This window comes from Xyrauchen texanus, chromosome 40 (genome assembly GCF_025860055.1).
Source record: "Xyrauchen texanus isolate HMW12.3.18 chromosome 40, RBS_HiC_50CHRs, whole genome shotgun sequence".
Lineage (NCBI taxonomy): Eukaryota > Metazoa > Chordata > Actinopteri > Cypriniformes > Catostomidae > Xyrauchen > Xyrauchen texanus.
In genome coordinates, this window is record NC_068315.1 from 8875199 (window position 1) to 9110857 (window position 235659).

General features: G+C 39.1%; 1 protein-coding gene across 4 annotated transcripts; it reads left to right on the top strand.

Annotated features, from left to right (window-relative positions):
* Positions 1–61883: 61883 nt before the first annotated feature.
* Positions 61884–181042, top strand: LOC127633866 (BAH and coiled-coil domain-containing protein 1-like). 4 transcript variants are annotated; one of them, XM_052113230.1, is made up of 29 exons: positions 61884–62062; positions 64132–64461; positions 113287–113463; positions 126491–126610; positions 126720–128717; positions 129506–129620; positions 129890–130080; positions 130262–130420; positions 136560–136756; positions 139133–139487; positions 143820–144629; positions 150635–150792; positions 151882–152018; positions 152401–152499; positions 165327–165450; positions 166240–166480; positions 167143–167298; positions 168078–168242; positions 168744–168982; positions 169223–169300; positions 170566–170704; positions 170855–170972; positions 171240–171315; positions 174930–175038; positions 175408–175524; positions 175653–175802; positions 176830–178046; positions 178149–178385; positions 178496–181042. In XM_052113230.1, exons 2-29 carry the CDS (start codon positions 64290–64292, stop codon positions 178703–178705), a joined length of 8064 nt encoding a protein of 2687 aa, XP_051969190.1. In that variant the 5' UTR covers positions 61884–62062; positions 64132–64289; the 3' UTR covers positions 178706–181042. The 4 variants fall into 4 exon arrangements, with proteins under 4 accessions (XP_051969190.1, XP_051969192.1, XP_051969191.1 ...); XM_052113232.1 differs by having other exon boundaries at positions 170569–170704; XM_052113231.1 differs by having other exon boundaries at positions 167146–167298.
* Positions 181043–235659: the final 54617 nt, after the last annotated feature.

Genomic DNA, 235659 nt, shown 5'->3' on the forward strand with positions numbered 1-235659 from the left:
TCAAATTATACTTTGCTTGGAGACTCAGTCTTTCCTTGTTTAATCTTGCAGGTCTAAATTTCAGATAGACTCAATTAATTGATCCTGTTTCTGTTCATGAATCTTATTAAGAGTTGAGTTGTATGAAATCATTTATCCTCTAATAACAACCTTAAGTGTCTCCCATAATGTGGACGGCGACTATGACATCAAGACATCTGTCTTGTTTTTTAACAACAAGTTATATATTGCAGCAGATATGGCTGTGCAAAATCCTGGATCTGATAATAGAGTTGTTTGTTGTATCCAAGTACAGTGTTGTCTGTTTCTAGGACTATAAAAAAGATCAAGTAACAAGGCGGCATGGTCTGATTCTAGAGCTTTATCTGTAAAAATATTCAATTCTTGAGTAAGAATGATGAACGTGAGAAAAAGGAGTATAGACTCTACTCTGGGAAAATTGGAATCGCCAAGGGTCTGTACAGAAAATATTTTTCTATGTGTCATTAACGGGTCATTGCAACGGAGAAACATGTGTTGCTTAGTGTACGACCTGAGTGTGTCAATAAACACAGAGAAATTACAGATGTTATTTTCAATTTGTTGAGTGGAAAAACAAAGACTTTTCTGTGAAAGGTGTTTTAGAAGGTAACTTAAAGTAATTAATAATGTGATTACTTTTCCCATGAAGTAATGAGTAGTGTAATCTGATTACAAGTTTAAATAAGTAATATTTTTCGTGAAATACTTTTTTGAGTAATTTCCACAACACTGCTTATTTTTTACCAAGCATCCAATCAAACTGAATAAATTTAAGCACAACTTAATCACACTTGGTAGAAGCTAAATTAAACGAAATTTACGACAAAACTTTTTGGGGAAAAATTACACAAGGTAAAAGAAAATTTAACACAGATTAAATAATAATAAAATAAATAACAAAAAGATCAAATGTATAAATAAATATTATATATATAATATTGTATATTAAATATATAATATACAATACAGTACATTTTAATATAATATATAAATGAATAAATACAATAACTTTCCATTTGACCCCATTGTTTAATGGAAATTTCCATTACATTCAAAATGCTGTCTGAAATTTCTCCTGTAGTAACACATGCACAGGTATAGTCCAGCTCCTTGGCATGTGGATAGTAAAAGTGTCAGAATGACATTTACTCCATTACAACATCTCAATCTCTCTATGTCACCGATACTGCTATTACGGCTTTGGGTGAAGCTCTCACACACACTCAAACACAAGATGGTAATTGTGAAGAGTAAAAAACTGCATATTTACTTGGTCTGACAGCTATAATTTTGGTTTTCACACAGTTTAAAGATAGGGGGCAATTAAAGTGAGAATGTTTTTCTTTCAGATTAGTTGTCCTGTCCATTTATCAGTTGTCCGACCATATGTGTACAGACGTTAGATGCCTGTGAAGCTCTCAGTGAAAGTCAGCCTTTCAGTAAAAGCACAAAATTGTCTTTCCCCATTAAAAGCGCTCTCTCAACCTAAACATGGCAAGCGTCTCAGCTTGACAGTCCACTATTTTACAGGCCTGAAACATTCCTCTTCCTCTCCCTCTTTCCTTTCGTCCTTTTCTGTATCCGAGCCATGCCTCCCCCCCCCCACCCATCTCGACTCCAAACAGGAGAGTCTGTGAGTACATCTCAATCAGGTCTTCATGTTGAACTGGACTTAACTAACCACTCAAATACCCATGAAATAGCAGAAAAAACTCATCATAAATCTTTATGGTGGAAGAAAACTCATAAAAAACGAAAGGTGACAAAAGTAGTGCTGATGGGCTGATCTATGCTGCCTCTCTGCTCTAAGTTACGTACAGCCATCCTCACACAAGCTCACCATATATCAGCCACATGGAGGGGCCAGTCAATGGTGGGGCCTGTTACATGTAACCGGCACAGAAAGGGCCCCTCTGTTGGCTTCTGCAGAGTCTCTATAATTAAAACCCCTTTTGAGACCTTTTTGAGTTATGTGTGAATGCCGACACTTGACTGATTTTTGATATACAGTCTTGGTGGGGTGAGGAGAAAGAGGGCACCTCATGCTTGTGTGGTGGAGACATTGGGCCAGTGTGGGAGTTTTTGGATTTCTGTACAAGTAAAAGATCCTTTAGGACTTGCTTGATGAAAGTGAATTCTAAATAAAATATATGAAGCTGTTAATGCTTTGATTTGGCCTCAATCTACATAAGCAACAACCACCAAATGCCAGTGGAAATTTTTCTGTCTCTCAATAAGCCTTAGAGAACTGCATTGGTCAGATTCACTCATTATAAAACGAGGGAGACTGTAGCAGCTATGTAAAGGAATAGTTTACTAGAAAATTAAAATTGTATCATCATTTTCTCACCTTCATGCCATCCCAGATGTGTGTGCAATTCTTTCGTCTGCAGAACAAGAAGATATTTAGAACAATATCTCAGCTCTGTAGGTCCACATAATGCAAGTGAAAATTGACCAGAACTTTGAAGCTCCAAAAAGCACATAAATGCAGCTTCAACGTAATCCATAATACTCCAGTGTTTAAATCCATGTTTTCAGAAGTGATATAAGAGTCATAGGTGAGAAACAGATCAATATTTTAGAATTTTTTCTATAAATCTCCACTTTTACCTCCACATTCTTTTTCTTTAGTTTTTTGGTGATTTGCATTCGTTGTGCATATCACCACCTACTGGTCAGGGCTGGTCAAAGGTGGAGATTTATAGTAAAAAAGGACTTATATATTGATCTGTTTCTCTTTAACACTGATTGTATTGTTTCTGAAGACAGGGTTTTAACCACTGGAGTCATATGGATGACTTTTATGCTGACTTTATGAGCATTTTTGAGCTTTAAAGTTTTGGACCCTGTTGACTTGCATTGTATGGATCTACAGAGCTGAGATATTTTTCCAAAAATCTCAATTTGTTGCATGAGGATAAGTAAACGATGAGAGAATTTCCATTTTTGGGTGAACTATTACTTAGAGAAAAGCAGAGATCACAGATAATTTTACTGGCCCCTCCTATTTCGGCCCCGCCTACTGAAACACAGCCAATCACCTTGCTTAGACCAGATGCATGACTTACAGCTGCTTAAGTGTTAGTGGGGTACAGCCATAGTTTCCCTAACATTACTAATGATGTGATCTCTTTCAGATGACTTTCATTGCTTTGCATGCAGCAAGTGGACTATTTAGCCGCTGCCCTCTGATTGACCCCATCCCTGGCCATGTATCTCCTTCACAGTGACTGAGGGGAACAGATGGGGTACAGGAATACCCCCCCTTTCTCTCCTTTTTTACACTTTCTACTCTTTCCATTCATCAAAATATATATAGCTCCCCTCCCACTTTATGGACTGTGACCCATAATCTCTCTCTTCACCATCAAAAGTGAAGCTTTTTAAGTCGCTTTTTTTCTATAGGGGAAGTGAATGTATGTTGCATATTATAGATCATCATTTACCAGCCAAAGAAAGGTCTATGTTGACATTCAAAATTAACACAAAATGCACATGCATGATGTAGTTGAGCCTTGTTTTTTTATTTTCATTCTCCACGGAGGAAATTTTCCAACCTCCCCTTTTTGAGTTGTGATAGTTTAGACATGACATTTAGCATGTTGAATAATTTTTACAAGAAATAAGTAGAATGTACACTTCCAGTCAAATATTTGGTGAAAATGGCAAAAAAAAAGAAAAATAAAAATAAATTTAAATGCCCCAGAAACTAAACAATTGGGGGCAAAATACATTTCCTCATTATTATTTGTAGCATTTGATATAGTTCTTAATAGTCGATTCTAGTCCTAGTTACAGTATTATGGCATAGGATATTTGTTGATGTTGATTTAGTTATTATAAGAGGTAATCAATTCTCAATCTTGAGAATTTTTATTAACGAATTGATTACATTGAAGTCAATGGGTGAGGTAAAATATACCCCTCTCTTCATAACATAAAACATCTAGAAGGTTTTAACCTCTCTTAACTTCTGTTTTCTTCTCATCTAACAGACACAGACATCTACACACATGCACACACAATTCAGAAGGAGCCCAGCAGCTGAAGTGCACAGGAATGAAAGAGACACTGGGGATTTTTAATGGCTCCAAATGGCCATACAGTGCTGACAGTGTAGAATCAACATCCATCCATTATCTCTGCATCTGCTTCTAACTCACCCTTCATGAACACATGATCAGGCACACACACATACTTGCACCCAAACACATGCAAACATACAAACAGGTACACGCACCAAGAGAAAGTCTCACACTTGCACCAGGTATTCTAGAATCTCGGTGCTTCTCCTTGATCTCTTGCACTCTCATTTTTAGCTCTCACTTGCACTGTTTCCTCCTCCTCTTCCTCCTCCCTCATTCTGTGTTGCAGAAATGTGTGAGGATCGCCTCAAAGCAGCTGTTGGTAAGAGCTCCAGGTTCAGGCCAAAGAGAAACACATTATCCTGTTCTAAACAGGAAATGTCTTCTTAAATAACCATAAGTAAAGACTTCACTGCACAGTTGGGCCCTGGAAACACACCATTTTTTATTTCATGTCTAAACCCTGCGTATGTAAACATAATCACACATAAATCCAAACAGTTATTAGTTCACAGTCTGCCTTTTATATCCTCCCAGCACAGAGAATGTTTGTGACCTGGAGATGCTGTAAAGACACAATGTTTGTGTTTAGTATGTGTATAACTCAACTGGTAGAGCATGGCACTAACAATATTAAAGCCATGGGGCTGATTGCCAAGGAACACACAAATGGATAATATGTATAGGGGAGACTGGGGCTAGTTGTCACACAAGGAAGTTGTAAGATGAATTAACCATGAGCAATATTTTTACAGCACTTATTAATCTTTGTTAATGTTAATTTCAACATTTACTAACACTTGTTTTTTTTTATTTTCAAATAAAAAAATCTCTTATCACCTTATCATTTTGGTAATACTATACAATAGGTTTCCATTTGTTAACATAGGATAACAACATGAGTTAACATGAACTAACAATGAACAATACTTATTAAGCAATTATTAATATTAGTTAATTTCAACATAGGCTACTAATACATTTTTAAAATCAAAAGTTGTATTTGTTAACATTAGTTAATGCACTATTAACTAACATGGACTAACATATATATATATATATGTTATTAACTTACATGAACAAATATAAATAAATGCTGTAAAAAAACATATTGTTAATTGTTTGTTCATGGCATCGGGAGCACCGGGCATTTGACAACCAAAAACAACATATAAAGTATAAGATAAGCTCTGAATAATCACTAAATGACAAATAACTGCAAGTTACAACAAATACAATAACAACTGTGTAAATAAAATCAGCAAACATTAAAGCTATGAGCAGAAAATAGTAATTTGTATAATTTATTCATACTGCAGAGCATTAAAAGGAGCTGAAGTGCGGCTTGCTGAATAATGCTCAAGCCTGATAAATAAGTCATGAAAAATATTACTTTGTAGCTATTTGAGTCTTTGAGGCTTACTTTGTTTAAAGAATAGCAGAAACAGTGCTTGTCAAAGCAAAGGGCTTTTCACTTTTTCTCAAGAATAATCTTGGGAAGGAATTAAAACACTGCAGAAATAAAGATGCAACAAACTCATATAGAGTGAAAATATGAGCAATACCTGCAAAGTTCTACAATTTAAAAGGTATGTTTATTTTACATATATTTATATTTGTATATTTATTTATGCACATATTCTGGCCAAATTCGTTTTCACTGATATTTTCAAGTAAACATTTACACATAGTTATGAGAGAAATTAACATGAAACTTTAATCATTTTCACCAGTGTCCTGCTGTGTGACACTTTTTCAAACATTTTATGATTTTTATAGCTATATATACATATATTATACTTTAATAATATACATATACTATATATATGAACCTCGTATTATTTAAGACATTTGCACTTCTAGAAAAAAGTTGAAAGGTGATTAAGATCTTTAAAAAATTCGAAAAAATGCCGGCTTTTCACAGCACCCAAAATTCACACTTGTACTTTCATGTACATTTTAACCTAAAATCTGTATGTTGGGAAAACGTTTTCGGACATGTTATTCATCAGATCTATAAAGAGCTTATTTTTAGTGCTTTTTCTAAAAAATCCACTCATCACATTTACATTGGTTTTATATATTTTAAAGTTTTGACAGTTTTTGCACTGGTGGGGCCCGTTGTCATGACAAGCATTCAATAGAAATGTCTTTTTTTTCCCCAACAAAATCTTTTGAAATTGAACCGGACAATTAAATCAATGGGCCTGTGTGTTATGGTGTGGTGTGTTGCGGGCTGGGTTTGGTGGGCCGCTCTGGGCCAGAAAGTCCAGGGCCACTTTTTAGTCCCAGTCCACCCCTGCCTAAAGCATTAACAAATGGACCTTCTTGTTAAGTGTTCCCATTATTTTTGAATCAAAACCCTCTTAAATTAAACTTACTTTACATTTTACTATACTATACTATACAATACTATACACTTTACAAACAGGTTGTATGTGTTTTCTTGTGGACAACATTAGCTACATTAACCAACACTTAGCAATAATTTTACAGTTAATTTCAACATAAACTAATACTTTTAAAAATACATACTTTTTTGTATAAATTAAAATTATTTAATGCATTATGAGCCAACATCAACTAACAATAAACAAAGCATTTTTATAACTATATATTAACCAAGATTAATAAATGCAGTGAACAATTTATAATTGTTAGTTAAATTTTTTAAAGTCATGTACAACTTTTACATTTTTGCTTTGTTTTATTATTATTATTATTATTGTTTTACAGTTTAATTATGCTGAAAAGCCTTTCATGGGTTGTTTAAAGGAAGCTTCCAGCGGGGTATGTTGTCACAAAGAATTCACATGTTTTCATTCAATAAACTGTAGATTTTTTTCTGGGCAAGAGACAAATTTGTTTATTTTTTATTTGTAGGCTATTCAAGGTATGTGTCTACATGGTAAAAGGTGGTTTGTTAACCTAAGCAGCCATTTATAAATGATTTAACCAAATAAAAAGTTTTGTTGGAGTAACCTGATGTACTAAAGCTGATTCAGTGATCTTAAATAATATTTTTGATTTGAATAAAACCAGTTAATTTAGATGTAACTCCATGAGGCACATTTTTTATGTTACCATTTGTTTTTCAGCATACACAGGAATTGGCTTTCAAAAATAAACCCACCTAAAAAAGTGTGACAACTAGCCCTGTAAGTTGCACCATCACTTGCTTTGGTTTGCATAAATAAATGTAATCATTTGGTTATTTGTTTCCTTGTGCATGTTGATGCATGTTTGCATATGTGTGAGTATCAGTGTGTAGTTTTTACTTTTGCTGCTCGTCTTGCGAATGGCTCTGGTTTTGTGCTTGCCTGCACATGAGTGAGTGCCCAACACACAGACAGTGGCTATCCACATGAAAGCCTTCACTGTCCCCACAATCTCGCCTTTGTTCTTACACTGGTCTGATCAAGGGCAGTCTTTGTGAGCTCCCTATGCCCTGCCTGCGTGCATTTTAAATGGGATATTTCTCTTCCATGTCTACTCCTTTCCTTTCTTCTCTCTCTCTGAAATTTAGCTCCCCAATAGTTGCCTTTTTCCAGGTAAATTTAAAAAGATGGGCATACGATTGATCTGTTTGCTGGTTGGAGGGGAGGCGATGGTTTGTGGATAGAGCAAGAGAGGAGAAAAGTGCTTCAGGAATAAAGCCGTATCATCCCTTTGTCATTACGTCCTCCTCCCCTTTTGTTTTCTTTCCCAAGTGCCCTGAATCAAGAGCGCGGCTCTTTATTTTCTGTACTGGTGATGCTTATTTGCTGTGAGTCGTTGACAGTGCGCCAAAGCCACATTTTCCAGCTAGTTTTGAGCTGTAAACCGCATTAAAGAAGGGATGAGGGTCATTCCTGCAGTGAGTGTAAATATTTGGGCACGGAACACATAGTGGGTGGCACTTTGTGTTCATTGAGAGAGGAGTGGAATTGCCCTTGAACACAGAGATATAAAAGAATTCCCCTCTATGCAGGGACTAACCCTGTCTCCACATCTCCTTCACTGCTTAATTAGCTCTCATGAAATTAGATGAAGACCAAAGACAGATCACAAGGGTAATAACTATGCTTAAGCACTTTTTGTCTCATCGCGATGACTCAATATTCCTTTCAGGTATTGTATTTGAGGGTCCTACGGGTGACATTTTAACATTTTCTAAAGACAATGTCACAATGTGAGGGGTGCTTGCCCATACACAACTTATTCCCATGATGCTTTGATGTTATATAATCTAGATGGTTGCAAGGTCGTTGCTAGCTGTTTCGTCAAATTTGGGGCAATTTCATGTGGCTGGGGTACTTCATCTAATTTAATCCTTAGCTGGCGATTGGGGAGCAGGTCATACTCTCAACCAATATCGTACTGTAGGTGCCGCTGGATTCTGTGTGTCATTCATGATATGCTTCCACTCTTGCCAATTGGAGGCGATATTTCTAGCCTCATCAATGGTCATTTGCTGGTTCCGTAGGTCTTCCTCAATGTGCTGCATGTTGAACCCTCCAGTGGACAGGTCGCTCTCGCCAGAGGAGCTTGTGTGGTAGCCGACTGGTGTTCATTCTGCAGATGTGGCCAGACCATCACAGTATGTGTTTTTGTATTTGTTCTTCGACTGAAGGTTGATGGTCGCACCTGGACCGAATAGTCTCATTATGATGGCGATCACAAAGAGAGTCCCCAGGATCTGTACCGCACAGGAGAATTGGCAGTATTAGTGTTCGGAAGAAGTGAATTTTGGTCTTGATGGAGGTATTGGCCTTCTTCCAGAGGCAGGGGTTAATCTTTATTAAAAAAAAAAAAAATTATAATAATTATAATAATTGTTGTTATATGAAGTAAAATAAAAAATTACTTGGAATTTTTTTACCATGCATTCATCATTTATTTTGCCTGGTCCCAGAGCCAGACTTTAAAAATTAAACTACGAAAATCCATTTAAATAATAAAAATAATAATTCGATGTTTAATTAAAATCTAACCAATGAGTGAAAAAACAGGAAATGTCTTCTTACAATATTTACTGTATGAAAATTATTCTATCAATTTTTTTTAAATTACGACTGTCCCAGAGTTGTGGCATCATCCCTACTACACCAAACAATTATGCCCCAAATAAAGTTTTTTTCAAAAGTATGTACATGAGACAAGTAATGTATAATGAAAACAAAGAAAACAAGAAAATCAAGGTAAAAATGTGAACTGTGAACAGTCATTTCCAGTCAAGCTGTAAATGTATCAAATTATGCAAAGTGTAAATGTTAGCTGTGAAATTAACCTTAGCAAGAAACATTAAAATGTCACCACTAACGTTATTTCCATCTGATGGTGTGGTGGAAATGACACTGTAGTGGGAATTGTCATGACATTCAGGAAAAATGACTGTAGTGAATGTACATACACTGTTAGACATTGTTAGTAGTCAAATTATCAGAAACTAGAAAGAGTGTGAATGTAAAAATATCCTGCTCGGCACTCTGAGCGGGATTTGAACCGGTGTCAGCCAGCATTGGGTGCGGAAACACTAACGAGGAACGTCGGTCCCTAGTTCATCCGGGCCAGGGAAGTGAGGTTTACACACACTGAACAGCTATGACACATACCAGCTGGCTCCCATTATGCTCACCCCCCAAACCTCACTCCCATCCGGGTCACGGCACCACTGTAACCGGTCTTGCTTGACCCGCTCAGAGCAGGATTTAAACCAGCATCACTCGGCATGGGAGGCGGTCATGCTAACAAGGAGGCTAAAGGCTACAGACTCTAGCATCAGTCGCTAGTTGCCCCTTGAGGCCAGGGGAGTGAGGTTTAAACACACTGTACAGCTATCACTTGCCAGCTAGCTCCCGCTACACTCACCCCCCTAATCCTCACTCCCATCAGCTCACAGCACCACTGTAACTGGTACTACTCAACCCACTCCGAGCGGGATTTAAACCGGTGTCAGCCGGCATGGGAGGCGTGTGTGCTAACAAGGAGGCTAAAGGCTACAGACTCTAGTGCCAGTTGCTTGTGTGCCTCTTGAGGCGAGGGGAGTAGAGTTTATATACACTGTACAGCTAGTTCGTTACACGAACAATGTTTTAAATGGATAGTTCACCCAAAAATGAAAATACGCTTATCATTTACTCAGATGTGTATGAATTTATTTCATCAGCAAAACTCAAATGAAGATTTTTAAAAAGATATCTCAGCACTTTAGGGCTCAAGTGAATGGTGACCAGCCCTGTGTAGCTCCAAAAATCACATAAAGGATATATTAAAGTAATCCATATGACTCAAGTGTTAAAATCCACATCTTCAGAAGCAATATAATTGGTTTGGGTGAGAAACAGAACAATATTTAAGTAATTTAATTTTCATTTCAAAACATTTTCATTTTTCCATCTAATTAGAATTTACTCTCTTTAATGAGAGATTTAATAAGACTTGTTCTCTCTAGAACAGGGGTCACAAACCTTTTTTCACTAAGGAACCAGTGTTTAAATTTATGGTTGATGCATTTTTTTCGAAAGAGCCATACCACAAACGAGAGTTACTATTTTCAAAAACAACGTTTTTCAATAAACTTATTTTTTTTATATTGGCCATAGACTCAAAAACTCAAAAACAAACAAATATGCAAAAAGTAACAGGTAACATGTTGCAATATGGAATTGAGTGCACGTGTTTGTGCGGGTCTCCATAAAATTTTACGTTTAAAATATCGCGATATCCGATTATATGGTCAACCCCCAAGGTCTTTTAATATTTTTGCTTTATTGATTTTGCTTTAAAAAATTATTTATTGAAACACAAAAAACTTAAAAGAAATTTCTAAATTCAAATTGCACTTTAAACAAAATGAAAAAAAGCTATTAAAAGTATGAAGTGATTAAAACATCTTATATATAACCACCTCTCCAAATGCAAACATTTACCACCTCCAACGCCCCATTTGCCATCACGCAAGTATCAGTCAACAACACCAGGTGAAATATTACTAATAGCCAATGAATTAAGAACTAAAGACAATTATAAATGTAAAGATAATTATATTAATCATCATAATAAATAAGCCTAATAAATTCCCTTGTATTCCCAAAAATGTTATCAAATGTGTGTTCTTATCGAATGTGTTTGTATTGCCCTTTGGTAATGCAGTTTTTGCAGCATTCTCATAGACTACATTATTCTTGCAAACAGTTTTCAGTAGATTGAAACAGAGAAAAAGGAGTGATAACCTTTTACATGCGCTTGCTCCACGAGACAGGGTCCCGTTGCACGCCTCTGAACAAACAGCAAATCAGACACGAGCATTGATGGCATTTCTTTTGGTAGATGGTTGTTTACTGGCCCTATTCAAAAGAGCCTACACCAGTCTCTTTATCAGATACATGTACATACAGATACAGCTCATGTCCTTTATTCAATATTGAAATTGAAATGACATAACATGAGTTTGTGCTTAACTGTGTCAGTTGTGTCAGTAACAAACATCAGTCAGTAGTCAGTAGTAAATGGGGTAATAGAGTTACCTTCAAAAGTTTACACCAATGAACGGATTTCTTGTTATGCCGGTAAGTTGCAATAAGTATATAGACTTTACCTAACTCAGAAATATTCTCTTCAAACTGTTGCTCTGCCATGACAGTAGTTGAATTGAAAAAGAAAACCCACAGTAGAAGCAAACAGTAAAAAAAAAGTCAGCTACAGCACACCTTGTGGGAACGTTAAGGAATGCAATGCGTGCATGCGTTGTGTTTTGAATTGCGTTCAGAGCCCTTTTTTGAGCTTGCATTGCTAGAACATACTAGATTATGTTTCGGCTTTTAGAGTTAAGAGGTTTGTTCAAATCCCCAAATCTCAGCCTCACTTATAAATGTAACTTCCACATTGATCAGATAGGTTTGATGGATTTGTGAATATGTAGTGAACATTAATGCCCTGAACATCCTAAAAATGGATTCAACCCGCACCCTAAAGCACAAACATAACCGCTACCGTAACCTACATTTGGACAAATGGAAAATCATACCTCAGTTTGTCCATGGGGGATGTTTAGTATAGTGGGGGCCTGTTCTGTCAATAACTATGATTATCAGCTTGGCGAGGTCACGCTGTAGAGAGAAGTGTGGCCTCGGGGTGTCAGAGGTGGGGTGCATATGCCCACAGGGTACTCAGACCTAGACTTCTGGAACATGTGGGTGTACTTATATGCAACCTGACCAAAGTCACCCCAGCCCTGCCAACCAGGCCTTGGCTAATCATAATCCTCTATGTCCTCGAGCTACATGGTGTGGTCAGCAGACATTCTGGCTGCAGTGGAGAAACTTCAACTGCCTGCATAATTTTCTCCTTTTTTAAACCAAATCTTTCTGGTGACCCCGGTCTGGCCCCTTGCTCACCCCCGCCTCCGCCCATCTAGCACCCGACCAAACCACTTTATATTCTAAAGTTCTCTCCAGCTTGGAGTCTCCAGTACAACACAGGTCTCTGTCTTCTAGAGTTCAGCCAATCGTTTTGTATCTAGGCAATAGATCTAAATTATTATTGTTCACCCTACTATTTGCAAGTGAGTGTGTGCCTGTGTGTCAGACTGGTGCTGCTTGCGCAAGCCACAGGTTGCACATTTGGTTTTAATTGCGGCCGTTTCAGTCCAGGGCAAATGGAAAGCACATGGAAACCTCTCCACCTGCCTTGAGTCAGCTACTGACAGAAGCAGAGAAAATCACGCTGACAAGAGGTAGGGAGTCAGAGAGAGAGAGAGAGAGAGAGAGAGAGAGAGAAAGAAAACTATAGTGAGTTGTGCAGTGGCCGTGCAGTGAATAACTCATTAAGGATGTGAAAAGAAAATTATGTTTTAAAGGTAACAGAGAACAAATAAGGTTCCAAGACTAATAATAATAAAAAAAGGTGTGTAAACCAGTGGTTCTCAAACCAGGGGCCCAGGACCCACTAGGGGGCCTCAGAAAACTTCCAAGCATATGCTTTTGTGTTTAAAATAAAATAAAAAGTCATTCCGTTTTGGATCACCATGAGGTGTGTAAATGATGACAAAATTGTAATTTTGGGGTGGACTATCCCTTTAAAATAAATTATTTAAAAAAAATAGTAAAAACAAACAAAACAAAAAATTATATAAAAGGCAAAAACTGCTTTTCTTCGAAATAATGTTTTTGAATAATGAGGGGCCATGGAGTCAAAAAGGTTTAGAACAGCTGTAAATTATACATAAGTTGTAAGTCCATTAATTACAGGTAGGGGGTGCTATAGGGTTTGAGTTTTTGATGGCCACACAGGATTCTTGTGTGCAGTTTGGAAATATGCCTATGCCTGGCTGCTTTGATAAGAAACACATGCAATTCGGACAAAGAAACTCCTCTTGTATGATTCCCTCTGCTGAGGCGAGAACATAAACCAGCCGATTCAAATTAAAGAGCCCAGTGTCAAAATATATAAACCCATCCCTACCTGCGCTGAACCGATTTCAACAGAAATAAGGCTGCTGCCCTCTGAGATATCTGCCTACATGCTTGACAAAAAATAATCTTTGAAGAGAAGCATGTGATAAAATGTGTCTTATAGAGAGATAAAACCATAAATTGATTACAAAGAGTAAGAAATAAATTACAGATTTCCATTATCACCAAATAATAAAATAATAATAAAAAAACACAGACATACTATTCTGTGTTGTTATCAGAAATGTGTTGGAATAACCTTGATGGGCAGTTGCATATTGGAATTTTTTTATAGACAGAAATGGAGATATCCTCCTGATTCTTGCGATTAATGCTTAAATCCCACTTTTTCCTTTGAACCTACACTGTTTAAAGGTCACTGGTGTTTCTACTGTCCACTAACAGCCTTTCCACATAGTGCACACTGTTGCTTTCATGGAACATCCGGTGTTGCTACTTACATTTGTGTTGCTACTTACAGAGCTACAGACCACTATCAGCTGTGTAACAGAGAAGTATTTTTACTTCTAAAATTAGTGTCTGCGGGGGAAAACGTGTGTTTGCTGACAAGTTTCATCCATGCTGGATTCGACTAACAGACAGCTATACATCAACAAGCAACCCTTTACAATTTCTTGGAAATTGTAATCCATATATTTTTTCAAGTGCATTCTGTACACTGACATACAACATGCTATTAAAGGAATAGTTCACCCCAAAACTCACCCTTGTGCCATCCAAGATTTGGATGACTATTTTTCTTCTGCAGAATACAAACAAAGATGTTTAGAAGAATATCTCAGCTCTGTAGGTCCTTACAATGTAAGTGAATGGTGACCCTAATTTAAAGTACACAAAGGCAGCATAAATGTAAGCCATTTAATCCATGTCTTCTGTAACAACATGACAGATGTGTGTGCAAACAGAAACATATTTAAGTAATTTTTTACTATCAATCTGCACTTTTACTTTCTTCTTTTGTTTTTGGATATTCGCATTCTTCATGTATATCGCCACCTACTGGGCAGTGAGGAGAATTTATAGTAAATAAAGTACATAAATATTGATCTTTTTCCCACCTACACCTATTATCTTGCTTCTGAAGATGTAGATTTCACCACTGGAATCATATGGATTACTTTATTGCTTCTTTTATGTGCTTTTTAGAGCTTCAAAAAAATTGGTACCATTCACTTACATTGTGAGGACCTAGAGAGTTGAAATATTTTTGGCATGAGTGTGAGTAAATGATGAGAGAATATACATTTTTGGGTAACTATCCCTTTAATGGGGGATAATAATCATTTAACTTCCCTCATGTTGTTTCAAACCCACATGCCTTCCTCTCTTCGGTGAAACACATTAAAAAAAAAGATGATGTGCAGAATGTTAGCTGCAGTCACTATTAACATGCAGTGTATAGAGAAATATGTAATGGAAGTGAATGGTGACTGATGCTAACATTCAGCCTAACATCTACTTTTGTATTCCACTGAAGAGTGAAAGCCATGTGGGTTTGGATCAACATGAAGGTGAGTAAACAACTGCTGAATTGTAATTTTTGGGTAAACTGTCCCTTTAAGGGCTATAAATACTTCCATTTTTTATTTATCTTTCAGAGACAAGCGTGTAAACATAGACTTTTCTGACAAATAGAGACATAAACAAAACAAATATACTTGCAATCACAAAGTAATGGTATTTAATGCTATTTTCAGGCTACAATTTGTGTAATCCTGAACTGATCTGAAGTTACTTGAGAGGCACAAGGGGAGCTTGCGTTACATCCACATCTGGCTGCGTACACGACTGATCCCTGTGATTCTCTCATCAGTGCGAGGCACAGCCAACCTACCAAATGAGTGTTTATGTTATTTATTATTAGGTATCAATTCACTTCAAATCACAAATCCCTTGCAGATGTTTTTGTCATTGCAAGCCTCTTCCACACACACAAGCTTGTGTTTATGTGTGAATGTGTGTGATAGAGATTGAGGGTCTTGTATGAATTATAAATACAGCAGGTGTTACTGTTTACCACCAAGCCTTCAGTCTAGGTTATACATCACAAGCATGGCAATATCGTCTCAGTTCAGGCATGGACAAAAATACATTAACAATTTGAACCAGCATCACCCCCCCCCCCCCACACACACACGCACACACAAAGGAAAATAACAAGAACTGTTTATGTTCATATTTATTATTGTTCCTTTTTCTTGTCTTAAAATGAGAGGAAATTAATATTTTCCCCCCTAAATGTAGTGTCCCCTTCATATTTAAACAGGTCAATAAGTTTTATGTTACAGCTATGTTTGACATATAAACAACTACATTTATCTCCGCTGTAACTGTGGATCTCTGTCATATGCCGTGCACTGTGCTTTCACACCAGTATAGGGGGTGTCTTCTAAGGGTATGACTTCAACACTGAGCCCATGCAGATTTCACTGAGGTTTTCTATCTTTCTGCATTCCATCATCGGGTATTTCTGAGCTTAGCCTTGAGCATATATCCATGGCTTTTTGTCCATTCATATTTTTCATTACTTAAAGAGAATGTTTAACCTCCTTTCTTCCATGGACCACAACAATTAGGACTGCTAGTTAGAAGTACCTAGCATCTCTTTTTGTGTTCTGCAGAAGAAAGTAAGTCATCTGGGTTTGGAATAATGAGTGCAGGGCTCATCAATAAGGATGGCCCACTGGGCTAGGGCCAGTGTAAGAGAGTTTCAGGCCAGTGCTGCATGGATCCTATTGAACGCGGAAGTAAACGATTGCAGGGTAAACTTCGATAGCGGTTAATGGAGTGAATGGGAGACCATGCAAAATGTTTGCCACTATATCGTTTCCACAACTTTCCAAATAAAAAAAATAATTACAAATTAGAGAATGATGGATTACGGCAGTCAGAAGAGAGAACAAAGAGTGCTAATTTATACTGTCACTCTCTCAGCAGCTGTATTACAGACTTCATCGCATCTGTGGGACCTGGTTTTTTAAAACGAATTACAGGGTAATATAATACAATTATAATGTTATAAATTTACACTAAATAATAAAAAATATATAGTTTGTTGTGCGCACTAGATTTACACTGCTATAAAAGGCAGAAACGCATCATCACAGTCTGTGAAAAGGGCCCAATGTCACTTAATCTTACTACATTCACTGATCTTGTAAATTGTGCTTTTTAAACTTAAACACTTGCCTATTCAGCATTGTTGTTGTTAATTCTTCTGACTATAAGTAACTAATAAATGAAATAGCTTGATTCAAGGCAAAAAAAATTGTTTTACACCACTTAATAAACCTGAATACATCAGGTTACACCAACAAAATGAATTTAAGGGTTAGGTCAGGTAATTAATAAAGATAAAAAAACAATCACAGGTTAGCACTTTTCATATCAGAATCAGAATGAGCTTTATTGCCAAGCTTACAAACACAAGGAAATTGTCTTGCTGACTGATTGTCTTGATGTACAAATACTATATACAGATATACAGTTACTGTATGTGCAAGGGAATATAATGTAATGTGCAAAAGAAGTGATATGTTAAATAAATATGAATTTATTATGAATTAATTGAATATTGCAAGTGATTATATTACACAATGGAGAGCCATTGGGGGCAGTTTTTAATTTATTTTAATTTTGCAAGATTATCAAGCTGGATGACAACAGTGAAATTGGGAGTATAACTTAGAACAATGACAGAGAGGTGTGGTGACTTTGGTGTGCGCACATGTTAAGTTTAGTACATTTGTACAGAGATGATTTCACCTCTAAAGAACTAAATTGTGCCAAAAAATGACTAAAACAGCAATTGCGAGTGGGGTGGTCAATGGGGTGGCCAGGATTCAGTCCATGGTGGCCACGGCCACCCCCTAGATCTGCCACTGCAGGTCTGCACATTTCTGAGGAGCCAAGATGGGACTTAAGACTCAAACAACATAAGGAAGACAGTGCACATTACTTTCTTCAGCTATCCGTTCCCTTTGCCTCAACATCTGGTTTGGCTATCTCTGTCCCTGCTGGTGATCCTTCCCCAACACACACACACACACACTAACCCAATAAAACACACATGTACATGCTTACGCTACCACACGTACTCCACCCCTTGCCCTCCGTCCATTAATCGTATCAGCCACATCATGCCCTCTGCTTTTACATTGATTGGTAAAGTAAACCCAAGACGTGAAAATGATGTATGGCTGCTCTGCTACGGAAACGACAGTCGAGCTGAACCTCAACCTTAGCCAGGCCCCTTTGTGCCCCTTTCTCCCCCTCTGAAGGACCCCACTCCTCTAGCAGAAATTCTTTCCTCCCAATAGGCAAGACACTCCTGTCCTCCTTATATGTCACAACAGTTTACAGGCAGGAGTTTTTCAGCCTTTTATTGGAAGCTGAGCCGAAGCCTTGTTAGAGAGAGTTCCTATGGAAATAAACGATGTTGCTCCCTTATGAGCTTCCTTATTCAAAACTGTGTCTAACTGTAAATGCAGTTAATGTTTGAGGATTTAGGGCCCATTATGATGAACTCTGTGCAGTTCTCTGCAAGGTAAATTTTTTTTTTTGAGATGCTGGATTTTTTTCATTAGATGTTTTCACAGCAGCATTGTGTATTGTAATGATTTTGTGAAATGACAGCATTATGCTGTCATTGTGAATAATAACAAATAACATCAACTAAAGGCCTTGATATACTTCCGTAAAAGTTCTTCTTCGTTCAGGGGTAAAATAAGTTCTAAACAGGTATACTGATTCTGAACAATCAGACACCCACCACACCAATGTGGGAGACATTTAGAAGTACACTTAAATATGAGGACACTACATGTAAACCTTAAAAATGTGTTATCAATGATTTTATGTCTCATTCTGAGTAGAATTCACATGAGGTCAGTAAAAGAAGCTGTTCTTTTAAACACTCGATTATTTAAAGTAATATATATGCAGTAGAAAAGGTTTAATTTGTCTTGTTTACATAATGAATTCATGATACTAATGCTCTAACATGCTACATGCCCTAATATGCGCCAGTTCCACTCTATTATTGTAATTTATTATGACACTGATACCATTACAAAGACAAGTGTATAAAAGTGTTAATGTACAGAACAAAGATAAAACAATGATGATAGAGACAGACCGATGTGTGAATTGCTTTTGCTGCAGATGGCACATGAGTGAATGGGCACTTGAGAATATTTGAGAACATTTAATTCCTTTAGTAGACAAAAAAAAAAAAAAATCACGACTTGATCTTAGAACATGTCTCTAAGCAAACGATCGTAGATGTAGGTACATTTGCACAAGCTCGCTAATAACTCTGCACATCGATGTGTTCATGTTGGCGTCGACCAATGGCAGTAAGAATGTGTTTAGCAGCCGATACAAATGTTTCCTTAAAGTTCACCCCAGCGAGCTGTTGCACACCACCGAAACGACCGCAAAAACACCTTCTTTTTGGCCATATTTTGTTCTAAATGACATCACACCCATTAGTTTTCATAGGAAGTATATCGAGGCCTGAACTGTTGTCTCGAAAGACAATGTGAGTTTCATTTTCAAAAACCTTAATGCAATCACAATGCCATTTCTTAAAGTATGGAACAATGTTCATCTCAGTGATCCATAATGCTGTTATTTAAACCTCACTGTGTGGCTGTAATAATTAAAAGCAGTACACAATAACTGAATGAGGGCAGTTTATGTTCTTTCCATGTTCTTTCACAGTGAAATTGTACATGACAATGGAGCCAGAAATACAACAAAACAATTTGAATTTGAATTGTGTAAATCTGAATTATAGACTTTTTAATTTGAATTATAAGTGTAATTTTGTAAAAATGCTGTTGCTATGCATCTTGTTGTTTTACAGCTTCTCACACCATACACACCAGTGTTTCTAAGGCACTTAGTTAACCTTTGAAGTTTTTGAAAGCAATGTCTCATGGCCCATCAACAAATGTTCATATACGCTTATATATGTGGGCCACAAAGCCTAGACAAGGCCACTTCAATAAGGCCCTGTGACTGTGAGGGCCCCCAGCCATCTTATAGGGCCGTTTTGCCTCCTTGTTTCTAATTAACTTCTTTTGAGCCATTTCTTAACAGCTCTTGTATCATATTTGATAAATGACTTTCTAAAGCCTCTACATCATCAACATAATCAACACTTGGATGAAAACCCTGTTGTATGCAATGCTCTAGATGTCTACTGCCTCCTGGTGAAAGTTTCCATGTTCATCTGGAAGTAGAAGTCCTTGTAATTTCATTTCCAACATTTCTGCATTCGTGTTGTGATGCACTTATCGTTTTGATGTGAAATCTTTTCTGATTTTGATGTAACAATGATGTTAATATTGCTACTGATATTTCAAATTGAGTATTTACTGAACCAAAGCAACGTGTGCTAACTTTTTTTTTTTTTTACATGATTTAATAGAAAAAGCGTGTTGAAAATGTGTGTTGAAAATATGATACAACATGGTTTTAGATATATCTCTTAATCATCATTAATTTACACCCATGCCCACCATAATAAAAAAAAATTGCTTTGAAAATACTGACATAAACTTTTATAAGATATATATTTTTAGTGTGAACAGCTGGGGGCCTGGGTAATTAAGCAAGTAAAGACACTGACTACCACACCTGGAGTCGCAATCCAGGGTGTATTGAGTGACACCAGTCAGGCTTCCTAAGCAACCAATTGTCCCGGTTGCTAAGGTGGGTAGCGTTAACCTCCTCGTGGTTGCTAAAATGTGGTTCTCGCTCACGGTGGGGCACATGGTGAGTTGTGTGTGCATGCCTCAAGGAATACCGTGAAGCCTCCACATGCCCTATGTCTCCACGGTAACACTCTCAACAAGCCACGTGATAAGATGCGCGGATTGACAATCTCAGACGCAGAGGCAACTGAGATTCATCCTCCACCATCCAGATTGAAGCGAGTCACTACACCACCACGAGGTCCTAGAGCGCACTGGGAATTAGGCATGCCAAATTGGGGAGAAAAGGGGAGAAAAAAAAGTGTGAACAGCTAGTTATTTTACAAATGCAGCTTGCTCTGTCATAATAAAGATCTAATGGTTTTATATTACAAGCTATTATGATGCCATTTTACTATAACCTCAACATTAATATAGTGTTTGGTGTATAAAAAACATGTTAATAATTGATTTTATTAAAAAAAACATAATATTGTATTTGATGTGCTGAATTGTAATGTCATACATACTATAGAGCAAGGAGAATGATTTTCATAGCAAAACTCACTAATATTTGGTATCACTGAAAATTCCAGGATGTTCTCTAAAAATGCTACATCTGCATGTTTGTCCTACATTCTAAACAAATAACTTGCCTTAGGTGGTTGGGGAAAATAACATATTGATATTTTATATTCACACACAAAATTGTGTAGAAAAGTATTGGTTAAACTAGATACGTAAAATTTGTCAAGACAAGCTATAATATTGGTTAGAATTTTTTTTTTAAGTTTAAAATGCTTGAAGTATATATAGGTCAAACAGTCAGAAAAAGCACGAGCATTCCAAAACAAACTCAGCTCATTTGAACATTCTATCAATGTAATGTATTCTTGGGGATTTGTGGCAACTTTGAAAGCAAAAATTAAAACAAAAGAGATGGTTGTTGACTTTAGGAGAGCACAAGGTGAACACACTCCGCTGAACATCGACGGCTCCTCTGTGGAGATCGTCAAGAGCACCAAATTTCTTGGTTTTCACCTGGCGGAGAACCTCACCTGGTCCCTCAACACCAGCTGTATCACCAAGAAAGCCCAGCAGCGTCTATACTTTCTTCGAAGGCTGAGGAAAGCACATCTCCCAACCCCCATCCTCACTACATTCTATAGAGGGACTATTGAGAGCATCCTGAGCAGCTGCATCACTGCCTGGTTTGGGACTTGCACCGTTTTGGACCGCAAAGCCCTGCAGAGGATAGTGAGGACAGCTGAGAAGATCATTGGGGTCTCTCTTCCCTCCATCAAAGACATTTACAAAAAACACTGTATCCGCAAAGCAACCAGCATTGTGGTCGACCCCACACACCCCTCACACAAACTCTTTACCCTCCTCCCGTCTGGCAAGAGGTACCGAAGCATTCGGGCCCTCACGGCCAGACTGTGTAACAGCTTCTTCCCCCAAGCCATCAGACTTCTCAATACTCAGAGCCTGGTTTGACACACACGTGTCCTGAGTTGCACTTTATAACTGTCTGCTACCTCAATAACTGATATGTGCATAGAACATTATCTCATAGTATGTTATGTTTACATTTTTAGAAACTGTCATCTTTTTGCACTACTGAGTACTGGTTGGCGCTGCACTGTCTATTGTCCTGTTCATTGTCAGTAATTTGTTGTACTGTCCTGTACTTTTTGCACATGTTTGCACGTGCACTTTATATAGGTATATATAGGTAGTTTATATAGGTATTTTATTTCGTTGTGTTGTCTCATGTGGTCCTATGTTGGTCCTTTGTTGTTTTTATGTAGCACCATGGTCCTGGAGGAACGTTGTCTCGTTTTGCTGTGTACTGTACTAACTGTTGAAATGACAGTAAAAACCACTTGACTTGACTTGACTTGACTTGACTTGCTTGATTTACCTCTGTGGGCATAAAAAAATAATTATTACTATTTTATACTAATACTAGGTTTACATTAGGTTTATGGAGCAGGGCTCTGCATGGGTTTCAACAAACCCATCCACAGATGCTGTAAGAAACTATTTGTTAAATTCTTCAATATTAAATGTGTTTGATGAAGTTAAAATATTTCATAATATATTAGTGTCCCTTTAAATATATACATGTTTACACATTCATCACACATTTTGTTACATAGAGTTTACATTGATATAACATGTTCTAAAATGGTATACTGTCTCTTTAGGAACAGCGCCTGCTCAGCAAACGTGATTCAGTTGAGCATTTATAATTTTTTTAACCACATCTTCTTGTGGAGGTGGGGTTGACACCGGCTTGTGAATGGAGAGTGAGATTGGGGGATGAGAATGGTAAGGATCATCACCTGTCATTGATTATCTCTAACAGCTGTTTGTCATTGCAGAGAGAGTTGGAGAGGCATTTAAGAGTGAACCAGATGCCAGAGAGAGAGAGCTGCACACACACACACACACACACACACACACACACACACACACACACACACACACACAGCCACACACACAGACACACACACACACACACACACACACACACACACACACACACACAGACAGAGAGAGAGTGTGTTTATTAAATTCAGCTGAAAAACGAGTTTTGAGTGAAAAATAAAATTACTATTTGAGTTGGATTCTCCCGCTACCCTTTGCTATTCTTTCCCCTCCTTGTGAACTTGTTATACTGGTGCCGAAACCCATGATTTAAGTAAGAAGAACATAAAAACATGGATGTTTCACCACTGGAGGAAGTCTTCAAGACTCTTGCCAGCATTCACCAGTAACAGCATCAGGCCCTCTTCGAGCTGCACACAGAGCTTATCCAGGCCCAAGCAGAGGACCTGCAGGTGCTCCAGAGCTTGCTACCCCAGGAGGGGGCTGCTGCTCCTACCCTGGACTCCATGATTATCTTGTCAAGATGGGGGCCCGAGACGAACCGGAGGCCTTCTTGGAGCTCTTTGAGTGGACGGTGGGGGCATGCGGTTGGCCAAGCACCCAGTGTTCGGTCAACTTATCACCACTTCTGTCTGGGGAGGCCCAACTCACAGCAATGCAGTTGCAAGCAGAGAACCTCCTGGGTATGTAGACCTAAAGAAAGCCATCCTGTAGCGGGTCAGCCGGACACCGTAGCAACAGCACCAACGCTTCCAATCACTGACCCTTTGCGAGCACGGCCGGCCATTTGTCTTTGCACAGCAGCTCCGGGACACCTGCCAGGGGTTGTTGCTGTCTGAGCAAAGCAATGTCGGGACTGTGATCGATCTGGTGGTACTAGAGCAGTTTATTGCTCAGCTTCCGAGAGGGATGGCGGAGTGGGTCCAGTGCCATCGCCCGGCATCATTCCACACTCGTATTCAGGAGTCGGTGAGCCCCGAGAACCTTCACTGTCTCTCTCTCGCTCTCTCTCCCCTGTCGCCCCTCCTTCTCTTCCCTCCCCTTCTTCCCATCCTATTTCTGTTCCCCGGAAATGGGGAATTCCTTCCTCCAAACAGGTTCATCCTTCTGACTTTCCCTAACCCGCTCCACTCTCCCCCACAGGCTGGTGAATCCGCTGCCCTGGGTGTGGCTGTGAAGTCTGAATGTTCTGCTGGAGCTGCGGGGGGTCCTAGGCATTTCCAGGGCCGATGCCTCAAACCTGAGCATACCGGATTCCTGTGAGTATTAAAGGGGTTATATATCAAGCCATGGTGGATTTAGGTTGTAACCTCAATTACCAAACATGGGTTTCAATTCGAGACTTTGAATACAAGCCGGTCGGTGAATGTAAGGTCTGTACATGGGGATATAAAATATTACCCTGTAGTGATGGTCACTATTCAATTTTGGGGACAAAATCATAGTGACGAGTCTGTGGTTAATTCCCACCTTACCCATCCACTAATCTTGGGAACTAATTGGCCGGCATTTACTTCCTCATTAAGGAGAATGTGTGTGGATGGGTCCAGCAACAAAACATATATATGTGTGTTGTGTGACTCGCTGGCTGGGGAGGTGGAATAAGGGCCATCTACATCAGGTCCACATCAAAATGACGTAAGGGAGGGGGAAGTCTCAGCTTCCCTAGCCCTTAGAGGATTCCCTGCTAGGGATTTACCTCCAGAGCAGATGCGTGACAAGACCTTTAGCATGCCTTTGATCAAGTGAAAGTGATTGATGGTCAAAACCTCCGGCCAGATGTTGTTGTCGCATATTCATATTTTTCAATTATTAAGGATCGGTTGTATAGAGTGATAAAGGATGCTCAGACAAATGAGGATACAACCCAATTGTTAGTACTGAAGAGCCGTCAGGAAATGTTATTCCAGATGGCTCATTATAATCTGATGGCAGTTCACTTTTGTCAGGAAAAAAACCGGCAGCAATATCAGCCATATCACCCTGCAGCTCTTGACTGGTTGCCCACTAAAGCTAAGCAGGGTTGAGCCTGGCCAGTACCTGGATGGGAGAATTCCTGGGGAAAACCAAGGTTGCTGCTGGAAGTGGTATTAGGGAGGCCAGCAGGGGGTGCTCACGCCTATGGTCTGTGTGGGTCCTAATGTCCCAGTATAGTGATGGAGACACTATACTGTAAAAAGGCACCGTCCTTCGGATGAGATGTTAAACCGAGGTCTTGACTCTCTGTGGTCATTAAAAATCCCAGGACACTTCTCGTAAAGAGTAGGGGTGTAACCCTGGTGTTCTGGCCAAATTCCCCCCATTGGCCCCTATCTATCATGGCCTCGTATTAATCTCCATCCCTGAATTGGCTACATCACTCTACTCTCTCCTCCCCACAAATAGCTGGTGTGTGGTGGGCGTTCTAGCGCACTATGGCTGCCGTCGCATCATCCAAGTGGATGCTGCACACTGGTGGCAGTTGAGGAGATTCCCCCTATGCTATGTAAAGCACTTTGAGTGCCTAGAAAAGTGCTATATAAATGTAAGGAATTATTATTATTATTATTATTCACGGGCATGATCGTAGGTGGTGTGCCGTATGCCGTGAATGTCAGCTGGTGAATCCAGCGCCCACCCCAATAGTGCCATTGCGGCCCCTTCTGCTGATAGAGGTTCCCTTCTAAATAATTGCCATGGACCTCGTCGGGCCATCAGAATGGATGGTACATGAGCATTGATTTGTGTTGGTCCTGGTGGATTACACAACACAATATCCAGAAGCAGTACCTCTGCGCAACATCTCAGCACGCAGTGTTGCATAGGCACTCTTCAGAATCATCTCAGGAGTGGGGATTCTGAATGAAATCCTCACTGATCAGGGCACTACGATTATGTCATGTACACTACATGAGCTGTACAAAAAATTGGGTATTAAATCGATTCGGACAACTGTATACCACCCACAAACTGACGGCTTGGTTGAATGGTTTAATCAAACCCTTAAAAACATGATTTATACGTTTGTGCACGAAGATGCTCAGAATTGGGATAAATAGCTTGAACCCCTGTTTTTTGCAGTTCGAGAGGTCCCACAAGTCTTCACAGGGTTCTCCCCATTGAATTATTATATGGCCGTAAGCCTCGCGGTGTCTTACACTTCGTGAGGGAAAACTGGGAGGAGGGACCTTCAAACAGCAAAAATTCAATTCAATATGTTTTTGAACTGAGACCTTGAGTTACTACCTACATCAAGCTCTAAATTACTTGCAAAGTGGCAAGGGCCCTTTGAGGACACCAAGCGATTTGGGGAAGTCTATTATGAGTTTATATGAACAGATAGGGGTGGAGCATGGCAAATTTACCACCTCAACCTCTTAAAAAAATGAGGGAAGCAGTCCCCGTGTCTTTGGCAATGGTGGTTCCGGAGAGGGAGGACCTCGGAAAGAGGTGAACTTAAAAACTGATCAAGGCACCCTGGTTTCTTGCGGAGACCACCTCTCACCATCGCAAGTCACGGACGTGGCTGGTTGCAAAGATAATTCTCAGACGTGTTCTCACCTCTTACCGGTCATACTAACCCCATAGAGCACCACATCGAAACAAATACCTGAGCACACCTGAGCACAAAAAAAAGGGGTTCAGGAAGAATTAAAGGCCAGGCTCGATATGGGGGTAATAGAAGAATCCCACAGTGATTGGGCCAGCCCGGTGGTGCTGGTTCTGAAGAGCGATGGTTCGGCCCGGTTCTGTGTGGATTATAGGAAAGTCAACACAGTGTGATTGCAGCCTGCCCGAGACCTAAGACAAAAAAGGAGGTGAGACATTTTCTGGGGCTGGCTGGCTACTATAGAAGATTTGTGCCTAATTGTTTGGACATCACCAGCCCACTGACTGATCTCACTAGAAAGGGAGCCCTGGACCCTGTCCAGTGGACGGAGCCATACCAACAGGCTTTTATGCCGGTGAAAGTGGCGCTTTGTGGAGGGCCGTTGTTTCATTCTCCTGATTTCTCTCTCCATTTTGCATTGCAGACCTACGCGTCGGACAGGGGGTTGGGAGTAGGGGTGTAAATCAGACATTTCATCACGATACGATCTTGAAACGATTCTCTTGGCCTGTGATCCGATATTTGCCAATACTTCAAAGTCTTTCATGATATGATTTGATTCAGGGGCCTGCAATCGATATTCCGATATTATGTGCCTATTTTACACAATCTATTATAAACATTTTCTGCCCTCAAATGCAACCAAAGTATAATTAGATTATTTTATTCAGCTCTCTGTATACACATTCGGACATCCGCAACAAAATAAGGTACTTCAGACATTGAAAACAAATATACAGATAAATAATATAAAAAATAAAGTCTCACACAAATGATCACATGTTTGATGACAGCTAATTGTTCAGTTTAGTCCAATTCAAAATACTTACATAAACATGACTTGTTTCCAACTATTAGTGCTATCTGTGGTTTTCTTGGGCACAACTTCCACATTTTTAATGAAAAATGTTATTACAGTTAACTGGGATAAATGTTAGTAAGGATTTTGATGTGTAGATGTGTAGATGTGTAAAGTCTTATAACTGATGCTGGAGCTGAGCAGGTGTTTCTCTTTCCCTCATAAGTGTTGTTCAGAATTTCGGCATTGTGAAGATGTTATACATGATTGAATTTCTCCATGGTACTTTAAAATAGCGAATTCTCATGTAAAAATGTGTTGCATGCGCAATGCTATCGATAGAAGCCTGAATTAATCACTCATGTGAGCTGCTCTGCGTTTGTCACAAGAGCTTAAATTTTAAGGAGCACCTAGTGCAGGCCGGATGGCTCCCTACCTTAGTCGGGAGATGGGGATATGTGGAGGTGGGGGGCGTGGTTGAGCTCCGGCTAGAGAACGAAGAGCAAGATTGGGAGGATCATCACCTGTCATTCATTATTTCTAACAGCTGCTTGTCATTGCAGAGTGTTGGAGAGGGATTTAAGAGCGAGCCAGACTTCAGAGAGAGAGAGATAGAGAGCTGCACATGCACACACATCAAGTGAGTCTGCTGAAAAGTGAGTTTTGAGTGAAAAATAAAATTACCTTCTGAGTTTGATTTCCAGCTTCCTCCTTTCCCCTCCTTGTGAACTTGATACACTGCCCTATGTGTGATTAGAATTAATCTGAATGTATATAATAGAAAGAGTATAAAAAGAGACTTAAATCAATGAAAATGGATTGCATGGATCTGAACTTTAAAAGATCTTAATGATTATTGGCTCAGTTGGGCCCTAGAAGAAAACTGTCATAATCCACCTCTGGGATGATCAATTCGGAGCAGAACGCACCCACAGTTTTATTTGATTATGTGTCTTCAAGCTGAACTCGTCGTTCCACTGAAAAAAAGATAGATGCATCAGCACGAATAGGGCAGAATGCAGGTGTCTCGAGAGTGACGCGTTTTTAGCATTTCATTTACTCTCCTGCGTGAGACACTGAAAAAAAGTGAGGCACTGCGCAACAGTCGAACGTTCCATCTAGCACATGCTTACATACGAACAGTTTGAAAACAGCACAGAAAGATGCAAAAAGATTTTTGGTGTTAATGTCTCCTAAGGTTTACAAGTAATCGCCCACATCATGTGAGAAATCAGTAGCAGCTTTGCTGTCATGTTCAATACATGTTTTGAGCTGTCCTGTCCCTCAATAACAGCTTCTTTGCAAAAACATGCATGCATTACATTATTATTTATTGAAAAGGGAATTTGATGGATTGTGATGTATCTCAAGCTGATTTCATAGTAGCCCTGCGAAAAATAAAATAAAAAAAGAAATTGGATTTCCAACCTTAAAATGCTTGTAAAAAGACAATTAAACTGTTTATTTCTAACTATCTACTTCACATCAATATGTCTTAAAGAAGTCTCCTTTATAATTGACAGATATTTAATGTATAATTATATAGAGTATATACATTGTTCATTTCATTATTTCAAAGTACTATTTCACACCCTAGTCTTTTGTGCATTGCAGTATTAAACTGAATTTAGTGTTTTCCACTTAATTGAATTATGTAGTCATGGTACTAGTTAACATGCTGCAATGCAGACACTTGGTTGCAGAGTCTTGTACACCATGCTGCATCAGATACTGCCTCCCCTGAACCGCATTCCTCCACATCTTCCACCTCCTGCTCCTCTTGGTTGTCCTCTTGTGGTACAATTTCACCGGCACCAAGGCAGATGTTGTGCAGCACAGTGCATGTCGCTATCACCTGCATACGGACAAATACATAAAACATTACATCCCATTACCATTGACTGTAATTTCTTTTTATTGACAGCGATGTTTTGTTAAAGTTAGATATAATGTTCAAACATAGTATAACCTTTGGAACAAATGTTGGGTGCACCTCAAGTGCTGAAGGAAGATGGCTCAGAAAAGTGTCTTCATCTTCATCAGATGTACATTGAAGTGTTGTGTGGATGGTGCAGTTGGGTGCTTAAGAGGGATAATTATTCCTATGGTCCTCTCCGTGCAGGGGTACCCTCCATCTCCCAGGAGGAAATGACCCCAAGGTTGATATTGGGCCTGTAAATATATGGGGCTGTTCTGAAGTACCCAGGAGTCATGGACATTCCCAGGGTAGCCAACAAAATTGTCTATGAATCTTCCCTGATGGTCACATATCCATTGAAGCAAGACTGATGCAAACAACTTTCAGTACTTGTAGCACTGTCCATCAGGTCCTGCTGGTGCTTTGATACACACATGGCATCCATTGATGGCTCCAGCAGCTCTACTGAATGCCTGGTGGTTGGTGAGTGAGGCATAGCCTGCTGAAACTTGGCGCAGTTGTTCCTCTATTATAGGTAGGTTGGCTTTCTTTAGATCTACATACACCAGGAGGTTATCTGCTGGTATCTGCATTGCTGTGAGTTGGGCCTCCCCTGACAGAAGTGGTAATAAGTTGACCGCTCACTGGGTGCTTGGCCAACCGCATGCCCCCACCGTCCACTCAAAGAGCTCCAAGAAGGTCTCCAGTTCGTCTTGGGCCCCCATCTTGACAAGAGGATCATGGGGTCCGGGGTCGGAGCGGCAGAATGGCAAGGAATTCATCAGCCACCCGATGTATAATCCTGTGTATGGTTGGTCGTGGCATTCCAAAAGTCTGCAACACTACCTTGTAATGCAGTTTACTCTACACAATTTTAGCCCAGATTATATCGCTGACAGTTAATGGAGATCACCAACAAAAGCCTGAATCAGAGGCAAAGCGGTGCTCGCTCCCATTTACAATGATCGCTATGTGTGAGATGCACCGATGCATCACAGATGCCTGAGAGATATCTAGCAGGTTAAATATCTAGACCTGTCTGTGACTCCATGTCCTGCAGTGTGAAATGTGTTTAACTATTTGTGAAATAGTGCTGGTCCCAATCCTGTACTGGAAGCTGAGGGAACTGAATTGAGTTTCACCTGCATAAGAAATAAGGCAATTACAAAATATTCAGTAATAAACCCTTAAATTGAACAATAGCTAAATCAATTCGATATTATTTTGATATTGCTCTGGCAGACCCACCTGTTGCCAATAACCGCATGGTCAAAGATCTCTTGGGGATATTGCCCGTCTCATTTTTGTGTGCTGCTTGTTATGAAGGGTCCGAACATCTCCAGCAGGAAATCAGACTCCTTTGCTGTCATCCGCAGCAGCACCCTGAACCCAGCCTTATCATGCATGTATTTTGTTCCCTATCTGTCACTCACTCAACGTTGTGTCGATGTAGTGACACTAGGGGTCGCTCTTGGCTCCAAACACATCTGATCTTTGAAAAAAGGAAATTGCATGCCACTCCCCCAGACATATGTATATAAAAGGAGCTGGCTTGCAACCACTCATTCAGATTTTTTTTCTTCGTAGCCAAGTGGTGTTGAGCAGCAAGTTCCATTCACTTCGCAACGACAAGCATATGCTGTTGGATATACGGTGCATTTCAGCGGCTTTCTCCCCTTGTTTCTCCCACGACTAGTGCAGAGTACGCTCCTGGGCACTTCAACAGCTAAAAGAGTGTATATTCTTGCAAAAAAGAGTATATTTTCCTCTAAATGAGTGTGCACTGATGGAGAGCATCTTTTTAAATATGCCTATTGGTCTGTGTGTAGTTCCTGGATTCGGTCGCTATCTATCCACCATTGAGGGTCACGATCCCTGTCTCACATGTCTGGGCAGTAATCACACCATGGAAACATTGCAATCGCGGCTTTCCTTCTTCCATGGGAAAGCTGCTTCAGCTGCTCCCTGTCCTGGTCCTTCTACCTACGGGTACGAGGTAGGGATGGTTAGTGCTGGGGGGCAATTGGGGGACCCAAATGGGAGTGGTTCCTCTGGGTAATCCGGGTATGCTCATTTGTCCTGGTCGAGTTCTGGGATGAAACAGGCAGCTTGCCTCAGGGTGAGTTTAATGTCTTGTTTGGGGCTCGAGAGCTGACGGCCATGCATGCCCGGGCTGCCGCGAGTGTCGGGCTGGAGTGGAAACCTCCATCATGCCCTGAGCCCTTGCGGCTTGATGACTGGTTCCTGGGTTCAGAGCGCCACTCACGGCCACACCCTGTCCTGGTTCCATTCTTCCAGGAGGTGCATGAGGAACTCACGAAGTTGTGGCAGGCATTTTTTACTGCCGTATCCGATTTCTGGTTTCCTCCGCTCTCACTTCTCTCGACGTTGGGGTGGCCAGGGGGTTTAAAGAGATCCCTCAGATGGATAAGTCGAGTCAACTGGGAAAAGAGCAAGCTCTCCTCGGTTCAGAGCATCTCTTTTCTTGGGATGGAGTTAGACTTGGTCTCTGCGATAGCGCTTCTCTTGGATGAGCACATGCAGCCTGTGCTGAACTGCCTGAAGTCGTTCAGGCGGAGAACAACGAAACCACTGAAACTGTTTCAGAGACTCCTAGGGCATATGGCATTGCGGGTTGATGCATATGAGACCGCTCAAGCACTGGCTCCAGACTCGAGTCCCGAGATGGGCATGGCGCCGCGGCACGAATCGCATGACCATTATGCCGATCTACCGCCACATGTTCAGCCCTTGGACAGACCATGCATTTCTGTGGGCAGGGATACCCTTAGAGCAAGTGTCCAGGCATGTTGTTGTTACGACTGATGCCTCCAAGTTAGGCTGGGGCGCCGTAAACAACAGGCACGAAGCCACAAGGTCCTGGACAGGGCCATGACTGAATTGGCAGGTCAACTGACCTGAGTTGCTGGTGGTATTGCTGGCCTTGCGAAGGCTTTGGCCATTGATCTAGGGCAAGCATTTGTTGGTCCTGATGGACATCCAAGGCGATTTACGCTCACTTCGTATGTCACAACACGTCTCCTGAGCGACTGAAGTTGCACATCCCGGGTGACCTCAACCATACAACGGACGTGATGTCATGGCAGGTGACACCCAGGGGAGAGTGGAGAAAACTGTAATGTCTATAATGTTGATGAATCATCATTGTGTAATTAGATAAAATCCGATTGTTAATCGTGTTTAAAAATAAGTAATTAAATAATAATTGTATTAATAACCTCAGTGAGCAAGCTGAAAGTGACTGTGGCAAGGAACACAAAACTCAATAAGCTGTTGATTACTGGAGAAAAATAACCTTGGGAGAAACCAGACTCACTGTGGGGGCCAGTTCCCCTCTGGCTAACATCATGAATATAATGTAAATATTACTTATGTATAGTTAAAGTCATGGTTTAAAATGATTAAACTAAGTAAGTGTTAAGGGTCAATGTTTAAACATTGATTTTGTATGAACTGTAAGATTAATGACCAATGTCTTTGAAGTCCATCCTGGATTAACTGCAGAAATTCACATGGATGCAATTGTCCTTGTTAATTGGCTGATGAAGGCTTTTGTTGGCAATTGTTAGTATATGCATTCCATTTCAAGATCGTAGTCCATCAATAGACCGAGGTGGTGCAGGCAGAGATCAGGGATGTGAAACGCAGTTCACCTGGCCGGTGTTTGGTGTGGTCCATCCTAAATCCAAGGTTCAGACAATGGCATATGAAGTATCCAATGTCTTATGGTTGGAGTTGGCATCAGTTCATCCTCTGAAGTCCATCATAATGGACTGAAGTGATATTTGGCTGGCACCTGCTGCATTTAGTCATCATCATTCAGCGACACATAGCAGTGGAGTCCAACATGAAGCAGGAATGGTGCGGGATCCAGCCGGTTCTGGTGACCTCAGGATAGGAGTCCCGAGGTTAAGACAGGGAAACAAATAAAATAATATAAGCATAGATGCCATTCAATTTATTGGATAGTTATAAATCATGATCAATGTTTCTGGTTCCTGGTTCCGGCAGACCCAACTAAAGCAGCCTAATTGTGGCTTGGAGGATAAATTAGGTGTATGCCTGGCTAAATAGATGAGTCTTTAGTCTAGACTTAAACTGAGGGAGTGTGTCTGCATCTCGAACAGTGTTAGGGAGACTATTCCATAGTTTAGGAGCCAAATATGAAAAGGATCTACCTCCTTTTGTGGATTTTGATATTCTCGGAACTATTAACAGGCCAGAATTTTGCGAATCCAGGAATCCTCCCACTGCCTGCTCTGGTACTTTCTGACCGAGGCTCCCCTCGGCAAAGATGCGCTGACACACAGCTGGCCCTGGGGGCTGCATAATTATGCATTCCCCCAGTGAGCCTGCTTGCACAGACCTTGTGCAAGGTCAGGGAGGATGAGAAACAGGTCATCCTGACGGCGCCGTACTGGCCCACCCAGACTTGGTTCTCGGAACTCACACTTCTAGCAACAGCCCATCCCTGGCAAGTTCCCCTGAGGGAGGACCTCCTCTCTACAGAGGACTACAGAACCATCAATGAAAAGTGGAAGTGTTTCAACCAAATGGACACTATCTAGACTGGTGAACAATGGGAGGGAGAGTGCCCTGAACTTAGCCACGGCTGGAGTCCACGATGGAGGATGGTCTGTTAAGTCTATACTCTGCTTGAAAGCTTCACTTTATTTAGATGACCAGCTACTGGAAAGCTTGCTTCTAAAACAACCAGGTCAATTTAACTGTTACACTTGTGTAAAATCACCATGCAACAAATGCTTTATGTAGCACAATGAGCTAGTAGCTAACAGCTAGCGGTCGTTTATTGTTTATTGTTTTGCATCGCGTTTAAAATGATGTCACGGCAGTAGAGGCGGCGCAACTATGACGATCAGCCTATTATCCCACCCACGTTGAGGCGGCACTAAACAGCTTTGGAAAAGCAAGCTCAGAAAAAGTAAAGTGAGTAGAGTCTAGTTGAGTCGAACCATAACGTGCAGTGGAAAAGTGCCAATAGACTCGGCAAGAGACTCAATTACTAAGGCGAAGAGCAGAGGTGAGAGGGGGCAACACCTTTCGATGCAAAACGATTCCGAAACAAGCCTGTTAGTGATCACCATGGCACGGGAATTAAAGCCATTTTGTCCACTCGATGAAATTCGAGCCCAAATTACATTTCTCAAGGGTGGAGATGAGAAATTCCCATTCCACCCATGCTTTTTCTGCATCGAGAGAAATTATAAGGGCAGAGTGACTATGTCTTTGAACTGAATTTATGACATTCAATAGTCGGCATATGTTATCTGTGTGTTTTTATGAATCCCGTCTGATCAGACTTGATTATCCGTGGCAACACATTTTGGAGCAGATGAGCTAATACCTAGGTTAATTTTTTGTAGAGCGGGCAGTAACATGTGAGAAAGTTCTGGCAAAAACAATTTGTAAAATTCGCAAGGGAGACCGTCGGGTCCCAGAGACTTGTTAGAGGGCATGGACCGAATTGCATTTATGACCTCTTCAGGTGACAGAGGTGAATTAAAAAAATACCCTGTAAAACCTCTGAAATGGCTGGAAGGAAAACTTGATCTAAAAATGCAGAAATATCAAGTTGCTTAACAGTAATCTGTGAAATTGATTCATAAAAACGTTTAAATGCCTTATTTATCAGTGTGGAGTCATGCGTAATAGAGCCTTCTGGTGTCTTCAAAGACGTAATAACTCTTTCACTTTGCTTTTTTTATTTTATTTGGTGTGCCAGCAACCTGCTAGATTTATTTGTGTATTCATAATTCTTTTGCTTAAAAAGAAAGAGTAGTTCTTAATGTGATTCATATGATCTGCATTATGTTTGGCTCTGTAATAATGTAATAAAGCCCAATTTGTTTGTTTGGGGGACGTACTATGTAAATACTCTAGTATTTTTACCTCTAGCTCTATCTCCCGTCTTTTACTTAACATCATCATTTTGCATGCCGAAGTATATAATATCATGTGGCCCAGAATCGTTGCTTTAGCAGTGTCCCTCAGAGTTGCAGAAGAGACAGGTGAATTTTCCTTTTTCGTCCAATAATTCTTAAACCATTCCCGTACTGCTTCACAAAATGATAGGTCAGTCAATAAAGAAGAGTTAAATCTCCAAACTACACATTTTTTGGCCACCCTAATTCATATCTAGATAAACCAGAGCATGATCTGCCAAACAATTGAGCCAATATGGCTAGAAGATACAGAACGAAGGCAGTTATTGGGAATTAATATTTCATCTTTTATGGAGTAAGAATCATGAAGGTTGGGATAAAAAGCATATTCTTTACTGCCAACATTGAGCTCTCTCCAGACACCAATGATACAAAGTTATTTAAGTACCAGGGAAGATCTAAGGTTAATAGATGTACCCAAAGCCGATTTATAAATTTTCTGGTCCATGACGCAATTAAAATCTCAGGCACAGACTCCAGTGTCCTTACAATGTTGGTTAAATAGAAGAATGACTTTAGATATAAAGTTAGGGGAGTCTGTCCGTTCGTCCTTCTATCTATCTATTTATTTATATATACTGTACACCAATCAACCACAACATTAAAACCACCTTCCTAATATTGTGTAGGTCCCCCATGTGCTGTCAAAAAACCGCTAACCCGCATCTCAGAATAGCATTCTGAGATGATATACTTCTCCCCACAATTGTACATAGCGGTTATCTGAGTTACTGTAGACTTTGTCAGTTTGAACCTGTCTGACCATTCTTTTTTTACCTCTCTCATCAACAAGGCATTTGTTCTGTCCACGGAACTGCCACTCAATGGATGTTTTTTGTTTTTGGCACCATTCTGAGTAAAATATATAGACTATTGTGTATGAAATTCACAGGACATCAGCAGTTACAGAAATACTCAAACCAGCCCATCTGGCACCAACAATCATGCCACGCTCTAAATTACTGAAATCAAATTTTTCCTCCATTCTGATGGTTGATGTAAACATTAACTGAAGCTCCTGACCCGTATCTGAATGATTTTATGCACTGCACTGCTGCCACACGATTGGCTGATTAGATCATCGCATGTATGATTATTGGTGCCAGATGGGCTGGTTTGAGTATTTCTGTAACCCCCCCCAACCATGTCCCCAATTGACAAGGCATTTTCGAGTTGGTCACGTGTCCCCCTCCCGGACCACCATTTTTAGAGTGAAGAACTACAGTCTCACACGAGAACGCCTGTCTCACTTCTTGCATGCGTTTTGTTGTGACACATAGTTTGGGGACCAGACAGAGTTGTTGGTGATGCTTCCAAGTGAAATGTTTGACCCCTTGTTGCAAACCACAGCAACATCAATATACCCCAGTATATTGAACAGTACAGCAATCCAACGACTTTGAAAGTCGTATAGTGTGTGGGCGGCATAAGATACCAACCAACACACAAAAAAAGACAATGTCTGGATGGTTGTGCCCAAGCCATGTCCCGTTCCTGATAAGAGTAGTCTGCAGGAGTTTATTAAGGCTCTCCCTATTAAGACGAAAGTCTGCCCTTGTTTCTGCTCCTTCAAAAATATTCTGCAGAACAGAGACGTTGAGGTTCAGCCTGCAATACTGGATGCCTTTCTAAAAGAAAATAAGATAATTTTTTCATAGAGGGTTTTATTTTTTACTCAAGAACACCCTTAAAACACGTTAAGTGTTGCATAACGATGGCACGTCTCGCTGCATCAGTCCAGTGATCAGTGGATGATGCTGCCACCCCTCCCCCCAAAGAGGGAGAGGAATGTGCACGCCACTGAGAGGGAGATGCTCCGCATCCTTACAAGACTCAAAGAGCTTCACCTTGAGAGGTCTTCCCCTTAGGAACCTGAACATTTTCACCTCGATAAATGGTTCCTGCAGTCCGGATGCCGTCAAAGGGCAGTGACACCATCCTCTTTAATGTGGATCACAGGGAAGAAAACTGTTATGCCCAATTTCCCCTTGTGGAGGAGGCGGTACACCTCTGCCCAGCGAGTAACAGAGCGTGGAAATCACACCCCATACATCCTTCCAAACCGTGTTGACAAACATCCACACTGGCGGAAAAAGCTTACTCAGCGGCAGGACAAGCTGGATCAGCACTCCATGGAATGTCAGTTCTCCAGGTATTTCAAGCCAAGCTCCTCAAAGCAAATGGACGAGCACCGCTTCGATCCAGAGACATTCAAAGAGCTCTGCACTGCTACAGACTTAGCGCTGCATTCTGCGCAGGCCATCGGCAAGTCCATGGGCAAGCTGGCAGTTCTGGATCGACAAATATGGCTGACTCTCACAGAAATGAGTTATAAGGAAAAGGCCACTCTGTTGGATGCTCCAGTGTCTCCAGCCAGCGGCTCAGTGAATAGGTTTGCTGAGTGTTACATCATGACTCAGCAGTAGTCACAGGCTATGAGACACTTTATGCCCAAACTGAGTATATCACAGCCGGTCTCTGCATCTTTGTAAATTGTTTAAATGGATGCATTAAAATCATGCCAAAGTTAATTTGCGATACATTGTGAATATTTTTATATAGGCTATATATCTTACAGTCTGACAAACCTCTAGCCCACCGATTCTTATATTAGAATGCCAATCAGTTCTCTGCACATTTACACAAGCATCTAAACATTTTGCACCACCATCCACCATCCATCCTTTTTACCTGACACAGTCATTCAATTTCAAAAGTGTCTTCCTCAGGAGGGCGCGTACTTCATTAATTAGTCCCTTCATTAATGCATTTATTTGCCGCTTCAGACAATAATTTACACATTATTAATGATGGGGCAAATATAAGATACAGTAAGTTATAAAGTTGGGGGCTTTACAATACAAAGAATTTCTCAATAAAATTTTGTAAAATGTTGTTCTTCTTATTGCCAATTCATTTTAAGGATGCAAATATAAATGTTCACCACATACTTCACACTCATATTCTTGATAGTATAAAACATATGATGTTTTTCAGAGATAAATTGTAGACAATTTGTCATGGGTCAAATAAGTAGCTAACATCAAACCAGAATTTTGAGGGCACATCACAGTTATAAAACTAAGTCATCCTAATTTACACCACAAAAATCATATTTGCTATTAATATCCATATATTTAGATAAAGCTGCCTTACAGGGGTACATTTTGTGTAGGACATAAAGTGCACATCTTTATCTTTGTTCGAAATACAAAATTTACAATGATTTAACCAAGCTTTTTTCCAATCACTGTCAGAGATATAAGCATTCCAAAAGAAATTTCCTCTTGGAGAAATGTTATGCTTTGATTTAAATATTTGTCAAATACATTTGTTGTTACAGGGGGAACTAAATAATTTGAAGCCGTCTAATATTAACTCCGGCATTATCTTTTCATTACTTCCAAAATTTAGATGGCTTTTCATTAACAGTATTTTACCATTTGGGAGAACATTTACAACCAATTTGAATTATTTAAATGGTACAGGAAAATTGTATGAGAGCATAAAAAACTCACAAGACGTAGATGTGGCCGGTTTTGTATTACTGAATTTTGGTTTATGACATCAGAAACCCAAAGTTGTAGCTTAGTTTTGATAAATGGTGTTTTTGGATTAAATAGGATGTAAGTTAGTTTACTGTACTGTGACTACATGCTTTAATTTAAATGACAGTATATGTTAATAGTACAAATAACCATTTTTATTCCTGTGTCTTGTATAGTATAGTCTGTGTAATGGAAACACTGTAGAATCTTTAGATTTTATTAGGCAAGGCAATGTTGTAATCTCATTATATATTCTAAAATATATAGCCCAGAGACTGGAGAGACAAAAACAAAACAAAAAATAAACTATTTATTTTATTAGGGAACAGAGGACATAGTATATCTCTTTTTCAGGAGCATGCACAGATAAATCCATATGTTAAAGTGATAATTCACCCAAAAAAGTATGTCATCATTAATTCACCCTCATGCCATCCCAGATGTGTATTACTTTATTTCTTCTGAACACAAAGTTCTGTACGTCTTCACAATGCAAGTGAATATTGAGAATTGTCATTTTGGGGTGAACTATGCCTTTAAGAATTTTAGGGAGTCAGAAAGTAACCATCCAAATAGCACAGATTTCACGTTAGGATACTTTGACGGCTGTCATCCCATGGGAAACATTCGCTGAGACTGCATGGGATTCTTTGGATAGAAACTGTATTGTCACTTACCATACCAGTCATAAGTTTAGAGGTTCGCTCTTATTCTCCATTAGGTGTGCTGCACTCTGTACTGTGCATGCAAGTTGAGTCGATGTGTCGTAATAAATCCCCAGGAATCATAATTACATTTCTTTGAAAAGGTGTCAGGGTTCTGTGTGTGTGTGGAGGGGGTGGGGGTGGGGGGATATGGAGGCTCATCCCATTTTGTGGAAATGCTGAAACTCCAGGAGGTCTGACAGCCAATTAAATAAGCACCAATCCAGCTCCACCTTACCCCCACCTACCCCTCTCTCCAAAACCCCCCTGCACCTCCTATTCAACACTCATTCCTCACTCGGAGAGGCAGAGAGAAAGAATGAGAGAGAGAGAAAGAGAGATCTCTTTTGTCATCACTGTCTGTCATTCATAGCAATGGGCCTTGGAGGTAAAGAAGCCAGACCAAAAACAGAGAAAGAGCATATAGTCTTCAGATATGTTTGATAACCTACAAGTCTGTGGCCCCTTGCAAGCCCCTGCTGGTGGAGACCCAGCACAGGGCACAACTCTTAAAAAAAAGCCCAGTCATCAGTGTGGACACCTGTAGGGCAGGAAAAAATTATGGACCCCAGCCATTTCTTTGTTATGATAAGCATGACAGAAGCACAGAGAGGATTGTTCATTCTGAAATCTAAGTAGCCTAGTCTGTTTGCTCTTGAGCCCGTCTTGGGATCCATCTAAAACAAAATTTCCATGAACTGCCAGAATGTTGCAAACTGTACATTTTCTCATTTACAAAGATTGAATGTCATTCAAAATATTCTCCCCAATATTTTATTATCAGTATTTCTTCAATGAACAAGTCAGGGAAAGAAAGAAAGAAAGAAACAAAGAAAGAAAGAAAGAAAGAAAGAAAGAAAGAAAGAAAGAAAGAAAGAAAGAAAGAAAGAAAAAGAAAGAAAGAAAATTTAGTATGGGTAAAGTACATCTGTCTGCACTAATTTTTGCAAATAATTAATATTGTTGTCAATACATTTGTGAAGGGATAAAAGTTCAGGGAAAGAGGAAAAAGAAAAGAGAGAATAATGTCAAAAAATATACAGTATATATATCACTACATGTAAACTCCCCCAGTTCACTCTCTGATCATCAGTCAATAGCCAGCATCAATTTACTGAAAGAATTTCAGAGTTTTAAAGGCTTGTGAGTGTTCATTCACTATGGCAACTGCACTTCTAGAATCCCTGCAGTTAGTCTTTTCACATATTCATTGGGCATTGCATGAAGAGCTCAGACAACCACATGAAAACAAAATTCTATGAAGAAAGAAAACACACTCACGAGAGAAAACGTGTTCACACTGTAAAAAATAGCTGTAAATTTATGGCCAAATTCCTACAGGAATCTACTGTGATTGTTAAATACAATAGATTGCTGTTAAAAATGTTGCATTCTGGGAGATCAAGAGCAGGCTCACTGTGAAGTGACTAGTTTTATGGTAAATAACTGTTCTTTGCAAGGCATTAGGGGAAAATTACCATTTAAAATCATGATATCTTGTGACATTTTGAAATGTATATTTAAAAAAAAAAAAAAAAAAAAAACATGTACAAAAGTCTTTATTCAGACTTAGTTTAATTAAGTGTTTTGTTATCAATAGTTGTGTTTTGTTTGAAGTCACCATCATGTTGATTAGTGTTCTCTTGAGCTGGCACCTTGGACCTTCTATATTATTATATTATGTTTATTCAGCCAATCAGTTTATGTTTAAGTAAAATACAAGTTATTGCACTGTGCAATATCAGCCTCAATATCTGCTTCTACCTTGAAAATGGCACCGTGTCTGGCATTACACATAAAAGCAAAAATTGTAGAGTACGTTTCAGGAAAATTATTTTAGCAAATTGAGTGTTTGATGTTCTTGATGAACTTACAGCAAAGGTTGAGTTGTAAACAAGACACACACAGGAATCAACTCGCAACCATGGTGAAAATAAACAAACATACTTTTATGTAAAAAAGTTAAAGCTTTAAAATACAAGTAACTTAGACTTAAAAAAAAAAATCTAAATAAACCAAGTAAATTGTAAAATAAAATGTTGGTAATTTCTACATGCCACAGTGCATGCTGGGAAATTAGCTGTTAATTTCAACAACAGTAGATAAGTATGTAATTTGACGGCTATATGCTGCTAAATTACAGCTGTATACTGAGGATGTAAAAACAGTATCTAGCTGTTAATTTCAGCAACAGCAACAGCAGTTTTTGACATTTTACAGTAACTTGCTAGGAGCCCTGCTGCCAGTTCTTTACCGCTTTTAAAGGGAAAATCTTTAAAAGTGCAGGTATGAATCACAAATTTTTTTTTATTTTTTTTTATTTATTTATTTTTTTATTTTAGTAGTAGTAGTATTATTATAAAACTGATTTGGTTCTGTTACAATGTAACTTTCAGAAAATGAAGCAGCAACTTTCACTAAAGAGCCAGGTTAATGTTTTAAATGTAAAACCACTTCTTTGACAGACATACAACAGACATGCCTGTGGTTTGACTTACTTCTTTACTCTAAGAATATGCTTGGGTTAATTCTCTGATGTTTCTTGCCATTTAATCTAAAATCAAGCCCTGCTTGTTGAAATTTTTTTTATATATATATATATATATATCCAGTCACGTTGATTTAACCAAATCTTTAGCCAAATTTATAGCCAAAATTATCCAAGCAAAGAACTGTGTTTGAAAGGATCAGAGAGTTATTTGGATTTAGTTTATAAAGATGAGAATGGTGGATTTGGACTCATGTTTAACGGGGTCTCCTGTGTTTTACAAGGCAGGATTGTGTCGAATTATATGGCCTAAAGGGACCTACACATTAAATATTCAGGTAGGCTACATTTAAATCAAGTTTGTGCTTTGAGAATCATTTGTCTGGGAAGACTTTCTCTAGAAGTATTAAGGACTTCTAACAAAAATACAAAAATAAATTAAACATATTTTTAAGAAAATGTATATTATTATTATTATTATTATTATCATCATCATCCGTGAACACTTGCTGAATAGAACAAAAAAATATTTACGGGTCTGTCATTTTTTTTACTTATCAAAAAAGCCTGTGCTAGGTTTTGAGCTTGATGGTTTTCAGTTCTGATTCTACTTTAAATTACTGCAAGCTGTTTGTCTTTTTTGTTTGACTCCAATATGGCTATAAATAGTGAATTTAAGAAAGCATTTTTAAGTGATAGGCCTATTTTAGTTCTCGGCTGGGCAACCTCAGACACAAAGGGGAAGGTATGAAGCTGCCTCAGGGGGGCGAAAGAGACTCCTGCCTGTGTAGTTTTTCAGCACTTTATATGGGACCTTCCTGTCTTGTAGATCCTGATCGGTCGGCCCTCTGAATTAGCCCACATGTATAAATGTATTGGTCACATTTTACAGTAACTACAAAGTCATTCATTAAATACTTAATTAACAAACACAGAATACTAGATCATGTACATTAAAATGTTAAACATATATGACAACGTATATACGGTTCATGACATTTATAACTCTTTTAATCTACATTAACAAATAATCTGATCATTACAAATTTGGTAATGTTCGCAAAATATTTATTGAAAAGGTATTAAGCGTTACCAATGTAGGCTGTTAGGTCTATATGAACATGGACGTTTGTCTTGAACGCTTCAGCAGGTCACAATGGCAGCTGTAACATTCAGGAGACCAGATGATGAAGCGCGTGTAGCTACTGCCTATTAAATTCGTATTTATTCCGCATATCCCATTCATGTGTCATATTTTAAGACGTTCAATAATGATTTTGTGGAGTTACTTTGCTTCATGAAAATGTTTGGAAACGGACATTTTAAAATGGAAATTTAAAGAGAAAAAAACTGTATAGTTATTATATGTAGGCCTAATATAATATTTTTTCATATATTGTAGAGTTATATAATTATAATAATTACTGTATAAAGTCACACATAAACTCCTCCATTTGTATACACACATGTTACACAAATTACAAACAACTTAACAAATTAATAAAAGTGAATCTCTTGGTAGGCTATAGGCCTAGTAGTGCCCACTTGTAAAGTGGCTTGTATAGGCCTTTGAATAACTTTAACATAAAATCAGACTATTAGGCCACGTCGTTTCACTTTTTTAACCTCAACATTTGAAAATGACATTAAAAATGTAAATAGAATTAAAAAATGTTTAGTGTTTTGTGCGGACTTTTTAAATAGGCCTACCCGAAATTAACATTTTAAACGAAATATATTATACAATATATTGGAAAACTAAATATAACATATAAGAATATAATAAATATAATTTATATACAATATATTAATACTAAATAATATATAGGCTAAACAAATAAAACAAAATATGAAAAGAAATACAAGACAGTAGCATGAATTATATATATTCATGCATTCATGCCAGTAGCCTGCATAAATGGAAAATATACAAAAAGGAGCTGTGTCTTTGGTGTGTAAAAATAATAATAATAATAATAATTGGTTATTTGGCCTGCATACTCTATTGGCCGTTGTCGGTTTAAGGCTTTGGTTCAAAGGGAGGCTGTTCGTCTGGCCTGAAAGATTGAGTAATTGGAAATCAATTTTTTTTTTTTAAAAAATCCTTAAATTGATTGTCTTGATTTATTTTACCCATTTAAAGAATAAAACGCAATCTCTGTCATCATGTTCATAATTCTGCTAAAGTCAGTTTGAATTAACTTCAGAAACTCGCTGGGCTCCGTCTATTGTTCTTGGCCTTTTGTGGGAATTATACAGAAAGAAGAAAACGAAGCAAATTAAATATTCTTTCTGTGTTCGTGTATTCTTGTTTTGATTTTAAGTCAATTCTCGAGGAAAACCGGTTATGTGACTAGATTTTATATGATAACATATAATCTTAATGGCTAATCTAAACAAAAAACAAAGAAGACATGCATACATTCATGTAAAATGATTATCAAACATTATAGGCTGAGCTGAAGTCAACCTCACGCAGGCTAAAGTTTTAATTGTAGGCCAATAAAAATGCATATTATATTTAAACATATATCTGGTAGAAATTATCAAATATATATATACTAAAAAGTTACACAAAAATAAAAGAGTTTACTTTCAATTTAAAGCATATTTCTTTGAACTATCTGGGGCTATAGCAATGCTTTTTGATTTTTACATTTGTTTAATGTTTAAATCGCTAAATACAGCCTGACATAAAATACGTCCCAATTTGATGGTAACACACACAAATAAGCTTTAATAAAATGTATATATTTTTTTTGTTATTACCATTCATGTAATTGATCTGACCAAATGTCAATTTTGCACAAACAATTTTTCAAATCCTTGTAGATTTCTTAAAAACTACACCCACAAAAGTGTTTTTTAATCATTGCTTTATTTTATCTATAAAGAGATAAGACAAAAACAGAATAGAGACATTGCATGTTTCCTAAAGATTTGAATAGCAAAGATGGCTAAACCCACACATGCACAAAGTTAACATTAAATCGTTTTATGGACGCGATTAAAAAAACAAGATAAAATTCGCGCGCGCGCGCGTGTGTGGACATTCTAAAACTGTGAATGGTTAAACGATTTGAAATACATCATTACTGCACTGTTTTAGGCAACAGTGTATTAAATACATCTTTGTCAAAAGAAAGAAAAATATTTTGCTCTCTGTGGTAAAAAATATTTTGCCATAATTCTTCGTTAGTCGAAAGGATGTAACAAAAATAGGCGATATGGGAAATGGAAAAGGCTTTTTAGTTTTACAAGAAACTAAACATATTTAAACGTGGATCTAATTACACCATATTGTACATGAATACATGCCTGACTATAAATAAACAAATAAATAAATATTTTTCTGTTATAGCAAATCAGGCGAAGTAAAAAATAGATCGCTGAACATTGTCAGAAACTATTAAAGTATTTTTGTATTTCGTGTTTTCATAATCTTAGTTAATCATAATAAGTTTCTTAACCAATCGGAATCCAAGACAATTGAGTTTAAAAATAAAATTGAGTCAGTTAAAATATTCATTATTTACGAGTAATTCAGCTTATCCATTCCAAATAAAATCTAATGTGTCTAAATGATTATAAGAATTTATCCAAAGACGTTATAAAGACGTTATAAGCCCATGTCTTGCTAAAAATTTCGTTATTTGAATTAAGAAGAATTCATTTTTTATTTAAGTTGTATTAGCAACATAAAATAATTTGAACAATTATCCTCTGAAAACTGTGACTATTCGTTTATGTGTTTTGAAAATAGTCTGTAGTTCTTATTTAAATTTCAAGAATTTCAAAATAAATAAACATTTTTAGCCCACCTTAATGAAAATGCGACCTCCGAGACGTTCACGGCATTTAAACATCCTCGACGTGAAAACGACAGATTGGTTTAGCAAAACAGAATTTCTAAAATCGCTAATTGACGCGATTATCTTTATTACATTATTATGCGACTAATATCTCTCTCAAGTTGAAGAAAACAAGTAAAAGCAACATTCGAAACTCGCGCCAAATTCGTCAGTCCCTTGATGGTCATTATGACGCACCCAGCGCTTGTGGTGAGAGCTGATTTCGTCGTGCTATTTATAAACATTCACAAACAAGACATCCGATGTTGCTTGCTTAACATGTCCAGACCATAACACCGCGAGCGCGCCATACGCGAAAAATAACATCCATGTAAGCTGTGCAAAGAGCCATGTATTGCTTTTGTACGCTTAAACCGAAAACAGCTCTTGGGCAAGACTATGTAATAAGCTATGTATCCCTCCCTCTGCTCCAGACGAACGATAGCATACAGTCCGGTGTCCGATATTCCTCACTGTTGAATTCCACAAGAGCGACACAGCAAAGAAACGCTAGACAATTATCCCCATAAGCATATCTTCCACTATAGGTGCACTATCATCCATTTCCACTGCGGGTTTTGAAGAGGACCGTAGACGCGCCATACTACTTAACGCAAATTCACGGGAGCCTTGAGCTAGCGTTGGAGAAGAGTCGTGCAAGGGGGTCTCCCCTCCCCAACCCAGCCGCTGAGGTGTAGAGGGGGAGGGGAAACCCGCTATGCGAGAGGGAGACCTTGGCCAGCTGCGCAAAATCGTTACAAGGAATTCCCATCAAACGTAGCTCAGATTTAAGGGGGATCGGCAGAATCGATAGACACAAACAACTGCCACGTTTATGTGCATTCCACCCGTGCCAGAATTGTATTTAGACCTCATAAAAATACGCAGTGTCGGAACCTAATTGGATAGGTTGTTCTGGAATACAGGAGGAAGTGGGTAGTGTATAGATAACAACAAATTTACATGAAAGATGGATTATTATATCCTGTTCTGTGCACAAATAGACTAGGGCGTACATTTCACTCACATAGGCAATGCAAACCGATTGAAATGGGACAGCAGAATTAAACATGGCAAGCCACTATTTTCGTTTCCAAGAAAACTCTGACACCGTATCTGAGCTTAACGCCGTATCCACCTTAAAACATGAGCACACACACACACACACACACACACATTTTCAAATGGAGAGAACTCATGTTTGAGGTTAATGCCCTAGTCAGATGTACTGCTTGGTCACTTATAGGAAAGCCAAGACAATTTTATTGATTTGGAAAAACTGGCCAATTATATTAAAACATCGTTAACACTTTATAATACCTGAAATCATAATAATGTCATTAACAAACCTTTTATACATTTAAAGAGATCATAGCAAAAGGAATATTCCTCTAAACGAAGTTAATAAAATTAGATTTGTATCTATTTGTAGGTGCAATAGTCTGTTATGCATATTGTAATGCAACAATTCTTGTTAACGCTATTAATAAAAATACTGATGCATGACTATTTGGAAAGTATTGTGAGTTGGGGTTTCGCATTTCAAAAGAATTACTCTCAGCTTTCCACAGTCGCAGTTCACACCTATGTAAACGCACCCCGGAGGGCAACAGATTTATTTGCAAGAGAACTATTTTACCCCTCCTTCCTACCATCGACTCGGTGATGGATAGACGATCTCTCTTTGTCTAAATGCAAATAGACTTTAACCCCGAATTAATGGATAACTCCGTATAGGGGTGATTACTCGACATTCGGGTTGATCTACCTTTCTCGAAGTCCACCTGTCACCAGCTACATGACAATTGATCATTTGACGCACATTTGGTGCACCCCCTGAATGTGCGAATTACTTCCACACTAGACAGTCGAGTTGAATTGGCAGGTTGTCCCTCCTACATTGGTTTGGGATAAGCTTTCATAGGGAAATATCTGAGCTTGAAATATTCTGTCTGTCTGTCTGTCTTCTTTAACATTTTACTGGTATTTTAAAGAGATTTGGAATTTTGGATTGAATCTCTAATGTTAACTCTGATGAACACAACATGGCTGTCATTTACCCCAGAGCTAGCTGCAGACCTCCTGTGGTGGTCTGTAAGGAGCCCCATTTAAAAGCTATAAAGAACACAGCAGCGCGTGCAGAGAGGGGAATGGGAAGGCATTTTGGATTTGATTTGAAGTTTTAGGATCAGACAGTAGATCCCTTTTGAATGCAGATTTTAAATGAGACTTCTAAACCTGTACTAAATATGCAGAAAACGTATTTGTAAATTAACATTTGAATGTTATTGATACAATTAACATTTAGGTTAAAATAGATCAGTTCAGTTTGCCCCCTCCCAGGTGTGCTCTATATTTTGTGTAATGTTTTGACTTCAGTGTTAAATAAGTGCTAAAACGTGTAGAACCAAGATTTTATATTTATTGAGAAAAATGTGACAAGTGGAAGTATGTGTGTACAATCGTGTCCTGGTCTTCAGCACTATACTTATTACCAGGGGGTACTAAAATTTTATTTCCAGCTAACATTGTCAGGATAGGAAGTGTGTGCATGTGATTGAGTGTATGTGTGTGCACGCATATGTGTATAACAGCACCATTGCCTTTTGCCAAGGGGGGCGTTTGCTGATGTAGCTTGTAAAATCCAATGTCTGGGCACCCTTTAAGCCTTCCCTATGAAATATCACTCATGTTCTTCAGTCCAGTGATAAAAGAGCCAACAGGATTTGGAAATGATCTAGAAGAAGAGGCCACCTGTTGCAGAAGACAAGAGAGGTACAACATGATTTGTCATCTCTGTGTAGGTTATACGGAATATTACACATCATGTAATGTTTGTATAGTTAAATATTTAAAATGACTACATACATTAGCCATGCTCTTTAATGCACACATAATGCACACGTTAAATCAATTTTGGTGCTTAAAGTGGTTTAAAATATGCACTCTTCTAATGACCTTGACAGGAAGACCAGATTTACATTCTTTTGGTATTCAATTTGGAAGTTTTATTTGCCAGCATTAGTACAGATTCTTTGAAAATGTTAAATTAGGATGTGATGTAAAAGTCTTTAAACAAACAGATCAGGAGGTTTGCAGGCCCACAAACTTAACCTGTCTTTTTTCCCCCATTCTCTGTTTCTTTCATTCTCTTAATTTTGTTCCCATCCATTTTGTCCCTGACAGAGTCGTTTATTCATTCTTCTCATAAAATCAAATCAGCAGTGGTCTTGGGACCTTGGTGAATATCAGAGGGTGAACACAGGGTCATCTCATTATTGGTGCTTCTTTAAAAAGAAAGCAATGCCCAAGGCCTGGAGATAGAGACTGATAAAAGGCAGCAGAATGTGAAAAAGAAAAGAACGAGGGACAGTGGGGAGAGAGAGAGTAAAAGAGATGCTTCATTGTTGGGTGGGTGATCCCATCACTTGATGACTGTGGCACTCCTCAAGACCCTGCAGCTGGATTCTGATGCCCTCACAAACTGTCTTTCTTCTTCCCGACAACAACTATGCCTTTGAGGGTCACATAAGCTGCTTGCCCTGCCATGTGATGGTGATACAGATGTGGTGAGGTAACTTTTCTTAATGACCAGGGCAAAAAGCAAATGCGTCAGATACTAAGCAGGGGTCACAATACTGTTCTTGTATTTCTCTCCCAGCTGCAATAAAGGGCTTATTTTAAAACCTGAAAAAAGAGAAATGGAAGCATTGAACTTATTTGCAGATAAAAATATGACCACAGCTCATCCCAATCAAACTTTTCCCCATTCCATACTTTAGTGAAGCTAGAATTATAGTTTTGTTGTGTGGATGTGGTAAAAAAAAAGTGTGATAAATGCTTCTGATACCCTTAATCTGAAGCAAAGTTTGAGCTGACGTTGACCTAAACTCTTCTATGTTCACTATAGTTAAATGAATAGTTCACCAAAAAAAAAAAAAAAAAAAGGTTATTAGAAGAATAGCTAAGCTCCGTTTGTCCAAACAATGCAAGTGATTGCATCAGTGATACTGATTTTTGTCTTTTTTTACTTAAGTAAAAGTACTGTTACTGAAGAAATAATTCACTTGAGTAGACATAGAAGTACTAAGAAATAGTATGACTCAAGTAAGAGTACATAAGTAGTTTGCTGAAAAACTATTAGAGTAATTACATTACAAGCTACTTTATGATTATTATATTAGTATATAGGCTTCCACAAAGACATTTTTGTTCTTGAAAGAAATGCTTCTTTTCACAAATACAGCAAGAATCATTAATTACAAATTTATTTATTTTTTAAACAGTTTAAAATAATTGTTTTAAGTGGTATTTATTACCACTTAAGTTTTTCTTTACCTGTGATGGCAAACATATACCTATTCCTTACTAAAGCATTCTTAAAAGCTAATTTGGATCACAAGAAAATGTTATTATTGGAACAATTGAAAATGGTTGCGCTACCATGCGGAAATCACAATACAGTGTTTTTTTTCCCCCCATTTGCTGAGTTATTGAGTTCTTAAAAGTTGCTTTACACTTGCAAGTCGAATTCTGGTTTTAAAAATAAACAAAAAGAAGCATTTCTTTTTAAATTCTATTTTCTCCTAAAATCAATTATTTTAGAGAGATGCATTACTGTTTTGAAAAAAGAATATCTAACCAGGATAGAGAGGGAAGTGGAAGGCCAGATGCACAAATAGACAAGTAAATCACAGTCTATAGTTTGAGAAACAGACTCCTCACAGGTCCTAAACTAGCAGCTTCTAAATGCAATGTCATGGAGAAAATGTTTCCTTTATGATATTGCAGTTATTACCCAGATATGGAATGAGAATATAATTTTTTTACATCCCCTATTTCTCCCAATTTGGAATGCCCAAATGGTGCGGTTACTCACCTCAACCTGGGTGGTGGAGGACAAGTAGTTGCTTCTGCTTCTTAGACCGTCAATCCACGCATTTTATCATGTGGCTCATTGTGCATGACACCACGGAGACTCACAGCACGGGAGGCTCATGCTACTCTCCGCGAACCACACACAACTTACCATGTGCCCCATTGAGAGCGAGAACCCCTAATAGCCACCATGTGGAGGTTACCCCATGTGACTCTACCCTCCCTAGCAGCAGGGCCAATTTGGTTGCTTAGGAGTCCTGGCTGGAGTCACTCAGCATGCCCTGGATTCGAACTTGCGACTCCAAGGGTGGTAGTCAGTGTCAGTACTTGCTGAGCTACTCAGTGGTTAAAAGTGTTCAGATGGTTTCCTCGTACCTGATTGAACGCCTCCTTTCAAAATAAAATAAAATATGCAGAAAATCACCATATTACAGTTCTTGTATAGTAATAGAGCAGAAAGGAGAAGCTAGAGAAGAGAGGACACAGGCGGCGGTTTATGAGAGCACTGTGCTCATGATGCTGTGCCCTGCCAGCTTCCGTCTTGATGCGTTTTCGTTTAAAAACAGATTAATCGCTTTTAAATTTCTTCTTCCCAAAAATTTAGAAATATAATGTATTTATTGTACTTTGTAACTGTGGTGAAAAATAATTGTTGCAAAGTTAAATACTACATTTGAATCAACTCGAGTGAAGTACAAGTAGGCTACTATTATTTATTTACACAATTTTTTTTAAATTACTCAAGTACTGTAACAAGAGTAGTTTGTTACTTTGTTACTTTCCACCTCTGGTGAATAGTGATTAGTGACATAAAGTCAGCATAAAAGTAATCAATTTGACCAGTGATTTAATCCATGTGTTCTGAAGTGATATAATAGTCATGGATGACAAACAGATCTAATAGGTTTTGGGTGAGAACAGACCAAAACATAATTTCTATTTAAATCTACATCTTGCCATTGCAGTTTCTAGGCACAATCATGATTTCAAGCTCGATTACACTTCCTAGTGCTTGAGATGTAGAGTAGTAGATGGCAAAAAGGATTTCACTATATATTGGTCTGTTCTCATCCAAAACTGATTTGATCACTTCAGAAGACATGGATTTAACAACTTAAATCATATGGATTACTTTTATGATGCTTTTATGTGCTTTTTGGAGCTTCCAACATTTTAGTAACTATTCACTTGCATTGTATGGACCTACCATCTTCTGCGTGTTCTGCAGAAGAAAGAAAGTTACACACATCTGGGATGGCATGAGGATGTTATGAGAGAATTTTCATTTTGGGTGAACTATTCCTTTAATTAATCAATGGCTTTCCACAGCTGTTTATTTAAAAATGTTTTTACATGAGAATTTGCCAGCCGCCATTTGTCTCTCGGTAAACATGGCATGAGTCATGACAGTTTTTGCTTTTTTAGCATTGGCAGAGTAGTACAAGTGTATTTCTCTGTGAGGCGCTTTCAGTGCACGAGTTCTTGCTCCTGTTAACACTGAAGGCCCAGAATGAGACTGTGCCTATGAAACCAAAACATTATGTATTTATGGTCATCTGCAGCTTTCCAGAATTTTTTCTTTTTACCTCGTATAGCCACAACACGGGTCAAATGACTAACTACATAAATTCATTTTTCCTGATTTTCCTACATTTCCTCTCCTGCTTCTGAATGACTTAATATTTAAGATATTGAGCATACCTTCTTAAAATTGAACTCTCAATAGTTCATATCCTGATTTTCAAACACCCCAAAAAATATTTATTATCCCTTAGCTGCCCTTAAGCTTTCTTAGCACAGACAATAGTGTTAATTATTCCATGCTTCTTTCCTTCAAACCCTTTAGGTTCACGTATGTTTAACAAACATGTAAGTGCCCAAAACAAACCATCATTAAAAAAATTCACCACCCAAGCAAATGGTATTGCATGCATGCCAGTGGTCGTTTTTAATGACAGTCAGGGTCATGGAGGGTAATGAGTTTTAGTCTGTGTAACAGCACTAGGAAACGGACTTTTCTTGTTCTCTCCTGATTGATCCCTTTTGAAAGCATCAATATAAGTTGCATATATTAATATTAATAGATGTGCTGTGGTGTATGCAATGTCAAGTTACTGCTGTCCCAAGTTAGACACTTTTGACTGTTAATTAAAGGATGTGCACACATATGCATGCTAGCAGCTAGCCTCTGATGTGGTAGCTTAGTGCAGGCACGGTTATACGGGGGTCCTTAGAGCACCCTCAATTGCAGACAGGGCAAACTACTGCCCGCAGGTCGATTTATCATGAACGTTTTTTATTAGATCTTTAATTTATCTTGCTTTGGGACCTATCTAAACTATTAACATGCTCAGGGATGCCAGATAATAGATGCTTCACCCCAATCAGAGATTTATACTTTCACAAATAGGAAATATTTTGCCGTATGTCATACTTAAATTATGCAATCTGGCAACCATGCATGCGAGTGCGCGCGCGCTCTCCTCTTCGGAAAAAACTTAAAGCGCTCAAGAGTGCAATATTATGCTCAAAGAAAAGTGTGATGCAGCCACTCCGTGTCCATCCGTGATGCTGCGTGTGCTGTTTAGTGCCAAGTCTGCAAGCAAACCTTTCAGTGATGAACTTCAATAAAATCCCAATAGATCTTGGCATCATTCCCACAAGGAGGGGGCAGGCGAGCAAAACCAAGTGAGAGAGGAATATGTTTGTTCTTTGTGTTATTTGTAAAATACTTAAGTACACCTGTATGTGAATGTTACTATGTAATCATTTATCACTGTCATGCAGACTGTATTATTCAGTTGTGTGCTGAATGGGATTCCAAACATTGACAAGACTCACATCATGAAGCTGCAACTGAGAATAAAAAAAAAGGTGTCTACTTTGCAGCCAACATTAAAATATACCTTTAGAATCTGTAATTTTACTATTTACTATTTAATAATTACTATTAAACCAGACTGCTGATGTGTTAAATTGAATACTAAATTACTTCTGCATTGAAGTATGGTAAAATAAGACTTAATTCAGTTTTACTAACATGTGACAGAAATGTAGTAGCAAAACTTCAAGCAATCGTAGAGTGGCCCCATCAGAATACACTTCAGAAAATTGTGCATCATTCATTGCACATTGCATTGGGATTAAAAAAAATACAACTATGCAGAACTTTTTATCTTCTCTCTTAACGGCTGATGTGGCCCATGTACTAAAATAATTGCACACCTCAGCTCAATTGAATATGTAAGTCTAATACTGTAAATTGGCAAGCAGATTTCCTTGAATCCCATCAAACACACAAAAATCCCCGCAGTTTGTGATCACATCAAAACGTGTATGATTGTGCAAATCAGTATGTTCAAATCTGCACGCGCAGCATTTTGCTGTCATTTTCAGCGACTGATCATGTGAAAAAACGAAGTATAAATGTTTTGTACATAAAAAAACCTGAAACTGTTATTTGCTTTGTTTTAGTAGCATTTAAACATGATTTAATATATTTAAAAAATTGTAATCACTTTATACATAGCACCCCCACTATTTTAGAATCACCCTCAGTGATTTTGATCTGGAACCGGGCCTGGCTTAGTGCAGACCCGCTCATGAAGTCAACGTGTGATAAATAAGCTATGACGACAGTAATGAGTACAACTCTTAAATTCAGCACATTCCTGCACTTCCACGAACTTAATAAGGGCATGAACAAGTGTTTGCCTTTTACTCACAAAACTTAGAATACAAAGCATGTAATCATTTTAGGAATAAAATAAACCTTTCAGTTTGCTAACAATGCAAGAATTATGCTTTACATTAAACTTTAAAAGGATGGCGTGTTTAGCAGTATATTTAATTATTTTAATGTTTACCTCTTTAAGTCGTAAGTGCATGACAGGTGACATTATATCAAAATATTTGTTGAAGGCTAAAGCCTCGCTTGCGTCACTAAAAAGGTTTCTCTCGTGCAATGCTCACGGGACTGAAAGCGTTAAGTGTCTGACGTCACCGTTCCCGGGGCGGTGACCTTAAAGGTGGGGGGAAATCTTTGCTCTAGGGATGAGTGGGAAGTACGCCTCGCTTTCAAGGCAAATATCTTATTTTGGATGTTAAAACATAGATATTCTGTTCAAACTTGTTTATAAGAGTCGGGCATGGCTTTTCTTTCAGGACACATGTATTTTGTAATGGATTGCCCGAGTTTCTTCAAGGTAAATCTGTAGCTCTTCAAGTAAACAATCTATCGAAGCGAATACGTGTGTGTGTGGTGTTTCTGCAACTGATCTTACCATGTCTCTACATGTTCGTACTCGTCGTAGGCACATTTAATTTAACTAATACATTTTACAGCATGCGTATGATTCTGTTGCAATCATTGTACCAGAACAACGAATGCTTCTCCTTTGCAACACATGCATATTACGAAACAAAATCGTTACAAGCAGTTATCGGCTTGAAACCTGAAAGTTGTGTTTGGTCGCGTCGATGCGTTAAAATCGCAGGGTTTGCGATCTACACGCTGTATCTTTTATTTTCGCTAAGTTATCAAATGAGAATGTTTACTTTAGTTAGATTAAGCTTTGTTGTTTCTGAAGAAGTGAAAAGGTCCTATACGATAATGCAAGCTCTCCGCGACACGGAAAGGAGGTCGTTTTTCAAATGTCCCGTTCAGAGCAAACGTGCAAAAAATTAAATAAAAGTAAATTAAAGGTGTGTTAAAGATTTTGGGTATGCTCACGAGACACGTGCCCCCTCCCCTAATTAATTTAGGCAAAATGCAATGGTCTGGATATGAAAGCAGATTAAATTTCATTCGTCTCTCCATCAATTTTGTGTTTAATGTCACTGAGCTCTATTGTGGGAGAAGAGGACGCGTCATCCAGCCACAAATTTGTGATTATAGAGGCTCGAGGAGGCAGTTGGCTCTATTCGGACGGATTTGCTCCATACGTTCAGATAGATCTTCTACATTATTGCAGGAGCCAGAAACCAAGTCATCTTTTATACAGCATTAAGTCGGAAGGGTTTAAGATTTTTTTTTTTACCGGAATAAATTATGGCTAAGTAGCCTACTCATGATATATTAAATAACCATTTTCCCCAAACTGTTATTGGAGGCTCTACACGAGGAAGGGGCACTTCAGAAGGATTTTACTATATCAAAGATTTGAATCCAGTGCACTGGCGCATTTTTTTCCATTGTGCATAAATCAATAGCTATATTGCTCAAAAATATTTGCTGTCCGGATGGACTACCATTTTTATAGGTAGGTGTTTTCTTCTCGTGTGATTTATCGCAGCCACCAAGACATTTGTAGAAGTATTGAAAAGAGCATTAGACATATTTACACGATTGTTTGTGTCCTTTATGAATATGAAGTATATGAATCACCTAAATTAATCGCGGCTACGTACAAGGTATTCTACGTAAAATACACTTCATTAAATGTTCACACCGTTCGACCAAAGACTGTTTATTAGCAGTCAGTGAAAAGGTGTCTTTTTGGCGAATGTTTGAGCAATGAAGCCCGTCACTTAAACGGGTTTTACACGGCTTTGAACTCGGTGTTTCAAAGCTCGAACAATACTCGCATGTATGTTTGGTTTGGGAATTTTTAATAGAAACAACTGCGTCATATCTCAAAGGTTTTATCACTTTTTATTTGGGTAGAAATATATGAAAACAAGCCGTTCTGTGTAACGTGGGTGATGGCTTTTTGACGGGATATTTGATTGTTCATGCTTTTTGTTGTTTGTGCTAAACTCCTAAATCCACATCTTTTCATCAAATAAATTGTATTGTAGCCTATTGTAAATATAATAGAATATAACTTATTTGAACTAATGATGAAAAGTTTATGTATGCTAAGTCTGCGTATAGTTTTAAAAACAATTTCAGGACCAATGAGCACTTTTGGTGTAGGCTGTATAAGGCATGTGCTATGTTTGTGACCAATGTACAAAATGTAAACATATACTTCTTCTATCGTCGCTCATTCATTCATTAGGAAATGAATCCATTCCAGTTTAGTCGTTTGTATTATTGCTTTGCTCATCACGGCTACCAGGTCACAAGGTCAAAATATTATTACTGTCGTACGAAACATGTGGTAATGATAGGTGATTAAAATGTATTTCAAATGCACTTAAATTAAATAACATACATTTGTTTATACAATCAAATTCAACTCTACGTCCGTTCTTTTGGGGCCCTTAAAAAAAGCAATATGCAGGTCCAAAGCTTTCACGGAGGAACACAGAACCATCTATGCATTTGTGTCGCTGATTGATAACAATGTGTATCACATTTAATGCATACCTGTGAGAGGAACTGTGAAGATTTGACACCCAAGAGGCTACGAGAGATGCACTGTATTCAGCACTTGTATCCAGAGAACAACGTGTCCCTTGTCAAACCTGAGAGGGCCACTGACAATCCTTTAACTTTAAGGATTGCTTTGAATCATTATATACAGGTTCATTATCAAAGGATAATTAAAGCAGTTTTGAAAAGGCGCCATACAGTAGACCTATACTGTGTTTCGGGACTACCTCTCACACGTTTTCCAACAATACATTTAATTTTTGTTTTATTTTATTTGTTTGTTTTTTATTGTGTTGTAGATTTATGGCAGCAGTGGGCAATAATCGCTCACGGTCGTTCCCCTGTGTGGATACAAGTACATTTTCCTCCTTACTCAAATCTCGAACAAAGGTAGGCTACAATGCGAGTAAAATAACTTGAAATAGGAATTAATAATATTAGCTACTAATTTTCTAGTGGCATGTTGTAAACGACTAATTAGACCACTCATCCGATTCATATTCAATTTCTTTAGTCACGATACATTTGGGAGATACGGCTTTAACGGGACACATTTTAAGAATTCTAACAGAATTTAAATGGAGGTATTTATAAGACAATCTCATTAATGAAGCACTATTGGGGGCAGCTGTCATTGTCTTGTTTATTACAAATGGGTAAGGCGAGAATCTGTGCAAAGTGCCTATAATAAAATGAAGCATAAAAAGTTACAAGTGTGTGTGTATATGTATAATATATATATATATATATATATATATATATATATATATATATATATATATATATATATATATATATATATATATATATATATATATATATATATATATATATATATTAGTCACCAAAACCTTGGAGGGGTTAAACTGAAAATATGAATGCCACGTTTAGGAGTATCATATTGACATCATGGTCTGTCTTTCAATCTCTCATGTTAGGCTTGCCAGTTCTAAATCTACGACGTTTTTGAATTTTGTTACACTTATTTACCTCTCTGTAGTTTGACTTCTAGCTTTTACAATAAAACAGGTCGTAATGAGGTAGGTTTGTGCCATTTATAGGGGTGAAGCACTTCCCTTAATTGGACACAGATGGGCTTTTTCTATCAATAACGCCATTCCATGGACTGTATAAAAGGCAGCTGGTTGGTATCCAACCTTACTGGGAACTGTTTTTATCATTCACAATTTACCCCTGACCCTGTACCGCCTTAAACTGTTGGATTGATAGACACGTTTTCAACGTCTGACTTCATTTACATCGATTTAACTTATCCTTGTCTTAGAACTCAACGTTTCATATTGAGTTTGGACAACGGTTGGAGGTCGAAGACAAGCCATGATGGAAGTGTGTGTTACGATGCAAGCCACTGTCTATCTACTCCTCGTACACAATAGCTAAAATCAACTGGCCTTTATCCCGAGTTTGCAATCAGGACATGATTCCACAAGACTTCACTGCTCTGGCCTGAAAAGTTTAGGCCATACACGAGTAACGCAGTGATCAATGACGGCGAACCCTAAAAGGAAAAAATATGCGACTATATATAGGCCTACTCCTAAACGTGGCATTTATATTTTTTTTAAATAGCCTACATATTTATAATAAGCAGTGTTTTAAATGTATGCAGCCTATAGGGCCTACATACAACTGCATAAACACGTTCGGCCTTCGTTTGTTCAGGCTGTGTGTGTAGCTACACGTCCCACTATTTCCTGTACGGAACGGGCGTTGAGAAATAGAGTGAGAGCCAACATACAACTTGCCCGCCAGTTACCAGGGCCCAAATCATTTAAGGCTATAAGTTTTGCACTTTTGGGACTTGCAAAACGTTCAAAGTGGGTCCAAATATGGTGCCAAAGATATTTATTTGAGATATCAAATACGACAGCTTCTCCGTCATCTCAGCGAGAAGAGGGGTCACGAAATACCAATCAAGTTCGATTGTGTAGCGGGTTTAAGATGCCCGGGAGTCAACTGTGTGTGTGGTTACTTAGTAAAGTTACTGTGCTCTTTATGTTCTCATTATGTCCTATTGAGGATAAAATACACATAGGTTTTACACAATTAATTAAAAGATTTAAGTTGAACGCTTCCCCATAATACAATGGATGTGAATTGATTCTCGTGCATCTTTCCGAGTATACTTCTCTTGATGTCTATGATGGAACCCTTATTATTAGGCTGTGAGCAAAATGTCTTGACTGAACATGCTCCATCCTCGTCACCAGCTATGGAGTGCATTGTCACAATGATTCATCCAACGGACGCGCACATAAAATCCCCAAACTTGGACATAGGCGCATGTAAGCACCGTTAAACATTTGCATAAGAGTGGGCTCTGAATACAGGCGTCCTGTCTGGATTATTCTTTTGCCAAATGCTGACCAGGGGGATCTAGCGCTGTCTAAAACTGGTGTGCAACTTCGGCCTGACAATAACTGGGTCTTGGCACACCCTTGGCTTATACGCTGGTGACAAACGCCCCGTTCCGGTAGTTTGAATGTGGCTTGAAGATGGAGGGAAAGTGTCAATCAGAGACGCTTCACTGATCACGGACAATGCCGTTCGCGGGACTGGTCTGTTTCGAGAGCAATCAGTCACTCCGCATTAATTATCCCCGCGTCCCACGCTCGCGCTGGCACATGGGCTGTGTGTCTGTTCTGTGTGTGAGTGAGTGAGAGAGAGAAAGAGAGAGATAGATAGAGAGAGAGAAAAGAATGTGTTAGTGCGCGCGTGGGGAGAGGAGAATGTGTTTGTGTGTTTATGTAAGGGGGGGGGGCAGAGTGTGTGTTCAAGGTACAATTATATGATTTCATATATGTATGTTTGTAAGAGCCTGTGCTTGTATATATGCGAATATATGTAATCGTGTGTTTGCATGGGGTGCTTGTGTGTGTTACCCGTGCACCATTAAATGCACCCCACCCCCAGCTTTCACGTTGCAAAAAGCAACCAATAAAACCACAACAATAAAAGGGTCTTTCTTGTCACTAAATAAATTAAGTCCCGATATATGCTTAAAACGCTGTACCTCTTTGTATATTGCAGAAGAGTATTCCCGGCAGCATTTTATTTTTTACACGAGGGTCAGCGGCAGGGCAAATCAACCTCTCTATAACAATTACTGTAGAGTTGTTTAACACCATGACTGTGTACTTTGTCATAGTAAGAGCTTCTGATTATAGTTCGTTTGCACTTTTCCATACTTCTGAGGCCAAGATAACTTCTCTGTAAAATCTGATTCTTAATGGCTATTTTTCAGGACTATCCTTATTTTGCTTTCTCTCTTTTTTAATTCAAATTTATTCTACAACAAGCACAAGAACTACAGGATCATAAACTAAATGTATTTAGTAATTGAATTATTTACTGGATTAGTAATTATTGATTGATAACCTCGTGTCTTTATAATTTCTCTAAAAACAGTTATTCGAATTATAGGCCTATGGCTTCTTTCTATAAGTGTAGTTTTAAGAAAACTGGCTTCAAAGTTCAGTCCTTTTATCTAGACATAAAACGATTAAGATAGATGATTAACTGTAGAATAAACCTACAGTAGGCTACATCTTTTTTTTTTTTTTTTTTTACCTAAATCTATAAATAAATGTTTATGTATAAAACATTTGTTTTATACATAAATAAATATTGTAGTATTTTCAAATTGTAAAGTTGTATATTGTAACATTTTTGGGGTTGCTTTTTTTGTGAACAGATACAAGAAAACTCTTGTTGCAATGAGACGATGGTAAAATACAAGGTGGTGGATGAAAGCTTCATGGGTTGAAGTTAAATACAACGGAGAGAGTGGAAAATAACTAGAGACACCCAAAAGGATATTTAACCATATGTTTAATTATATTACATCATAAGTATTATAGGCTATTATATTATTTTAAACACAATAACATCATATTTTTGGGGGAAACACAAATGACAACCATAATAGCTACTAATTCTACTAATAATAATTTTCCATTTTTTTCCCACTCACCCAGGTTTTGCTGAATTGCAGTTGTACCGAAGAAATGAGTAGCGTAGGCCTACTATAACTATTTCCGTATAGCGGATAATTGTTAGCTTTTGTTTTACGGGTCTTGGTGATTTACTATTATTACATATTCCTTCATCAAACCTTTAAGTCGTAGTCCCGACAAACAACAGCAAACAGTTTTTAAACTTTACTGTATAAAAAAAAAAAAAAAAAAAAAACTTACACTCGTTTTTGTCACGTTTGCCTTCATATCCACCCTTCTGTTTGAGTCTATTAGATTCCGTGCATTCGTATTATCACGTTGCAGTTGAATTAAACGACATTAATCCGAGAATCCATACTTTAAATTTAATACAACACGTTTCCCCTTTTTAACGCATTCCCTTTGATTAAGTCACTCTTGACTCTCCTTTAGCTTTGGGGCCAAAGAGGTTCGCCTAGGGGAGGCCTTGAAACCGCCCCTCCTTATCTCCTTTCATCATCCAGTTCTGGGCCGCCTTGAAACCGCAGGGCCAGTAATTGCTTTTTTCAGGCAGCCCAGTGAGGACTGGACAGCATCCAATCAGAGCCTTGTTTATATTCGATGATTGACAGCGCTCTGGCAAGACGCCAACCAATCAAACCGTTTTCATAACGATACCCATGTTTTTAACCCTTTGTTTGCTATGGACTGTTGACTGTTAAGTTTAGAATCGATGTGTTCTCGATGTAAATAGTACCAATCAACAAGTGTATGTTATTATAGACTACACTGTATAATAAAAACGATTTATCATTAGTCATGTCAGGATATAGCTTTACTTTTCCGCTTCTCTTAATGCTGGGTCGAAACATAAAATGCTACAGTTTTTCTTTTAAGTCATTTAAAATAATGACACTTCATAAGTAACCATGTGGCCGTGTCTCGCGCTGAGCTCGTCTCGAGACAGGAAGCGCCCGCCGTTTTGTTTAGTTGATCCAGCTGACACGCCATTGGCTCAGAGTACCATCCAATCGGAGCCACTGTTTATCCTGGGGCGCGCTGCACGAGCTTATTGACATGTAGGTATTAGACCAATGGGCGAGGCGGCTCCCCCAGTCACCACCTCCTCTTCTCATTGAGTGGCACTAGCAGATTCAGGAAAGAGCTGACTGCTTGAACGGGGCTCGATTCAGCAGAAGCTCTTACTACTACGGTGCATCTCCGAACTTCTGCACTGCACACGCACTGAAATCAGCAGACACAAGGATGTAACCATTTCCACATGTTTTTATTCAGCCTCTGCTCTCTTTTACCTATTTTTTGTATCATATTTTTAAACATTTATTGTTTTGCAAGGAATAACTTACCAGTAAGTAATCCGTTTATATTGTATACATTTATATGCGTGAAATAATAAACAGTTGCCTATAAGAGCTGCTCTTATTTTTTATTTATTGATTTTTCTAGAATATCTGGCGTTATAGAAAATTAAGGAGTCTGTATTACTGGGGATGAAGGAGAAATAAACATTCATTTCAAACCGCCTTTTGCTTTCTAACAGCAATAATGATTATGATAATAATAATAATCTGAATATTTAATTTTAATATTATTATTAATAATACAAATAATAAATTAATAATAGGCTAATAATAAAAAAAATGGTGCAATACTTAATTATTTTCAAATTCCTTTATTATGTGGCTTAAAGGCGAAGACCTATATCTTGCTAAATAATATAGGATAAAATACATATGTTCATAATTACACATTCTTTCAAAAACTACATTTGACATGAATTTGCAAACAGTTATGTAGAGGATGTGATGCCAGAGGAAATTACTTTTTCAGTTTAATAACATCTTATTTTTTCTTAGATTTGTATTATATAGACTTGTGCAACAATTATTTTATATTAAAGAGCTGTGATGCAATTATCTGGGTTTATCATAGCTTAAAAGGAAATGTCCTACATATCAAATCATTCTTTAGAAAACCTGTTCTTTCATGCGCTCCACCTCTTCTCCCATTTATCCTGCGAGCCCAATCTTAAAGCTCTTAGGTCCCAATAAACGCTGAATGTTCAGTTTTGGTTATTAGTGTGATGCGTAATGCGTTCAAATTCTTCGAGAAAAACAAAAAGTGTTCATGATTTCATAGATATTATACACGTTTGCATGCAGGAAATGTCCTTTGTCAGCGCAAAAGTGTACACTATACATTTCATTTTGTGATTCAGAGAGCATTATTTCAACTATTGTTTGTATCGATACATGTTATGTTATACACATAAATTCACTCCCCATTCTCCAACCTATCTCTCTCTCTTCTCCAATTTTATGTAGCCTATTTCATGAAAGCAGTATGGCCACAGCAGACAACCTCACACTCTAAACTCGGAACTTCCTACGTTGTAAGGCCTCATTCGCCAATGCGAAACATCCCAGAGACTCAGCGTCCTGAACATCAAATATCTGGATATTTAGACGTCTTTCATGCAGTTTGTAATTTAGAAAAGATGAAAAACTGCACACAGCTGGATATTCAAAGTAGTTCAAATGTCTTTGTTTCCTTGTCGATGATGTTATGAGATAAGGAAACTGTTCGCCACCATTCGCACGAGCATTTGTAAGTCGATTAAGCAGACTTTTAAATTATTGTCTTAACATTTGTAATACGTCTTGCAATTTCATTTGGCAAACCTTGCTTAGGACGTTTGCAAAATAAATCTCACGCAATGGTAACATCGTATGACACACATATGCAACCCTTGCTCTCTCAATGCACCATTTTGCAATTACAAAACTGGAACAGCATAAGATTATACAATTTTAATTTTACAGTTGTTTTTTGGAAACATAAGGGCTAGAGGCCCAAGATAGTTATATAGACTTCATATTCCATCATTTGTGTGCTGTCACCCCCATATCCAGCCTATGGAAAACACATCAGTTTACGTTAAACGAGAGACAGAAAGGCACAACATGTATTACATTTACAGTTTGACGTCTTGAATAAATTCGAATTTGTAATGGAGAGAGTCATAGCCTACCAAACGCCAAAGACTGTAGATTATTGTAAAGATTTTTTATTTCTTCGAGTGAAAGACAGAAAAAGACAAAGGCTGATCTAGCTTTGGCATCTCTCTGTGGATGGTCTATAGCCTGCAGAGAGTCTTCTGTGTAAATGTGGAGGTGTGCTGTAGGCTCTCTCAGTTGTGGTGAGATGAGAGAGAAGAGCGGAGAATTTGTGTTTAGGCAGCATTCACAGACACAGCAATGGACTAACACATGGTGTTTTCAATGAAGGATTACCATTACACATCTGAAGGATACTAACATGATACGATCTTTTGGATTTGCATAAACTCTCTCGTGTAACTGGTCTGTAATTTATACTACAATTTATGATTTTTTATTTTATTTTTTTGTGTTGCAGAAAACATGACCTGGACATACTTTTTTGGCCGACAAAGCCTCAACTCTGCTGACTGCAAGACCTAGGCGAAACTCTTTACGGGATTATAACATCTTGTTCGGTTCGGTTCTCGTGGTTTCCCGCTCTGGATTTCGGATTTATCGTTTTTTTTTATCGAGATGGAAGGCCGGGATTTCGCCACTCCGCCGCACCTTCTGGCAGAGCGAGGCGCGCTGGTTCACAGAGCCGCCTCGAGGATCACTCCTACCGGGCACACCACAGTGCAGCATCCCGGTCACTTTCAGCCTGGGAAATATTACCCCTCGCACATACCGATACCTCCACATTCAGGTAGGTGTTATGTTTGTGTCCCACTGTTCATGAATGAATGCGTTAAAAGCATATTTTCAACAGAATTAAATGAATGTTTCTATTGAAGTCTGCCTAACTTCACAACAGCGCATAAGACATGTAGGCTACATGCCTTTTTTATTGAAAAGAGAAACATTAGCCATTCTGAAAATAATAAATGGCTTAATCTGACAGAAATGTAACGTTCTTTTGAACTGATTACAAATATAATTTCTGAGCAGAAGAAAGGCCGGTCGTTTTGTTAAGAGCAATGCATTTCTTTAGGGGAGCAAGTACATTATCTTAATCCATTATCTGGTTAGAATAAAGAACACTGCAATTTAACGTCTTTATACTTAGTTCTTTAAGATGATTGCATTAATACACTGCTTTGTTATTTATATACTTCGCTGAGACATTCTGTGCGTTACTTTTATAACTGGACTTTGTTTCTCACCAATTCAGATATCTAAAAATGAGTTAGTGTCTATAAAATACGCCATCGTTTTCTGTTTATTATGGTACACATTTGAGCGGTTTGCTGTCACAGCTGCTTTAAATTAATAACACAAGCTTTAGTGTGTGTGTGTGTGTGTGTGTGTGTGTGTTTGTGCGCGCACGCACGCGCTGTGGTACTCCGAGAAGTGTCCACGATTAGGGTCAGTAGCTCTCTCTCTCTCTCTCTCTCTCTCTCTCTCTCTCTCTCTCTCGTGTGTGTGTGTGTGTGTGTTAAAAGAGGCGTCTGTAATACAAGAAAATCCGGTTTCTATATTGAGCGGTGCATGTGACGGGGTGCGAATGAGTTGACTGTGCATGCATTAGTTTTAACAAGTGGCTCCAGCATTCAAAGTACCTTCGCATAAATGTACACTTCGCATTTTTGGTTATTAATGGGATATGTTTGTTTATGCACGTGAAAAATAACGACTTCTATCTGTTAACGCTTCATCTTCTTCAGCTATTAACGACAGTAGCCTATATGTCCGAATGTCATAATTTTCTAGTAAAAAAAAGCTACTTGCGCGTTAATAAATTCACATTTAGCTAGATCCACGATTGTTATGCTGTCCATGTTTCATATGGTAGCCTAATTTGTATGGCAGTTTAAATAGTTTTAAACAATAAATTATTTTTTAATCAATTCATAATTAATAGAGGGCATGTAATATTTTTAAATAGACCTAATTAATAATTCAGGCAAATCAATAAGCGAAATCTGCCGTTCTTTACTTTTTTAAAGCTGAATTCGAACTAAAGTTGATTTCGAATTCAAGTCGTAACGGTCACTGTGTTGTTAGACTAAAAATGTTCGAAACGATTTCGAGGCATAATGTGATAGACTCTGAAATATTTTCTGGAGCAAGATCTATCAGAGCGCGCGCTGACCCCGATGGTCACCGACTAGCGCTGGATGCGCGCCGGTAGTGATAGGGTCGTTAGCGGCTGTCTTTCTCACTGGCCTAGTGGCCTCCCACTGCTGTACCCTCACCCACTGCCTTCTTCAAGCAATGTCTCCTTCCAATTACCTCACACAGAGACGTAAAGACCACAAAAAGAAGGTCTATTTCCCCAAATATAAACTAGTCTCATTTAAGCTACTAGACTCCTTTCGGTTTAATGTGCATCTTTAAGCATTTGTTTCAAATTTATAATGTATTGAATTGGTTCAGTTTCTTGACGACTGTCGTCGAACTGAGTAGGCTACATTGTAAAAGCAGCACTGGGAGCAGATTGATGGATTTTGTTGTGTTGCTCCGGTCTCTCGTGCACATCAAATGCTGCTCTGGCAGCTCGCACAGATACGGTGTACAGTAGATCTCACTTTGTTCCTCTCTCTCTCTCTCTCTCTCTCTCTCTCTCTCTCTCTCTCTCTCTCTCTCTCTCTCTCTCTCTCTCTCTCTCTCTCTCTCTCTTCTACTCCATATCCTCAGCAGATGTCTGTAACGTCTGCCTCAAGGCGGACGCTAGCTCATGCCATACAGGTGCATCATTACTTGGTGTGTGTGTGTGTGTTTGTGAGGAGGCTACGTGTGCGCGTGCGTATCGATTTCGTGTTCTTCCGCTATGGCTTTTTTTTAAATAAACATATGTGTCATTTCTGTTAATACAGAATAGGTAGAATAACGTTATACCGTTTCTATTATTGACACAATTTATAGGCTATATTGTTTTAGATCTTGTCAATTTAAGCCAGCATGCAATGTGAGTGTATTAGCTTATTAGTGCATATTTCTGCTTCACATTGGTATAAAAAGGATTAAAATGATAAATGTCTTTTTAGTATTTTATTCCAGTTTAAATCATCAGATGCATCACAAAAGGTATTTTGTCATCTAAGATCTCTCATTTAAGAGTTTTATTTCCACTATAGATAAAATAAAATTAATAATATAATTACAGATGATGAATAATAAATCAGAATAATAGAGGTAAAAGAAACATCACTGTCATTAACACAAAATTATAAGTGCTCCCTCTGAGCCATTGCCTTTTTTGAAAAAACAAACAAATCAAATAGTATCACTCAGCCGAACTTAGATATTTTTTGCTTCTAGATATACAAATTAATTCTGTCATCACTGAAAAAAGCGCTGCTCTTTTGCTACTGCTTTCTCACTTTTGTCTTTATCACTGGCCACATCACCCAAAACACACACCCACACAAATACACACATGCGGACATGCACACTCACATAGAGACACATATCCCTTGAATGAGGAATGTTTAAAAGGCCCTGAATTTTATGAAAAGCAATAAAAAATTCATTCTGGTATACACATTGAGTCAGGACTACCCTGTTTGAGTCAGAAAAATGGTTTGATGGTTTGATAGATAGAGAGAGAAAACAAGAGACAGGAAGTTTTGAGTTATTTTCCAAAACAACAAACACCAAGCTGCAGTTCAATTAGGAGTCAGACATGCATGTGGCCATTTGCCCTGAACCTCTGAGTTATTTTGTTGCCCGCTCAAGCTTTGTGTTGTAGCAGTCATGTTTCTGCAAAAGCCTCAGTCGGCCTTCTTTCATATCTTTTCTTCCTCTCTCTCCTCTGTGTTCTTTGAGTACTGATTTAACAATGCTGTGTCTGCGCTGCTGTTGATCCTAACCTGTCTCACTTTCCCCGTCCACTCATCCTCCTGTTCCTCTGTGGTGCAGCCATGCTCAGCACTGAGGTACTGTTTCCCCCAGGCCAAACATCTTTGATAGGACTTGTAGTTAAAATGAGTCCAACGCATGCACTTCAGTCTAGTTAGTTTTCTTTCTTTCTTTCTTGCTTTCTTTCTTGCTTTCTTTATTTCTTTATTGCTTGCTTTTTCTATTATATGTCACTTTATTGTTTGATTCATTAAATGACTGATCTCAAACCTGGTCTCAAACATCCTAAATAGCACATACATTTTTTTCCCACTGTTCCAAAATAGGGATAAATATACTGTAAAGAAAGAGTAAAGGTGACTGAAAGACAGGGAATGAGGGAGAGATGGAGAAGAGGATAAAGAGCAGCTGAATGTTTCCACCTGGTTGGTAATCTGGCCCAATTACATCTGCTTGGTAGCACAGAGCCTGGCATGTTCCATCGGCACTCAGTATGCCTGCCAGCTGAGTGCTGTGTGCAAGTGTACGGCGCTGTTTGTGTGTGTGATTCAGCAGAGCCTCGTTCGCAGAAGTGGCATAATTCCCCCCTCCTCCCTCTACCTTACAGTCTCTTCTTTCACTGTTTGATGTGCCTCAGTAGGCTGAGAGAGCCTCAGCGTTCCTGGCCCGACTGCACCCATCACCAGTGCCCCCTCAAACAATGCATCTGCACGTCATCAATGCTGGCAGAAAATCACTTCTTAATATTTGATATGTACATCTTCTTATGTGCATCTATAAAATATGTATTACCCACAGCAGCACTCGGAATATCATCACTTTCGATGCTGTGACTATTGATCAGGGCCCCGTTTCCCAAAAGCGCAGCTGCGCCATGATTGTCATGCGATCACTCAAGAGGGGCAACATAGTGCTTTCCAAAGACTCTGGAGTTGTTCAGCTGCATGCCCACCTGCATTTACCAAAATCTGGCTTTGGTGTATTTACACAGTCTAATTAACACAATTGTTTTATGATAACAAGCATACAATTATTTTACAAACAAAGCACAGTTTACTATAAATGTAATGCAAAACTGGAGAGTTCAAATGAGGAAGTGAGATTATATAATACTCCTCCATGACATGCAAACACAAACGCACATACTGTATAATCGTACGCACACACCTAACATGTGACCTTGATGTTTTCACACCAAATCTGAAAATTGTCACCCTGCCGACTTGGATTTGTGCAATTGATACTTGAGAACTGACTGGCTTTAAACTGCTTGACGGGAGGGCCTGAAATACACACACACATACACACACACACACACACACACACACACACACACACACACACACACACACACACACACACACACACACACACACATGTTGTGTTTCCATGTTTTATGGGGACTTTCCATAGACATAATGGTTTTTATACTGTACAAACTTTATATTCTATCCCCTAAACCTAACCCTACCCCTAAACCTAACCCTCACAGAAAACTTTCTGCATTTTTACATTTTCAAAAAACATAATTTAGTATGATTTATAAGCTGTTTTCCTCATGGGGACCGACAAAATGTCCCCACAAGGTCAAACATTTTGGGTTTTACTATCCTTATGGGGACATTTGGTCCCCACAAAGTGATAAATACACGCTCACACACACACACACACACACACACACACACACACACACACACACACACACACACACACACACACACACACACACACACACACACACACACACACACACACACTTGTTGTGTTTCCATGTTTTATGGGGACTTTCCATAGACATAATGGTTTTTATACTGTACAAACTTTATATTCTATCCCCTAAACCTAACCCTACCCCTAAACCTAACCCTCACAGAAAACTTTCTGCATTTTTACATTTTCAAAAAACATAATTTAGTATGATTTATAAGCTGTTTTCCTCATGGGGACCGACAAAATGTCCCCACAAGGTCAAACATTTCGGGTTTTACTATCCTTATGGGGGCATTTGGTCCCCACAAAGTGATAAATACACGCTCACACACACACACACACACACACACACACACACACACACACACAAACATTTACTTATCCATATACAGTAAATAGACAATTACCATACAATTAAATTCTTTTTATATAAAGCTTCTTATTTTTAATATAGATTAACCTTAACCCTACTCCTAAATAAAAACATTTAGCATTTTTAGACATTAAAGTTTGTTGAATCAATTTCCCAATTTGGAAAATCAATTTGACAATTCCAACTTTTAAACTCTGGGTTCATCTGCTGTGCATCGGATCAGCACAACAAGAAGGCAGCACTCTGGAGCTTCATGAGCCACAGAGCTCATTTATACAGCTGTCAGCCTCCCTCCCTCACTCTTTCTTTCTCTCTTTCTCACTCTCTTTCTCGCTGCCTTTTATCAATATCCTCCTCCTTTCCCTTCGCTGTTTCCTACTGGCTCAAATTTTCACAAGAACACAGCCTTCCTGACACATCAACATTGCTACAATGAGTCTTTTTAACACCCAACAATTTTTTTTTTGACATTTTATTATTGTTTTGTTTTGTGTGTCTCATTCTTTCAGCTTTCATTCAGATTACTCTCATCTAACGCATTTGGACACATTTCCTTCAGGGGGTTGCATGTTTCTATTTTGTAATTGGAGATGAGTTTCTCCAGCTTTGGAAATGAGTTTAAACAGCAATTAAAATGCTTTGTACATTTGTGTTAATTTTTCACAAAATAGCAATGTGGAAGTGTCTAAAGTTTGTGTGCATAGTTATGAAAAAGAGAGTCATTTATTAACTCAATCTAAATTTACTGGTTTTGTCCAGGGTTTGAGTAGAACACACTCTTTATTCATGTATATGCGTGCATGCTTGCATGCTGCTTGCTACATACTGCAAGCTACTTTTTATTGTGACACCTTAACTTATGAACTCCACCACCACAGCATATTTGAACCATGTGGGGAATCTCTTTCTCTCTGTCTGTCTCTCTTGCTCGTACACTCTGTGTCTCTTGCTCATTATTAAGTCCAAACTTTGACTTGGCCTGTAGCCAGCTTTTATAAATCAGAAACAATTTTGGGATTTGGCTTGGAAAATAAAAGCCCTCTGCATTGGCTTTGATGTCTGATATTGAAAGAGAAATTACATTTTAAATGGGCTGCAAAAACAAAATGTTGGAAGTGCTTCCATGGTGCGGATGTGCGATTGGACGGGAAAACTAGTGACACAATCTGTGATCCTCTCTGTGTATGCTAGAAGAAAAGGGGAAGTCAGCTTCCTTTTTTTAAATGTATCTTCATCCTAAATCGTGGAAGATGTATAATTTCTGCAACAGCAGCATTGGGATATTGTTTATGTGTATGTTTGTGCATGTGTGTGTGTGATCAATATCTGATCAGTCTGCATTGTCCTTACCAAGGTCAGATTGTCTTGCCTTGGCACACAATTTTGCTATTTCTATTGTGCTGAGCTCATCACCATTGGACACAGTGATGATATCAGATGATATTATCAAAGATTTCTCTCTGTAATGGCATCTGACACCTGTATGGGCCAGGTGTACAAACACATGTAAGCACTTACCAGTCAAAAAACATCTTTGCTACCCGATGCTGAATACATTATCCATTAATTATCATAATATCATAATCATAAAATTTGCAATGTTAAACAAATTTATCTCATAGTACATTGACTATTTTCAGTAGGTACTTCATATTTCTCTACATTTGGGCGTCTTAAGCAGTGTGTGGCAGTGTGTGATCATACTAGGGTTGGATTCCACACGCGAACACTCCAAATGTATGAAGAGCCTTCATTAAATATACATAAAGCATGGTTTTTAAGGATGCGTCGGCTTCCACACCAGTACAGAAAAAAGCACAAAACAAAGATTAGCATCAGGAATTCAATATTAATCAGTCTCAAGGGACAAACACTAGCTCTCTCTCTTTCTGCTCTCTCTCATTATAGCTCAGCTTTTATTCGAGAGGGACTTGTTGCTTTCGAGCTGTTCATGTTCTCTGATTAAAACAAAACTCTGGTTGACATGTTGCCTTTGTCTTTGGCCCATGCTTTGATTGCATGTTGAGTTTTCCTTGTTTACTTTCATCCCTCCCTAATCGTCTTGCTGGATCTCTTTTTCTTGCACTTTTTTTAGGCAAGGATTGTTTGTTTTCTCTCTCTCTCTCTCTCTCTCTCTCTCTCTCTCTCTCTCTCTCTGTCTGTCTTTCTCTCTCTCTGGTTCTTATTAGTGTTTCTCAGACTCAGCAGGAGGTTGGCTTGCTGTGGGGAAAGACAGGGCCGTGACCGCCGTGACCACACAGTCATGCCTGAACACGGAGCCAGCCTTCCATGTATCCCATAATAGCCTCTGTTCTATTTCTGGGTCCAGTCTGGCCATTTTTACCCAGAATGCATGGAAAAATGAAGCCTTATTTGACCACATGAATTCTCAGCTTCACTCCTCCCATGATTTGAATTCTGTGAAGTGAACAACATGTCAAAACATGCTGGTCTCATTCCAATAATCAGCAAGAGTTCTCCCTCTCCGCACCATCTTGTCCCCAAAACACACTGATTTAATACTAATCTGCTTAGACAAATGCAGTATGACTTGATTGGCTCCATTCTATCCAGTCCAGCCCAGGCAACTGATGACCGAGGTGTACTATTGATGCAGCATTTCTGGTCAGGAGACACTCTGTGATCACAGTCAGCTCAATTAGGACACAAACATGCTCATTGGCTATCAGCATGGCAACATAATTTCTGTGATTTGGAGTGAAGAGGAATGCATTACTACATACAGAGGGGCTGTTGACAACGGATAGTGGTATGTCAGTGTGTGGATTTGTTTGTGTGAAGGTCTATGTCAGCCTACCCTTATTACCACTCTTTTCCCATAAACAGATCTCTGGCATTGAAAATTAATCAGCTAACCTCAATAGACTTGTTTTTCTTAATTAATAATGCACATTCAAACCCCCACTCACACACTTGCATACCCATATGTAATGGTACTCTGATGGTTAAAGCTCTGGGCTAGTAAACAGGTGTGATCCCAGATAGGGGTGACCCACAAACTGCAGAGTTAGTGAGAGAGTCACTATGCCCCTGGGCAGGGCAGTTAACCCTGGGTTGCTCTAGGTGGATTGTCCATAATTAGTGTGCTGTAAATTGTATTGAATGTAAAATGCCTGCTCAATGACAAATAGCCTTACCAATTATACACCAAGTTACTTTGTGTAACACCTTCATTATTAAGATGGTATGGCTTATGGGGTAGCCACATATGATAAAGGCTGGTGTTAAAAGTCTTGCCTTAGTCAGAGTTTGCAGGGCAGCAGAATGAGACTTATGGCTGTTGGTAATCCCTGTCTCTGCTCTGGGTTTCTGAGCCTCAGTCTCAAACTGATACTGACTGGTTAGAGGGGGATTACAGGAAGGACTTCATCATTCAGTGGACCCGAGAATAGAACTACTGTATGGATGTGGGTGAGAAGAGGGAGAGAGAAAGAGAATCAGAAAAAAAGAAAGGAAAGGAAGAAATGAATAGAAGCTGGAAGTGAAGGAAGGGAAAAAAGTAAGTAAAAAAAGAAAGAGGAAATATAAGGTAATGGAGGAAAAGGAAGCCAAGGAAAGAAAGGAATTAAAAGGAAAGGAAATATAATGCAGTGTTGGCTACACTAAGAGCCTCATGCGCATTATGCAGTATTGGCATTTAGATTTTATAATTGCATTCTATTCCTTCAAATCAACATAATCTGTTTGTAAGCCACATAAATAGTTTGTCTACAGTTTAGTGAATGTAAATGTAAAGTGGTTATAAGGGAAAAGAGGAGACGAGAACCGGCTTGACAATATAAATAAAGTCTGAATGTTAAACTTAAACAAAAACATATAAACACATACAGGGCAGCTGCCTGTAGTTATCTCTCTCCCTCGGTCGCCCTTTATCCCTCGCTCGCCTCATCAGGCTGATTGGGGTCCGGGCGTGCATCATTCCTTTTCGGCCCCGCCCTCCTCCGCACCACAGTAAACAATAATGTTAATTTTATTTTACTTAATGAAGTTCAAGAGAAGCATGTTCATTATTTACGGACAGCAAACCAAACCTGATGCAAACCAATTTCCACTTCCCTCTTATACAGTACATTACATTTCACAGATGTTTATTGTATGTGTGTGTCATCGTCAGTGTATGTGTGTCATGCTGGCTCCAGTCTGCAGTGGTTATCAAAGGCCTTGCGGGTGCTGTGTTGTCTCTCTGGCGTTACGGTCGGGCCCTCATCATGTCTGACTTGGCTAGCCTGTCCTCTATCATGCCTGCCAGATAGTGTCTCCTCTGTTCTGAGCTTTGTTTGGAGGTCAGGAGCCTTACACACAGCTGTGGACACAACACAGAGGCATTCAGAGTCCCACAGTCCTCCCCTATCATCTCGCCCTAACGCACACACACAAATACGCTCAGAACGTCGCGGACATGGAGCCGGTCCAGGCTGATGAAAAAGGGTAAGATGCGAGGCGTGAATTGAGGTGTCCGGAACTTTCTCCCTCTCTCCTTGATGGATGTCTAAGGAATGACAGTCAGAATGTGCGACAGGATATGGTGCGGGGCTGCGTTTCCCAAAAGTAACTTAAGTTAAGTTGATCACAGAAACCATTGGCAGCAATGGTCTCTACGATCAACTTAAGCTTGCAATGCTTTTGGGAAACCCAGCCCTGGTTGGTACATGTCTGTACAAAAGTTAATGAGTTAGATATTTTTAATGATTAAAACTCTCTTCTCAGTTTGTCTTCTCTTCTCTCCATCTCTCTTAGAAGGGGGGATTTTGATTTATCCCAGTTACTTGAATCACTGGTATTTGGTATAGTATGGTATTTCAGTGTAAAAAGCTTGTCCTACATTGTGAAATAAGGTTGTAAAAATAACTTTTTTTTTAATCGATCATGACAGCATTAATTCATCAAATAAAGATCAAATGATATATCCAGATCTTATTTCCAGTTGTACGGTGTAGTCAAGCACAATTTCAGCAGGTTAAAATGATTTTTTAGGTGTCTGGATCACAGTAGTGGAGAGATGCTGTACAGTCTCGGCAGAGTGTGTCAGAACACGGTGGTCTGCTGCGTCGTCCGCAATATCCTTGTACAGAACCAGCCCATGAGATCAGAATTGTGCCATGTTCAGATAAGGGCATGCAGCACATATTTTATGGCTGCGTGTGCACCATTGTCTAAACTGCATAATTTGTTAAATTAATCTTCCACTAACCAGCACAGACAGTGCATGCAAATAACCAGTGCCTTTTCTTTTTTCTTAGTTTTCCAAAGCATGTGGTAATTGAGAGTGTTATTGAAACTCTACGTTTTTAAAAAGAGAAAAACAGCATTCTAGTGTGGATGAGAGGCATAAACATAGCAAAAGTAACACATTTTTAAATGAAAATATATTAGTGTGGTCACAGCCTAGAAAGGACATTCAAGTCAGTTCATGGACGTGAATGACAATGATTCGTTCTCTTAAAAGATTTGTTAAAATACACAAGAGATGTTTATGACCTAAACACCACTACTATTTTCTCTCTCTCTCTCTCTCTCTCTCTTGCTCTCTCGTCTCATTGGGGCAGAGGAGTGTTGCAGCGAGTACACATTCATGGAGAGGCAGCCCAACGTTATGTTTCCACTATAAAGGCTGTTCAATCAGCCTTTAATAGCCGAGAGACCGGCCTATGATTACACTTTGGCTGATACACTCAATGTTCCCTTTGGCTCTGAGTCAGCTTGCCATGTGACTCTCTGTGAGAGAAACACTCTGTCTTTATCACTCAATTCACTCTTGTTCTCTCTCTCTCTCCTTCTCTTGCTTCATTAGTGCTGCGTACCTTCATTCCATTCACTTCAAACTGTTTGTCCAATGCTCAGTTTAAACAGCCAATGAAACAACGCAGTTTTCTTTCCAGTCTTGATCTATTTCATATTAAAATAGGAAGTGGGACAAATTGAAGAGCTTGACAATTTTATTAATAACCAATAGCAGCTGGTATTAGGGGGAGGAGATATTGTTGGCCCCTCTCTTGACTTTTTTATGCTTCAAGAACCTTGGGCTGTCACAGAGACAGGTGTGAATAATTGAATCTATTTCAGTAATATCTATCAAGTAGTATGGACATTTTATACATGGTAATCAAGGGGAAAAAAAGCCATAAATACTTTCACAAACATACTTTTTTATTGCAGCCTTGATCCCCCTTACAAAAAAAGAAATCGATTCTAGCCACAAACTTGCCCCAGATTTGCAGCTCGTTATTTTCACATGCAAATGAGCATGTGATTCAACGCAAATGTTTGCCAGAAGTTTGCAGCTCATCACCGGTATTGGTGAACCTCTGGCAAACCTTTGGCAACGGACAATTTGCCACAAGTTTGCTGCAAATTTGCAGTGCACTCTCAATTGTAGTAAGAGCCTTAACCTAAAATTTTAAGCAATTTAATTTCCTTTATAGTCACACATACACTCCCCTCTGAATATTACTACCATTATTCCTGCTTATGCCATTCAGTTCTTTTCAACTCCATATTTCTGTGCCATTATTTTTCAGTAAGTCTCTCCTTAAGTTGTCACCCTTTAATATTATTCCAATAACTCTTTACCCTCTTTGTGGAGTATTGGTAATAGCTGTGAGTCATGTCAGCTGTTTGAGTGAATGAGGGAAACACTGTGCACTGAAATATAATCAACAAAGCCATCTACACTATAAGCACCCAATGCCACACAACATGCTTCAGAAATCTTTGTTGGGAAAACACATTTTCCTGTACGTCTGAAATAAATAATTTTATTTTCAAATATAATATTTGTGAATAGAGCGCAACTATTTGGTTCCGGAAATCAAAATTGCATTCATTTTCTCCATAAAGATAGACCTACCGTGAGCTCACATGTTGTTAATTGTTTGAATATTCTTTTGTTGAAGCCATGTTATTTCAACTTTAATTGTGCAATTTCTGAAGAACTACACAACCAATGATCCTAAAAGGGAAACAATCAACCAGAGAATCGTGATTAACAAATGTTAGCAAACAAGCAGCGACTGTCCACTCCCATGATACAATCGGTCTCCCTACGCTCTCAAATACTAATTTATTTGTATATACTATATTCATATTTTGCTGTAAACTTTAAGTATATCGTTTCTATACTGTCACTGGGTCTGCTCCAGCATACCTAAAAACATTTATGCAGAGCTACGTTCCCACCAGAAGCCTGCGGTCGGCTAAGGAACGTCGCCTTGTCGTACCAAAACAAAGAGGCACCAAAACACTTTCCCGGACTTTCAGTTTCATCATACCACGGTGGTGGAATGACCTTCCCAACTCAATCCGGGAAGCTAACTCACTCTCTATCTTCAAAAAACGGCTAAAAACACATCTTTTCCAAAAGCACTTAACCGGTCACTAAAAATAAATAAATAAATAAATAAATAAAAAAGCACCCGCTGATTTCCATCCCCTTAGAATGAACCCTTGCATCTCTGGACATGATCTTAACATTTTTCAAAATCCTTCCCCCAATGCAGAACAATTTTATTTGTTAAACATTTAAATAACTTCTTACCATTACATTAAGCTTTTAAGGTCACTGGTCACTGGCCGACTGATTTAAATAAAATGTTGTTTCTATTTATATGCAGTTATAGTAATACTAACACTGTGCGTTATTTATAAAACACTACAGAACACATTTCTGTGTAAATTTTAAAACCATTCTTGCATAAATTGGTGCATTTGCTTAAATAATGCTAGAATGATTTTACAAACAATTTACAAAGGAATTCATCACACTATATAAAATAGCCCCATCAAAGTAATATTTTATGGCCATAGATTTCCATTGGAAGAAAAAGGAGGATACAAAATGACCCATTTCACTGTGGCTGAAATGTTGTTCTGAGCTCAGATGACTGGTCCGTTGTTAGTGAACATTCAGATGTAGCTTCAATACTTGCAGTGTAGACAATCTCAAGCCGTGGCATGACACAAGCTTCATTGATTATAATAGTGATCTAGTTTTGTCACATTGCATCATGCAAGCTTATAGTGTAGACATGGCTAGAGAGGGAAAGAGCAGAAATCTCAGCTATTGACTCTGGGTCAGGGTCTCAGAGAGAGTTCTTACTCTGGCTCTTACTCTGATGGGTTTCCATGCGGTCACTGAACCCAGACTTCTTAAGTTAATACTGGATCTAACATAAAACAGGGAAATGTAAGGGTTTGAAAGAGGTCAGTTTGTGTACTCTTTTATGTTATTTTGTGTGTGTATGTGTGTGATTGTGCAGGGCAGATGCTGTGAGCTCTTCAGCGTGTTTGGAGGGAGTTTCTGCTGGTGGCTTATTCAGTTTTTCTCGCAGATCTCTTCACAATTCAGTTTGAGCTCACACTTTCTCCTAATGAATCGTACTATGCTCCTTACAATTGCTGGTGAGGGTTTGTGTTTGAATGAGAGGAGAAATTGCCTAATTAGTACTTAGCTGAACACACACACATCCACACCCACATACACGTAGACTCATCTTTCGTACCTCCATTAAGGTGCATATTTGTGTGCAGGGTTGTGTTAGCTCAAGGTTAGAACCCTAGAATAATGGTCTAACCTTCACATTTTCATAGGCATTTAAAGGAACAGTTCACCCAAAAAGGACATTTCACAACAAACATCTATTTTGTTTGTGTAGTAATTGATTCTGAACATGACGCAAGCTTTGTGTGAGGACAAGATTATCAATGAATAAAGACTTACATTTTGGTCTATTGTTTAGTAAACCTATCGTATGGCTTCAAAGGACTTGAAAAATAGCACACAATCCTTATGGACTACTTTTACAGTGCTTTTATGGTTGTTTCAAGTCCTTTTTGGAGTTTGACTGCTCCTGGTCACTATATGAACTTTCAATGTATATCAAGAGCTGCGTAAGGATTCTACCAAAAAAAATATATTTTGTGTTTCACCAAAAAAAAAACAGCAGATGGATTTGGAAGGACCAAAGTATTTAAATACTGTCATCATTTACACACCATCATGTCATTTTAAACCTGTATGACTTTTTTTCTTCTGTGAAATCACCATTCACTTTCATTGTATGGTAAAAATATCTAGTGATCATTTTGCTAACATTCTGCATTACATCTCCTTTTCTTTTCCACAAAAAAAAAAAGAAATTCATACTCAGAGTTTGGAACAATATGAGGGTGAGAAAAAATATGACATAATTTTCTATTTTTGAATGAACTAAGCCACAGATCTGGGATCAGCCTTGCCTTTTCTCATACAATGATGAAGATGTGCATAGCTTTTCCTGAAACTGTTTCTGCTGTATTTGCCCTCCAGGTCATAACAGAAGAAAGTCTGTTCATTTTGGAGCCACGAATGGAGAAAAATATATATATCTTGGGTTTCCCTCCTTTCTCAATCCTTCATGTGTCCTTCCTTCTCCTTTATTTGTTGAACACACACATACACAAACCCCCGGAATGAAGCGCCCATGCAGTGCTGTCGATATTCAGAAGGGCTCTGAAAGGATGGCTGGCATTTGCATGCATTGATTGAATGCATGTTTGCCCAATATTTCAGCCCAGCTGATGGCTTTATTAGACACATTGATTTAGAAGGCAGATAGATGGAGGTGGATGGATGGGGAAGGGAATGAACACAGGAGAAAAAAGGAGAATACAAGGGAAAATTGAGACACACACATGAGAACAGAGCAAAGTTTACTTTCCTTGTTATCTTTTCTCCATATTAGTTGCATGCCAATGTGTAGGGATGGTAATTTTAACTACTTGAAAAAAATGAACAAAGTACTTGAGATGGAGTGAATTCTGCTTTTGCTTGGCTATAGTTTTAATTGTTGGTCATATTGTTGGCCACGTACACACCACACATTTTCAGGAGTGACTTCTGCATTTAAATGCTGGAGTGAATCCCCTAAACTATTGTTCCACATGTGTACAGACAATCCAGTGTCCTGAAAATTCGTACATATTTTACAAGTTGTCTATTTCGTATGATTTAGTTCATATACATTTGTACGATTTCACCACATGCAAATGCCCAGATGTCTAATGCATAAGTTAGCGTGAGTTTTTGCGCACAAGGGATTAAGGACATTAATATTATGCCCTTACCCAAACTCCTTATCTAAATCTAACTGATCAGTAGAGTGTGTAAACATGACAGAAAGTTTTTGTGTGAGACAGAAGCAAGTATTTGTCACGTATTAGATGGTAACAATGTCCAGCGATGTCATTGGCTGTAGTGAAAGTAGTACGATCTCATACGAATTAGCCAAATTTAGAAAGGTCGTATGAATTTTTACAATTACGCTGTGAGAGTGTGTAAGTACGGAATACTGGACTGACTCCTGCAATTGCAATGATTGACAACTGTAGCCATAGCAATGCTGCAGCCTGTGAAACGTTAATTCCTCCAGTTTAACCCGTTTAACACTGGAGATCAGCTTTCTCAGTGGAAAAATCGTCGTCCAAGCAGGAGCAATTCTCCCTATTTCGCGGTAGCCAGTGAAAAAATCTTTCACTATAGAAACCGCAATGTCCTCCACCATTTTGAACAGTATGTTTTCTCCAATGTGGAAACTCCAGTAAGTGGTAAGTAATGAGTTGTGTAATTAATCAGTCTGTTGTGTCTCTCAGCTGTGATGAGCCATAACATTTAGAGCTATTTTCTAGCTGTAGTTGTGTAGTAGTTGTAGTAATAGGAGGGACCACAGAGTGCTGTTGTATGTAAACAATGACTGACGGGTTCACTTCAGGTCACCAACAGCTCATATTACACACAAAAATTACCTTTTGCCACCACCTGCTGGCTAATATATGTAATTTCAAAAAATAAAATAAAAAATACATGCAAGAGATACTTACCGTACGTTCACACCAGAGGCGGCGAGAGCGTCAAATCGACCGGAAGTCATTCTTTTTCAATGACAGCCAGCGTCTCTCTGCGGCGAGAAGCGGCGCGGCGAGTCTTGGGCGGCGTGGGCGTCAGATGGAAGTTCAAGCGCAGTCAACATTATGGTAATGAGCTGTGACGCGGTTCGGCGGCAACCAATTGGAATATAGAAGTGCTCCGCTCTAGCGATGTCGAGAACACAACCGTGTAAACATTGGTTCCCACCAAACATTCGTTCCGAAGATAAAATGTAGAAACGAATTATTGCCGTGACGGGTTTCCCTGTAATATATGACCAAGACCACAGTTATTATTACAAATGTATTTTATTTTGATAACAAACAACTATAATTTTAATTACTTTTGCCATCGATCGATTTCTTATTTTCACATTTTAAAGAGTTCATGAGGATATACGCTACTTGTGATCGGTCGGCAAAAAGTAAATGGTCGACATGTCTGGATGTTTAAATTGCGGCCCCTTTAAATATAGTTCACAAAACAAAACATTCTGAACAAACGTTGCTGCTTATTTCAACTACGTCAGAGCGTCCACGAGCGTCCTTGAGCGTCGAAGGCAGGGCTGCCAGAGCGAATTTTGACGCTCTCGCCGCTTCTGGTGTGAACGTACAGTTATACAGTAACTCTTAACACATATACACTACTCTTACACTTTAGTTTAGAACTGTATGAACACAAGCAGAGTGATACACAAGCTGAAGCGTACGAGAGCTGATGCTGTCTGTAGACAAGCCTTATTTACCTTACTAAGCTCCTCCAAGTTTATCTTAGAATCAAGATAATTTTTTTGCTCAGTCACAGTTTAAAAAGTTCTAATTTCCACAAAATGTCTTCATCAGTAGATGAAGAAGTGGAGCTATAGAGATCAAGATTGAATTCTTTAAAAGCAATATTAATATCTATGGCCTAGGTAAAAAGTGGGAATGGTAGAAAAAGATTCTCTCTGCTTCATATATCTAGCCAAAAGCTTCCCTGCTTTGTCCCCCAACTCAAAGTATGACTGTCTTGCCCTGAATAGCCAAAACTCCACCTTCCGTGACAAAATAGTATTATATCTGTATTTCAATATGGTCAATTCTCTGAGGCCATCAGATGACATTTGGCATGTCAGCTCTGCCTCGGCACTATTCCCTTCTAACACCTCCAGTATGGCGAAAACTCTCACAACTCTGTGTTTTTATAACCATACATCATGTTTATATCATGCAATATTATGTTTGTCATCATAGTAATATTATGTTTATTCATAAGAAATTTCAAAATGATTACAAATACTGACTCCTTTATAGGGTATTAAAATAAAATATGCTTTTATTGGACTTTCTTCTTGCACACCCAACAGGCAATGTGTTAAGCAGCACATAAACCTTTCAAATTAATAATTTTTCTGATTATTTTGTGAAAATGCAAGCATCTGTCTATCTGAATAACATTTCGTCTGCAAACATCACGTGATTTCTGTGAATGATGTAGGTTCAGCAGACAAATGGAAGAGCAACGTGTCTGGCTTGGCTGCTATCATTTAAACTCCTCCCCTGATTGCAAATTGCAAATCTCGCCAATCGGCAAATCGAGATGCAGTTCAAGTCGAACACAAGTATGGACTTATAAGGTCTAGATCACACCACAGACTGCTGACTGCTCTGATGTTCACTTTTTTTCACACTGCATTTGAATGTGGTCCAAATGTTTCATTTGCATGTGATGCAGATCTGACATACAGTATGAACAGAAACAAAATCACATTTAGACTTCCCAAAATTTCCGACCAGTGAATTTCCATGCCCTTTCCTGTCATTCATAATAACTGGAGGATTTTTTAAAAATAATTTTAAAGCAATTGGGTGGATTTCAATCTTTATTTCAGGTACCTTAATATATATAATTTTAAACTATTATACTTTTAATTGCTCAAATGTCTCCCATAAGACTGTCAACGGACAGACTGATTGGTAAAACTTTTCAATATGGGTGCATTAATAAGCATTAATTCATGGTTAACTATTGCACAGATAATATTGAGTTAATGTATGACTCATGATTAGCTAAGCCATTCATTAATGATTGCCTCATCAGCAACTAATTAAGAGTCTGTCTGATTAATATATTAAGTCATATAAGAATTGCTATTAATTAAATGTGTAATCGTGGATTAATTCCCTAACAACTTATTATATGAACTAATAGTGTTAATTAATGAGTTAATTACCACAATGAGCCAAAGCCATGTATTTGAACTTCCACCCAATACGGGTGTACTATTATGCATTAATACATGCTTAACTACTGCATTATTACTGCAAATACATGTGTAAATTACAACAATTACTTAATGATGTGTTTATAATCATGTGCCTCAACAAGAAAAGTCATAACATAATGATATCTTTGCAAACCATTATTTAATTATTAATTTAAACAAATGCTGATACAGCCAAAGTACTGCCTAAAAAGTCATGACTTGAGAACTAATTTATAACTAACACACACACACACACACACACACACACACACACACACACACACACACACACACACACACACACACACACACACACACACACACACACACACACGTATTTATATATGATATTTTGTATATCTCTTTTTAATCTCTGCATTTCTTTAGTGAGGCAATGTTTTTGGAAACAGATGTTAAATAAACAGCTTTTATATAGTCCAATGATGGGCATTACTTTTTAAACTTTGGGTGTATCAGCATTTTTTTTATGAACTATTAACTTGCAAAGTAAAATTCCCTGAAATTTCCAGGTTTTTCATTACTATAATCCTAATTATTGAATCTAACAATTGAAATTCTGATCTGGACCACTTTCACAAAATAAATAAATACATACTTTATGCATGAACGTTAACATTCAGATTGGAATTCATGCCATTTTTACATTACGTACATCTAACTCAACATTGTTGTAATTGCTTTTATCTACAGTGGCAAAGAAAAATGCTTCAAGTGTCAGAGATCAAGGATGCAAATAAACAAGCTGACTAATTCTTAACTTTTTCTATACTCCTAATGAACATGTGAAATTGGGGCATTTAAATACAGTGTTTCTCAACTGGTGGTTCTGTTCGGATAGGGTCGTGGACAGCAGGGAAAGAACGACCTCAGGGTTTATTGTCCATTAAACAACACAAATAATGTCACTTAATACATTGCCATAAACATGAAAATCATGCACAAAACGTTTCAAGATAAAAGAAAATGCGACCCTATATAAAATGCAGCTTACGTTTTTTTTCTGTCTTGGGTTGCCATTTGATGTCCAATGTAAAATATTGGTGTTGAAGCAAAACCTGGATCAGTTTAGGAGTGTTGCCTGTTCATAACATTGACTGATACTGAAAATCTCATAGTTGACCAGAAAATTGGGACTTTGGCTTGTGGTATAAACGTTGCCTCTTTCTCTAACTTTTTCGGTTCATTGTCTCTCTTTCTCTCTGACCCCAAACTGTACTGACTCCACAATAGAACAATTCAAACTGTCCCTCCAGAAACAGCCCTAAAATATACTTTCTGTTTGATTTGAGTGTGTATGTGTGTTCAGACAGCTAAGCAGATGTGGTTTTAGGTTACATGTCTGTTAATAATTTTTTTTAAATGTATCATTGTTGAATGTGGGTTTGGGTTTTGCTGTGCCTTGGCTTTAGGGTTTCAAGCGTTCTTCACGCTCTCATGCAGAGGCCAAATATAGAGGCACGTTCCAGTGTGGGTGCAAGACACAGCCAGACCAGACCAGACTAGACCCCTCTGCAACAAGTGCTGCTATATCCATTTTCCAACAGGAAACCAACTGTGTGTCTTTAGCTTAGTAAGGGGTTTTTGAGTGTATGTGCGAACGGAGGTCAAAGGTCTCCGCAAGGGTATTAAAGCCTGAAATAACCTGCATTGTGTAGACTAGTCAACAGGCAACACAAGGAAAATGGCTTAAAAAACATACTAAATAATGCCTTAATAAAAATTTTAAATGCAGAAAGGTTTCTTCTGTGAGGGTTAAGATAAAGTTTAGAATGTTTAGAGAATAGAAAATTTCATTCGCTCAGTGCAGAAACAATAGAAGTCAACGAAAGTCCCCACCATGAGAGAAAAACAAACGTGTGTCAGAAAAGATATGTGTGTTTATCTGATGTAGTTTTTGTTTTTGTCATTTCTGTTTTTGTTTTTGGGTAAACCATTCCTTTAAATGTAGGCACCCCACAAGACGTGTGATTTTAGGTTTTACTATCTTTGTGGGGTCCCCACAAATGTAAAAGTCTCCAAAACACAGGTTAAAAAAAGCATGGTCAAACAAAACAGAACAACAGAAACATGGCCACTTAAATACACCATTTTGTACACTTACAGACTTGCACAAAGACAGGGAAGAATGAAATATTATTAGATGAAAAGAGAAGAGGAATAAAGCTGAAAAAGAACAACCTGAAGGTAATAGCGACTGTGACTGAATTAGTTTAGAATGGAAGAGCTTGAGTAATTCATCCGCAGGTCTCTGCATGTCTGTTTGCACAAGCTCTAGATGTGTGTGTGAAAGTGGACATTTACCTAGGACAGCGGGCCGGAAAAAGTAATTTGTCTCTTTGATTACTCATTAATGATCAGGGCCCATACAGCCTCTCCTGTTTTGTTTGTTTTTGTATGTGTGTATTTGTGTGTGTGTGCATATTTGTGTGTGAGTATGAGTGAATAGAGTATGTTTGCTTTTCTCTCCCCCATCATGGTTAATTGCCCTCTCCTCTTGGCTTAATGAGGTGTCTGACCCCTGGTTGCCTCCAGCACCATCAGACCCTTATCATAACACACACACACACACACACACACACACACACACACACACACACACACACACACACACACACACACACACACACACGTTGGGTTTCCATGTTTTATGGGGATTTCCATAGATACAATGGCTTTTATACTGTACAAACTATATATTCTATCCTCTAACCGTAAACCTAACCCTCACAGAAAACTTTCTGCATTTTTACATTTTCAAAAAACATAATTTAGTATGATTTACAAGATGTTTTCCTCATGGGTACCGACAAAATTTCCCCACAATGTCAAAAATTTCGGGTTTTACTATCCTATTGGGGACATTTGGTCCCCACAAAGTGATAAATACACAGTTCCTGTTGTTCTCATGGTCTCTTGTATGAGAAACTAATGAGTTGTTGGCACGTCTTTTCAGCATCAAAATTCTACTTGTGTGACTCACTGCAAACATACGAAACGTAGATTTTGGTCACACTTTTCGTTAGTTGTCTATGCCAGCATGGTGAGGGATGCAAATGTCTGTTTTTGCCAGTGTAAATGCTGATAGCTGATTCTATAGCAGCATGTTCAGACAAGTGTAATTAGGCTGCTGGATTATAGCAGGCCAGTTCCCTCTCCGACATGGAGGGGTTCAACTCGCCTACGTTTCCTGCTTTAGAAAAACGTAACTACTCCTTCTGGCAGGCTGTTAACGATACTGATAAATACATACAACACAAGATACAACACAAAACATCTAGAGTTGCTGCAAACATGCTGCAAACCTGAAAACTCATTATTTTCACATGGAAATGAGATTTGCTGTAAACTCTTCATTGTCACAAAAGGTTTGCATAAAGTTAACAACTAACCGTTGAAGAGCTGCAGACTTCTGGCAAACATTTGCATGTGAAAATAATGAGTGGTGAATTTGCGGCAAGTTTGCAGCAAGTTTACCATAACTCAACATTTTTTGTAACGGCAAACATTCAGACCCCAAAAAAATCTAGTTTTTTAGTCTTTGACGTCATCTATGTGCTTCAAATTAACACAATTTTAATTTGAATCAGATATATACTGTACTGTACATATATCAAATGTACAGTATTTCTCATCTGGAACCATAAACCCAAAATATTGATGACTCATCCTGCACTCAGGGGCTTCACTCAATACTACCTGCTTCTGACTGGCAATATAACATAGCAAATCATCAGTCACAGCTGTGACGTAAACCAAAGGCTATTGGCTATTTTATAAAAAGGAACAAGACTTTCATAAATACTGCCCCTACTGCTTCCTGTTTCAATAGGAAATACATAAACACAGAAAAATGCACTCGACAAGGCATTATAATGCATAAACGTTACTCTTACCCATGTCCCTATTGATTGCATGCATACATTTACAGTTTGTTTGGAGCTGAAATTGGTGTAGTCCTTAGTCACAAATTACACATTGAAGCAGATATAAAAATGGAATTAAGTGACGTTATTTGTATCAACTCATAAAATCCTGACTAATAGTGTATGCTTTAATCCTATCCATGGTTTAGTATGTACTTCAATAATTAAAAAATGAAAGTTCAGACAGCATACATTTTAGTTTACAAATCAATATCAAGGCTTCGTCTGAATAAGCATACTTTGCATAATTCCCCCAATGGTGAGATTTTGAAGTACACATCCACTGGACCTTTTACTATCCCATAATGCCAAGAGGAAGCTAAGAAGACATCACTTTTAAAACACTGAATTAAAAACAATTTGGGAGAACTGCAGGTGGGGTGGCTCTTTTAAACTGTGAGTTATATACCTACCAAGGAAGTTGTTTGTTGTGGTTAAATTGTACTTAACCAGAAACCAGAGTAGATTAATCTTGCAGTTCTTGTTACTACATCATATATTTGGGTCATGGTACAATGCTCCCATTCCTGTTCAGAAATCTTATTAATACTACTCACCTACAAATCTAAAGAACATACTTTTATAATGGTCAAGAAGTAAGTTCTTCATCAAATGCAGTACACTGACAGTAAGTGAATTCGGACATAGCCCAAGTCTTTGTGTATAATGAAAAAATATAGATATAATTCATGCACAGTTCTTAATTTCAGCATAATTTCCTGATTTGATCCCTTCTTCCTCTGCCTATCACTTTCTGTCTCCTCTTGGACTGTCCTCCTGTCAGTAAAGGCATAAAAACCTTATAAAGTGGAATTGTTGTTTAGTAGTGCGATAATGGTGCATTATTCCTGTGAGAGCTTGGTGCATGCTTGCAATACAGGTGTGTGTTGATGTGAAGTGCATTTTGTTGCATTGATGGGAGATGTACTGGCTGTGATTACCTCCATGTGTTAACTGCCATTTTGCTGAATCTAATCAGCCTGGTGCCTGGCCCCCTACGGCTGCCTCTGATTGGTTCCTCTCTTCCGCCATCACAGGAAGAATACAAACCCCAGTCGGCTTGTCAGCCAATCATCATCTAAGCTTCTGCATTAGGTTTATTTTTGCATGAACCATATTTATTCTTTTTGTATGGAGAGAATTTTAGTTCTTATGCATTGCGTGACCATTTCCCTGCATGTTGATGTCTTTGTAAGAGCATAACTTTGCATTTCTATGTTGTGTAAATTGAGATGCTTATACATGTGTTTGTGTCTAGACTCATACCTCAGGTGTGTTTATATGTGTGTGTGTGTGTGTGTGTGAGATGCAGCTTGCATTTCTGCCCTTGATGATGTGAGAGATTTCCCTAGACGCCCTCATCCACCCTCTGCTCCTCCCTCTCTCTCTCTCTCTCTCTCTCTCTCTCTCTCTCTCTCTCTTTCCCTCTTTGTCTCTTCAGTCATTCTCTTCAGTCTACAGTCTTGGGTGTCTTTCAGTCTCTTGACAGGCAGACGGATGCACGATTGAAGGGCTGCTCTGCGACTTCTCTAGCAGTTTGTCAGAGTATAGGGGTGGATACCTGGAGTGAACTCTCACAACCTCCAGTCTGGTGCCAGGGAGGTTTTAATGAAAACTGTTGAACCTATACAAATCTGGAGTAGTGAAAATAATTGGTTACGATATAGGCTAGTGTTATGAAATTGGTTTTACAAAGTGATGACATACTACAAATCAATTTAGAATCACATTTGGATAGGCTGTCCCCATCCATTGATATTATTGACCATGTTCACACAGCAGCAGAATATGGTTATCAGACCTTAATACCGTTACATTCACACACAGGATGGTTATTAACGGGTGTGACAATGGTATTCTGTAACCAAACTGATACCCAAATATGTTCAGGTCTCACAACCGCATTCTCGGCAAACCTGTGCTGTGTGAATGGAACCGTACTGGACAAATAGTTGTTAGTTACATTATGTAAATTGAGAGACATGCTGCCCTGTACACATGTGTTTCTCGTGTGGTTTATGTGGGGCTTCGTTAACTCACGAAGACAGAGAAATGAGCTGCGTGTCATCTGAAGATTCAGCCGCTGTCTTCCACCGGCTGCTCATGTGTGCAAGCTGTGCGACTCAAAAGCTGCATACAGTTAAAATGCATTCAAAGCTCGGTTAATTATGATCTGATGGATGAACTCGCTCCTTGATTAGATTTGTTTATTTCATAAAGCGTTTAATAAAGTCATTTGTGATAAGACATGCAGCTGTTATGGACATCGCCATCTTTTAGTCATCGTCACTATGGTTACAGCTCTTAGAATACAGTTGTGACTTCGGTTGCTCGTTCATACAGACAGCATTCAATTTGCCACTGTATGCTGTTGTATGAATGGGACATTTCAAGACTCACACCTGTAAGTAAATATGGTTGTCTATCACAAACACTGACTGTGTGAATGTAGCCAAAGTGTCCTCAATGATGTTTTTATATCGTTCTGTGTAAAAATCTGTGTATTAAGATTTTTGACTACCAAATTGACTTTAAAGACGATGTATGTAAAAAATGTTTTATGTTAAAATAGTTTCTCATATCCCAGCTGAATATGCAGAGACAACTACTGTATGAATAAACCATTCAGTGTTTGATTTCCGTAACAGTGGCTCAGTTTTTAAATGCTATCAAACCATTGTTCTGTTTGTTTGAGCAATCTGACCAGCCAGACTTTGGCTCAACCAATGGCGTGAGTTTGGAGCTGGACTATCTGTTTTAATGACCAATTATAGCTGGAGGGAGTATTTGGAAAACCTGTTTGAAAACCTGTTATTATTAGTCATTATTTTAGCAATTGTGGTTGGTGATGCTAAAGGTACAGAAATTACAATACCTTTTAGGGAATTGTCCTCTATAGATTAAAATGGACTTTTCTAAAACACACAGTTGATAGTAGGTTGGTGTCTGCTGAGGGTTTACAGATTGTATTCTTACCTTGCTGTGCTAAGTGTGTCTGTGTGTGTTTAATTTGAGTGTGTAACCATGGGGGCTTGTTTATGGAGGCCCCTGGCAGGGGGCGAATGACTGATTTGAAACTTTATGCTGTTTGGAAACATCTTGTCCAGAAAGAAAGCTGTAATTTGCTATGTTTTATCCTTTTCAATCTTTCATTTCTTGTCCATTCCCCTTATTGCTACTCCTGTTTTTTTTTATTTTTTTTTATTTATTTTTTTTAAATACCTTCTATTCCAGCTTGATGTGGATGGACAACTTAAGCATTTTCATTTCACTGAAAAGTGTAATTCACCAGGGCTGAACGATATAGCTACAAAAACTGCATCTCAATATTTTTCTGCCTAATAGATGGTATTTGATATATAGCTCAATAATTATTTATTTGCTCTGAAATGGCTCAAAAGTAGAGGAACCCTCATTTCATCCAAACAGCCAATGTAGCCAATTTGATTCAATATTTTAAAGGATTGAATAAAAATCTATTTAAAAATAAAGCCATGTTTCCGTACATTTTATTTTTACTCAAAATGACAAAGAGATTTAATAATTTTAATTGATATGCACTTTAATATATATTTTAGACACAGTGATACATAGTATCTTAATAAAAAGCATTATTTACCTTCACATATATATATATTTTTTTAATGAACAAAGTGTGCACAAACCAGGCTACTTCAAGCAGTATAAGTAATATATTTCTGTCCTATATATTTCACCTGGAGCTATTATTTTGACACTGAAATTGCAGTTTGTAGTTTACAATGTTCTGCATCTGGTGTAATGCTAACATCTCTTTTTCTTTTAAACAGTGCCACTTTTGAATATTTTCATAATAACTTGTAGCGTTTTTTTATGTTTGGAATTACTTGAATCTGCAGTATATTTCTTTCATATGAACTGCGCTAAAAGCTCTAAAATCAGGAACCTGTGAGCCCCGTGTATGCACAGATGCAATATGATTTTTCTGATGCGCACACAGATAAACCGTGTTTATATGTCTTTAATCGCAGGTTTTTTGCAGTTTAATAATCACTTATGCCATATCGCCATTTCAGTGTTATTTTGAATAATAGCCATGAAGGATCGTGAAATTTGTCTACTGATGCTCTTCATGAAAATTAATGGCCAAATCAAAAGCACTTGAAAATCACTGGGATGTACACGACGATATTGCTTAATTTTATATCATCAACATAATCATTCTGATCTTATAGTGAATATTCAATATATTACCCAGCCCTATGGTGCTATCAAAGCATCGCTTTATTTTGTTTGAGCATCCCAACCATGCCCTGGGAGCCGAGGCTATTTGTTTATCCACCCAATAGAAGATAGGTGAGTGTTCAGGAAACCTGTTTGAAAGCAGTCTTTGGTTTTGTAGTTCCATTTGGTGCCACAAGTGGTGCAGGAATAACATGCTTTAATCCATTTTTAAAGAGAATTCAGATCACTCGATTTGGTTCTTATAGGTGATCTGCTCACTGCTTCTATCCCTCTCTCTTTTATTCCCTCAGTGACAATTGTTTGGTGTGGAAGCCTGATACTCTCTGCAACCACACACATCAAGCACACGCTCATATCTTCATCCTCATTGTGTTTAGATAAAACTGCTCGGACTTGGACAAGAGAGGTAGGGTCTAAATAACCCTACCTCTTTTTAGTTTTCATGACGCTAGCTGGACATTTTCGTAAATGTCTTTGACTCCATAATGAGCGTTAAGTAGTCACCAGAATGTGAGTTCTGTCAACGGGATGTCATTAAACACAAGAGCAACACCATTTTTCATTGTAAAGCTGACAGTTTTCTTTAACTGTTTAGACTAAGTGCCATTTTTCAAACTTTTTTTTTGGTTCAGTATGTCATTTCGAACAAGCCAGCACTGATCTACATGAGTTTATATTACCATCAGTATAAATGTTATTGATAGTGTAAATTGAATTCGTATTGTTGATCATATTAATTGGAGTCTCCTGAAGTCTGAGCAAGATCATTGTTTTCACAATTGCAAGTTGCAATATAAATGAAAGTAATATTTAGTATAAAACCAGTGAAAAAGTAGAATTTTCACAGCTAGAAATAACAAAATTCAGTGCAACACATACACACTTTGGCTAGAAGCTTATCATTAGAAATTAGCCATACACTAACTCACCTGTGCAAATTGCAAAAGGGTTAGCACTGTTACAGTCTTAAATATGTTATGTTCTTGTTGCAAATCATTAGGAAGCATAAAGCATGACAAAACTTGCAATTCTATGTTGCCTGTACATTTTTAACATGCAAATGCAACACTGTATACTTTGTGTGTTCCATAGGAAATAACAAGTCACATATGAAAAACATGACCTGCATTGTTTTTACTCGTCACAAAACTTTTAATTACTGTTCCAATAACTCTTCATTTTGAAGAACCTTTTTTTTTAAAGTCTTTCTTTAGGAAATTATACTCCCATAATAACTGGAATCCCAATCTGTCCCGAATCCCAAACTGGAAACAGCCACAAATAAACATACAGCATGTCAAATTTTCAAACACTCCTGCTCATCTTCCACATTTACATTTGTTTTTATTAAAGCCATTAAATCTATGACATAACTCTAAGGAAATATGGGAATTACATAGTGACCGAAAAATTGTAAACACATAGTGACCATCTTAGATGTTACCTTCTTCAAGGTATCCCCCTTATGCGCACTCATCGCATTCTCTCCACCAACTATATTAGGTATCCACCTGGAATGTATTTTAAACAGTAATGAAGAAAAGCCCATAATGTCCCACTTTTCCTTCACTCTCTAATCCAATGGTCTCATCTATTTGAAAATAAATGAAGTAAAGAAATTCAAACATTAGTACAATTTATATAATTTCTACCATGTAGAGAAGAATTTATATTAAAAAGCTTTTAAGAAAATGAGAAACTCACATTTAGCCAGGTGTGCCCAAACTTTTGACTGGTATTGGGTATTAGACTTCTAGGAAGCAAAATCTTCCTTTATTTTGAGCTGCAGTGCCAGGCTGCAATCACTAGGGGGCAACACTCTGGCAGAGGGTGTTGTAGGTAGTAAGGTGTGAGTAGGGTCAGTCTTGCGGTCAAAGTGTTTACTGTAAACAGATTGTTGAACAAACAGCAGCTAACATGTTCACCGTCTGACCCGCTGTCCACTGTTGACTTAACTGCTCCCTTATCAGAGTGCGCAGCACACGGTCAGCCCTGAATAAACATTTCCAACACAGAAATCCTTTGTGTGCTCTGTGCATGAGTATGTGTGTGTATGTATGTCAATTCGCCCAACTCCAATGAGGAAATACTGAGTTTAACTTGTCCATATTTTGAGTACCGCATTCTACTACAGCATACTGTACATAGTCACATTCAGATTTAAAACAATTTAAAGGGATCGTTGACCCCCAATTTTGTTTTATTCTGTCATCATTGACACCCAGTCATTTATAAGGTCTGACTTCGTTCTGTGGGACACAAAAGGAGATGTTAGGCTGAAAGATAGCCTCAGTTACCTTTCACTTTTATTGTATTAAAAAAAGAACAACATTCTGCCTAACATCACTTTTTGTGTTTCATACTGGTTTTGAACAGCATATGGTTGAGTAAATGATTACAGAATGTACATTTTTGGGTAATCTATTCCATCTAGCTGTGCTTTTAGGGCTATGGGCCAGAACCAACCCAGCCAGATCCACAAGCCCAGAACCTGCAGCTCGCTGATACCACGGCTCATCCCTTCAAATAGCTTCACATAGCAAACATTACACAAATCAGAGCTGCACTGGATCAGAACCAGCTCTTTTATCGCACTGAGATAGCTGTAAATCCCAGCATGAGCTTTTTTATGCTGTTGTGACAAAGTGGGGTCATTGTTTTTATATCACATAATTCTCCACAGTCATTTGTGCTGTGATAATGTCTTCTAATGCTTTTTGTTTAGATTCAAATGATTCCTGGAACGATTTCTTTCCTAATTGCGATTAACTGAGGGATTCGTCAGTGTTAATAAGAATTCAGTCCGGCGTTAACGAGACACTTGTGTTCAGTGTGTGTGTGTGTGTGTGTGCTGATATGCTGTTTGCATGTGTTTAAGCATATGAGATTAGGCTTCCTGACTGTGTAAGTACCGCTGTCACTTGTGTTGTTGCTTGATGTCAAAACATCTCAAAGCGGGGACTGTGCTCTGACTCTATAACACACGCACAAAACACACACACACACACACACACACACACACACACACACACACACACACACACACACACACACACACACACACACACACACACACACACTGTTGGTACGTAGCATGCTGCCAAGTCTCTGGGTGGTTACAGACCTCAACCTGTTAAAAGGCTGAACTCTTGGGAAGGTGCTGATCTGAGCTCACCGCGTAGAGGCCCTGTACACTCCTGTCAGCCACACACATACGCACATAGAATTTGGTCAGGTTCAAAAGGAAAACCTTATAAAGGCACGACACACCCATTTTTATTGTTTTCTCAATTTACTCTTTATATATTGTAACAGAGATTCAGAGGTTTTCTTGTGCTGAATTATGGATACAGTTTCTTTCCATTATGGCTCGAATCCTCCAACTTTATTTAAAGGGATTTATTTATCTCACAAGCCTACAAACATGCAGTAACTCAGCACACATAGTGTGTCCATGGCATGTGCATCTATATTTGAAAAAGAGCAAGCGAGCAAGAGGAGAAGACAAAGAAAGAGAACGAGAGTGAGAAGGAGTGCCGGATCAACAAGTCAGCATTTGTAGAGAGCGCCTGTTAATTGGCATTTGTGACAATAGAACACTGGCAGTTATTGATTCCAGATCTGCACCAGATCGAATATGCAGAGTATTACTCCCCATCTTGTCCGAACACTCTAGGAGCATGTTTGTGTGTGTGTGTGTGTGTGTGTGTGTGCGTGTGTGTGTGCGCGTGCACATTCATTGGATTAATTTAGTTTAAATGGCTTTTACTGAAGGAAGTTTGAACAGTCAGTAGTCTGTATATTAAATTAAATCGAGTCATTTCACTAAACCTGAATCTTTACTCAGCAAACCCACCTCATTCCTTTTAAACTGCTGATGACTGAACAGATACTCATGAAGGAAAGAGAAATGACAAATTTCTTGTTTATTCTAGACACAGATGAGATAAAATGGAGAGCAAATTGAGACTTACAACAGTGTCATTACAGCTCATAATAATTCATAGGAGATGGTGAAATCCTAAAATATCGTATTAGATGGCAAAATCAGATTAGATAGTACGAAATGGCGAAATTGTGAGATTTCGTATGACATGGCTTGAATTAAAATGTATAACTGTTATTCCCATATAGAAACCAATCAATCAACAAACAGAATTTTATTTACATTTATACAAAACAGACATCACATTTTTGCCAGCTTCCTATCCAACTCTTTCAAGGTTTAGATTTGGATTAGGGGTTAAACATATAAAACATTTTAATAACACTGTTTGTTAATTTTTATCTATCGTACTATTATTATCACTTGTGATGAGATCAGGTTGAGATCTGTTAACTCTGACCTCATCCTCATCCAACTTTGACTCAGTCAGCTGTGCAGGTATTGGCTGACATCTCCCTGACATTGACGTCACAGGGTCAGATGACACCTCTTTCTGTGCACGCTCCCCTGTGAAGATGACCTTTGCTGTGAGCGTACAGATTGCAGGAAGTGCTCCCTAATTTTATCCCCCAACTGGGAAGGTTTGCTGCTTTATTTCACCAGATGTCCAGGAGACATCTGAATGCCACGGATGAATGCAGCTGTGTGATGGGAGGCATAATTCAACTTTAGTGCTGGCCAGTTTCAGATCTCTGGTAATGCTTTACCAGCCTCCAACCCCCCTTTTCGCCCATTGACTGGTAGAGTCCAGAGGCTGGAATAACATGAAAGAGGCCCCCGGGCAGGTTCACTGTATGGAATAAGGGGTAGTCTTTTGAACTCTGCAGAGAAATGATGAGGAGAGGAAGATAAGAAAACTGTCTGGTCTCTATCATCCAAAACAATATATTAACTTAAAAAAAAATTTAAAGTCGCTTTTCCACCATTGGGTTTAACGGTTCTGAGCATGGTGAGAAATTGTTCCTGGAGCATTTCCAAAATGAGTGCGGTTTGGTACATTTACAAACCGATCCAGGCATGGATTTCTCAACGTTGTTAGCTAACCGTACTCAACCACGTTGATGGAATGCCTACATGGAGACTCATGATTGGTCACTTGCTCAGTCAGTCCATTCTAATTATTGTTTAGCAGCACCACAGGGGGAAAATAATGACAGCATCATCTGTATTTTTTGGTAAACTCTCCTCTTTAAATTGTGAGAGTTTTGCATTCAAGCTGGCCTACACTCAAAAATGTGCATTCTATCTCATCCAGAGACCCAATTGTTGCCTCTGCACCTGGTCATCTATACCTCACCCTCCTGCCTAAAGGTCATCTTTCCTCCCTTTCTACCCTACATGATGCTTCCTTTGCCACTCTTTGCTGTGTTTCTTCCTTTCCAATGACAAAATAATCTTCCTTCGACTCCCCCAGAGTACACGCCAACACCAGGCCTTGCACCGTGGGGTGGAAAGTCCTTGGCCGGTGCAGCCGGCAGGCTTATCTTTTCACCTCTGCTTTCAATCTGAGCACGCTCTCTCCTCCAGGGAGATTCCAAACAGGGCTGGGCTCTGAGAAGATGCAGTTGTGGTCAGCTCTGTCTTCTGTCTGCAGACCTGCTCTGGATCTTATCATTCACAGGAGAGGGAGTGGAGCCCTGAGAAAGCTCTGGGACTTGATACCAGTGCTGGACATATGAATGTTTGCTCTTGGTCCAAAACTGATTTGGCCTATGCTTCAAAGTTGTGTAAATGTTAGGACTATATTAATGGTGTTAATGTCCAATATTTCTTGATACTGTGGTGTCAGATTTTTCCCAAACTTGATTCAAAGTTCAGGCTTTGGTGTGACTGTGCAATTTTACATCTGCCTGAAATCTATTACATGGATTTTAACATGATTGAGACAATACTGACCACTGATGATTTGTCAAGGGTTTAACCTTTGGTGTACTGACTCCCTCAAGATTCCTTAGACCTGGTTTACTCTTTACAGCTTTATGGAAAGTTTTGGAAGGACTTGTGAGTCAAGGGTAGGAATGACATCTCAGTGAGTTGATCTCAGGTTACTCTATGAGGCAGCAGTCTTGCAGAAAGGCCTCTGGAGTGATGACGTGACCTAGGGTCAAACAAAAGAGGTCTGGGAAACTCTTTCAGACAAAGTATGAAATATTCCTTCATAGGCCCCTGCTTTGATAAAAAATAATAACAATAATAATAAAAAGAATCTGCACATTGGCATGTCTCTGTCATGTATCTTATTTAGTGCTGGGGACAAGTTACTAATAACGTAAAGTAATTAATATTTGCTTCAGCTACCCTGTTGAAATTAGCTACACTACAAGATACTAAAGAAAATGAACTACATTTAAAGCTAATAAAGGGGGAACCATCTTTTAAAATATAAAACTTAAGAAATAAGAAACCAGTTCTCTTCGAACCAATGTGCACTAAGGAAGAGGGCAAAGACACATGCACCGAGCTGGTGAATAAAACAAACACAGACATTGAAAATAATCAGGATGGACATTGATTAAAAATAATGATGATGTGCTGTGCATGTGCATGTGAGTGTGAGAATCATCCTGATGGCAAGGGCAAGAGCTTCTGGGAAAGAATGGAAGAAATGATAATGAAAAAGACAGAGTCTGGGAATAAGGAAGTGAGGGAGTGGGATGATCGATGGATAAGTGCCATTCTCAGACCGTATCCTGCCAACACCAAAATACATTCAAACACTTTACTTTGGTTATTTTGCTCCCACACTCCTCTCATTCTTTCCTTCCCTATCAGACTTGTTTCCCCCCTCTCTCTTTTTGTGCAGACAGTATATGTCCTTGCTCTTGAAACATGCTGTTCCTTAGGGAGAATTAAGTCTTGTGCTACGGACATTCTGTATGTGTGAGTGTGTGGGTACTGGCTTAGTGGCCCCTGAGGCATCATGCTGGGAGCCCACCCAGCTGACAGTCTGGTCCACCCAGCCACCTGATCTCAGTTTCTTTAGATATGGCAGGCAAAGTAGATACAGTATATTTGTTTTGTGTATTTCAGGTTTTTAATGCTTTAATGTGTATATGCACTGAGGTAGCTCGTTTATTGGATACAAATGAGACTGTGGCAGGGCGGTGGGCGGGGCCGGGTCGTGATTCTACACACCCGGTCCCTTATCAGGCTAATCAAGCCTCCGAGAGGGTTAAAGGCCGACTGCGGAGGATTGTGCGGGAGAGAGAGATAATTTACGGACATGACCGTCATGTGTGTGTGTGTCTTTTGTTTAAGTTTATTATTAAAATATGATTTATATTGACAAGTCGGTTCTCGCCTCCTCCTTTCCATTGAACTACATTACAGAGACAAATGAGTAGTTGACATAAGGTAATAATATAAAGCTATGACATTAAAGGAATATTCCGGGTTCAATGCAAGTTTAGCTCAATTGACAGTATTTGTGGCATAATGTTGATAACCATAAAAAATTTAATTAGATTTGTCCGTCCTTTTCTTAAAAAAGCAGAAATCAAGTTCACAGTGAGGCACTTACAATGGAAGTTAACACGCATATTGTTTATATCTTGTGGCTATACTTTTGAAAAAGTGAGTATTTTAAATTGCATAAATTGTCCCCCATTGACTTCCATTGTAAGTGCCTCACTGTAACACAGATTTTTTTGCTTTTGTTTAAAGAAAATGGGGAAGAGTCTAAATACATTTTTGTGGTAATCAATATTATGCCACAAATGCTGTCAATTGAGCTTAACTTGTATAGAAATTGGAATATTAATTTAATGCATATAACATCAAATATTTTGCTTTTGGAAGAATTGTTTGAGAAATGTTTGAGTTCATGTTAAAATCTCTGACTTTCGTTTGTAGAATTGGGTTTCTTGGCAAATCTGAGCACAGGTTGTGACATTATTGAGATCTCCTCTGAAACTCGAGGAGAAACTAGAGGAGTAAAACTAAAGGAGTTTCCTAATGCTTTCAGTCCCATGCCACATGCATTCTCTTTTTCAGGATTGTCCCAGATAAAACAGGATGAAAGGATGCTCATAAAAGCAGAGGGAAGACTCTAAAACACTTTCTCTTGCTAGCACAAACACATGCACAACATGCACAAACACACAGTGACATGAGCATAAGTAATGTATTAGTCATCTATTACAACAATCAGTCTCATACTGGGACTGTTTTCCAGTCTCACTGGATGTCTTGTGATTTGATCCCATGAAATAGAGCTGCATTCTTCCCCCAGTCTCTGAGTCTTACTGCCCATGGGATGCAGCTCTGAACTGACATAGAATCTGTGCTTACAGTGGGTCAAATTCTCCACCAGTGGTGTGGATGATACAAAACATAACCCAGCAAAGAGTGACATGGTGAGACTTACTCATCCCCTGTGAATGCAATGAATGGCCAAGCTGGTCAATATGAAAGCATGCACCTGGTGTGAGTCAGGTGTGTGTGGAGGGTATTGTGTATGCTAAATGGATTTCTCACCTCTTGCTCTTTGTGGAATGAACAGACCGGCCAAATTGCTCTCGCTGAGTGAGCTCTCAAGGCCTTGGAATATATCCTCCCTACTGAGAATGTAAGGAACAGAGAAAAAGTCAGGAAAAAAGAGAGAGAGGGGGTGTGAGAGAAAGAGAATTTTTAAAAAACAAAAACAAAATAGCGTTTACAGTTCAGGCTGCCTCTGAAATAATGTTCCATATCAGTGCAACTGCACGAGTCCAGTGGGAAAGGGAATAAGATTTTCTCTGTACAGCACCAACTGAAAATAATAGCTGGAATAAAAACAAGCAGCTTGGAGCAGAGAGAGAATATTTTAGGAAGAGAAAGAAAGAGTGTGAGTGAGAGAGAGAGAGAGAGGCACTCGCTGGTCTTTCCATCAGGATTCCCGTACTGGGACTGTCATGGCACTGTTGTTAGCAGGTCTTTTCTGGTTAGAAAATGCACAAATCATCAGTCAGTCATCTGTCCAGAACCCCTTTGGCCTGTACAGCAGCCCACTGAGATCTATTAGGCTGCGGCCTCGTCCTCCAGCTCTCATGAGTTCGGAGGAACCGGAATGCCGGGTCAGTCTAGATAGCAAAAGGACTTGGCTCAATCTTTATTCCTCCCACACTCCTAGTTTCTCCATTTTCACCCCTTGGGTTCCCTGTTGAAAAGACCAGCCTAGCTGATCACCAGTAGATGTTGTGATATGGATGTTGGTCTTCAGCATGGATTGGTATGCTGATATCCCCACCAGGCTTCTTCACTAGCAAGATTTCCTTGCATAACCAGCTTCAGCAGCAACATGGTGTGCTAGTGCCCCTTCAGGCTTCTTAAGTAGTTTAACCAGCAAGACAGCCTAGCTCAACCAGCTTAGCAGCAAGGTAAAGAGCATCGTCATGCTGCTCCGTAAATTAAACCAGCATTAAACCAGCATAAACCGGCCCGGACCAGCATGGATGCTGGTGTTCTAAAGTTCCCACCATGCTCCTTAACTAGCCTAACCAGCAATAATTCCTTGGTCAATCAGCTTCAGCAACATGGGTAACAGCATGTTTGTGATGGTCCATCAACTAGAACAACACCAAACAAGCATAAACCAGCCTGGACCAGCATGGATGTTGGTGTGGGATGCTGGTTTGCTGAGTTTCCCACTCCACCAGACTTCTTAACGAGCTTAACAAGCAAGGATTACTTGCTGAATCAGCTTCAGCAGCAAGACCAAGTAGGTTGAGCAGCATTTTTTTTGGCTAGGTCTGCTAACTATACCATGATCAAATCAGTAAAAACCAGTCTGGACCAGCATAGGAATTCTTCGGGAAGTGGCTCACGCTGAGCCCTGGGTTTTGAAATGCATCCTGTCATTAGCTAACACTGAGAACTCCATGGAACCCCATTTGATATTCAATGGATAAGTCTTTCACTCTCTCCCATGGGGGGGGGGGTGTAGAGGAATGATATTTGGCCCCTGAGCCAAAGTGCTCTTGTGACAACAGGCCGATTAGCATGAAAACAAATGCTCGTAGCAGACAATTGAATTGTTCCCTTTTTAGAAAAAATGGTGGCTTTGCTTGTTGCATGTAATTAGCCTAGCCGAGGCGGTCTGACAGCATCCATATGTCTGAGAGGGTGCGCGAGTGTGTGAGTTTACCAAAAGCGCTGGAGCGAAGAGCGCTAACAACTAGCGCAGCATTTTTAGCAGGAGAGGAGATGTAGGAAGTGACAAAGGGAGGAAGAGAGATTTAATGAGGGAGAGAGAGCAAAAATGACAATTCAACATAGATGCTGTTTGGTAAGGTAAAACAATGAAGCGATAGAGACAGCAAGATGCTGATCATGAGGGAATGAGAGCAGTGTTTCCTCATTAAGTCCAGTATGGTGTGGAGGGAGCGTAACGGCCGTGTGGATGCAGGATCTGACCAGGTGTAAATCCATGTAGATTAGACAGCTGCTTATGTATAGTACTTATAAGGATAGTTAACCAAAAAATCTTGTCATCATTAACTCAACTTGACTTTCTTTGTTCTGTGATACACAAATGGAGATGGTCTAGAGGGGCAGCTGTGGCTCAGGTGGTAGAGCGGGTTGTCCACTAATCACAGGGTTGGTGGTTTGATTCCAAGCCCACACGACTCCACGTGCCGAAGTATATCGGGGAAGACCCTGAACCCAAGTTGCTCCCAATGGCAGGCTAGTGCCTTGCATGGCAGCTCTGCTGTCATTGGTGTGTGAATGGGTGAATGAGACATTTGAATAGGTTAAAAAGGCGCTTTATAAGTGCAGACCATTTACCATACATATTCCAGGTTGGTGCTGGTCTGGCAAATGGCATTACAAGCAAAACGTTTAGTATTATGAGTGTTATTTTATCATTTCTCTTAAATTTTTTCTTATTCAGAATCACAGCCATTTACGAAAGAATCAAGTCTTTTTATTCTTTTTTAAAATATGTATGTCCAGAAATAGTGTTGCTGAGGCACCAAGCATTTCCTTTAGTAGATATATGCAAAACGACATATTCTGGTGACCACCCTGTCTTTTCAGCAGGGGTAGATTAGCATGAAAAACATGAGAGGAGAAAAGATGACTTTGCCCCTCCTGACCCTTTGTTCTTCAGGCATACCATGGTTAGGAGTGAAGAAGTTTATTGCTGTCTGTGCAAACTCATTTCTGGACAAGACGCCGTCTGTGTGTCTGTTTTAGAGAGCATGTGTTTGTTTGAGACTGGTGTCCTATCTGTGAACCCTGATTTGACCTAGACTGCTGTGTTTGCGTTGTAAAGCACTGTGTATGTGTGTAAATGTGTATAGGTTTTTTCTGTTTGACCTTGCAATACTGTGTTTGTCCCCCCACCTCCTCTCTTTTTCTGTTTTGTTCTTAAGGTGGAGTGATTTAAGAGGCCTGCTGATCAGAGAAGTGTGTTTTCTCACACAAGGGGGTTGATTCAAACATTCAAAAATGCTAGGGAGGCAGTGCCAGCAGGGAACAGTGTGTATGTGTGTGTGTGTGTGTGTGTGCTGCCTCATGGAGTGTGCCCTTCCAGTGTACGTCTGCTCATCACCGCTATTGTTTAGTCTGCTCTGTTTGACTCTCATCTCTCTCACACTTTTTTCACACATACTGTATACACGTTTCTCCATACACCCTCCCAACTCCCATAAGGTACACATCTAGATTCCGTGGTCGGGTGTGATTTTCGATTGAAAGCTTGTTTACATTCAGTATGCTCTTAATAAGGGGGCTGAAAACCTGTCAACTATATAAAGTCAAATAAATGTGAGTTCTGGCTGGTTGAAATTCCATTAATTGATCAGGCAATGGAGATAGAACAGTTATTTGTCATATTTGAAAATGTGGTTGGACACATCCTCCTGGTTTTTCAAACCAAAATTATATGTAGTCTGAATCCAACATCTGGAGGTGATGAATTACACCCACTAATGTTTTAAAATGGAGCGAGACAACGTTTCAATTTTACCATGTATCGTGCCAGCTAACTACTGCTTTAGGCTTGTGGTCTTCAGAAACGTACTCTAGACATATGGGAATGCGAACACTTAGCTAACGTGCGCTCTCGTGTTACTGTGGCATTAACAAACCTCCATACTTAATGGTCCATTTGATTTACCTTCAAATGTATGTGCCATTTGCCATCCTGAATGTGTTATTATTCAGGTAGCTAACAATATACATGTCAACAGTTTTAGCTTTAATAAGTGAATAGCTATTAAAAGATTCTCTTCAAACTCTTACTCCACCATAACAGTTGTTTACCTGAAAAAGAAAACTGACTGTAGATGAGAGTTTACATCAAAGGAACAGTTCACCCAAAAATGAAAATTCTTTCAGAATTTACTCACCCTCATTGTTCCAAACATTTATGACCCTCTTTCTTTTGCTTAACCTGGAATTTAAGTAATTTTTCAGCAAATATCTTGATGTCCGTTGCGCTGAAAAATTTCTTTAATTCAGTGTTGTTTCTCACCATTACCTATTGTATCCCTTTAGAAGACTTTGAGAAGATTATGATGCTCAAGTCCCATGGAGTATTTTATGTAATTTTTAAATCTGTTTAAGCCTTATAGGGAGAAACTAACCAATGCCATTGCATTGCAAAGACACAAGGGGAATCTTAATTAAAACTTCTCTTTTTGCCTTCTGCATAAGAATGCCATAATTGTTTGGAATGACATTAGGGTATAGAATACATTTTGGGTGAACTATCCCATTAATTCACTCTATGCCACGCCTTGCTGCAAATTTGAGAACGCAACACGCACTTGCATTATGAATTGCATTCTGGCTCATTTTGAAACACAACAGCATGTGAAATCGAGGTGTTTACTTGTTTTACACGTACTTGTTTTACACGTACTTGTTTTTCAGTCTGAATCTTTATCTTAAAAAAAAACAAAGCTATTTTTAAAAGTTAGCATCACTCACTTTACTTCATGGTTTTGCTTTCAGACTATCCATCATTGTTTGCTTTTTCTCTTTGGGTGGTGAGCAGACTGTTTCTTTACATGCATGATGCAATTTTACTGTCCAGCATACGATGCTTGGTTGTTCCTGCCAGCAGTGCTGCCTGTGCCTACACAAACAGTCCGTCCCGCAGACATGGCTGTCGTACTTCAGCTATAGATCTTTGACCCTTTGGTTTTCTGCTGTGTGCCATGCACTTTTGACTGTTCTTTTCTTTCATTGCCACCAGTTTGAAATTCCCCCTGCTACTATTTGTCTTTTTCCCAAACTGCCTGTTCCTCTTCTGCAGGGGCGCATTAATGCACAGGCTTATACGGGCTGAAGCCCTTGGGGCCCAGCTTGCGGCCATGGCCCCCATTTTCCCCTATCCATGTTCACAGGAGGAGCACGTTTTTTGACATGGTGACAGTGAGCAACCTTTAAAGATGTCCATGTAGTACTTGTTCAATGCACAGCAGTTCCACCACCCCACCACCCCAACAACTGGAAGGAGGCCTCTGTGGACCAGCGAGTCCATGGGCCCAGAGGTATCTTAAAGCACCCCTGCTCCTCTGCAACATATTATTTCATAACTCTGTGTGAGTTATTTTGTTTGGCCTGACACAGCTCATCCTAAGAAGCTACATAGCTCTTTTAATGATCATGCAACTGGACGACCTGCCCATTATGCAGACACACATAGACACCATTGCAATATTCTGTGACTTCTCACTTTACTCGGCCAAGTCTAATGTTTTGTGGTGGTACCAGGGTGCGTGCGGCATGTCCCAATCCTCTGGGAATTAAGTCACTTCCAGTTTGAGATGCACAGTCATAAATACACAGGACCACACACCCACTCACACTTGATTCTTGATTCCCAAGGGAAGAGGCTTCCTCTGAGTTATAATTTAATTCATGACCAGGGAATTCCAGGGGTGCCACACAAACACAAGCAGAGATACAAGAGTGAATGTAAATAAAAAAGCCCATACATACACTAAATGAAATTTTAAAACTAGAGATTGACTGACATATTTTTTTACGATACGGTACCGATTATTTGAATGTTTACATGTCCGATAACCGATATGTATAACCGATTATTTATTTTTTTTATAATTTATCTTAATTTTACAGAGAAAATATTCAACAAAGAAAAAAGGAGCAAAATTTGTTAAATTACAATAATACACACATACCATGTTTTTATATAATAACTCCAACAGTAATAATGTACTTAATATATAATAGTCAAAATAAATTGCCAACGTCTAATGTTTTCAAACAGAGAACATAAATAAATGACAAGGGAGTCTATCAACATCGCATGCATGTAATCTTCCATTTTAAACTGCAGTTTTAAAATGAATGAATTAATGAATGAATATATAGTGCTTTACTGACACTACACTCAAAGCATTTAAAAGGTTTAGGTGTTGTTTAATGGGCTCAAGGCACATAGTTCGCTGGAATAACAATAAATACATCAATGCTAACTATCTGGAATGGCATCAGAATTATGAATGATGTTTTGTTGGTCTCTAGATTATAGCAGCTGCCTAGCAAAATACCTGCAGACAGAGTTGACATTTTTTGTGTTTTACATTGAACAGCATGTCAGCATTCTATCCTGCAGCAAATGACAAGCAAATCTCATGAGTGCTTTCATTGTCATCCGACACAATGGAATTTTAAACATGTTTTTTTTATACAAGAATTTTGTCCAATGAATGTCAATAACTACCGTTCCATCCAAGGGATTTATTTAGCAACAAAAGGTGTAGCGCATCAAAAACTTTACTGATATAGCTGATGGTAACGTGAATTATCTCTAAAATTTCAAGTGTCAACATAATATTTTCCGTTTCACTCTAGCGCATAAACTCTATGCCGATACTTCAAATGGCTTGAAAAACTGGTTTGGAAACACTTTTTGCCATTACCGCAAAAATGTAGTGTCACATGACAGAATTTATCCCAATGGTTAGCCTGTATTAATTATGACGACAAGGCTGAAAGCCAATTTATTGTATGTGAAGCATTACTCGCAAACATATCTGCATCATGAAACTTCCAGGAGTGCCAACATCGACAATTGCACAGAAAACAAATAAAAGGCAGATTCATTTCAGTGTGCTTTTTTGGAACACTAACATAGCCCAATTATATTAAATTATTATTTAGATTACTTTTGATAAAATGCTGGCAACATTCCATGTATTAAATTAAATATATTACCAAATGAATAAATCATTAAATAAAAAAAATTAATTACTAAATGAAAAAATATATTGTTAGGCCTTTATAATTGCCTTTTCTTTATACAAACATAAATTAGCATTACCATGTTTTATAGATGAACAAAGTTTGCTGAATGATATTCTCAGAATGTTCAACTTTTTTTCAAGACTACGCTGTAAACCCTTAGACCAAAAATAATGAATTGTTTTTAAGAAGAAAAATTAAATCATACAAATTAGTTCAAATAATTTAAACTTGATGAGTATTCTTTTGAGTTCATGAAACTTACACCTTTTAAGTTAACTGAATTGTTTTATTGTTTTGTGTTTAATTAACTTTTAAATATACTTAAATATACAGGAAATTAAATTTTACTGAAATTGGTCAGGGGATATCTATTTCCCAGCATGCTTTGCATGGCACTCAACTCGGGAGAGTAAATGTTAAATTTAGTGTTGTATAATGTGTCCTTTTGCAAGATGAATGTAAAGGAGGAGACTTGTTTGTGTTTAATGCTTTGTTGTGTTATTTAGAAGAGTTTATGTTATGTTTAAGTTTTTGGGAGTTACAATTATGGTGGAGCTTGAGATTAGATTAAGGTACACAATTAGCTTTATACACTTTTTTCTGATTGGAAATGGCTAAAGGGCAGATTTCTTTTACGATAAACCAAAATGTATGCAACAAAAAGTGTTTTTAAGCATGATGTCATCACGCATGTCATACTTATTGATAAATGGCAAATTTCTCAAACTTTTTTTATGCATTATATTTTGTCGATAACAAAACAGTGTAAAAAGTGGATGGAAACTAGGTTAATGATGTGTTTACGCAACATTTTAACTCGAACGATATCATGGAGATAATTTCTGCAGAGCATGTAGATCATGATTTATAGCGAAATAATGTTTTAATAGGAAATGTTCATTTAATTTAGGGAATTATAAACACATGGATCTTGTTTAAATCTGCGCTGGTGTACGGTGACCATTCTGGTTAAACATGTCTGAGCAGCAACCTGATTAACTATAACTTTATAAGACTTAAGAGCACAGCCAACAGAGAGTTACATTAAATAATTGTATGTTCACAATTCAGACCAGACCATTTTATTCCCAACCATTTTATGCACTCAAACTACACATCCACAAAAGTAACATGACTGTTACTTTTAATAAAATTAATTAATTCAAGCAATACATTGGTAAAGGAAGTTACTTTACCTGTGGACAACCCTCAGCATTGGTTCCTCTCACATGCACAGCTGTAATGGTATTTTGCATGCAATTTTAGACACTCCCACCAGATGGCAGCAGTTATCGGTGGATCCGATATTTATAACGAAGGAAAATGCTTGAATATTGGAAAAAAATATCGGAAAATCTGATTATCGGTTGATCACTATTTAAAAAAACATTTTTTTTTATTGGGCACGCCCAATTCCCACTATTAACTAGGTCCTCATGGTGGTGTGGTTACCTCAATCCAGGTAGTGGAGGAAAAGTCTCAGTTCTTCTGAGACAGTCAATCCGCACATCTTATCATGTGGCTCGCTGTGCATGACACCGCAGAGACACACAGCATGTGGAGGCTCATGCTATTTCCGCGATCCATGCACAACATTCTACACGCCCCATTAAGAGCATGAACCACTAATCGCGACCACGAGGAGGTTACCCCATGTGACTTTACCCTCCCTAGCAACCGGATCAATTTGGTTGCTTAGGAGACATGGCTGGAGTCACTCAACACACCGTGGATTCGAACTCGCAAATCCAGGGGTGGAAGTCAGCATTAATACTTGCTGAGCTATCAGTTGATCTCTTGTTGATTGAAAACAGCAAATTGGCAAATTTTCAGTTACACTGTAAAAGAGGAAATTCCTCAGCAGCTAATTGCCACTGTTTAGTGGGAAAATGGAGCATGTTCTTCACACTTTGAGCTTTAGTTGTTGATTGACCCTCCTTTTTTATACCCTGCCTATTTATTTTGTGCAAAATTCTCAATGGCAACTATTGCAGGTACAAGCTGACCACTTGATTGTTGCTTTCATTCAAATCATGCAGTGTGTAGTTGGAACATGATTAAACAGATCTTTTCAAGACTTTGGTCCTGAAAAAAATATTTTGGATGTGTTAAATCTTCTGCAATTCAGGCTCATTATATTCAAACATCACAGCTAACAGCTGGCCAAGAATCCTTTTGTTAGCATCCTGACAAAAGTAAATTTAGAGCGCAACCAGAGAACAGGCCACCAGTGGGAGTGGGGTTATATGTTCATTGCAATGTTCATTAAAATCCTTCCTTTAGGAACAGAAATGATTTATGACTAATGCTACTTTTACATGTGGATTACCCTAAATAGTCCCATGTCAGTTTAGACTCTCACAGGCGATCGGGCCAAAACAAAGTGACTTCAAAAATAGAACAGAACCCCAAACAGGCTTTTTTTTTCTCTGAGTCACAGCACAGAGATGCAAAACAAACAGGCAGTGAGAGAAGTGTACTGTTTTTATAGACCCTCCCCTTCCTCCCACCCAAAGGTTAATAATTATGACTGTGAAAAGAGAAAATATTGAGGTTTTCTGCATTTGGAGTGGCACATGTTTTGGGGGAGAGCGTGGAACCCAGCTGTGTAAACAGTCTCAGACTCCCCCACTACTCTCTCTCTCACACACAAATGCGGTAACCACTCCCCTGACAAAACCCTTAATATAAAGTCTCTCACACCCCTCCTCCACTCGCAATCTATGACATGTTCCAGCTTCCACGCTTATGTAGCTGCTGCATGTATGTGTGTATGAGGGAGAGCATGTGAATTATATTTAGAAATAGATCTAGATATTGTCCCAGCTGATTGATGATGTTATTTGCTATCTTTAAATCATAATAAATGTATATATAGTACATTCGCATTTTATCAGCTATGAAACTAGAGACTATTTCCATAATTTTTTTAATTTTTATTTTATTTTATTAGGACATAACAGCAAAATAATATTTGGGTAAAAAAATACAAACAATAATTAAAGAAAGAAAGAAAACTTATAAATGTTTGGCATATGAATGAATAAAGACATTCTGAAGTTTCCTTACAAACTCACATTTAAAGACCTGAAAAGGAAGGTTTTTCAGATTTGGCCAACTTCTGTGGTAATTTTTTCTGCAATTTTGTTCACAAAAGTATACTGTAGGTAGTATACAGTAAGTCAGAAACACAAACACACTGTTACGGTCTGTCTACTCCTATTACTCTTACTGTTCTCCGCTGTGGCCGGTGCAGCACTTGTGTTATCTCTCTCTCTGTGGAACTGAGTACTCAGCACTGGCAGACATAAACATCCTTCTGTGAAGAGAGAGAGAGTGAGAAAGAGTGTGTGAGAGAGAGAGAGAGAGAGAGAGAGAGAGAGAGAGACAGCTGTTCTAATATACACACACAAACCCATTACAACCTAGAGCTGTTCTCCATGCTGATGGATTGCACTTCATTTGGACATCTGTAAGACTGAACTTAAACAAGTAACACATAATCCAAACCTCGGACTTAAATTCTGTTCCCCGTCAAGCTCTAACTCTCTCTCTTTCTTTCTCTCTCTCTCTCTCTCTCTCTCGCTCTCTCTCTCTCTCTCTCTCTCTCTCTCTCTCACACACACACACACACACACACACACACACACACACACACACACACACACACACACACACACATATGTCTGCTGAAGTGCAGTGCTCTGGGACTCTCATCCGATGACAAGGCTGAACATGCACTTGTCCAATTGACAGTTACATGAGTGTGTGTGTTTGTTAGGACTCCCACTCTTCAGGATTCCTTCTTTTAATTCCTTAATTGGATTAATGTCGCTCTGAGCCTGGAATCAGGCGATTGGTATGCACATGACCCAATTTCCTGGAGCCATCACACGAGAGTCACTCTCTCCCGTTCAGCCGTGTTTCACACCATGGACGTAAATAAATACACATTTCCTTTGGGGATCTGCCTTACAAGGCAGCATCATCCGTTATAGCTCACTGTATTACCACCGTAATGACTGCAGACTTTTTCTTTGCAACTGGGCATCCCCAGGTTCAGTGCACTGCCCATGCTGCCCCACACTGTTTGGAATTACTGCTGGCTTTTTTGCAGCTATGTCTCTTTTTGTGGGATCAGCCTCTAGAACAGGTTCTCAAACTTTTATAAAACTCTTTTTTTAACCTCTGGTAATAACAGCTTTAAAGCCAGAACAGCATTTTTTGTAATACGTTAATTTATGCATCAATAATCAAGAAGTGTCCATCTGTCCATCCATCCATCCATCACACACTGTTGGTCTAGGGGTCAGTCGGTCTAGGAGTGGGTTGGTTGGTCTAGGGGTCTGATAGACATGAGGTTGGTCAGTCTGTTTAGGGGTCGGTCGGTCTTGGGGTCAGTCTTTCTAGGATCTAAAACTACTTAATGGCATGTAGATATTAGGCAAGCACAAATATAAACTATAAAAAGGAATTCGGCCTGTCCAAGTTTTTACATGTTTTGCCGATGCATCACTAAAAGTGTTCTGATGGTAAACTGTGAGACTTTGATATCTTTTACGACATAACGTCATTATAGTGCATCTACAATTATTTATAGTGCATTGATGTTACTGATTTGCCTCTATATTGCTTGCAATTTTGTTCACAATTCAATAATAGACAGACCTAATGATAGACAGACCTTTGGGGTCCTTAGACCCCAATTTGAGAATCTCTGCTCTAGACGTCTTGCCATCATTTCCTTTCATCCAACCATTCAACAGTGGTTTTTTTTTTTGCAGTTTGGTTTATTAGAGACGGTGGGGTGGGGGAGGCAATAATTTCAGCCTTTGCAGCTGATGCTCACCGCACCGGCATGCTCAAGATGGAGGAAAAAAGAGAGAAAAAAGTCAAAAATGCAAAGCAAACAAGAGGAAACGTTTCATTAAAGGGGGGGCTGGCAGAGTTGAATCATGCAGCCGTAGTTCAGTTCATGGAAATTCGGACCAGGGTGGTGGATCAAGGTTTTTCTGTCTTTATTAATTGCGATTGAGACAGTATGATCACTGCTGAAAAGACAAGCTTGACTAGCATAGTTTTTTGTTTGTTTAGTGCTGGTCTGTTCAGGTCTTAAATTTTGGACCAGCTTAGGGTTTCCACAGTCATGGAAAACCTGTAAATATCCTGGAATATTTAACTAGTGTTTTCCAGGTGGGGAAATGTCATGGAAGTTTATATAGTGTGTGTGTATATATATATATATATATATATATATATATATATATATATATATATATATATATTATTAAAAAACATTTTGGTCCAGTGAATCGTTCCTTTGAGTCAGTTACTTTTCTAATAATAAATCTTACTGGGAGCACTGGTACACCGATGCACACCTATGTTGGGGACCTGCATCCAAAACTCAACTTATGATGATTACCAATTCATGATGGTTTGTTGGGCTTTTCAGTTGGTAAATCTGATCTTCTGGCATTTCTTTGAGTTGTCCATTGTTTCTTTAAAAAGCTCACGCTGAGATTAATGCATATGATGCGGATTGGTTATAACGTTTACTTGACACAACTAACTGGCAACTGGCTGTGTTTTTCTACTCAGTGGAAGAGAACTTGGAGTGTTTTAAAGGGTGCATTTTGCCAGAATAGATGAGGCCTCACCCATGATGCATTGCTGATGACAGCAGTGCTCTTGAAGAACACAGACCTTTCATTTGGGTAGTGCAAATTTTGTGGCTTCGATTATACTGCTCAGTGTAAAGGGAACCTGTTCCTAGAATAGCTCAAAAGGCTGCTCTCACGCCCCAGTACAAGAGCAGTGAGTGGGTGAGAGGAGACAAAGTGTCTTGTCGCCTGTGATCCCAGGAAAGCCAGCATCCACCCCAGCACCAGTGGCCTAACGTCTTCCCAAACCTGTAATTCTGTTGCTCTTTCTCTCTTTTCTCGACTATTTTCCACCCCCTTCAGTCGCAGGGGTTTCTGCCTGGGGCTCGAGTTGTGGCCTGGTGCTCTGTTTATCTTGAGAGAGCAGTCATTTAGTAATTTCACACCCATAAACGTCTTCCTTAACCTCATCCCTCTAACGCACGTTAATTTACTTTTATCAGATTAGGAAATTAAGCCGCACTCTCCTTCACCTCTGTGTTTAATTGGTGGTGTTGCTTGTTTCAAAGGACAAAAAGGGCAGGGTCTTTGCCAAGGGAGACAAATAGGAAACCACATCAGTATGCACTGAATCTAACAATAGTGTGTGTGCATGCATAGTACTTTTTCATCAGCAGTGTTGCTATTCTTGTAAATTTATTTCAGACACAATAGTAATATGCTGAACAATAGTAATATGGTGTCTTAAACGGAAATCAGTCTATTAAAGTCCATGTTTAATGGACTGATTTGATGATTCTATATGCTGAATACCAAATCATCTCCGGTTAGCGTCTTATTTTTATATTATGTTTATTAAGGCTGTGCTGCTTTAGCATCTGTACGCATGTTAATCGTAATTACTGGAGCACTGAAAATTTGGTTTGTTTCTTTTGTTGTTTGGAAACATAAGATAATTGATTTGCACTTAAATGTAATGATTGTCCATGTGCAATTAATTTGATTTAACCCTTGTTGACTTGAATGCAAAAAGTAATGAGGTGATGCTGATCTGAGGCTGCTGTCTTCTCTTCCACATCCAACTATAATTCCATTTTCCTATATTTTTTCCTCTTTCTTACTGTGTCTGTGTTGATCAGTGCTCAGAGGGTGATGTAGGTGTGTTTTGGTAATGAATGTTTAGATGAGGGTGTATTACAGGCTGCTTCTTGTTCTCCTTTGGAGGTCTTGTTGCGTTGTGTGTGAGTGTGTAGACAGATCAGGGCTGAGAGGCTACGGCACAGATATCACAGGGACTTCATTATGAGTACCATGTCTTAGAACAGGCTGCATGCATAGATGTTTAAAAACTCTTCTGCTCTCTCTCTCTCTCTTTTTCTCATTTCTGTCCAATTTGGTTGAAATTATTTTTGAGAAAGGGTGAATATTAAATACAGGTTACAGTATTTACCAAATCTTTAGGTATTGCCTATTTGTAATCATATCCACTTCATAATTTTAATAAAATAATAATATTGCTAATTGCCTGATTTTTAACAGCATTTGTCTATCTCCTGCAGGCAGTGGACTGATAGGGAACTCCTCTGCCTCCTTCATGGGTACATTTTTGGCCAGCAGTCTGGGTTCTCCCCCCTCCCATCCAGCTGGACCCACATCTTCACCCTCATCTCCACCTTATCGGACTGGACATCACTCAACAGCCCCATCACAGATCTGGTTTCCCCACTCACATGAAGGTGAGTCAGTCAGTCTGTCTGTCTGTCTGTCTGTCTGTCTGTCTGTCTATCTATCTATCTATCTATCTATCTATCTATCTATCTAACTACCTGTCCGTCCATCCGTCCGTCCGTCCGTCCGTCCGCCCTCCCGCCTTTTCATCATCATCATCCATTAATTAATCTATACATTCATTCATTCATCAACATCCATTCATCTACTTATTCAATAATCCATCTATTCAGTAATCCATCAATCCATCCATCTATCCATTTTTCCTCTTCCTTCATCCATCCATTCATCCTCATCATCCATCATCCATCCATACATCTATTTATTTATTTATTCATCTTCATCTATCTGTCCATTCATCTTCGTTATCCATTAATCCACCTATACATTAATTCATTAATCAACATCCATTTGTCCATCTATTCAATAATCCATGTATTCAGTAATACATCCATCCATCCATTTAATCATTTTCATCCATCCATCCATCCATATATTTATCCATCATCCATCCATACATATATTTATTCATCTCCATCCATCCATCCATCCATCCATCCATCCATCCATCCATCCATCCATCCATCCATCCATCCATCCATCCATCCATCCATCCATCCATCCATCCTCTCATTGTGCTCTTCTGCTCCACATCAGTCACTCTGTTTATATTTAATACATTTCTGGCTTTTATAAACAAAAGTAATTCTGTTGTTCAACTTTTGTGCACTTAATGTGCTAATGTAAATGTTTTGTCTTAATGTGAGTTTGTGAATATAGTGTGTGTATTTGTATATAAAATAATGCTTATTTTTTTTAAATGGTATATACAGCTGAGCACCTCGTATCTGAATTTTTACAGATCTGTGTACAACCATCTACAATTGTGTGTGTGTGTGTGTGTGTGTATCAGAGCTGGTTAAGTGCTCTGTATCTGCGGTGCTCTTGGCAGCTGGTAGAATGGAACGGTAATTGTGGTTGGCAGCGAACACAGTGGTGTTACTGCTGGCACCCAGTGCTACTGTAACTGAATGACTGAACAAATCTGTGTGTGCGAGACAGAACGAGAGAGTGAGAGCAAAATATGCAGAGCGAGCCATAGCCGACCTAGTGCATAACTCTGCTGTGCACACAGCTTTACATAAAACATCAACAACTCTACAATTCAGTAACAATAATCATAGCATAATAATGATGGTCCTGATTGTCACCAAAAAATAATAATAATAACAATAATATTAAAAAGAGAATGTGTCTATAATGATGCAAACGGACCCTCCATGATGATGAGAGCTCATTATCTGAATCAGTCTTTAATTGAGCTTAGACCCCCGATGCAGCTGATTGGTTGGATCTGTATTCCCCCCAGCCATGTCCCCGCTGACCCTCCTTCATTTGCGTAAAAAGCATGTCATCAAAATGAGCCATGCAATTACCCCAACCTCGTTCCCCTGGAGACGGTCCAGCTACCAGGACTTTTCTTTTTTCAAATGAAGGTAATAATAAGGACTAAAGACTAGCCCTAATCCATGCACTAACTCTAAATAGTACTTTTTGCATTTTAAGTATCTGTTATTTTATATATTTTATTTTATTTTATTCTATTATATTTTCCCATTTATGACATCCCTGAATGTCTCCAATGGGTGGTTTTGCCCCAAACTATTGTCATATTGAAAATTGGAACTTGAAATACAAATAGGCATCCACCCCTGCAATCACTAGAAATCTATTAATTCAAACGTCCTGTCTTGTCATCATGAATGCCTGTGATTAGTCCATTCAGTCCATTGCAAGAAAAGAAACATGTATCATGTGACCACACATCTATTTCAGCAGTGATCTGGATTATAACGAGTGTTTAATATAGCATAAACATATAGTTCATGCTCCATTTCATGCTAACTGCCATTCTACCACTTTTTATTTTGGTATGTACATAAATAAACATACAAAAAGAAAAAACTTTAATATTGCTGTGAAACACTCTGTTTTGGGGGTTGATGTTTGGTTTCCTAAGCCAGGCCATGGGGTCTCGTGACCTTTACGGTTAAACCCATCTGCAACGGTCTACTTCCTGCTCAGACAACCGACAATTACACGTGGGGTATGCATCTGTGTGTGTGTTTGTGTGGGTACGTGTGTGCGGTTTTAACTGAGAGATGCTGAGGGTTAGAAACATCACCACAGGGAGGTGCTGGCTTCCGGACCCTGCTGAGCATGTGTGTGTGTGTCCTCCTTGTCTGGTGGCCCCTCGGATCCTCTTTTGACTATGAACAGTTTGTGGTCATGCCCCACTTTTCAGTCCCTGCTTTATCTCTCCCGGTCAGGTGTGTGTGTGTGTGTGTTAATGGGTGTGAGAGAGAACGTGTTTGTTGTCATCTCTAAGAAATAGGGCAATGATGAGCCACACGCTGGCCCAACCTAACTGATAACCAGATAACTTACCCAACCGACCACCCAGTGGCAGACAAATCAAATCAGTCAGTCATGTGTATAGAGTTTACTGTAAGTGATGTTTCTTCCAAATAGTAAAACAAGATATGGAGTAACAGTAATATTGAGTGGGCCCAACAGTTATGGATTAGTGAGGTGCATTGCTCTATATTACTAGAGTAAATGTACTCAAAAAGTTTCAAACATGTAAGATTTTCCCCCCATCGAACACAAAAGGAGTTATTTAGCAGAATGTTCAGACTGATTTTTTAGGGGGAATAGCAACTTATATTTTCAAACAAAGCTATCGTATGACTTCAGAATCAATGTATTGAACAAGTCATATGGAATAATTTTATGGTGCTTTTTTCACCTTCTGCTTTATTATAAAGAACAAGCAGCATTGCAATTTCCTAAATAACTTATTTTGTGTTCCAAGCTAAAAAAATATTTTTTGCATGTGGTTCAAGTGACGTATGACAAGTATGATGGTAATTTTTGGGGTAACAATCCATTTAATTTTCGCCTGTCGGTGCGAACCAAGATAGAATAGATCTCTTTTATTCTCTTTTCACTATTTTTCTTTAAATGGTTCCCTGTAACACTGGAGTGATAGTGTGTGTAAACTGTGTATGTGTATGTTCAAGTTAAAAGAAAACAGGACACCTATTTTCCCAGATCTCTAAGGAGCATCAGGTTGTGATTGTGTCTGACCAGAGGATGCTTGTATTTATCATCTTTCTCCCTCTCATTCTTTCTCCTTAATTCACATATGCACGGACACGTATTTGCACCCTCTAAATTCTCAAAACAAATGTTGTGTGTTGCGGAATATTTAACCGCACAATTGAGTGTTACTCTGGGTGTTAATGTAAAACGCCTGGAGCAGGTAGAAAAGCAAAAGCATTAAGAGTTTATACTTTGAAAGAGTGTTTTTGCAAGAACTAGAGAGAGAGAGAGAGTGCGAGAGAGAGAGAGACAGAGAGAGAGAGAGAGAGAGAGAGAGTTGACTCAGAGCAACAGAGAGGGGATCACCTTTGAAGTCCCGGCTGGTGGAGGAAGCCAAGCTTGGCTTGGCACGTTGTATGCAGTGACTGTGAGTGTCTGAGGAGGGTGTTTAGCCTGGGAAAAGACAAGGAGACAGTTTGTATATTCCATAATAAATGAGAGTGTAAGAGGAAAATAATTGGCTACAGTAGCTTGTGGACACCCGCTCAAATATATGTTCATACTCTACCCCCGACTCACACACACACACATGCACACACACTCCAAATGATTGTTTTTAGAGACTGAATCCAGGAAGCCCAAATCTGCGAGCTGCCAATTGGCCAAACTCCAGTGTCTGGCAGCCAGCCAACACACAGATCTGCCACCCGAGACTCTCTTTCTCCTTCTCCTTCTTTTATACACATACACTCTTTTTCTCCATCTCATAGTCCATCTTTCTTTTATCTCTCACACTCTTAATACATCTCTCTCCTAGATGTCCTGAAGCACTCTTCCTCTGCATTACTTGTTTTTTGTCTGTTCCTCTTTACCCTCCACCTCTGTCCTTTCCTTCTCCTTTTTAAACTTTTTTCCTCATCGTTTGTTGCTTTGAGGTTCTAACACCTTCTCATAATATTGATTAGCAATAGGCCATCATATCTCATTAGCTTTTTTTTTTCATCTCTTTTCCTTTTATTCTTTTTTTATTAATTGAAAAGACTCTAAATTCTGATTGGTTGAGCCTCATTCTAAGCCGTTGTAAAATGATGCACATCTGTGTCAGCACATTCTATATTAATGCACTATTTTGCTACTTTGTTTGCAAACACCTACAGAAGAGTTAGGCTTGTGGGATATAATTCTTGGTGGAAGAATTATTTTCATTATTATTATTAATAAATATAGCTAGTGGGGCCTGGGTAGCTCAGCAAGTAAAGACACTGACTACCACCCCTGGAGTTTACAAGTTCGAATCCAGGGCGTGCTGAGTGACTCCAGACAGGTCTCCTAAGCAACCAAACTGGCCTGGTTGCTAGGAAGGGTAGAGTCACATGGGGTAACCTCCTTGTGGTCGCTATAATGTGGTTAGCTCTCGGTGGGGCACGTGGTGAGATGTGCATGGATGGCGTGAAGCCTCCACACGCGCTATGTCTCCACAGTAACGCGCTTAACAAGCCATGTGATAAGATGTGCTGATTTGTCCTCTGCCAACCGGATTGAGGTGAGACATTACGCCACTACGATGACATAGAGTGCAATGGGAATAGGGCATTCCAAATTGGGGGAAAAAAGGGGAGAAAAAAAAATAATAGTAAAAATGTCATATCGTATTGCGGTTGTAAGGCTGTGCATTAAAGTGATTCTACCATGGTGACAGACAATCCACTCAGACTAAGAACACTCATACCCTGTGGTAAAAAGCACATTGCTTTATAATTTTTTTTCACTCAAGGTGGCTTGCATTCTGCAGCTGTTGATTCAGCACATCTCGCAATTAACAGAGCTGACAAGATCCCCTCCCCTCCTCTTCCTCTTCTCCCGCTCTGTTCTGCTCTCTCCTCCCTCCATCTGCCTGCTTCGTTAGATGGGCACGTTAGAGTCATCCCTGATTTCTTCTTATATCGTACATCTCTCTCAATTTTAATGTACTTTTTTTTTAACATTTGTATTGCCGAAGCAGTGTAAAATATGTAAAATGAAGTAAAATAAAAAAGTTCAAGGATACGTTTAGCAAAATAAACAATAGTATAAGATAAAATAGAATGTACTTTAAAAAAATTATTCATTTTATATTTAAACAAGTTAAAATGGAAAAAGTAAGATTACATGCAAATAAATGTTATTATGAACATGCATATCGTAATAGAGGGCAAGCATCTCTCCCTCTTCCTCTCATTTTTTCTTTGTCAGGAATCTTTGTCTACATATACAATATCATAATGGAGCGTGTCTCTGTGCAAGTCCATTGTTCTCTTCTAGTAGGATGCAGGATGTGCAGTGGGTTCTGTCCTGTATGCGTGGATGGCGACTGAGTTTGTTGTGCACATGTTGGGCTGTAATCTGATGTGGTGTATTGTGCTCTGCATGTAAAGTTATATGACTGTGTCCTGGCTGCAGGTGAATCTGGTATTGAATTACACTAAGAGCTCTGCTTAAAGATCCCAGCAGATTGACTGGTAGTACAGATTCAAATTTAGGCAGAAAATGGGGGCCAAAGAAAGAGTGAGAGAGATGTTTATTATTTTATTTTAGTTTATATATTAAATATAGTACTTTTTATTTATTAAATATGTTATTTTATTTACAGTATGTATTTGTTTTCATTTTAATATATATAAGGCTGTAAATAATCAAATATTTTTAGTTCATTGATTTATTTATTTATTTTACCAAAATGTTTTTTAGACCCTTTTTTTCTGTCAATGTTGTTGTTATTTTTATTAATGCTTTGGTGATATTTTGTAAAACAATCATTGCAATATAGTACTTAAAATTTAGTGATAGATGGAGTAGGTATCCTGTGTGGCCTCTCTCTTTCCCTCACACACAACCACAGATCCACTTTGACTTTGTTTGGGACCCAATCCAACACTCCCCATCTGTACTTCACTGCTTCTCAGTCTTGCAGAATAAAAACAGTGTCTTGGCCTCTTACCCAAATCCCAGTTTGATCTGGCAGAGTGAACTCCTGTTACTCTCGAATTCGTCATTTAGATGAATAAAATTTGTATTTTGACTGTGGACCTGTATAATAGAATAAGAGTTCTGTCTTTATTGCTTTGTGTTTCATAACTTATGTATGTGGCATCCAGGGACAGGGTGCTCAGTAAAACCCTGTGTCTTGAGTCTCTGGCCTGTAATAGTCTGTGCTGGACCATGTTTATTGCTGTCATGTTCATTGTTGTCCTTTGTTCTTTTGTGTACTTTTATTTTGAAAATTCCTGTTCAGTTCCTAGTTTTGTCACATCCTGTTTTCCCTCCATGTTTTGTATCTGGGTTTAATTGGTTCATTGGTTGATTACCTTGATACAGTTCTTGTTTGTCATTGGTTTTAGTTAATTATCTCGTTATCCTGTTTCAGAGTTCTGTTTGTTGATTGGCCTTGTTACCCTTGTCCTTGTGTATTTAAACCCTGTTTGTTCCTTCATTCCCTTGTTGGTCGTTGAATGTTGTTGTACGTGAATGTTATGGTTGTTTCTCCTGCCTGTGGATGTTTTTCCATGTTCATGTTGTTTTTCCCCTCGTGGATATTTCTTTGTTCCTGTTTGTTTGCCCTCACTTTGATTTATAATAAAGAACCTGCTTTTGGATCCGCACCTCCTCGTCTGCCTTCACTCCTACACTCGTTACGATTGCTCATCATTAGGGTATGATTGCTTTTAGACTGCTGTGCCGCTCTGCTCTAATTGTTGGCATTTAAATTAATTGTGGAAGGGAGAGACTGGTGATTGTGGCCTCCCGTTTTCTCCTCTCTTGTACCTTCTCATTTTATCTCCTTTCCTCTTGTCTCAACTCCTCTCCCCTTGTGTGATCTCTTGTACTTGTCTCTCTTTCAGACCAGCAGTATTGTACACACATGCACGCATGCACAAGGGCATATACATGTTTACAAAGTACTATGTTCTAACTGTGCTGTTTTCATCTCTATCCCTTTTCCCTTTTAATCGTGTGTGTGTGTGCACACAGCAAGTGTGTGTGTGTAGATAAAATTGAAATTCAGTGGCTGTAGGAACAGGTGCAGCCAGAAGGCCTGATATTACACATCTGGACTCCCATGTGATGTCACTGTCAGCAGGACGCTCCACTGGTGTCAATTAGTAGGAGAGACAGAGAGAGGGGGAGGTCTCCTTTCCTCCTCCTTTGTTTGTCTTTCACTCCATATCTCTCCATCATTGACACTCACAGATGTACCTATACAGACACACTGTCTGTCTCTCTCATAATCTGCCCTCGAAGTGGTGCGCTCTATTTGCATCGCACACACAATCCCTCGTTCACATCTCTCATTCCAGGCCTCAACATTAAGCATTGCCATGTGCTTGTCCTTTGGAAAAAGTAAATTGGTCATTCCCTTGTGCACGTAAATAAGTTACTTGTCTGGAGACCAAGGAAAAAAGAAAAGCCATCGTCATCATTAACACCTAATAGGGATTAAGAACACAGTACAGAAAGACATAAATCATTTCTCACTCCAAAGCCTGTATGAATTTCTCTCTTCTGAGCAACACAAAATGAGATTTTTGGCAGAATGTTAGTCACACTCAATATTCACTGTCGCTGCATATTTTTTTCCATAAAATAAAAGTTAATTGAAACTGAAAACAACATTCTCCCTAACATCTCCTTTTGAGTTCCACGGAATAGAAAATCAGACAGTTTTAGAACAATGTGTAGGTGAGTAATTATGACAGAATTTTTGGTAACATTAGATAATGCATTAGCTATCATGAACTAACTCTGAACAATATTTTAAATGGTAAATGTCTGCAAGATTTATTCATAGTGCATGGACTAATGTTAACATATACAACATTTTATTTTAATGTATGAAAATATATTAACATACTGTATGTTGAAATTAACACTAACCAATTATTAACAATTAAACTAAACAATTAAACTAAACAAATTATATAAAAGTGTTGTTTAAAGTTAGTAAATATTAACTGATGTAGTTAACTAACTTTAGGGATACCAAATAATTTTTGGGGGGTAAATTAAGTAAATTCTCACCAGTTACATTAAAAACGGCTGTTTAATATTGACAAAATGCATTCAAAAAGTTAACAAATAAAATCCTGAGAGAACCTTGCTGCTAAATCAGTTAAGAAGTATATTCAAAACAGATATGTATATTAATGTTTTAATTTTTTGTGATTTCTTATTTATATAGTATTAAAATGTATATAATGTATATTGTTATATACTTATTAAAATTGACTGATTCACATGGCAAAGAAAATACCTCGGAAACATAGCTTAGATGGCTCTAGAAAGATGAGCGATGCAACGGGTTTTCAGGATGAAGTCTGTTTTAAGCATTTCTCTTCACTCTACAGTAGGGTTGTTCCGATACCAACATTTTTGCTTATACGATACCAGCCCTGGTACCTCGGTATCAATACTAAAGCAACATTATAATCAACAAATAAAAAAACTATTTTTTTTTGGGGAATGAAACTACACAGAAAATGACTTGATTAAAAGAACTGCATAAAGTCTCACAGATACAAATTATGCATTTTACATTTGATTTTTTCTGGATTCCACGTTAAATGTTTTAATTAAAAGTTATGATCAAATGGTGTTTAATCAAATTGATACATACAGCTTTGATAAAAACTAATTTAAATAAAATAAATAAATAAATAAACAAATAATAAATATTTTATATATATATATATATATATATATATATATATATATATATATATATATATATATTTTTTTTTTACCAAAAAATGCTATTTTATTTTTGGTAAAATAAAATGCTGCTCAAGAGAGCTTCACAGTATTAATGAAAACATTAAGGGAAAAACGTATTCTGATTACCTGTGGCACAAGGCTGCTATGGCTGAATCACAACATGCTGATAAAACACTTGCGTTTGTGATATTGTATACAGATAATAATAATAAAATAATAATAATAATAATAATAATAATAATAATTGAAAGGCTGGTTCACTGGTGCAGTCAAAACAACATGGAGCTTAACACGCTCAAAAGAGTGGAGATGATTGTGGACTTTAGGAGGAACACCCCAACATTGACCCCACTCACCATTCTAAACAGCACTGTGGCAACAGTGGAGTCATTCAGTTTCCTTGGTACTACCATCTCACAGGACCTGAAGTGGGAGACCCACACTGACTCCATTGTGAAAAAGGCCCAGAAGAGGTTGTACTTCCTTCGTCAACTGAGGAATTCAATCTGCCACAGGTGCTGCTGATACAGTTCTACTCAGCAGACATTGAGTTTGTCCTGCACTTCAGTAACTGTCTGGTTTACTAAATCGGACATCAGAAGACTGCAAAGGACAGTTTGGACTGCTGAGTGGATTATTAGTTGCCCCTGCCCTCCCGTCAAGAACTGTACACTTCCAGAGTGAGGATAAGGGCAGGTAAAATCACTCTGGACCCCACTCACCCAGCCCACTTCCTTTATGAACTGTTGCCTTCTGGGCAGCGCTACAGAGCACTGAGCACCAGTACCATCAGGGACAAGAACAGTTTTTTCCCTCAGGCTATCCATCACATGAACAGTTTAAACTGCCCCATTGAACAAACTTAGTCTATTTATATTTATCCAACATACCAACCTCTTCTGCCATACATTCCCTTGCTCTATCTGTATATACCAATTGAATTGGTACATACGTGTGTGTATATATATATATATATATATATATATATATATATATATATATATATAATTTTTGATTTATATTATATTTTCTCATTATAATCTCTGTCTTGTTGTTGTATTGTTTGTGCACTGGAAGCTTCTGTCACCAAGACAAATTACTTGTGTAAGCATACTTGGCAATAAAGTTCTGATAATAATAATAATAATAATAATAATAATAATAAAACAACCATTTAATATTATGTAATTGTTATTGTAATATTTTATTTTGAGTTCTGTCTTATTTAGACAAGTTAGTTATATCATGCTACCCGTTAATTCTGGGATAATCCCGATCTGAAATCTCCGAGCTGCTCTGGAGGAGTTCATTTAAGTGTTAACAGCCATTTCTACTCTAAACACACTGCATGAAAATTAAGCGTGTCTTGCGTTTGTGTGAGTGTGTGCGAATGTGTGCACGTGCGTGTGTGTGTGTGAAGCAGATGACAGAGCAGAGCATCACCTCTTGTTCATTCTGTAGCATGCAGTGCATGTGACTGTGTAACATTTAATTAAATTACATCCTTTTGCTGTTTAATGATCACATTTGGACATATCCAGAGGTTTTTATTTTATTTTCAATTTGTCATTGATTTCATCTCAAAACTGGCACATCTCATATCATTTAGCTAATTGCAGCATACTGTAATATACCGAAATTAGCAACAAGATGATAGCGTACAGTTTACATTTTTTGGTATTGCTTCGTTATTTTTTGGTATTGGTTTACTGGAACTTCGTTAGTTCCAGTAAACCGTGCAAATCTACTCTACAGACGGTATTATTAAACAAAGCGTTTTTGTCATTTCTGCCTTTCTTGCTGTATAAGCTATGAGGTAGCACCACGATGTGATGAGACAATTTAAGATCACTCCAACGTTGCATGCTTGCGTTGAAGACAGCTTTGTTGATTATAAACAGCAGCAATTGTTTTATCGCATCGCTCGCTTATAGAGACGTGGTATAACACCATTCGCATGTCCAATTTACAGGTTTATACACATTTATATTTGTAAAATCTTCTCGGTTATGTATTTAACCTCGGTTCCCTGAGACGAAGGGAATGAGACATTATGTTTATTAATGCATTTGGGGAGTGCCTTCTTACACGAATAAACGCAATGTCAAGTGTACTGAGTCGAAAGGGAACTAAAGGTCAGTAAATATGCGCTTCCCCAATGTGTATGCTCACAAGCAGCTGAGAGCTGCATAAGTGATGGAGAGAGGGTGACAAGAAAGAGGGAATTCCCCGCATTTTGAAAGTGAAACATTCAGGAATTATTAAAATTGTGCTCAATCCTGCACTGTTGAGCTAATATTCGTTATTGAGGTTTTAATCAGGCTACTTGTCCGGTCAGGCATATAAAATTCTCTTTAACTTGCCTGTTCAAAATTCCACTTGTCCCGGACAAGCGTTATGTAGAGCCCTGTTCTCCCTTTTACTTTTTTGCTTGTTACAAAGGTTTAATGAATGCTCCCTGAATGTCTCTTAAAGGGAACGTTCACCCAATAATAACAATTATTTCATTATTCACTCAACCACATGTTGTTCCAAACCTGTATGACTTTCTTTTTTTTCCGGAACACAAAAGGAGATGTTAGGCAGAATGTTAGTCTCAGTCATTTTGCACTTTCTTTGCATCTTTTTTTTATACAATGGAAGTGAATGGTGACTTATGGAGACTAACATTCAGCCTAACATCTCATTTTGTGTTCCATAGAAGTCATACAGGTTTGGAACAGCATATGGTTGAGCGAATAATGACAGAATTACAATTTTTAGTTGAACTAGTCCTTTAAAATATAGGAACTACAGCACTTTCATTTGAAACACTACAAGATATTATGAAGGAGTAACATGTCTTTCCAAAAGAGTTTTCCATTGTGTCAGGACTGATGGGGTCATGACAGTTTGTGTGTGTGATTTGTAGGGTATGGGACAATGGTTCTATGGAATGCTGAGGATGAACATTATGGACTGCTATTTACTTTGGCCCCGGACTGTTAAACTTTTACCTGCATCCAATTAAACAGTGTAGGACACACTGCAGGGCATCTCAAACAAATACATGCACAAACACAGGAACACACACCGAAAGACAGTAGTATACTTACACGGAGTTGAAAAACTCATGCAGACTTCTTTTTCACAGACAGACATGCACATACCACATGCACAGAGCAGATGGCTATTCCTCTAATAGCTCTGTGTTGTGGGCAGGTTAAGAGCGTGACCCTTTTCTGCCTGGCCATTGACCTCTGTTTCCCTGTGGTTGGGTTTCAGCCATGTGCTTAGTTTACACATAAAAACACCCTACTGATGCCTTCACTATCCCAGTACGCAGTTGAATGTCCTTGAAGTTGCAGAGTCAAGCGGAGAGGCTGTTTAACTTCCCTCGAATTTAACACATGGGATGTGTGGACATAACTGTTTAAAATAGCATCTTGAATTGGTTTCTGTTTGTGTTGCGGTGTGTCTCTGTTGCTATTTTCGACATCTGAAGCAATTTTAGACCTTTTTAATCGACTGAATGTTTTCCATGATCAACATTTTTATATATATATATATACAAAATACACATGCAAAACACAAATGTATTTTATTTTATTTACAGTTATTAGCAAGAAGTGTTGCAGTGCTGTGAGGTTACTAGGGCATTGTTAGCTGGTTGTTCTACTGTAGGTGATCGCTTACCAGCCCAAGTCAAATGAGCCCACACCCAAGTAAATGATAGGCTGGTTCCTTGATATTACTGAGGTCCCTCCTTCAACTTAAGTCTATGGGATTTTTTGCAGATTTTATCCTGCACCAAGAGAAAATTGTATGGCTAATTGCTTTGAAAAGTAATAGCAAACTTTTCTACAAGCCAAACCATTTGAAGTATCATTCATGTATCATTCATTTGTGAAGCACAAACAAAGGGGGGCGGGTAACATACTGACGTTTAATATTTTTTAAATCCCTAACCCAAGAATGAGCAATAGTAATAGTAATGTTCTAAAGCTCTTTTTTTTTAGTTCAGGTACTCATAAAAGACATTAACTTATTTGTTTGTGCAGGGGTTTTCTAAGAAAGTTTGTGCCGTGCTGTTGGACCTGTGTCCAGTCATAGCACAGCAAATGGCCAAATCTATCACTCACTTTTGTTACATTTGTTTATGCTGACAATGTTCTCTTCAACTCTACATTCTCTCTCTCTCAGCCCCAGGGTATGCCCGCTTTTCAGGGAGTCTAGCCCCCACCTTCCTACCCATGAGCCCCCTGGATCACCATGGCAACAGCAGCGTACTCTATGGACAGCGTTTCTATGACACTCAGAAAGGTGAGTCACTACCATTTCATCTGTCAAGCTACAATTAACAGTCTGTATATAAAAGTATTTGTGTGTTAAGTTTTAAATTGTGCATCATCACTTTTCTTTCTTTCCTAAGATTTCTATCTACGAGGCCTCCCTTCGCAACCACACCTTCTCTCCACCAATCACAGCCTCCCACCACTATCTCGGACTGCCCCTGCACATCTGTTGGATTCCTGTAGTCGAGAGAGGGACTCTGGGAGTGCAGCTTCCCAGAAGAGCTCCAAAGAGACAGGTGTAGCGGAGCGAAGAGCAGCACCCGGAGGAAAAGAGAAAGGACTCAGTAAACAGGACTCTAAGCAGGATCGCCAGAACCATGGTCCACCACTTCACAACCTTCATCACAACCAGCACCATCACTCACAAAGCTTAGAAGAGGACCTCCGGCACAAAGACGACCCCAAACACCTTAGCTCCTGCCTGCTTAGCACGAAGACCCAGAATGGCTCTGACCCAGGGGCCACAGCCAGGGGCTCCCTGCCTAGTTGTGTGGGGCCAGGAGCCTCTGGTCTGAGTACTGGTCGGCAGCCAGGTGGGGAAGGTCACTGTTGTAAGGAGGGGGTCAGTGGAGAGATGCGAATTAGTGAGCCAACCTCAGACTGTCTTCGCCACAGTGTCATACTGGGCCATGCCCGCCCAATGCCCTACTCTATGCCCCATCCCTTAGGCATTGGCTCTGCTGTGGGAGGATCCTGGCTCCATCCAAGTCATCCAAACCATCACCATCCTCATCATTCCCAACCAGATCTCTTCTGCCCACCTCCCCATGCCCTGCTCAACATGCCAAATGCTCAGGAAAAGAGCCTGGCTCCTAGAACAGGTAGGGACTCTGAGGTGACAGGGTCTACTTTTGTGCCATCCGTGGGGCCACTGGGGGACAAAACGAATGGACCATTCCAACTAGGGAACCCTCACTGCCGAGGTATAGGGGGTGGAATGGTGGCAGCTGGGGGAGGTGTTGGAGGAGGTGTGGGGAAAGAAACCAAAACTCCTGAGAGGAGTAGCAGTGGAAGTCGAACAGCTCCACCTGCATCTCCCCACATGCCTCCTCCTAATAGCTGCCAAAGAAAATCTTCCCAACAACAACATGCATATGGTAAAGCAGACAAGAGCTCAGAGTGGCCCCCCGGCCCACTTTCACGCACACACAGGGTTCAGCACAGTCATAATCAGCATTCCAATTCGGTTCGGTCATATAGCTTGGACACCAATGAGGAATCGGATCCCTTTCGTCCCTCTCTGCCACTGGGTACGAAAGGTAGCCACCAAGCTAAGAGTAGCATATATGCCAGTACCCCACCATTTCGGGACTGTTCTAATTCAGGTCCATCAAACAGGGCTTCTTCTGAAGGTAAAGGTGGAACTGAAAGTGAGTGTAGTCTTCAGAAAAACAGTCAGAGAGTTGCACGGATACGTCATCAGCAGCACGGTAACAGGGGCGGCACTGGTGGGCTGGAGCCAAGTGACGGTGAACAAGAAAAAAGTACTACAGAATACAGCAGACATCAGACTGGCACTCATCCCTCATTGGAAGTGCGAGGACACCAGACTCAGTCAGATGAAGAACAGCACAAGATATTGAACTCTCTGGGTGCTGGCTCCCAGACTTCACATGGGGACCAAGGGCCTATTCAACCCTTAACGTCACCACAGGAGGCCACATTGGGGCCCCAAGGACCTGAAAGCAATGCCATGAGGAATCTGATGAAGTACAGCAGACAGCAACCACTGCTGTTCTCTCAGAAAAGCCCATTTGGTGGCTTGGGCTGCCTCAAGCAGGGGGCAGCGACTGGGGAAAGGAGTGAGAAAAACAACAAAAGTGGAAGCAGTTCGAGCTGTGCTCTACAGGAGGTGAAGCAGATTCTGCCCCCCAGGAGAGCTTCATCATCTGGGGAGAATGAGCGTTCGGAGCGAGTGGGCAAGGACTCCGGGGAATCTCAAGGGGAGGGAGAGGTGCGGCAGCCCCCTGTGGGGATAGCAGTGGCCGTTGCCAGGCAGAGAGAGCCACCGTGCCACCTGTCAGATGGGCATCCCACCCACAGCCACCAAAGCAGAGTGATGCCCAGCATCAAGGGTAAGCTACTGTCAGCAGGAGGTCTGGTGTGTGTGTAAGGGTGTGTGTTCTAACGAGCTATATATAATTTATCGGTATACTTGCAACTTTTGGAAATTGAAGTATGGTCTCCAATTATTTTTGGTTGTCATATAGTCATCAACATGGTAATAATTTCAGATATTTTCTCAGTGTTTTAAGGTTTACAGTGATTTCCAAAATGCTCTTAAATCTTCAGTTGGCTACAATGTAAAAGATATGCTCCAATGAGCACATGCCAAGATTGCATGAATGTAGGTGGATAACTAACAACCATCTGTTGAAAATACTAAATCAATAGCCCAGTTGAAACACCTTGGCTGTGTCCAAAATCTGAAAAATGCTTCCTTCTTAGGCAGTATACTAATGTTTGAGGGCATCAAGACATGTTCGAATCCAGTGTAACGAATCTGAATCCGAGTCTGTCTAACATACTGTCCATTGAGGTTCTTCCATCTGGCAATTTTTGAAGGCGGCATTGCTGTATCTATTTCTGCCTAAGATTTTGGTTAAAATAGTTAAATGCTGTCTGATCATTGTATGATTCACTTTCCACTGAGAAATAACTATTGTAGCCATTAAACTTTACCTTGGAAGGCAGCCTGAAGCCTTAAAAGATGCCTTCTTATTAAAACGCTGTCTCTTAAGTCATTGACTGACTGGGCAGGAACGTTTTGGTCACAGCCCTCAAGACTTTTGTCACTGGACAGTCTTGGGTATTTAATGAATGGTAGGTTTCCAGATTGTGGTACTGAACTGCTCTCTGTAAGGTGTTGGATGCCCCATGTACCCGCTGGACCAGGATATGGATGAGGAACGAAAACGAGTTTGTGAGGATCAGTTTGGACTTCCTCAATTTGACAGAGAGAGAGAGCTCCTCCTCAGGTATGACTGTTAGGTAACTCTTAATACAACACTGAACTGTATACAGTTACAACACTGCTATGATAGAATCCTTGGCCATAACTTATACATTTTGAAATAATTTATGTATTAGAAGTCTAGCATGCAGATATTTGCGCTATGTTCTTATTATATTATATAGAATTGCTTTATTTACCATCATATGCTCTATCTAAACAAAATAGAGCATGCTGCATTTTACTTCTAATCCCATACAGGATAACATTGCCATTTTTATTGCTTTCCTTCAGGGAAAACAAAGACAGAGTTGAGTTTGCCAGGATCCACCACTCCAGTAGTTGCCATGGAAAGCTGACCTCGCACCTTATTGTGCCAGGCAGTAGCCAATTAGGCACTGAGCCATCTGCTCATGCCCACCCCGCCCATCATCACTGGATGCCTCGGACAGGAAGTCCCTCCCTTTGGATGGGACACTCCTATGGTGAGCTAAACCCATTCTGTTTGTACTGTTGTTATTAGATGACATACTTCACAGTCTTGTTGAATAGACAAATAATAATATTTCATGTGATAGGTTTAATTAGTTTTACCCTCCTGAATGATCGATTGAAAATCAAGCCTAAATCTTTAATCATTGAGCAGCATTCTCTGTCTCTGTTTAGGTCTCAGTCATGCGGCATTGCACCAGAACCTGACTCCAGGCTTCTCCACAACCATGCCCAGCCCCTTGCAACCAGTTCTGCCTCTCCCTCAGGATCCTTCTGCCGCCCTGGTGGTACTGCCTACCGAGCCAGCAGCCCACCCTGCCACCCATCACCTTGGTAAATTGTGCAAAATTTGTGATTGTAACAATGTTATGGTTTGAAGGTACTTGTGATTTAAGTGACAATATTTAAAAATACAAAGTCCGTAATATTGTACTGCAGTAATCAACTATTTTTTTTAAGTGGCTAGGTAACAAAATTACATTTTGTTTTGTTTTGAACAGTTGAGTCATGTTTCCATCTTTCCAAACTTTTTTAAGTGAATGACAAGTATTTTACATTGTATTTTAGTTTGAAGGTGTAAATTTGTTAACGAATACTCCTCCTTTTGTGTGGTTAAGTTGCAACATACTTGTGAAAGGGTATTAACAGCCTGCCAGTTACAGCAATTACAGCTTACAATTGTGACTACCGCCCCCTGTAATCAGTGGTCAGTCTGTCCAGTTGTTCTATTTCAGAATTGCACTGAATTCCTCCCCCCTGTGACTCATGTCCCTCCCTCCTCCAACTCAATCTAGTCCCCTCTCCGCCCCTGTATCATTCTGTAATCATAATTGGGAAATGCTTCACTTAGCCAAGCAGGCATTTACAGCACATTGTAGTATGGACTTAATGGGAATAGTTTCACAAGCTGCCCTAATGCACACTCTGAATGTGAAAAGTGGAATTATTCAAACAGTTTAAACAAATTATTATTTCAAGGAGATAGCTTGCGTATTTGACTTTGTGTGTGTGTGGTGGGGAGGAGGGCATATGCATAGATAAGCTTGTGCGAGCGAGAGAAATGGAGATCTAAAGTCACTGTGTGGGTGTACAGTACGTTTCAGGGTCTGTTGATTCTGATTAAATTTGTATGAATATGTCAGTGTTTGCATGGGTTTGCACGTGAGGTGGTGAGCGGCAAAAGAAAGTAACCATTTAGAGATAAAGATGAGTGTTTGGTTTTTATTCTGTTTGCACAGTGACCTCTGATTTGTTATTTGTGTTGATAATGTGAACATTTGAATTGGTTTAAATCAACATGAAATGGCAGTTGCGAACAATTTTGCTTCCGTAATGTGATGAATTTATAATAATTTTTATTAAAATTATAATAATTATAAAACAGGATATTCAGTGAGAAAAAATGTAGTTTGAGACTTGATTCGAACTTAATTGGATTGTGAAAAGTTGGTGTTCCATACCAGAATGAAGCTACACCTGATTGTAAGTTTGCTAAAATGAACAAATTTACATATAAATAGCTGTTTGGCTATTGGTAAAAATTTTCCAAAAGCCTTGCACAGCCTTGATGACATAACAGGAAAAAGTAAGTTGTTTTAGAGGCGGTGCATGTTATTAAATATTGATGAAAAATTACGAAAACTGATGCCTGATGAATCATGCACAAAAAGACCAGGAACATGTATTAAAGGAATAGATCACCCGAAAATTCTCTCATCATTTACTTACCCTTAATATCCCAGATGTGTTTGACTTTCTTTCCTCTGCGAAACATAAATTAGGATTTTTTTAAGAATTTCTCAGCTGTTTTGGTCCATACAATGCAAGTGAATGGGTGCCAAAATTATGAAGCACCAAAAATCCCATAAAACAGCAAAATAGTAATCCATAAGACCCCAGTCGTTAAATCCATGTCTTCAAAAACTATATGATTGGTGTGGGTGAGAAACAGGTCAATATTTAAATCCTTTTTAAAATTATATTTAAATATTAATCTGTTTCTCACCCACACCTATAAAAGTTATGGATTAAACCACTGGAGTCACATGGATTACTTTTATGATGCCTTCATTAGTGGTCGCCCGATATATCGCCAATGCCGATAAATTGGCCGATATTCTGACTTTTTTTTTCCTGGTAAATTTACAATGAAATAACCAAAAAAAAAAAGGAGTAGGCTGAAGCCGAGGCTTATGTTTTCCTACCCTATTCATATATTTTTCATTCTTGAGGGTGGCGAAAATCGCCTGCTTGCATGTGAAGCAACTTGTTGACTTTGTTGTTACGTGCCATCGTGTTACTACAATAATAGACCGGTGTGTAACACGGTCTCATTTAAACGATCCACATATCAGAGCCACGTATCAGAGCTGCGATTCAGCATGCTGTGGAGCGCTCATATATCATCCTCTGAAGCATGTATTCTAACAGTCTCTCCTTAACATTTCCCTGTCAATTTTTAATTTATTTTCTATTGATTAAAGTCAAATATTAATAAAACTTCTATTATATACTGTTTGCAAATATGCAGATACGTAAATAAGAGTTTTTTCTGCAATTTTATGTTTATGTTATTTACTATATTAAATTGTGTGATTTATTGGCATTGTATCGGCCTATCAGCCACCCTGCTCTCTGGATATCGGCATCGGCCATAAAAAAAATAAATAAATAAATAAAAAAAATACATATCGGTCGACCACTTTGGAGCATCATAGTTTTGGCACCCATTTACTTGCATTGTATGGACCTACAGAGCTGAAATAGTCTTCTAAAATGCATAATTTGTGTTCTGCAGAAGATAGAAAGTCATACAAATCTGGAATGCATGAGGATGAGTAAATAATTAGAAAACTTTCATTTTGGGGTGAACTATTCAAAGTAAATGAGGTACATTTTTTATTTCATGTTAACTTCAAACCAAAAGAAAGTCTAGGGTCAGCTCATGGGCTGTGTCATTCTGTAGTGTGCAATTCCATCTGAGCAAAGATATGTACTATACTATGCATCTCTGTATAGTTTTAAACTGTATCACTGTGCCTTGTCATACCATGCCGTGCTATAGTATTGTATCGCTACTATGAGTATTGTGCTTTGATTTGTCTTTCCACCATAATACACTGTGCTTTGGCATGTTGTGCATGGTTGCATGGCTTTTTGCTGCATTGTGCTGTGCATTGCTGTCCGGTACTGTGTGCCTCTGTTCAGCATTCCTCCTCCCCACACTGGCTGTGAAATTTAATTAGCTCTCTGCTCCTTAGCGTCACACTCCCCTTTCTGCAACAAAGAAGGGAAGTGCATCCACTGGATCCCTCCCTAGGGAAGCATAACCCTGTCCCAGTAATCTTTCCCAAACAAAGGTCCCTGCCATACATCAGGGAAGGAGGGGTGGGGAATGAGCAGCATGCAAAACCGAATGGCTGAAAGAAAAACATATTGTGTTGAAATTTCTGTGGGCTGAGGCTCAAGGCTGAGACTAAGTGCTTTGTACAGCTGCACTTCATCCCTCTACATGTTCTCTCTCTCTCTCTCTCTCCCCCTCCACTCCCTTCCTCCATCCTTCCTATTTGGTCAGATTGGTTCACAAATGCCCCTCTCCTTCATAAGAAACTCAGATATTCTTTAGAGAGTTTAGAGATTAAATGGCAAAACAGTGCATCTGCGAGAGATGTATCACTAAAGTGACCTAGTTTTGCCAGACATTTGACTTGTGGTGCAAGGTCTGGTCCACATTGCAGCTTATTCTGGCCAGGAACCACCCACTGGAAGAGACCGCTTGTCTGGCATGTAAAGCAGCCAACCACAATTTGTTTTGTTTAACGCATCATTTAGGGGCAGGTTTATCTGCAATGGATTGTATGACAGTATTAAACAGGTGTGGAAGTCTCCTCAAATGGTTGAATGGAAAACACAGAATGCTGAAAATGTGTGTGGACTTTGTGTTAAAAATTTGGTTAATTTAAAAACAAAATTGTGATTAACATTTTTATTGATTCACATAACCAACATATAAAAGCAAAAAATACTGTATATATACAGAATCAACATTAAACCCCTATTAACACCCCTCACCCTCCCAATATATATATCTTTCTCCACTGCCCCACCCCGAGAGCCCTCCAAGAATGCAAATATTTTCCCCATTTCCCAACAAACAAATCCAAATTCCCCAGTCTTCTAAATGACCCTTCTTCTAATGCCATCACCCTCCCCATCTCCAAGCACCGCTCCTGAATTAGGGGCTCTCCAGCCAAATTCCATCCCATTAAAACAACTTGTCTGGCGATCATGACACTGGTTAGGACCCAATTTTGTATGTGTTTCTCTATATTGATGACCACCCCATCGCCTAAAGTCTGGGGCAAAATGAAATCCCAATTCTGATTGGCATCGCCAGCAGGTGGGTGTGTCTTTAAGACCAAGCCTATACAAGGTTGTTGATTAATTGATTTACAAATTTATGTAATATCTTGAATTGCAAAAGGCACACCATTGCATCTCTAGATACAGACTTGATGTTTTTAGAATCCTAGCCCACCCTCCATCCTCCAATACCAAGTTTAAATCTTTCTAACATAATCAATTGATAGAAGTTAAAGCTCCATTTCCCAGACTCTGAATTAGTAGGGAGTAATACACTGATGCCTCATGACCTTTTTCAAAAGCAGTAATCACCACTCCCAGAGTATCTGCCCATTTAGGAGGGTGTATGCTACTCCCAAAAATAGTACAGAGCAGGTGGCTTAGCTGTAAATACCTAAAGAACTGAGATCTGGGAATCCCAAAATGCTGAACCAAATTTTCAAAGGATCTCAGCACTCCACTCTCATATAGGTCACTGAGTGTATTAACCTCCCTCACAATCCACTCTGACTATCAGAAAGGGGACTTATTAGTACATAATTTTGGGTTCAGCCATATGCTTGAGGCAACATTTCAATAAATGTCTGACACTTTTTAAACACTCGTGAGCAAATGCGAGATAACGAGGTATAACTTAACTTTTCCAGTTAGGTTGATAGAAAGGCTTTGCAATGGTGAAATAGGGGAAAGAACTTCCTGTTCAATGCAAAACCAGGGAGTGGCTCTCTCAGGTTGAAGCGACCAATGAGCCAAGTACATAATAATAAAACAAAATCTTGGGTAGGCCAAGCCCACCTTTGTCAATCGGCCTATGCAACATAGTGAAATGTAATCTGGTATGTTTACCATTCCAAATTAATCAAATTGCTTGAAATAAGAAAGGGGGACATATATAGGGAGTGACTATCAGATAATTGAATTTTGGAATACAATTCATTTTAATAATATTAACCTTCCCAATCATAGATAAATGTAATGAAGCCCAACTGCCCACATCGTTTAAAAAATGTTTTGTTAAAATGTCAAAATTAACTCAATCAAACAAATTTGCTGAGAATAAAATACCCAAATACTTAATTCCCTGTTTGGGCCACTGTAAGTCATCTGGCTGAAAAGCCATTACCGGGTAGTAAGCTGTCAGAGCCAAAGCTTCGGATTTAGATCAATTAACTCGGATTTAGATCAATTTTGTTCATATCTAGTAAACTTGCTACTAAGTGCCTCAACCAACAGTCTCATATCTTTCAAAGATTAGATGCCACTAACCTGACAAGCCTTGGCAAAGTGCTCATTATGTCAACCATGTATCTTAAAAAACACGACTTAGTTTCTAAGTCTTACTCTTGAAAGTTGTGTAAAGTCAGCCAAACAGACTGGAACTGAAAATATTAGCTAGCTCTTGCCATTTTTGTTTGCAGTATGTATCAGACGGCTAAGAATGAAGCTATGGGTGATCAAAATTATTCAAAGTGATTCTAAATTTGCCCTTCTCAAGAATTTGTCTGTGGGTACAATGTTTTGGGTAACCCAACCCAAGCTCTTGTGAATGAGTGGGCCATTTGGGAGTGGACCATTGCCCGTTCACAGCATGCTGTCAGGCAGGGCTTGTCAGAAGAGCCACATTCATGTGACAGTTTGAGACAGCGCTGCTGAATTGTCTTGATTTAGCACTGCAGCGTGTTGGTGACAGATTTCAGGCAAGTGTGGCTGGTGAGATCACTGGTGACCGTTGTTTTGCATTAATCCACTGAGGTACAGCTGGCCTTACAGTGAGTGCAATTGACAGACGATGCAAAGAGGAAGTAGTGTGCATACACTGTCTGCTTATGGATTGAGTAAGCTACATTTTTGGACTCTATACAGAGATGAGCAAAGAGATGTGGAAATGTGAGTATGTGAGTTCTTGCCTTGGGGATGGAGGATGACATTTTGGAAGGAAAAAAAGCAGTGGAAGAAGGACAGAAGGGGAATCTTATAGCTGTAAATCAATAGGTCTTCATAGCGATAAGTGTGACTTGCCCTAAGGCAAGAGAAGAACCTTTTGTTAATTCTTTTTTCATTCCTTTCTCCTTCTCTTTCTCTTCAACTCACGCTCTCTCGTTCTCTGTAGATGTAATGGAGCAGCAGGGATTGTGGCCCCCCATTTATGGAGCCCGAGGGCCCACCTCACACATGCAGCATCCTGCTGTCTATTCCCGATCCCAGTTTCTACGGCAACAGGATCTCTACACGCTGCAGCAGCATCAGCACCAGCAGCATCGTGCAGCGCAGGCAATGGAGCTAGTGCACAGACACAGTCACTCACAGGTAACATACAGACACACTCAAACTACAGTTACACCTGACAACACCTACATAAGTGCGTACATAAAAGTTGCACATTCAGCATATGCACGCATACCCATCAGGGTTATTATAATTTTGAAAATATCAAATATCAGGGAATGTTTACCTGGAAATTCCCTGGAAATATCAAGGTAATTTTATATTGTGTTTCTCAGGTCTGGAAAGTCATTTAAATTAATATAATTTGAAGAATCATGGAAAGCCCATGGGAATTTTGGTAACTTTTTAAAATAATGTTACATTTGTTAACATTAATTAAAAACATTAGTTAACATGAACTAACAATGAACAATACTTTTACAGCATTTATAATCTAATTAATGTTAATTTTAACATAAACTAAAAAAAATTATTTTAAATCAAAAGTTTTATTTTTTAAAGGGATATTTCACCCAAAAATGAATATTCTCTCATCGTTTACTCCCCCTCATGCCATCCCATATGTGCAAGACTTACTTTCTTCTGCAGAACACAAACAAAGATTTTTAGAATAGTATCTCAGCTCTGTAGGTCCATACAAAAGTCAGCATAAAAGTAATCCATAAGACTCCAGTGGTTAAATCGATATCTTCTGAAGTGATTTGATTGGTGTGTGTGTGAGAATCTGATCAATATTTAAATAATTATTTGGCCATATATTCTACTCCCTGTCCAGTAGGGGGAGATATGCACAAAGAATGAAAATCACTAACACAAAAGATGAATGACTTAAATTTTGAATTATTTCTCACCTACACCTATCATATTGCTTCAGAAGATATGGATTTAACCACTGGAATCTTATGGATTACTTATATGCTGTGTTTATGTGCATTTTGGAGCTTACACATTTTGGCACCCATTCACTTCCATTGTATGGGCCATAGAGCTGATAAATTCTTCTAAAAACCTTTGTTTGTGTTCAGCAGAAGAAGGAAAGTCATACACACCTGCCACTTTCCACCCATGTCCGGGAGGACACAGCAGCGGTCTGCTTCAGTAGATGAAGCACTATATTAATGCACTATGAGCTAACATGAACTAACAAAGAACAATTGTATTTTTACTAACCAACATTCACATTCATTAATACATACTGTAAAAAATATATTGTTCATTGTTAGTTCATGATATATGTGTCAACTAATGTTGTAATGATGTAATGTTTACATCAGTTAATGTAAAGTGCTACAGACATTTCTTTAGTCAATATACATTTTTCTAGTTAGGCTCAGCTCTAAAGTAATTTGTCAGCTAGAAATTGTCCCTCTTTAATGTAATAGAATAAATATAATAAAATTCAGTAAAATATGTTTTAATGCTTATTCACAAATCATTAATGACTAGAAAAATCATGAAAAAAAATGTGTTTTCATCCCCTACAAATTGTTCCATCTGCCAATGATGACACACAGCATTTTATCAGAAAATGCAACAAGTAAACTGTGATTGGTTGTTTATCTTGTCAGTCAGACAGCTGCTATATCTTAATGGGTCTTTCTTTTTGACAGGATACACTGTTAGTAGAAAGTCAGGCTTGACCATCAAAAATAGATTTAAAATACAAAAACTAGTCCTTTTATTTGTAATTTTATTAAGAGTTTACATTCGTATTTTAGTTCATGTTTATAGTTTCAGTTTAGTTTTCATTCTTTTGGAAACTCACATTTTTATTTTATTTTATTTTAGTAGTTTCATTTAATTTTTGAATATAAAAATATTTTTTTACTGCTAGTTTTTGTCAAATTTGTTTCATTAACGATAATAACCTTGATACCCATACAGTTAGATGCATTTCCTCATACCCCTCACAGGGTGATTTCCCAATGGCTATTACTCTACTGAAGCCCAGTGTCTTTCATCATGCCTACCCAGGGCACCCTGGTTGTGAAAGGCCTGTTCCTCCTTTCAGAAATTCATAGCAGTTATACCAAAAAGAACACGCAACTTTCATTTTTCAAAGCACATTTTAATGTTGCAAGTTTGAAAGAGCAGGGCTCAGCTCAGGAATGGGGCAACATCAGGATTCAAGCTTTTATCTGCCTGCTTTTGTTCAAAGAAATCGAGCAGAATGCAAGTGAACAGAGGATCATTAGCACCCATTGTACTGCATCCCTAGTGCGTGTCCTTATGCAAGAGTACTGCGAACCCTGAAATGGCTGAATCATAACTAGCTCCATGTTGTAGAAAAGTATCCTCTTTTTTGTATATAAATGATTTCATTGGAGAGAAAACAATCAATTATTTAGGCATATAGAGTGTTAGACTCCCCACATCGCTGTACTGTCAGCACTGTAAAGTCTTTAAGGTTAATTACATGGGTTGGATGTCTATTTTGCATTTCCTGTGTTTCTGCAGAGGAAACCTGAGGATTCCCCCATCGATTTGTTTGAGGGGTCGTCTGAGCTCCGTACGTCCAAGCACACTAAGCCTTTCTCTGCTGGCCCCTCAACTAAACAGCCCCCCATCTCCTCTTCTCTGGGGGGCTGTGCCTCTCGTCTATCACCCTGCTGTCGCTCACCTGCTCCGCGGTCCCACCTCAAGAGTACGCCCTGCACACCCTGTCCTGAACCAAGCCCAGCTGTGGCTGCCCCTCGTTCCCCGGCGCTGAGCCCCCATGCAGCTCCCCACCACCTGCCAAAACCCGCCGAGTCCCAGGACAAGAGGGGAGAGGGGCAACCGCCCCAGGACTACCCTCAGTCACTGGAGCCTGGTGAGTGAGAAAATTGCTCTCCTTGTTTATGTTACCTGCTACAATTTTTCTTTGCACTGAAACTATTAAAATATAATGCTTATATCTCAAAAAGTAGGGAAATGAACATAAACATTTGTTAAATAATGATTGCGACATCCCTGTATATGCTAAGTGTTTGAATCATAAATAATTACTGTCAAATGGTAAAAAGGCACCTAACTTTGAAAAAAAAGAAGAAATTAAGCAGAGCAGTGCTTTCTCTCGTTCGCTCTCTGCCTCTCCCAACGCCCTCACATTTGGGGCAGAAAAACAGTGAAGAGAGGAAAGAGGCTGGAACATTTCATTCTCAAGGTTAGGGTCTTGCCATTGCGCCTGGCTCCAGGGGGAGAGGGAGTGAAGTGAAGGAGAGAAGGAAAAAGAAGAGAAGAGATGGAAGGATAAAAAAAAGACCTTGGCCAGGGAGACGCGGGGACAGACCAACAGAAGAGAAAGATAGTAGAGCACAGATAAGAAACAGTGGGCCTTTGAAGGACTTGTTGCCCTTTTATTAGGGAGGACAATCACCCTGTTAGTGTGAAAGAAAGTGTAAGCTTATGTTTTTTGCTTTTGTGTGTGTGTCTTTGCACCATTGAATCCATTTTTGACACCTTTGTTTGTGCAAGAAAGCATAGGTGCCGTGGAGAGCTGTCTGCTTGTACTGAGAGATACAGTACATGTTGAATGCACAAGGATATATTTATACATGATGGTTTTACAATATATAGGTGATTCTCACGAAATCTGTAAGATAATGTTCTGGTCATATTTACCTTCAAGGTGATTTTAAAATATATATATTTTCCATAAAGAAAATGGAGCCCTCTAAATTATTTGAGATTTTTTTGCGATGTGACTATTTTCAGGATGTTTTCATCAAGTAGGTTCTACATTTGATGTAGTAGTACTAAACATAAGTACAATTCCACTATGATGTATTTACAATTTAAACAATGTTTATTTTTTACATTGCAGTAATGAGAATATCATAATAATCATCTTTTTTTGCTTTGTGGTAATGAGAATTTGTGGTAAAATGTGCATAATAATGGACCTAAAATAGGCTTCATTTTCTTTATGTAAAATTTAATTTTCATATTTGTTTCTTTTGATTTTGGAGTAAAATAGGAACAGGGCATTTTCTTGATAGGTTTCATGAAAATCACCCATATAATTAAGCAACATTTTGAATATCGCAATGATTTTAATTTGCCTATGTTTCCTAAATAGTGTGGCATTAGACTATTTTACATTAGACTTGCGATTCACATTGATGACAGTGCTAAAACTGATGTTTAAATAGCATCTGTGTTAGAATTGACAAGTTTGATTTATAAAATTGTGAAACCATTCAAACTATCTGTTACAATGTATCTATTCAAAACTCCAATTAAGCGCTTCATTTTCTTCACCGCTCTAAAATGTTCATACAAGTCCTCATGCGATATTGTTCATAGATATAAAAATATAAAAATACATGCTGGTGAATATTGCTGTAAACAAATATGAAGTGTCAGTCTTTCTTATGTTGAATTGGTAAAAAAACAGTATGGAAAACGTGCTTTATTTTCAACAATATTTTATACAGAGTATATACAGTGCATTCATAAATTTTTCAGACCCCTTAATTTTGTTTTGTTATGTGGCAGCCTTAAATTATTTTATTCAGAAAACAGATTTTTGATAACCACAAATGTATTAAAAACAAAAAGCTTGAATATCACATTGACATAAGTATTCAGACCCTTAACACAGTACTGAGTTGAAGCACCTTTGGCAGCGGTTACAGCCTCTAGTCTTTTTAGGTATGATACGACAAGCTTTGCACTCAAGGATTTTATGCCATTCTTCTCTGCAGATCCTCTTAAGCTCTGTCAGGTTGGATCCGTTGGAGGACAGCCATTTCTAGGTCTCTCCAGAGATGTTCGATTGGGTTCAACTCCGGGCTCTGGCTGGGCCACTCAAGGACATTTCAGAGTTGTCCCTATGCCACTCTTGCATTATCTTGGCTGTGTGCTTAAGGTCATTGTCCTGTTGGAAGGTGAACTGTTGGCCCAGTCTGAGCTTCTGAGCGATCTGATCTGTTTTCATTAAGGATATATCTGTATTTTGCTGCATTCAGCTTTCCTTCAACTCTGGCCAGTCAGCACAGTCCCTGCCGCTGAAAAACACCCCCACAGCATGATGCTACCACCACCATGCTTCACCGTTTGGATGTTATTGCACAGGTGATGAGTGGTGCCTGGTTTCATCCAGACATGACACTTATAACTGAGGCCAAACAGTTCAATCTTTGTTTCATCAGACTAGAGAATCTAGTATCTCACAGTCTGAGAATCCTTTAGGTGCTTTTTTGAGGAGAAGCAGAGTGTTGCAGAAATGGTTGTCCTTCTCTAAGTTTCTCCCATCTCCGCACATGACCTCTAGAGCTCAACCAGAGTGACCACTGGGTTCTTGGTCACCTCTCTTACCAAGGCCCTTCTCCCCAAATTGCTCAGCTTTTGCCAGGAAGGAGTCCTGATTGTTCCAAACTTCTTCCATTTAAGAATTATGGAGACGATTGTGCTCTTGGGAACCTTCAATGCAGCCAAATGTTTTTGTAGCCTTCCCCAGATCTGTGCCTTGACACAGTCCTGTCCCTGAGCTCTGTAGGCAGTTCCTTTGACCTCATGGCTTGGTTTTTGCTCTGATATGCATTTTCAGCTGTAAGACCCTATATAGACTGGTGTGTGCCTTTCCAAATCATGTCCAATCAATTGAATTTGCCACAGGTGGACTCTAATTAAAGTGTAGAAACATTTCAAAGATGATCCAGAGAAATGGGATGCACCTGAAATAAATTTCAAGTTTCATAGAAAAGGGTCTGAATACTTATGTCAATGTGATTTTTGAAAGTTTTTTGCTTTGTCATTATGTGGTATGAGGTGTAGATTGATGTGAAGAAAAAAAATAATTTGAAGCATTTTAGCAAAAGGCTGCAAAATAACAAAATGTGACAATATATAACAATATATAATGTATGTATGAGGTCCCCCTCATACAGCCAACCCGCATTTTAGGATAGCATTCTGTGATGCTTCTCTCCACAGTTGAACAGATCGATTTTCTGAGTTACTGGAGACTTTGTCAGTTCGAACCAGGCAATTCTCCGTTCACCCTTCTAATCTACAAGGCATTACTGTCCATAGAACTGCCACTCACTGGATATTTTTTGTTTTTGTCACCATTCGGAGATAACTTTTTCCCCATTCCGATGGTTGATGTGAACCTGTATCTGCTTGATTTTTTGCACTGCACTGCTGCCACATGATTGGCTGATTAGATAATTGCATGGATGATAGTTGGTACCAGACGGTCTGGTCTGAGTATTTCTATAACTGCTTATCTGGGATATATATATATATATATATATATATATATATATATATATATATATATATATATATATAAAATATCATCAAAAATATATATATTTTTTTTAAAGCTATATCGCCCAGCATCACTGTCTGCTATAGAGCGTATGTGTGAGAGAGTCAAACGGAGAACAGTAGGGAGGTCAGTGAGGCAGCAGACGGGTCCTCTCTTATCCTTCAGGGGTCCTTGAGAGCTGGCCGGCGGAGGGATATGCATTCATCTGGTGGATGGATGCAATCAATAATAGCAGTGCTGAGGTGACAGGGCTGCCTCTGCAATCACACCCAGACACCATGCTGTCATCAATATACCAGCTACACTGCTGATATCATGTAGACACACACACAAAGTCTTTCATACAGCAAATGTTCCCTGTGCAATCATTTGCACACACATGGTGAAAATACACTCTCACTTAAAGATTAATTTATACACAAACATTCCTATGTGCAATCTTTCTCTCTCACTAACGCACAAACATACACACTGCATCATAACAACTTGACCATAATTCAATATTCATGGGAATTTCCTCATGCCTGCACCATAGTCTTTATGGCGCCGGCTCCATTATGTGTGTGAATTATACTAGATAAACGTGGTACACACTGTCACTAATGCTTCTGTATACAGCATATGTACTGTATATCACTCCACTCTGCACTTGAGCGGCAGGAGGCCATGCCCCTTAAATGACAAGGTCATATTGTGATGTGTATTACAAATGAATGGTAATGGCTTGCTGGGTCATACGCCACCAGCATGCACTGAAGTGTGTTTTCAGAAGCAGTTTAATCTTTATGTTCACAATAGAGGGACTTCAAACAAGGTTGAGAAATCCAAACCAACATTGCTGTTTATGGAAACAATCAATCAGTTTTATTTCCATTTTTCCTTTAGATCTCCCTCCTGGCTATACTTACCCTGCCATCACCATGGGTTACAAGGTTGGCCCCTCCCCCCAAGAGGTCCAATTGGCTGAGCATGCTGACTTGGAGGCAGAGCAAGCAGAACCTGCTGAACCTGCACCAGAGCCCCTCCCCCTTTCTCAAAAAGTGGAGGGGCCTGATTGCCACAATGGAGTAGAATCTCCTAACAGAACATCCCAAGAAGTTGAGGAAGATGATGGGGTGATAGAAGCTGAAGGAGAGGTGGTTGATGGCCAGATACAGGTCACCCGCTGCCCTGTTCCTCTCTCGCAAACTTCCCTTTGCCCCATTACTGATTCTACAGTAGCAGACCCCATTCCAGATACAGCAACCATGATCCCTGAAAACCAAACTAGTGAAATGGAAACACCATCTGAAGACCTCAAAGAGCAGGATGGGGTTCTACAGGATCCAGTCCAGGGTTCTTTGACCACCTTCCAGGATTCTCAGTGTATGGAGTCTACCGTGACTGACCCAGAGAGGACAGTAGAGGACAATTGTGATTCACCCAGTAACCCAGTAGAGACCACCCATCCATCACCACCCCTCTCCCCGTGCCCCGTGCCATCTGCCTTGGGAAATCAGTTCCAAGGCAGCTGCATTTGGAGCTTGGAGCTGCTCATAGCAGCAGCACTTTGTGCCACCCGAGATGCCCGTATGATGGCTCCTGTGTCTGTATCTGCTGACAAGGTGGCCCCTAATTATGGCATAGAATTACTAAGTGAACTGGCAGAGTTGGAACGAACCCAACAGCAGAGGAACAACACGGTGGAGAATGCAGGTAAGATAAACTTAATGCATAAGACAGGTGCATGGATGTGCTTTGGTACAGACATACAATATACTATACAACAGTGATTCTCAATCAGGAGGGCGGGGCCCACTGAGGGCCTCAGCATACTTTCAAGAGGGCCGCAAGATGACTCAAAGTTATTTAAAGTGTTAAATAAAAAACTCCAACTGAATTAAAATGCTAAAATAGTGTGTAAATGCTACACAATTTTCAAAGTGTAGTATTGTCTTCACACTGTAGTATCGTCTCAAATGGAACAATACCATTTTTAACAACGTGGAATTATTCACTGTTTTTCAGTTGATAAGATTTTTGTTTCAAAAACATGCAATGTGTTGCTGCTAGCTTTAGCACATTATTCAACCTCAGTCCAACACTTACATCTTAAACAATGTTCACATTAACCAAATGTGGAGTGATGGTAAAGCTTTCAACTCACATTTGTAAGGTGCTGTTTTTTTAAGAAATGTTGCCATATTCACCATTAATTTAAATTATTTTGTCAGACCAGCATTGCCGCCTGCAAACCCTGTCCCTTGCGCTGAGTACATTAAGTGTCCAACATTTCACACTGTTTTTTCGGTTGAAGAAGTACATTTCCCTTGTACTCCTAGTGCTCTTCTCGTTGCATTTTCAGAGTGAACACATTACTCTACAAAATGGTGTAGAATAGCGCAGAACTATGCTATTTGGGATGCAGCTATGTCTATGTTTTGTCAATGTTCCATCTGATAATGAGCCAAAATAGAAGTGCTGAAGCAGCCTACTGTCACTAAGGCTACCTAATAGATGAAATATTTCTGTATGTGAGCACCTATTTACTGTAAAAATATGCGTCAAGGACAAAAACGAACTTGAAACATTTGAAAATACTTTGAAAATACTTATCATATATATATTTATTATATATACCCCCACCCCAACGCACACAATTCAATCCTTAATTGGAGGTGTTAACTCCCCCTAAAACTCATAATTCTCATCATGGTTTTCTTCCCATTTTAAACACTTGGTTACATCCTTTGCTTTCTAACATGCAGTACACCAACATAACATCGACTCCTCTGGTTTCAAAAGCCGCTCCATCTTGCAACATTACCATCAGCAACAGGTTTCCAGGAGGCAGGTATAAAAACAGCGAACGGCTGTTCTGTTCTTTCTTATCACAATAGAAAGCATACCCAATCACACACATGATATGATTCCTCATTAGTGATTTGAATGAGCGATCTTGTAGCTCTGTGATACAGGCAAAGGGAAAGACTACAACGGTGGCTTTTCATTTTCCTCTCTAGCCAAAAGGATGTGCCAAAAATGAGGGTTTCAGCCTAGCTAGATCTCTAGGCTTTGTGAGAAGGAAAGATAACAAAGCAACCCCCCCCACCCCCACCCCCCAACTTCCATCCTGACAATATGCACAAACACACACACAAATACACCCACACACAATCAACAACTCTCACACAGATACATACACACACACATATTTTTCCTGTAGCTGCTGCATGCACACACAATAATTCACTAAGTTGTGCACTCGCTCGCACTAAGCGAGTCATGCTGTCTTTTCCTGCCTAAAGATCAAATGCTCCCCATCCTTTTCGGGTTCAGCGCTTCCTGTGGGAGAGACTAAGATGGAGCGGGGAGGAGGGGGATGTGTTTTTAAAGGGCTTCAGCCTGTCTTAAAAGGCAGCTCTAATGATAGCTAGCTCCCCCCGGGTCTTCCGGATTGGACTTTGTCCACTCAGTCATCCTGAGGGACGACTACCCTGCCCCTGCTCCTCAACCTGTTTTATCACATTTATAAGCCTCATTTTCAATGGAAAAAAGCCACCCCACTTTCCCACAGCTCTCCAAATTCCTAAGTGGAAAGTTGATAGGGACATTCTAAAATTATTAGCATGCAAAACGCTTAACATGGCTTTATGTACTACAAAGACAAACATATAGAACAAAAGTTCTTCACTGCCAAAACAACAATATTTTAACATTACGTCTTTTTTCACCCATCGTGGCCTGTTATAAGTATAAAGCTAAGCATTGCTTAAAGGTTTAGTTCACCACAAAAATGTAAAACTCTTGATTTAAACTGCATGATTTAAACTCATGATGTTCCAAACTTTTATGACTTTCTTTCTTTACTGAAATGCTAAAGGAGTTCTTCGATAGAATGTGAGTCTCAGTGACCATTCACACTCATTCTATAACAAAGATACAAAGCAAGTGAATGGTGACTCATTTGAACAATATGAGTTTGAGAAAATAATTCTGTGAACTATCTAACATTCTAAGATACTGAGACAGAGGATTTTGAAGACTAATATTTTTTGCACCTTAAGCCCATAGTATACTTCGAGAGCGCTCAGCTTCTGTAAACAGTTGTACACGAGGCTGTCATAGTATACTCCATTTGATGTGCGAATACACAGGTGTTTGACGCATGGTAAACTAACTATTTCTCTTCAGGAGTTTAGACCCATAAATACGTCTTTATATTCCTTCAGACTCGAGTTATACAAACTCAGGTATCTCCTGACCTCCTGACACATGCGCTCTTGACATCCATATCTACTGTTGTTGTTTTTACCTTCATCTCCTTTTATTTACCAGTGAGTACATCATCTTCTTTTTGAAAGCAACGGCTCAAATGTGAATATTGCCACCTTGTGGATCCACTAATTTGCGCAAATAATTCCAGGTCCTAAACAAAAATCGGGCTGTGCACATTTTGTGCTCGAGCCCATAAATAATGTCTACAGACAAATTGATGAGTCCATAAATTAAAAGCAAATGGCAAAGTTTTATGTTTTAAACGTTTTGGCTTTGAAAATCATTTTAAAGATGTGGCTTATGTACTGACACGGTGACCTTGGAAGACAAAAAGTAATTTAGCACCTTATTGATAGTGAGAACTGTTTTCAGACAGACTGAAGTTTATGTTTAGCTGTTTTCTTTTAATGGCCTCTTATGGGCAAGAAAACACAAAGGTATAGTTCACAAAATAAAAATTCTGCTATTATTTACTGTGACTTTCTATCTTGACAAAAAGAGATGTTAAACAGAATTTTATTGACCGAAAGCCTCAGTCAGCATTCACTTTTATTGTAAAGAAAAAAGATGCAATTAAAGTGAATTGAGACTGACATACAGTACTACGTCAAACATCTTTTGTTTTTCACAGAAGAAAGAAATTCCTACAGAAAGAAACTTTTATATAAAATAAATGTGATTCTCCTCAGTTACTGTTTTAGTACATTAAAACATGTCCATGATTACCACATTAAGCATTGTAGAATTTCCCTTGATGAAACAGTAAAAGCAGCTGATCTTTTTCCTCTCAGGACTGTACATCGTTGTCAGCTAATTAGGCCCCACTGTTCTGAGTGCTGTTTTAAAGCATTGTTGTTTTTACAGAGACTGTTTAGAGTCTCCCTGCCAATGGATGTTTTCATTTACACCAGCATACTCTAGAAGCTGAGAAATCCCAAACCCTCACACCACACAGAAATAAAAGACAAAACTATCTGCATTTGGAGCTTTGCGTCATTTTAGCTGTTTGTGTGCTCATGTTCTTCAACTGCAGTTACTGATCATATAAAAAATGTAATCTGTTGTGTAATTCTTGTCCGAGCAAGCCTCACTAAAGGGACTAATAAGAGAATATGATGAAGCCCATTACAGCAAGGAAGAAGCCATCAATAAACACGCCCGTCTTTGAATTATTAAAGAACTGGAGGTGAGGCGGCCCATGCTGGCTGTCAGGACCCGGTCTTTCGCCAGCTAAAGATTTCATATGCGATCGGGTTTACTCTGCAGTGATTTACAGATTTGATTTCAAGGAACCTTATCTATTGCAGACGTCTCAGGCACTCTGCTAGCATTTCTTGCGGTGTTATGGGCATTGTGAAATGTGGACAAATAGCACGTGATAAAATTATATCGATTTTGAGAGGTGCTTTGAAGTATTGTTTGGTAGTTGTTATCGATTGGTCAGTGATACCAAGTTATACTGCTTTACTTGTCTTTTTGCCTGGCTTTGTTGGCAAAATGCTCTCAGCTATCGCCCTTCTCTCTTTCCTTTTTCCTTTCTTTTTTGGGTCTCTGCTATTCCATCCTTCTCATACATCTTGCTTTTTCCGCTATCATTGTATCCCCTGTTCCGAGGCTCTTGTCCCTCCTGGTCTACTTACAACAGGTGGTAGGCATCGATTTCAGAAAGACCACCACAGGGCTAAAAGTGGCACAATGATTTCAGCCTATTGGGAAACCGAAGATCCTCCAAGACCACTGTAATACAGTCTTTCTCTTCTTTCTCTTCTTTCTTTCTATCTTTCTCTCTTCTCTCTCTCTCTCTCTCTCTCTCCTCCCTCTCAGCCTCTCTCTGTTTCATCTGAGAGTTTTCATTCATGCTGCTATCCCATTTTATGTTGTTTTAAGGGTGTATAGATATTTTTACTGGAAAATAAGACAAAAATATTCAATGAGAAAACCAGGTCAACCAGCATAATTTTTATGTCTCCTTATGAGTCTTAGAAAAGTTAATACTTCAATAAAACATACAGTAAATAAGCAATGTGTTTTTCCAATGGGATATTTTGGACCAACTTATCATTCACATTTCTCTCTCCTCCTCTCATGTCCTCTAGCCTTTTTTTATCTCCTCCTGCTCTCTGCCCTCCATGTACAGGTCCGCTTGTGCGCTATGTATTTCCCCTAGGAGGAGAAAATTGGATTCTTTCCATGTTAGTAATGAGGAGATGTTTGCGAATAAATAGATAGCTCAATAAACACTTTACCTCTTATTGCCTCCCTCCTCCACCCCTCCTTCTCCCTTCTTATTCAGTCTCTATCCTTGCTGAACCCAAACTGTGCCCCTGCCTTACTGTGACGCAACAGATTTGCGAGCTGCATTTGCAAGTTAACACAGCCACAGACTCTCACACATACACTTACACACACACTCTCTTGCTCATACAGTCTACTCAGTATCCCCAGGCCAGCTACAGCTGTCATGAATATTCAAGCCTCATTGGCTGAGTGGAGACTGAGCATGTGGCCTGCCCTAATGACAGTGATAAATGCTGAGAAATCCCCCTTCTTCATCTCTCTCTCTCTCTTGCTCTCGCTCTCTCTTTAGCATGGCTTCTGGCATCTAAGCCTCATGTACAGAGATAAGCTCTCTGGTTAATAGCTATCATCATTGCTCATTCAGCCTCTGAAAGCACAAAGTGCTGTCAGGAAACAGCGGCGTGCTTATTGGCGCTCTGTATCGTTTGAGGCTTTCCTCTTTCTCTCTTTTTCCTCTCTCTTTATTTTTCCTCTTTTTCAGGTTTCTCTGCTTGCGTTTACAGGGACAGAGTAGATGTCTGTATTGCTTGGTCACTTTTGAATGTGTATGGAGAGACAGAAGTACCGTTTACACCTGGTATTAACATCCGTCTAGGGTGATCTGATTATAAGTGTACAGTGCTAAATACAGAATTAGATGTAAACTGGGAGCAAAATGTTTTATTTCATCAATCAAACCACAAATTCACGAGACCACGTCACATTTGTAGTGTAAAAGCCTGTAGTGTATATGCGCCCTGATACATCTCGGACAGCAGCGAAGGTCTGCATACTCACAAATAAATCAATCATTGCCCATTGCAGAAAAAAAAACTTTTTGTGTCATTGTGTGTTTTGAAATTTGCTGTATGCTGCAAGTAAAAGAAAATGAATGATCAATTTAACATTTTGGAATAGCTCATTTACATACACAAGGCTTCACAACTATGACTGACATCAACATGCAATGGCACGTATCATGTAAAGCATGTACATCTGAAGTTAATATAACTAATAAAGGTGCTCAGCTAAAATAACAATCACGTTCAAAATATCATGTTTGTGCTGAGGTTAAAATACAAACATATTTTGGAGCAACAGTGTACACAAATTTTCTTCTTAAAACAGTTGTGATGGTATCATTAAATCAACTCTGTCTCCTGTAGAAGAAGACATGTTGACCTTTGACCTCCAAAGTTTGGCAACTCTCGCTGCTGCTCGTGCCTTGGAGCTGGCCCCACCCATCAATGCAGACTCAGTCCCACCCCTCCGAAGAATCCTTAATCTGCGCAGGAAGTGCAATTGGATGCCACGCCCCGAACCGGTACTTATCACTCTTATATATTTATTTGCATAAAGTTTACATTTTTGTGCATTTGGCCTTATTTATGAAAAAAAATATTATTCATAAAATTATTTTAACGTGATTCTGACGTGAATTCAGTGCAACAATTTATGCAAGAATTATTGTTTTATGATCAATTTACAAAAAAAAAAAAAACGTTCTGCTCGTTTCACGAATGAGGCCAGTTGTTTTGACTGAAGTCAACATTTGTTTCCATATACAGTACTGTGCAAATATTTTAGACACATTAGATGGTTCACAAAACATTTGCCATGAGATGGTTATTTTATAGTTTCCTCTTTTGTGTGTCAAGAGGAAATGCCAATTTTAGATTATTTAAGAAACATTCATTTTGCATATAAAATAGAAGAGAATTAAAACAAGTAGTTCTACAACATATGGTATGACCCCCACAGACACCAAATATCATCTTCATATTGCAGCGCAATTCTGCTGCATGTCACGATAGACAACATTTGCAACATTTGCAAACACAGCAACATCTCTGGAATATCTGAAAATAAAGTGAAGCAACAGTAAATAAAATAGTGAAGTCTTCCTCGAAACCCATGTTTATTATTTACAGAAGTGTTACGGGAAAATTACGTTGCTGTGGAGAAAGCCGATTACTGACTGAACTGCAAGTATACGGGAGTAAAGAGTACGCCGCTTATTCAGTGCATGTAAACAGGAGCGCTGTTTTCTTGCAATAACCGGCTTTCTCGCAATAACCCGCTTTCTGGTATCTATGTAAACATAGTCATTGAGTCAGTCTGGGATTACATAAAGATACAGAAGGAATTGAGACTTAAAACATAAAGGAACTGTGACAAGTTCTCCAAGATGCTTGGAACAACCTGCCAACAACCTTAACAAAACTGTGTGCAAGTGTGTCCAGGATAATTGGTGTTGTTTTAAAGGCATGTGGTGGTAACACCAAGGATTGATTTAGTTTTTTGATAAATAATAATAAATAAACATTTTTACAACTGTGTTATTGTTGTCAGCATTTACAGTGCATACTTAATTATTAATTAATTAATTTGAGTTTGTGGGTTGCCTGTGTAGGTGTGTCCTGTTAAGGCTACCATGGAAACGCTGGATCGAGAAGAGCTAGCGATGCGCGTGCGGCTGGCAGAACTGCAACGGCGCTACAAGGAAAAACAGAGAGAGCTTGCCAAGTTACAGAGAAAACATGACCACCAGTGAGTGAACCACAGACCACTTTAACAAACACACACCCTTCAACATTCAGATGCACTCCGCACACCTTTCGAAACCCATTTACACACAAGCATAGAGATGGAAAGCCCTTCGATCTTCAGTGCACACACTCTATCTCCAGCTCTCTCTTTGTCCCTTCGTAATGCTCTGCAGAGACCACCCAGCTTGTGCTGAGCCCTCTTTGCATAAGCCTGAGCTGTGCTTAAGTCTTTCCACTAGTCCATTCTCACAATTAGGATGGGTAAGTGTTTCATTCCATTCAACATCATTAGTGTGAATTAGAGTGATTGATGGGCTGTGTGTGTGTGTGTGTGTGTGTGTGTGTGTGTGTGTGCGTGCGTGTGTGTGTGTGTATGTTTAAAGGAAAGAGGAGACCTCACGGAGTCCAGCTCGTAGAGGGCCCGGAAGGCCACGGAAGCGCAAGTCCACAGCGATCCCCACGGATGCCCCTAAAAAAGTCAAGTGGGTGTCTATTTTTTCCTATTAATTGTCTGAAATGTCTTCACAAATAGAGTATAATTTATTTAAGGAATATTGTGTTCAGGAAAAGCTTAATTGACCGCATTTGTGTCATAATGTTGTTTACAACAAAAACTTAAAAAATAATTTACAAAAAATCACAGTTGCAGTAAGGCACTTACAATTACAGTGAATGTGGCTAGCCCATTAACTTTTATGGAATTAGTCCATAAACCTTTATGTAAAATACACACTGGCCCCATTCACTTCCTTTTTAAATGCCTTACTGTAACTACAAATTATTATTATTAGTAAATTATTTTTGGTATTGAATTAGTCAATATTATGCCACAAATGCGGTTGATTGAGCTTAACTTGTATTGAACCTGGAACATTCCTTTAAAACAAACTCGTTTATTGTTTTATTACTCGTTCAGGGCCTTGTCTTGCAGAGTAATAATGAAAATGTTCATCCACTGATTCCAGAGAGAGAGTTGTGATTCCTTTAGTGTTTACTGAGACCAGTTTGAGGAATCAATTTCTTACCTGTAGCCAAACGCTTCACATCAATTAATAATAAAGTTTATATAGGAGGTGTGTTGGTATTCTGAAAGATTGTATTTGTGAATGTGCGTGCATGAACAATCTGACACTGCCGCTTAAAACGAGAGTAATTGTGTGTGCGTATATAAGTCTAGAGACTCCTATCAGTTCAAACAAGGCAGACTAAGTGCTTAATCAGTGCAAAGAGCCGTCATTAATCATATTTACAACTTCCATTGATTATCTACAAGTGTTGCAAGTCCCTGCTAACCCATGACTCGTTTGCGATATTAATTTGATAAAACGCAAAGACCAATTGCCTGCACAAAGTCAGAGCTTCAGTTATCACCCTGATGGATGAGTGTGGTCCCTTGAGATACATCTCTGTTTATGCCAGGCTTAAGACATTTTGATAAACTCAGCCAAATCAAGTTTACCCTACCTGATTAACAAAACTCTCATTTTATTACTAGCCTTGGTTGATTAGCAGTGTGCTAATGAAAAGCAGGAGCCCGAGCTTAATTACACATGCTATACCCAGCACACATTTATCCCTGTCATTATTAAAGCTCCCCTGCCAAATAAAACAAATGACAACTTCCCGCCACTAGAATTTATCAGAGTCGTAAAAAGCCTTTTTTTTTTTAGAGTGCCTTTAGGGATTGTCGGGTTTGACTTTCTCGCCATGGTTTGCATCCGTTTGATGTCTGACAACATGAGTTGTTGAGTAATTGAAGGTTAACATTTACCGGAGTGTATGTCAGCATTATTGGATTTGAAGCTATACGTTGTGTTGGTGTTAAGAGATGGGTCTTTTTGTTTGTTAGCTGGTCACAATATTATAAATGCTCTTTATGCATTGGTGTACTAAGGACTGTAGCGTCCTTTGCCATCAGCCCAAATCTGTGAGTGGTTAGAGGTCATTTGACAGGGTTAAGGGTGTTGATGGGTCGTTGTGGCATTGCCAAGAGGATCAAGTACCATATGAGAGCGAAGAGTCTGTCATATGATATGCATTATGTGAGCATGGCCTTAACAATTAAGATGGGATCACAGATTCTAGACCATTCTAACAGGAGTGGTACATTTATGTCTTTTCAAAATGTAAATGCTTTAGCCTGCCTGCAACCATACAGGCCTGTTTTTGCTATGATAGACTAACTGACCTTGCTAAACTTTGACCATAATTGGCCTTGAAGACAGAGGTGACTCATGGCATGTATTTAATACTTCCTCAGCTAATGTCCTTTCTTCAAATATTCGATTAAAGAGTGTCAATGTTACTTGGACTGACATATAAAGACTGTAGCTCAATTACACAAAAACCTGCTCTAGCTCGATTATAACTGTGCATGTAAATGTACGGAGTGACTAGTAAAGACTCCATTTCTCGCAATTGCATCTGCAATGTTTTTGTTAAATGTACATTACCCCTAGGGGCCTTGCAGGACAGTCTGTCTTGAATATTTTACATGTTATGTACAAAATTTCCACCACAGTGTAATTTCCACCACATCTCAAATTCTGCTAGGTGTAATAAAAGAATGAAAAACTATGGTGATGGAAAATATTTTTATGTTTTTAAAATTAAATGACACCCAGTCAAGTCATTTTATTTGTATAGCACTTTTCACAACACACATCATTTCAAAGCAGCATTAACTAAAAATTAAATCATAATATCTATAAAGTCTTAGAGTGATCACTGCGTAGTTTGATTAAATATGATTGTAAATTGTGTATACAACTTAAATATTTAAATAATAATTGTATTTAGAATCCCTGTGTGCAAGCTTAAGGCGACTGTGGCAAGGAACACAAAACTCCATAAGATGTTGGTTAATGGAGAAAGATTATTGGGAGAAACCATGCTCACTGTGGGGGCCAGTTCCCCTTTGGCTAAACATATAATGCCAATATTAGTTGATTTTGTGCAGTGCGAGTTAAATAAAATTATTAAACTAAGTAAGTGTTAAGGGTCAGTGTTTAAACAAAGATTTTGTGTGAACTGTATGATTAATGATTAATGTCTTTGAAGTCCATCCTGGATTTACTGCAGAAGTTCACAGAGATGCATTGTCCTTTGTAAGTTGGCTGATGAAGGCTTTTGTGGGCAGAGATCAATGAGGTAAATTGCAGTTTAACTGGCAAGTCATTTCGGTGAGGTTCGGTGGGGTCCATCCAAAGTCCATGGTTCAGACAGTGGTATATCAAGTATCCGATGTCTTACAGTTGGAGTTGGCATCAGATCATCCTCTGAAGTCCATAGTAAAAGCTTGAAGTCATGTCTAACTTTATGCATAATTTAGCAAAATTAGAGCTTGAAAATGACTCCTAATAAAATTACAAGTGATATTTACCTGACTCTCACATAAAATTTTTCATCCCAAGCATACTCTTCACTGACACTTTTGTCAGCTTGGTTTACAAGTAAACAAACTTTTGAAAAAGATTTATTAGGGGAAAAATTATTTGGTGTGGTGGAAATGACGTCTCCATTGTGGATAGTCGTAATTATTGAAAAATGTATAGAAATAATTTACACAATAAGTATTGAAATAGTTTGTTTATTTCACTCTTTTAATCATAGTTTTAAACATGTAATAATTTGTATTAATATCATGTATTTTCATAATTTAAAATTGGAACCCTGGGTCTGGGACAAGGAAAAATAAACTGTAAAATTGATACATATAAGGCATTTGAAAAGTGTTAACAAATAAATGATGGATGGGTAGTAAAATTTCAATCTCAGTTTTAATGTGATTTTATAACAAAAAGAAAAAAATATTAAATCTGTTGGTTTAAAAAAAATGAACCCCTGGGACAAGAAATTGTTTGAAGTTTAAATATACATGTATAAATTATTTCTATATATAATATTTAATTACTGGAATGATTGAGGCTTTCATGACTTTCAGACATGACTAAGGAAAGGTGGACATTTGAGACAGACCGCCACCAGGATAATGACATTTGTTATGGGAAATGACCCAATGAATCTGGGTCCCAGCTTACAGGAGGGGAGTCGGAGAAGAATGTCTTTAATAGACAACCATACCTTCTGCCCACAGACATAAGCTGGTTAATACAGGCACCTGTCCGGAGGAGGGCTTCTCTGGCTATTCACCAGGTGCAACAGCACCGTAGGATAAAGGCGTGTGCAGATGGGACCTGAGCGTTGGGTTCTTGGGCAGGGAACAGGAGTGGCTGGAATTGAGGGCATACTCAATCCAGGCCAAATGAGAGCTCCAAGAAAATGGATTATGGGGAAGTGACGCATAGCAGGGTCTTTTCATGCTCTTGATTCACCCACTCTGCCTGCCCATTAGTCTGGGGATGGAACCCAGAGGACAGACTTACAGTAGCCCCCAGCTGTTGGCAGGATTCTGCCCAAAACCATGACATAAAGTGGGGTCCCCTGTCAGAAACCATATTGTCTGGGAGGCCATGAATGCGGAAGACGTGATTAATGACTTCAACCGCTGTCTCCCATGCTGAAGGTAGGAGGGGAATAAAATGAGCCACCTTCGAAAAACGGTCCACCACAGTCATGACGACCATGTTGCCATGGGAAGGGGGGAGACAAGTAACAAAGTCCATGGCAATGTTAGACCAGGGTCTTGAAGGGACTGACAGCAGTTGGAGGAGCCCAGCCGGAGGCTTACAGGAAGTCTTGTTAGTGACACAGACAGGGCAAGCTGACACGTAATGTTAAACATTCTGCGCTAGTGACTGACACCAGAATCACTGTCTAATGAGCAGCCCCTGGATGACAGGCAACGTTGGACGAGTGGCCCCACCAGATAACATGCATCCGGACTGACCGTGGAATGAATTACAGACCTGTTGGCCATCTGGCAGGCGAGGTGGTGTTATACAGCACACAACAGACTTTAGACTCAATGTCCCTGGACACCATGCCCACCTCCCGGGAGGCAGGGAGGATGGTATCCGGAAGGGTGGTGGAGGTCCCAACATCAAAACATCGAGATAGAGCTTTGGGCTTGGTGTTTTTGGAGCCCGGACCTTTTGATAAAATAAATTAAAAATAGGTAAAAAAAATAGCACCCAACGAGCCTGTCTTGAGTTAAGACGTTTAGCTCCGCGGATATACTCCAAGACCTTGTGGTCAGTCCAGACCATGATAGGTACCCCCGAACCCTCTACCCAGTGATGCCACTCCTCCAAGGCCAGTCTGACAGCCAAAAACTCCTTATTACTGATGTCGTAATTCCGTTCGGCTAGGGAAAGATGGTGCAAAAAAGGCGCATACATGCATGTTCCTGTCCGAGGAAGAGCGCTGAGACTGGTCAGCACCGACCTGACCTCTGACACATCCACCTCCACCACAGACTGACGTGAAGGGTCAAGAGTATTAAGATTGGAAGCAGTAGTAAACCTTTCTTTCAATTTAGAAAACACGGCTTTTGCCCATGAGGACTAACAGAACTTAGCACGGGCAGTGGTGAGATCCGTCAGGGGCATGGCGATCTGCCTGAAGTTCCTAATGAAATGTCTGTAAAAATTTGCGAACCCCAGAAACCTTTGCAAAGACTTGCGTGAGTCTGGGGTTTGAACCCCTGGAAGACAGTAGGAGTGTTGACCAGCCCGAACGGCATGACAGAATATTCAAAGTGCCCCCTAGGGGAGTTAAAAGCTGTCTTCCATTCATCCCCCTTCCTGATCTGAATCAGGTGATAAGCATTGCGTAGGTCCAACTTCATAAAGACGGCACCCCCTGCAAGAGTTCGAAAGCTGAAAACGGTAAAGGATAGGGATTGTTCACCATGATATCATTCAGCCCCTGATAATCAATACAGGGTCTAAGCAAGCCATCCTTCTTCTCCATGAAGAAGAACCCTGCCCCTGCAGGAGAAGAGGAATGGCGGATAAGACTGGCTGCTAGAAAATCAGTAATATATTTATTCATGGCCTCCCTCTCAGGAGCAGAGGATGAATACAATTAACCTCGTGAAGAAGTCCAATCGTGTAGAACTATTGCGCAATTGTATGGGCGATGAGGAGGAAGGGCCGCAGAGTCAGACTGGCTGAACACCGCCCCAGATCATGGTGTATCATGGGAACACTGGATAAATCTTCTGGTTTATCCTGAAAAGACACACAAGACTGGACTGTAGAGAGAGCCGTGTTAAGACAATGGGAGGGACAATAAAGACTCCAGGCTAGGACAGAATTGGTTGACCAGTCAAAATGCGGATTGTGTGTTACCGATCAGGAATGCCCTAGTACCACTTGTGTAGAGGGAGAGCGGACCAGCAGAAAGGAGAGTTGCTCAGTGTGGTTACCCGTGATGAGGGTGAGCGGCTCCGTAGAATGGGTGATGATAGTCAGGGGTGAGCCGCTAAGGGAATATGCCGTAATGGGTTTGGAAAACTTTACCACCGGAATCTGCCATCTGGAAGATGTGGCAGCATCAATGAAGTTTCCCTCCGCTCCGGAGTTGACCAGGGCAGAAACAGAGTGAATGGTCGATCCATGCTGCAGCTTTCGAAGAGTTCGAAAGCTGAAAACGGTAAAGGATAGGGATTGTTCACCATGATTTCATTCAGCCCCTGATAATCAATACAGGGTCTAAGCAAGCCGTCCTTCTTCTCCATGAAGAAGAACCCTGCCCCTGCAGGAGAAGAGAAAGGGCAGATAAGACTGGCTGCTAGAGAATCAGTAATATATTTATTCATGGCCTCCCTCTCAGGAGCAGAGGATGAATACAATTAACCTCGTGAAGAAGTCCAATCGTGTAGAACTATTGCGCAATTGTATGGGCGATGAGGAGGAAGGGCCGCAGAGTCAGACTGGCTGAACACCGCCCCAGATCATGGTGTATCATGGGAACACTGGATAAATCTTCTGGTTTATCCTGAAAAGACACACAAGACTGGACTGTAGAGAGAGTCGTGTTAAGACAATGGAAGGGACAATAAAGACTCCAGGCTAGGACAGAATTGGTTGACCAGTCAAAATGTGGATTGTGTGTTACCGATCAGGAATGCCCTAGTACCACTAGTGTAGAGGGAGGGCGGACCAGCAGAAAGGAGAGTTGCTCAGTGTGGTTACCCGTGATGAGGGTGAGCGGCTCCGTAGAATGGGTGATGATAGTCAGGGGTGAGCCGCTAAGGGAATATGCCGTAATGGGTTTGGAAAACTTTACCACCGGAATCTGCCATCTGGAAGATGTGGCAGCATCAATGAAGTTTCCCTCCGCTCCAGAGTCGACCAGGGCAGAAACAGAGTGAATGGTCGATCCGTGCTGCAGCCGGGCCTGGAGAACAGGTTGTTGTGCAGGGTTTTTGCTCACAGGAGTTGTGCTCGCCAATAACCTCTTGTGTGCCGATGAGCAGGGGCTTTTACTGGACAATTGGCGACAATAGGACCAGGACCAGCCTAGTAGAGACAAAGCCCCTTGGACATATGGTAAAGGAAACTATAGATGGTTAAATGGATGTAAGAAAGAGGAGACCAATTCAGTACGCAAATAGATGCAATAAAGAAGGCCAGTCACAATTCAGGATGCAAAAAGTACAGTGATGTCAGATTTTGATTTCGAATGGCAAACATTCTAACAATGCCTTAATCCTGAAAATGTGTAGTTTTATGATAAAAGATAGAACGGCTAAAACAGAATGAAGACTGTGTGAGGAATGTGTGACAGGACCCTGCCTCACCTGAATATTGAGGTGGAGAATTGACACGGGTCTCAAAGCGTCCACCGCTAGGGAGAAGTGACAGTGTCAGGAGGCTGATGGAGTTGTGGGAGTCATTGAACCAATGATGTGAGTTCTGCTAGCTGAGATGCCACCATTTTAATGGCACAGTTGGAAGCGGAGAGCTGGTCCTGCTGGTGGCACAGAAATGCACGCTCCCTGGTGAGCAAGTGCAGCCCACAGGTTGATCCATTCTGGCTCGATTGTTCTGTCTCAATTGTGTGGAGACAATGATTTAATATTTATTTAACAAACACAGCAATGCTGGTAAAACTTCAATGGGGGAACTCCGGCACAACTGCAGCATGGAGAAGGATGGTGTGTTCATAGCTTGTGTGCGTAGAGGTTGTGTAGTGTAGATCCTAGATTAATCCAGAGAGAGTAGTATGTTCGTAGGCTTGTGTCTGTAGTGGCCGAGCAGTTCCCATGCACTGAGGAGAAATTCAGGAGAAGCATCAAAGGAGGCGAGGCAACAGGCAGGATGTAACCAATGAACACGATACTAGGGTAGAGGGAGAGAGTGGTAAGCAACAGGACTCAAACAAACAATCGAACGACAAACACAAAACAGAGTGCAGTAGATATAGCCAGGGAACTAATGCCGATCAGGTGCCATTCGCCCACAACAAGCTGGAATGATCAGTGTTACCATGGAAACAATCAATGCTTCCATGGCAACGCTGATTGTGCAAGCCAGCGACACCTGAACCAAAAAGAGAGAACATGTAATGACAAACTGGAACATACCAGCGGACTCACACGCTCTCTTTCTCTCTCTCTCTTTCTCTCTGCTTGATGATTGTGTCTTGCTAATCAATGCCCTTTTCTGAATAGTATTACCGTGTAATCCTGACCTCACAGAGGGGAAAGGGTTTGTAATTAGTGGACTGTGAATTTACCAGCATACTCAAACACACACACACACACACACACACACACACACACACACACACACACACACACATGCACGCTCCCTCTCAACAGAAGGAATGTGACATGGTGTTGACACAAGTACTAGAGGGGGCTTTCAGGGTTAGGAGGTCGGAAGGTCATCTTTGGGTGGCGACAGGCAGAGTAGATTGGAGGGTGGGGGGACTGTCAGCTCCACTCTCTCAGAGCTCTTTAATAGATGCCCATGCCACAGGCCTCATCAAGCTACAGCAACTCCATGCCAAACCCTGCCTCGAACCTGGTGCTGGGTTACTAATCAGGTTTCCACGGTTACCTGCTCTCCTGGGCCTTGTGGATTTAAGAGACTCTATGTGGTATTTAAATGCAGACCTGAATTGTAGATGCACACAGCCAGAGAAAAAATGCTTCCTTGCTACAATCTGAAGCTTTATTCTCTGTTAAAAAAGGTCATCATTTACTCACCCTCATATTGTTCCAAGGCAGTATGACTTTCTCTCTTCTGTGGATCACAAAAGGAAATGTTTGGCAAAATGTTCAGTCTCAGTCACCATTCACTTAAATTAAAAAGATGCAATGAAAGTGAATAGTAACTTAGGATGCAATCCCAAACATTCTGCCACATCTCCTTTTGTGTTTTACAGAAGAAAGATAGTCATACATGTTTGAAACAATATGAGAGTGAGTAAATAACAACAAAATTGTCATTTTTGGGTGAACTATCCCTTTAAGGCCCATAATGAGTTTGTGGCAGGGCAGAGGGCGGGGCCGGGTCGTGAACCTACACACCCGGTCCCGTATTAGGCTAATTATGCCTCCGTGAGGTTTAAAGGCTGACTGCAGAGGGCCATGTGGGAGAGTGTAACACAGTTAAAGGATGGGCAAGGAGGAGTCGAGAACCGGCTTGATGATAAATGATAGTTTAATGAGAAACTTAAAAGACAACATAAACAAACACATATGACGGACATGTCCGCTAACGATCTCTCTCTCCCGCACGGCCCTCTGCAGTCAGCCTTTAAACCTCACGGAGGCATAATTAGCCTAATACGGGACCGGGTGTGTAGGATCACGACCCGGCCCCGCCCTCCGCCCTGCCACAGAGTTCTTAGGCTGTTATCTGAAGAATAAGAAGGAGAGAGAGAGAGGATCTGTAGATATATGTTCTTGTGGCACAAGGAGGAGAAAGGAAAATGCACTCAACACTCTCCTTACTCTCTGTAATGCTTTGGATCTCTTTGCACTTCCCCTCAGGTCTGTTATGCTGGAGAAATCCATGTTTGCTTGTAGCATCTTCTCCCAAATAAGCAATCATTTATTTTCAGGTGTTTTTTTTTTTTTAAGGGTATGTTTGGAGTTGGGATTGTGGATAATACGGTAATATGATGTTTTTGGATGAATTCATTGGGTGGAGAGTTAGAGAATGGTGTGCCCATGCCACATGTGGTGGTGGGTCGATAGATTTTAGTGTTCATCGATTCAGCTCCGCAGGTCTTATCAGCCGGGCAACTCCCTAAGGAATGCTCACTTTCTCTATTTTTTCTCCCTCTTTTCTCTTTCTTACTATACTTGATCTTGGGGATGTCTGTCTGTATTTCTCTCTATTTCCATTTGACTCTACTTCTGGCTTTTGCTTTCTACGATGCGGTCTACTTTTTCTGAACGTTTGGAAATTGGACGTTTTTGTCCATGTCTATGATAACACTGATTGAGCTTGGCAGATCTCTTTTCTTCTTCATTTCTGATGAAAATGTGAGTGGTGCTTCTTCTTGAAAAATTTGCCATCATAATGCTAAGGTGTTGTGAGTGGCTGCCTGGGTATACTCCCTGGATAAATCTTGGATCCCTACTTCAATGTAAGGATTTTTCTTGCACATTTTATCATCCACCATGCAAAAATTATAAGCCCAATCACTTGGAAATTGAATAGTCCAACTCTCCTAAACAATACACATTCATTAGTACTGTATCTCTAACACAACCGGTGCAGGACGAGTTACTCCATCCATCCATCCATCCATCCATCCTATCCCAGCTAACATTGGGCGAAAGGCGGGGGACACCCTGGACAGGTCGCCAGTCCATCGCAGGGCAGGACGAGTTACTCGCCAAACTTAAATATTTAAAAACCTATACCTGTAAATATGAGCAGTAGTAATATTGATTCGTACCTTAGCAAGCACCACTAATAATAATTTGTAAACATTATGAAGCTTGTTCAATAAGTCTTGAAAAACAAGTTTCTATATCTAAACTTATAACACACAATTTGACAACATTAGTCTTCTACAAATCATAATGAATCACAATTTAAAAAAACTTGTTGATTACGGCGATCTTTTTTTTCCACCTCTTATACACCCATACTCCACCCGTCGGTCCTGGTCATTTATCTCTACCTCTCCCTCTCTCTCTCTCTGCGGGCACCTCACTTCCTCTCTAGCTGAAGCAGGGGCTCTTTGTATTGAGCAGGGTCTGTGTGTTGGGGACGCTGATTCTTTTTGACAGCACCAGCCAGAGTAAAGGGCAGACAAACAGTGTTCAGACAGCTGAAAGGATGAGAGGAGAGCACAACAGCCAGTGCAGGGCAAGAGCAATGAATGTGTATGTGAATGTGTGTATATGTTAGAGTCTTCATGCATGTGCTAACCATGTAGTATCATTCCTTCTCATCAGGGCTTCTATATTGCTGTTTTAAAAACACTCTGTTATAGAGGAACTAGCCCTCTTTCTAGATGTAGTGTAGAGCAGTGGTTCTCAAATGGTGGGTGACCCAAAAAGAGTCGCAGGTCTGCTCAGATAGGGTATGGGGCAGCTAAATGCAAATAATTAAATGCAACTTAATATATAGTTGTACATAGATTTGATAGAAAAATAGAGCAGGCTGATCAACTTTTAAAAGGGAGGGGAAAATGCTTCCCATATCTAATGTTGTTGATTTCAGTGGTTGTGCGACCAAACAAACTCTATAGTATTATGGCACGAATTAATCCAAAATTTTGTAAAACCTAATGTACAGTACTGTCTAGTTTTGTTTTGTTTTTTGCATTATTGTGGATTATAGGCTGTAGAGAGATTTAGAAAACAAAATAGTAAATTTTCTGATTCAGACTACAGTATATCATATTCAATAATTATGCATATAGTTCAGCCTCTGCAGTACATTAAAATATTGATACATTTCAATGCTTAACTTTAAATATTTTTGCACAATAATCAGTTGTGGTACTATGTTAGGTTGCTAATATAGTTAATATAGTTCAATGTAAAATCTGGGTCCTGAAGCAAAACCAGTTGAGCGTGTAGAGTGACTACAGCCGTCACTATGATACAGGGAAAGGAGGCTGGAAATCACTAACCACATGACAACACTGCTTCCAACACTCAACTGCCAATCATCCTAGTGTCTGACGGGCCAGCTGATGTCTGTGCCGCCACCCCCCGCCCTGAGCACTGACTAAGGCAGCCCGTGGCAGCTTTGAACTAACTGTCTGCTTCACAGGAGTAAAAACACTGATGCTTATACACTGCAAATCGAGAGACAAGACCAATAGATGTAGGTAGTGAATTTGAGCCTTATTTCAATGTAATAGGGCTGCAAGAGGTCTGGTGGGTCGGTTCCGGGGTTGATTGTGGACAGCAGATGATAAAACAATGCTAAAAACAAATTATACAATACAACTTACATTATACTGTAGTTGTGCATAGTTAGGATAGCAAAAATGGATTTGAAAACGAGAAGAGAACGCTTTCTTTTGTTGATGATGTGAAAGACAGTGTGTACATCCAAACTCTATGGTATTTTGCGGCAATCACTTGGTTAAATGGCTATAATAGTATCAGTACTATTTTTAGCCCAGTGTTTTGTCCATGTGTTAGGCTGGTAAATCAGTTTATGCAGTTAAAAAGTTGCCAATTTTCCTATTCAGCCTGTGTTAATATGTTCATATTTTGCATATTGCTTGGTCAATGCAGTTCATAGTAATTTTAATACATTTCTGTGTTTGATTTTAACACATTTCTGTGTTAGTTTTTTTTTTTTTTTTTTTACTTTTGTACGATAAACAGTTTTTATGCTCTGTTGGCTCACAACATGATGTCTAGTGTAAAATCAGGATCCTGGAGCAAAAACACTGTGCTAGATGGTTGGCAACACACACATTCACACATACAGTACATCCTCACTCACTCACTCACTCACTCACGATTGCCCTTGTGATGGCCAATGCATTGTGCTGCTTTGTGCAGGAACAGATGCATTGATATGATAATAAGACAGAGGTTTTTTTTTTTTATTAATGTAATGCTGGAATTCACAGCCCCGAAACCATTGGCACAGAGTGGAAAAGGAGTAAGCAGACATGGAGAGACTGTGACAAGGGAGAGCAAGGAAAAAAGAACAAACAAAATTATGAGTGGGAGGTTGCTTTACCAGCACTTCTCTCAGATATTTCTCGGTTTGGCGTCAGATCCCAATTTTTCAAGCATGCAGCGGGGAACGAGGCCCCTGACTCTCCATTCATCAAAGCCTGAAAAGAAGGTTATTAGAGAGCCACGGAGAGGGAAGGCAAGCCCTCCACTCGCCTCTGATCTCTCCTTTTCATCCTGCATTCTTCGCTCTCCTCATGAATACCTCTCTGTTGTGATGGACAGGTCAATTGGGGCAGGGGCGGGGCTAGGCCTGCTGACAGCGGAGGAGCTGGCTGGGGGCGGAGACCGGAAAAGGATGAAGAGGAGGATGACCAGCAGCCCATACCACCGTCTTAACAGCACACAGGTTTGTAGTCAATCACTTCTCACTGCTGAAAAATAGTACTTTTTATGATGGACAATTTCCTGTATGAATATGCCAGTAGCTCAAAAAAAAAAAAAAAAAAATCAGGTTGTGGGTTTGATTCCCAGGGAACACATGCCCTTATAAAATGCACTGTTAGTCATTTTGGAGAAAAGTGTGTACTAAATGCGTAAATGTAATGTAAATGCATTAGAGAGAATGTGCTTATAAAAATATATTTGCATTTCCTGACAGAAATACCAATTTATGAAAGTGAGCACAAAAAAACTAAACAAAACAAATAAAGTACAATAGGTTTAGGTACGTTTAGTTTTTAGTGCATATGTCTTGATTGTGTTGTTTTCTGTCACCTTCTATGTTGCCGTTGCAGTGTAAAGGAAACTATAGATGGTTAAATGCATGTAAGAAAGAGGAGACCAATCACAATTCAGTATGCAAATAAATGCAATAAAGAAGGCCAGTCGCAATTAAGGATGCAAAAAGTACAGTGATGTCAGATTTCAATTTTGAATGGCAAACATTCTAACAATGCCTTAATCCTTAATTTCTGAAAATGTGTAGGTTTATGATAAAGATAGTATGGCTAAAACTTTGAATGTTTTAATGGAATCTATACAATAGGAAGTTCAAGCTGATTAATTTGGTGAAATGTTTGGAGAACAAATTTCAAATGTTAGAATTTAAAATATCTATACAAGACTTCCTTGAAAGCGCTGTAATAAAGCAACCCAAATGTTGTCATTAGTATAATTCTCTTCCTCTCTCTATTAGATGAAGGCTCACTGTAGGCCAAGAGGCAGACCAAGACTGCTAAGCACTAAGTTTAAGCAGAAAGCCTGTTCACAACTGAAGCAGAAAGCCAAAGTCAAGCGTGAATCCAGACTGGTGAACTTGTTATGTCACAGAGAAAGCAATACATCAAACTCCATCACAGAACACCTATCCAGAGATCACAGTGGAAATCAAGAAGAACGAACACAGATTAACAAAACTGGAGAGCACAGTGGCACAGGTAAACAGAATAAACAAGATGCATTTGCAGGATGTTAAAAAAACATTGCAATAAGTAATTTGGAAGGCAGTTATCAAATTGCCTGCATTCAAACTTTTAAAAGCTCTAGAATTTAGAATTCTAAATGACGCAAGTTACATATATTAGAGTCAACATGAAATCAAAATTGACTTGATTTACTTAAAACACTGTGGAGCGGAGGGGGGCAGGGTCGGGCAAGAAGGTCGCACGCCCGGTCACCGGCCGCCTTTATCCCTCGCGCGCCCCATCAAGCTGATTGGGGACCGGGCGTGTGACCTTATAGCCCGGCCCGTCCCCCCCTCCGCTCCACAAACACATTCCTTGTCTCTTATTGGGTATGATTCATCAGTGCACGTTATTCCAAAGAAATAAAATATCTTTATTTGTATTCTTTAAAGTGACCCACTTTTCACAATCCGATAAATTACCAGTAGATACAAATCTGCCTTGCGTTTTTTCTCATTTTACTTGGAAATTCGTCAGATTATGTAACTGTGTTGTGAACACCATTTCATGTTGACTTTAAATATCTTAACTTTCATTACAAGTACATCGATCCTATATTAAACCCTAAATCTTTTTTCTGGCAATTTGCTCTGTACGAAGTCTTTGAAAAACATTTTGCTCCGCTTGTTTCCAAGCAGGCAGTGGGGCAGCAGTCCATCAGGTATCAGATGGGAAACAGACTCTGCTGAGAAGAGGCGCAAGGTCAAAGCAGCTGCTACGCAATACACCTTTGACCAATAGCAAGCTTGAAGCTCCCGAGAAGGGCATCTCGCCATCGGACAGCAACACCGGTGAGTTATGGGCCATCCAGAGAGCCAGAGAAATGCATCCCACCATGGTGATCAGCGGACTCTCATTTCCCTGCTCGGCTGTTGTGCCATTAGAAAAATTAACGACACCTCTCCAGGCATGCATTGGCCAGAACCTGAGCTGTAACGTTAGCTTGTGACAAGCTGTGTTTAGAATGCCACACCCCTGGTTCCACTCCGCTACATGTTCTAGTCCAGCACTCCCTAAAAAACACAGTTCTGTACGTGAACAAAATGTAGATGAAGTCATGGCGGTAATGAATGCTAATGTGAGCTAAGCCTATGGTCGAGCTAGGCGGTGTTGTCGCTGGTCTGTTAATTGCCCTGAAAGTTATCCTTTTCACATTTCACGAGCATGTGAGAGTGTTGACGAGCACTTTGTAAGTGACAAGTGTGTCAGCACCGTGTTGACACCCGACACTGCTGCTACCGTGCCATCTCCGCTCTATGTGAGACGTGTAGCCCACAGATGGCATCTGCCAATACAGATCTGTGACACTGGGGCGTGCGTGTATGTGCATGTGTGAGTATGTGTGGCTTCAAGCTGGACACTTGGTGATGAGACTACACTACAGTTCCTGTGAACATTGACAGTCACAGCCACATTTGGCACCCATTGCATGAACTTTGCTAAATATCGAACAAATCATACAGTGAAAGAAATCTTCAGGCCACATTCACCATGGCTGATTCAGATGTCCATTATGAACTGTTGTCCAGTTGAGATGTCAATGTATTCAATCAATCCATCATTTTTACAGAGGAGGAAGATGACGGCATCTATAATAGTGAGAACGGGGCAGAGGGCTTCAAGAATCTATCATCTAAAGAGCAACTGTCGGGAGCCAGCCGGCCTTCAGAGTGCTCCATTGTACAGTTTGAAGCCAATCAGAAAGCCAAGAACAACATGGAAAGACAAGGATTCGGTACATGTTACATTCCTATTTAATTAGACAGTGGGGATTGTCATATATCACCTTATTTCTCCAAAACTCATCTTTCACTGTCATCCTCTACAGAAGTTAAATTGGGATTTTAGAGGTTGGGAAACAGTAAATTAGGTTTCACAAATTTCATTGAAACCTATAAGAAATGTGTTCAATTGGTATTATTATTCTTTAGACAGAAGTGTTCATAGGTTCAAAACTCACCCACCTATTCAGTACAACGTTTCCAAAACCAAGCTAAATTACTTTTGCACATAAGTGGGTGTATATCAGAAAGAGGGCACATTTGGTGGCATTTTATTTTGTGATTTCACTGAAATATGTTGCTTCTGCCAGGGCTGGATGGAATTAATTTAAAAGTTTTTTTTCAGAGAGTGAACTCACTAAATGTAGAAGGAATATGGGCTGGAGCATACAGGAAATGGAATGGATTGACATCCAAACAGCCAATAATGTTTTGGGTTTCTTTCCCACATCTAGGGTCTGTGAATGTGTCTGTCTCTAAAGAAGAGGTAAGGATGAGAAGAAAGGCCCCCTGTAGGCCAGTCCTGGTCAGTGCTGACACTAACCACTCAGAATTGGAGGAGGGAAGGAGATTGAATGGCCCCAAGTGGAGAGAGGGGTCAAGGGAACACACCTTTGACCACACCAGGCTCCTTAAGATCTCAACCAATCCACGAGAGAGGACCACCAGGAAGACCCCAATGCTTCACGGCAAGGTATATATCTACAGTTGCCCCCAAAATAAATAGGACACTTTAGCTCATGCTTAAAAAATGAATGAATATCATTGCATTTAGATACAAAATATCCAACAAACTGACACCTTTAGTGTGAAGAACTTCAACTTTTCTTTGACATTTTTTTAACTACATTTAACCAACTGGTCTCAAGGTCATTTTAGTGGATGAAATATATTTAGTCTAACAGTGCTAACATATTAACTGTGATTGTTGCAGAGGAAGAGCTGTTGGTTGGAAACACTATGTTCTCAGTATGATAACATCACTTGGAGCAGACGAAAAAGAAACAAGCAGGTATGGAATGATTTACTCCAGGGTCTCTTCTTTACAGAGACTAATACCACTTCCACACTTATTATTTTTAGTTAGAAAATGCTTTGAATTTGCCATGCTTACAACCCTCATCTACACTGGAATAGACTTTCGAAAACACTCTCTAGTACTGCATATACTTTGTAAAAATATGAGTTATTAACCAAAGATTTATTAGTCTGGAACTCTGTGTGTGGCTACATTTATTAATTGCTCTAAAAGTTGTTCTGAACTGTTAGTTAACCTAAAATGGCAAACCATTTTATGTCCTTAAATGGAATATTCAGCAAGAAAAAAATGTAGTGCAATTATTATTTGGATCATGAAAAGTGGGCATTACGCACTAGAATGTAATGTTCAGGAAGTTGGAAGGGGATGGGTTGAGAGAGATTGGGGACATTATTTGAAAATGATGTCTTCATGTGAAAAATATTTATTACATTTTGATTTCAAAGACAAACATTTTCTTTTCTTTTGGGATAATGTTCACCAATGAATTGCTCACAATCAGACCTGGATCATTGTTTATGAAAGTTAATAGGGGTCATTTTGGATTTCATGTTTACTTTAAGGCTACAGCGCCACATAGCGTATTAGCTCCTGGTGGCTGAGATCTATTTGCTTTGCCCTATTGGGACTCATAAAAACTCATCCTACTGAGAGGGATTATGCAATCTCACATGGTTTGTCGTGTCAGGGGCTCTCGTAAATCTGCTCGCAATAAAGATAAGATGGGATCCGCCCGCTAATTCACAGGCTGAATCATGCATTGTCTAAATAAAACAGTCAATAGTTTTGAAAGGATTTACACCACAGGCGTCAAGGCTGTCACCGTCGGCCCTTTGTGAGGTCATCATCTAGGCATGCAAGAGGGGACTTTGCCTGCCTAATCAGAGGGTGGGGAAAAGTTCCCGCTCTGCTCAAAGAACGAGATAGAGAACAAAGACACACATCATTCTTCACCTGTGCCTCACCCTAGAGACTCACTTGTGAAATTAAAACTGAACAGCATCACTCCAAGTGACGAAACCTCTATCACATTAATATATGACAGCTCTTTAAGCATTGTCACGTACCAAGGGCTGTGCACAAGAATGGACCTGTTAAGGTTGGGAGAGGTTATGATATATTTGTATGGGATTTTGAATGAATGTTGGGGACACTGAATCACTCTATCTGGGGCCATCACGGTTGTGCGAGTGTGTGTGTTGCTGTATGAGACTCACACATCGTTTCGTCACTGTTAGCAGGCTAAGGGCCACGCAGTCAGTCGTTTGCTTCAGAGCTTTGCTGCTGATGAAGGATTCCATATGGATGATGACAACAGCTTCTCAGAGGAGGAAGAAGAAGAGCAGGAACCAGAGTTGGTGGGCAGTGCCCTACCGGGTAAGTAATGTACTGTACATGCACTTACATATACACATATAATGCAGTTTTACAAACACCATTTTTTTGTATATACATTTACATGCAACCACATGACTGATAAAGGTAAAATGGAGGATGACTTCTCACTTTAGTCTTTGTCACAAGCAGTCCCGGCCAACTGCACTCTCACCAAAGAAATACTGAGGGATGGACTGAAAGTGTTAATCTCAAAAGAGGACGAGTTACTGTATGCCGCCTACGTACATACACTGGACCTGCCTGATATGTAAGCCATTAACCCTATATTTTTAACAAAACAAAAATCCTGACAGACAGACAGACAGACAGACAGATAGATAAGTAGATAGATTAGGTAGGAAGGTATGCAGATAGATAGACAGACAGACAGACAGACAGACAGATAAGTAGATAGAGTAGATAGGAAGGTATGCAGATAGATAGATAGAGATAGATACCTATAGATAGATAGATACCTATACCCATATATATATATAGAATTAAAAGGATTCCTTCCTTCTTTCCTTCCCTTCAGCTACAGTGTTGTCGTTGATGGAGAGCGAGGCAACAGGCCGAGGGTCTACTCTCTGGAGCAGCTGCTTCAAGAAGCGGTGAGACTCTTTAAAAAGCTTCTTCAGAGGGTTTGTCCACCCACAGATTCCCTCCTTCTTCCCATACAGGCCTCAGGTTGATCCAGGCTTCTAGGCCACCCTCTCACTGACTCCCCCACCCCCAGGGCCCCATCAGGGCCCCATCAGGGCCCCATCAGAGCCCCATCAGTTCAAGGCTGGATCCTACCCAGCTTTCTTCCTCTCTCTGCTAAAGCAGTTAAGAGCATAGCATCTGGGTTATGCATGTGTGTGTAAGTGTGCTCCACAAGGCAGTTACCTAGCCATGAAGCGTGTAAACTGCTATGATTAGTATGTGGAGGGCTCCTGTCCAACTTTTACTGTTCAGAGTGAAATTCAGACGTTCTCTTACATTGTGCCTTTTATTGCTAATTTTTTATCTCATTGACCACAAATTCATCAGGATAGGAACTTTTCAACATCTGGTTGTGATAGAGGGAGCTTGTGTGTGTCAGTCTATGTTTGCCCATCTGTGTGCATATGGGTAGTTGACATAAAATTCTTCAGGAAGTTGACATGTTATACTCCATCTAAAACTATTGTAAACAGCATTTTTTAAAGATTGTTTTGTAATTATGCATGCAGCATTTATTACCTCATATTAACTGAAGGATTATATTGAGTATTAAAAAAATTATAATTTGTCAAACCACAGGACCAATTGAAAAGAACATGTGAAGGCAAAAAGGGGATTAAAAATGGTGATCATCAGTCACAGCATGAAAATGTTCACCTTTATTCTAACATTCATTTAAATTTTAACCTAAAATATTGATTTTGATTAAAAAAAGAAAGCTCATAGACATGATAGGGGCTGTTCACACAGGATGCGTTCTTGCATTAAAAAAAATTGTAGAGAGTGATATCTATGCATTCGGTTAAAGGTATGCCTTTTTTTAAAGATTTTTAAAACTATTTAAAACAGCATTTTCCAAATTGTTGTAATATTATTTATACAATTTTTATATTATGCATGCATCTTTTATGACCTCACGTTAATTTAAAGACTACATGGAATATTTGTACTGAAAACTATTTATTTGTCACACTGCAGGATACCTGAAAATATTGTATTTGTTTACAAAAAAGCTAATGGACATGTTAGGGACTGTTCACACAGTACATTTTCTTGAACGAATGGACACAGTGTTGAAATGACATCCCTGCTTCCATTACCCATATATACTGTGTGTATTTTTATGGCAGAACCTGCATATTGCTGATACAACCCGGTAGGTTTTTTTTTAATGAGACTCAATGTTAGCTGTTCCTAATGCAGTCCAGCAGTTCTTTAGATTCCTGCATATACAGTTACTTGTTTTGACTGTATAAGACTGTTCCTTGTTAGTTCTGCATGGCCCCCCAGGAGGATGTATGGAAAAGCATGTTTTATCCCTTTTTTATTCATTTATCTTCTTATTTAGCAACATCTTTGAGGCTGAACTGCGGGTTACACTTACACGCATAGTTTATCTAAGCCGACAGGGAAAAAGGGAGCTGATTACACACTGTAAACCAACAGCTCTTTGTCGGCATGCATTCATTTGAATACATTACATGCGTTGCTTCTCTCATTCATCTCTCTGTTTCATGGGCTGTGAAAAAAAGACTTGCTGCCTGGGGACCGCCTATCACAAGCGCTACCCCTTGTACCCAGTCTCCATCAAAGAGGCATTAATGAGCGTGCTCAGTGCAACTCTTAAATTCAGTACAGTACACAAAACATTTGACAATATCTCTTGATACAATCCACAAGCAGCAACACAATAAGCTCTTGATTGTTCACAAAATGCAAAATAAAGGGCCTCAGCTTAGGAGGAGGTTTTCATTTATGTCAGTGCTTGGATATGCTTATGTGTTGTTTTGGGAGAGACCAATAAGGGAGTACAGAAAGAGCGATCTGGCTAACATAGTAAGTGCTTTGACATCAAACACATCTACACCCCGCTCCAACAACTAGGACTGACCCATAAGCTGCAGCATTTTCCCTACTAGCATCTCCGGCGCTGTGTGTATTTGTGTGTCTGTGTGTGTTTAGAATGAAGAAGTATAGAATTAATGATGAAGGACAGCTCGGGCTTAGACTTAAACTTAATAACACTCCCACACACATATATTTTCATGCACTAACAGGTGTTTTTGTAATTTCTCCCATCTGATTCCACACCCACACTCCCATTCTGTTACATATTTAAAAAAAAGTCTCTAATATTTTTTGTGATTGTTTTCTCAGACAAACTAGGATTTAAAGCTGAAGTGTTTCATTTTTCTAATGCTCAAAATACTTTCTCATATACCAATTTATTTGCAGAAATAACTGCAAGTAAGCCATTTGAAGGTTGATTTCCCTGAAAAGTTTAAATACTGAGGCCAAGTAGTGTTATCAACATCCTGACCATCCTGACACAGCAAAATTGACTCAACCAATGGCTTGAGTTTGGGGCAAGGCTATATGTTTGGCTGACCAATGGAAGATGGGGAAGTGTTTAGGAAACTTGTTTGGAAACTTTTTTTGCAGTTCCATTTAGTGACACTAGTGGCGCAGAAACACTTCAAATTTAAGGTTGTGTCACCAAACTGAATTGCAAAAATAATTATTGAAAAAAAAAAAGTGTTTTCTAAACACCACCCCATCATATAATTGTTCGGAGGAACAATTAATCATGTCGTAAACACATTTGGCTTTGCCAATATTGCTGCTTTGGGCTGCAGACTTTAGAAACGTAGGATGGCAGGAGAAGAATCGTTCATGTTTATGAGTAAAGCCCTACCTGATTTGTTTAGGGTTAGGGGTGGAATTGGGTGAAAATAAATCAGGTAGCACTTTCCTGATGTGTATTACTGAATTGTCCAATGAGATATCACCTTTCTCACAAATATAAATGACTCTTCCCCTGCCATCATACATTTCGGAAATTTGTCGTCAGGCTGGACACACATTCAAACAAACAGAGCAATGTTTTTAAAGCACCAGAGAGAGACACTTTTCTTGGAAGTCAGTTAACAAATGTATTAATTATAATTGTCTACTTACAGAAAGATGGGACAGAAGAAAGAGTATTAGCATTAAAAATATTGATTGCACACATAACTTTTTAAAAAGTGTTGGCCAAACTGCATGGAGACAATGGCAGTCACTAGCATGTCCCCATCCACCCCTTTAAGCAGCCCCGTTTGAACTGGTCCTGAATGAGAGCTCAGTGCATGTGCTGTGTAGTGGGAGGTGAGCTGGCAGACTCACAATAAAGTCATCAATTTAGACCTTTATTTCCCCCCTCTGCTCTTTTATTTTATTGTTCCAAAGCAGACACCCCATTCACTAATGCTGATTTCCTGTCTTTTTATTCTGGTTCAGTTTGAGAACCTATCCAAGAGAACAACATCTAAAAAAGAGTGTCTCATGAGACAGGGACAACCTGTGGTTGTATTTGCCTTAAAGGGAAGCATCAAGTATATCAATGTTTGTGCGAAGTGGTGGTCTCTTTACAATGTTTTTTTTTCACATGTATCTTTTAACTGAAACAACTTGTTATATGGGATTGGCTACATGTTTATGAGATGTGTAGGATCATTTTAAAGTCATCCATGTGTTTCAGGTTTTGGATGTACAGCCAGAGATGGTGGAAACTTTGACAGATGGAACAAGAGTGTGCGCCTACTGGAGTGAACGTTCACGCTGTCTTTATCCTGGATATGTCCGTAGAGGTAAGGTGTATCTCTCTCTCACACAATGATACACTTAAAGTGTCCATACAAATAAACACTAAAAGCAACTCGCATTTAAAAAATACATACAATGTTCATTTATTACTTAATTATCCTCATTGAGGCTCCTATGGTCCTCATCTCATATTTAACTGCTTATTAAAGGAACATTCCAGGTTCAATACAAGCCCTCTTAAACCTGCTATTTAGACCAGCCTTACAAGGTTGGGAGGCCAGACCAGCAGTCAAGTTTAGGCTGGATTAAGATGTTTATTCCAACAGATAATTAAATTGGCTCCAAAATAATTTTAACATACTAGGGTTAAAATACACATTCAGTCATATGCATGCTATGTTTGTGTTTCTCAGGAGGTCCAGGTGAGGAACAGAAGGAGGGCAGTGTCATGGTGGAGTTTGACGATGGTGACCGGGGATGGATTTCTCTCTCAAGCATTCGGTTGCTTCCACCAGGCTACCAAATTCACTGTATGTTTCTACAGATAAACACATTGATGCTTCAATGTAAATAAAGTCTCATGTTTTGCAGTGATAGACAGTGTGCTCGGTTTCTGTGCTTGTCACTGAAATCATGTGGCATGGTTGATTTATTACAGGTGCAGAGCCATCACCAGCCCACCTGGTCTCGCCTACCTGCCGCAGGCGGAAGAGCTCCACTCAAGGGAAGATAACTCAGCAGACTGATGTGTCCTCAGAGCGTTCTGCTAACGCAGAGACCAGAAAAGATTTTGTTAAAGGCAAGCCAGGTGTGAGACAACTTCTGCGACATCCACATTTTCACAGTTTCCTAAATCCTTCAGTCTCACATTGATGTTGCACCTCTTAAACTTTATTGATCCTGCTGAAAAGATCAGCTTAGACCAGAAATTCCTTTGCTGTTCTGGGCTGGTGTATGCTAGATAATGTTGGTTTGGTGCTGGTCTTTGCGGTGGACCCTTAGCATCCTAAACACATCATATGCCTGAGTCCAGCAATGCTGGTCTCTTTAGCAGGAGCACCATGTCATAACTTACATACCACACTTATGACTTACATACCTGTTCATCCTGTTTGTGTTCCATTTAACCTGCAGTGAATGAACTAGAACATGGTGCATCAAAACATATAGAAATATCTGTCAAAAAGAATCCAAAACATGTCTATATGATTTAGTGATTTAGTCACTAAATCACAAGGTCTGTCAGGGGAAACTGTTGGGTAGATGTTCCTCAATGTGTTTGATCCTAAGGACATGCTTCACTACCTTTCCCACTTCCTGTTACTGTAACTGATGCACAGACACACACACCAAACAATTTATTTAATGTTTTAGCCAAAGAAGTCTTACCAGATTCCATTAAAAAATATGGAATAGATGAGGACAAAGTGAGACACATCAAGTGAGAATAATTTGGTTAACATTTATAATGAGCTATTAACACATCAACATTAATGAGATCTGTGTTCAGAATGAGATCTATTTCACTGAACAAATGTTGTTGAGGGTACTAGATGGGGGTAACTGGCGTCAAGGTTGAATGCCACTTAACTATAGAGTCTAACTGTCATAGATCTGACTAAAACCTCAGAACTACCAGTATAACAACTCTGCAGATGTTATCTGCAACAGTAGTTCCGCTGTCAGGCATATCTGTTTGTATCTGTTTTCTCTAAGGGGCTGAAGGTAGTTTCGTAATAAGTTAAGGTTGGAAAATGCAATGAATTATGACATGACTGATTGGAGAGATTGTCCTATGTCCTCATAGTAATATCTTTGGTTGTCACCCTAACCAGGAAGGCCAAAATCAACCAATTCATCATCAAAGAGCTGTTTGCCAGAGAATGTGACAGGGACAGCTTCTCCTCTTCTTGGCTGGCCTGTTGCTGCCATGTCCAGAAGGAAACCTTCCATGGATTTCTTCCAGTTTAATGGATTAACCAAGAGAGCTCTGAGGGCAAAGGAGTCAGACATGTTCCCCTTACTTAGTTCAACCATGGCCACCCCAGCCAAAGGGATCTTCAGCACTTCCTTTGAGGTAGATTCCTTCAGCAGCATTGCAAATGGTTGCACATCTTTTGGAAATCAGCAGCTGACGACAGGCCTGTCCCTTGGTCATAAGGGTATCTCTAGTTTACGAGGTAGAAAGACAGCAGACAGGAAGGAATTTCTGGTCAAACTAGACCATGAAGGGGTCATGTCCCCCAAGACTAAGAATGGAAAAGCATTGTTACTCCTTGGAAGTTCAGAGGTGCAGAGTTCTAGTGGTGGGAGAATGGAGAAGGGCTTCGGAGCCAAAGGGATAAAAGAACTGACCTTGACAACGGGCTACTCTCAGTCTCTTCTTCTTGTCAAAGATGCCAAAAGGAACAGTGGCCATCTTCTCAAAGGTTCATCAGACATTCGTAAGCACTCTCAGGGTCTGGGGCTTAGTGAATATGCAGATTATGGGCCGAACTGCCACAGCGACTGCCTAAGCTCCTATTCAGATATAGATGAGGATGAAGACGAGGAGGAAGATGCTAGGAGAGCAGCAATGCGCACAACTGGAGGCTTTCTGTCTCGTCTCTCTGTTTCATCATCATCCTCAGGGTCCTCCAGTGCGTCTAGTTCAGGCTCATTGTCCAGCTCAAGCATTTGCTCTTCTGACAATGACTCATCCTACAGTTCAGATGAAGAAGAGGCATCACAGCTTCTCCTACAGGGTTGCCTGTCCACTCATCATAGATTGCTTCAACAACAGCAGCATCCTGAGCCCCGTACTGCCCATCCACGTAACAATTTTGGAGCCAAAACCATGAGTATCTCTAACTCAAAGGCTGCAGTTAATAGTAGTACAGGGAAACCTTCAAGAAGAAAGGATATTGCCAACAATTCTGCCACTGTAGTACAGTCCAAATCTTCCAAAGACTTTCCTAAGAAGCAGAAGTTACCATCTCCAGATGGTCCACCCAAAGTGTCCACATTCATGCCAGGGCGGCAGCTGTGGAGGTGGTCTGGGAACCCAACTCAGGTAATTATCTTCATTGGTTCTCCTGAACTTATTCCAGTTTAATACCAAAATGGAGGCAGGATGGAGTCACTTACAGTGTTCTTTCTTTTTTCATTCCTTCAGAGACGAGGATTGAAAGGAAAAGCAAGAAAACTCTTCTACAAGGCCATTGTTCGGGGCAAAGACACAGTCCGAGTTGGTGACTGTGCAGTGTTCCTCTCTGCTGGTCGACCTCACCTGCCCTTCGTTGGCCGCATTGAGAGTCTATGGGAATCTTGGTCCAGCAACATGGTAGTTAAAGTAAAGTGGTTCTACCACCCTGAGGAGACCAAACTTGGCAAAAGGCACCGGGATGGGAAGGTAATCACCACATTGCATACAGTTGCATCTTAAAAACTGGGCTTTTTTTTTTTGTATGAAATTAGGTAGACTTTTATCAATTTAAATGTTGTTCTATTCTTTTTTCACAGCATGCCCTTTACCAAAGTTCCCATGAGGACGAAAATGATGTCCAAACCATCTCTCATAAGTGCCAGGTGGTGAGCCGAGCTGAATATGAACTTCTCAGCCGTGTCAGAAAACCGAATAGCAACAGTCAGGATCTCTACTACCTGGCTGGAACTTACGACCCCACCAGTGGCCAACTAGTAACAGCCGAGGGAGAGTCAATTATCTGCTAGTGTTTGAAAATAGCAGGATGCACTACTGAAATCATAATTTCTCTTTGGGAGATACCAGAAATGGCTGAAATCAGGCCAAGATATGAAGCTAGCATGATGTTGGAAGTGATTTAAACCCACAGCCATGGGTTTCTGCAGCAACTTTCATCTCCACTCTTAGTCATTGGAGTAATGGTGTATTATTGAATTAATTGTGGAGAGGACAACTTGTGGTGATTGCTCTATGAAGGCTCTACAGACATGGAATGTTTTATTATTATTATTATTAATTTGTGAAAATGGTAAGGCACTGTATTTGTTCAGAGTAGGACATTTAGAAAGATAAACATGGACTGGATGTGTAGAACACTGACTGTATTGTTGGATTTGCAGAGAGATCTTTTGTAAAGATCTTCACTGGTTATACACATCAAACTGATGTCACCAGTACTTTTGATTTCCCAGCAGGACCAAATACACTGTTACTATGAACTGTGGTATGATCTGATTGTTTGTGTGTTTGCATGGATGAGGTGGTACTTCTTTGCTGTATGCAAATTTGTGAAAAACCATGTGCGAATGTAGAGATCATCCAAAAAAACAAACAGGAATAGGCGTGATTAGAAGGCCTAACTGGTGTTCTTCTAAATTCAATGATGCTCTCACAGGTGTACAGTGTAATGACCTCTTTTGACAATTCCAGGGATTGTTTTTATTTTTTAATTTTCTCTTCTTTTTGATGCTCAGATAACAGAAAGTCAATATATAAACAAGTCAGTTTATGATCTGATATTTGTGTGTAAACAAACAAAAGGAATGATTTTTCCAGTCAAGCCATACATTTCTGTACCTATTGCGTCTCATTCAGGTGTATAGTTGTTTTGTTTGATGTGTGTAAATATATAAATATATAAATTAATATTAAAAACAACAAACTGTAAATGTAATATAAATGAAGAGAGAACTCTATTTCTCTTTATTGCTCTTGATTGTGTCAATTTTCTTTTGGTTGGTTAAATAATAATGGCTGTTTTGTTTGATTGGAGGTTTACTTCAGAGACAGGCTTGATCCTTAGTTACTGAAAACCCTCTTCACTCGTGTCGATGAGGAGGTTTGGGAAAGGTTTTACATGCAGAGCAAACAGTAGAACCAACACCATGCAGTCCAATCAGCAACTTGGTGATAAACTGGAAACAGGCTGTCTGTGTCCACTTCATTATTATATTTTTTCTTTCTTTTGCAGTTTTATTTAGCTTCGAAAGGATTCTTTTGTTTTCTTTTTCTATTGCATTTCATTGTCTCTTTGATCTAATCGGAAACAATTTGAACAAATAAAATGAATAGCTCTCATCTATGTTAAAAAACACTATTGTACTTAGTATTACTTAGTATAAATCTGGCATCCAAAATATTAAACCAAAGTTTTAGAATTGCACCAAGTAGTGGAATTGCTATACATTCAACTGCAATAAATTTGTAGACTTACGAACTAAGGGCACTTGCAATGTTTTTTTGCCTGATGTACTTTAGATGACTGACAGCTAACTGTGCATAAAGCTTTCAGAATGGTTTTGTGTTGCCTAAACACCTGAAACATTCTCAGAATGTTTTAGCAACGTTGTAGCAGTGTCGTCCATAGACATTTTATTTGCAAGGGGTGGGAATGAAAATACAAACGTGGGCAGACACTTCCAGCACTTGAAGCCTCCTGCTGTCCTATGTCTTGTGATCATGAAGGACAATCATTTCCTGTTAGAAAGGGCAGTTTAAAACAGATCAAATCTTAAATACTGTATTGCCTCTTGTCACTTTTCTTCCTGCTTTGCCAAAAAAATTTCTGTTTCTTTTTTCATTGTCAACATGTACGCTTATTTGTTCAATATGCAAGCCTGTACAAATTGTTCCGTGTTGGAATTGTGAAAAAAAGGATAAATATGCCTTTTAATCCTAAAGGATGACTTAATTTTTTAATGACATTGTTGCTGTTACACTGCAAAAGCTAAAGCTTTAAGAAATATGATGTGAAAATTAATGTAATGTCACTTTCTGGGTCTATAATAAGAATTAGAAAAAGATAAATACAAATTTTTATTTTTGTAAACAAACACTGGATTCAATGCTTGATATACTGGCACCACCAGCGTGCCATGAAGTTGGTCAAGCCTCAAAGGAATTAGAATCATTGTGTTACCTTAATTTGAGACCCACTAGGAACTGATTTTTATGGTGGATGTTCTTTTTGACCTTGTGGGGAATATAACTCTTAAGATATTTCCACTGTTAAAACATGTTATTTATCTTAATTTTATTGCATTCGTGTTGCATTTAATAAATAAATAAAAAAAGCTATATTACAATGCATCAGTGGTTTTTTTTTTCAATTTTGGTTGATGTAAGTATATTGATTTTCATTGTTTTAATTAATTTTATTTTCAGTTTAATAAATACTGTAAGTTCCAGTCCTCTAACCCACGGGTTTTCAAATTGGGGTCCAGGGACCCCTTTGGGGGTGCAAGGGGCCTACCTAAATTGTTAGAGAAAATAAAAAGGTAATAGAAGAGAAAAAAGTTACCGCTTAACAAATTTGGCATCACTGTTTAATTGTACTTTAGGACTGGTCAAAAATTATGAAAAATAATTCTTTATTAATGATTTTTATAGTTTTTAACAGTAATAAATAATTTTTTTTTTTTTTTTATTACTGTTGAAATCTATAAAGACTATGTATATATATATATATATGTTTTTTATTTGTTTTGTAAGGCCATTTTATCTATAAAACATCTTTGGAAGAATATTTATTGTGAAAATATCTATTCAAATCATCCTGAATTTAATTGAAAATGTTTCTCCTTGATCTCATGTGTATATATCTAATGTTACTCTAATAGTGGGTAGAAGAAAAGTTTGAATTCTTTTATTTTTTATTAATATTTGCAAGATTTTAGTACAATAACATATAAAAGTAAATTATTTAATTTAGCAAACATCATGTTGTATAAATTAAAATATATAGCTGTTTTACAAGCTATAAACCTCGCAAAGGTTTTGTGATATTTGGGGGTCCTTGGCATCAAAAAACAAAAACCTGCTCTAACCATAAAACAAATCTCAACTGATTGGTAGACCATATTTGGAGCAGATTAAAAGTTTAAAAAACATTGTGAATCATGCCCAGATTTGATTTTCCAATTTTCTGGCCTATGGTTATCAAAACCCCATTCTCAATGTGATTTAGCAGACAACCATTAATTTATCACAGCAAATGTTCAGAATAACACCTCTAGTCTCAAAAAAATGTCTCTCTTTTTAGTAGAACCAGAGACTATTTAGCAGAGACAGGCCACTTCTATTAAAATGAATGGGAGAAATTGGACCACCCAACGGATGTAGAAAAGGAAATCCCAACTTACAGGTTAACAGCCACCTTTTAGATACAGACATTGCCTGTCAATCAACTCGAGAACACGCATGCATATTAACTGGCATCCATAGCTAGAAATAGCTGCCCAGCCTGCTCTTGTATGGTCCTTTAAGTGACGTGCGTCAGGGCTTCAAATGCTCCGCTTTGACCGCTAGGTCTGCCACCACCGTGGCATCACAGAAGTCGAATTTTCAAGTTTGCACGGGAAGAATGCGGAAGGTTTGCACAGAAAACAAAAAGGATTGCCATTGAACATAAAAAAAAAAATTCTAATAATTACATTGCCCAGTTGCATTAATAAAGAGGACTCGCTGAACCTCCTCTTGGTACATTAAACAAAGAACTGAATTCTCGGGATTCTCAAAAACAAAAAGTTTCATTATCAGTATACAAAACAGACTTAGAAGACATTCCCTATCCATTCACAAAGTTTGACAGTTTTGAAATATTTCTTCTTGTTTTGTACTCTAACAGACATCATTAGGAAGGCAAAAAGCCTTAACGAAAATCACAAACTTGATTTATTGTTGGATCTGTCATTTTTGCAAGGACAGATGCCCAGTAATGAGGGGTCAGAAATTAAAGTAGACAGAAGTAGAAAATTGCTAGAATGCAGCGCAATGTAAGGGTAGCCTATTGCTGAAGCCAATGCTTCACTCCATACTATTCAAAACATTTGGCAATGCTGACATGAGGGACAGAGCCTGCTCATATGTATGATATTATTAAATAGCTTCCTATTAAATTACATTTTCTTATAAACAAATAGTTTTTATTACAAACATCATGTAATGTTGAAAATGATGTTCCAGTTTGTGCTTACTGAAGCAGTTTTGCTGTAGAGAACACAGAAAGCTGACTTTAGGTCATGAAAGCAGGCCATTTTCTCCCTGTACCCCCTTCAGAAGAGAGAGAAGAGGGGTGATAGAAGTAGGGTGAGAAACAGAGGACATAAAGAAAAAAAGTCTGCTAACTGCGAGTACATGTTTTTGACAGGTTATCCTGTAAGTAATATACATTTTTAAATCCTACAACTGACCTGGGTGAAATCTAACCAGACATGTCGATAACATGGGTCAAATATCAACCCGAAATCAAAGAAATATCTAATCTTTTCTATATTTTGAATATAGAAAATTAAGACTGTTATTTACATTGTGGCATTATATTTTATGAGACTAGCCCAAACATGAAAATTCTCTCATAGTCTCATCATTTACTCACCCTTATGCCATCCCAGATGTGTATGACTTTCTTCTGCAGAACACAAATTAATATTTTTAGTAGAATATCTCAGCTCTGTAGGTCTTCACAGTGCAAGTACAATTGTAGGCTCCAAAAGCACATAAAAGAAGCATAAAAGTAATCCATGTCACTCCGGTTGTTTTAATACATATCTTCAGAAGCTATGTCGTAAGTGTTCATGAGAAACAGATCAGTCATTCTCCACTTTCACGTTCTTCTTCTTTTGTTTTTGCCTATTCTCAATTTTCATGCATACCACCACCTACTGGGGAGGAAGGAGAATTTACAGTAAAGAAGCTTCTGTTTCTCACCCACAAACATCGTTTTTGGAGCATTTTTGGAGCTTCAACATTTTGGCACCCATTAAATTTTGAGCACCTACAGAGCTGATATATTCTTCTAAAAATGTTGTTTATGTTCAGAAGAAGAAAGAAAGTCATACACATCTGGAATGGCATGAGTAAAGATGAAAGATATTTCATTTTTTGGGTAAATAATTCCTGTAATGACCCTGATAATAACTATGGTAAAGGCATAGTTCACCTATAATTGAAAATTCTGTTATCATTTACACCTACTCATGTAGCTCAAAACAGTATGACTTCCATAGAACACAAATCCATTTCTTTCATAAAACACAAAATAAAATGTTGAAGAATATTAGCCAGTTTTTTTTTCACACTACGTTTTGCTGTTGGGTCTGACAGATACTTTATGCTCTATGTTCCCCCCAGAGACACATGTCACCCAGGTGAGAGAGGAAGGTTTGAGCTGCTTGTACACTCGCACAGCCTGAGCTTCTTTTCACCCATTCACTAGTTTGGTACTTGAGGGCAAGACTGACCTGAAGAACCAGAGTTAATGAGCTCACATCAGTCATACACAGAACATGAGACCCATCCATGCATCAGAGGTATATGACCACAAGGGAAGGAATTTTGTATTAGTTTGCGTGTTTCATGAGGATAGCTAAAAACTAGCTCCAAAATTATCATTCCACAAGCGCTATATGTGAATAAACTTTGGTGGATTTTACTGACTAATGGGCTGGTATCTTTTTAGGAACTGAAAAATAATTCTTTACATCATTGTTTCATGTCATGCTATATTTATGTATCTATTAAATTATCATATACATTCAGTGAACACTTAATTAGGTACACCTGTACACCTACTTATTCATGCAATTATATGTGTGGCAGCAGTGCAGTGCATCATGTAGATACGTGTCAGGAGCTTATGTTAATGTTCATCCATCAAAATGGGGAATGGGCAAAAAAATGGGTTGCAAACAGCATGAATCCATGCACCCAACCTGCCTTGTATCAACAGTCCAGGCTGATGGTGGTGGTGGTATATGGGAATGTTGATGGTATGGGGAATGTTTTCTTGGCACACTTTGGGCCCATTTATGCTACTCAATCATCGCTTAAATGCCACAACATATTTGAGTGGTCAAAATTTACCCATCATCTAATGGCTACTTCCAGCATGATAATGCAGCATGTCACAAAGCAGAAGTCATCTCAAACTGGTTTCCTGAACATGACAATGAGTTCACTGTTCTTCAGTGGCGTTCCCAGTCACTGGATCTGAATCCAATCGAACACCTTTGGGATGTGGTAGAACAGGAGATTCGCAGCATGAATGTGCAGCTGACAAATCTGCAGATATTGTGTGATGCAATCATGTCAACATAGACCAGAATCTCAAAAGAATGTTTCCAACATCTTGTGGAATCCATGCCATGAAGAATTGAGGCTGTTTTGAGAGAAAGGGAGGCCCTACCCAGTTTTAGTATAGTGTTCCAAATAAAGTGCTTAGTGAGAGTATACATGTTCAGTGTAATCGACCTGCCTAATATTGTGTAGGTCCCCCTTTTGGCACCAAAACAGCGCCAACCTGAATCTCAGAAAAGCATTCTGAAATGCTATTCTTCTCACCACAATTTTACAGTGCGGTTATCTGAGTTACCGTAGACTTTTTCAGTTTGAATCAGTCTGGCCATTCTTTGTTGACCTCTCTAATTAGCAAGGCGTTTCCATCTGCAGAACTGCCGCTCAATTTAATTTTATTTGTTTTTGGCACCATTCAGAGTAAATTCTAGAGACTGTTGTGTGTGAAAATCCCAGGAGATCAGCAGTTAAATAAATACTCAAACCAGCCCATCTGGCATCAGTCCTTTTGGCATCACTACCTTTAACTTGTATCTTTTTGGAACTTTTTGGGCGAAACTTCAGAAATGGATGACTTTCAGGTAGGGCTGGGCGATAAAACGGTATCGATATATATCACGATAAAGAAAACCCACGATAAGCTCGATGTTTACTGCGTGTCGCTAAAACACAAGCAGTGAAATCCACTCAAAGGCACTCACAGCGCTAGGAGAGAGCTTGCTCCGCACCGCTGCCAATCCTATGATCCACCCTGCGAGCATGATTCTCGGCTTTCATAGGAATGAATTGAAAACTCTCTCAGCTTCGCTCACAATGTGCCAGTGGTAACGTAAGGTCAGACTGGATGAACTTGCTAATGCTAGCTTCCTTGCTAACAATTAGGTTATGTTGGACACCGGATTGATTCCATCAAGACTTCATGACAATGGTTGCGCCCTCTCATCATCTCTAGTGAAGAGCGTGACAGAACAACAGTGATGTGGACAACAGCTCTGATCTTTCTGCGCTGTAATCTTGAATATTGTTCTCGAGCACCAAACATGCATAATTTCTGCCCTGTCCCGCTCCGCACGCGGTTCCTCTTTTCCCTGCATGTGTGTAGACATGAAGCGCCGCATGAGTTAACGTGGTTTAAAGCACCTTTTAGACCAAAACGTTTTTCCCTTCTAAATGTATCTTTATTAATCAGCATGTTACGAGCCTTTAATAATAAACAAATCGATTTCTGTTCTAATTTTGTGAAAATTAATTAGATGTCTGGAATGGATAAGGAAAGACTAAAATTACTAGTTGGTAGACTAGTCTCTCACTTTAATGAAAATATACAAATGTTTTTTTTTTTTATTTATGTTTTCTAAATTGTCTCTCGGGACACCCCTAAACCCACATTCAGCATCATTCCACAGTCACAAGCACTTCTATGCCCCATACTTGGGTATCTGAATCTAAAGATATATAAAAAAGATTTAAAAATATGTAAAAATATTCCTACAAATACTGGACTGCTGTCACTATGCTTCAGAACAAACAGATGATCTTTTAACATTAATTTTCAATTGATAAACGGTAAAAGATGGTAAAATTGGTAAAAGATCCCGCAGACCCCACTGCATTGGCCGTCTCTGGACCCCCTGTTCAGTTGTGTAGAGACTATTTTGACTGTTTAGAATAAATTTTTCTTCATTTCTTCCATCAACTTTGAAATAAAAAAAAAAAGTGCAATGTGTAAATGTACATCGTGATAAATATAGATATCGAACAATATGAAATATCTCAGTTTTAGAGACCAGGTCATGTCAATGCCACAGTGTTTTTTATGTGTATGTGTGTGCGTGTGTGTGTATGTGCGTGTATGTGTGTGTGTGTGTGTGTGTGTGTGTGTGCGAGAAGGCAAGTATCTACACCTCAGAAATGTCCTGCCCTCTGCATGACCTCCTCTGGCCCGCCTGCTTATTGGCTCTCAGGAGGACGAGACGAGAGAGTGTGGGGTGGAGTAGTGGGGGGTGGCATTCTCAGTGAGGTGCTGTTGGTGAGAAGGAGAGCACTCACAGACCCCTCTTATGGTGGGATTGGTTTGAAGGCCCAAGAGCTCATCCATCATGCAGTGTCATGCTGCTGAAGGGACCCAAACCTGTCTGTGTTTGAGAGTGGAGACATACATAAAGATGGAAAGAGAGAGACTGCTTCAACAATACAAATACACCATCATTTGTCATGCCAGTAAAGTATGTTGAAGCAGAGAAAGAATCTGGCAGGGGTGAAAGAGGAATCACAGCACACAGCATTGCTCTCTCTCCTCCTCAAACACACTCTTTATCTGTCTGAGTTTTTGCATTTATGTGCAGTTTTGCTGATTCACTGAGGTCACCATAGTAGAGGTGTGTCCTGAAAATGGAGGTAAAGACTTGTAAAATGTCATATGATCTTTGCAGAATCAGTGCTCTCAGGTGTGCTGGAATGGTGTGTTTAAGCCGGTGCCACACTAGCCGATTTTATCATTGATTTTCAGGTGTAAGCTTCATTTACATAATTGCCAGCCAGTAGGTGAGAGATGGAGCACACATTAGCATCTGCCAGCTGGAGGTCATTATTCACTTGACCGTCGGGAACAAAAACTGTACTCTCTTCAAGTGACCAATGAGCTTCTTCTTTTACTGAAGAACTGACAAGACATCAAGCTGATCTGAACGTTTTCATCTCAACTGCAGCTGAATATCATAAAAAAACGCAAAATGTAATCAATAGTGATTCTGTCACCTAGCATTTTTCCTGCTTTTTTCTCCTACTGTACACTAAATGTCTAATGAAATCAGAAAACGAAGCCAGAACAGTCTGTTTTTATTGAATGTAATTTCTTTACTAACTGAAAGTATATGGACATACGCATTTTACGGCAAGTCTTGAGGGGATAAACGCACAATCACACTTTCATAAGGTATGTTACACCATGTATCACATCCTAAATCACTCTTTTACAATTGCTTATGCTCACAGAGTACTCATGTTGTTCAGCTGACAAATGACAGGGAATCAGAGAGAGAGAGAGAGTTGCGGAGAGTCTGTATGTCTGTCAACCATCCACCATTCTTAATCGGGAAGTGTGTCATACCTCCAATTAAAGAGAGCGAGATCTCAGCAAAATTGTCTGCATTTGTGACACCCTCTGCCAAAATCAAGTTGTTTAGAGTCTACCAGTCTGAAGCCAGCCAACTGATAAAGACATAGTTAACGCTTAATTAAAAATTCTGTTATCATTAACTCACCCTTGTGTTGTTTCAAACTGTATGACTTCCATATAACACAAATCCTTTCGTTCATAAAACACGATTAAATGTTGAAGAATACTAGCCAATTTTTTCATATAGTCTATTGGGCCTCATTCATGAAACACAAGCTAAACTCATTTTTACATCGTCCGTAAAGCCATTTTGACGTAACATTTTCAGATTCATCACGAAAATTAGTGTATTTTCAAAATGTTAGTTGCTACAAACAAAATTTACTCTTGCCCCCAACCATGAGTAAATCGTGTTTAAAGACCTGAGTATACCTCAGTTGTTCGCATTGCTGATGGTATGCGTGACGGAATTTGGTCATCAGCACAGTCCGCGTTGCCTGACCTCGCGCTGCCCCAATTTTCTCGGCCTGCGAATATGGTCATCATCTGTGTGCATCATTGCCGGCCATTTACTGTACTAAAAGAATATCACAAAGCAGTCATAGTATGCATGCGTCGAACGCGTCCGTCTGCACTCAGGGTCAATGTAGTATACTCAGGAAAGCAGGAAAGCAATGCAGTTGTTAGGGTTACCTTGTCTTGTTTTACCGTTGCCCCTTTGGTTTCCATTTTTGTCCCTTTTGTTTTCCATAGGTTCACTTTTGTCCCTTGTTTAGCTCCACTGTCTCACTAGTCTATTGTTTAAAGAACTACACTTCCCAGTATCCACCTGTCATCATCACTGCCATTTTGTGTCTTTGTTCACACCTGTTTATCATTTGTAATCATCCTGTCCTTGTGTATTTATATCCTGGTTTTTGGTTCAGTCCTTGTCTTTCGTTGAATGTTGTTGTTAGCCTGGTATGTTTCCCCTGCCCGTGTTTTTCTAGTTTTATGTTTATTGCCCGTGTTTTTCTAGTTTTATGTTTATTTCCCCATTGAGGGTTTTTCCTTTGTGTTTTTGTGTTTGTAATACTAAAGTAAGCTGCACTTAGATCCGCTCTCCTCATCTGCCTTTGCTGTCTGCATTCGTAACAGCAGTTAACCAAAGTATACCGGGGCCTTAAGCCATCCGTACGTTTTGTGTTCTTTCAGCCAAACTGTTATGACTACGTTTTCACAGAAGTGAAATTAAATAAGTATGAAAACATTAGCTAATAATTAAATGAGTAAAATTAATTTTAGTAATAACATAATTTAGTTAAATAAAAACCGGTTTGTCGTTTTATTTTTAAACTATATAGGCTACTTAATTAAAAACATTTCTTCGTCCTTCATTTATTCCTTCAAAGTTTATTCCCAACTCTGCTTCATACATTTTATAAAGTTTTTCCAGCAGAATTGCTTGGAGCAAAAAGAACCTTGAAAGAATGGAATGCCAACTATTGTGACTGATTTGAGAGTTTCATTTAATATGAGCTCTATAATTTAGGTTTCAAAATTTTTTGTATAGGCATCAATAAGTTCAGATGATAATGTATGGTCAATGTTAATGCTGTTAAAGCTATAAATAGCCTAAACATGTTGCGAACAGGTGCGAACATTATACTATAGAAAAAGCCCGCTAAGTCCTTGCAAATCTTTATTAGCTTACAGCCAGCGGCGGAGCTAGGGGTGGCCAGGGGTGGCCGTGGCCACCATGGACCGAATTGGCCACCCCACCTGCAATTGCTGTTTTAGTCATTTTTTGGTAATTTTTTGGCACAATTTAGTTCTTTAAAGGTGAAATCATCTCTGTACAAATGTACAAACTTAACATGCGCACACATCAAGGTCGCCAAAGCTCTCTGTCCCCGGTGTCACTGTATCTCTGCCCCCACAGTCCGACGATATAAAAATGCTGCCTGAACATTTCTGTGCCACCACAGACTGATCGCTTTACTCTGCCTGGCCACCCTGTTGAAAAACTTTGAATTTTTTATAATTTGCCCATTAATCAAAAACACTTGGAAATGTCATTCATTGTTCTGACATTGTGGGAACCCTGTATTTAAGAAGACTTTAGAGTCCTTTTGAACCTTTGAGTCATTCAGACTACTTTGATTGTACTTTTTCTTTTTTTTTTTGGGGGGGTCATTTTGCAGCAACAACATTCTTTGTGTTCCACAAAAAGGAAACATCGAAAGAAAGAAAGTTATTACAACATGAGGTTGAAATATGACAGATTTTAATTGTATTTTTGGATAAACTATTCTATTAGTGAAGAGCTATTTGGATTCTTGTAATAACCGATAAATAGTAATAATAATGCTAACACAGAAAATCAGGGACTGAGACTGTAAATAACATTTATGCACAAATAAAACCAACATGCTCTAATAATCAGAGCATCTCAAATATGTAGGCATTAAGAACTTACAAATACTACTGAAAACAAGTTCTCTCCCCCATTATATATCAAGTGGGCCTACACAGTGTGTGTGACTCCATGTACATAATGCAAGTAAGCAATGTAATGCAACAAAACGTCTAGGTTACTGTTGTAACCTCCGTTCCCTGATGGAGGGAACGAGGCGTTGTGTCGAGTGAAGTGACACTAGGGAACTTTTTGAAGGCATCGGTTACCTCTGAACTTGAGAAAAGACCAATGAGAAATTGGCAGACAGAATTTGCATGTCCCTCCCCCAGACATACGGGTATAAAAGGAGGGAATCATGCATCTGTCCATTCAGGTTTTGCACTGAGGACCTGAGAATAAGGTTCGGCCATAGCAGTGGCTCGGTTCAGCGTCGTAGCTAGGTGGACACAATGTCTTATTCCCTCCATCAGCGAATCCCTAGACGTTCCTCGTCTGTCGCTCACTTTGACGTTGTGTCAATTGAAGTGACACTAGGGGTCCCTATTCAATCAAGCCATGCACTGAACCGTGTACGTGCACTGCTGATGCAGGTTTCGCGTTCCAAAGCAAAAAGGCTGCGTCAGACTGCACGTACCCTTCCCCAACGCCCCATAAAATCATCATAACATTTTTAGGTTCCCCACACCCCGAAGGGGGGAACAAAGCGACGTGCCAAGCATGGGAGCAGGCTGCGCCAGCCGTGCCTTTTCTCTCTCTATGTTTCTCGCATAGAGTTAAAGCGGCTGGGGCCATCTTAACGCTATCGCACACATCGGGGAAGGAGTTCTTTTCGAACTCATATTCTTTCAAGGGGAAAAGACTCCGTGGAGACCACCACCTGCCCAGGCTGGGGGGAGGTAAAGAGTGGTCAATTACGTCACATGGGTTTTCAGGTCACATGTGGGAATGGCGCAGTGGTAGATCCTCCCTGATGTGAGGGAGAAGTTGCTACAAACACGGCGACCGGGGGGCAGCGGGGACTTCCCAAGGGAGATGTGGGTCCGCCCGTAGGGAGACCATACTGCGTAAAATACACTGAGGGGTATTAATCCACAAGGGCCCATCCTGTGGCGTACCTATTCCAGTACAGAGTAATTTTAGTACACTTAGTGTGTCTGGTCGGGGATTTTCTCAGCTGAATTCGCAGACCAGAGGGCTAGGGAGGAATATCCAGGGAGCGGATAGGGAGGAATATCCAGGGAGCGCAAATCTAGTGGACTCTCTCAAGGTTGCACCGCGCTCACAGTGGCCCAGGCAAGCATAGCAGACATCTGCGTGTCAGGCTTAAACTGGATGAACAGACCTGGAGGTGGCAGCCCAGTTGAGTCATCAGCATCAGACACCGCTGTGACGCTCTCCGATGCAGCGGCGAAATCATCATACAGCTCGCGGGGTCCGAGGGAGTAAACAGACTGGTCGTGAGGCGAGCTGCTCTCACCTCGAGCCCGAACGGAAGCAATCGAGAACAAAAACAAAAAAGTAACGCAAAACCTTAGATATTTTTTATTAGGTGTACTTTTATAGCATTACCCACCTTTCACCTTCTCTCTCTCTTTCTATCACACTCTCTCAGCATCCTAAATTCTAGTGTCCCTCTTATGAGCCATGTGTCTAAATAAATGACTGTCAGCTGCACAAAAGTGCTTAACATGGTGATCCAGACCAACCCTGTGGAGATTGAGGAGGGGGGCTATGGGCATGGAACCTGTCCAGCTCACCCCATCCATCCCTCTTACAGCCGGGGCCCCTCTGGCCCCTGTGCACACAACATATCCATCCACAGCACATTCAATGTGTGCGTTTAGGTCAATGTGCGGAACGATGTGCCAGCGATTATATTGCACGCTGCCCTTGCACAACACTGCACATGTTGATGTTTTTCTTGCAACATTATTAAAACCCACTATGCCATTGGTGTGATTCTCTTAGCTGTCACAAGTTTTTCTGGTGAGTTTTGAAGAGCATAGGTGATCAGCCAGGTAGAAAAGTTAACAGAGAATTTGTTCTCAACAGGTTTTGCTTCAGGACCGAGATTTTACACTGGATGTAAAGTAGCTTCTTAACACAGTACCATAGTAATTCAGTTGTACAAAAGTATGTTCTGAAAATCAAACAATGAAGTTTGTTATTATTACCATGAAATGAATAGGCTCAACAATATGTAAAATTGGAAAACTGACAAATCGGTAGACACATAAAACAAAACCTGAATTAAATATTATATTACTGTATTTCACATGGCCTTATTACCAAGTTACAGATATCAGTATAATTGGACATATGGCCAATAACAAAATATATTGAAAGTGTTTATCCTCCCATTAAAAAGTTGATAAGCCTACAGGTTTTATTATCCTACTAATAGGATATTAACTATGCATGATTATTGGTTAGTAACATTTTATTAAAAAAATGTTTTGGCCCTGCTGTCCATGACACTTTTCGAACAAACCTGAGACTATTGTCAAAATGCACCAGTTAAGATCCATTTTGAGATTTTATTTTTCTCCCACACTTATGTAAATGTGATATATAAAGGGAAGGGTGCCATCTCAAATGCAGTTCAAGACTCCCAAGTTCTGATCACTGTAATGATCTGATGGATATTTCAGTGCCGTCTGACCAGTTTCACTTATTGACATTTTATGGGGGTATATTTGAATCCACACTCTGTAAATCTTGTTTAAGATGTAGCAGATGAATGTGTCAGTGTGAGGTAGACAGTCTTTGCAATCTGCATTTATAAATGTATGTTCTCCTGCTGTCTCCAAGGCAGAGTTGGACTATTGGCAAGACCACTTCTTTAACCCCAACAAACTTGCTTATTTGTGAGTGTTTATGTGCTTGTGCAAATCCATGGTGGGTTTTCACCTGCTTAATATCCATCAGAAACTTGAAACTCTACACACCTCAAAATGCCCTACACCCATCCTCAGTATAACCCACTACAACACCGAACTTATGCCAACAACTCTGATAATAATGTTTTTATACATAACTACATATATCCACCTGTTGTAAACATCATTGACACTGAATCTTTATTGCCGCTCTATGTAAGCAGATGCTTTACCCATACATTTAGAGCCCAGGCAGGCATTTAGATATCGGGGTGGGTGTCAGGCAGCTGGTGACCCCTGCAGGGTGCTGTAAATCAGGCGGGCATCACGCAGACAGGGAAGAGCTGGCGCAGTTGGGCAGCAATAGCACAGCTATGGCACAGAGCACCCACTCTCAAACATGCCTCTTTTGGCCAAACCAATTATTATTATATTATTTATTTATTTTAGTTTGTTCTTTCAAATTATTATAATATATATTTTTTAATTTTCTTTCTAAGATGGTTACATTTAGTTTTAAGAGTTAGTGTAATTTATTATTTTCATGTTTTTATTTATTTATTGATTATTATTTGTATTTATTTTTGTTTGGACAGCCAAGCTAGCATGTTAACTGAGATACTCACTATATGTTTGTTTAATGCCATTAAATGTATTTAAGGCAGTAAATGCATTTATCACATTTTTCAGTGAAATGTGTGATGTGTGATTTCTGAAATAATTAATGCTAATGAAGGGGTGTTGTATAAGTTTTAATTATAATTATTTTTTATTATACAAATTTCAATAATTTCTAAATATCGAAAAAACTGAAACCCAATATATATATATATATATATATATATATATATATATATATATATATATATATATATATATATATATTCTTTTATTTTAATTTTATTATTATTATAATTATTATTTATTTATTTATTTTTCATTTGTTTTAATTTTTTGCTTTTAAATCATTGGAGCCAATTAGTTTTTTCAACATTTATTCAACAATACATTTATTATCATTTTAGTTTTCATTAGTGATAATAACACTGGGTCAAACAACACACATCTCCATCTGTCAGACAAGCCCGCTATGCAGATCAATGTCCCTCAGGCAGGAGGTCTGAAGCCCGCGGAGGACGCAGAGGGTTCTGAGTTTAACATCCTGCGAGGGGAGAGGAGGGGGAAGGGGCTCTCTCTCTGGGAACTGGGGCAGACACTAGGAGCTATGCTAGCAGTATTGCAGAAGTAACTAAGATGTTTAATCATTACCAAAAGACCAATGAAGTATATGTCAAGGAATTAAAGGGATAGTTCACACAAAAAGTTTAATTCTCTCATGGTTTACTCACCCTCCTGGCATCCCAGATGTGTTTGATTTTCTTTCTATTGCAGAACACATATTAAGGTTTTTAGAAGAATATTTCAGCTCTGTAGGTCAATACAATGCAAGTGAATGGGTGCCAACATTTTGAAAATCAAAATACATATAAAGGGAGCTTAAAAGTAGTCCATATGACCCCAGTGGTTAAATCCATGTCCTCAACCATGATATGATAGGTGTGGGTGAGAAACAGATAAATATTTAAGTCGTTTTCTGTCATAAACTCTCCTCTCTCTCAGTAGGGGGTGATTATGCACGAATAATGTGAATAATCATAAACAGAAGGTGAAGGAAAAAGGACCCAAATATTGATCTGTTTCTCACCCACACCTATTATATTGCATCAAAAGATATGGATTTAAACATCAGAATTTTGGTGCATCAAAATGCCAAGTGGCGTTGATGGAAGACTTTGCACTTCTGTGGGTGTATGTACGCAAACTGTGGGTGTATTGTATCCTAATGAAGTGGCGCAATGCACAATTAACTATTTTCCTGAGAAATAGGTCATTGCGCCAAGACGTTAGCGAATGAAGTCTAATCTTGACGCAAAGTCTAAAATCAGTTCCTGCATTTGAAGTTTGAGATTACACCAGCAGCTATCAAAAAGCCATCGATCACTTTTAAGACTAGCCATGATTTGTAAGTTGATCAATATGATAATAATAATAATAATAATTTGTTTATTCTGTGTAACGCCTTTCCCAAGCCCAAGGATGCTGTACAGAAATTAAACATAACACATTAAACGGAGAAACACATTACAAATCAGTGAACACCAGGAGAGAAGCAAAGCCTATTTCAAGCAGGTGAGACATGGATGAGAAGGACGAGTGCCAATATTTCCAGAGGGGCCAATGGAGAACATACAACACACATATCACGGTCCGGAGCAGTTCAGGCGACAATACAGTCACAGAGCAGGGGATGCATAGCATACAGACCATTTACACTACCAAATTCTTATGAATGGGCTGTCTTCCTTTATACCAAGATTTCTTGACAGTAAATTGAATATATAATAGGACGCAGACAGTGTAATACTTGTCGAAGAACCTCCAAATGAAATTGTACTCGATACAGTCCATTAGTGCTTTGCGCACTCAATTTCGCCAACCCATTTACACCTAGACTTAGCGCATGCTTGCACGAAAATATAAAAACTTCATGGCCATGCCCACTTAGTGCATTGTGATCAGCTACGAGACACGCAAGAACAAAATACATGTAGCATTATTGAAATGAAACCTGGCACAGTGTGTCAACAAACCAAGTTGGAATATGCACAAGCCCAAATGAGAGGGCACAATTTCAGTGAATGCAACTTAAATGTCAGACTCTTCCCCAAACAAAGCTATCGTATGTCTTCAGAAGACTTATGAATATTTTGCTTGAGTTGTATGGACAACTTTTATGATCATTTATAGTGCATTTTGTCTTATTCTGAGCTTGACAGCCTTTGGTCACTATATGCTTTTATTTTCAGGAAAAGAGCAAATCTCCTGTGTTCCAAGGAAGAAAGTGAGCCTTACAATTTTGGAATGACATGAGGTCTAGAAAATCATGAATTTAAATTTTTGGAGAATCCTTTAAAAAAAAAAAAAATGGTTATGAAGATCTCATATAAAAATTGCACTGCCCCCAACGTGCAGTTCAGGGTTTATTTTCTCCAGTCCAGCTCAATCTTTTCATCTGGTCTCATCTCGTCTGATCTTTCCGTCTCTCCGCTGATGTGATCGCTCGCTCAAGCAGTAACTGCAGGCGTCAGACAAACCAGCATGGACTGGCAGTATTTTGTCTCCGTGATAATATGAATGTGACCATGAAACCTCATTCTGCTTACTCACTGCCTTGCATTTAGCAGAGGCCTCCATTTGGTTGAGATGCAAAAAAAAGTGATCCTTTGTATGTGTTCTCATATTGTGGTTGAACGTGTATGTGAGTGTGAAAGAGACAAAAGCAGAAAAGTTCTGTGTTTTACTTGCAGGCGGAATTTCCTATGCATGTGTGCAGATGTGCTTTCATGCACGTGAGCACTGTGTGATCTGCATTGGTTGGGCTGTATTTATGGGTGTATTTATGTATGCACACATTAGCAGGCGTGTGTTCTATTAAATAATGTGTGTGTTCTGCGAGTCTGACAGGTGTAGTTCATAGAGAGGATATGTAATTTTCTTTGTACATTCATTTGAATGTACATTTTTGCAATTACTATACATTCAGCCAACTGGTCTCAAGGTTATTTTTAGTGAACGTATGAAATAATTTCCCCTCAAGTTCACATGGGTGTCCTAGCAGAACAGCCACAGATGTAATTCATTACATTATCTATAAACATGATTCTTGGCAACCTAGCTATAGGTTGGGGACAAAAGTGAGCTACATCTCTCGAAACCTCCCTTTGGGGATGTTTGGAAATGTCTTCAATTCTTCCATTGAAAATAGATTAAAACATTTTGGAAATAAAGTTTTTTTATTTTTTTATTATTATTTTAAGGGTGAGTTTTGGGATAGTGTACTCTGTTTCTTTAACTTCAGGCAATTTTATGTTCCAGGAGTTGAATATTAAAGCAATGAAATTAAAACTATTTTTTTGTTTTATGATGTTCACATTAAAACTGACCCAGCAACTTTTTACCTGGCCTTCATAATTAATTTTTGGTATTTTTCAAATTCCTTTTATGTACAGATTTTAATGTTTTAGCCTTCTTCCAGACTTTGAACTTTGAAAGTCCATTATAAAAGTTTAAATTATTACATGCTTAAAACTACGATAATCTAAACAAAGAGTGAAATAAACATAAATCATTTCCATATTTAGTGTGTGAAAATGATTTCGATGTCACATTTCCACCACACCAAACTATTTTGTTAGTGTACATGTTAACCAAGAATACAAATGTGTTGAGATGGTTGAGATGAAATATAAGGCGTGATGTAATAAATATTCATAAAAATCAAGTCACATAATAAATGAAGAAAGAAGCAAGGATGAGCGAGGAATACAAAACACAACAAAGACATACCATGTTTACTATTTTCCTATCCACTCTTTTCTTGCTCTCTCTCTCCCTCCCTCACTTTCTTACCATTTGTTCAGAATCCTAAAGTGGAAGAGCATGGCTATATAGTGGGACAGGAGAAGGGCTGGACCAGGCCTCATTTTCACACCGTTCAGGATTTTTTCACACCCTCCCAGGCATGTTGGCTGACTGATAACATGCATATGAAATTCAGACAGCTCCCAATTCTAAAATCAACGTTCTGCACTGCATGCCTCATCCTACATTGCATACAGTGTGTGTGTATTGTACATATGTATGTGTGCACATGTGTGCATGCCTGATGACAGATGATTTCCTCCCACTTGGTTTGACTGACAAAGCCCATACGGAAGCTGATTTTAATGCCGTGAGTCTGCCACCTCTGTGGACTTTTCACAAATGAATATTTGATCTCGCACACACTCTGCATCCATGTAACTGTAACTCTGCATTTTGCCCAGGGGATGGCCAGGATTGCAGCTCCATCAACACACCTTGGCTCTCTGCTCCTTTCCCCTCCCTCTTCCCTGATCTGCGAAACTAAAAATACATTTATCAAAAACTTAGACTGGAAATCCACTCTTCACAGGAAGCCACAAACAATTCTAATGACATCATGGTGGTGAGTGTTTTTAAATATATATCCTTATTCTTACGGTTACATTAAAGGAATTGTTCATCCTTTGAAAAATCAATTCATCAATTGTTAAAAATCATAATTAACACTGAACAACCTGCAACCGTTTCAAGTAGAAAGCAGCTTTGTAAGCCTACTTTTGTTTGCCTGTTTGAAATGTCTGTACACTGTTGGATATTTTATGTATCTGTGTTGACTCTTGTCTGTCTTGACATACTGTAACAAATACATTTAGCCACATGCACACAATATTTTTTTCTTCTTGTTTGAGTATAAAAGAAAGTACGAAAACAAAATGAGTACAAATCTGTCAGGGCACTTGAGACGAGGCGTCTGTGTCTGTGTATATAAGCTTCTTCCTCTGGCATCGATAATACCCATGCTATGCTCATCTGGTGGTAGCTGATCTTTGTAACCACTTACAGTGCATATGTTGGTACAGTCTCGTCCTACGCACCCGATGCTCACCCTGCAGTCCCATGCAGATGGTCCATAGTGGCAAAAGCGTCTTGTAACCGCAGTATCACACAAACTGGATCAGATAGGCTTTCCAATACATCTGCCTCACCAAGACAAGCAAGGCCTCAGCTGCCAGTGCCCCAGTTCATATCAGAGCTAATTGCAGCCTACATTGTATGCTAAAAGAGAAATGGAAACCATTCAAAATCAAACAAAAAAAGTGCAGTTCATAAAGACAAACTTTGATACTGGCTAGTCTGAAAGTTATAAATGTGCAAAAAGTCTTGAAAATTGTATAGGCCTTTTGTACTTTGACTACTTTAGATCTATGCAGATTTAAATATAGACAGACAGACTGACTGACTGACTGACTGACTGACTGACTGACTGACTGACTGATTGATTGATTGATTGATTGACTGATTGATTGACTGATTGATTGACTGATTGATTGATTGATTGATTGATTGATTGATTGATTGATTGATTGATTGACTGATTGATTGATTGATTGACTGATTGAAAGCTCTAGGAGATGTTACAGTCAGAAATATTGGATATATTGGATATGTCAAGCACACATAATTTAGTTAGGCTGACGGAGTGTTGACAAATCACCATCAACTTCTTTACAGATGTTACAACAAAACAGACCAAAATCAGACTAGCAATCATTTTGCTGTAAATAAGTGCAGAGACTGATCAAAGTCTGGTTGTACTCTAGATTTCCACATTGTGAGGGTAATAATCCACAGTCATCTCTGCTTTGTTTACCGTCCTTGTTTTTGTAAGCCATAAGAGGATTTGTATATTCTTTGTTTACTGTTCCCCATATTTATCTGTCTTACTGTCTCTCTCTCCTGTATATCCAGCTGTTGCTATTCTGTTCCACTCAACGCATTCTTCAGGACGGCATGTGTGACGTGTGTTGTGTGTGATGGAAAGGAGAGATGAACCTGCAAGCCCCCTCATGAGAGACAGATGGTTGGGGGTGATGCATGTGTAGAGAAGAAAGAGAGAAATGTATGCAAACAGAGAACAAATACATAGAACATCTGGACCAGACTAATGAGTAGGTGTTAAGAGAGTGTTGATTGAACGTAATAAGCTTTTCAAAGTGATTTAACAATGACATAGAGGTCTTTTTTTCTAGCTGATGTAATGTTCTACAAAATAAACCAATTTTATTAAGACTTAAAATTTTATTAGTTTAATGGTGATGATTTGGTGTAAGGTGGGGGAGCTTGGAGCTTTTTTGGGAGGGGGGGGGGGGGCTTTTAAGTTGTACCACCACACCTGACCAATAATCATTGTTGATTACACCAAAAAATTAAAACAATTAAAAAAGAAATTGTAGTACTATATATAGGGGAGACGGTAAAGTTTTCTTTTTTAAAAGCTATTCAACTTTTTCACCATTTTTTCCCACACATGGGGTATGCTGTCACACTATATGAGGTTAGTTGTCACAACTGAACCTGCCAGTCCAACGTCACCCATCAAAATCTACTTTTGTCTTTAAATATAAACTTTAAACAGCCTATTTTAGGATTTTCAGCAAAATTTTCAAAGAAAAACAATTATTCACTCCAGCACCATCTTTGATTTTTAATTGGCATTACAACAAGGCTGAGAGAGATAGAAAACAGTCTCTTTAGTGGGCTGTACTGCAGTTGAAAGTATTTTTGGGTCGTTCTGCAGACAAATCATTGATAAAATATCTGTCCAAGAACATTCAGTATACAAAGAACTCCAGACAACATAAGTTGTGGGAAATCAGAATGTTCAAGCCAAATCCATGCCCTTGCATTACAGCCTCATTGTCATTCTCATTAAAAATCATAGACGGCGCTAACACATAAACAAGGTCTTCGGTAGTACGTTATTTTACAGTAATGTTCTACATTTACTTACTGTATAATTACAACAATTACAGTAATTACTAGGTATTAAACCTAACACCAACAATAACCTTGACCTATATAAAATACATGTATTTACCTAAAATTACTCAGTACTTTCTTGGGTAAGTACACAGTAAGTATATTGAAAGAACTCGTACTGTAAAATAATTGTAAACCAAAATTCTCATGGGCATATTAAACTATTTAAAAAAATATATTGTTTAACATTATTTTAGGTTAAATATTTCCATTTAACCAGTCCATTAACATTAACCAAATAGAATATTAAAAAAAGACTTCATTACGAGAGTGTTTTAAATTATAGGGGCATTTTAGTTAATTTCAGTGGCATTTGTGTCCCAAAACCCCATTATTTTCTGACCTTGAATATACGTATACTGTATAAAGCTTGGACATTTTGCTAAATGACTACTTTTGCATCCTTTTAGAAAAAGGTCTTATGCATTTCGAGTGACATGAGAGTGGGTAAATAATGACAGAATTTTCAGTTTTGGGTGAACTGTATCTATAAAGGCAAAGAGCTGCAATGTGTGAATTGATTGGACTGATCAAACAGACAGAACTAACGTTAAGCCAAATGGCAAAACCAGTTTGGGCATTTGGGGAGCGCTATGTGATAGTGCAGCTTCAGCTTTTTCAAAGTGTAGATTGAAAAGAAAATAGAGGGGAACTGGCACTTCAAAAAGGCTTTTATTAGCATACGTGTAGCATCAGTGCTCTGCCAAATTAAGGCATGCACACACAAATTCATTAGCATGCAAAAACAATATATACACTACAGCATAGCTCATTTGTCACATGTATTCATATACATACAAAATCACAGAGCATGCAAGTGTGACAATGACAGTGATAAACATAAGATAGAAAGACAGGGCATTGTCTGCACTGTTTGTGTGTGTGTGTGTGTGTGTGTGTGTGTGTGTGTGTGTGTGTGTGTGTGTGTGTGTGTGTGTAGCCAGCCCGCAGTGGTCTGCTGTGCTCTCAGCTGATGGGGGGGATGGGCTGTTAATGTGTGTCTGCACGAGTGTGTATGTGTGTGTGTGTGTGTGTGATGCTGTCTGCATGCTGAGTCAGTAGAGAGTTTTAAAAACCCTCAGCCATTCTTCTCCATTCTCATTCTTTGGTGTTGGCAGACTCACTGTCGGGCCATGCAATAAATCAATTTCTATATGACAGGTGTGTATGAGTGCGTGTGTTCATGTAGTGTGAATGCATGTGTATGCACACTGAAACAAGATTGCCTGACTTAAAACATTTGAGAACATTACAGTGATAGTTCACTAACAAATTAAATTCAGATTATTTATTTATTTATATTTTTACTCATCCTCAAGGAAGTTTTCTCACTCTCATGTTGATCCAAGTATCTTTTTTACCATACAATGAAAGCGGAAAAGCACCAGGGACAGCCATGGTCATCATTCACTTTCGTTTTATGGAAAAGAGCTGCTTAGATATTCTGCTAGAGAACTCCCTTTGTGTTCTATAGAATAAGGAAAGTCATGAAGATTTAGAACGACATGAGGGTGAGTAAATGATAATGGAATTTTCATTTTTGTCTGAACTACATTGTAACAGATAAAGGACGGGCAAGGAGGAGGCGGGAACCGCTAGAACCGGAGTTCGCTAGTTCGAATCCCAGGGCATGACGGTCTCAGAGGTGGAGGCAGATGGGATTCGTCCTCCACCACCTGGATTGAGGCGAATCACTATGGGTCCACGAGGACTTAAAATCACATTGGGAATTGGGCATTCCAAAGCGAGTCCTCTGGCCCCTTGCAGACGGAACCGCTCCTCTCCTTCTTCTTTAGACGGTAGTGGTTTCTCTGGCTCTCGGTGACCAGCAGCGACCCCTCCGTCCCTCAGGCAGAGAGCCACGGCAACTCACCTGGTGGATGGCAGCGGCAAGGTCTCAGTGCCAGCGAATCCCTCCTCCCTCCTGTGATTTGACACGACTGTAACAGATAAAGGATGGGCAAGAAGGAGGCGGGAACTGGCTGAACTGTAACAAATTTGAATAAGCAACTCAGCATAAAACAAACAAAAACAAACACAGACACGTGCAACGTGGCCACGTGCATCTCTCTCTCTCTTGAACTGGTGCCTCCTGTTTCCCTTTATCTCGCTCACTAATCAGCTGATTCAGCACTGGTTCCATATGTCCCCCTTTTCCCAGACATGTCCTCTTTTTCGGACCTTAAAAAAGCATCTGGTTAGGATTTCTAAATTTTCGAAAATGTCCGGGATTCGGCTTTAGTTGCATTATGATGTGCATCTGGTCTAATACTTCATTGTGTGTGCGCACATATTTGCATTGCTTTAACACGTCTTTGTAAGTCCCGCCTTCTCGCACACCAATTGGTCAATTATAAGAGGCTTGCAGGAACAATTGGCCAAATTCCTGCCTGTCAATCTCTGTGTTCGGCATCAAACAGTTGCTTGACAGCAGCAGCAAATGGCAGCTGAGTGGAAGCAATGCCCAAATGAAAGTGCAAATTTATAGAAGATTTGCACAAAATTCCCATACTTTAGTCCAGATCAAGATCCGTGGGAAGCAGAATGTATGACATGTAAAGCTGGCACTTATGTGTCAGTAATAAAGGTGCAAGTGATTTAGAAGCACACATTAGCTCTGCAAAGCATAAATGTTAGTAAAAGGTTCATCAGGTAAATTAACGGGTTACTTTTTGTGACCAGGTAACATTGTTATCACATTGCTTCATATTCCATGGCCATTCAAAATAATAGGAATAGTAAATGAAGGTACACTCACGGCATCAAAATTTTATTTTAGTACATGGACATTCAAAAGAATGTTGGAAATTTTAATTAATTTATATATATTGATGTTGTGCTAACAGAGTGTCTTTTTCACTGTATTAAAGTTTGCATTCATAGTAACACTGTTTTGAACCCTATTATTCCAAAGCCCAAAAAAAGGTGTCATCTTTTTGGAAAACCAGAATATGGTCACTATACCGGTCACACCATCCTCCTCATCACATACCCCTTTAATTTTAGATGTTAGATGATAGGAAAAAATGGGATCTGATCTATATATAATGCAAAATTGGTCCCTGGTCTGAAGCGTACCAGTCATTGCGTGTGTGTGCTCCATCGTGTGTGTGCATGTTGTTGTGTCCATATGGTGAGCGAAGACTCTCCATCCTTTCATCTCACTGAATCACTCACAGCTCCATCAATCACTTGCTCTGACATCTTCTCATCAACAAAGGGTCCAGCTTTGAATGATAAGATCTGTCCACACACACTCGCACACAAGCCTCTGTCACATAATGCACAAAGAACAAGCCCAGCTAAACAAGAGCCACCGACATATACGTACGCATCCATGAATACACATGCACATGCACACACATCACCTACAAGCTCATGGTGGTGTGAGTCTCTGTGTTCTGCAGTTATTATGATGCTTGCATTCTAATGTATGGGAGAAAACACCCCCCACCCCCCCTTCATTAAATTACCACTCAACAGTGGCCATCACCATGAGTAGTTTCCATGGCAACATACCAGCAAACACTGATGGCAGACAAAAAATATCCCTTTTTATTTTCCAAAGGAAAGAGAGGACGACTTTCTCTTTTTACTCCAGTGGTGGTGTGAAAATGTTTACCTAAAAGCATTATACACTGTAGTTGCAATCAGTGGCGTAGCAAAGGGTACACCCAGGCCCACTCAGAATGTTAGAGATTATTCTTCAAATATATATATATATATTTATAAAATAACTACATAAATGCATAAATTCTGATTTCTGAAAGTGTGAAAGAACTTGGGAAAAAAATAAATAAATAATTGGACGAAAACTTGGCCCATCCATTTTTTTAAAATTATTATTATTATAAGAGAATTTTGCATCACTACCCCTAGAATGAAAATGTGGGTCATATTTAACCCGTATATGTTTCCAGTGGGATTCAATGCATTTAGTAAGCTCCAGTTACATGTGTTTGCAGTCAGACAACAGTAAGAGCTTGACTCAAGTAAAACTAAACTTCACAAGGTTTATCTGAGCCATTGTCGCCCTTTAAACAAACAGCATTGCTGTCATCATCATAATCTGCCTAACCTTCTCATGTATCACGGCTCTTTCATGATGAGAGAGTGTAAGACTGTTCTTGATGGAAGGCTGGAGTGTCATATCTTTCATGCAAATAGTTCAATCAACTCGTGAGTTATTTCCCTTCTGCAGGTCAGGCTCAGTTGGTGAATTCCAGAGATATCGTGCAGGGTAGTAGATCTGAAGCTTTGTTGGATTGAAAAACATAAGGTTCTACCGCAATAGAGTAGCTGTGATCCTTGTTGATCTTATTGGTCTGCTTATTGGTTCAAATATTGTTTGAAGTATGCTGTATTTATAATTTAATAAAAAAAAAGTTACTGCTGAATTTCAGGAAATCATATTTTTCTACCTTAGGCCGAAGTAGTATGGCTGTATCCAGCATAGATATATTCAGATTAGTGGTCAGCCAATATAGGTTTTCCAGTGGATGATTCTGAAACTATTACCTACAAATATGTGGTTACAATTATTTATCATTACTCACCCTATACTCTGAATATTACTGTACGACACCATATTGTACACAGACAAAAATGTTGAACTTTGCGGCTAGAAAAATGTAACTTCTGTAAAGATTTTGGGAGTTCAACAAGGCCATATAAGTGTGGCATGGACGTGAAATACTGATAAAGACTGTAAACGTAACTCTCTTTGAACATGATGTCACTTCCTCAGACATGATGTCTGAATTATTTTAAAGAGGGGAGTGTCATAGTGTAACCAGGTTGAACAGATGTCAGGAAAAAAGACAAATTCTAGATTTTCTGAAAATGCATGAAGAAAATGTGCATAGACAGTGAAATGCATATTATTTGGATGTCAATAAAGGCAAATTGCAGGTATAATTCTGACATGCAAATACATGCACACTTTAAAAACTATAAAATATAATTGGCAATCCATGCTAAACAGAGTTGAATCTTTTAAATAATGTGTATCAATTAAATGTCTAAAGTTAAGTTTAGTATCTCTGATCTTTCTGTTATATACTGTGCTATATTCTGTTATATTGTATACTATATATATATATATATATATATATATATATATATATATATATATATATATATATATATATAGTAATTTGTTCAGACTGGTAGGACACTGTTTTCTAAAAATTGCTTACTCCTCAAACTCTGTCATCAGTCTTAAACCTAATCAAAACTACTAACTAGAAAAGAAAGAAAAATGACAACAACAAAATATGTTTATAGGGGCTCTGGGAATAATTGTGTTACACTAAAAGTGTCCCACTTTAGAGAGTTGCAAAACAAGAACGAATAACATTGTGTTGTTTTGGAGCTCAGCTTTCAAAATATTACCAATATTAATGTCTTATGTTTCAAATAAAGGGTAGACTTTGCAAACAGCTGAGGGTATAGGGGTCATATTTCTTAAGAATATGCCAATGTTGTACACTGTAAACAATAGAATATCTGTCTATTTATTTTACTTAAAATGTTTCCGTTCTAAACAAAATAGCCAGTTGTCTCAGTTTTTTTTCATATATTGGGTATTGGTGATAGAATTCATTGTAACTGCTACCGATTTGGACTTGAGAGTGCTTTCTCACTGACTTTTTCCTCTTCACCCATCACTCACTAACTCTTTTTCTTTTTTAACAGTATGGTTATCCCATGGGTTCAGCTCTCCCTTCACTTACAAACTCTGCTCTAAATAGCAAGCATGTGGAACATGTCACATAGTTTTTTTTTTTTTTTAATGGGAGTATGTTAAGCTGTCAATCACTCGATCCCAGGGGGATGTTACCAAGACCCCCACCACTTGCTATTCTCCTGTCCCGTCATGGCACTGTCCGAGCCAGTGTAACCCATCTCAGCATTCCACTCTGCCAAAGACATATAAAAATTAAACTTCAGCATGTACTGCCTCTACATTTCCATGGCAGTTTTTAATATATCACTTTTGCTCAGATACAGGGTCTGTAAAATGGTTGCTCAACATCACATCCACTTCGATGTCTTTCTTCTCTGCTATTTGACTGGGTCATCCAACAATGGTAGCCCAGGGCTATATACATGACACAATTGGTGTGAAATGAAACCTAGAAAGTTATCAGTGAGACACTTTGGACTGAATGGTATTTTTGATGATATTACAAAACAGACTATATATTGTTTTCATTTGATCAATGAAACATGATAATGTTATGTGTACTAAAGTGAAATATGACCCAAGAACTGTTGATTTACATCAGAAGTGGCCCATCTCCATTTTAAATGTTTTATTTGTATTTCTGTACAGTTTTGATTGATTCAAAGGTCAATCATTGTTGGTCAGGCAATTGATTTTGTTATCAATAACTGTTTATCGGTGATGGAGAGTTAAAGTCGATTGGTATAATCTGACATATATTTTTTACATACTGAATTACAGTAATTAGATTGTGAAAAGTGGGCATTACATACTAGAATGGGGTGAGGTGATTGGATGGGAGGGGCTGAAAAATAAGAGGGATTTGTGATATCATATGAAAATTAAAGTTGTTTTTAGAGGAGGAGCAAGTTAAAAGCAAAATAAAAATAATTCAGCATTGGGCATCAATTGTTCATCCAGAATAGAAAGGTAGTACATTTTAAGTGTGTATATCTGTGAAAAGTTCATTTTGTCCATTTTTAGGTGTGCACTACCAGTTAGATGTCTTCAAAGCTAATAGACATGAACTAAGAGCCACGAAACTAAAATTTTGACTGTCATAACATGGATTATGTATGACTTGCCTTCCCTACAGTGTGTGCATGTCTGTGTGTATGTGTGTGTGTGTCGGGGTGACAGTGTGGGAGTTAAGGGAGCAAAGGTGTTGGTGACATGGGGAAAGGAATGGGGAGAGAGATGATAGATACAGAGGGAGTGATATGGTGAGAACAACAGACCTGCGGGAGGGAGGGGTCACACAGAGAGAGAGGGGGCTCGATAAACAGAAGAAAAAGGGGAAGGAGCGAGACAGGGCCCTGGTAAGAGTGGCAGGGGGAGTGGTGTAAAATGGAGAGAGAAAAGGAGGGGGAGATAGTGGAGGAGATCGCCAGAGGGAGGCACAGACAGAGAGGAGGTGCTGGGGAAGTGTAAATGCTCTTTGTCTGTGTCCTCCTCAGGCACTACAATAAGCACTATCAGAGAGAGGGAGAGTGAGGGAGAGAAGGACAGAATGAAAATGATAAAGAGAATGAGAGGGAGAAAGAGAGATAGAGAAAAAACACTTAAAACAGATAGAGCCAGAGATATGGTGACAATAACACATGAAAGGCGAAAGAAAGAGACACACTGGACAAGAAAACGAAGATAGAGTAAAAGATAGCAGAAAATATAGAATTAAACAAACCAATCCCTCAATCAAGGTTATTATTATAATTATATTTTTTTGATTGACACTTGTCAATCAAAAGTTTGATTGACACTTTTAGTAACTTACAAGTCATTCAAGGTATACTGTACATATGCATTTGATCAGTTCCCTGGGAATTAAAGGAATAATCTATGGCTCCATATAAGTAGATTATGCAGACTGCGTAGGGCATCAATCACCTAGTGGGCACCAAAAAGTTCCCCGGCTGCTCTTTCTCGCACGTTATATGTTATTGAAGGACTCAATAACAGTCGCAGAACACTCTTTCAGTCAGATGATCACACTTTTAAGCCTTACAAAATAGAAACATTTGGATTTCTGTGATGTATTGATCATTGTTGTTGCGAATTCTGGTGATTTAATCATTAAGATAACACAATCTAGCTGTCTTTTTCAAGAATAAGAATTGCAAGAATTACTTGTTATATAAAGTATATATAGGCCTACTCTGGCTGCCAAAAGTTTGGAATAATATACAGATTTTGCTGTTTCAGAAGGAAATTGGAAATTTAATTCACCAAAGTGGCATTCAATGATCACAAAGAATAGTCAGGACATTACTGATGTAAAAAAAAACACACCATCACTATTTTTGATCAAATCTTGACAGGCCCCATTTCCAGCAACCATCACTCCAACACCTTATTCTTGAGTAATCATGCTAAATTGCTCATTTGGTACTAGAATATCACTTGCCATTATATCAAACACAGTTGAAAGCTATTTGGTTTGTTAAATGAAGCTTAACATTGTCTTTGTGTTTGTTTTTGAGTTCCACAGTATGTAGACTGGCATGTCTTAAGGTAAATATTAGGTAAAAAAAATTGCAAAAAAGAAACTGCTTTCTCTAGAAACTCATCAGTCAATAATTGTTTTGAGGAATGAAGGCTATACAATGCTTGAAATCGCCAAGATGCCATGAAATCTTCAGTTTTCTTACAAAGAAGACAAAGGACAACTGCCTCTAACAAGGACAGAAAGAGATGTGGAAGACCATATGTACAACTAAACAAGAGGATAAGTACATCAGAATCTCTAGTTTGAGAAATAGACACCTCACATGTCCTCAGCTGACAGCTTCATTGAATTCTACCCGCTCAACACCAGTTTCATGTACAACAGTAAAGAGAAGACTCAGGTGTGCAGGCCTTATGGGAAGAATTGCAAAGAAAAAGCCACTTTTTTGAAAATCAAAAAGAAAAGGTTAGAGTGGGCAAAGAAACACAGATATTGGACAACAGATAATTGAGTGTATCTGGACAAACTGACAGCTAGAATGCCAAGGATATGCAAAGCTGTCATTGCTGCATATGGAGGATTTTTTGATGCAAACTCTTTGAAGTAGTTTTTTTTCAAATTGTAATAGTAAATGTTCATGTGATTCATGTCCTGACTGTACTTTGTGATCAGTTGAATGCCACTTTGGTGAATACATTTCTTTCCAATTTCTTTACATAAGAGCAAAATTGGTACATTATTCCAAACTATTGGTTGCCAGTCTTATATTTACTGTATATAGATATATAGATAGATGGACGGACGGATGAACGGACAGACAGATAGATAGATAGATAGATAGATAGATAGATAGATAGATAGATAGATAGATAGATAGATAGATAGATAGATAGATAGATAGATAGATAGATATTACGTCTGGCAAAAATGCATTCAATACATAAAATACATTGCTAAAAATTGGGCTGAATATCGATACAAATTGATTTCTATGATTCTATGATTGATTCTGTTCCAATTCACAAGCTCTTGATTCAGTTTTGATTTCAGTCCAGTTTGATTTGATTTTAATTAATTTGTGTACTGTATATTTACGTTAGAATGTCCTGTTTTGCACACATACACTTTTTTAATTATCTGTCAACTAATGCTGTAAATTATACAGGGAGCCTTGATGTAACTTGGTACATTATGTTTATATTAATTTTAAAAAGAAACAACAGGACCTAAAATGATGCTGCTCATTTGCTCTTAATTTACCAGATTTATTAGGCCTAAATCAACACAACCAAAACTTAAGTAAACTTTATAGTGATGGTAAAGATTAATCTTTTAAGAACTGATATCGGGATCGTTGAAATGAAGATCATGGTTAATTTGAAAATCAACTCTTTTACCAAGCCCTAGCTGAAAAAATAACATTCCACATTTTTTATATCGAGGCCAGTAAGATTGTTGGCAGAACAAGTAAAAATCTGAACAACTGGCCCGACTGTGCCAGCAGAAATAAATACTTATTGTTTGTCATGGATCTAATTTTTGTAAAGGTTTAAAATTAAAAATGTAAATCTTGGAATCATGATCACATTTATTTTACTTGAGTTTCAGTTTTTTATTCAGTTTAGTTTATTTCAGTTAACGAAAATATTTTCTTTTAGTAATCATTTTAGTTTTCATAACAGATAACCCTGGCTTAAAAAAATAAAGATAGACAGTGAAAGGTGGAGTGCAGAAATATAGTGACTTGCTGAGGAGAAAAATGCACAGTGAGTTTGTTTTGTCACTGAAAGCTTCCATCTGCAACTTCAGCAGTTCCAAATAAACCGACCCATAAACACCCTTAAGCAAATCCCCACGCACACACAAACACACACAGACTACGAAAACAGGCTTTACGTTTAACCATAACACAGGTGTGTCAGGGAGCCTGAGGCAGCACTGTCTGTCTGACAGACACACTAAACCAGTTTGCCGCTGCACTGTCATTATCCCCTGTATAGCCAACACTGTACGTCCCATCGTCTAACTTTTGTACAGGTATAAAGGACTATGGTATGTCTGCTTAGGAGATCAGTGGCAGAGATGGACAAAGCCAGCACCTTGTAGAAAGTGTGCACAGTTTATGTGTTTTTCTGCCTTTTGTTCAGTACTGGTAAAACATATAATTTTAAGTTTGGTGCTTGCTCATGCAAAAGTCAGCATATTATGGGTGTTATGGGTTGTTGACAGGAAGTTGCTATTTGGTCACTAAGGTGTTCTGAATGTTTTTAGCATATTACTATGTGGTTGCTAGTGTGTTCTGGGTCGTTGCAAGCAGGGGCAGCAAGCCAAAGTTTAATGCCCAGGGTTAGGGGGTTCTTAGGCCTGATTCATAAGCGGTTCCATTAAATGTTATCACATAGCACATACGGAACAGTGAATCTTGAGCAAGCAGTTTTATGACAGAGTGATCACAACATTTTCTGGAACTGCAGGCGAAGATGGAATAATGCAGATCATAACGCAGTCCATCAAAGATTCAATTTAACCATGACCTTTTATAGAAATGAAACATTACATTTGGGAATGTTGTCGATTTAATAGCACTATCACAACTGTGGAATCTCCTGCGGCTTCACTTTGTGTCTCAATGGAAACACTTCCCTCCAAAGCTAAAGGGACTGTTAAGGTTAAAAGTCTTTGCTGATTTAAATACATTTTAAACCCTCATTCTCCCTAAGACAATAGGAAACACATCTGCCCTGTATGTAAAAAACTGCTTTCATGATGCATTTCACATGTAAAAAAAAATGGTCAAGACTGGATTTTTGAATTTACGATTTGTAGACATTATTTGAAAACCAATTATTTAAGAGAATAATCTTATATTTAATAAATTATTAGATATTTTTTTGATCAACAAATTATTTTGTAGGCATTTTCTATAACACTACTATTAGGTTCTATTCGTTAAGATTACATAATGCTTTATGTATCATTAACTAAAAAGGTACAATATATTTTTAAAGCGTTTATTAATCTTAGTTAAAGTTCATTTATGAAAATACCATTTTTAATATTAGTTCTTGTCAGTTCAAATTGCATTAACTAATGTTATCCCAGACCATTTCAATGATATAAACAATAACAAAGGGATTAGATTGCTACTGACCCTGAAGCATTTCTGGTATCATTACAGGATCCTTTAAATAAGACTCAGAGTTAGCATCTTTTCTCCAAGAACTTCACATTTTTACCTGAAGTGACCAGACTTGTTATTGATACTGAGCGTCTATGTGAGAGAGGCGATGCAATTGTACTGTAGTAAAGATGCTCACAATTATTTCCTCAATGGAAAGATTTGGAACATTAAATCAAAAGTTGTTCACCTACCAGAGATAAGACATGTGCTACAGTTATAAGTACTGCACGTATCTAGCCATCTCAGTTCATTGCAGTGGTTCTACGTCCATTTGTGTTTGCTCTTTCGGCAATCTAAACACATTAATTTCCGTTAGTTCCAGGCATCTAGGGAACATCCAGCCACCGAACAACATGGTCTACATTTTAAACATGACACTTTATGACAATCGTGTTAACGTTAGTAATGTTAATCGTGTTAAAGTCACTATGAAGTGCCTCCTGCTGTTGTTTTGAACGAGTTTGACAACTAGCAGGAAAAGTTAAAAGAACAAAGATTTCACTTCCTTAAACCACAAAATAGTCCTTGAAATTTTACCATTGTACAAGTTGAAGTTAACATTAACCAAGATTAATAAGTGCAGTAAAAGTGTTGTTCATTGTTAATTCATGTTAACTAATAGTTAACTAATGCTATCGAATACAACCTTAGCTTAGTCGTTAAAGTTTTTTGTTTTTTTTTGTTTTGCTGATACGTTTTCTAGCAGAGGAAATGCAGTCTAGGTAATACTTTTCTGTTCCTTGTTTCACTGACAATACATGTTCGGTTTACTCCAAGTTACAAGTAAAAACCATGCTACATTTTAAGTCTTAATCAATGACATTTATCTCTTGGCATGAATCGAATGGCAAATTTTATTAAAATGATGATTAATTTAAGATCCAGATGTGGGCTCACTGGTGGCCATCTTTGCATGTGAACTTCACCTCTATCTCTTCATTTCGTGATGGCTATAAACCTTTATGGGAGCAGTCAGGACTGCCATGGCTTTAATGGCATGTGGCATTCTCTGAAATGGGCATCTGTTAATTCAGAAACGATGGAAGGGAATATGTGGGTTGCCTTTTGTCCATAATGTGTGCACCTTTTGAAGCCTTATCTTACTATGTGACCCAGTCGGTGTCTGCTTGTCTGTTAATTTTCACTTCGTTTTGAGCAGTTCTGATTCTGTTGTACACACCAGCAGAGAGGAAAGTACTGGATCATTACACCTGTTTAGAACAAGTGTGTGAGGTGGGCTGGATGAACGGATAGTCAATTTCCACTGGTCTTTTTCCAAGTAATGTTATCACAATGAGGCATGTGGGGTTTCTCCTCTTTTCTTCACACAACACAAAGATTGGACAGGTGACTTCAATGGAAAAATACATCTTGGTAGCCTTGCTAGGTGGTCTGTCTTTTGGAAGCAGACACCAACAGGTATGCACACACAAGCACTTGACCACACACACACACACACACACACACACACACGAACACACATATTCAAAGGAATGTTATCAACTGAGGACAAGCCCCTGGAGATAAACACACATACATAATGGTCTGCAGAGTATGGGGGGCTTTATAGTGAATCTCCAATGGCAACGGACCTCTGACAGTAGAGATCCTGTACGCTTGTGCCCAAGAGAAGAAACCATGAGCATAGCTTTGCAAGGACCTTATTAACAAAGAAGATCAGGAATAGCAAGCAGACCATCGCTCTTTTCTGAACTTCGTGAGCTGCCCCGCTGACTCCAAAGGCAGCATCCTTACCATCATTGAATCTCTTAAAGAAATTGTTGTCATTATTTACTCACCCTCATGTTGTTCCATCAAAACCCATATGACTTAATTTCTTCTGCAGAACACAAATGGAGATATCGCAAAGAATTTTGTGATCACTGATTTCCATACAATTGCAGTTGATAGTGACTCAATTTATAGCTTAAAAAGCATCCAAAAGGATATTTGTGTCATATTTCAAGTTTTAAAATTATCACTTTATATGATGAACAGACAAAAATTGAGGTTGTTATTCCATTACAAATCAAACATGTCATAACATCAAACCTCATTGGTTCATGTGTATCAACGTTTGTTCATGAGATGTGATGTTGGCCCTATAGGAGTTGATTAATGGTTTTGATTTGTGTGTTTTATGGAAATCAGCGATTGCGACATTCTCTAAAATATATCACACAAACAGGTGCTCAGACTAGACTTGCCAATTGATTTTTATAGATACATAATTATCTAATAAGCATGAAAATACATAATGCACACAAATATTGGGAAAATTTGTGAGTGAACAATTTTCAGTACTTTGCAGTATTGAATGAATTGTAAGTATATATTTTTTTCATTTGAATTTCTCCACAATGAGTTCTGGGATTGCATTCTCCATTAAGCAAATATGTGATGCTGCCTTAGAATTTGGCCAAAATTAGCTATCTTAGTAGGCAGCATAATTAAATTGCCCTACCTTTTGGAGCAGCCTTAAGCTATGTCTACATTAATCCAGATAGATTTGAAAAATGCCGTTTTTGTTTTCAAACCATTTTCTGTCCACACTACCATTTTCAAGCATTTTCCAAAAGTTGCCATCCACACTGAAATGTATAAAAAATATAAAGTCTGCATGTAACAGAAATTGTGACCAACTTTACTTCAGTATCATGATGTATTTCTGAGTGAAACAGAATACTGAATGAGAAAAAATAGAGAGCGGGCTTGATTTTACATTTACGTTACATTTACATTTATGCATTTGGCAGACGCTTTTATCCAAAGCAACTTACAGAGCCCTTCTTACAGGGACAATCCCCCTGGAGCAACCTGGAGTTAAGTGCCTTGCTCAAGGACACAATGGTGGTGGCTGTGGGGCTTGAACCAACAACCTTCTGATAACCAGTTTACCAGTACTGTGGTTTAGACCACTAATTTTATCCACTGGGAATTGAAAGGATCTAGAAAATTAGGCATTCCATACAGAAATGTGGGTAGATCTGAACGCAAGTTTACAATCAGTTGTGGAGGACTACTCGCCGCCTGCCACACTGCCAGCAGTCGCTTTCTATGGGGAAGAAGTTTGTTTGCAGCAGGAGGAGGAGGACGAGCATGAGCAGGAGCACACATAGGATAATTTTATAGTGGGAATCAGACCTTATATGTTTGAGCCATTACCTGCTGAGAGGTGACCTGGACGTGGAGGCTCAGGAGCAAGTTCACCCTTGAAAGCATCTTGATGCCTCCCAATGGTAACGCTATTTTTTTTTAACTAATTGTTATTTGCTATTACTCCTGAAACCTTTATTACATTAACCAGTGTTTCATTTCTGCATTTTGGCAAGGTTTTAAATAGGGTGCATTGCTTAGAACAGTAGCCTAAAACTATGTCTAAATATATATCTAGTAGATAACGCAGCTCACATCCACCAATAATCACATGCTTAACACATGTCAAACTGTCTTAACATTACTAACTATGCCTCTCATTCAGGTGCTCCTGTGGCTACTGCCAGAACATGGCCAATAGTCCTGAAAGACTGTGTTGTAGGAAGGTTAGGCAGGTTTGTGACAAAAGTGCAGGATGAGTATCATGTCATGATAAATGACACAGCAGAAGAGTAGGACTGAAGATGGCAAAAACTCTATGATTGCAAAATAAAAGAAAAACCTAAAACATTTGTAATACAATTAGTGCCTGTGTGTTATTACATTACATAACATTTATACTACAGAATAAATTACTAATACTACAGAATAAAATATTAAACTACATAATTGTTGCATTGCTCTTTTATAGGTTTTTGACAAATGTGCTCAAGCACAACCTGGATGCATGACTCAACACCCAGTTTTTGAAGCTGTCTCCTTTTCTCTCCAATTTGGAGTGCCCAGTTCCCAATGCGCTCTAAGTCCTCATGGTGGTGTAGTGACTTGCCTCAATCCAGGTGGCGGAGGACGAATCTCAATTACCTCCACGTCTGAGACTGTCAATCCACACATTTTATCATGTGGCTTGTTGAGCAGAGACATAACGCATGTGGAGGCTTCACGCTATTCTCCGTGGCGTCCATGCACAACACACCCCGTGCTCCACCGAGAGCGAGAACCACATTATAGTGACCACGAGGAGGTTACCCCAAGTTTATATAGTAACATCAATGCATTATTATCTGCAGATAGAGAAAAAACAATAAATTATTATCTAGTTTACTGTGGTTCATTGTCTTTAAGCAATACCATCACACTGCCTACAGGACCTATGTCAGATGGTGTTGGCACTGAAATTGACAAAACACATATATGACAATCAAACCCATGAAATACAACACAAGAAAACTATGCCCAGCGAATGTGATGAAGCCAAACACAGCTAGTAGCCTATAACTTTACCTTATCTCCATCATTTCATATTTGGAGGATTGGGAAAAGGGTTTTGGGAGAGCCACAACCTAAAACACACCTCCTCACCATCTCTGTTTGTTATGCATCTTTTTTACTCACTGTCAAAGCTCAAAGCCGACTGGCGGTTGGAGGGGAGTGGTTAAAGGATTTTCTGCCAATGCCATCAAACAGACGTCATCATAGAAGGAATGTCATTCCAGAGGCAATGCTAATTTTCTGATTTTGATTGAAGATTAAGAAGACAAAATAGTTTTATGTGGATTAACTTGCCTGGAAGAACTGTTCATCACAATACGCTAGTGCGCTAAAAAATAAAATAGGGTGAGTTTTGATTACATGCAGACCTTAAATCCCCTTCCTGCAAATGCGAAAATTTGCTGTTGCATGCACGGTCTAAAACGCAATTGTCCTCATGTTCCATCGCAGGACACCAGTTCCCAGTAAACTTCCGTTGTCTTTGAAGGAATGCAATTTGAATGTTGTACAAAGTAACATTTATCTTTAACAACACTATCAAAGTGAATATCAGGCACATTAGTGCCGCTATAACACAGGCCATCATTTCGATTTGTTTGGTTAAATGGATCACACGACTGCGTCACATGACAACAAATACGTCATTGTTTTAAAAACGAGCGCTACTCTTTAATTATGAAGTGTGCAGCACCTGCAGACAATATATTTAACTACATAAACTCTTTTTGCAGTTTAATAATATTCACACTTGGCAATATAGTGATTTTAATTTAATTTATTGTCAAATAATCATTCATTTCAGCCCAAATTTGTTAAATTCCATGAAATTACACATTTTAATCTTAGTTCCATTTTGATGACTCAAAAATTTATTTTTCGCATTGTGAAAATCATAGGGCCCTGGGTTTTGAACAGAGCAAAGGTGTTGCATGTACATACTTGCCTAAGTTTGGCTCTACATTTTAATTGATGATAAGGGCTTCTTGGGTAAACTGCTTTGATTTACAGCCGATTTTGAAAAATGTATGATGAGAGTGGAGCCAGAAGGTTGTAAACTCTCTAAAGTTCTGAAGACATACTAATCATTCCTCCACCCCTCCCCACCCAAAAATCAGTTGAAACAGAGGGGCATACTGAAGGAGACAGGCAGCAAAGCTTCAAGCAGCGGTATTATGCATTCAAAACTCATATGAAAACGACTTTTGCCATGGTTTGTTGAATATATATATATATATATATATATATATATATATATATATATTATATATATATATATATATATATATATATATATACACCCACCTCAAATTTCCATGGAAGTTTCAAGTTTTCATAAAATAAGTACAGAGGGTGAACCCTGAACCTATGCAAATAGCCATGTAAAATTTACAAACTTAGCTTATCTCTGTACAAGTAAGGTATCAGAAGAGAATTACTATTACAAATGTAGAATTCTTTCATAATGCCGTTGCTTCAATATTTTGGCCCCAAGCGCAAAGCAAGAAATGATATGCGCAGGAGGCCATGAAAGGTCTCTGCGCGCTCCGGTTATGTGGGGTGTGCTGCGCTCATAACGATTGATTTGCAGTATGTTTTGGGTTTCTACATCTGCAACATGGTGTTTTATAACCCAGAGAATGAGCTGTGAGAGTGTGCTAAACTGAGGCTCTTACTGTATAAGGAACAATTGATGAAACTCAAAACTTCATATGGAAATGTGCCAACTTTGCTCATTGATTTCTTTATAGATCCATTAGAGGTGATGATTTATGACCATCTTTGAAGATCTCACAAATGAAAAAATCAACCTTGGACAACTGATAAATTGATAAACAAACAACATTAAATAACATTTATTTAATATTGACATCTGCTGGAATCAAATAACAAGTGTAAAGGTTGTTCTAAACACTAATGGGACAACGGCATATGATCCTGGGAAAAGGGAACTCCCATTAGCACTATGTGAGGGGCTCTTGCTCAAGGCAACTTCTCTCCTTCAAGCAACACCCTAGATGACAAACAGAAGTGAAATATGAGGAGCAGACACTTGTCAGTGCAAAGAAACCATGACATTGCCTCCAATAAAGGCAAGAGGAAGAGGCACAATGACATACTTAGCATGGATGGATTTGCTGTATTCTTGCAAATGCCATGGCAGCACAGTATAATTGAAAACAGAGGTGAATAATCAGTGACACAAATCTGCTGAAAAGCTAATTGATCTCAAATGCAAAAAGAATTAAGTTAAAACTGTTGGACTGTGTCTGGTGCTCTGTTATCATCAAGGGTGAACACTATTATGCTCTTCCTGATAGGGAGGAAAGGAAATGTTCAAGGCTCCAAGGAGGCAAGTGAGACAGTTGGATAAAGAAAATAATCATCAAAATAAAAATAATACAAAACAAATGTTAGCAAATTTGAGATCTAATAGTGTGTGATCAGTGATCACTTTTTTATAAGAAGTATCACTGTCCAACCAGACAAATCATATAGTGTTTATTTGGTAACAATAGGTCAGTTTTGCTGCTGAAATCATCAGTCTAATCAGTCTCTGAAGCTGGCTGGAAGTGTTGAATGTATTGTATGGGCATATGTCAGCTCCGATGTCCGGATGAATTGTCCACAGAATGGTGCCAAAAGTGAGTTGTATTTTTTGTTGTAAATAATCTGTACCGCCACTCCCTATCAGCATACTACACAGTCTGTGTTTGGCACCAACTCCCTAGGGGGCACCATCTTAAACTAGGGGGCACCAGAAGTTCCACCGGCTGCCCTTACCCACATGTTATATAGTATTTAAGGACCCGGTAAACACAGTCGATCACCTCACACTTTTTCATTGTACCCCTTAGCTGTAACCAAACTTTGTTGCTCGATTTTGCCTACTCATTTCAGAAGTCCACCGCTCGCCACCAATTCAAGGCCTAGAGAAGGGCCTGAACAGACAGAAAGAAAATGAAAGAAACAGATAAGGGGAAAGACAGGAGCAGCAGCTTCAGGTGAAAAAACACCCTTCATCAGGAACTCAAGTGCTTAAACGAAATATCCATCTGTTCGGTGTATCGTCTGATTCTCCCTCTTAGCACCAACCCCCTCTCTCTTTCTCCTTCTACTCCCATTTGCATCATGCAGGCCTGATTTATCAAGAATTGGCTCTCAGGTGTGTTTTTTGTTAACAGAACTAAGGCAGTGTATAACTGTGTTTCATTACCTCTCTAAGAGACGTTAAGATAATCATTTAAATCGCTCAGATTCGAACCCCACCCGGCTGCTAATTCAATCTGCCCACAGCAAAACATGGCAAACAGCATCCATTATGGTCACCCAGTTAATTGGCAGAGGGTGGTGGCCTAGGCTTTTGGGGGGGGGGGGGGTATTGCAGCAGACAAAAGCAATCTTGTCTTTTACTGGTATGAGATGGTGGAACATGGCGATTCTCTTGCAACACGTAGTATTGTCATTTGACAATAGGGAATGGCTTGTAGGACAATCATATAAAAGGGTGGTGAGATGATGTTAGGCAGAAATACAGTATGTTGCAGCAGTTCATTACGCTGTTTCTCTTCCCCAGCAGAGGTCTTTAGAATGCACTCATGCAACTTGATATCTTGCAGGGGTATGCTTATACACTGCATGCCCACTTATGGTATATCTGCTCATGTTCTCTTAATGTCAGTTTCATATGGAAGCATGTTATCATCATTTGGAGAGAAAATGCACATATGTAGCATACCCACGATGCAAATCAGCAGGCAAATGGAAACCTTGAGTAGGTATGCAACATGAAAATAGGCCAAACCTGCACCAGCTCACCATTAAATTAATCTGGAAAGAAATGTATGCCTATGGAAAAGATCTCTCTTATTTACTCAGTCCAGAAGCACAATGCCCTCTCCTATTTTTTTGCCACGTAGGTTTTGAATGTGACTTCCAAAAGATTTTTGATCATTAATTTTGATAATAGTACGATAGTTGTAGGTAAATCCAAAATTCACCTGCCTATATTTTGTCAGACCTATCATGTAACAACATCCCCAGATAATTGCTTTAAACTGAAATTTCCTCTTGTCTCATTGCTCAATATTTTTATGATGTTTTTTTGCTGTGGAAATCAAGTTAATTCCAATTTTGCTTGATTTATTATATATATATATATATATATATATATATATATATATATATATATATATATATATATATATACAGTACTGTGCAAACGTTTTAGGCACTTAAGATCACAAACATTACTTTTGCAAATAGAAAATATTAGAATAGAAGAACAGGGCACTCTGCAAGAGATGGTATTGCCCCCACAGAGCCCTCCCACTGATCATCGAGTAGTCTGGGATTGCATGAAGAGACAGAAGCAATAGAGACAGATAGATAGAAGAACTGTGGTGAATTCTCCAAGGAGCTTGGTGCATCCTATCTGCCAACAACCAAGAAAAACTATGTCCAGGTGTACCTAGGAGAATTGGGGCTGTTTTAAATGCCAAGGTGGCCACACCAAATATTGATTTAGCTTTTTAAGTTTACTGAATTTTGTATGATGTTAATTGATAAATGAAAACTATTTTATGGCATTATTTTGAAGACATCCTCACTATGCAACATTTTCACAAGCACCTAAATCTTTTGCACAATACTGTATATACATACACCGATCAGCCTCAACATTAAAACCACATGCCTAATATTGTGTAGGTCCCCCTCGGGCTGCCTTAACAGCTCTGACCTGTCGAGGCATGGACCCCACAAGACCTCTGAAGCTGTCTAGTGGTATCTGGCACCAAGACATTAGCAGCAGATCCTTTTAGTCCTGTAAGTTGCGAGGTGGGGCCTCCATGGATCGGACTTGTTGGTCCAGCACATCCTATAGATGCTCAATCAGATTGAGATCTGGGGAAATTGGAGGCCAAGTCAACACCTTGAACTCTTTGTCATGTTCCTCAAACCTTACCTGAAAATTTGTTGTAGTGTGGCATGGCACATTATCCTGCTGAAAGAGGTCACTGCCATCAGGGAATACCATTGCCATGAATGGGGTGTATGTGGCCTGCAACAATCTTTAGAAAGATGGTACGTGTCAAAGTAACATCCACAAGAATGCCAAGACTCAAGGTTTCCCAGCAGAACATTGCCCAGAGTATCACACTGCCTCTGCCGGCCTGCCTTCTTACCATGGTGCATCCTGATGCCATCTCTTCCCCAGGAAAACGATGCACACGCACCCAGCCATCCACATGATCTAAAAAAAACATGATTCATCAGACTAGGCCACCTTCTTCCATCGCACCATGGTCCAGTTCTGACGCTCATGTGCTCATTGTAGGCACTTTCGGCAGTGGACTGGGGTCAGCATGGGGACTCTGACTGATCAGCGGCTACGCAGCCCCATACACAGCAAGCTGCGATGCACTGTGTGTTCTGATACCTTTCTATCATAGCCAGCATTGTTTTTCAGCAATTTGTGCCACAGTAGCTCTTCTGTGGGATTGGATCAGAAGGGCTAGCCTTCGCTCCCCACATGCATCAATGAGCCTTTGGTACCCATGACCCTGATGATGGTTCACTGGTTGTCCTTCCTTGGACCACTTTTGGTAGGTACTAACCACTGCTTCCAACACATGAAATTCAAGAACTGACTGTTCACTTGCTCCCTAATATATTCCACCCCTTGACAGGTGCCATTGTAAAGAGATAATAAATGTTCTCTTTACAATGTAAATTCAGTGTGTGTGTGTGTGTGTGTGTGTGTGTATATACTGCATATATATATATATATATATATATATATATATATATATATATACATTCAGTATACTGTATACACACACAACTTTTATAACTATATGTATCAAATTTAATAAACCAAGAAAAATTGCAAATGAAGTGGAAAGCCAGTGATAATTGTGCAGTTTTGTTTTTAGAAATAAAAAAGTTGACATTATATACTGTATAATCTTCTTGAACGCACTTAGAAAACTGTACCACTAGACTAACAAATCTTACACTTATACAATGACCTGCTAATTTGTTTAAATGGTCACCTATCTCACCTTATGTACAAGTGAGCCAGAATTGCCACTGATGCCATCTCAAAAAAAAAAAAAAAAATGGCATGGTCTCAAACATTCTCTTTTTCCTATCTTTAAAAAGACTCTCTTTCATTTCAACACATTAATTACAAATTTTTTGGTACGTTTTCCATCTTGTTAGAAGTGGCTATGCAGGAAAGTCAGCAAGACCTTCTGAGCAGTACGAGTTGGTATAGGTGTATGTGTGCTGACCCTCAAGCACACAACACATGCTGCAGGTTTTCCATCTCTATTTGATCCCGGGCACATGGCCAGCTCTCTCCCAGGTCCACAGCAAAAAACAAACAAACCATACACAGCTACAAGCGCCCGCCACCACAACCTGTTCCGCTTCCCCACCAGGTAGTCAAGTGTCCCACAGCCCTATCAAAATATGCTTTTAAAGGGATAGTTCACCCAAAATGAAAATTATATAATTTACTCAGACTAATGTTGTTCCAAACTCTGTGGAACACAAAAGGAGTTGGTAGGCAGAATTTAATGCCTCAGAATATTTCATAATTTAAATACAATTTCAGTGTCCATTTATGTCACCCCTTCTCTGAAGGGTTTGAAGGGGCTGACTGCATGCCACTGAGCTAACATTATGCCAAACGTCTTTTTTATTTAACAGAAGAAAAAAGGGATTTAGGACAACAGGGAGATTGTAAATCATAGCAGACCCTTTTTGAGTGAACTAATTCTTTAATGGACATTCAAAAACTCTATTTCAATTAGTCTTTTGACTCTAGTTTCCTCTGAAGTTCTCCACTTTGTCTTGCAATGCCCTTGTAGTGTGTCAAATGCCTTTGAACAAGCTTTTTAAATGTGAAACACTATCATACAATGCCAAGGAGGATAACCAGTATAATGCAGGGATGGCCTTAACAGGTGGACTGACCATGACAATTAAGACCAAACAAAAATAAAAATAGCATCACTGCTGCCATGGTATTAAAAACGGTGACATTTACAGACCTGAATTTAATTACCAGCTCATGCTGTTCGCCAGGTACCCCATTACATCATGTAATAAATCTTTTATAGCAAGTGTGTGTGTGTGTGTGTGTGTGTGTGTGTGTGTGTGTGTGTTGGGCTGGGTGTTGTTGTACACTGATTAATGTACAGTACATAGGCACTGATCAGTAAAATAAATAAATGTATGCAGAAGAAAGAAAGACAAATATTTGTCCAAGGAGCAGGGAGTCTCTTGAAAGCCTGCACTAAGGTGCATGAAGGCCAAGTGTGTGTTTTTGCTTGGTGGTGTTGCCTATAGAGGGACTGTAGCTGGCAGCCATTCACTGTCAGAGGGCTCACTGTAGATGCTGTTTTTCAGCGCTGTAGTTCTGTTTTCAATGGAAGTGAAGTGAATCTTGCCTCCTCTGTTTTTTTGTGCATGGGCCAAAAGCATGAAGAACATTTTAAGCGTGTTCATAGGCTGTCATCACCCATATGCTTGTGGTCTTGAATGGCATGAATATGTCTGCGGTAAGAGTTGGAATTCAGTCAAGCTTCTTTGCATTTGTGTATCTTGTTCAGGACGACAGATGGAAAAAGTATAAATGCAGAAATCACATGCTTACAATTCCCCCTTATTTGCCTTAATGGCTAAATTCTTATCAAACAAATAGTTTAGTTGTTTCTAATAATATATCATATGTTTGATTTCCACACCAAGCACCTGAGATACACCCCAGATGAGCAGATGTTTTAAAACTCAGGCTATTAAGTGAGCTAAATGCGAATTTAACTGGATGATATGTTATAATCATATACCAATAAAACCTTTCTGCTGATATGAGAAAACAATGACTGTTTCTTCTTTATCACATCCTTTCTCATCATTATCTGTTGAATTCTTAGGCAGCATCTCTCCTGCGGTACCCACCTGCCCCCCTGTATATGCTGGGGAAACGAGAATAGATTGGCCCATCCGTGGATGGTGCCAGGTGGCGTTTAGACCCCTGAGAAGACACAAGTGCAGTCTATCTACCTCACAGTGACAGACATCGGGCCTGGAGAGAGAGGAAAAGAGAAAATAATATGAAGCTGGAAAAGAAGAAAAGCACTAGTAGATCCAGGCAAATGTGTTGTCCTGCTGAAGGTTCGCTTGTTTGTTTGCCACTATCTCAATCTGCTGTAGAACACCACGCCATCAGCTGTATTCATGGGAGTATGCAAAGGGAATAGTGACAATAGGAATATGCCTTTTTTTTTAGAATGGAATGCAATCTTTACCTTTTCCTTGTTGTGAAACTGCACTTAAGCTGTACCAATTGGATTCCAAATCCTGTTATATTGATTAGTGAATATTTACACAGTCACTAGGCTAAACACTAAGGATTTTTTTCTACTTGCCCAGTCGGGCCAGTGCTTCAGATTTTTACTTACCCTGCCAAACGTTTCATTGGCACCAACACAAAAATTTTAATATAACGTTTAGGATAGCGTTTTTTGAGATAATTTTCCCAAAATTTGTATCACATTTATAATTTGAAAGATATGATTTATGCCTTAAGAGATTTATAGACATACATTCATAAATACATCATATTAACCTCAGTTATCCAGCCATTTACACATGGGCTTTTACGCAGAGAGATCTGTGGAGTAAATTATGGGTTTTCAGATTTAGTCATTGAGTTAAAGATTAGATTTTTGGCTGAATGTAATAAACATATGCATCCCTGAGAAAGGAGACCTTGCTACTAAATCGGTTGTGACGTGTAATATACAGTACATTGGGTAGATATTAAGCCTAACCTGTGAATTAAGAATGTGGATATAAACATTATACAACCCAAACAAGTCCAAAACTGACAGATACACAAAGCACAGAAAGAAAAATTCCAGAAATGAGAAATGTAACAGCTGTGTTATGATTATATGAAGTAGACAATTTTAAATAGTCATCTTCACCCTGCAGCTAATCAGCCATAGTGATCAGCCATCTATTCATATCAAACACCATTATCATGTCAAGTTACCTAATTGTATACTTACAATTTGGATACTGAGCAGCTCATGATTTCCAGCCATGTGTATAACCGGGGTTCGACAAAGTTTATAACGTTTCATTCATCTCTTCATCTCTAAAGGCGAATTCATGAGAGAAAAGGCGCGTTTCCTGTGCGAACTGCGAACAATTGTAGCGCTCTGTCCCTTTAAAATAGCGCATACATGCATGTTAAACAGTGTCTACGCTGCATGGATAGACTGATGAGAGAGATCCACAGTTGGATTTACAGTCCTATAGAAAGAAAATGTTGCTTTCTTGTGTTCTAATGTGTGGATTACTAATTTTCACCACACGAACAATTTCGCAAACTGTGAACACAGAATGTGCGGCAGTGGCGGAACTAGAGGTTTATATTTGGGGTGGCCAGGGAGTGGCCACTGCTATTTTCGGGGGTCCACACACACACACACACACACACACACACACACACGCGTGCGAGTGCACACACACAATATGTTGGTTTTCCATGTTTTACGGGGAATTTCCATAATGATTTTTATAATGCACAAACTGTATTTTCTATCCCCTAAACCTATCCATCACTTAAATATATAAATGTAAAAAAAATGTGGTATGTATGATTTACAAGCTGTTTTTCTGGTATTGATAGTAATAACACACACACACACACACACTCTCACACAGTACTCACATAGAGGAAAGTATTGGGTCACTCTGCTTGTGTCTACAAGTGTTGAACATCCTAAATATTTTCAGAAAATAAAGATTAAGTACCAAGGAGACAAGATACAGTACCTTACATTAAATGCTGAGTTATTTACAAAAAACCTCACATTTACAAAAAAAATACATAAAAGAATTTCACACAGTACTTACAGAGAGGAAAGAATTTATAAGTGTTTATAAGTGTTGAACATCTCCTGGCAGATCTGTCTCACAGTCTTTCTAAGAACAAGAGGTCTCTGTCTCATCCCTTGATACATCTATTTATAACACAAGAACAATTTGTGTATAATCACAATATAAATGCCACAGCCATCAACAACAAGAACACACATGAACCAACATTTTAAACGTCCAAACCTGTATGACTGACTTTCTTCTGCTGAACACAAAATATTATATATTGAAGCATGCTGGTAACCAAACAGTTTTGGTTCCCAATCACTTCCATAGTATAGAAGAAAAAAAATACAATGGAAGTCGATGGGAACCCAAAACTATTTGGTTCCCAACATGCTTCAAAATATCTTCTTTTGTGTTCTGCAGAAGAAGGTCATACAGGTTTGGAATGGCATGAGAGTAAATGATTATTATATTATTTTTGGGTGAACTATCCTTTTAATCTGACAAAATCATCTCAATGTAAATTCCTGAACTTGGCATGTGACTGACTGCCTGTGTCTGGTAGATGCTCTGACCTGTTGGTGGTCCTGAAGTCTGACTCTGACTAGCCTCAGCTAGGGAGCTGCTCTGGGGTCCAGTGTGATGCAAGGGCTGGGGTCTGTTTGTACGTGATCCGCCAGTTTGAGCTTCTTTAAAAAGAACTCTGATATCTCTCCCTTTCTTTTCATGTTTAATTGATCCTGTGCAAACATTTGACAGCCTATGGTTACATCTAATCATCCAATTACCAACATTTTTACCTTAATTACAAATCCTCATTTTCATAACTGTACATTAACATCAACTACCAGTCTAAGTTACCAGTTTGATCATTGCTAGCCCTCCTCTGAACTGAAGTAACTGAACTAGCTAATCGATTTCAAACTGCTAAATGTTTACTCGCTGAAGCTGTATCCAACTTCCGCACATTAGCTAAACATTTGTATACTGTAACTTCCATACTGCACGACATATGCATGTATTACTACTAGCGCAGATGTAATCGTAAGGATTGTTATGCTAAATTGTGAAACGATCTCTCTAATCTGATTAACCTGTAGATTATTGGAGCCTTATTAACTCACACAGCGTCTCATGTATTCAGCAAACAAACATGATGCTAAACCTTAACTTCAAATATGACGTCTTATTCTTCTGTATCTTGCAACTATATTCTCTCGTCCTCGGCTCGTCATCCGTTTGAAAACTGTGCGCGCTGCCGGCGAACGTAAAAAAATAAAATTAAAAAAAAAAAGAGGTTAATTTGACAAGAGGTTAAATGAGATGTCAATCAGCATCAGCAACTGCCAGTAGCGAATTAAACAAATGGGGTGGCACCCGGGGTGGCCAATCAGATGTCAGGGGTGTCCAGCGCTAACCCGGACACCCCTCTGGCTCCGCCTCTGATGTGCGGGGATACTTAAAATTTTGCGCAAGATTTCATGCAATCCCGCTATGAAATTCTATCTATTTTCTACACATTGGTAATTGCTGCTGCCAAGACACTTGAAAACGAGTGAGGACAGAGAGAGAGCGCTTCGTGTCTGTACGCTCACGTGCCTGTGCTTTGGCGCGCCCAGTATATTATGAGCTCGGGCGTCTTTGAGAGCTAAATATAATCGTGCTCGCTCGTCTCTGAGCGCTCGGTTAGGAGACTATGTTAGCACCATCTTAATTTTTGTGCTCACTCGCTTGTTGTCTGCTTTTACTAATATTATAAATGGAGCTGGCCCGAATCTCTCTCATACTGGCTAAGGGCAATCTTTATTGTCGAGCCCTGATTCAGAAAGAAATCCAGACTGATCTAATGAAAATATTATGACTGTGGTGACATTTATGCAAAAGCATATAACTAGGGATGTGCACGAATATACTCGAGAATTCGTTCTGCAATAATTATACGAAAAGTAAAAATACTATTAGAATTTTGCAAAGTTTTGCTTTGCCGACCATCTATAGTGAGATGCATGTTAAATCGTGAACACACAAACTAAAACTGGGAGTCACAACAGAATGCACTGGGTGAGGCTGTTGAGTGTGGACAGGAGTTGATCACATTTGATGAGCAAATCATACTGTCATTACATTTAGATGGATACCAAAAAGCAGGTTATTGCGATGTGGCTTACTGTGAGAAAGCTGGGTTCCTGTTTTAATGTACTGGATAAGCGGTGTAATCTTTACTCCTATAAATGTGCAGCTCAACAGAAAACAGCATCCCCGTAACAACCTAATCCCTGTGATGCTTCAACAAACATGGCATCTGAGAAAGACTATGCTAGCTGAGGTAAGGACATTCTATCACTTAAAGGTGGTGTTTACAAATGAGTATAGTTTACTGAGCACATGGATATGATTGTTTTTCCTCAACAAAAACATGAAATACAATATAAACATAAATTACTTGTCGAGTGTTTATATTCGTCCTGTACGTTAATTGCGTCATTCTACTTTATTAGTGGTTTCTTCTTCACTTTGCATAACCATAAATGCTTTCATTCTATTCTTTTTTGTTCTTACGCATTGCTTGTTTAAATGTTTTCAACAAAACAACACAGGACATAATATAAGCTTGTTTTGGATATAATTAAACAACTAAAAAAGTACTTTTACAATGTCTCTTTCTCATTAATTACATTCATTTAAATAATAGAATATTCAAATAGTAATTTTTTTATGAGCTTAAATATTAGAATACCAAATTATGGATAAATGCCCATCCCTAGATATTACGTGGTTTTTACACAGTTACATCACCCCCAGTCTTGGGTTGGGAAAGAAAAGAAAAAAGTACAAAGTACAACATAATAACGGGAAAGCCCAAGAACATTCCTCTCCTGTCCAAGCACTCAACAACAACAACACACAGTTTCTGGAAATACAAAAGTAAGATTTATTTGTCAGTTCAACACAAAAGGGAAGCTTCAAAAGGGCTTCAGAAGGTGACCAGGCCAAAATAACAAACAAAGTTCTTCAGAAATTTATGAGGAGTACTTCTTAAGCTTTCAAAATAAAATCCAAATAAACAACTAAACCCTTACTAACAAAGAAGCAGGAGAAAAAGTGAAACATGAACAAAAATAGCATCCACCTACCTACTGCTTTCAAAAACAATAACTTAAATCTCTCAATTCTGGGTAACAATATACGCTTGGTGAGTAAAACAGGGAATAGAAACAAGCTTACTTAATATATTTAAGTGAACAACAATTTGAACACTAACAGAGATAACAAAAAGAATATAAACACCAGGGTCAGCAACAGAACACTTGATAAAGTCTGGGGCAGGAGAAAAGAGTCTCGGCAGCCTGGAGACAAGGAGTTTCCTCTCCAGCTTTATCCATAGACTCTCCCTGCAGCAGCCAATCAGCAGGTGATGGTAACTAGAGTCAGCTGGTGTCCATTAAGCTTCCTATGAGAGAGAGAAACAGCAAAATAACACCAAATCATTGCCACAATACACCACATATATACAGTACAAGCATTAGAAAAGTCTATTGCAACAGACATATAATAAAAAAATAAAGGAATTACGCCCTAGGACATAACACCCCCATCACCGAATTTATAACCCATGTCTTGTAAATCTCAGATTCTTTCACATATAACACATTTAATTACCATAAACATCACAGGCTTTGGACAGTGCATCCGCCACCACATTTTCAGAGTCTTTCTTGTGCCGAATGTCCAGGTTGTATTCTTGTAGACACAGTAAACAGTAACAAGCGCATCAAATGCGGACTCATGTTGGACATGCATGAAAGAAAAATTAGAGGGTTATGGTCAGTATATATAATAAGAGTACAACTATCTCCCACATAAACTTCAAAATGTTGGAGCACCATCAATAGTGCTAGAGCCTTTTTCTCGATGGTATGCAGTTTTATTGGCTTTTCTCATTTCTGAAATCGTGCATCCTCGTTTCCATTCATTGCTTCCTTTCCTCGTTTACTTGAATAGGACAGAGGAAACGAAGGAAGATGTATTTGTAAAATGGAATGGAGTCCTGAATAGGGCCCCAGTAGGGGACTCCATAGTGATGCTGGGTGACTTCAACGCAAACGTGGGAAATGACAGGGACACCTGGAAAGGCGTGATTGGGAGGAACGGCCTCCCTGATCTGAACTCAAGTGGATGTTTGTTATTAGACTTCTGTGCTAGTCATGGATTATCTATAACAAACACCATGTTCGAACATAAGGATGCTCATAAGTGTATGTGGTACCAGAGCACCCTAGGCCGAAGGTCGATGATCGATTTTGTAATCGTGTCGTCGGATCTGAGGCCATATGTTTGGACACTCGGGTAAAGAGAGGGGCAGAGCTGTCAACCGATCACCATCTGGTGGTGAGTTGGGTCAGGGGTGGGGAAAGACTCTGGACAGACCTGGGAAGCCCAAGCGAGTAGTGCGGGTGAACTGGGAACGTTTGGAGGAGGTCCCTGTCCGCGAGATCTTCAACTCACACCTCCGGCGGAGCTTTTCAGGCATCCCTGCGGATGTTGGGGACATTGAACCAGAGTGGGCAATGTTCAAAGCTTCCATTGCCGAAGCCGCGGTGGAGATCTGCGGCCTCAAGGTTTTAGGTGCCGCAAGGGTAACCCTCGAACACCGTGGTGGACACTGGTGGTCAGGGAAGCCGTCCGACTGAAGAAAGAGGCCTTCCGGGATTTGTTGTCCCGGAGGTCTCTGGAGGCAGTTGCAAGGTACCGACAGGCCCGAAGGGCTGCGGCCTCGGCCGTGAGGGAGGCAAAGCAGTGGGTGTGGGAAAAGTTCGGAGAAGCCATGGAGAAGGACTTTCGGTCTGCACCAAAGTGCTTCTGGAAAACCGATCCGCCACCTTAGGAGGGGAAACGGGGAACCATTCAAGCTGTATACAGCAAAGATGGAGCAGCTGTTGACCTCAACCATGGAGGTTATTGGGCGGTGGAAGGAACACTTTGAAGAACTCCTAAATCCCAACACGCCCTCTATGGTACAGGCAGAGCCGGAGGATGATGGGGATCAGATTCTATTTCCCTGGGGAGGTCACTGAGGTAGTCAAACAACTCCGCAGTGGCAAAGCCCGGGGATTGATGAGATCTGACCAGAAATGCTGAAAGCTTTGGATGTGGAGGGGGTGTCATGGATGACACGCCTCTTCAACATTAGCGTGGAAATCTGGGACAGTGCCTAAGGAGTGGCAGAACAGGGTGGTGGTTCCCTCTTCAAAAGGGGATCAGAGAGTGTGTGCCAACTACAGGGGTATCACACTTCTCAGCCTCCCTGGTAAAGTTTACTCCAAGGTGCTGGAGAGGAGGGTTCGGCCGATTGTCGAACCTCGGATTGAAGAGGAACAATGCGGTTTTCGCCCTGGCCGTGGAACGACGGACCAGATCTTTACTCGCAAGGATCCTGGAGGGGGCCTGGGAGTATGCCCATCCGGTCTACATGTGTTTTGTGGATCTGGAGAAGGCGTATGACCGGGTCCCCGGAGAGACTGTGGGAGGTGCTGCTGGAGTACGGGGTGGGGGGTCCCTTCTTAGGGCTGATCCAATCCCTGTACGTCCAATGCGAGAGCTGTGTCCGGGTCCTCGCACGCAGTCGAAGTTCATTCCATGTGGGGTTGGTCTCCGCCAAGGCTGCGCGTTGTCACCAATCCTGTTTGTGATATTCATGGACAGGATATCGAGGCGTAGTCGGGTGGGGAAGGTGTGCGGTTCGGTGGGCTGGGGATCTCAATCGCTGCTTTTTGCAGATGACGTTGTCTTCATGTCATCATCGGTCCGTGACCTTCAGCTCTCACTGGATCAGCTGGCAGTCGAGTGTGAAGCAGCTGGGATGAGGATTAGCACCTCTAAATCTGAGGCCATGGTTCTCAGCAGGAAACTGATGGAGTGCGTACTCAGGTAGGGAATGAGGTTTTGCCCCAAGTGAAGGAGTTCAAGTACCTCGGGGTCTTGTTCACGAGTGAGGGACAAAGGAGCGGGAGGTTGGCCGGAGAATCGGGGCAGCGGGGTGGTATTGCACTCGCTCTATCGCACCGTTAGTCACGAAAAGAGAGCTGAGCCGAAGGCAAAGCTCTCGATCTACCGGTCAATTTTTGTTCCTACCCTCACCTATGGTCATGAAGGTTGGGTCATGACCGAAACAACTAGGTCAGCGAGTACAAGCGGCCGAAATGGGCTTCCTCAGAAGGGTGGCGGGCTTCTCCCTTAGAGATAGGGTGAGGAGCTCAGTCATCCGTGAGGAGCTCGGAGTAGAGCCGCTGCTCCTTTGCGTTGAAAGGAGTCAGTTGAGGTGGTTTGGGCATCTGGTAAGGATGCCCCCTGGCCGCCTCCCTAGGGAGGTGTTTCAGGCACGTCCAGCTGGGAGGAGGCCTCGGGGAAGACCCAGGACTAGGTGGAGAGATTACATCTCCACACTGGCCTGGGAACGCCTCGGGGTCCCCCAGTCAGAGTTGGTTAATGTGGCTCGGGATAGGGAAGTTTGGGGCCTCCTGCTGGAGCAGCTGCCCCCGCGACCCGACTTCGGATAAGCGGTTGAAGATGGATGGATGGATGGAATGTCCTGCTCACTCACACGTCACTTCAGTGCACCATCTCTGTGCAGCTGCATTACATCGGAGCACTTTCAATTATATTGTTAAAACTTGATACATTTATATTTTCATTATAAAACCTAATAATTAATAAATGTGACAATTATGGTTTATTTAAAACACAAAGGTAAACATGAATTAAAACTGATGTGTCACATGTGAAGGGGGTGGAGAATTTGAGAATTCGGCCGACAATACCCAACTTTATATTTCTTCAAAACCTGATGAGATTTCACAACTGTCCAAATTAGCAGTGTATCAATGAAGTAAAAGATTGGATGGCAAGAAATGTCCTTCTACTCAATTCCGACAAAACAGAGGTACTAATTATTGGACCAAAAAACTCTAAAAATATGCAGCTAAACTATAATTTCACTATCGATGGATGTACTGTTACATCGTCTTCAACAGCAAAGAAATTTGGTGTTATATTTGATACCAATCTGTCCTTTGAAAATCAAATTATCAATGTTTGTAGAACAGCATTCTTCAACCTAAGAAATATTGCTAAATTACGGCACATGCTCTCAATGTGCCGTAATTTTGCTGATGCCGAAAAACTAATTCATGCGTTCATGACCTTAAGACTAGATTATTGTAATGCATTACTGGGAGGATGTCCAGCAAGATCAATAAATAAACTTCAATTGGTTCAAAATGCAGCAGCCAGAGTGCTAACGAGAACCAAGAAATATGATCATATTAGCCCCATTTTATCATCGTTACATTGGCTACCTGTTAAATTTTGTATTAATTAAAAAATTCTGTTAACTACATACAAAGATTTAAATGGTCTAGCTCTGCAGTGCTTAAGAGACCTTTTACCGTGCTATATTCCATAACGTTCATTACGATCACAAAATTCTGGCCTGTTAATAGTTCCTAGAATATCAAAATCCACAAAAGTAGGTAGATCCTTTTCATATTGGCTCCTATACTATGGAATAGCCTAGTCTCCCTAACACTGTTCGAGATGCAAACACACTCCCTCAGTTTAAGTCTAGACTTAAGACTCATGATCTATAACTCTGCAATACATTTTGGTTATCCTCTGTTTGATCAGGGAAGGTTAACAAGAGTTAGGAATGGATTTAACAACTTGGTTATACTCCGTTTAATCAGGGAAGGTTAACAACAATTGAAGTGTGTTAACAATTTTTGGTTATCTGTTCGATCAGGGAAATTTAACAACAATTGAAATGTGTTAACAATGTTTGGTTATTTTCTGTTTAATCAGAGAAAGTTAACAATTTTATGGATGGTGTTAACGATTTAATATTCTTTTTCGTATTCATTAAAAAAAATCGAATTTAATGTATTAATTTTTATTCTTATTTTATGTTCTTAATTTTTTATGTATCATCAAATTTATATGTAAATCTCTTTGAATTGCCATGGTGTATGAAATGTGCTATATAAATAAACATTCGTAAAGCCTGTTACAGCTAAGGCAAGGCAACCCTGACCCACTTGTTTACCAAGGGACATTACCACGGCTTTAGCAAACTCACACTTGGCCATATTAAGGTTTAGTTGAGCAACATCCAAATGTGTAAACAGACCCTCTAGGGCAGTGGTTCCCAATGCTTCCCCAACACTGCGCATTCTGTATATCTCCCTTTTCTCACACACACAGTTCAGGTCTTGAAGTCTCCACAAACCAGCTGATTAGTTGAATCAGGTGTGTTTGATTAAGGAGACATCCAAAAATGATAGTGTTTGGGGGGCCTCCAGGAACAGGGTTGGGAACCACTGCTCTAGGCTATGGATGTGGTATTCCCAATCATTTGAATAGACCATGACATTGTCCAAGCAAGCTTCACAGTTAGGCAACCCTGACAAAACTTTCTCCATGAGATGCTGGAATGTTGCCGGAGCATTTCACATTCCGAAGCCCATGTAATTATACTGCAGAACCTTGTCAGGGGTTATAAATGCAGAGATTTCACAAGCAGTTAAGGGGACTTGCCAATAGCCTTGACAAACCTACATGACAAACCTAGAAGCACCAACTCCATCCACGCCAATGTCCATACGTGGTAAAGGGAAAGAATTAGGCTTTGTGATAATATTTACCTTTTGGTAGTCTGTATAAAAGCAAAAGGAAGCATCAGGCTTTGGAACTAACAGGCAAGGGGAACTCCAGGGACTTTGGCTGAGAACAGTCAGCCCATTTTGAAGCAGGTAGACCACCTCAGCCTTCATTATTTCTCACTTGTGAGAGTTCACTCCATACGGGTGCCATTTTATGTGGACAGAACTGCAGACATCAATGTCATGACACAACACATTTGTTCTTCCAGGAACATCAGAGAACATTGTGGGATGTTTTTGTAACAACTTTAAAATATCCTCATGCTGATTCTTTGCAAATAGGCTAGACGCAACTCTAGATTATCTATTATAGTCAAATGTTTTTAAAAGCACACAAGGGGATTGAGGTTAACTCAGCATTAAACGGTCTTCTTTAGGAACGTAAACGGGCGTTACAGCACTAGTTATAGCAGACACCAGCACAGAA

Coding starts and splice junctions, on each gene's coding strand:
- LOC127633866 (XM_052113230.1), top strand. CDS start 64,290: ATGGAAGGCCGGGATTTCGCCACTCCGCCGCACCTTCTGGCAGAGCGA. Junction 170,973..171,239: donor ACACTGGACCTGCCTGATAT/GTAAGCCATTAA, acceptor CCTTCCCTTCAG/CTACAGTGTTGTCGTTGATG. Junction 175,039..175,407: donor TCCTGGATATGTCCGTAGAG/GTAAGGTGTATC, acceptor TGTGTTTCTCAG/GAGGTCCAGGTGAGGAACAG.